Source organism: Staurois parvus, unplaced genomic scaffold, assembly GCF_062004578.1.
Source record: "Staurois parvus isolate SC_StPar_1 unplaced genomic scaffold, SC_StPar_1.0 ptg000662l, whole genome shotgun sequence".
NCBI classification, from domain to species: domain Eukaryota; kingdom Metazoa; phylum Chordata; class Amphibia; order Anura; family Ranidae; genus Staurois; species Staurois parvus.
In genome coordinates, this window is record NW_028318458.1 from 2,217,389 (window position 1) to 2,442,013 (window position 224,625).

The 224,625-nt window shown below is 44.7% G+C and overlaps 3 protein-coding genes and 2 non-coding genes across 7 annotated transcripts; 4 read left to right on the forward strand and 1 right to left on the reverse strand.

Moving 5' to 3' along the window:
- Positions 1-26,467: 26,467 nt before the first annotated feature.
- NXNL1 (nucleoredoxin like 1) lies at positions 26,468-47,310 on the reverse strand. Its single transcript, XM_089651745.1, has 2 exons — positions 46,683-47,310; positions 26,468-27,921 (listed from the first exon to the last, which is right to left on the reverse strand). The coding sequence occupies exons 1-2, from the start codon at positions 47,009-47,011 to the stop codon at positions 27,606-27,608; spliced, it is 645 nt and encodes a 214-aa protein (XP_089507871.1). The 5' UTR covers positions 47,012-47,310; the 3' UTR covers positions 26,468-27,605.
- Positions 47,311-93,166: 45,856 nt separating this feature from the next.
- PGLS (6-phosphogluconolactonase) lies at positions 93,167-129,663 on the forward strand. Of its 3 annotated transcripts, none has more exons than XM_089651761.1 (6): positions 93,167-93,250; positions 105,450-105,711; positions 118,297-118,404; positions 119,057-119,158; positions 119,925-120,065; positions 128,909-129,663. In XM_089651761.1, exons 2-6 carry the CDS (start codon positions 105,457-105,459, stop codon positions 129,044-129,046), a joined length of 744 nt encoding a protein of 247 aa, XP_089507887.1. In that variant the 5' UTR covers positions 93,167-93,250; positions 105,450-105,456; the 3' UTR covers positions 129,047-129,663. The 3 variants fall into 3 exon arrangements, with proteins under 3 accessions (XP_089507887.1, XP_089507886.1, XP_089507888.1); XM_089651760.1 differs by having other exon boundaries at positions 93,198-93,329; XM_089651762.1 differs by lacking the exon at positions 93,167-93,250 and adding an exon at positions 93,501-93,633.
- Positions 129,664-140,200: 10,537 nt separating this feature from the next.
- COLGALT1 (collagen beta(1-O)galactosyltransferase 1) lies at positions 140,201-222,517 on the forward strand. Its single transcript, XM_089651763.1, has 12 exons — positions 140,201-140,506; positions 150,006-150,116; positions 154,842-154,959; positions 174,089-174,223; positions 175,198-175,402; positions 178,296-178,415; positions 185,951-186,027; positions 187,206-187,312; positions 203,804-203,936; positions 212,357-212,484; positions 213,584-213,790; positions 216,188-222,517. Exons 1-12 carry the CDS (start codon positions 140,280-140,282, stop codon positions 216,453-216,455), a joined length of 1,836 nt encoding a protein of 611 aa, XP_089507889.1. The 5' UTR covers positions 140,201-140,279; the 3' UTR covers positions 216,456-222,517.
- Positions 150,191-150,263, forward strand: TRNAK-CUU (transfer RNA lysine (anticodon CUU)). Its single transcript has one exon. It is a non-coding gene; the product is annotated as a tRNA-Lys (tRNA).
- Positions 150,787-150,859, forward strand: TRNAK-CUU (transfer RNA lysine (anticodon CUU)). Its single transcript has one exon. It is a non-coding gene; the product is annotated as a tRNA-Lys (tRNA).
- Positions 222,518-224,625: the final 2,108 nt, after the last annotated feature.

Sequence of the window (224,625 nt, forward strand, 5' to 3'; positions counted from 1 at the left end):
CATCAAATAAGCATGTTATCTAAAGGATTTTTGTATTTTCAGTGTTTCCCTTGAAGCCGCACGAAAATGCCTCCCTGCTATACAGCTGTAATCCCATTTAAAGCCCCCTATAGGCTTTAATAGGAATCAACTCTAAATTCAGGTTCACCAAATTTTAAACAAGATCCGCCAAACACTTGGCGAATCCAACCCAAGAAAATTCACCCATCACTATTTTATGAGCCCTACAGCACATCTGTGCACTAGTGGGTTTTCCTCACCATCTGCGCATGCATTGTGTGCATGTGCAAAGATGCCTATTAGAAGAGCAAGGTGACTTTGCCATCTTTGCTCATGTATGGGAAACCACCCTTGTGTGTGCAGATGTGCCTAAATAATTGTACAGTCCAAATGCACACGTTCCTGTGTTAAAAAATGGCGGCATGTATAAGTGGGTGCTGCAGCGACCGTTGGCTGGAACCTAACAGAATCAGCAAGAGAGAATGTCACCAGCACACCGAGGATCACCAATGTGGGTCCAAAAGTTTTAATGAACAATCACATCGTTACAGCAAGGCAACGTTTCAGAGTCTCGCAGGACCCTTTCATCAGGCATGTGACCATGACCTCATTCAACAGCAAGGAAGAATGTCACCAGCACACCGAGGATCACCAATGTGGGTCCAAAGGTTTTAATGAAAGATCACATAGTTACAGCAAGGCAACGTTTCGGAGTCACGCAGGACCTTCATCAGGCATGTGACGAAGCCTGAGCAGAGTCCTTTGGCACATCTGTGCACATGCTGTATTGGTGGAGTCGGCACAGAGTAGGACTGAAGACAGAGGGGAGGGGCTCTGACATCACCACGCTTAAAGCAACATACAGCAAGTATTTAACAAGATTGGAAAACTTTACTGTGGATTCAAATTTTAACATTTCAATGCGGCTTTAACTTGTAATACATGTGAGTGCACTACTATATTTAATAAATTATGTTTTAAAGAGGATAAGGCACTACATTTTTTATTACATTCCATGGCCATTATACCTATGGAGAAAAATTCCTAAGGAAGCAAGGAGACCCCCTAGTGGGAAGAGGGATACTCCCGTCCATCGATCCGGCTCCAGGAAAATCCATAAGGAAGCAAGGAGACCCCCTAGTGCAGTGTTTTTCAACCTTTTTTGTGCAAAGGCACACTTTTTTCATGAAAAAAATCACGAGGCACACCACCATTAGAAAATGTTAAAAAAATTTACCTCTGTGCCTATATTGACTATATATAAAGTAATTCTCTTGAATAGGAATCAAACACAAAGAAATTATTTTATAATTACTTTATTATGAAATAATAAAGTATTTTATAATTGGACCCGGGGGCCGGACCAAGAGTAGATGAATGATGTGTATGTGTCATCCATAGTAAGTATAGTAATATTCCCCCATAGTAAGCATAGTAATTAATCCCCCATATAGTAATTCATCCTCCATATAGTAATTCATCCCCCATAGTAATTCATCCCTCATATAGTATTTCATCCCCCCATATAGTATTTCATCCCCCCATATAGTATTTCATCCCCCCATATAGTATTTCATCCCTCATATAGTAATTCATCCCTCATATAGTATTTCATCCCTCATATAGTATTTCATCCCTCATATAGTATTTCATCCCCCATATAGTATTTCATCCCCCCATATAGTATTTCATCCCCTCATATAGTATTTCATCCCTCATATAGTATTTCATCCCCCCATATAGTATTTCATCCCTCATACAGTAATTCATCCCTCATATAGTAATTCATCCCCCATATAGTATTTCATCCCTCATATAGTATTTCATCCCCCCATATAGTATTTCATCCCTCATATAGTAATTCATCCCCCCATATAGTATTTCATCCCCCCATATAGTATTTCATCCCCCCATATAGTATTTCATCCCTCATATAGTAATTCATCCCTGATATAGTAATTCATCCCCCATATAGTATTTCATCCCCCCATATAGTATTTCATCCCTCATAAAGTAATTCATCCCTCATATAGTATTTCATCCCCCACAGTACTATTCCCCCCCCCCCCTTCTAGTAAGCCAAGTCCCCCGTGTCAATTCACTTACCTTTTGCGTTCCTCTCGCTGTCTTCCCGCGCCGTTCGGGTCTTCAGGGCGGACTGTGAGAGGAGCCTAGCTCCCCTCCCCTCACGTTCGGCACGCTGCCCCGCCTACACACATCCTGACAGCCACATCCGCAAGCCGGATTAAAAGGTCCGCGCGGACTTTTGGGGCTGCCAACCGAGAGGAGGCAGGGGAGCGGCCGACCGAGAGGAGGGAGGGGAGCAGGCGCCCGGCACACAGAAGAGCCGCATTAGACTGGGTAAAGAGCCGCATGTGGCTCGCGAGCCGCGGCTTGCCGACCACTGAATCATTAGATTCTAATGATTGGTCTATTTGTGAGCCGAAGCCACATGTTACAGATGAAATTGGAATTTTTCCCACGGCACACCAGACAATATCTCACGGCACACTAGTGTGCCGCGGCACAGTGGTTGAAAAACGCTGCCCTAGTGGGAAGAGGGATACTCCCGTGCATCTATCCGGCTCCAGGAAAATCTATAAGGAAGCAAGGAGACCCCCTAGCGGGAAGAGGGATACTCCCGTCCATCTATCCGGCTCCTGGAAAATCCATAAGGAAGCAAGGAGACCCCTAGTGGGAAGAGGGATACTCCCGTCCATCTATCCGGCTCCAGGAAAATCCATAAGGAAGCAAGGAGACCCCCTAGTGGGAAGAGGGATACTCCTGTCCATCGATCCGGCTCCAAGAAAATCCATAAGGAAGCAAGGAGACCCTAGTGGGAAGAGGGATACTCCCGTCCATCGATCCTGCTCCAGGAAAATCCATAAGGAAGCAAGGAGACCCCCTAGTGGGAAGAGGGATAGTCCCGTCCATCTATCCGGCTCCAGGAAAATCCATAAGGAAGCAAGGAGACCCCCTAGTGGGAAGAGGGATACTCCCGTCCATATATCCGGCTCCAGGAAAATCCATAAGGAAGCAAGGAGACCCCCTAGTGGGAAGAGGGATACTCCCGTCCATCTATCCGGCTCCAGGAAAATCCATAAGGAAGCAAGGAGACCCCCTAGCGGGAAGAGGGATACTCCCGTCCATCTATCCGGCTCCAGGAAACTCCTTAAGGAAGCAAGGAGACCCCCTAGCGGGAAGAGGGATACTCCCGTCCATCTATCCAGCTCCAGGAAAATCCATAAGGAAGCAAGGAGACCCCCTAGCGGGAAGAGGGATACTCCCGTCCATCTATCCGGCTCCAGGAAAATCCATAAGGAAGCAAGGAGACCCCCTAGCGGGAAGAATGATACTCCCGTCCATCTATCCGGCTCCAGAAAAATCCATAAGGAAGCAAGAAGACCCCCTAGTGGGAAGAGGGATACTCCAGTCCATCAATCCTGCTCCAGGAAAATCCATAAGGAAGCAAGGAGACCCCCTAGTGGGAAGAGGGATACTCCCGTCCATCTATCCGGCTCCAGGAAAATCCAAAAGGAAGCAAGGAGACCCCCTGCTGGAAAGAGGGAACACTCCGTTCATCCATCCATCCATCCCAGGGAAAGAGGGATCATCCTATCCATTTACCACTTAGCCCCATTAAAGGGACACAAGTCTTTTATGACCTCACTTAACGGTCTGGTCATATACACCAGGTGAGAGCACAACCGTTCAAGGTGTACAATATGTTTTATGATTGGTGAACTGCACAGTTAATCATTTTGTATCGCAGCACTGGAAGAAATGTCAAGGTCAAGGATTTAATAAGGACATGTTTGTAGCAATAATATAATTGCAGAGATATCGTTATGCGCACTTTCGAAGCTGGACTGTTATTTATTTATTTACACTTTTTTGCAATTGGTAGTGGAGCGCGACACCATTTCTGATTTCATTTTTTATGACACAATGGTATGAGTATGTGTAGAGTGTAAGCGAGCCACTAATGTTCACGTATTTATTTACACTATTTATGATCATTTCATTTTAATATTGTATTTATTTTACCACACAGCATTGGTAATATTTTAATAGTGTAGCATACACCATAGTAGCTCACAAGACCCCACCAGGGGCGGACTGACAACTCATGGGGCCCCTGGGCAAAAGGGGATCATGGGGCCCCTGTGTCCTTGCCTAAACTCAAAAAAGCCTATGAAAAAGGTACCAGGGGCATCTCATGGGTCCCCCTACTGACCCCGGGCGCTCGGGCAGTGCCCGAGTTTCCAAATGGTCAGTCCGCCCCTGGACCCCACACTTTAGGACTGAAGTTTCACTTTAAGTCCCCCGTCACACTGGATGCGAAGTGGAATGCGATTTGCATGCCATGCGACTTGCAAATCGCATGCCAAGTCACACCCTATTGTCTGCAATTACAGCGATCATATTCGTGACCGACTTGGTCAGAGCCGCATTGATTTCTAAAGTAGTACATGCACTACTTTTGGTGCGATTTTCATAGACATCTATGTCAGATGTCTTGCAAATCGCACCCGAAATCGACGTGTCATCCGACTTTGAATTCATGCAACTTCACTGTAAGTCGCACAAGTCGGATTTGGTGTGACCAGGGTGTACGTGTACACCAGAGCATTGTAGTAATTTTTATTTGTCCAATAAGTTCATGAATTCTGAGTCTAGATGGCACCCAGGGCAGCTATTTCGGCTACTCTTCTCTAGAATGACATCTAGTGGGCAAATATCATAGAACACAACTCTTGTTGGGCTGTGACCAAACTCGTAGCCAAACAGTGAAGAGAAACATGGAATGCAATACACATGACAATCAATATGTTAGAATAATTATCTTATTTATTTCAGAATTCATAACTCACTTATTTGACTTAATTAAACTGAAATATAATGTAATTAGTAAATGTCTGCTATTTTCAAGGAAACTAGTACTGATGGGATATATTTACATGGGCTTTAGCTGTGCACAACGCTGAAGTTTAGCCTTAATACCCTCAGAAAATAATGAAACTGACGGTGATGCAACAACTGCTAATTAGAAAACAATAATAATAATATAAAGTAAAATAACAGTATAAGAATAAAGGTAAATAAGGAGTTTTCCACGCAGAGTCGGTGTTCTCTAGAATGATCTACAGCAAGTCCTGATTGGATTACATTTAGTTTGCTAAAGTGCTACATATCATATATAATTGTCTAATTTTTAATAAAATACTGCTTTCACTTTTTTTTTTTTAATCCCTTTTGCATTTCAGTACTGCCGATCTCCCCCAGCCTTATTCACCCACTTCCTGTCTACATGCACTTGCCCCAGAGTCAGCTGCACTAGTTGCTCTTGCACCAGCTTCTCAATGGTGATAACAATGGGCCATGCTTGCGAAATGAAACCACTTGTAGTCTCCACCAGGGACACATTTGACAGGGTGACAACACAGTATAACAACTGGAAGGCAATTGTCACCCTAGAACAGGAAGTGTTTGAACAATCATGGTCAGATCACTAAGTTTTATTTTATTGAAAACTGCAGATTTTAAAAGATTAAAGATTTTTGAGTTACATTTATTTATTTTCTTACTGATATTTTTATAGAACCACCAACTGACGCAGCACTTTAAAATACACTATATTGCCAAAAGTATTGGGCCACCTGCCTTTACACACACATGAACTTTAATGGCATCCCAGTCCGTAGGGTTCAATATTGAGTTGGCCCACCCTTTGCAGATATAACAGCTTCAACTCTTCTGGGAAGGCCATCCACAAGGTTTAGGAGTGTATCTATGGGAAGGTTTGACCATTCTTCCAGAAGCACATTTGTCAGGTCAGGCACTGATGTCGGAGAAGAAGGCCTGGCTCGCAGTCTCCTCTCTAATTCATCCCAAAGGTGTTCTATCGGGTTGAGGTCAGGGCTCTGTGCAGGCCAGTCAGGTTCTTCCACCAAAAACTCGCTCCTCCATGTCTTTTTCTTTTTTTACACATTCTTTCACAAAATGTTTGTATAAGCAGTCTGCATGCCTAGGTGCTTGATGTTATACACCTGTGGCCATGGAGGTGATTGGAACACCTGAATCCAATGATTAGGAGGGGTGTCCCAATACTTTTGGCAATATAGTGTATATGTTGTACATTCACATCAGCCCCTGCCCTAAGGCTAGGTTCACACCTATGCAGTTTGCATTTGACCCATTTCTCCATTGCGTTTTGCAACTGCATTTTTTTTTATGCGCTTTTGAGGCATTTTGCGTTTTTTTCTTGCTGCTAGGCAGATTTAAAATGCAAAATGCAGCAAAGACGTACTACATGCTTTTCTGCAGCATTTCCATTGATGTCTATAGAACCAAAGACGCAACTTTTTGCATTCATAAACGTCCCTGACCCGTTCCAAAAACCGCACCGGGTGAAACTGTCCCATAGGAAATCATGTTAAATATATTGTAGTGCGTTTCTGCAAAACACTACAGAAAAAACTTAGGTGTGAACCTAGGGTTAAGGAGTTCAAGTGCTCTCACATGCATACATACACATACTAGAGCCAATTAGGCTGGCCATACATTATACAATTATCTTCCAATTTTCTGCCCAATTTCCTTTAGATTTACCTTCAACTGTGTAGTGCAAGGGCCTGCCTAATTGGATACAACTGAAAGTGTTGTTTAGGTTTGTCCTCCTATTACAGCAATGGGCAAACTACGGCCCGGCGGACCTTTTAATCCGGCCCACGGAGAACGTGAGGGGAGCTAGGCTCCTCTCACAGTCCGCCCTGAAGACCGGTATAGCATGAAAATCTGTCTGAGGATCTGTCCCCCTCGACGTATCTGCGCATGTGCCGGAGATCGCCGATCGGCTGCTAATGCCTGAAACTGGCACATGCGCAGATACGTCGAGGGGGACAGATCCTCATAGGAGACAGATTTTCATGCTACACCGGAACGCGAGAGGAACGCACGGAGCAAAGGTAAGTGAATTGACACAGGGGGGACTTGGGGACTTAATATGGGGGATGAATTAATAGGAGGGATGAATTACTATATGGGGGATGAATTACTATGCTTACTATGGGGGAATATTACTATACTTACTTGGATGACACATACACATCATTCATCTACTCTTGGTCCGGCCCCCGGGTCCAATATATGAACCCATTGCGGCCCTCAAGTCAAAAAGTTTGCCCACCCCTGTCCTATTATATGGTTTTTGGTCAATCTAAACCAAAAATCTCCAGATAATTGTATAATGTATGGCCAGCCTTAGTCTACCAGCATGTATTTGGAATGTGGGAGGAAACTCATACAAGCACAGGGAGAAGAACATACAAATTCCATGCAAATTCAAACCCAGGATCTGATTGCTGCAAGGCAGAAGTACTGCCCATTAAGATATTGGGCTCCATTCAATAAAGCAGATCATATGTGTTATTTAGCTGATCTGACACATTTTTCCCAAATATCGCATACAATGCTAAAAAAGTCAGTTCACTATCCCTTTATGCGGTATTTACCTCAAAATTCAAAAACACTTGGTAAATACTGCAAAAAACGGCATTAAAACCAATTCACTAAAGGAAATAAATAAATGTATTCAGTAAATAAGTAGTTGCCCAGGCATGCAATAGTTAATGAATGTGTTTGATTTTAGCTCTTTGTTAAGGCATCCTTAACTACCAGTAAGTAGCATGGGTGTTCAGGTATGGGTGGCCACCACGTCCTTAACGACCATGACCATGACCTGCTGTCAGCGGGGAAACAAAATAATTGCTGGCATTAAAGAAAATGTTAAACAGTTTGGGAGTCCCCTTCCCAAACCATACCAGGCCCCTCAGGTCTGGAATGGATTTTGAGGGGAACCCCAAGCCAAAGTTTTTAAAAAATGGCTTGGGGGTCCCCCCAAATATAATACCAGACCCTTAACCCAACATGGGGACTCCCCTTAACAAAGGGGGATGCTTTAGAGGAGAGGGGCTCCTCTCTAAGCACCTTGTCCCCATGTTGTACCCCACAACCCTGGTCCCCCTCCCCTAAATAACCCCCATATGTTGAGGGCATGTGGCCTGGTATGGTTCAGGAGGGGAGGATCGCTCCCCTTACCTCTTTTCTGGCCTGCCGAGCTGCATGCTTGGATAAGGGTCTGGTACGGATTTCGGGGGGCCATGTGGTGTGCGATGCAGTGCACCACCCAGCTCCCTTTTTTCGGATGAACTTTATTTGAACTGTACAAAGTGAATAGATGTTGAGGGAAACCCACACCAAAATTGAAAAAAAATGGCATGGGGTCCCCCGAAATCCGTACCAGACCCTTATCCAAGCATGCAGCTCGGCAGGCCAGAAAAGAGGTAAGGGGAGCTTCCCTGAAGAGATAGGTTTTCAGAGATCGCCTAAAAGTGAGCAGAGTAGGCGATAGTCTGATAAATTGGGGTAGAGAGCTCCAGAGGATGGGGAAGCTCTGGAGAAGTCCTGGAGATGAGCATGGAAGGAGGAGACAAGGGAGCTAGAGAGCAGAAGGTCATGCTAGGAGCAGAGAGGATGGTTTGGGTGATATTTGGAGAGAAGATTGGTGATTTAATTTGGGGCAGAGTTAAATGGCTTTATACGTTATTGTTAATGTTTTGAATTTTATCCGTTGGGCAATGGGAAGCCAGTGGAGGGATTGGCAGAGAGGGGTGGCAGATACAGAACGGTTAGTAAGGTGGATGAGTCTGGCAGCAGCATTCATTATAGACTGAAGAGGGGATAGCTTGCGATTCGGTAGGCCAATGAGGAGGGACTTACAATAGTCAAGGCAAGATATAACAAGGGAGTAGATAAGTTGCTTAGTGGTTTCCGAGGTTAGGAACGGGCGTATCTTGGAGATGTTGCGGAGGTGAAGTCTACACGATTTGGATAGCGATTGGATTTGGGGCTGAAAGAACAGATTGGAGTCTAGGATTACACCTAGTACCCTGGCATGAGGGTAGGGAGGGGGCATGGGCTGGAGGAAATACTAAGAGCTCAGTTTTCGAAAGATTGAGTTTGAGGAAGTGGAGTGACATCCATGCTGATATATCACTTAGTAGGTTAGTGATGCGAGAGGAGACTGAAGGGGTGAGGTGAGGAGTAGAAAGATAGATTTGTGTGTCATCAGCATAGAGATGGTACTTAAAGCCATGGGAGTTTATCAAGTGACCAAGGGAGGAGGTGTAGATGGAGAAGAGTAGGGGTCCAAGGACAGAACCTTGAGGGACCCCTACAGAAAGAGAGAGCGAAGAGGAGGAGCCAGAGTTACAGGAAATGCTGAAAGAGCGCTGCGATAGGTAGGAGGAGAACCAGGAGAGAGCAGAGTCTGAGGCCAAGAGAGTGGAGTTTTTTTGAGGAGGAGGGGATGGTCAACCATATCAAAAGCCGCAGAGAGGTAAAGTAGTAAGAGTACGGAGTAGTGGCCATTGGTTTTAGCAGTTAGTAGATAATTAGTGAGTTTTAGTAGGGCAGTTTCAGTGGAGTGTAGTGAGTAAAGGGTCAAGAAGGTTGTTGTCAGTGAGGTGGGAGCTCAGGCGATTGTAGACTAAGCGTTCTAGGAGTTTCATGGTAAATGGCAGCAGGGAGATGGGTCTTAAGTTGTTCAGGTTGGTGGGGTCCAGGGAGGGCTTTTTAAGTATGGGAGTGATGTGTGCATGCTTTAGAGGGGTGTGGAAGGCACCGTTAGAGAGGGAGAGATTGAAGATGTGAGTGAGGGAGCATAGGATGGAAGAAGAGAGGACAGGATCCAGGGGGCAGGTAGTGAGACGGGCTTCTGAGAAAACCTTAATGACTTCTTTGGTAGTAGCGAGGTCAAAAGAGGAAAGTGTTGAGGGAGGTTTAGTATAAGGTATGCTAAGTGGGATGAATGTCTGTGCAGTAGAGAGATTGCATCAATCTTGTTTTTGAAATGATTTGCAATCTTGTAAGCAGTGAGTGAGGTGCTAGGTGGAGGTGGAGAAAGTAGAGCGTTAAAAGTGGAGAAGAGACAAGGAGTGGATGACAAGCTATTGATGAGAGTGACAAAGTAAGCTTTTTTGGCAGCATGGAGGGAGGAATTGTATGTTAAGAGAGCAGATTTATATAGGGTGAATGCTTGGTGAGATTTGGTTTTACGCCACAATTGCTCCAGCGCACGACTATGTCGTTTAAGATTTCTGGTGTGGTCAGTCTGCCAAGGTTGTAACGGTCGGGGCCCGATACTTCGTGTTGTTAGAGGAGCAAGTGAGTCTAGTGTGGATGAAAGCAAACTGTTGGAGACAGTAGTGGCCAGGTCAGGGCAGGGGAGAGATTCTGTCATAGAGGCGGTCAGTTGCTGAATGGAAAGGAGCAGGGTTCAAGTTGTGAAGGTTTCTGCGAGTAATTGCTGCTTGGAGGGATAGGGGTTTGAAGACGAGGACACTGTGAAGGTGATGAGATTATGCTCAGAGAGAGGATAGGCGGTGTGTGTGAGGTTATAGGGAGCACAAAGATGGGAGAAAACAAGGTCTAATGTATTCCCATCAGAGTAAATGGAGGACTGTGTCCATTGCGCTAAGGCAGGGGCAGACTGACAACTCATGGGGCCCCCAGGCAATAGGGGATCATGGGGCCCCTTTGTCCTTGCCCAAACTCAAAAAAGCCTATGAAAAAGGTACCAGGGGCATCTCATGGGGCCCCCTACTGACCCCCGGCCCTCGGGCAGTGCCCAAGTTTCCAAATGGTCAGTCCACCCCTGCGCTAAGGCAAAAGATGGTTATGGTGAAGAATTGGGATGTAGCCGTGTTGTTCACATTAATGGAGATGGTAAAATCTCCAAAAATTATAGTGGGTAGTTAAGAGGAGAGAAAGTACGGTAACCAGGCGGAGAAATCATCAAGAAAGCGTGACACCGGTCCAGGAGGCCGATAGATCACTGCATTCCTAGATTGTAAGCTCGAAAGAGCAGGGCCCTCGATCCCCTCATGTTTTGCATTGTATTGGTATTGTTCTGTCACATGTTCTGTCCCCCTTTGTAATGTACAGCGCTGAGCGAACTATTGGAGCTTTATAAATACTGTATAATAATAATAATCCTCAGAGAAATGGGAGAAAACAGCCAAATGCAGGGAGTCTTGAAAGAACAGAAGGATAGAGAGAGAGAGGGTTATGGAGGACATTAAAGGTGCTCAGTGGGGATAGAAGCAAACCAACTCCACCACCTTTCCTACCACTGGGTCTGGGTGAGTAGGTCCAGAGACGGCCTCCATAGGAAAGTGCTGCGGGGGAAGCAGAATCTGCTGCTTGAAGCCAGGTTTCTGTAAATTGCTAGTAGGTTAAGGGAGCGGGAGACAGAGGTGAGCTTATTACAGACAGAGCGGGCATTCCAGAGTGGACATGAAAAAGGGAGTGTGGTTTTTGGGAGCACGGGGACTGATATTAAAGTGAGGAGATTGCGGCTATTCCTGGAGGAAGGAGGGTGCCTGGTGTGAGGGTGAAATAGTGGAGGACCAGGGTTTGGGGAGATATCCCCAGAGATTAGGAGAAGAAGGGTGAGGAAAGTAAGGTGGGAGCGGGATGAGTACACATGCCTTCCAGTCCTGGTGTTTGGGTCAGGAGAGTAAAATATCAGCAGGTGATGAGAGCAGTAGTAGGGAGATGGTAGCAGTGAGGGGGAGATGTACAAGTTTTGGGGTGGAGCAGAGGGGTAAAGAGATGAGATTTTGGGAACACAGGATAGTAATATGAAAAGGAGGAGTAGAGGGGACATACTAAAAGGTACATGGAGTGGGACTCAGACTTGTAGATGTTTCCCAGGGTGTTTGCTTGCAGTCTGTCCAGCGTGCAGTAGAGTTCATTGTTGTATCTTCCTGCTGCTTGGTTTATCCTGCTTTCTTTAAACTGCTGTGTTCAACTGCATCTTCACACTCCAGCATAACCCACACTCATGCAGAGAACTACACCCCATCTGCGGGGCCTCCCCATGAGCTGATCTAGATTTATAGGGAGATGGTCAAATGAGCAACTCTTCTCCACCCCAATTAGGAACTAATAAGGATCACATGAATGGGGGGGGGATGTTTCTCAAAGACAGACCACACACAGACACAGGCCAGAGTCATAAAGAAGTGCAAGAGGAGGTGTGAATCAATCACCACAAACAGACCAAAATACATACACTAATTATGCTCCCCACTCTGCAGATCCAATCCATCCTGCGGGGATCGTCGGCATGCAACCTATACGGGGTGACACCGGACCCGCTCCACGAAAAGGTAAGCTGTAAAGCAAGCCGACGATCCCCGCAGGATGGATTGGATCTGCTGATTTTCTCTCTTTTTTTTTTTTTTGTTTTTTTTTGTATGGTTTGTTTAAATTAGATCGATTGTCTGTCACTTATTTTTGTTGTCTTCCAAGTCAATCAGGGACAACATTGCCTTAAGAGAGCATAGCTCTCTATATGTTTTCTTTATATTGCTCCTTTTTTTATATGCAACTTTTACATTTTTGAAAGTGGTTGCAGGCTTCGGGGCCCTTTACCTTCCATAGTGTTATCTGGACCCCCGCATGGATCTTGTTTGTATATCTCTGTTTGTTTCCCTATGTTTTGTTTGTTATCGCTCTGTATCATATGATTTGTTATGGTTTGCTTGTTTCTTTTAACATGGCTAATAAAATATTTGGTAAGAGAAAACAGGAAATTGAAGTCAGATTGGTTGCTATGGATTTCCACATTTCAGTCCTTCCTTAATAGATATAACTGCAATTATAGGCCACAGGTCAGTGTCCTGTACAACATGTTTAAATGTGTGAGCTACAAAACTGCAGAAATGGCAAAAAATAAAATAAAAATGTAAATAAATAAATATGGTACATTTTATGTCTCTCTCTCTCTCTCTCTCTCTCTCTCTCTCTCTCTCTCTCTCTCTCTCTCTCTCTCTCTATCTATATATATATATATATATATATATATATATATATATATATTTTTTTTTTTATTTTTTTTTGCAAAGCAGAACATCATTTATTTTTTATTTTTCACCCCGACCCTTTGCCCTGTATTAAAAAAGATACATCATATGTTTCTGCCACAGCCTTCTAGGGTTCCTCCAGCTACCTACAGCTGAGTGTCGTTAGGAGGAAGTGGGCGTGGTGCTGCACAGACAGTGTGTGGTGTATGCTGTGTGAGGTCCTGCTAGGCCTCAGTCTGAGCCAGGGACTACATTTCTGGCACTACCCAGGAGAGGATGGCCGAGCCTGGCCATGATCCAGGAGGAGGAACCCCTGGGGCTCCTAGTACCGGTCCTGACATGCCAGCTATTGAGGACCTGGGAAAAGGCCCTAGAGGAGGGGAATCGTATGCGGATTATCGGGGCCGTGTGGCCGCCCATGTGGCAAGGATCGGCAAGGAGGAAGACAAGCTGCTCAGAATGAAAAATGACCTCAGGAAGTTCAAGTCATCTTATGATCGTGTGTGGAGCACGAAGCGGCAAGCTATGAAGCCTGAGCTGGAGCGTATGGAGCAGGCAGTGCGCCGGCAATGTGATCTAATGGAGACCCTGAAAGCATCCAGCGGTTTCATGCGGGAGAAATACATGAATGAGGAGCGTTTCAGGCAGGCCCGTGACAGATCCCTAGCGGTCGCGAGGGGCCAGATCGGAGAGGCGGTGTCATCCGGGGACCTGTCAGACCCCCAGGTGAGGTTGGAGAAAGCAGCAAAGTTACTTCTCAGCGTGCTGGAGAATGTTTGAAAGTGGAGGGTGAGTCGGAACCCATCCCCCCTCAGCAACAGCGGCTAGATTGGGGATCCCAGGTGGAGCAGGAGGAGGAGGTTGGTGCCATGGAATTTGTGACTGCATTAGAGTCCCCCCTGCACGGACGGCAGTTCGCATTTTCAACTGATGACACTGGTGATGAGGCAGACAAGTGCCCTAGGCCACTGAAGCCAAAAAAGACTGAGAAATCGGTTTTTGTAAAGCGGGAAAAACTTCCCAGCAAGCTGGAAAACAGTTGCAAATCGCAGGAGGGGAAGGTGGTGAAGCCGCAGTTGAAAGCCTCTCCGGCTGCGGGGACTGTAAGTGATGTGTCAGACACTTGTGTGGTTGTGTGTGACAAATCTGCAGCAAATGCAAATATTGATATTATGGGTGCTTCATGTGAGGCCAATTTGGTTGGTGCAGTGTCTGCTGCGGCCAGTATAGCCCCATCCCCAGCTGCAGGCCCAGTCTCCGCCCCAGCTCCAGGCCCAGTCTCAGTCCCAGTCTCAGCCCCAGCTGCAGGCCCCGTCTCAGCCCCAGCTGCAGGCCCCGTCTCAGCCCCGGTTGCCAAGGGAGCCCTGAGCTATTCAGCGGCTTTAAAAAATAGACAGGGGGTAGCAAGACCACCGGAGGGTCAGGCAGGGGTATCACCACCAACTATAAAAAGAAGGAACGTTGTCCAACTAAAATGGGACGGAGGAAGCACCACCCCAAATAGAAGAGATGTTGTTGACAGAATTCTGGATATGGGCTTCAAAGCAGTAGACATATTTGCTTTTATAGCCCCGGTGGGGACCGGCGAGTATGACGTGTCATTTGTGAAGCCGGAGTGCCTAGACTTGTTCTGGCAAAAATATGAAAATGAGTGGAAGGGGACCCCCAGGTGGGAGGGCCTGGCACCAAAAGTTATTTCTAGGCAGCCCCTTGTCAAAAACGTTACAATCCTGGTCAGGAATGAGTCGATCCCCTCGGCGGATATTATTGTATGGCTAAATCGGTTTGGGGAAGTGTTAGCACCCCTTAGGAAAATCTTGGACGATCGTGGGATCTGGACTGGGGGATGGTCGGCGACCGTAAGGCTGCAGGTGGAGAATAACATGGTGAAGCATCTCCCATCTTCGACCTTCCTTGGGAAGGACAGACTAATAGTCTTTTATGCCGGGCAGCCAAAAGTCTGCCACCGGTGTGGCAACAAGGGGCACTTCGCCTCAAGTTGTGAGGTCCTGAAGTGCTCATTATGCCAGGGTATTGGTCACGTAGCCCGTGACTGTAATCAAATTCGGTGTAACCTCTGTCAGGTATTGGGGCATTCCTACAACCAATGCCCTGAAGCATTACATAATTTATCTGATATTGCTGAGGAGTTGGCCAGGATGGATGCAGAGGAGGCGGGTGCAGGCCCAGCTCCTGATGGGGCAACTGCTCTGGATGCCCTGGTGCCAGGTGCACCGTGTGTAACCCCTAGTGTGCCTGTAACCCCCCCTGTTGTGGTGTCTTCCCCTGTCTCTGTATCCTCCCAGGTGTTGTCTGCCCCTCCTCGTATGCCCCCCCCCTGTTAGTTCTAAGTTGGGTGAGGCGGCTAAGGGGGCATGGGTGTGTAAGCTATTTGTGGTCCCCCCGCCAGTTTTGCTCCCGCAGCGTCGCAGAGGTCGGACAGGGGGCTCGGCGGCATCTAAGGGTCAGGTGAAGGCTGGGCAGGAGAGCTTAGTCCCTGGGAAGGATGGAACATCTAAGGAGAATAAGGAGGGTGTGTGGTCTTTGGTGGGGAAGGGAGGTAGAAATAGGGCAGTGCTGTCCCCTTCTTCTTCAGTTTCCTCACTGGAGGTTGAGGTTATAGCTCTTGAGAATAAGTTTGGGGTTCTTTCAGGGGAAGAGGGAGACACTGGAGAGTCTCTTTCCCCCATGGAGGAGGAAGAGGCTGGAGGGTCCCTTAAAAGGACTAGACCCCCAGCTAAAGCTGAGAAAACCAAAGTTAAGAAACGCTCATCTCAACTACCTTAATGGCAGTTCCCGCTCCGATAAAGGTGGCAACCATTAATGTTGCCAGCATAAAGTCTGTAAGTGCAAGAAGTACAGCCTTATTTTTGCTCAGCAGTATTGGAGCTGACATTTTATTTTTGCAAGAGACCAGGCTTACCAGCCTAGCTGACGTCCATCTAGCAAAAAGGGAGTGGAGGTGTGGTCCTTCCTTTTGGTCTCTTGCGGCTGAGCCTTACAGCGGAGTTGCGGTACTTTTTTCCGGCATGGTAACGTGTCGGCGGGTCATTGAGGTAGAGATTGGAAGGTGTATGGTCTTGGACGTCCTTGTGAAGGGGCAGGAGCTAAGGCTCATTAACATCTACGGTCCCCAATCTACGTGGGCTAGGAAATGCCTCTTTACAAGGATTAAGCCTTTCCTTTTTACATCCCGGCAAGTTGTCTTTGGAGGAGACTTTAATACTGTCACTAGGCTTAAGGACAGGAAGGGCTCCATTGACAGGCTGGAGTATGACAGCGTTTTTTTAAATGCGATAGTTAGGGAAGCAGGTCTGGAGGACGCCTTAATTAAGCGCAGCCCAGACAGCACGGGATTCACGTTTAGGCGAGGTAGAAGTGAGAGTAGAATAGATAGGTTTTTTTTAAAGGGGGACTCCGCTTTCTCGGCACCTGAGTGTCAGGCGGTGGAGTTTTCCGACCACCTTTTGTTAACTGTGATTTTGAATGCCTCAGATACACCGCTGAAGGGAAGGGGTGTCTGGAGGATGAATTCGGCTCTGCTGGAGGACGAAGAGGTGAGACGATCCTTTGAGGAGTTTCTTCGGGCTCAGGAGACCATCCTGGATTTCTGCGGCAGTAAGTCGGAATGGTGGGAGCTTACCAAAGTGCGGATTGGCAGGTTTTTCAAGGCCCTAGGTAAGAGGAAACAACTTGAGAAATACATTGCCTATCAGCAGTTACGGAGAAAGCTTGACCGCCTTGTCTCAGAGGGTGGAGATTCTGGGGCAATCTCAGAGGTTAAGCTTCTCTTGAAGAAGTATCAGTATGATCGGCATGCCTCTTTGGTTCTGGAGAGGGACTACGGGAAGTACCATTCACCCGACCCTTACCAAAATTGTAAACGGAGCATAGCAATTAAGACGATCAGCGGCCTGAGGGATAGTACAGGATCCCTGACGAAATCCAGGTCAGGGATCTTGGAGGTTTCAAGGGCTTTTTTTGAGGATCTTTTGAAAGAGAAGCACCTTGACCGGGCAGGGATGTCAAGCTTCCTGGACTCTACACCAGGTTTGGAGAATAACACCCCGCCCACAAGTTTGACAAGTGAGATCACAGCTGAAGAGGTTGCCAAAGCGATAGACAGTCTGGCCATTAAAAAGACACCGGGGCCAGATGGGTTGACAGCGGAGTTTTTTAAGACTTTTAAATCTAGCTTGGCACCTCACCTAGCGGAGGTGTTTAACTGCTGTCTGGATGAAGGTTCGCTCCCTCCCTCCATGAGGAAGTCAGCTGTGATCTTGCTGTCAAAAGGTAAGGACCCTACGATGATTGAGAATTGGCGCCCCATTAGCCTGCTCAATGTCGATAGAAAGATCCTGGCCAAGATCCTTTTCTGGCGCTTGTCGTCAGTGGCAGACGGTCTACTTTCACAGCAGCAGCACTGCTCGGTCCAGGGCAGGAGTACTTTTTCAGCGGTGTTAGCTGTCCGGGAGGCTCTGGAGCGGTGCAGGGCTGATGGCTGTGGGAAGTACTTGCTGGTGTTGGATCAAGCTAAGGCTTTTGATCGGGTCGACCACAAGTACCTCTGGCATCTCCTTGACAGGTATGGCCTGGAGGGGAGGTTCATTGGATGGCTTCAGGCTTTGTACAGAGAGGCTGAGAGCTTCATGTTGATCAATGGTTGGATTGGGAGGCCCTTTGGGGTCGGCTCGGGGGTGCGCCAGGGGTGTCCGCTGAGCCCTCTGCTCTATGCCTTTGCCATCGACCCCTTCATTAGAAGGCTAGATGGCGGGGTGTTGGGCGGGGTGCCGGTGGGCACTACTGGTGAGCCACCTTTGAGGGTCGTGGCTTATGCCGATGATGTATCTGTATTCATCTCTGGGACCGGTGAGGCGCAGGAGGTGGTCTCGGTGATGGAGCAGTATGCAGAGGCATCAGGCTCCAAGATTAATCATGACAAGTGTGAAGTTTTCTGGATGGGCAGGGAAGGTGAAGGCTTCGAGCTTCCGGATGCCTTCCCTGAGCCCCGACGGAAGGTAAAAGTGCTAGGCATCGAATTTGGCCCTGACGACTACAGCAAAACAAATTGGGAGTCCAGGTTGGCAGATGCTGATGTTAAAGTGAGATGCTGGAAGGGGTGGCGGCTGTCCCTAAGGGAAAGGGTTGACCTAATCAAGACTTACTTGGTCCCTGTTTTCTTATATGTCAGTTTCGTTTGTCTCTTGCCAGAGTCTCTCTACACGAGGGTTTACAGCTGCTTCTTCCAGCTATTATGGGGGAACATACTGAACCTTGTGAGGCGGGATGTGACTTATCGATCCAGACGGGAGGGTGGCCTAGGTATGGTCAACCCAGTTTTCTTCTCTCTGATGTTTATTAAACATAATCTTGGTAGCATGTTAAAAGAGAGACCGCCTGCATGGGTAGGCCTTTTCCAAGTCTGGTTTAAGCCTTTTCTGAACTGTTGGGAGAGAGGCAGGCCAGTGAGAAGCTTGAGAGTCAGGCATGGTAAGCTCCCAGCTTATGTCGCTCCGTGCTTGAAGATACTGAGGCGGTGGTGTGTGACTGCGGAAGAGGTCAGATCACTCCCTGGGAGACTCCTGAGGGAGAGGGTCGTGGCCTCTGCGTTTCATGCACCATTGGCCTTGAAGGATTGCCCAGGCCATATTTTGCGGGAGGGGCTACGTTTGATAAATATGGAAAGGATTCCCTTGAAGTTTAGGGACCAGGCCTGGCTTGCGTTCCACGGCAGGCTCTATGTGAGGGGAAACTTGAAGTACCGTTCTCTGGATAACCGTGGTTGTCCGGGGACGGAGTGCGGGGGCGAGGTGGAATCTATGGACCACTTCTTGCTTCAGTGTCCCTTCAACATAGAGGTGTATAAAGAGGTGGGGAGGGCTCTAGACATCCCCTTCCTACACTGCATGTCTTATGCAGAGTGGGTATATGGGGCATTGGAAAGTCATACTGGTTTGGATTTTAACACTCTTTTTCTAGTTTGTCTAGTGACCCGTTACTACACATGGAATGCACGGTGTCAGGTTTCCATTCGGCAGAAGGTCCTTCCTGTTCAGGTGGTGGTGTGTGATATCCTTGGTGAGGTTGGGAAAATTCGGGGTCTAGAGAAAGACAGGTTGCGGCGAAAGGCCTGGATAGAGGCGTGGAGGAACATCAGGCCTGTAGCTGCAATCTGTTGATCTCTTGGTGAGGTTACTTTCCTGTTTTTCCTCTTCATTCACTCCCCTAGATTTTGGTAAGAAGTCTTTTTGAAGAAAGGCTATGTGCACCTGAAGGTCTAGGTTTCTTAGCTTTGGTTGAGTAGACAAGTAGTGTTTTTTAAAGCCATAAAGGCTTTTGTTGTTTAGTGGAAGTTGCTTCCCCTACAAGGGGAGGATACATTTTATACTTGATAAGTGGGCCATAAGGGTCTTGGTGATGTTTTTTTACTTTTTTTCTGCTTCTTACCTGCCCAGTTAGTAAAGCCATAAAGGCTGTTATTATTCAGTGGAAAGTATATATCTGATTTAGGGAGATGTATCCTGTTCTTGTTTTTGTTTATGTTTCCAGTTTATTGAATACTGTATGTATTTATTTATTTATTGTTTGTATTTTTGTATAAAATGAAAGCTGGTTGCAAGATTTTATTTCAATAAAATATTTCCAGCTATCCTACAACTAGAACCCTGGTGTTAATCACTCTTCCACTGTCCACACACCCCCACACCAGACACACCACAAACAGTAGCTTGCCACCACCCAACAGTTTATTCGCAGAACGGTCTGTTGGGACACCACACACACACAGATCTCCGTCTGGCAGATCTGTTACCTTTACATTTCAACATTCAGTCTATATATGTATATATTGAAATAAATTTTTAAATATATTGAATATGGCCAAAATTGTAGCACTTCAAATATATGCCAATATATTTGGCTCAGCCCAGGAGGAATGCCCACTCTCCACCACTACTTTGGTGAAAGTTTTGTCAGAAGAACAGGAAGTGGGGGGAAATCTCTCTAATGGAGTCCTAGATAGCGGTAAAACCTGACAGGGGTTCTATGCTTTCCCCACTCTATCCAACACTATATTATTTTTATTGCTTTTAAAAGCCAGCATTTGGAGCAGGCTTGTTTTTTTTTTAATGGAATACATTAGAACATATTCCTCAAGGAGCATTCTGTCTCTTTTCTCTAGAACAATGGTTCCTAACCACTGGACCGTGGCCCACTGCCTGGCCACAGCCTTCCTCCTCCTAGATCTCCAGATCCCCTAGCCTTGCAGCTCCCATAGTTCCACCCAACCTCCTATAGTGACCTGCAGTGTTCCTCAGGCTCTCATAGTATCCCAAGGCCTCCTACAAGCACTCAGTCCCCACAGTGCCTGTCAATCTCTAACAGTACCCCCCCCCTCCCCAGCCCCCTGCAGGGTCCTCTAGCTTACTGCAAAGCCTCCAGCCCCCCCTCCCCCCATAGTGCCCCCAACTGCATCTCACAGTGCCCCCTAGCCCTATAGTCTCTGTCAGGGCTCCCAGGTATGACCAGAGGTGTGTGACTGAAGCAGGGAAACGCAGACTTCAGATATGTGATTAACAATGTAATTTATTAACACTAACAATACAAACATAAACGCAGTGCAATACTAAACATAATACAGTGCAAACAAACCCAACCAACCACCCACAGATAACAGTACATACAAGCAAGCGTCGTCAGGCAGGCCGAGTCAATATCAATTGGGCAGGTAGGTACAGGGGGAGCAAGCGGAGAATGGTCGGGGTCACAGGCCAGGTTCAGCAGGTAGCAAGCAGCGTAGTACAGAGGGTCAGGCAGAGGGATGGTCAGGGTCACAAGCCAGGGATCAGAACAGGTAGCAAGCAGCGTAGTACAGAGGGTCAGGCAGAAGGATGGTCAGGGTCACAAGCCAGGGATCAGAACAGGTAGCAAAGGAACAGAAACAGGATGCAGGACAGATACAGGGCCCAGGACAAACACAACACCAAGGCAGAGTCTGCAAGTCTGGCCATCCCTTAAATACACCAGTATCATCAGTTCCAGGTGTTAGCTGGCTGAAAGGTTGAGTCTCTGATTGCTGGGAGCACCCGCTGGCCAGCCCTGGTACTGCAGATCAAAAGGCAGGTGAGTCCCACCATTGCTGGCCAGTCCATTCCTGACAGTACCCCCCCCTCAAGGAGCGGCCTCAGGACGCTCCAAACAGTCCTAGCTGGGAAAAATGTTCCACCGCCCGGGTCTGGTAACTGGCGGGATATCAAAGACTGGCACACCGGGCAGGACTCCGGGCAGCGGTACACCGGGCAGAGGCACATCGGGCTGGACTCCGGGCAGAGGCACACCGGGCAGAGCCACACCGGGCAGAGGCACATCGGGCTGGACTCCGGGCAGAGGCACATCGGGCTGGACTCCGGGCAGAGGCACATCGGGCTGGACTCCGGGCAGAGGCACATCGGGCTGGACTCCGGGCAGAGGCACATCGGGCTGGACTCCGGGCAGAGGCACATCGGGCTGGACTCCGGGCAGAGGCACATCGGGCTGGACTCCGGGCAGAGGCACATCGGGCAGGACTCCGGGCAGAGGCACATCGGGCAGGACTCCGGGCAGAGGCACATCGGGCAGGACCCCGGGCAGAGGCACATCGGGCTACCAGGCGAAGCGGCAGGCAGCGGGCCACCGGGCGGAGCGGCAGGCACCGGGCCCCCGGGCGCAGCGGCAGGCCCCGGGCCCCCGGGCGGGGCGTCAGGCCTCGGGCCCCCGGGCGGGGCGTCAGGCCTCGGGCCCCCGGGCGGGGCGACAGGCCTCGGGCCCCCGGGCGGGGCGACAGGCCTCGGGCCCCCGGGCGGGGCGACAGGCCTCGGGCCCCCGGGCGGGGCGACAGGCATCGGGTCCCCAGGCGGAACTACAGGTCTCGGGCCCTCAGGCGGAGCGGCGGGTGCCGGACCCCCAGATGGAGCGACAGGCCTCGGGCCCCCAGGCGGGGCGACGGGCATCGGACCCCCAGGCGGGGCGACGGGCATCGGGCCCCCAGGCGGGGCGACGGGCATCGGGCCCCCAGGCGGGGCGACAAGCATCGGGCCCCCAGGCGGGGCGGCGGGCGCCAGACCCCCAGGCGGAACTACAGGCCTCGGGCCCTCAGGCGGAGCGGCGGGCGCCGGACCCCCGGGTGGAGCGACAGGTCTCGTGCCCTCAGGCGGAGCGGCGGGCGCCGGACCCCCAGGTGGAGCGACAGGCATCGGGCCCCCAGGCGGGGCGACAGGCATCGGGCCCCCAGGCGGGGCGACAGGCATCGGGCCCCCAGGCGGAGCGGCGGGCGCCGGACCCCCAGGCGGAGCGGCGGGCGCCGGACCCCCAGGCGGAGCGGCGGGCGCCGGACCCCCAGGCGGAACTACAGGTCTCGGGCCCTCAGGCGGAGCGGCGGGCGCCGGACCCCCGGGTGGAGCGACAGGTCTCGGGCCCTCAGGCGGAGCGGCGGGCGCCGGACCCCCGGGTGGAGCGACAGGTCTCGGGCCCTCAGGCGGAGCGGCGGGCGCCGGACCCCCAGGTGGAGCGACAGGTCTCGGGCCCTCAGGCGGAGCGGCGGGCGCCGGACCCCCAGGTGGAGCGACAGGTCTCGGGCCCTCAGGCGGAGCGGCGGGCGCCGGACCCCCAGGTGGAGCGATAGGTCTCGGGCCCTCAGGCGGAGCGGCGGGCGCCGGACCCCCAGGCGGTGCGACAGGTCTCGGGCCCTCAGGCGGAGCGACAGGTCTCAGGCCCCCAGGCGGGGCGGCGGGCGCCGGACCCCCAGGTGGAGCGGCGGGCGCTGGACCCCCAGGCGGAGCGACAGGTCTCGGGCCCCCAGGCGGAGCAGCAGGCACCGAGTCACCAGGCACGACAGTGGGCTCCGAGTCAACTGGCATGACCGCTGGCACTAGGTCAGACATTGGATCGTCTGGCTGGACAGCGGGCATCGGGTCACCAGGCATCAGGTCATTTGGCTCGACAGCGGGCACCGTGTCATCTGGCAAGGCAGTGGGCTCCGAGTCAACTGGTATGACCGCGGGCACTGGGTCAGACATTGGATCGTCTGACCGGACAGCGGGCATCGGGTCACCAGGCATCAGGTCATTTGGCTCGACCGCGGGCACCGCGTCATCTGGCAAGGCAGTGGGCTCCGAGTCAACTGGTATAACCGTGGGCACTGGGTCAGACATTGGATCGTCTGACTGGACAGCGGGCATCGGGTCACCAGGCATCAAGTCATTTGGCTTGACAGCGAGCACCGCGTCATCTGGCAAGGCAGTGGGTTCCGAGTCAACTGGCATGACCGCGGGCACTGGGGCAGACATTGAATCGTCTGGCTGGACAGCGGGCATCGGGTCACCAGGCATCAGGTCATTTGGCTCGACAGCGGGCACCGCGTCATCTGGCAAGGCAGTGGGCTCCGAGTCAACAGGCATGACAGTGGGCACCGGGTCATCAGGTACCGGATTGTCTGGCTCGACAGCAGGCATCGGGTCACCAGGTATGACAGCGGGCACTGGGTCACCAGGCATCAGGTCATTTGGCTTGCCAGCGGGCACCGCGTCATCTGGCAAGGCAGTGGGCACCGGGTCACCAGGCATTGGATCGTCTGGCTCGACAGCGGGCATCGGGTCACCAGGTATGACAGCGGGCACTGGGTCACCAGGCATCAGGTCATTTGGCTCGCCAGAGGGCACCGCGTCATCTGGCAAGGCAGTGGGCACCGAGTCACCAGGTACGACAGCGGGCTCTGAGTCAATTGGCACGACAGCGGGCACCGGATCAGGTACCGGATCATCTGGATCAACAGCGGGCATCGAGTCAACTGGCCTAATAGGATCGTCAGGCTGGATCAGTTCATCATGCTGGGTAGAGGCATCAGGCCGAGTAGAGGCTTCAGGCCGCGTAGAGGCTTCAGGCCGAGTAGAGGCATCAGGCCGAGTAGAGGCTTCAGGCCGAGTAGAGGCTTCAGGCCGAGTAGAGGCTTCAGGCCGAGTAGAGGCATCAGGCCGAGTAGAGGCATCAGGCCGAGTAGAGGCATCAGGCCGAGTAGAGGCATCAGGCCGAAGAGAGGCATCAGGCTGCGTACCGGCATCAGGCTGAAGAGAGGCATCAGGCTGCGTACAGGCATCAGGCTGCGTACAGGCATCAGGCCGAGTACAGGCATCAGGCCGAGTACAGGCATCAGGCCGAGTACAGGCATCAGGCCGAGTAGAGGCTTCAGGCCGAGTAGAGGCTTCAGGCTGAACCATGGAAGGCAGGCTCACCGGTTTGGATACTGGCAGGATGGTATTGGTTGGAAAGAATTTTCGCTTTTTTCTGGTTTTAACTACTGGAGCACTGCAAGTAAATGCAGGTCTGCAAACGAATGGAGCAGCTGGAGACAGAGAAGAACTGGAGGATGGAACAGGAGAGGGAGCAGTTGCTACAGAGGGCTTTTTTACAGGGTTAAAGGCAGGATAGGTGCAGCGAGTGGGAACAGGGTACTGACATGCGGTAGATAGCCAAGTATACTGGGCTGTAACTGGAGGAGCTGTTGGGAATACAGGAGTAGAGTTAGAAGCAGGACTGGGTTTTTGTAAGCTGACTGAGGCTGGGTGCAACAAGTCTGTCCATGTCTGCAGTATGGGTTGAACAAAGCTGAGCTTACACAAAGCCTGTCTGGTCAATGACTGCACTGCGTTTATACAATCTCTTAGTGTCTGTGGTGAACATGTGGAATAACGCTCCAGAAAGTAACCCACATCATCCTCTAATAACCACACCAGGGACTCTACCTGGTCTGCACTAAATGGTGGCAAAAATTCATCCCTGCATTCGGGGGTACCAGATGAAACCAACTCTGCACAAACCTCAATCAAAGGCTGCACCTCAGAGAACTCTGTGCCCTGATCTACTAGAACATGAGCGAGCCGTATACATTCTAGCAGTTCATCCCGGGTATACTCCTTCAGAGTTTGATAAGCATACTCCCTGTCATCAAACACTAGCAGATATAAATACGCAACCTCATCAAGATCCATCCTTCCCATCAACAAGCCAAGATGGCTTCCCTGTGCAGCCACTTCTGGTCAGGATTGGCCTTGGTGTAATGTCAGGGCTCCCAGGTATGACCAGAGGTGTGTGACTGAAGCAGGGAAACGCAGACTTCAGATATGTGATTAACAATGTAATTTATTAACACTAACAATACAAACATAAACGCAGTGCAATACTAAACATAATACAGTGCAAACAAACCCAACCAACCACCCACAGATAACAGTACATACAAGCAAGCGTCGTCAGGCAGGCCGAGTCAATATCAATTGGGCAGGTAGGTACAGGGGGAGCAAGCGGAGAATGGTCGGGGTCACAGGCCAGGTTCAGCAGGTAGCAAGCAGCGTAGTACAGAGGGTCAGGCAGAGGGATGGTCAGGGTCACAAGCCAGGGATCAGAACAGGTAGCAAGCAGCGTAGTACAGAGGGTCAGGCAGAGGGATGGTCAGGGTCACAAGCCAGGGATCAGAACAGGTAGCAAAGGAACAGAAACAGGATGCAGGACAGATACAGGGCCCAGGACAAACACAACACCAAGGCAGAGTCTGCAAGTCTGGCCATCCCTTAAATACACCAGTATCATCAGTTCCAGGTGTTAGCTGGCTGAAAGGTTGAGTCTCTGATTGCTGGGAGCACCCGCTGGCCAGCCCTGGTACTGCAGATCAAAAGGCAGGTGAGTCCCACCATTGCTGGCCAGTCCATTCCTGACAGTCTCCCACACGCCCAAGAAAATCCACCATTCTCCTTGAGAGGCCACAAAATCCCCTCTAGAGACCCGATTCCTGAAAGTTACCTCTAGTTCCCTCCAAAAACTTTACCCCCAACAAGGCCACCTAGTCTTCTGTAGTGTTATCCAACCCCCTTTAAAACCCTAAACGCCACAGTGATACCCAGTCTAATTCAGAGCCTTTCAGAATTTCAGTCCATATTTTGTATTCCCATACTTTTCTTGTGTGAGTATATATTTTTTTTACTGTTGGAAAATTATAATTTTTATTATTATTATTAGTAACAGTGTGTATATATATATATATATATCTATGAGTATAGTTGACCCTCCTTATAAATAGCACTCAATTGCATAAACCAAAATGTGAATCAAACATAATAATAAATGGAAAATAGAGAGGAGACAGTGCTTCCACCACGGTGTATCAGAGTGAAAAATGCACACAATCCAGTCCACCTTATCAGTCTTAAATAATTTCTGTATTCTAACAAATCCACTCCAACATCTTTGTGATCTTGCAGTGATTAGCACCCCATCAAAATGGACACTCACCAGATACTGGTGAATAACCAGCGGTGGAAAATCTCTTCCTTAACAGCAAGTATTGGGGAATAACCAGCAGTGGAAAAACTCCTCCTTAAGAGATAGACAGTGATACCCCATCCAGTTAAATGAATGATCAATAAAACATTCTCCTTGCAGGCTCCACAGCACCGTCACCATCCAATCCAATACATGGGTGAAAAAGTGGAAAAAACCACATAGTGTAATTCCATTTTTAGAGCCTTTATTGCCTCAATCTCCCCTTAAAATACACTCACATTTTAATAAATTAATAAAGCACAAAAGCACAAGTAAAACGTTGGTAAATGTTACTACTGCTTCAACGGTGTAATAGCATCTTACCGCACACAGCATCGCTACTAATTTCCGCATAGGGAGATCATGTGGTGTTGGTGAGCGTGCTGACATCACGGATGGTCACGCCCTGACCATCTGACCCCCTGCTCCCCAAAGTTGCCAATCCTTAACAGGGAGCGGGGGACGAAGCATTAAAGCGGATCTTCCCCTTTTGGATGGAGCTCCACTTTAAGCGGTGTATTGCATGACGTATCTAAAGAACAGGACTTGTAACAAGTTGACTGTAGGTTAGAGCAGATACAGTACATTTTAGACCAGCATGTAGTTTGCTGTCTAGTGTAGGCTATATTGCCATTGCTAAGCAGACAACCAGCCAGGGATTGGGTGACTTGGTGTACGGTGATGTTCACTATGGTAGTGAAGGGTTTTCTGCTTGTCCCCTTTACTAGCAGTCAGTTCACCACCTTTTGGAATCGTACCTGGGGCACAGAGTATCTAGGGACCTAGTCTGGGAATTCATGGATGAGAGGTGTAGAGGAGCCCTTGAGACAGAGAAAGCAAGCACGTAGTTACTGAGTGAAGTTCATTTTTTGTATCCAGTAGTAACTGTGGAAATGTCACTGGGAGTCAGGTAACAGGTATTGCTGTGTTGATGGATGCTGGTGCAGGCTCTGAGGAAATGGTTCCTAAATGCTGTGCACCTGGCAGTTGGTGTTCTAACTGTAGTAGCGTCGGTAGTGCTCAGTGTTAACAGTACAGTCAGCCATGTGTTGATAAAGGGTTAACTGTGCCCATTGCAGCTTGCTTCTAAGTCTGGAGTTGTGCCCTAATGCTGATTTTCACATGACTGCAAACTCCTACCTAGAACCTAGGCAATTAGTGAGTGTAGTTCTAGTGTCCCCCACTAGGGTGCCTAAGCCCTGCCCACATCCTCAATGGGGTCACAGCAAAAAAAAACTTGCCAGTGGTATTTGATTTTCCAAAGTCTATCCAAACTTCAAAAACAGGGTTGCAGCTACAAAATTATCTGGAAAAAAAAAATCTGAATCAGAAGAAGTCTCCTCCACCACCACCATCATCATCATCATCGTCCCCTCCAGCCCTCTCCTTCTTCTCTGGACTCTCCAGTTTGTATTTTATCCTGCGGATCGGGTCGCTGATACTCTTGGAGGCGGTTGAATCAGAGAATTCTGCTGGTAAGAAGTCCCTGTTGACGATCTCAGACACTTCCTGCCAGTTCTGGAAGCAGGGAGGACCCAGGCGTTCAACTTCATCCACTGCGTTAGGGGAGATCACCTGTCCAGAGGGTTTGAGGACCACAAGGACCGGTACTTCGGAGACTGAGAACTGGACTTCAAGGTCCCTAAAAAATAATACAAGTAGGTTATGGTTTAATATTTCTTACACTATGTTAGAGCCTCAAAGTGGACCTGACATCTGATATATTTGGACACAAATCAGCCCCTGCTGCAGCCTCCCACTTTGTGACTTGCTACAAAGTTGCAATGGTACAGTTTTTTTCCCTGGGAGGAGCAGTGATTGAAGAAATGTTTCCTCCTGCCTGCAGCAAACTGATGATATCTTTTCAGCCTAGGAAGTGACTTTACAGGAGCTCAATATTTGCTTTTAAAAGGTACTGACTGAAAAATCTCTCTCTCTCTCTCTCTCTCTCTCTCTCTCTCTCTCTCTCTCTCGATTGAACACCCTAAGAGAGAAAGGCTGTGGTGTGTAGAAAACAGCATATGTGGCTTAAAGTGTACATACACTTACCGTCCACTTTATTTTTTTATTTTTTTTTTTAATTTAAATATTTATTAAATTTTTCATGTTAATACAAAAACCCAAAAAGGGAAGTAATTCTCATACAAATAGACATTTATAACATTTCTGCCTTTCCCTTACTAAAAACTCTTTTCTTTCCCATCCCACTACCCCTCCTTCCCACCCCTCTTCCCCCCTCCTCCCCCCTCCTCCCCCTCTGCAGACTCTAACCCATTCTATTCTCTTGAGGCTTTTTAATTTTTTGTTAACATCCTAGTTCATGTTTTCCTATATTTCTCTTTCAATCCTGCTCTTTCCCACTTTTCCCATCTCCTGAGATAAACTCTCATTCTATCTTCCTGCATATGATATGATCTTTCCATTCTACCTATCTGGTTTACTCTGTTAATCCAGTCCACCTCCTTCGGTACCTCGACTTTCCGCCAAAACTTGGGTATCAACCCTTTCGCCGCATTCAAGAAGTACCAAATACCTGAATCTTTATATTTATTTACAGATGTCTCCACATTGTGTAGGAGACACGTCGTTGGGTCTAATCCTATGTCAATTTCCGTTATTTCTTCAATCAACTTGACTATTGTCTTCCAAAAAGCCTGGATTTTCGGACATTCCCACCATATGTGAAACACCGTGCCTATATCTCCACATCCTCTCCAACACATATTTGAACTTTCCCCATTCATCTTGTGTTCTACACTCGGTGTAATGTGCCATCGTGTCACACACTTATAATTAACCTCAACCTCTCTCATACTAACATTATCGTGTATCAATCTAAACATCTTTCTCTGTCTATCTTCATCAAACCCAACTCCCATATCTCTTTCCCATTTTGTCATAAAGATTAACTTTGTGTTTGTGTCTAATTCTGTGAGTATTCTATACACTTTTGAAATACCGTGCTTCCCATCCCTTCGTGTCTCTAACAACCTTTCAAACATATTCCACTCCTGTTTTATTCTCAAAGGTTTCGGTAGTTTTCCAATAAAACTTTTCAATTGATGGTATTTCCACTCATCCATTCTAATAAAAATGTCTCCCTTCTTCTCTATTAACTCTTTAAGTGATCTCAATTCCCCCTCCACCAATACATTTCTCAGTTGGGTGTCCTCCTTTCTAAACCATCTCCCCGATATCTTGTTCTTTCCCGGAGGAAAGTACTCAGTATTTGTGAGAGGCATTAATATTGAATTAAATTCCCATTTCATATTTTTATGTAAATTGTCCCATACCCTAAAAACATTTAAAGTGTAAATACTTGTGCTTTCTTTAGTTCCCCTGAACTGTGGTGGGACCCATATCATCTGACTCAATCTAATGCCACTAAGATCATTTTCAATTGTTACCCAACTTTTCCCCTTATGGTTAAATGTTCAGTCATATATTCTTGCCAAAACCACTGCTTTATAGTATCTCTTGACATCTGGTAAACCCAATCCCCCTTTCTCTTTAGTCCTACTCAATATTTCATATGCTATTCTAGGTTTTTTATTCTTCCATATGTATCTTGTTAACATTTTTTTCATTATCTTAAAGAAGGCTTCTGGAATTTTAATTGGTACCATTTGAAATCTATACAGTATTTTAGGCATAATTACCATTTTGACTAAGTTTATACGTCCTATCCAGGATGTATTTCCTCCTTCTAGTCTTTTTAAATCTTCCCTGATCTCATTTATCAAAGAGATATAGTTTAATCTATACAAATGCTTAGATGAGGCAGTGAGTTTTATTCCTAGGTATTTTATCTCTTTTTCTCTCCATATAAAGGGGAATTCTTTTTGTAATTTTTCTTTTTCATTCTTTGATATATTAATATTCAGGATCTCTGTTTTCGTTGGATTAATTTTTAAATTTGATAGTTCACCGTACTCCTTCAGAATCTTCATTATATTTGGGAGAGTTATTCGGGGATTCCCCACGTAGAACAATAAGTGGTCCGCAAAGGCCGCTACTCTATGTTCTATGGATTCTATCTGAATTCCCTTTACCGATCCACTATTTCTTATTATTGACAACAGAGGTTCGAGTGACAATACATATAGCAGAGGGGACAGAGGACAGCCCTGTCTTGTACCATTTGACATTCCAATGGGTTCTGATCTCTCCCCATTTACCGTGATGATTGCAGTAGGCTCCCTATATAGTTTACTTATCCACTCTCGCATTCTTTCTCCTATCCCCAACACTTTTAAGTTGTCCATCATAAAGCCCCATTCCACTCTATCAAATGCCTTCTCCGCATCAATTGACAAGAGCACCACCGGGGCTTTCCCTCTTCTACTCTTCTGAATAAGCATCAGGGTTCTCAAGCCGTTATCTCTACCTTCTCTCCCCGGTACAAAGCCCACCTGATCTCCATAGATCCATTCAGGCATCAGATCTCTCAACCTGTTTGCTAACACCTTTGCATACAGTTTAGTGTCTGTGTTCAATAGTGAGATAGGTCTATAGCTGGACCACTGAGATGGGTCCTTTCCCTCCTTGTGAATAAGTACTACATGTGCCTGTAGGGATTCTCTCCTCACTTCCATCCCACCTCCCAGAGCATTCATATATTTCTCCAGCTTGGGTAACAATACTTCACTAAATTTCTTATAGTACTTAACTGTATAGCCATCCGGACCTGGACTTTTTCCCCCTCCTGTACTTCTTAATGCTATTTTAATTTCTTCCTGGGAGATTTCTATGTCTAGGGAGTTCAACTGTGCTTCACTTAGTTTTGGTAATCCCGCATTTTTTAAGTATGTCCTCTTTTTTTCCTTAATTCCCTCTTGGGCTTCTTTTAGAGGGCCTTGGGGGCTAATATTATATAACTTTTTGTAATACTCCGTAAACACTTTAATAATCTCTTTATTTGAGTGGACCAACTCCCCCTTTGAGCTTTTTATCTTTTCTATATAATTCCTATTTTTCTTTTTATTCAAAGCTCTCATTAGATATCTTCCTGGTCTGTCTCCCCATCTATACCTCTCGTTCAAAACCCTGTTGTATACTCTTCTCTTCTCCTCATCCATCAACCTCTCTAGCTCCTCTTTTTTATCCAGTAACTTCTGTCTTGTATCTTTTGTTATTTTCTTCTTATGGATCTGCTCCAAGTCCAATATTTCTTTTAAGAGCCCACTGACCCTCTCTCTTCTTTCCTTTTTCTTCCTTGCTCCAGCCGCAATCAAGATTCCTCTTATGAATACCTTATGACTTTCCCAGACTGTAGCTATCGATACTTCCTCTGTTTCGTTCTCCTTAAAGTATACCTTAATCTCTTTCTCAATTTTCTGAACTACATCCTCATCCAGAAGTAGAACCTCATTTAACCTCCACCCTAATCCTCCCGTCCACCTTCTTCCCCATCCCAACTTCATCACGACCGGAGCATGATCCGAGAACGTCCTTGTCTCTATATCAATTTTTACCAGATGATCTATTAGTTGATGGTCTATTAAGATGTAATCTAATCTCGAGTATATCTCATGTGCATTAGAGAAGAAGGTATAGTCTCTGTCTTTCATATGCATTATTCTCCAGGTATCCACTAGTTGATATTCATGCATCACTTTTTTCAAAGCTCTCAGAGACCTACTCCCCTCTCTTTGCACAGAAGAGGTATTATCCTTTTGTGGGTCCATACAAAAGTTTAGGTCTCCAGCTACTATCAAGCGCCCTTTTTTAAAGTCCATTAATTTTTTCAACAAGCCCTTCATATACTTCTCCGAGTTTTTATTGGGGCAGTATATATTGGCTAAAGTACACTCAATCCCCTGAAGTCTACCTTTTAAAAATAAGAACCTCCCCTCCGGGTCGGTTCTTCTATCCTCCAACTCAAATCTCATGTTCTTTGCCAAACCTATTGCAACCCCTTTTGCTCTTTTAATTGGAGAATCTGCATAGTACCATGTTGGATAGTATTTGGATTTCAATTTCACGTTTGCCTCTATCTCAAAATGCGTCTCCTGTAAAAATACCACTGACGTAGCCCTGTGATGTAACTCATTAAACAACCTAAATCTCTTCCCTGGACAGCTCAGCCCGTTCACATTATAGGTTATAAACTGTAAATCTTCCATCTTTCCCAATTAAGTCCATCTCTCTTCCAGATTGCCTCTTCCTCTTTATCCCTTCTGTCCTGCAGAGTATTGACCCAATACCTCCTCCCCTCCCTTCCTCCCACCCAACTCTCGTCCCCTCCCCCCTCCCTCCCCCCCCCCCCCCCCACCACCCCTCTCATCCTCCCTTCTTTTTCCCCTACCCATTTTTAGGCCTATAAACTGCCTACAAATCATTTGTGGATCTATTTCCACCATTGATTTAAAATTTGGGGCGTCAGCTCCTCCTATGTACGGTTCACCTCTCCTCCAACCGCCCCGATTCCCTCTCTCTGTCATCTAGATTCAACAAGAGTCTTTACTCTTTACCTCCCTGCCTTAATCGGAGCCTCCAAGCAGGTCTCAGCATCCGGAGGGGGAAGGCTAGGGGCGAGAGGGAGAAGTAAGAGAAAAAAAAAAAAAATTTCATTTTCTACTTAATTCTCCCTCTCCTCCCCCCCACCCCCGAGGCCTCCCTCAGCCCGACCTGTTGCCAGTCCTCTTTTCTTATAACATTTATGTTTCCTTTATCTTCTTTTTCTTCTTCCCACCCAGCTATCTCCATTCTTTGCAAGTCCAGTCTATCACAGAAATCTCTTAATTCATCCGGAAATCTCAGATACGCTGTGACCCCATTTTTCCAGCCAATCAGAAATGCTGAGGTACCCCATCTATACTGCACATTCTGTTTTCTCATTTGCTCCAACAGGGGTTTCAGGGATCTCCTTCTCCTTAGGGTCTCTACTGTTAAGTCCGCATAGATTTGGATAGTCAAGTCTCCACACTTAATTAATGATCTTCCCTTGGTCTTCTTCCAGATCTCGTCTTTGGCCCCAAAATTTTGGAACTGGACAATTATGTCCCTCGGTCTTTCCTTCTCAGTAGCCCGTTTGAACTTTCCTACCCTAAACACTCCGTCCAAATCGATCCCATCAGATTCCGGTTTATCTCTTATGGAGTTTAGGATTTTTTTAACTAGTTCATATAGTATTTCCCCTTTAGCAGTCTCTGGGATTCCTCGTATTCTAAGATTACTCCTTCTTTCTTTATTTTCTTGAACTTCCATCCTAAAGATCATTTTTTTCTGGTTATTTTCTAATTGGCTTATTCTTTCCCTTAAATTATCTATTTTCTGGGCCTGGATTGTAACTTTCTCCTCCGTTTCTTCCATTCTTAATAGAAGGTGACCTAAATAATTTCGAATAGCTGTCATTTCATGTTTTAGCGTTTTTTCCAGATTTTGAAACATTTCTGCCATCTCCTTCTTATTTGGTAATTGTAGTTCACCTTCTGATTCTTTTTTTCCCAAGCCCTCCACTATTTGTTGGCTACCGCTGCTGTTCATGCTCCATGATAATCTAGGGCTATTTCCTGAACTAGTGTCCATTTCCCCCTTTGCAACTTGGGCCCTTTCTGGCGTAGTATTTCCATATGATGTAAATTTCTTTATTGTTCCTGTTTGGGCCCCTTTGGGCCCTGCTCCCTTGGACCTTTGTTCTTCATATCCTCTATATATCTTGATAGCCTTGCAATTTTTCCTATATCCTTTACTCTCCTGGGACACCTGGGCCTCCTTTCTTCTTCTCTTCTAACCCCTGGGAATCCTCCCCTCTTTGACCCCTTGGATGCCTGTATCACTCAGGGGTTCACCATGCAATAAGCCCCCAACAGTTTTCACTCACCCTTCCCTTCTCAGGACGGTGGTTCCAGGCTTATGTGGAGGGCCTTCACTGCTGCTCAGTCCTGGGGGGGATTCCTCGGGGTATCTGATACTTTATTTCTTTCTTTCCACCTCCTTTCTCTCTCCTTGGGGATGGTCTTGGGGAAGAAGAGTAGATGTCCTGATATTTATGGGTCTCCCTGACCCAGGATCAAACAGCCGGCCAGGGGGATACAGGCAACTATAAGCCGGCAGCACTTTATTTAATTAGAGCACCAACCAGCCTCCTCTTTCCCACCGAGGTCCTCCTCAGCTGGTCCCTTTCTCCTGCTTCACTCCTCCACTGGCCGCACGGCTTTCCAGTCCTGTAGCACAGGGGGAGCCGACATGTCACTGCCGCTCTGACAGGGAGCCGGCCGGCGTCTCTGCCTCCCAGTGATGCCTTGCGGCGAGCAGCGTGCTCATACTGCCCTGCTTCGTCTCCCCGGCAACCCGACAGCTGCACTGGAGTCTCCGCAGCGAGATCACCTTCCGGAGGTCTGTGCCCGCTCTCCTCTCCCCTCCACGCGCCAGTCTCTCCCCGCTTGGAGCCCTCCTCAAGCAGGTAGGGCTTCACTCCATGAGGGTCTCGGAAGGTTAGTTTTAGAGGTTATCGGAGAGCACTCACATCGTGCTCTCCGACGCCGCCATGTTTAGGCTCCGCCCTGACCGTCCACTTTATTAGGTACACCTGTTCAATTGCTTGGTAACACAATTTGCTAATCAGCCAATCAAATGGCAGCGACTCAATGCAAGACATGGTGAAGACGACTTGCTGAAGTTAAAACTGAGCATGAGAATGAGGAAGAAAGGGGATTTAAGTGACTTTGAACGTGGCATGGTTGTTGGTGCCAGATGAGCTGGTTTGAGTATTTCAAAAACTGTTAATCTACTGGAATTTTCACGCACAACCATCTCTAGGGAAATCAAGACTCATCAGACCAGGCAACGTTTTTCCAATCTTCTATTGTCCAATTTTGGTGAGCCTGTGCAAATTGTAGCCTCCATTTTCTGTTCTTAGCAGGGCGGACTGACCATTTGGAAACTCGGGCACTGCCTGGGGTAAGTAGGGGGCCCCTGGTACCTATTTCATAAGCTTTTTTGAGTTTGGGCAAGGACACAGGGGCTCCATGATCCCCTATTGCCCGAGGGCCCCATGAGTTGTCAGTCCACCCCTGGTTCTTAGCTGACAGGAGTGGCACCCTGTGGGGTCTTCTGCTGCTGTAGCCCTTCTGCTTTAAAGTTCGACATGTTGTGCATTCAGAGATGGCATTCTGCATACATTGGTTGTGACGAGTGATTATTTGAGTTGCTGTTGCCTTTCTATCATCTCAAACCAGACTGCCCATTTTCCTCTGACCTCTGACATGAACAAGGCATTTCCGTCCACACAACTGCCACTCACTGGATATTGTCTTTTTTTCAGACCGTTCTCTGTAAACCCTAGAGATGGTTGTGTGTGAAAGTCCAAGTAGATCAGCAGTTCTTGAAACCAGCCCGTCTGCCACCAACAACCATGCCACGTTCAAACTCACTTAAATCTCCTTTCTTCCCCATTCTAATGCTTGGTTTGAACTTCATCAAGTCATCTTCACCATGTCTAGATGTCTAAATGCATTGAGCTGCTGCCATGTGATTGGCTGATTAGCAATTTGTGTTTCCAAGCAATTGAACAGGTGTACCTAATAAAGTGGCCAGTGAGTATAAAAACCCTAAAAATTAACTTTTTATCATTTGCTCTCTTTGACCTACAATTGAATTAGCTTTGTTATATCTATAAGTGCAAAAAATCCCTCTTGATCCTGCCAGAAATTGTATGAGTTGATAAGGTACCATCCACTCTTCCCCTGCTGAACTCATATCAGTTACACTGTTACCAGCTGTCTATGTGGTCTACAGAACACCTCCAGCTATGTAATGGAGAAGAGGGGGGATGCTCTATAGTCCTCTCCTAGGGTTGGAACTCAGTAGTGAGCATCGTCACATTAGGACAGCAAGTGTGATCTTGGGATCAGATAGGCTAAATACAGCCTGAATTTACTTGAAGTGTAACATGTACATGCAGCAAAGTCCTCCTACCCACAAAATATGCCCTAATTGTTCTTCCTACAGTGAAATTCCTCCAGTACATACTTATGAATGTCTTTACTTCTCCAGGTCATGCTAGTAGTAAGTCACTTTAAACAGGACTTGTTTTGCAGTCTTGAAAACATTTCCCACTTATCTAAGTGGAACATTGATTGTCAGGAACATTCCGCAGAATTTATGGATGTAGCACCCTCATCTGGAACATGTAGTTCAGTTTTGGGCACCAATTCACAAAAAAAACATTGGGGAACTGGAGAAAGTACAGAGAAGGGCAACCAAACTGATAAGAAGCATGGAGGAGATCAGCTATGAGGAACGGACAGAGGAACTGAATTTATTCTCTCTTGAGAAGAGGAGATTAAGGGGGGATATGATCAACATGTATAATACATAATGGGGATATGATCTCCATGTATAATACATAAGGGGGGATATGATCACCATGTATAATACATAAGGGGGATATGATCACCATGTATAATACATAAGGGGGGATATGATCTCCATGTATAATACATAAGGGGGGATATGATCTCCATGTGTAATACATAAGGGGGGATATGATCTCCATGTATAATACATAAGGGGGGATATGATCACCATGTATAATACATAAGGGGGGATATGATCTCCATGTATAATACATAGGGGGGATATGATCAACATGTATAATACATAAGGGGGGATATGATCTCCATGTATAATACATAAGGGGGATATGATCTCCATGTATAATACATAAGGGGGGACATGATCTCCATGTACAATACATAAGGGGGGATATGATCTCCATGTATAATACATAAGGGGGGGGGGGGTATGATCTCCATGTATAATACATAAGGGGGGATAGGGGGGGTATGATCTCCATGTATAATACATAAGGGGGGATATGATCTCCATGTATAATACATAAGGGGGGATATGATCTCCATGTATAATACATAAGGGGGGATATGATCTCCATGTATAATACATAAGGGGGGATATGATCAACATGTATAATACATAAGGGGGGATATGATCTCCATGTATAATACATAAGGGGGATATGATCTCCGTGTATAATACATAAGGGGGGATATGATCTCCGTGTATAATACATAAGGGGGGATATGATCACCATGTATAATACATAGGGAGGGATATGATCTCCATGTATAATACATAAGGGGGATATGATCAACATGTATAATACATAAGGGGGGATATGGTCACCATGTATAATACATAAGGGGGGATATGATCTCCATGTATAATACATAAGGGGGATATGATCAGCATGTATAATACATAAGGGGGGATATGATCACCATGTATAATACATAAGGGGGGATATGATCTCCATGTATAATACATAAGGGGGGATATGATCAACATGTATAATACATAAGGGGGGATATGATCTCCATGTATAATACATAAGGGGGGGGGGGTATGATCTCCATGTATAATACATAAGGGGGGGGGGGTATGATCTCCATGTATAATACATAAGGAGGGATATGATCAACATGTATAATACATAAGGAGGGATATGATCTCCATGTATAATACATGAGGGGGGATATGATCTCCATGTATAATACATAAGGGGGGATATGATCTCCATGTATAATACATAAGGGGGGATATGATCTCCATGTATAATACATAAGGGGGGATATGATCTCCATGTATAATACATAAGGGGGGATATGATCTCCATGTATAATACATAAGGGGGGATATGATCTCCATGTATAATACATGAGGGGGGATATGATCTCCATGTATAATACATGAGGGGGGATATGATCTCCATGTATAATACATGAGGGGGGATATGATCTCCATGTATAATACATGAGGGGGGATATGATCTCCATGTATAATACATGAGGGGGGATATGATCACCATGTATAATACATAAGGGGGGATATGATCTCCATGTATAAATACATCCCCCCCCATCCTTTCCATCACTACCAACAACACCACCATCAATCCCGCCCAGCAAGCCAAGGTCCTTGGCGTCATTCTGGACTCAAACCTTTCCTTCCAACCTCATGTCAAATCACTCACAAATACATGCAGGCTCCACCTTCGCAACATCGCCAAAATACGCTCCTTCCTTACCCCAGACACCACTAAACTACTCGTTCACTCCCTGATTATCTCACGCCTTGACTACTGCAACTCCCTCCTCATCGGCCTACCCCAGTGCAAACTCTCCCCGCTTCAGACCATCCTGAACTCAGCTGCCAGACTCATCCACCTCACCAGCCGCTCCACCTCTGCCACCCCCCTCTGCCTCTCCCTCCACTGGCTCCCCATTGCCCAACGCATTAAATTCAAACTGCTCACTCTGACCTATAAAGCCATTCACAACACTGCCCCTAACTACCTCACCGACCTGATTCCCAAGTACCACCCTACCCGTACCCTTCGCTCTTCACAGGACCTCCTTCTATCTTGCTCCCTGGTCTCCTCCTCCCACGCACGACTGCAAGACTTCTCCAGGTCCTCCCCCATCCTCTGGAACTCACTACCCCAATCCATCAGACTGTCACCTTCCCTCCTCACCTTCAGGCGCTCCCTGAAAACCCACCTCTTCAGGGAAGCCTACCCCACCCTCACCTAACAGCCGCTGCCCTTCCCTCCTCCTACCACTCCATCCCCCACAGCCGTTTCCTCCTGTACCTCTACCCCCTCCCTCCTAGATTGTAAGCTCGAAAGAGTAGGGCCCTCTTACCCCTTGTGTGCTGTTTGATGTTACTGTACTGTTTCATGTATTGTCCCCCCTCTATTGTACAGCGCTGAGCAAACCCTTTGGCGCTATATAAACTCGATAAATAAATAAATAAAATAAATAAAATCAGTGGTTCATATAGTGAACTCGGTGTAGAGTTATTCACCCTGAGGTCATCAGAGGACAAGGGGGCACTCTTTACGTCTGGAGGAAAAGAAATGTAATCTCTAAACACGGAAAGGTTTCTTCACAGTGAGAGCTGTGAAAATCTGGGATAGACTCCCTCAAGAGTTGGTTCTGGCCAGCTCAGTGGATTGCTTTAAAAAAGTCCTGGATTGTTTCTTAGATACACAGAATATAACTGGATACTAACATTTATAGGTAAAGATGATCCAGGGAATATCCGATTGCCTCCCAGGGGATTAGGAAGGAATTTGTTTCCCAGCAGGAGCAAATTGGATCATGCTTTGCTGAATTTTTTTGCCTTCCTCTGGATCAACTGTGGGTGTAGGATTATAACTTTTTTTTTATGGTTGAACTGGATGGACTTTTGTCTTTTTTCAGCCAGACTAACTATGTAACTAGGTGCTAGGCTAGGTAAATTTAGTTCTTATCTCTCCTGTAATCAGTGGAACTGCCTGTAATTACTCTGGTCTGCTTTCCCCTGCCTTTTGGATAGTTCCAGAAAATATTGTGCTGGGTGAGTCAAATTTCAAGTGAGAATATTTATGTGGTCCCAGCCAATTTCTTGGGTAGGGTGCCCAGAAGGTGGCTTGGAGGGAGCATAAATAGTTTGAGGCCTAGAGCAGAGGGGTTTTTGTCCAGGAGGAGGAGATCCCAGCCTAAAGGGGCCTACTTTAATAAACTCTGCTGGAGCTGACTGAGGGACTTCTTTTTGGGGATCTGGTCTGAAGAATTTACAACAGATATGTATGAAAGATAGTGGAAGGAGGCATCCAACTATCCAAGGATATTAGTGAGCACAAACCAGTGTGTGAGATCCCAATGACTGTGCGGTGCTTTCCTTCTTGCATCAGTCAGCTTGTGCCTAAAAGTGGAGATTTCATATGGAGTCCCTGTGTAGTTCAGTCCATTTGCTGCTGCAAGGATTTTCCTAGGAAACTTTAAAAAAGGAGACAGGTGTCCTCAAGTTCAGGGGCGGACTGACCATTTGGAAACTCGGGCACTGCCCGAGGGCCCGGGGTCAGTAGGGGGCCCCATGAGATGCCTCTGGTACCTTTTTCATAGACTTTTTGGAGTTTGGGCAAGGACACAGGGGCCCCATGATCCCCTATCGCCCGGGGGCCCCATGAGTTGTCAGTCTGCCCCTGCTCAAGTTACTACTTAAGGGCGCCTTAGGGGTAAGGGCTACACGTAAATATCCACAATTTAGTCACCTCAATCCACTAACTATGGTGTCATGACATGTGTCAAGGCAGATGTTAACTGCCCAAGAATATGATGGGAAGGGGAAATGTTTGTGAACCACCATGTTCCATTTTTATAATCCAGTAACCATGGCACTATGAAGTCTTAGGGGTTAAAGGATATACAAACCTCAAACCAAAAATGTTTTATTGCAGCTTGCTATTACTTAGATGTGCTTGCTTCATTGGTTTTCAGGATATTTTCTGCAAAAAAAAAAAAAAGTATCTTCCCAGAATTGCAGTGTCCTTGTAAGTTCCTGAACACTGAACTGATATACCATATCATTCTCCTGAGCTACCTTCTGTGAACTACAAAAGAATGCCTCCCTATGTAATCAAGGTGAGAAGTGGGGGAGGGGTTAGCAGTATAAGGCTGGCCATACATTATACAATTTTCCTTAGAAAATTGCTTTAGATGTACCAAAACCATATAATATGAGGTCGAACCTAAACAACACTTTCAGTTGTATCCAATTAGGCCGGCCCTTGCACTACATAGTTGAAGTTAAATCTAAAGGAAATTGGACAGAAAATTGTATAGTGTATGGCCAGCCTAAGGCTCCATGCACACTGGCTTAAAAAAATGCTGCCCCTAGACAAGTTTAGTGTTTTGCCTGAAGAAACAACTAATGTTATCCTATATGTCCATGCACATTGGGTAGTCTAGAGGCATTTTTTTTTTAAGTTCAGCGTTTAGAGGGAGAAAAAAACCTTGTTTTGCATTTTTTAAAGTGTTTTTCTGACAGGCTGTACCAACACAAGGGGGTGCTGCGCGCCTGATCGAGCATGCAGCGCTCCCCAACCACAGCGGAATGAAAATCCCGGTGATCATGTGATCGCTATATCACATGATCACGAAGTAAGCAGAGCTGTTATGAATCAATCTCATTCATAACAGCTCTGCTTGTCTTCCTAGTGAGCTGTGATTGGCCTACAGCTGTCACATGATACATGGGGTCAATCACAGCACCCTGTACCATTTGACCAGCTCCAGCCAATCACAGATCACTATAGAGCTGTCAAAAACTTAACTCATTGATTACAGTTCACGAATGAGTTAGATTCATGACAGCAAGCTTTGCATTGCAGGAAAATTATCTTTATTTCTCCTGCAAAGCAAAGTGTAAAAAAAAAAAAAAATCCCTTGTCACCCCCCCCCACTCACACATGGTAGTACAATGTTATTATGGTAACATTGCACTATTCTGATAAAAGTATTAATAAAAAAATGTTAAATGTTAAAAAATAAAAATCCCATATTGAGAATTTTTGTTTTCATTTTTTAAGGGGTTTTTTTAACTACTTGCCAACCACTTACCCACATTTTCCAGGCGAGCAGCAGCTCTTGGGAACATGACGTAATCTTGCGTCGCTTTCTATTTTGGGGTGTGAACGCGTCTGAGCCCCCAGCTGCCACCAACACCCTCTCCCCTTTCGGGCAGTCCAGGGAGTACAAAAATGCTCAAATTAGCATTTTTTTTTCTGCCAAGCATACTGCCATTTTTTTTTTACCAGTGTGCATGGAGCCTACATCAGGACAGCAGCCTAGAGACTACAATGGTTTCATACAGTAGATACTTCCATAGATACCATTGGCTGAGTAAACATAGCCCCTCTGGTACAGAAGGTATGATATTTGCAGGATCATCTGGTGAAAATAAAGAGAAAAAAAGCCTGAAAATGTAGCGTATAAGATGTGGAGTTTGGATACACCTTTGGTACACTTTAAAGTGTATCTAAACCCAAGAACAACAATGTAGTATGTTGCAGGATACCAGTCCTTAGATGTGGTCAATACCAGGGGTGGACTGACAACTCATGGGGCCCCCTGGCAATAGCGGACCATGGGGCCCCTGTGTCCTTGCCCAAACTCAAAAAAGCCTATGAAAAAGGTACCAGGGGCATCTCATGGGGCCCCCTACTGACCCCGGGCCCTCGGGCAGTGCCCGAGTTTCCAAATGCTCAGTCCACCCCTGGTCAATACATAATTTTTTTTAAATACTTTATATTTTCACCCGGTGATCCTCCCAGTAACACACTTTTTGTCCTAGGATGACAAGGCTCCCTCACTGTACTGGATCTTCAGAGGATCAGCCTTGTCACACTAAGCTTTGGATCACACCGCTGTAACCCCAATTATCGGGTGGTTTCCAGTGCGACTATGCAGTGTGACTTTAATGCGACTTGATGATTTAGAGTCAATGGGACTCATATCACATTAAAGTTGCAAGAAAATAGGGCAGGAAACCTTTTAAAAGTCGCTTCAAGTCACATTGATGAGAATTTTTCATATGACTGTGTCCCAAGTCGGATGCCAGGTCGCACCAGTGTAAAATGGGGCTAAGACAGGAAGAATCTTAGGACTACAAAACACCTCCCCTCTCCATAACATGAGGGGGAGGGGTTTTTTTGTACTTACAGAGAACTGGGAAGGGCTGAGAATACTGCTTGAGATTTCAATAAAACACAGGCAGACAGCACAGGAACAAAATGCTTTCAATGTTATATTTAAAGCTGAACTTCAGGCAGATAATAGAGACACACATTGTTGCAGCTTTGTTTTTAATACTGCATCATAAAATGTATTTTTGTCAATATTAGCTGTGTAAGTACCTGCATGTGACCTTTTGCAGTCATTGCACAGCAGAGCTCAAACTGATAAAGATAGAAGCAACAAAAGGAACCAATCAATTGTGCTGCAGTGCAAGATACATGCTGATAGGAGGAGAGAGCAGAGTGACAGGGAAATGACCTTATCTGTGTGCTGCTTCTTTTTCACTGTTCATTCACAGGATGGGGGAGGGACAAGACCTGTAAGTGTTACTTACCTGCAGCAGATAAAACATCAGGTCACCTGTCTTGTTAGACAGGGCTATGCTGTATGGCAAAGCTGTGTACATTTCAGGATTGAAAAGACAGAAATACACATCACTTGGCAGGTAACAAAGCTGTCATGTATGTATTTTATCTGTGTTTTTAGCTGTTTGCCTGGAGCTCAGCTTTAAAAAAGACCAAATGAGCAAATGAGAGAAGTTAATTAGGGTTCACATTAAGTTAAAGTGCTTCATTTTCCACCATTGTTTGAAGGTCTTTGTTGGTCGAGATATTCTGTGATACTCTGGGAAGAAGCAGCGGCTGAAGGGCAGTCCTCCCCATTCATGTAAAATACCGTCTGGTTAAACACGCAATAAAATAAAAGATAATGACTCCGTGACACTAAGCAGTCCATATCACATAAAGCTCCAGTAATAATCACATCCTAAGAGCTCTAATCCATAACTAAACCTAGATTACTCAGAAATGGAACAGCAATGATATACAGTAAGAGCATAATTACCAGGATTGTGAACAATCTGTCTAATATTATATCTCACGGTTGCTATTAAAGAAGTAAAGCCATTTATCATGACAAGGGGAAATTTTTAGTACCTATAATTAACTATTTCAGCTCTGCTGCCTGATCACCCCCTATGACCCCCAACAATTTTAACATTGGACTGTTACTCTACTACAACTGGACTCAATAAATGGACCCAAACTTTCCCCCAACTATAGGCCTATGACCTATTAAACTCTCTATCACCATCCTAGGGAACAATTAAAGTCATAATGTATCGTAAAATGACACTCCGATCCTTCCAACACCTCTGCATATCCCCACATCACTTTGGCACCCTGCCTTTCCTGCACATTTGGACATGTGAACTGGACAATAAACAGAAATATTTTGTCTATTCCTGGACCTGTATGGATTGGGTTCTTTTGATAATAACACCTTATGTTGACCAAAAATCTCCTACCTTGACAAGCCCTTACTCTCACCCCCAAGTGGAAGTCCAAAGCCGTTGACTTTACTAGCCTAGGGGATTTTAGTTATGTCCCCAATTATCATTCTCCGATCCTCCTGAAGAAGCAGGTTACCCGAAAAACAGGTAGAGGAACTTTGTGAATCCCCATAACGGTTTCAAAACGAGCTTAAGGGTGTCACCAATTGCGGTAGTTTGATCTCAAGTTTAAGTAGGTTAATGCCAAATATTGAATATGGGTGTCTATTATTAGGGAGGTTGATGCATACCTATACTATTTGGAATATGTTAATAAAAGGAAATTTTGTTTTAAAATTGTTTTAGTTGTAATCCTTGGGCACCTAAAGTTTATTAACTATCAATGTTAGCGTTCTATATCTCCATATTGATCATGTCCTATGGGCCTAAGCCCTCCCTCCTGTTGTCTTAAGTGTGAATATCTAGATTTGGATCTATCTATAATAATGCGTTCTGGACATGCCCAAAGATCAAACATTTCCGGATTAAAGTAAAGCGTTACACAACTTCACTAGTTAGATCTAGTTAGATGCCTTTATCCCCAAAATGGGCTCTTTTTGGTCTGATAGACATTCAGAGAGTTAGAGATTCCAAGGGCTGTAAATGATTACTTACCATCATCTAGTTGTAAAGAAAAAAAATTTGCATAAAATGAAGTTAGGAAAGAGGTCCTATGGGGCTCCAAAAGTTCAGTTTCTTGGCTCCATGTTTTACTCTAGGTAAAAAAGCATTATCCTTACCGGGGCTTTTTTCTTAGAGAATAGGTACAGGAACTCAACCATGCCCCTCGTCCCCCAGCCCTCTACCCCAGGGGTTGATAATGCTGCAGCATCTGGGTGTGGGAAAGTCCTAAAGGGACATTAAATACAAGCAGGGTGCTACATACAGGGTGCATGGTTCTGGAGGGTGCTGGGTACAGGGTGCAGAGTTCAGGAGGGTGCTAGGTACAGGGTGCAGAGTTCAGGAGGGTGCTAGGTACATGGTGCAGAGTTCAGGAGGGTGCTAGGTACAGGGTGCAAAGTTCAGGTGGGTGCAGGGTTCAGGAGGATGCAGGGTTCATGATGGTGCTAGGTACAGGGTGAAGGGTTCTGGAGGGTACAATGTACAGGGTGCATAGTTCTGGAGGGTGCTATGTACAGGGTGCAGAGTTTTGGAGGGTGCTAGGTACAGGGCGTAGAGTTCTGGGGGGTGCAGGGTTCTGAAGGGTCCAGGTTCTGGAGGGTGCTAGATACAGGGTGCAGAGTTCTGGAGGGTGCTAGGTATAGGGTGCAGAGTTCTGAAGGGTGCTCAGTTCAGGAATATGCTACGTACAGGGTGGAGAGTTCTGGAGGGTGCAGAGTTCAGGAGGGTGCTAGGTACAGGGTGATATTATTGCCTAATCCTCTGATCCTCCCTGCACAAAACTGATCCCTGCAGTTCCTGCACTCTAATGGTTTTAAGCAGTGGACTGATTCTGAGGTCATCAAGCCAAGAGCAGGCCTTCTCTGGATGTGAGGACACCAGGAGCAAGTCCACTGCTGGATTGTGGGGGAGAGAAAATTGCTGGTAGAGGGGGGATCAGGTGAGTATAAGGCTTTCTTCTCCTTCCTGGACAAACATTTTTGGTTTTCAATAGAAAATCCTTTCCAAAGAGAGTAACTACAAACAGGCCATTGTAAGAGTGCTATACAGCAAAACTGTTTCCATCCATCTTTCTTTAGTTTGCCCTGAATCACTCACATTGGGAGGTTGACTGGATGATGTGGAAACTATTACTTTCCTTTAGAAACCATTCCATATCTGAGACCAGCAAGCTTGCCTTGTAAGAAAGTTCAACGGGGTGAAAAATGTAGTAACCTACAGCGACCTATTTGATTTCAGGTTATGGCAACCATATTAATGAAAAGCTAGAAGTAGTTGGTCACATTCATCTGGACTATAATGTTGAAGAGGTTTTGCTGTTTATCCAAGCATTATTCCAAGGAACATACCATAGTGTTTATAGCCACACAGGTAACTTAGTCACTGTGGACTGTGTTAATCAAGATGTTGATTATCCAAGAACATAATGGAAAATGTCGATGTTTGGGAAGCCACCATGCTCTGACTCCATAACCCAATCCCATGGTGTCATTAAGTATGAGATACATTTCAATCATTGGAATAGCATGGCTAAAAGTGTTGTTGCTGGGGTAGACATAATTAAAAAGCATTATATATGGGTGAATGATGGGTCATCCCTGTATAGAGATGGCCAAAAATGGTAGGATGTGCTCTTGGCACTTACTAGAAGCAAAGAAGATGATTAAACAGCATAATATATTCAACATTTCAGAACAAGCTGAGCTGAATATGATTAACTATTTCTAGCTATACTGCGACCTCAGTAAATGAGAACCTTCACATAAATTAGTGGAAGGACGATATTTGACTGGATGCTATTCATTACTAAATTTTGCAGTTTATTCTTATTCTTAGTAAGAGTGTAAATCCTGGTGGGTATCCTATTACCTCCTGAACTCTTCATTCTCAAAGGGAACCAGTAGCCAACGTTTTGGCATGTTTTTTATGAAGCTGTCGTGGTCTTCCTCATTGCGGTCCCGGGTTATGTAGATTAGGGCTAACTGCGAGGATCGGTTCACATAGAACTCATCAGTCAGTTTGGTGAAAAAGTCCTTCAAGAGTGGAGCAAACTCCTGACAACGGGAAGAACCTGACTCCGCAAAGTACAAGAGAAGAACCCGGTTCTCCAGCCTCTCACACAACTCCTTGTCCGTATCCAGCTCATCCTGATCACGGTTGTTTTTAAGCAAGACTTTGCCAAGAAACAGCTCTGCCATCTTATCTGGAGAAAACTTTACAGTAGTACTTATTTTTTAAAAAAAAGGCTTTATAGTTGATTTAAGCCTGGAAAAAGATGACCTTTATAAAAAATGTGACAACATATGTTCCTATAGGATCCGCCATAACTGATTTGACATGGAAACTCAACTGTTGCCAGTCCTAAAACATCTCTGTTGAAGTTATTTGGGTTTTGCAATTATCTGATGTCACTTCCAAGTAGTTTGAGCACAATGTTATATTTGGATGATGCAGGCAAAATTTGCATTTGAATCCCCTAGTGCTGAGGGTATAGACTCCTTTTTTTGATCCTAAAAAAAAAAAAATACAATTAATCAACTGCTTGTTTATAAATCGAGGTGTTCAGCTTCAACTAAAGATGTTGATCATTTAAATCCTTAAGTCTGAACTCCAAAAAAGCAGTTAAATACATAGCTGAAGTACATAAATTTATAAATACGGACAGTTTTCACAAAGGATTTGTAATTCTGTTCTGTCAGTTTTGAGGTCTCGGGGCTTTTCCAGACAGCACAGGTTCTGGATCTTTATGTAGACTGCACATCAGTAAAGTAATATTATCCAATCCTCTCCAACCTGTGATTGGATAATAAAGAAGCAGATCAACTATATTGATGTGATCATCACTGACAGCACAGAGCCCTGACTGGCTCAGAGTATTGATAGCTGCTATGCATGCAATCATGGCACATATTCAAGCAAATATGTTCAATTTGAGTAAAATATATTTAGTTACTAAATTAAATTGCATTTTTATATATGGCTGCCATTAACAGTTTCCTTAACAGATACTATTGTGAAATACGTTTACATGAAGTTTTAATGATTAGGTATGGATCTACGTCAACAACTGTATTAAAGAGGATCTTCACCCTTCCTCCCGCATATGCCAGGAAGCATTACTTTTCTCCATTCATAGAAGAACATGTAGACCGTTAACACACCAAAGCTCTGTCTGCACATATGCGAGATTTGGCACTCTGTTAGCATATTATCCCACGACTGGGGGAAGTAATGCCTCCTGAGATATGTGACATCAGTATCTCAGCAGGCAGTAGAAGGAAACAGAAACATCATTTTCAAAGGAGAGAATGCAGGCATGTATGCAGGTGCTTACAAAGAGTTTAAAGTTTTTCTTTTGCTGGCTGCATGCTTTGGTGTTATTCAGGACAACTGTGTCTGTGTACAAACTAAATGTTACAATGTATCTTGTTGTGACCTGTGTCCCTTTTTGACTTGCTGAGCTGGTGGATGTTAGACGGAAAGGTTAACGCTGCTGGTTAGGTTTTCCCACTCTCTCAGAAAGTTACCACCCCATACAGGTCACACCATATAAATAGGGGCTCATTAGCCCCAAGAGTGGCTGGTTAGTGAAAAACTGCCAAAATGTAACCATTATACTGCTGGTCTGAACACCCCTGCGGGGAGCCCAGACAGGGTTCCTGGTGGGATCTGGAGCCTTTGGACTTAGAGGACTTATGCTTCCTCATGCTGTACCCCTCTTATGGATTATTGCTACCTCTCGTGGATTTACTGCTTAAATATGGACTCTTGCCTTGAAAGGATTGCCTTTATGGACTTTACTATCTGTCTAAGGCAGTCTACCACATGGGGCACTAGAGAACTTTGTACAGGAAAGTGTGTGGAAGATGTCTTTCAGAACTGTTTGTTACCTGCAATTACCTCAGAAAAATATGTTTGTTCTTCTAAATTGCCTGGCTTGAAGTCCCTAAAGGGGTGCATGGGGGTAAGGGGTAAGTCATATCAAAGAACGGGGGTTACATCAGGGGACTGTAAGGGTTAGAGAAATAGAGCACAAAGTCTAACAATGCTGTCCAGAGGAGGCTATATTGCCATTGCTAAGGACTACCATATTTGTGTCACTTTCTAAAGCAGCCAACCAGCCAGGAGACGGGTGCCATGAACCGCTCCCCACATACTGGGACTGACTTCGTAGCACACAGTACCTAGGGACCTAGCCTGGACGGGAAAGAGAAAAATGTAGAGTGACCCCAAGAAAGAGAACAAGCATGGAGTCATGGAGTAAAATTTGTTTCCTGTATCCAGTAGCAACATACATATTAGTCACAAGGAGAGAGGTGATGGGATTACTGAGTTGGTGAAGACCAGTACATGCTCCATGCTACCAGCTCTGGGAAAGTGGTGTTCTCTAACAGAATATGTGTCCAAAGTGCATAGTGTTAACAGTGTGAAAAGCTTGGCCACAGATTACAAAAGAGTTAAATTTGCAAGTCGATACTTGCTTCTGAGTCTGGGGTCCTGCCTTTATGTTGATTCCACTTGACCACAGCTCCTGCCTAAGGTTTAGGTATTAGCGTGGGCAGTTCCATAGTGTCCCCACTATGGTGCCTTAAGTCCCGCCCACAGTCAGAATCAGGGGCAAACAGACAGCAGGCAATGTAAGTGAGGTGAGCTTTCCCTAAGGACAGTAGGGATCTCATTAATTTATTAAAAGTCATCAACATAACAGAACATATGCTGTTAGTAATGGTCGATGTAGAATCTCTCCACCAATATCGAACCAATATCGAACAAAAAGATGCCTTAGAGGTGACCAGGTGGGCATTCCATAAGTACTCCAACCTAGAAACTGCTCAAAAGGAATTTATATTAGAGGGGTTGGAAATGGCCATGGCCAACAACTACTTCTGGTATAATGGCATGTACTATAACCAGATTAAGGGAGTTGCCATGGGGAATAGGTATGCCCCAAGTGTTGCCACCATTTTCCTCAACAAATTGGAAGAGGAGTAAATATTCCAGGAAAATCTACCACAACTCAAAATGTGTAAGAGATTTATTAATGACATTTTCATGGTATGGAAGGGGGCTCTATGTGGTCTGGAGCTATTTCTTAAACCTATGAATGTTTATGCTTATAGCATTAAATTCACTAGTAACATCCAATAAGAGGTCATACAATTCCTGAATCTGGAGATCTTTCAGAATGGAGAGAAATTAGACACAAGATCTCACTTCAAAGAAATGAACATGAATGGTTACATCTCCAAAAGGAGCTGTCACCATCCAAAATGGATGAAGCAATACCTAAGGGCCAGTTCATGAGGATAAGGAGGAACTGTAACAAAACAGAGGATTACAATGAACAGTCACAAAAATTGCTAAATAGGTTTCTAGAGAAGGGGTACAAGAAAGTGGAATTAGACAAAATCAAAGATCAGGTCGGCAATATGGACCGGGATGAATTACTATGTCCTGGATCCAATAGGGATCCAAGAATGGAATTGGAATTCATCACGGGGTATAACTTTCAGTACAATGAAACAGAAAAGATCTTTAGGAAAAATTGGCCTATCCTATTAAGAGACCAATCCCTTAAACAAATACTACCAAGGTTCATCTACAAAAAGGCAATGGGACTTAGATATATTTCCAAAAATGTGGTGGAACCCCCCAAACGGCCCTCCACCTTCTTGGATGTTAAAGATTCCTTCAAGTGCGGCAGATGAAAGGCTTGTAGAACAGTAAGGGATAGGACCAAAAGATCTGATAGGTTTACATCTCAGGTAACAGGAATAATCTATCCCATGAAGAAGTTTATCATGTGTGACTCTAGATATGTCACTTATCTGTTAACCTGTCCATGTACACTGCAGTATATAGGTAGAACAACCAGGAAGCTATCCACACGTATAAGTGTATAGGTGAACACTAGAGATGAGCGAATCGAACTTGGCGAAGTGGAATTCGTTTCGAATATTAGGAAAATTTAGATTCGCGACGAATCCGAAAATTAGCAGACTTCGGATGCGCGAATCTAAATTTTTCCTACAATGGCGGCGACATGTGCGGCGACGGAGCGGGGATCTCTGGGAAGGCGCGCAGACAAGGCGCGCTGACCCATAATGCATTCATTCATGACATGTGATCGCATTAGCCAATCAGCAGCCAGCCAGCCAGCACTGTGTAATGGTCGAGCTATAAATTGCGGCCATTTTAGAATTCTCCATTTGCCTCCAGTCATTCAAGAGAGGCAGACCTGTCTGTATTGAGGGAGAGAGTTAGGGCCACAGAATCGTTACTTAGGGACACAGAACCGTTACTTAGGGACACAGAATCGTTACTTAGGGCCACAGAACCGTTACTTAGGGCCACAGAACCGTTACTTAGGGCCACAGAATTGTTACTCAGGGACAGACACAGAATTGTTACTGAGGGACACAGAATTGTTACTGAGGGACACAGAATTGTTACTGAGGGACACAGAATTGTTACTCAGGGACAGACACAGAATTGTTACTCAGGGACAGACACAGAATTGTTACTCAGGGACAGACACAGAATTGTTACTGAGGGACACAGAATTGTTACTGAGGGACACAGAATTGTTACTGAGGGACACAGAATTGTTACTCAGGGACAGACACAGAATTGTTACTCAGGGACAGACACAGAATTGTTACTCAGGGACAGACACAGAATTGTTACTGAGGGACACAGAATTGTTACTGAGGGACAGACACAGAATTGTTACTCAGGGACAGACACAGAATTGTTGCTCAGGGACAGACACAGAATTGTTACTGAGGGACACAGAATTGTTACTGAGGGACACAGAATTGTTACTGAGGGACACAGAATTGTTACTCAGGGACAGACACAGAATTGTTACTCAGGGACAGACACAGAATTGTTACTCAGGGACAGACACAGAATTGTTACTCAGGGACAGACACAGAATTGTTACTGAGGGACACAGAATTGTTACTGAGGGACACAGAATTGTTACTCAGGGACACAGAATTGTTACTGAGGGACACAGAATTGTTACTCAGGGACACAGAATTGTTACTCAGGGACAGACACAGAATTGTTACTGAGGGACACAGAATTGTTACTGAGGGACACAGAATTGTTACTGAGGGACACAGAATTGTTACTGAGGGACAGACACAGAATTGTTACTGAGGGACACAGAATTGTTACTGAGGGACACAGAATTGTTACTGAGGGACACAGAATTGTTACTCAGGGACAGACACAGAATTGTTACTCAGGGACAGACACAGAATTGTTACTCAGGGACAGACACAGAATTGTTACTGAGGGACACAGAATTGTTACTCAGGGTCACAGAATTGTTACTCAGGGACAGACACAGAATTGTTACTGAGGGACACAGAATTGTTACTCAGGGACACAGAATTGTTACTCAGGGACAGACACAGAATTGTTACTCAGGGACAGACACAGAATTGTTACTGAGGGACACAGAATTGTTACTGAGGGACACAGAATTGTTACTCAGGGACACAAAATTGTTACTCAGGGACAGACACAGAATTGTTACTGAGGGACACAGAATTGTTACTGAGGGGCACAGAATTGTTACTCAGGGACACAGAATTGTTACTCAGGGACAGACACAGAATTGTTACTGAGGGACACAGAATTGTTACTGAGGGACACAGAATTGTTACTCAGGGACACAGAATTGTTACTCAGGGACAGACACAGATTGTTACTGAGGGACACAGAATTGTTACTGAGGGACACAGAATTGTTACTCAGGGACAGACACAGAATTGTTACTGAGGGACAGACACAGAATTGTTACTGAGGGACACAGAATTGTTACTGGGGGACACAGAATTGTTACTCAGGGACACAGAATTGTTACTCAGGGACAGACACAGAATTGTTACTGAGGGACACAGAATTGTTACTCAGGGACACAGAATTGTTACTCAGGGACAGACACAGAATTGTTACTGAGGGACACAGAATTGTTACTGAGGGACACAGAATTGTTACTCAGGGACAGACACAGAATTGTTACTCAGGGACAGACACAGAATTGTTACTGAGGGACACAGAATTGTTACTGAGGGACACAGAATTGTTACTCAGGGACACAGAATTGTTACTCAGGGACAGAGACAGAATTGTTACTGAGGGACACAGAATTGTTACTCAGGGACACAGAATTGTTACTCAGGGACACAGAATTGTTACTCAGGGACAGACACAGAATTGTTACTGAGGGACACAGAATTGTTACTGAGGGACACAGAATTGTTACTGAGGGACAGACACAGAATTGTTACTGAGGGACACAGAATTGTTACTGAGGGACACAGAATTGTTACTGAGGGACACAGAATTGTTACTCAGGGACAGACACAGAATTGTTACTGAGGGACACAGAATTGTTACTGAGGGACACAGAATTGTTACTGAGGGACACAGAATTGTTACTCAGGGACACAGAATTGTTACTCAGGGACAGACACAGAATTGTTACTGAGGGACACAGAATTGTTACTCAGGGACACAGAATTGTTACTCAGGGACAGACACAGAATTGTTACTCAGGGACACAGAATTGTTACTGAGGGACACAGAATTGTTACTCAGGGACAGACACAGAATTGTTACTGAGGGACACAGAATTGTTACTGAGGGACACAGAATTGTTACTCAGGGACACAGAATTGTTACTCAGGGACAGACACAGAATTGTTACTGAGGGACACAGAATTGTTACTGAGGGACACAGATTTGTTACTGAGGGACACAGAATTGTTACTCAGGGACACAGAATTGTTACTCAGGGACACAGAATTGTTACTCAGGGACAGACACAGAATTGTTACTCAGGGACAGACACAGAATTGTTACTCAGGGACACAGAATCGTTGAATTAAAGAGTATGTCAGACAACATGCAGAGGAGTGGCAGAGGAGGCAATGTTTTAGGAGCGAGCAAACGTGGCAGCAGAGGAAGGGGTCGAGGCAGCACTAGTCGCAGCCAGAGGCCAGTGCTCCCGGTGTCATCCAGCGGTCGTGTCTCCACCGACAACCCTGCCGTCATCGATTGGTTGGCTCGGTCGTCTTCCTCTTCCCAGGTCACCTCTGACACCTACAGCCAACGGTCGGTGGGTACGTCAGACACAACCGTTAGTTGGCATGGCCCGGGAGCAAGCCCACTGAAATCACGTGTCCTCTACCTGCCCCTGTCTTTTGGTGTTCCCTCACCAAGCGAAGTATCGCATGCTGTGGGCTCAGCCCCACTGTACAGTGAGGAAGAGCTAACAGAGGGCGGTCAGGAACGGGGGGAGACATCTGCCTCTTCAGCAGCCAGGCGAAGAAGTACTGGCGAGGAGACTGGCTCGGTAGCCGGTCTAGAGACAGGTCTGTCTCCTGACCCACACGCAGCCGAGGGGGCTAGTAGTGAGGCGGAGACCCTAATTGATGATGATGAGGCTGATCGCACTTGGCAGCCTCGTCATCATCAGGCTATTGCTTCCGCATCATCAGGAGAAGAGGGTGCCAGCTTGGCAGCGAGCAAAACAGTCGGTGGGTTCCCCAGGAGGCAGCAGGGTCGCAGCAGTGTCAGTGGAGGCAAACGGCCACGGAGTAGAGCACCAGCTCCACTGCAGCCTACCACCACGGCCAGTAGTGGTGCCGGTGTGCACGGAGGAAGTAGCAGTCAGCCAGTGAGGAGTAGCGGGGGCAAAGTTTCCTACTCGGCGGTGTGGCAATTTTTTGTCAAGCCGCCCGAGGAAGTAAACGTAGCCGTATGTCGACTATGTGGCCAGAAAGTCAAGCGTGGCCAGGGGGCCCATGTTGGGACTACAGCGTTGCGTCAGCATATGCAGCGTCGCCATTTGGTGGCCTGGGAAAACCGTGATAAAAATACGGCGGTTCTGCCTGCCCCAGCCCCCGCTCCATCACCCGCTCCGTTACTTGCTCCGTCACCCGACGTCAATCGCCCTCTATCAGCCAGTCAAGGCTCCAACACCTCTGCTGAGGGGAGTTGTCGCTCGTTGGCATCTTCCGCTCGTTCAGATGCTCCTTCTCCTGCTACTCCTCTTCACGGATTCCGTCAGCAGTCTTTCTTGGAATCCGTTTCCAAGAGACAACAGTTTGCGAGCACGCACCCGACGGTGCAAAAGCTGAACGTCCTCCTGTCCAAGTTGCTGGTGCTGCAGTCCCTCCCTTTCCAAGTGGTGGACTCAGCACCTTTCCGAGAAATGATGGCTTGTGCCGCGCCGCGGTGGAGAGTGCCAAGCCGTCATTTCTTCGCCAAAAAGGCAGTGCCAGCCCTGCATTCACATGTAGAAGAGATGGTGGGCCAGTCTTTGAGCATGTCGGTCTCTGCCAAAGTGCACGGCAGCGCCGACGTGTGGAGCTGTAACTACGGTCAGGGACAGTACATGTCATTTACGGCCCACTGGGTGAACGTGGTGCCGGCACAGCCGCACCAGCAACTTGGACAGGTCACGCCGCTTTTGCCTCCACGTTTGCACGTCCTTGGTCCAGCAAAGATGTCCGCCTCTACCACCTCTTCTTCCGCCGTGTCCTCAGCCGCCACCCCCGTGCCAAGTCCCATTACCCGACCGGCATATCACATGTGCAGGGCGCAACGGTGTCACGCTGTGCTGCACCTGGTATGCCTTGGCGAACGTAGTCACACAGGGGAGGAACTTCTGAGTGTAATGAACAGAGAAATCGACAGATGGCTGTCTCCGCGCAAACTGAAAATCGGAACCATGTTGACCGACAACGGAAAGAACATGGTGTCTGCTCTGCGTCAAGGAAGGTTGTGCCATGCGCCATGCATGGCTCACGTGTTCAATCTGGTTGTCAAGCAGTTCCTAAAATCCCCCATCCCACTGCAAGACATCCTTAAAATGTCACGTAAACTTTGCATGCATTTCAGCCATTCCTACACCGCAAAGCACACCCTCCTTGAGCTGCAGCGACAGAACGGAATTCCACAGCATCGCCTGATCTGCGACGTTGCAAAAAGGTGGAATTCAACCCTACACATGTTAGACCGCCTTTACGAACAGCGAAAGGCCATCACCGATTTCCTGATGTTACAAGCGGATAAAGGTACTCCCCTGTGTAACTTCGATGTCAGCCATTGGCAGCTCATGCGTGACACCTGCCGCTTGCTGACGCCCTTTGAGGAGGCCACGCTATTCGTGAGTCGGCAGGACTATGGGATGAACGACGGCATTCCTCTGTTGCACGTCCTGGAACAAATGCTGTTAACAATGGCTGGTCAGGGTGCGGTAGACGTGGCGCACAGATCTCAACGCCACATGACCCCTGTGGGGGCAGGACAGGAAGAAGAGGAGGAGGTAGAGGAGGACATTTGTGCTCAGGAATTATTGAGTGAAATGGGTGGTTTTTCCACTCAGCGGACAGGAGTGGAGGAGCAGGAGCATCTGGTAGAGGAGGAGGAGGAGGAGACAGAGGACCCAGACGCACCGTGGCAGTATGCTGTGGAGATGGAGGCAGGGAGTCCCTCGCATTCCTTGGCACAAATGGCCCATAGCATGCTCGGTTGCTTGCGTAGCGACAGCCGAATAATAACCATCAGACAGAGGGATGACTTTTGGCTGTCCACCTTGTTGGACCCTCGCTACCGTTCAAAAATGGTGGCCTTTTTCACACCTGCTGAGAGGGAGGCCAAAATAACGTACTATAAAAACCACCTATGTAGTCAGTTGGTCTCTGCCTTTGTGCGCCAACGTCCATCCTCAGACACTGTGGGCCCTGTGCGCTCGCGTTCCGCTGCCATGGCAGCAGGGGAGGGGTGGGGTGGTAGGAGCAGTGGCAGCTCCACCAGCAGCGGCTGCCTCAGTCTGCAGTCGATGATGAGTAGCTTTCTTCACCAGCGCAGTGAGGAAACTACTAACCAGCCGCAGCAGCAGCAGCATCAGGTGGACCTGGAGCAGGACCTCAAACAACAGGCTTGGGCCTACTTGGACAGCACCCTGCCAACCGAGGTAGACAATCCCCTTGACTACTGGGCAACGAAACTTGACCTTTGGCCCCAACTAGCTGAATTTGCCCTTGAAAGGCTGTCATGCCCGGCCAGTAGCGTGGCATCGGAGCGCGTGTTTAGTGCGGCAGGAGGTATTGTAACTCCGCGGAGGACACGACTGTCCACCCAAAGTGTGGAGAGACTCACGTTTGTGAAAATGAATCAGGCGTGGATTAGTCTGGATTTCAAACCACCAGTTCCTGACACAACTGACTAAATCCGCCATGAATCATGCCCCTGCCATGTGCCACTTTCAGGTCTACTCACACTGCTGGTGTGTTACATTTTGTCATAGGGTGCTGGCAGATTACGGGCCTCCCATTGCTGCTGCCAGGCCTGTAATCTGCCATGGGCCCCTGTACCGCCTCCTCATGCTGCTGCCAGGTCCAGAGTCTCTCATGGGTCCCTGTACGGCCTCCCATTGCTGCTGTTTCCATCGCCACACTCTGCCATGTGCCACTTTCAGGTCTCCTCACACTGCTGGTGCTGTCCATTTTGTCATAGGGTGCTGGCAGATTACGGGCCTCCCATTGCTGCTGCCAGGCCTGTAATCTGCCATGGGCCCCTGTACCGCCTCCTCATGCTGCTGCCAGGTCCAGAGTCTCTCATGGGTCCCTGTACGGCCTCCCATTGCTGCTGTCTCCATCGCCACACTCTGCCATGTGCCACTTTCAGGTCTCCTCACACTGCTGGTGTGTTCCATTTTGTCATAGGGAGCTGGCAGATTACGGGCCTCCCATTGCTGCTGCCAGGCCCGTAATCTGCCATGGGCCCCTGTACCGCCTCCTCATGCTGCTGCCAGGTCCAGAGTCTCTCATGGGTCCCTGTACGGCCTCCCATTGCTGCTGTCTCCATCGCCACACTCTGCCATGTGCCACTTTCAGGTCTCCTCACACTGCTGGTGTGTTCCATTTTGTCATAGGGTGCTGGCAGATTACGGGCCTCCCATTGCTGCTGCCAGGCCTGTAATCTGCCATGGGCCCCTGTACCGCCTCCTCATGCTGCTGCCAGGTCCAGAGTCTCTCATGGGTCCCTGTACGGCCTCCCATTGCTGCTGTATCCATCGCCACACTCTGCCATGTGCCACTTTCAGGTCTCCTCACACTGCTGGTGTGTTCCATTTTGTCATAGGGTGCTGGCAGATTACGGGCCTCCCATTGCTGCTGCCAGGCCCGTAATCTGCCATGGGCCCCTGTACCGCCTCCTCATGCTGCTGCCAGGTCCAGAGTCTCTCATGGGTCCCTGTACGGCCTCCCATTGCTGCTGTCTCCATCGCCACACTCTGCCATGTGCCACTTTCAGGTCTCCTCACACTGCTGGTGTGTTCCATTTTGTCATAGGGTGCTGGCAGATTACGGGCCTCCCATTGCTGCTGCCAGGCCTGTAATCTGCCATGGGCCCCTGTACCGCCTCCTCATGCTGCTGCCAGGTCCAGAGTCTCTCATGGGTCCCTGTACGGCCTCCCATTGCTGCTGTCTCCATCGCCACACTCTGCCATGTGCCACTTTCAGGTCTCCTCACACTGCTGGTGTGTTCCATTTTGTCATAGGGTGCTGGCAGATTACGGGCCTCCCATTGCTGCTGCCAGGCCCGTAATCTGCCATGGGCCCCTGTACCGCCTCCTCATGCTGCTGCCAGGTCCAGAGTCTCTCATGGGTCCCTGTACGGCCTCCCATTGCTGCTGTCTCCATCGCCACACTCTGCCATGTGCCACTTTCAGGTCTCCTCACACTGCTGGTGCTGTCTATTTTGTCATAGGGTGCTGGCAGATTACGGGCCTCCCATTGCTGCTGCCAGGCCCGTAATCTGCCATGGGCCCCTCTACCGCCTCCTCATGCTGCTGCCAGGTCCAGAGTCTCTCATGGGTCCCTGTACGGCCTCCCATTGCTGCTGTCTCCATCGCCACACTCTGCCATGTGCCACTTTCAGGTCTCCTCACACTGCTGGTGTGTTCCATTTTGTCATAGGGTGCTGGCAGATTACGGGCCTCCCATTGCTGCTGCCAGGCCTGTAATCTGCCATGGACCCCTGTACCGCCTCCTCATGCTGCTGCCAGATCCAGAGTCTCTCATGGGTCCCTGTACGGCCTCCCATTGCTGCTGTCTCCATCGCCACACTCTGCCATGTGCCACTTTCAGGTCTCCTCACACTGCTGGTGCTGTCCATTTTGTCATAGGGTGCTGGCAGATTACGGGCCTCCCATTGCTGCTGCCAGGCCTGTAATCTGCCATGGGCCCCTGTACCGCCTCCTCATGCTGCTGCCAGGTCCAGAGTCTCTCATGGGTCCCTGTACGGCCTCCCATTGCTGCTGTCTCCATCGCCACACTCTGCCATGTGCCACTTTCAGGTCTCCTCACACTGCTGGTGGGTTCCATTTTGTCATAGGGTGCTGGCAGATTACGGGCCTCCCATTGCTGCTGCCAGGCCCGTAATCTGCCATGGGCCCCTGTACCGCCTCCTCATGCTGCTGCCAGGTCCAGAGTCTCTCATGGGTCCCTGTACGGCCTCCCATTGCTGCTGTCTCCATCGCCACACTCTGCCATGTGCCACTTTCAGGTCTCCTCACACTGCTGGTGCTGTCCATTTTGTCATAGGGTGCTGGCAGATTACGGGCCTCCCATTGCTGCTGCCAGGCCTGTAATCTGCCATGGGCCCCTGTACCGCCTCCTCATGCTGCTGCCAGGTCCAGAGTCTCTCATGGGTCCCTGTACGGCCTCCCATTGCTGCTGTCTCCATCGCCACACTCTGCCATGTGCCACTTTCAGGTCTCCTCACACTGCTGGTGTGTTCCATTTTGTCATAGGGTGCTGGCAGATTACGGGCCTCCCATTGCTGCTGCCAGGCCCGTAATCTGCCATGGGCCCCTGTACCGCCTCCTCATGCTGCTGCCAGGTCCAGAGTCTCTCATGGGTCCCTGTACGGCCTCCCATTGCTGCTGTCTCCATCGCCACACTCTGCCATGTGCCACTTTCAGGTCTCCTCACACTGCTGGTGTGTTCCATTTTGTCATAGGGTGCTGGCAGATTACGGGCCTCCCATTGCTGCTGCCAGGCCTGTAATCTGCCATGGGCCCCTGTACCGCCTCCTCATGCTGCTGCCAGGTCCAGAGTCTCTCATGGGTCCCTGTACGGCCTCCCATTGCTGCTGTCTCCATCGCCACACTCTGCCATGTGCCACTTTCAGGTCTCCTCACACTGCTGGTGTGTTCCATTTTGTCATAGGGTGCTGGCAGATTACGGGCCTCCCATTGCTGCTGCCAGGCCCGTAATCTGCCATGGGCCCCTGTACCGCCTCCTCATGCTGCTGCCAGGTCCAGAGTCTCTCATGGGTCCCTGTACGGCCTCCCATTGCTGCTGTCTCCATCGCCACACTCTGCCATGTGCCACTTTCAGGTCTCCTCACACTGCTGGTGCTGTCTATTTTGTCATAGGGTGCTGGCAGATTACGGGCCTCCCATTGCTGCTGCCAGGCCCGTAATCTGCCATGGGCCCCTCTACCGCCTCCTCATGCTGCTGCCAGGTCCAGAGTCTCTCATGGGTCCCTGTACGGCCTCCCATTGCTGCTGTCTCCATCGCCACACTCTGCCATGTGCCACTTTCAGGTCTCCTCACACTGCTGGTGCTGTCCATTTTGTCATAGGGTGCTGGCAGATTACGGGCCTCCCATTGCTGCTGCCAGGCCTGTAATCTGCCATGGGCCCCTGTACCGCCTCCTCATGCTGCTGCCAGGTCCAGAGTCTCTCATGGGTCCCTGTACGGCCTCCCATTGCTGCTGTCTCCATCGCCACACTCTGCCATGTGCCACTTTCAGGTCTCCTCACACTGCTGGTGGGTTCCATTTTGTCATAGGGTGCTGGCAGATTACGGGCCTCCCATTGCTGCTGCCAGGCCCGTAATCTGCCATGGGCCCCTGTACCGCCTCCTCATGCTGCTGCCAGGTCCAGAGTCTCTCATGGGTCCCTGTACGGCCTCCCATTGCTGCTGTCTCCATCGCCACACTCTGCCATGTGCCACTTTCAGGTCTCCTCACACTGCTGGTGCTGTCTATTTTGTCATAGGGTGCTGGCAGATTACGGGCCTCCCATTGCTGCTGCCAGGCCCGTAATCTGCCATGGGCCCCTGTACCGCCTCCTCATGCTGCTGCCAGGTCCAGAGTCTCTCATTGGTCCCTGTACGGCCTCCCATTGCTGCTGTCTCCATCGCCACACTCTGCCATGTGCCACTTTCAGGTCTCCTCACACTGCTGGTGTGTTCCATTTTGTCATAGGGTGCTGGCAGATTACGGGCCTCCCATTGCTGCTGCCAGGCCTGTAATCTGCCATGGGCCCCTGTACCGCCTCCTCATGCTGCTGCCAGGTCCAGAGTCTCTCATGGGTCCCTGTACGGCCTCCCATTGCTGCTGTCTCCATCGCCACACTCTGCCATGTGCCACTTTCAGGTCTCCTCACACTGCTGGTGCTGTCCATTTTGTCATAGGGTGCTGGCAGATTACGGGCCTCCCATTGCTGCTGCCAGGCCTGTAATCTGCCATGGGCCCCTGTACCGCCTCCTCATGCTGCTGCCAGGTCCAGAGTCTCTCATGGGTCCCTGTACGGCCTCCCATTGCTGCTGTCTCCATCGCCACACTCTGCCATGTGCCACTTTCAGGTCTCCTCACACTGCTGGTGGGTTCCATTTTGTCATAGGGTGCTGGCAGATTACGGGCCTCCCATTGCTGCTGCCAGGCCCGTAATCTGCCATGGGCCCCTCTACCGCCTCCTCATGCTGCTGCCAGGTCCAGAGTCTCTCATGGGTCCCTGTACGGCCTCCCATTGCTGCTGTCTCCATCGCCACACTCTGCCATGTGCCACTTTCAGGTCTCCTCACACTGCTGGTGCTGTCCATTTTGTCATAGGGTGCTGGCAGATTACGGGCCTCCCATTGCTGCTGCCAGGCCTGTAATCTGCCATGGGCCCCTGTACCGCCTCCTCATGCTGCTGCCAGGTCCAGAGTCTCTCATGGGTCCCTGTACGGCCTCCCATTGCTGCTGTCTCCATCGCCACACTCTGCCATGTGCCACTTTCAGGTCTCCTCACACTGCTGGTGGGTTCCATTTTGTCATAGGGTGCTGGCAGATTACGGGCCTCCCATTGCTGCTGCCAGGCCCGTAATCTGCCATGGGCCCCTGTACCGCCTCCTCATGCTGCTGCCAGGTCCAGAGTCTCTCATGGGTCCCTGTACGGCCTCCCATTGCTGCTGTCTCCATCGCCACACTCTGCCATGTGCCACTTTCAGGTCTCCTCACACTGCTGGTGCTGTCTATTTTGTCATAGGGTGCTGGCAGATTACGGGCCTCCCATTGCTGCTGCCAGGCCCGTAATCTGCCATGGGCCCCTGTACCGCCTCCTCATGCTGCTGCCAGGTCCAGAGTCTCTCATTGGTCCCTGTACGGCCTCCCATTGCTGCTGTCTCCATCGCCACACTCTGCCATGTGCCACTTTCAGGTCTCCTCACACTGCTGGTGTGTTCCATTTTGTCATAGGGTGCTGGCAGATTACGGGCCTCCCATTGCTGCTGCCAGGCCTGTAATCTGCCATGGGCCCCTGTACCGCCTCCTCATGCTGCTGCCAGGTCCAGAGTCTCTCATGGGTCCCTGTACGGCCTCCCATTGCTGCTGTCTCCATCGCCACACTCTGCCATGTGCCACTTTCAGGTCTCCTCACACTGCTGGTGCTGTCCATTTTGTCATAGGGTGCTGGCAGATTACGGGCCTCCCATTGCTGCTGCCAGGCCTGTAATCTGCCATGGGCCCCTGTACCGCCTCCTCATGCTGCTGCCAGGTCCAGAGTATCTCATGGGTCCCTGTACGGCCTCCCATTGCTGCTGTCTCCATCGCCACACTCTGCCATGTGCCACTTTCAGGTCTCCTCACACTGCTGGTGGGTTCCATTTTGTCATAGGGTGCTGGCAGATTACGGGCCTCCCATTGCTGCTGCCAGGCCCGTAATCTGCCATGGGCCCCTCTACCGCCTCCTCATGCTGCTGCCAGGTCCAGAGTCTCTCATGGGTCCCTGTACGGCCTCCCATTGCTGCTGTCTCCATCGCCACACTCTGCCATGTGCCACTTTCAGGTCTCCTCACACTGCTGGTGTGTTCCATTTTGTCATAGGGTGCTGGCAGATTACGGGCCTCCCATTGCTGCTGCCAGGCCTGTAATCTGCCATGGGCCCCTGTACCGCCTCCTCATGCTGCTGCCAGGTCCAGAGTGTCTCATGGGTCCCTGTACGGCCTCCCATTGCTGCTGTCTCCATCGCCACACTCTGCCATGTGCCACTTTCAGGTCTCCTCACACTGCTGGTGTGTTCCATTTTGTCATAGGGTGCTGGCAGATTACGGGCCTCCCATTGCTGCTGCCAGGCCCGTAATCTGCCATGGGCCCCAGTACCGCCTCCTCATGCTGCTGCCAGGTCCAGAGTCTCTCATGGGTCCCTGTACAGCCTCCCATTGCTGCTGTCTCCATCGCCACACTCTGCCATGTGCCACTTTCAGGTCTCCTCACACTGCTGGTGTGTTCCATTTTTTCATAGGGTGCTGGCAGATTACGGGCCTCCCATTGCTGCTGCCAGGCCCGTAATCTGCCATGGGCCCCCGTACCGACTCCTCATGCTGTGACGTTGCAACTTGCAACAAGGTGGAATTCAACCCTACATATGTTAGACCGCCTTTACGAACAGCGAAAGGCCATCACAGATTTCCTGATGTTACAAGCGGATAAAGGTACTCCCCTGTGTAACTTCGATGTCAGCCATTGGCAGCTCATGCGTGACACCTGCCGCTTGCTGACGCCCTTTGAGGAGGCCACGCTATTCGTGAGTCGGCAGGACTATGGGATGAACGACGGCATTCCTCTGTTGCACGTCCTGGAACAAATGCTGTTAACAATGGCTGGTCAGGGTGCGGTAGACGTGGCGCACAGATCTCAACGCCACATGACCCCTGTGGGGGCAGGACAGGAAGAAGAGGAGGAGGTAGAGGAGGACATTGGTGCTCAGGAAATATTGAGTGAAATGGGTGGTTTTTCCACTCAGCGGACAGGAGTGGAGGAGCAGGAGCATCTGGTAGAGGAGGAAGAGGAGGAGACAGAGGACCCAGACGCACCGTGGCAGTATGCTGTGGAGATGGAGGCAGGGAGTCCCTCGCATTCCTTGGCACAAATGGCCCATAGCATGCTCGGTTGCTTGCGTAGCGACAGCCGAATAATAACCATCAGACAGAGGGATGACTTTTGGCTGTCCACCTTGTTGGACCCTCGCTACAGTTCAAAAATGGTGGCCTTTTTCACACCTGCTGAGAGGGAGGCCAAAATAACGTACTATAAAAACCACCTATGTAGTCAGTTGGTCTCTGCCTTTGTGCGCCAACGTCCATCCTCAGACACTGTGGGCCCTGTGCGCTCGCGTTCCGCTGCCATGGCAGCAGGGGAGGGGTGGGGTGGTAGGAGCAGTGGCAGCTCCACCAGCAGCGGCTGCCTCAGTCTGCAGTCGATGATGAGTAGCTTTCTTCACCAGCGCAGTGAGGAAACTACTAACCAGCCGCAGCAGCAGCAGCATCAGGTGGACCTGGAGCAGGACCTCAAACAACAGGCTTGGGCCTACTTGGACAGCACCCTGCCAACCGAGGTAGACAATCCCCTTGACTACTGGGCAACGAAACTTGACCTTTGGCCCCAACTAGCTGAATTTGCCCTTGAAAGGCTGTCATGCCCGGCCAGTAGCGTGGCATCGGAGCGCGTGTTTAGTGCGGCAGGAGGTATTGTAACTCCGCGGAGGACACGACTGTCCACCCAAAGTGTGGAGAGACTCACGTTTGTGAAAATGAATCAGGCGTGGATTAGTCTGGATTTCAAACCACCAGTTCCTGACACAACTGACTAAATCCGCCATGAATCATGCCCCAAACATGTGCCACTTTCAGGTCTCCTCACACTGCTGGTGGGTTCCATTTTGTCATAGGGTGCTGGCAGATTACGGGCCTCCCATTGCTGCTGCCAGGCCCGTAATCTGCCATGGGCCCCTGTACCGCCTCCTCATGCTGCTGCCAGGTCCAGAGTCTCTCATGGGTCCCTGTACGGCCTCCCATTGCTGCTGTCTCCATCGCCACACTCTGCCATGTGCCACTTTCAGGTCTCCTCACACTGCTGGTGCTGTCCATTTTGTCATAGGGTGCTGGCAGATTACGGGCCTCCCATTGCTGCTGCCAGGCCCGTAATCTGCCATGGGCCCCTGTACCGCCTCCTAATGCTGCTTCCAGGTCCAGAGTGTGTCATGGGTCCCTGTACGGCCTCCCATTGCTGCTGTCTCCATCGCCACACTCTGCCATGTGCCACTTTCAGGTCTCCTCACACTGCTGGTGGGTTCCATTTTTGTCATAGGGTGCTGTATGGCCTCCCATTGCTGCTGCCTCCACCGCCACACTGTGGCTCCACACTCTGGTTTTGGCCCCGTGACTGCCCAAATGAGTGAAGTGTGCGGTGATTCTAAGATCGACGGCACTCATCTGCATGTCATACTGACTGACAGTATTATTTCTCTTCCCCAGCAGACTTCAAGGGCATTTAAATTAAAGGTACAGTGTTCTGCACTAATATAAAGGCTCTCTGAAGCCTAGAAACACCCTTTTATAAGTTAAATTCGCAGCGAATATATTCGCATCGAATCGAATTTATTCCTCGAATTCGCCGAATCGAATTTTTGAATACTTCGCTCATCTCTAGATATAATATCTAAAAACAGCCTAATAAGGGGATGTTCACAGACCCTAAGGAGAAAATTAGTTCTTGGAATAAATTTTATAAACTTTTTAAATTTTAGTTGTGTATTTTAACATTCCCATTTTGTACCTACATTATTTTCTATTTTTATGTTAATTGTAATAATAATTTTCATTTGTATCTTAATTTGGCATTTGTTAAGGATTTAACTCTTCAATCCATGTATTAATATGTTTGTTTATATAATAAAAAAAAAAAGATTTCTTATTTTTGTTTGCACCGCATGTCATTCTGTGATGGGGTAATTTATATTGCCTATCAGGTGGGGTTGGGCAACTTGTTACCATGCCAGTATATACATCCTTATTTTCAATCAGGGTGGATAAAAATCAATGATTTTTTTTAAAAAATAAAAAAAAATGGATTTTTTTTATTTAAATCGGTTTTTTTTTTATTTATATCGAATTTTTTAAAATAAAATGCTTTTTGAGGAAAATATATTACCATCCAAAGGTTATTCCATCATGAAATAAAGATTAGTTTTTTATTTATGTAGAATAAGGCTGTATATGTTTAATTTTTTTGGTAAATAAATCCCATTAATCCATTCACAATGTCATGCTCTTCCAGAGGTTTTTGTAGGATTATTGGGCAGTTTCTCTGCCTACAAGATATTATCACAGATGTTTGGTTTACTTTTGCAGTTCTCAAAACTGAATTTGACTCAGCGGAGATCACATGCCTCTTCTTCACAGCAAAAATGTTATAACATGAACAGAGTTAAGAAAAAGACCTTAATCCTAACTTCTACAAACCTATGAATACAGAATCAACCCTTTCAGTGCTAAGTTTCAAGAAGTTCAGTGAATAGAATAGAAACAATATTTTTCTGATTGTTTGGAGTGGAATAGATCTGCACAAGAAGAAAGTGAAATTAGTGTGAGGAGGAAGGGGCTGACAGTCTAAGTTTCTTAAAATATATATATTTTGTTTAGCCAAATTAGTTACCAAACATGGATGTTTGTTTAAGCAAATCACATATGCTGGAATGTTATTGTTTCAGTTGAATAAATCTATTTAAATTGTTATTATTAAGGTAATGATTATTTTTCTCCTTCCTAAGTACAACAGAAAAGTTGTCCAAATATGAATGATTATTCTATTAAACTGGGGATAAAAAAACTAATATGAAAAGTTGTTATTCTAAAAATCTTCATCTACTTGCATATTAAAGTTATACCAGCAAGAATTAGTCTTTATGTAGAAAACTAGGATTTAAATCAAGCCTTACTGACTAGTGATTTAAATCGTGATTTAAATCAGTTTGATTTAAATCAAATCCACCCTGTTTTCAATAATATATATCATCGCTTTTTCTATAATTTTTCCACCATCCCAACATGGCAGGTCATGTTTCTGGAGCTGTCCAATTAGAATCAGAGATAAAATTAGTTCTTATCTAATCATGAGCCAGTTATTCCTATATAGTGAACCCAGATATGGCGGTCGTCACTTTCTGAAGACGCCGTTGGGTGAAACGTACGTCGAAGCGTCACTACATCACTTCTTGGTCTGGGGACGAGGCATTCAGCCATAGCGAAAGCGAGGCTTGGAGCGCACGTCGGCCATCTTTGACATTCACAAGCTGCAGATACTGCTGCAGGTATTATAAGCGCCACTCCACATGAGTGCAAAATCATTAGTTTTTTACTCAAAATGTGTATTTAATAAATGCTACACTTAGAAAGATTTTATATCTGTCTGGTTTATCTGAGCGGCCTGGCACCACATCTCCTTAAGGATTAGCCCGCATTGAATACTTAGATGAATCGGAGAGTTTGCTGAAAATCCCATTGCCTTAGCTTTTGGCCTTATCAATGGAGAGCTGCTGGAGGGGAGTAACATTCTAGGAAAGCCTGAGAGGATGGCTCCCTATAAGACCAACAAGCGCATCTGACCACCTTAATTGGGGTTAAAAGGTCTGGGGAGCAATTTATATATACCTTGCCCGGCACATGGTGGAGATACAAAATCACTCACTTATTTGGATCACAGTATAGAGGAACAGAAAGGACTGTCACTTCTTTCAAAACCTAAACCCACTTTTGGACTTGTATTGTTTTTTGTGCTTTTTTGTGTTCTTTGTAAAGTTAATGGAAAATATAGCACCCACTATAGGTGTAATATATAAAATATAACGGTTTAGATTAGGGACATGTTGTGAAACAAGCCTCCTGTATGTTTATGCACATTAATTATGTAGCGCCTGTCTATTTATAAATATTGGTTAGCAGGCAATGTAAAGCTGGCCATACATGGATCAAAATTCAGCCAATTCAGCAGGGGATTCAAGAGGAGTTGGTCTAGTAACCTCCCAGATGGTACTGTCCGTATATTTTTGCTCTATCAGCGCTTAGAGCCAATTGACTGCAGCGCTGATTAGTGTATTCTGGCAGTGGAGGAGTTCCACTGTAAGAATACAATAGCGCAATGGGGGGATTCACCCCCCATCTTGAATGTGTGGATTGGGAATCGGCTTGTTTTTTTTTGTTTTTTGTTTTTTTTAGATCAGTTGGTTGGTGCCGGCATCTACTCCTGTCTGCTGGTTCTCAGCCATCTTCATTGGCCAGAGTGGGCTGATGTGGGCAGCACAGTGGCTAAATGGTTAGCACTTCTGCCTGGCAGCACTACGGTTGTTGGTTTGAATCCCAACCACACAGCACCACCTGCCTGGAGTCTGCCTGTTCTCCCTGTGCCTGTGTGGGTTTCCTTCCAGTTTCCTCTCATACTCCAAAGACATGCTGGTAGGTTAATTGAATCCTGTCTAAATTGGCCCTAATATGTGTATGTATGAATGTAAGTTGGGGACCTTAGATTTTACACCCCTTGAGGGTTAGGGACTGATGTAAATGTACAATATATATGTAAAGCACTGCATACATTGATGGCACTATATACAGTAAGTACCATAAATAAATAAATACAAATTGACTTCATTCCACTCCAAACTGACATTCCAAAACACTGGGGATTGGGCTGGCTGCTTTAAGCTGAGATGCGCATTTGCAGCTCAGTTTACATGCCAGGGATGCTGCAAACAGGCAGGTAAGTGTATTTCATTGCAGAAGAGACATTACATGTCTCTTCTACAAAAAAAATCCTGCCTGCTCACAGTAAGAATGGCTATACATTATACAATTTCCCTTTAGATTTACCAAAACCATATCATATGAGGTCAAACCTACACTGTATACAATCAGGCAGGCCCTTGCACTATATAACTGAAAGTAAATCAAAAAGGAATTGAATAAGAAAATTGTATAATATTTTACCAGCCTAAGAAACAACTTCTGCTTCACAGCTTGGTCAGGTAAAGGAAACTGAAAAATAAATGCCAGGATCAACAGGTAAAAAAAACTAAAATGAGGGGGGCTGAGAAGAACAAAGACGTTTTTACAGCGGCTGTTTTTGGCTTTTGACTTTTTTTTTCTACTGCTAGTAAACCCCCCAGCATGTTATCCTATGTGTCCAAGTACACATAGACTGGAATCAGCGTTTTTTTGGCTGGGACGTTTTTTGGCTGGAAAAAAACCGCAAGACTAGTGGGTTTCTAGAGGAGTTTTTTAGCTGTAAAAACACTCTAACACTGAAAAACACGATAAACTGCTGCAAACCTGCATTTTTGGACTTTTTTGACCAAAAAAAAAAATTTTTTTGGTAAAAAACCTAAACGCAGGAAAACGCTGCTAAATGCTAATACAAAAACGCTAAAAAACTCACATTTTTAACATGACTTTACACAGCTAAAGTTACCAGCGTGTAAAATGTCCAGTGTGCATGAGGGCTAATAGACAGACAGTGGGGGTCGGCAACCTGTCGATTGCAATCTATCAATCAATCGTGGTCAGGTGACCATAGATCATACTCTTGGTTTGCCGACCCACCGTCCATACAGTGTCAAGTGCAGTGCAGTCCTATTAGAGTGTGGGACTTCCTGTCAGTAGCAGCTGAGCCGGCCGCAGCGGGAGTAGGTGGCCACGGAAGGAGCAAGTGACTGCATCTGCCTATACCTTCTGTATAGTTCCAGCTGTGGTATAAGGGGCTAATACCCCATAGTTGAGCCATATTTTTACCAACCCCTTCCCCAACTGCACCCCCTTTAGCTGCAGTAGCCAAGAGTGTGCACATGTCATGGCGGCCACAGGAATTATACACCTTGGCAAGTGTAGTGCCCACCAAACGTGACCTATTCATAGCTCTGTAAACGCCCTGCAATCATGTGCAGTATAGCAACCAAAGGGTTAAAACAGACGGTAAATAGTCATTGTATTGCTTTCTCACCACCTGCTTTAACCCCTTGGACCCCGCAAAAGCACGCAGTTGCAGGGCGCTTGCAGAGTGGCTCCATTTACCTGAATGGAACATGATTGGTGGGTAGCGTCCACTGAAAGCGTCAGAAGGTATTATTCCTGCTGCGGCATGTGCTCACCTGCACCCTTGGCTGTTGCCTCTGCACCTAAAGGGGGTAGGGCATGGGTCAGCAACCCCTTGATCTCGATCTACCTGTAGATTGTGCGCAGGTGATGGGTAGATGGCATCCTTTCCTTTCTGACCCCGGAACCTGGACAGCAATAGTACGGCTAATAGTACGGCTTTTACTGGAGATGATGCCCTGTATTTTCCTCCTGCAGCAGCTAAAAGCTTCTCATCCTCTCCCTCCCATTGGCATTCAGCTGCAGCAGAAGGAAAATACAGGGGATCAGTTCCTGTAAATGCCACCCCGACAGCCCCTCCTGTCTAGGTTACCCTCCCTCCTGCTGCCCGGGCCCCCCCCCCCATGTGCTCCCCTGGTCCGCCCCCCCACCTTGCAGTGCTGCCAGCTTCCCCTCCTCCTCTCCCTCTGGCTGCTCTCCCACACTGCTTTACTGACTGACACCATCTGCTGCCCTACCGACACCATGCACTGCTCTACTGACACTATCTACACACTCTCCGCTGCCCTACCGACACCGTCCACTGCCCTACCGACACCATGCACTGCTCTACTGACACTGTCTACACACCCTCCGCTGCCCTACCGACACCATGCACTGCTCTACTGACACTGTCTACACACCCTCCGCTGCCCTACCGACACCATTCCTTGTCCTACTGACTCTGGCTGCTGCCCTACTGACACCATGCACTGCTTTGCTGACACTGTCTACACACCCTCCGCTGCGCTACCGACACCCTCCGCTGCCCTACCTGTCGTGAACGTGCGCACCAGAGGCAGGACGCAGCCTCCATTTTGTTAAGAATCTCCATTTTCTCCCCTCATACTTTCCCCCTCCCTCTCTGAGAGGCACAGTGACATATGGCAGTGTGTGTTAGGAGTGCCACAGGAGGCCAGAGCCCAGCAGGGGGCTAGGAGCTATAAATTCCCCAAGGGAGCTGGGGCCTTGCTGTCCAAAGAACCTGTGCCATTTAACACCTCGTAAAAAGATAACGCAGCCTTCCCAGGAGTTCAAAGACATCCCAAGGAAGACAGGAACAGGTAACATTTTTAAAACTCCATTTTTCCCCTATGTCTCATTTCTTGGAATAGGAAAGACTTACATAAAAACCAGACAGAGATTGGCTAAGAGGAGACGAACAATTTGATGGGTCACTCTCCTTGTCTCGAATACATAGGAAAGCAGAAAAGTAGATCTCGGGAACCATTCAGTGTAGAATTTCATAGTTCATATCTAATCAATCTGCATAATAATCTACCCGCAGGTGTAATGTCACTTGTGCATAGGAAAAGTTATGAGCAAAATATGAGTTACAAGAGATTCTGGCTCTAGTTGAGATATCCGCCCGACGACCCCTCCCTAAACGGGGCATTGGTCCTTGACTTCAGAGACACCCCCTGCTAGGGAACTACAAAATGGGCTGTCAGGCCTAAGAGAGCAAAGTTGAAGAATTCTCCCATTTAACATCAATACCACCTGGGGAGACCCGTGCCCTTTTTTGCTCTGAAACTTATTCTGCTAACCCAGGACTTTGGCAAGTACTTTAACCTTTAACCTCTCCCTGTTATCTCTTTGCTGTGCTGTTGTTCTCTGTATATTTATATATATATATATATTGGTTACATCTTTGTTCTGTAAATATTTTATTGCACCCCCTTTTGACTTTTCAGTAATAAATCTTTCCTTATAAAAGTGTTGAACTGTTTCTATAGCTCTTTACAGAGACAAGGAAGGGTAGGCAGAATGCAGAGGGAGGGAAACATGTCAGCCTCTGCATTGCTCTTGCTGTTGATTGTCTGCAGAAAGTGCTCACAGCCAGGACAAGTTGCAGCTATGAATCAACTGTCTCCTTTTCGGTTGTTGTCAGATCAATGGAGGGGAGGGGGCAGTGTCGTCCTGAGGCAGGTGCGGGGGGTGCGGCCCGCACTGGGTGACACCGACTGCACGGGGTGACACGGGACCCACTCCACGAAAAGGTAAGTTGTAAAGCAAGCCAACAATTTCCGCAGGATGGATCCTATCCATCCTGTGGGGATCATCGGCTTGCTTTACAACTTACCTTTTCGTGGAGCGGGTCCGGTGACACCCCGTATAGGTTGCATGCCGACGATCCCCGCAGGATGGATGGGATCTGCGGATTGGGGAGCATAATGGACCGGACTCCAATCCATTATGCTCTATCCGCAGATCCATTCTGGATCGTCAGAGGAGGTGTCACCAAGTGTTACCGCACCAGGTGACACCAACCCTAGGGACGCCTCTGGGAGGGGGGGCAGGTTGACCCCCATAACTAAGGTTAGAAAGCACTTTTAATGATCGTTTTTTTTTTAAAGCTAGATTTCAGGTAAGCAGCTAATTACACAGATGAAATTTATACATATGGGGGAGCTATATTACCTACCAAACCATATGGTCAGGATCAGGGGCGGACTGACAACTCATGGGGCCCCTGGGCAATAGGAAATCATGGGGTCCCTGTGTCCTCACCCACACTCAAACCACACCCAAAAAAGCCTATGAAAGGTACCAGGGGCATCTCATGGGGCCCCCTTGCTAACCCCAGGCCCTCAGGCAGTGCCCAAGTTTCCAAATGGTCAGTCCGCCCCCGCACTAAGGCAAAAGATGGTTATGTTGAAGAGTTGGGATGTATCCGGGTTGTTCACATTAATGGGTGTTAGGGATCCGGGCATGACCAGAAATGTGTGGACTGACACAGGGAAGTAGCAGGCTTCAGGAACACAGGCGTAGTCAGGGCTGGAGAGGTGGAATGGTCAGGCGGGCCGTAAGGTACCGTCAGGCACCGCCCGGCGGGATCTCTAGTGACCCACAGAACAGGATTCCCCAAAATCCCTGGAGGCGGACTGACCACTCATGGGGCCCCGGGCAATAGGGGATCAAGGGGCCCCTGTGTCTTCACCCACACGCGAACCACACCCAAAAAAATCCTATGAAAGGTACCAGGGGCATCTCATGGGCCCCCGGTCAGTTCCCAAGTGCCTGAATGGTCAGGATCCACCCAGAAGCATGGACCAGCAGTCTGACTCTCAGCCATCCACAGAGAGCATGAGCCAACCACTCGCGCCCCCTCCACAGAATCATGGGACAAAGACCATAAAAGACAGAACTGTAAACGTTTCAATTATAGATCATCTGTAATAGATATTTAGGCAAAAAGAATACTCCATGGTGTTGTTTCATCAGTGGCATGGTGGTAACTGCTCATTAACCATTGCAAATTATATTCCACTCAGCAAACTGTTAAAATTCATCTAGTAACACATACAGTGCAGCAAAAGTTTAGAGCGCCTAGCACACATCTGCATGCAGTACATCAGCCTATGCAGGGTAATTAAATAGGCAAGCCTGTCAATTCTTCATTATTCCACTAAACTGCACATGTGCGTGGGTTACCACTGCAAAGCTGCTCAGGTCTAATTCCTGTAATGACTTCATTAGTTTGTTTTTAATCTTAGCCAACCTTCAATCTACTTTCAGCGTTGTTAATTATTTCAATTCTTTTTTAATCGCCCTAAAAATATTCATTATATCCTAATTGTCTGTGCTTCTGCGTTTTATTGTTAAACTGAGGCACTGAAGTTCCGGTAAATGGTACAAGGCAAAACTTTGTTCATTACCTAAAATAAATTAATGAAACTCTACTTGCGCAGTTGAACCAAAAGTTAATTAGAAAAGACGGAATGTGTTACCACTTAGTGTTCTTCAAGAAGTAAAACTGAACTGTATTAAAACTTGACCGTGATATTTAACCATTTGCCAACCGGGCACTTTTACCCCTGACTGCCCTGACCAATTTTCAGCTGCACAATTGTGCAGTCATGCAACACTGTACCCTTATGAAATTTGTATAATTTTTTCACACAAATAGAGTTTTTTTTGGTCATATTAATCGCCGCTGGGTGTTTTATTTTTTGCACTATAAACAAAAATAGAGCAAAAAATAAAAAAAAATGTTTTCATTGTTTCTATTATAAAATTTTGCAAACAGGTAATTTTTCTCTTTCATTGATGTGTGTTGATGAGGCTGTGCTGATAGGCAGCATTAATGGACACTGATAGGCAGCACTGATGGGCACTGATGAGGTGGTACGGATAGGCAGCACTGATTGGCTGCACTGATGAGGTGGCACTAGTGGGCATTGATGAGGAGGCACTGATGATGCTGCACTGATATGCAGCAATGATGGGCACTGATAGGTGGCACTGATGGACACTGATAGGCTGCACTGATGGGCGACACTGACAGGGGCGCTGACTGACAGCACTGACTGGCGGCACTGATGGACACTGCTGAGCGCAACCGTTGGGCAGCACTGATGGGGGGGGTACTGATGGGTGGCACTGCTGGACACTGGTGGGTAGCACTGATAGGTGGTACTGCTGGGCGGCACTGATCATTAGTGCCGATCTACTCCGTGACATTTCCCGGCAGTACTGCCAATAACCAGCAAGTGTATTTACCCGGTGATCTGTTGTGTCATTGGACACCGTTGACCTCATGGTAAAAGGCCGCTATAATTGGCTTTTTACATCATGTGATCAGCTGTGTCTGTAGGACACGGCGTTCACGGAGATTGCCGGGTGCGCGCCACTGGGGGCACACGGGAGGATGCGTTCTGGGAGGATGTCATGTGACTCCCTCCCAGAAATGGACAACCGCAATGTAGCAGTCATTCAGCTATAGCGCAGTTGTGAAGTGGTTAAAGTGACCCTAAACAATATAATTATTCTCCAAAAATAAATGAAAGGGCTACGTGGTCCACAGATCGAGCACTCCTGTATTTTAATGCACAAAAACACAATATAATACCCAGTTGTTTGGTTAATTATAAAAGATGATGTTACATGAGCAAACATGTCAAACTTTAAAATTGGAGTTGAAATGACACCAAACTATGGTACCCAAAAATCTCCATAGGGGTTGCTTTATAAAAGCCGTTACAGGTTATCAGTTTAGAGTTACAGAGGAGGTTTGGAGGTACAATTATTATTCTTGCTTTGCCATTCGCGACAGTGCCTCATATGTTTGGTGCGATCACCATTTACACATGCGTGTGGGACCGCCGCATGTGTTCGACTTTGCACATGGGCATAGGGGTGCTTTTATTTTAACACTGTACCTTTTTTATTTATTTTTTTTTAGCAACTTTATTGCTATGAACAACATCCCTTGAGATAGCATGGGCTGTGATGGGTCCTCTTTATGGAGAGATCTGGGGTCTATGAGACCTCCGATGTCTCCTCTGGCATCCAAAGCATCTGATCAAACCGAGTTCGGTTGATCTGATACTTTCACAAGCCGGTCATGGCTTGTTTATATGAGACCAAAACCGTAAGTGACAAAATCCTCTTTGCTTCTGATTTCTGACATCACACAATGGGAGGAACAAGATCAGTTCCTCTAACCTTGTTCCAGGAACCAGATGCCAATGATCATATCCTTACCAGGGCTCCCTGATCGGACTGAAGAGCCTGGTAAAGGCGATGACTGTGGTGGGAGGGCAGGAACCCTTTTCACTGCCTGTAAAAGTAATCCAGCAGCTATATAGGTGCTAGGATTACTTTTACCTTGCAGAGAATCACTGACTGAAAAAAAACAATACGGAATCAAGACTGTAGCTGCAGTCATGATTCTAGTATAACCACTTCAACCATTTATAAACGGTCTAACCACTTATGGTGACATCGAGGCACCAAAGTGGTTAGACTCTCTGCAGCGTTTTGAAAAGAGTGAGGAACAGCTTGATCCTCTTTTGTTGTGTCCTTGTGGTGATTTGCCCTCACTTCATGTCCTGGTGACACCGAGGCACCAAATGTCCTATTTCCTCACTCTGGAGTTCATAGCTAATACATTGCTTCATAGAGAACCTATAAGGGGCTAATAAAAATATTACTGACTAGTGCATTCTCCTTGGGAATACTCTGCACAGAGAGGAAATAAGAAAGTTTATATTCTGGGTGTTGCCAGGACAGGAAGTGAGGAGAAATTTCCCCAGTGAGAACACAGACAGCAGTAAAAAAAATGGACACAGAACACAAATCTCACCCGTTCTATTCAAATTTAAAAAATGTGTTGGATGGGGATGGGGCATCACAGTGGTTTAATGGTTCACACTTATGCCTTGCAGCACTGGTGTCCTTGGTTTGACTCTATTTGTATTGAGTTTGCAACTTCTTCCTGAGCTTGGGTAGGTTTCCTCCCACATTCCAAATACTTGTTATTGGGTTAATTAACTACTGTCTAAACTGGCCATAAAATGTGTGTGCAGGTCTAAAAAAAAAATCACAATTGGAGCCACCAGTAGCAGACCCTGATACTCCATTGGGTGGCTAATGCAGCTCTGGTACACCTTCCAGGCATGGAGCCACAGAAAAATTAAGTTAGAAGTGCACCAAAGATTCCAACATGGTCATGGTCATTAGTGTTGAGTAGTAGTCACTTTGGGTGGGGGGCCCATGGAACCCAGCTCACTTTGGAGAGGTGGGGAGACCCCTGTCTCGGCTCCCAATATCCCTATTATGTGTAAGCCACCCTGTGCCTGTTAGGGATACAGGGTGATCTGTCCTAATATTGTGTAGACATGTCTAGGAGATAGGTGGCATGGGGGTTTTGGATTGTTTGTTGCTGTGTGGCTGCATCCCATTGTTCTATTGTTTGTCTTGCTTGGGAGCAAACTATGATGGGATGTATGTGTTTATGTGTATTCGCTTAGTGGGGAGAGGGGGGGGGGTCTCCAGCAGCCCTCCCTCCTGATGGGACAGTCTGCTGGTGTGAAGTTTGAATACCTGTGTGTCTATTGTTACTAAATGTAGATTGCCCCACCCTGTGCCATTATGCAGGGAGGAGGGAATGCCCCCTGAACGTATATATCTTGTATTTGTGTTCAAATAAACTAGTCTACCACCTGGTTTACTTCAAGACTGGTGTCATCTAGTCTTGTATGGTTGGCTGTGGTGTTGTCGATGTTCGGACAGGGAAGAGGTATTCTAACAGAAGTACTCAAGCGCAGTCTGGGTCGGTTCCGTTACAATTAGCATTAGAGTATTAAAAGTTCCTATCTATGTTTAAACGGTTAGAGAAGAAATCTACCATCTGGTGGCCACATGCCATTCTTCCTAGAAAAGAAACCATATAGTGAAGACCACATTGGCAGCTCCAGAGGCATCTCATTACTGAAGTCTTGGAGGAAAGTAAGACTCTGGTTCATTATTAACACAATAGGACACGGCTGTTCCTTGGCTTACCCCATGTATATGTCATGGCGGTGTAGTGTACTGTACTCACCACAACACTGTGTTAAAAGGAAGGGAGAGAGGCTCTAATGGCCACAAGGTCAACAGCTGTATGAAATGTTGCCTAAAGCCACGTACACACGATGAGAATATCTGACAAAAAATACCGCTCCCAAACCGATCGTCCGATAACCTGATCCTTAGTGCACAGCTTTCGAGAGCTGATTATGACAGTTCATGCAAAATTATCTGACGGGACAAGCGCAAAAAATGTACTTGTACGATAACAGTATAAGTCTGTAAATAAATCGAGTGACCAAGACCGCTAGACACGTGCGGTTTGTTTGGTTCCGAATTGAAAATTGTATGAATTTTTTGTTATTTGGATATATAGTATTAATAGTAGCGAATTTAAACAATTCGGAAATAACAAAACAAAATTACGTCTACAATTCTAATCTGATTCAAATCGAATTAGAAAATTATATCATTCGAAAATGTAATTGAATTAGAAAACAAGAATAGAAATAAACAGAATACAAAATAAAGGAATAGGATAGAATAGAAAAGAATAGAATAGTGTAAAAGAGAACAGAACAGAAAAAAGAATAAAATGGAACAGAAAATAAAAGGGTATAATATAAAATAATAAAATAGATTAGAATAGAATAAACAAGAATAGAATACAAATGAACACTAGAATGTAATATGAAAGAATATATTAGAATATAAAAAAAATAGAATAGAAAATAGAATAAAATAGAACAGAAAATAAAATAGAATAGAAAAGAATGGAATACAATAGAAAGAATATAACAGTCTTCCGAAATTCAATTAGAATAAATTTGAATTCGAATGCCGATTCTATACTTTTTGATCGGGTCAAACTGAATTCAGTTTGTCTGAACTCGGAAAATTTAAATCAAATTTGAATAAATGAAACAAATTCCAAAAAAGAATTAAATAAATTTAACTAAACAAAATTATTTAAATAACAAAACAAAATAAATGTTTTTGTTCTGCACATGTCTAAAGATCATGCGTGCTTGGAAACAAAAGAATACATGACAATAAAATACATTACATCACTTCTGAAGTTGTAATCTGTCTAACAAGAACTTTTATAACTTTAGCAACCGCTTAATTTTCGATATTAGATTGGCACACATTAATTAAACGGATGATCATTTGTCCGATATTTTCATTGTGTGTACGAGGCTTAACCACGGGTGTTTTCAGAATGCAGTGGGCCTGTGTGAAAGATCATGAGTTGGGCTCCCTTTCACAAGATTTTACGCTACGCACTCTATGCTCTGGGTGCATACACTCGGGACACTTAGGTTCCGTTCACACCTGAGCGTTTTGTAGCGCAAAGCTCGAAGCTCCAAAATGCTCAGGTAGAAAAAAAAATCAATATTACTCTAAGGAGATGGTTACAACTCCACTCCAAGTCACCTGAAGCAGAACGCCTGAAGCTCAAAAAAGTTTTGAAGCTACTTTTGTAACTTCATTCAGGCAGATTGATGTGTTTTTGGCGCATTTTCATTCCCATAGAAATAAATGGAAACGAGCTTATCATGAGTTTTCATGCGCTTTTGCACATTTTATTGCGTGACCAAGAGTGTTTTTCTGGCATGGCTAAACATGGCAACAGTTGATGTCACAGATGAAATTTTTCTCTATTGGCAAATACAAAAATGGCAGAACTCAAATCACGCACAAACATCTTCAAATGCGCGAAAAAAGGCACAAAAACACTACTCTTAGATGTGAATGGTGCCTTAGAAGTGTCCAACGTGTCTATGTCCAGAGCCAGTGACCCTGGGTGAAAGCATCTGTGGCCAGGCTCAGTGAGAGGCGCTGATTGCATGTAACCACTGAAACAAATGTGAGCATTTATTCATTTATTTATTTCAGGTACTTATATAGCGCCATCAATTTGCGCAGCGCCTTACATATATATATTCATCAACATCAGTCCTTAACCTTAAGGAGCTTACAATCTAAGGTCCCTAACCAGGGGCGGACTGACAACTCATGGGGTCCCCGAGCAATAGGGGATCATGGGGCCCCTGTGTCCTTGCCCAAACTCAAAAAAGCCTATGGAAAAGGTACCACTGGGGCATCTCATGGGGCCCCCTACTGACCCCGGGCCCTCGGGCAGTGCCCGAGTTTCCAAATGGTCAGTCCGCCCCTGTCCCTAACTCACATTCATACATACACATACTAGGGACAATTTAGCCCCGGTTCACATATCCACATTCCTGCAGTTCACATTTTGCGCCGGCATGAGAGCCCATTCATTTGAATGGACTCCTGTGCCCTGGGACATGCAGGGAAGAACTCCCTGCACGTCTTCTGAAAACGCAGCCCGCACAGGAACCTCGGTTCACAGTACGGTTGCGATTTCCAGTGCAGGCAGCGTGCTATTAGAACTAATGGCATCCACCCGCTGGTCCACATTTCTCTGTGCAAGTGGTGTGGACTGACAACTCATGGGGCCCCCGGGCAATAGGGGATCATGGGGCCCCTGTGTCCTTGCCCAAACTCAAAAAAGCCTATGAAAAAGGTACCAGGAGCATTTCATGGGGCCCCCTACTGACCCTGGGCCCTCGGGCAGTGCCCGAGTTTCCAAATGGTCAGTCCGCCCCTGGGCTGCATGGATTTTTGTGCGGATCCACAGTGGCACCACCTGCACATATGTGAACCTAGCCTTAGATAGGAGCCAATTAACCTACCAGCATGTCTTTGGAGTGTAGGAGGAAACCGGAGGACCTGGAGGAACCCCACACAGGCACAGAAAGAACATGCAAACTGGTGGTGCCATTGTTGGGATTCGAACTGACAACCCTAGTACTGCTCGGTGGCATTACATGCAGTATCAGCGCCATTAATGGCAGCAATTAATTTACCTCCAATAAACACGTGACCCTCATCCTCCAGATCTGTAGACTGCACACTATTAGTTGTGTTTACTGGACTCTATAAATACTTTCAATTATTTAGAATAGTCTGTGGTTTCTGGTGAGGAAAAGCCTGTCCTGTGCACCCACAGGAACTAGTCAGGATGTGAGGGCATACATATATATGATGTACATATATGATCATCATACTGTCAGTGTGAGTATGGTGCCAGCATATTGATCTCCTCTGGGCTGCTGCCATACGTGACAAGAGCAGCTGCAGTTCATCGGGCAGCGGTGCAGGGACAAGGGCTTCCGGAATCAAATCCCCAATGTGTGCAGTGATTGCATGGTGGATCCCCTCCACCTTGGGGCCCATGTGAACATACACTGCACACATTGAGAACATCTTAGAGACACAATGGTAAGAGAGGACATCTGTAGAGAGTGACGGGGAAATCACTTTCTCAGACAGGACTCACCATGACATGTCCCTAATAGAAGAAGCCTGTTCTGATGACAACTGATGAGGTCATCTCTCTATTCCTGTCGGCATGTTCCTTGTCCACAAATGTACATACAGGACACTCGATTGTTTTCTAACCCCTTCCCCCACTTCCACCAACTACTGTACAGCACAAACCTTTTCTCAAAATACCAACTAAATCGTTTTCTTCATTCCTCCCAACACCTCTTGCTCTGTAGCTCCCTTGCCACCTCCACCCATTCTCGCCTTCAGGACTTTTCCCAAGCCTCTCCCATCTTCTGGAACCCCTTGCCCCAATTTGTCCAACCATCTTCTATTCTGTTCACTTTGCAATAATCCCTGAAAACCCTTCTCTTTAAAACAGTGGTCACCAAACTGTGGCCCATGGCCCAGAAGTGGCCCTTTGCTTGCCTTTATCCGGCCCTTAATGTACCATTGCATCCACTGACATCACTGATTGGGCATCAGTCCATATACCAACACCAATGATGGGGCACTATTAATCTCACTGACACCTATGGTGGGGCAGTATTCCTCCCACTGGCACAAATGAGTGGGCACCATTCCTCTAACTTACAGCAATAATAGGGCACAATTCCTCCCACTGACACCAACAATGGGGCACCATTCCTCCCACTGACACCAATGATATGGGGCACTATTACCTCCACTGATACCAACAATGGGGCACTATTCCTTCCACTGACACCAATGATGGGGCAGTATTTCTCCCATTGGCACAAATGATTGGGCACTATTCTTCCAACTGACACCAATGATGGGGCACCATTCCTCCTACAGACACCAATATTGGGGCACTATTCACTCCACTGACACCAATGATGGGGTACCATTCCTCCTACAGACACCAATATTGGGGCACTATTCACTCCACTGACACCAATGATGGGGTACTATTCCTCCTACAGACACCAATATTGGGGCACTATTCACTCCACTGATACCAATGATGGGGCACTATTCCTTCCACTGACACCAATGATGGGGCACTATTCCTTCAACTGATACCAATGATGGGGCACTATTGCTCCTATTGGCACAAATTATTGGGCACTATTCCTCCCACTGATATCAATGACAGAGCACTATTCCTCCCACTGATACCAATGATGGGACACTATTCCTCCCACTGACACCAATGATGGGGCACCATTCCTCCTACAGACACCAATATTGGGGCACCATTCCTCCCACTGACATCAATGATGGGGCACCATTCCTCCCACTGACACCAATGATATGTGCACTATTCACTCCACTGACACTAACAATGGGGCACTATTCCTTCCAATATCACCAATGATGGGGCATTGTTTACTTATACTGATGCTGGGGCATCTTCTACTCCCACTGGCCATAGTCTGGCCCCTGTAAAGCCTGAAGGACAGTAAACTGGCCCTTTGTTCACAAAGCTTGGAGACCCCTGATTTGGAGAAGCTCATCCTGCTTCCACCTAACAACTAAACTTTTTTTCTCCATCAGCTCATCCCCCACAGTTATTACCTTTTGTATCTCTTGACCCTCCCTCTTAGATTGTAAGCTCTAACAAGGTCCTCTGATTCCTCCTGTTTTTGATGCGTTTTGCGCTTATTTATTTCTTGGCCAATAGGAAAGTATTGAGTGCAATTTTGATGTGACTTTAAGTTCTCTGGTTTTCAAAGTTGCATCTAAGTCACATCAAAGTTGCAGCGCATTGATGGACCCCTTTCATATCTATGTGACTTAAAGTTGTAGCGACTTTGAGGAAGTTTCTGCACTACTTTGATGTGACTTTGAGTGCCAGAGAGTATAAAGTTGCATCAAAGTCGCATTCAATACTTTCCTATTGGCCAAAAATAGCCAGAAAAACGCATATAAAACGCATCAGAAACTCAACACTTGTGTTTTTGGTGAGGTTCTGTTGAAGTCTATTGCAACAATAACACAATCTGCTGTGGGAAAAAAAGTCCCTATCTCTTTCCAAAAAAAAGCAGCGGCTGAAATCGCATACATGTGAACATGTCCCATAGGAAATCATGTTACATGGACTGTAGGGCATTTCTGCAAAATGGACTAAAAAACACACAGGTGTGAACCAAGGCTAAGCTCTGGTTCACATATGTGCAGGTGGTACCGCTGCGAATCCGCATGAAAATCTGTTCAGCCGCACCACCTGCACAGAGGAATGTGGACCCACGGGCGGGTGCCATTAACTTACAGCAATAATAGGGCACTATTCCACCGGTACCTTCCCCTCCCCTCTAAAGCACGCACACATCACCCCCATACTCAAAAAACCCTCCCTTGACCCCAGTAACCTTAACAACCTTAGACCCATCTCCCTGCTGCCTTTCACTTCCAAGCTCCTTGAGCGCCTGGCCTACAATCGCCTAAGTGCCCACCTCACTGATAACAACCTCCTTGATCCTCTACAGTCTGGCTTCCGCCCCCTGCACTCCACCGAAACCGCCCTACTTAAAATCACCAACGACCTGCTAACCGCCAAAGCCAATGGCCACTATTCTGTCCTTCTGCTCCTTGACCTCTCCGCGGCCTTTGACACTGTTGACCACCCTCTCCTCCTTGCCAAACTGCACTCCCTTGGCATCAGGGATGCTGCTCTCTCCTGGTTCTCCTCCTACCTTTCCCAACGCTCCTTCAGCGTCACCTACAACACTGCCACCTCCCCCTCCCTCCCCCTCTCTGTCGGGGTCCCCCAAGGCTCTGTCCTCGGACCCCTCCTCTTCTCCATCTACACCTCCTCCCTTGGCAAACTTATTCACTCCCACGGCTTCAATTACCACCTCTATGCCGACGACACCCAAATTTACCTCTCCACCCCCCACCTCACCCCCTCACTCTCTGCCCACATCGCCCACCTCCTAAACGACATATCAGACTGGATGTCGCTCCATTTCCTCAAACTTAACCTATCCAAAACCGAGCTCCTGGTCTTCCCCCCTGCCCGTGCCCCCCCCCATCCTCTCCATCACTAATAACAACGCCACCATCTCTCCCACCCCACATGCCAAAGTCCTGGATGTCACCCTGGACTCCCACCTCTCCTTCCTAACCCACATCCAACTGCTATCTAGATCTTGCAGGCTCCACCTCCGCAACATCTCCAAGATACGCACATTCCTCACCCCAGACACCATCAAACAACTCGTACACTCCCTCATTATCTCAAGCCTGGACTATTGCAACTCCCTTCTCACTGGCCTACCCAAACAAACGCTATCCCCACTCCAGTCGATCCTAAACTCAGCGGCTAGACTCATCCACCTCACCAACTGCTCCACATCTGCCTCCCCCCTCTGCCAATCCCTTCATTGGCTCCCGATTGCCCAACACATCAAATTCAAACTGCTAACTCTGACCTACAAAGCCATTCACAATGCTGCCCCAAACTACATAACTGACCTGATACTCAGATACTACCCTACCCGTGCCCTCCGCTCCTCACAGGACCTCCTACTCCCTAGCTCCCTGGTCTCCTCCTCCCACGCCCGATTGCAGGACTTCTCTAGGACTTCCCCCATCCTCTGGAACTCCCTACCCCAATCCATCAGGCTGTCACCTACCCTCCTCACCTTCAGGCGCACCCTGAAAACCCTCCTCTTCAGGGAAGCCTACCCCAACCTCACCTAACACCTGACCTCACCCAACAACTAACCTCCTCCACTCCTCCCACCACTCCATACCCCACAGCCATTTCCTCCTGTACCACCTTCCCCTCCCTCCTAGATTGTAAGCTCGAAAGAGCAGGGCCCTCGAACCCCTTGTGTATTGTACTGTTACTGTCTTGTCTCATGTTCTGTCCCCCTTACTACTGTACAGTGCTGAGCATACCCTTTGGCGCTATATAAATACTGTATAATAATAATAATAATTCCTCCCACTGACACCAACAATGGGGCACCATTCCTTCCACTGACACCAGTGATATGGGGCACTATTACATCCACTGATACCAACAACGGGGCACTATTCCTTCCACTGACAGCAATGATGGGGCACCATTCCTCCCACTGGCACCAATGATATGGGGCACTATTCCTTCCACTGACACCAATGATGGGGCACTATTCACTCCACTGACACCAATATTGGGGCACTATTCCTCCCACTGACACCAACAATGGGGCACCATTCCTCCCACTGACACCAATGATATGAGGCACTATTACATCCACTGACACCAATGATGGGGCACCATTCCTCCTACAGACACCAATGATATGGTGCACAGAGGAATGTTCTAATGGCACGCCGCCCACACTGGAAACCGCAACTGTACTGGGAACTGAGGTTCCTGTGTGGGCTGCGTTTTCCAAAGAAGTGCAGGGACTTCCTCCCTGTGTGTCATGGGCACAGGAGTCCATTCAAATGAATGAGCTCTCGTGCCTGTGCAAAACGCGGCCCTCGCGGCCACATATATGTGAACCAGGGGTACATCCTCTATATTAATTAAGTGCTCATGCAGACACCTGGGTTGTGCTCAGTATTCTTGCGCTGAGTTCAGCTGCATAAAATCAAAGTAGAAAATTCTGTATCAGCGGTCAGTTGTTTCATGCAATTTATACACGCACGCACGCACGCACGCACGCAAACAGGCTGGGATTGAAAACTTAGCTACAGGAATGGGGGGACATTTTTGGGGTTTTGAATTCGTTGTGATCATTTACGTGTCTAAATGCATGCAACCTGAATTATCGTATGAACAATTACATACTTTATTATGTTGTGTTCATGAGCCCCTATACTGTATTTTCATAAAGGGTCTAGCAAAAAATAAAAATAAAAAGTCTAGCAGACAGTAAAGTTTCTTTACATTAATATGATCATGTGATAAAATACTTCTTCAATATATATATTTCTGCATATGAATCTATATTAAAAACTAAGCCCGATTTCTTTATTAAAAAAAAGACCATTGTAAAGTATAAGGCCTCCTAGTTAGTTTCGTTTCCTTTTCCCCAAGTCCAAATAAATTCACTTATAATAGTGTCCTCCCTTGTTTGTGTGGATGTAACTGCATGGTATAGGCCAGCGCACGCACCTACAGTGATGAGGTGCAGCAGCCAATGTAACGATATGGCAAGGCAGATGAATTGTTAAGAAATCATTACCTGTCAATACTGCTGCCCTTTACACATTGCTGAGACATGTACTTGCCTTTTCAATATGTGAGGGTTTTCTACAGAATCACCTACCTGCTAAGGAGTTCCAGCGAGACTTTATATTTAAAAAAAAAATGCCTCCTATTATATTCCTATTAGAAAGATCGGAGCGTGCTGTAGAGGATTTAGGATGTGGCCCCTATAAATAGAGCAGATCTGGTGCAAAGGATTCTGGGAGTGTAAGCAGCTTATGTCGGTATCTGCAGACCTCATATGTTACCTTGATCTCATAGCTAACTTTTCCTGGTTACACCAAATAGTGAATGAGCACAAGGACTGGATTTGTATATGTAGAGGACAGTGGAGTCTCCTCTTGGAGTTTATTTTTAGTGTCCCACATACACTATATTGCCAAAAGTATTGGTCGGCCTGTCTTTACACGCACAGGAACTTTAATGGCATCCCAGTCTTAGTACGTAGGGTTCAATATTGAGTTGGCCCACCCTTTGTAGCTATAACAGCTTCAACTCTTCTGGGAAGGCCGTCCACAAGGTTTAGGAGTGTGTCTATGGGAAGGTTTGACCATTTTTGTTCTATCGGGTTGAGGTCAGGACTCTGTGCAGGCCAGTCAAGTTCCTCCACCCCAAACTCCATGTCTTTATGGACCTTGCTTTATGAACTGGTGCGCAGTCATGTTGGAACAGGAAGGGGCCATCCCCAAACTGTTCCCACAAAGTTGGGAGCATGAAATTGCCCAAAATGTCTTGGTATGCTTACGCCTTAAGAATTCCCTTCACTGGAACTAGGGGGCCAAGCCCCACCCCTGAAAAACAACCCCACACCATAATCCCCCCTCCACCAAACTTTACACTTGGAACAATAAAATTAGGCAAGTACTGTTCTCCTGGCAACTGCCAAACCCAGACAAGTCCGTCGGATTGCCAGAGAAGAGTGATAGGTCACTACAGATAACACGTCTCCACTGCTCTAGAGTCCAGTGACGGCGTGCTTTACACCACTGCATACGACGCTCTGCAATGCACTTGGCGATGTAAAGCTTGGATGCAGCTGCTATCCCATGAAACCCCATTCCATGAAGCTCTCTATGCACTGTTGTGCTAATCTGAAGGACACATGAAGTTTGGAGGTCTTTAGTGATTGACTCTGCAGACAGTTGGATACTTCTGTGCACTGTACACTTCAGCATGCGCTGACCCCGCTCTGTCATTTTATGTAGCCTACCACTTGGTGGCTGAGTTGCTGTTGTTCCCAGTTGCTTCCACTTTGTTATAATCCCACTAACAGTTGGCTGTGGAATATTTAGTAGCAAATATATTTCACTGACGGACTTATTACACAGGTGGCAACCTATCACGGGACCACGCTTGAAGTCACTGAGCTCCTGAGAGCGACCCATTCTTTCACAAATGTTTGTAGAAGCAGTCTGCATGCCTGGGTGCTTGATTGTATACTCCTGTGGCCATGGAGGTGATTGGAACACCTGAATCACATGATTTGGAGGGCTGGCTCAATACTTTTTGCAATATAGTGTATATAGAACATCTAACACAGCACTTTACAGAGCACACAGATTCATTTACATGTTTGACTCTAACCCCCCGCCCGATCACATCGGGTGTGACTTTGACATGCAGTTTGCATGCCATGCGACTTGCAAATCATATGCACCCTATTGTCCTATTGTCCACTAATAGAGTGGTCATATCGGTGCGGTTCCGTGTATGCACTACTTTTGGTGTGATTAGTATAGACATCTGTGTCAGATATCTTGCACATTGCACCTCAGATCAGCAAATCACCAGATTTTGAAATTGTACCACTTCAATGTAAGTCGCACGATTTCAAAAACTGGCTTTGATGTAACCGGGGTGTTAACATCTAGAAAATGTAACATTCATTCTGTACTTAGGAACAATTTGGGTCAGTTAAAGCTAAAAGCCAACCAAAAATAACAAGGTAAAATGAATAGCCCTCTAAAGGATAAAATAAAACAAACTAGCTTTTGTGGCAATATTCACCTAAATTCCAGAGATTTCACCTGCAGTAGTTTTTTCTGCCACTAGATGTCCTCAGCCTGATGGAGCTCAGCCTGTCCTGGGCCTGCCCCCAGGCTGTGATAGGACAGTGAAAAAAGAAGCAGCACAGTGTAGATCTATTTGTCACTCTTCTCTCTCCTCCTTTCAGCATGCTTCTTGTCAGCAGATGAAGTGATTGGATCCTTGTTCTGCTTCTTTTTCTCCAGCCCTGCTTTATAGTGACTGTAAGATGCTGTTACCAGGTCACATGCATACAGAGCACTTTTTTATGCTGGATCTTTCTTGTAGAAACTGTGTACTATTTGCTGTATTTTCATACAGTCATGTGCATTTACCCCTAGTGTTACTAAACCCCCAACAGTAAAATCAGTCTGTATATGCAGTAAAGCATGCTTGTTATACTCACTGTGAAACCTAAGGGGTTAATCCTCTGCATTGTGTAAAAAGAATGTTTGATCCTGTCTTCTCTGATCCTCCCCTTCTTCTACTGTCCCCACCCTTCTGCTGATAGAACAGAGCCTTGGGAGCAAGCTGTACATGTTCAGTTTGGTGTGTATTGCTAGAGTTTTTATTTTCTTTGAGAGGGTGCATGTGATCAGCGCAGGGCCAATCAGCACTGTCCACACAGAGGGTCAGGGGTCCTGCAGCCTCATAGGACAGTCAGAAGAAAATGAAAACTCCACCTACAAGATTAGTCGGTGCTTAGCTGGACACTGATAGAAGTCACAAGACTGCTCTAACTGCTGATGAGAAAAGGTATTTAGCAGTTTATATTTACTAAAATAATTGCATTTCCATGTTGTGTGTACTGTGGGACACCGGATATAGTGAACGCAGGGTTATGGGTTTAGTAATGCTTTAAAGTATATCTAAAGCCATTTTTGGTAATGTTTTGGATAGAGTGGGGGACAGCTGAACCTCTGCCAGGATTTTACTGCTGTCTGTGTCTGGGAAAATCCACTCTCTGTTTTTGTTCTGGTGACGACTCTCACTGGGACTAAAAAGTAAAGGAAATGGCATAATTTTCAGTTGGCACTGGCAGTGCCGGTACAAGGTCATCCAGCGCAAAGATACCAAACTGCACCCCTCCCAGTTTGTGATGTGCAAGCTTAGGGGATCCTACACCCAGCAGTCACTCGCTTGTCAAAATCACTGCCGCTGTCACTACTCCAGTCAGCCTTGCAGCGGCGTCCCTAGGGTAGGTATCACCTGGTACGGTAACACTTGGTGACACCCCCTCCGACAATCCCCACAGAATGGATTGGATCTGCAGATTGAGCATTATGCTCAACCCGCAGATCCGATGCATCCTGCAGGGATCGTTGGCTTTATTTACAACTTACCTTTTCAGGGAGCGGGTCCGGTGTCACCGCATATAGGTTGCATGCCGATAAGGATCGTCAGCATGCTTTACAACTTGGCTTTTTGTGGAGCAGGTCCGGTGTCACCCTGTGTGGTCGGTGTCACTCGGTGCGGATCGCCCCCCCCCCCCCCGCACCTGACTCGGGATGCCACTGCAGCCTTGCAACAGAAGGAAGGCGCCCCCATCCCTACAGCAAACCATTGTGCCCAGGTCAGCTGTCCCTTCGGCCCACCCCTTGTTCTGGTCCTGGTCACTGGTCACTGGTTCCAAAATAGAAGGGAATTCTTCCAATGGAGGAACTTGTTTCAGTGATGGCTGTCTAAAGGAAGCTCTCCTGACTTTGAGAGATAGTCTTTTACTTCCCTATTCCTTAGGGTGGGAAGTGAAGGGACATCTCCTATATAGCACACGGACAGCAGAAATGTAGAGAGCACACAAACTCCATGCAGACAAATGTAGACAGGGGTTAGGTCCCCTTTATCCCTGGTTCACACTTGTGTGTGTTGTGTGGCTCATGTCTGCGTGGGTGCAGAAGACCATTCATTTGAGGCTGCTGTGCCTTCGTTTTCCATAAGAAAAAGGCGCATGCACCTTTTTAAAAATGTGGCTGCATGGAAATTGCATGGTTTTTTTGACCATGTGATTTCCCTGTGGTTCCTGCACCCACAAACACTCTGCAAGCTGAGATGCGCGGGGGTGCCATTCAGAATAAATGGAAGCCCCGTGTGTCTCGTAAGAGCAGTGCGATTTGGGTGCGGGAACAAATGCGATTGCTGCAACCAACCCACACAGTGTGAACCAGGGATTCATTTTAGCTCCTCCATAGAGGTGGAGTGTAACGTGGTGGTGAAGAGTCGGGGTGCGCTCTCACTTGGGGGGAGGGATTTTGGTGTGCTCTCACTTGGGGGGAGGGGCAGAAGGACACTAGCATTAGGCCTTAGGCCAACCATACATGGGTCGATTTCCAAATGATTATTTGTTCGAAAATCGGACTTAAGAATAATCTACCGATTTTCGCTCTGTTAGTGGGGCAATGGCACCAACCGATTTTTCATGGTTCCTCCTCATTTCGTTTAAAGGACTTGTTGGAAAATTAGTAAAAAATGACTGATTTTTTAAATCATTGGTGGCACCATCAGATTACAGAACGAATGACATTTTCAATTTTCGATCGAAAAATTGTTCGGAATTCGACCCATGTATGGCCTGCTTTAGGTTGGAATATGATTTCAGATTTCAACTGGAACAGCAGCACAAAGGATCATTTTGACTGTAAGGCTGGCCATATATTATACAATTTTCTGTCCAATTTCCTTTAGATTTACCTTCATGTAGTTCAAGGACCTGCCTAATTGGATACAATTGAAAGTGTTGTTTAGGTTTGAGCTCCTATTATTATATGGTTTTTGGTAAATCTAAAGTAAAATTCTCAAGAAATTTGTATAATGTATGGCCAGCGTAAGTACTGTCCCTTGTGCTGATAAAAAAAAAAAATGACTAAACTCCCTTCCTGTCCTAGGCTGACAACCAAACTGAGCAATGTGTTCACCCTAGGACAGGACTATAGAGCACCTCCCCCTCTTCTCCATAACAATGGGATGTGTTTTGTAGTCTACAGAGATAGCAGGAAACAATGCAAACTGATAGTTTTGTGTGCTCTCTGGACTGCTATCAGCTATCAGATCACAAGATTTCTGGCTGGGTGGACAAGTCTTTTGTTTTTGACTTGCTGATCAGAAATAGGAGAAATGTATGTTTGAGTTTACATATACTTTAACTACTTGCCACCCAGGCCAATTCTGACACTTCTCTCCTACATGTAAAAATCATAATTTTCTGCTAGAAAATTCCTTAGAACCTCCAAACATTCTAAATATTTTTTTTGCAGAGGCCCTAGAGAATAAAATGGTGTGTGTTGCAATTTTTTATGTCACACGATATTTGAGCAGCAGTTTTTGAAACGCAATTAGAAAAAAAAAATGAATGAATGTTATTGTACACACACTATATAAAACCTAATTGTTTGGTAAAATATAAAATGATGATACGTCAAGTAAATAGATAGCAAACATGTCACCAAATAACAAGTCACGCCTTACAACTGTGTACGCCCGTGGAGCAGCACCAAATTACAGTACCTATAAATTTCTATTGGTGACGCTTTAAAATCTTTTAAAGGTTACTAGATTAGAGTTATTCAGGAGGTCTGGAGCTAAAATGATTGCTCTCCCTCTGACGTTCTGGACAATCCCTCACAAGTGTGGTGTGAACACCATTGACATGTGCGTGCTGGACCTACTCTTGCGAGGGGGTGTTTTAAATTAATTTTTTATTTATTTTATTTAAAACTTAATTTTTACACTGTTTAATTTTTTTAAAATCAACTTTATTGCATTCACAAGGGATGAACAACATCCCTTGTTAAAACATGGGCTTTGACAGGTCCTCCTTCAGGAGAGATCTGGGGTCTATTAAGATCGATCTGATCGGCTGCTTTCCTGGCCACTAAACCAGGTAAACAAAGAGTCAAAACCAAAAGTGACAAAGTCTTCATCACTTCCGATTTCTGGGGTCAGAGAACAACAGAACAGCAGTTCCTCTTTCTCTGTGTAGTGGAGCCATTGCTGGCGCTGGTGGTGGGGAGTGACCCCCTTCCGCTGCCCGCAGAAGCGATCCAGTGGCTTTTCAGCCACTTGGATCACTCCTGCCTTACAGGGAATCGCCGGTTGAAAATTTTGATACCTGTATCATCCTGGTATAACCACTTCCCTCCAAGGACATCACATGACGTCCACCAAGCAAGGAAGTGGTTAAAGTATAAGTGTAACGGAACCGACCCAGACTGCGCTTGAGTACTTCCGTTAGAATACCACTTCCCCGTCCAAACACCGACAACAGACACCACAGCTGACCATACAAGACTAGACGATACCAGTCCTTAAGTAAACCAAGAGGTAGACTAGTTTATTTGAACACAGATACAAGATATCTACACTCAGGGGACAATCCCCCCTCCCTGCATAATGACACAGGGCGTGGCAATCTACATTTAGTAACAAGAGACACAAAGGTATTCAAACTTCACACCAGCAGACAGTCCCATCAGGAGGGAGGGCTGCTGGAGACCCCCCCCCCCCACTAAGCTAATACACATAAACACATATATACTATAATAGTTTGCTCCCAAGCCAGACAAACAATAGAACAATGGGATGCAACCACATAACAATCAACAACCCCCCACCTATCTCCTAGACATGTCTACACAGTCTGAGACAAAGCCCACACAATAATACGACAGATCACCTCGTACCCCTAACAGGCACAGGGGGAGCTGAGACAGGTCTCCCCACCTCTCCAAAGTGAGCTGGGTTCCATGGGCCCCCCACCCATCACAATAAGTAAAGCAAAACTATTCTTATTGGATAGAGTGGAGGGGAATTAGAACCCTAGTCAGGTTTTATCACTGTTTGTGTCCCCGTTAGGGAGATTCAACCTGTTTACCGTTATCACTGAAAGTTAAAGGAAATCCCAAATGTTGGGTTGTCACCAGAACTGGCATAAAACAGAAATATTCAAATGGGGACACTAGCCAGCGATTGCCTCATTTTGGAGGGATTTCCTCACTTCCTTTTGTGGCTATGACACAGGAAGTGAAGAAAAGTCTCCCCAAAAGGACACAAACAGAATAAAACAAAACCTGCAGGGGCTATAAACCTCTCTCTCTCTATTAAAACTGAAAAATAACACGTTTCACTTTTTTAGTTCTACTGTAACATATTCTGTTTGTCTGCACAAGAATCTTCAGAGTTCTAGCGTCTAGCAACTCTCCCTTGCCAGTTCTGGCTCACAGCATAAAAGAACTTCCGCCCGCAGTTGTCGTCACTTCCTCCTCCCTGCAAAAACCAGCAGCAAAGCAGCATTCAGCGTGATTCTCTTCCTCGCTTCCGCCCTTACTGAAGCCGTACAGGTAGGGGCCCGTGACCTCACTTCCGCCCACTCACCTGGCAGTTCCCTCTCTGTCTTTATTCATCTCATTCGGCAGCAGAGTGAGTGCTCGGTACAGTATGACCGTGTGTTGTGCGTGCACATAGGAGAGCCATGTGTTTCCCTGTGCAGGATGGTGGGTGGGGGAGGGGTGGCTGATGCATCATGCTGTGTGCAGGTTGCAGTGTGTGGGCGTGGGTGGGATCTGTCATTGTATTCTGCATTGTCCTGATGTGCTGGGCTCTGTGCATGTAACAGGTGAACGGATCCTATGTACTCACCTGTTCCTGCCAGAGGGGGAGGACATTGGATGGATGATGACTCTGTATTGGTGCTCCTAGTCCTCATGTATTGATCATTGATCAGGTATCAATCATTCCTGGATCTATATTGTATGCTGGTGACCATCATATCCCTGAACGATGCCGCATTGGGATACTCTGTGCGATGGCCAGACTACGGGGCTTATTTATAGAGCGGTGAATGTGACTTTCACTAAATATTCACGGGGGTCAGTGATCACTGTCATATGGACCCCAAAGATTCACCCGCAGTGAATGTCCAATCTGCAGCTTTATAACATATACCCCTTGTATTTAAACCCATCTGCGTTGGATGGCTACTGCCGAAAATGACTGGAAAGGCTGTGACCGCTTGAGTCATTCGGGTTATTCAATAGCTTTCATTTTTGTTTTTAGTCCGTCACTTTCCAAAATAATCATCGGAGAGTTTTTAGAAATAGAAATTAGAAGAAGTGATTGACAAGTGACTTTGTTGTGAAGTTGATTGATTTTCAAAACCAGGGGGAAAAAAAATCGCCTTCCCTGCAAAAGTTAGAAACTAGTGCCCCCCCCCCTTTTTTTTTTTTTCTTTCTTTGTTTCTGTTATGACATTAGTAATGATTGTAATGTATTTTAGGATGCTGTCCTGATCATTAGAGTTGCTAATATTTTTTAAAGTGTTTTGCTTTATTGCGGTCTTTTTTACAATTGCTTTAACTGTCTTTATTATATTTGTCTATGGCGTAATATTATATTAAGATTTTGCTTATAATATTCTTAATATTGACCTCTTTTGATGATTGTTAAAATGTGAAATGTATTTTTAATATTTTGTCCTCATAATTAGAACTACTACTAATATTAGTATTATTAACAATTTTTGAAATCTATTATAAGTATGAAAATGTTGCTATTATTATTGTTTACTTTAAAGTATTTTTACTAGTACTTAGTTTACAGTATAACTATTTATTACAGGTACTTGTATAGCACCTTGAATTTAGGCACAGCTTTACATATATATTGTATATTCACGTCAGTCCCTAACCCTCGAGCTCACAATCTAAGGTCCCTAACTCCCATACATACATACGTACATACATACACACATACATACACACATACATACACACATACATACACATACTAGGGCCAAGTTAGACAGGAGCCAAGTAACCTACCAGCATGTCTTTGGAGTATAATTGTATTATTATTATTGATGATCATTGAAATGTACGCTATATTTTTAAAATTATGTCCTCTATAATTGGTAATATTATTAGCAACAATTTTTTTACATCTATTGTATAAAATGTTTGGTGTTAGTATTAATAATAATATTATACTATGGATGATCATCATAATGTATATTATTTTTTTGAATTATGTCCTCAATAATTGGTAATATTATTAGCAACAATATTTTTTAAGTCTGTTATATAAAATATTTTAGGTATGAAAATGTTTGGTGTTAGTAATAATAATACTATGGGTGATCATCATAATGCATAATATATTTTTAAAATTATGTCCTCATAATTTGAATTATTATAATTCTAAATAAATGCACATTCTGGCAATCAGAAATAATAATAGAAAAAACTATCATAGGTATAACATTTTACATAGTTAAACACTCAATAATATTGCTTGTAATAATAAAAAAGATAATGTCATTTAAAAAGTCTTTTAGTGGGTTTGTCTATGTAAAATATTATATATATGAAGATTTTGCTATTATTTGTATGTTGTTAATAATAATAATAATAATAATAATAATAATATTATTATTTGTAAAATAGTAATAGCAAAATCTTCATACATATAATATTTCACATAGACAAACCCATAAAAAGAAACTTTAAAAAAGATTTTTTTAAATGAAAAAAAACTACTATTATGAATAATTTAAAAAAATCTTTTTTAAAGTTTCTTTTTATGGGTTTGTCTATGTGAAATATTATATGTATGAAGATTTTGCTATTACTATTTTACAAATAATAATAATATTATTATTATTATTATTATTATTATTATTATTATTATTATTAACAACATACAAATAATAGCAAAATCTTCATACATATAATATTTCACATAGACAAACCCATAAAAAGAAACTTTAAAAAATATTATTTTAAATTATTATTCATAATAGTAGTTTTTTTTTTTAAGTCTTTTTGTGGGTTTGTCCATGCGAAATGTTATATGTATTTTTCTATTATGATATATTTTTCGAATTCTGTCCTCATCGTTTGAGTGTGTGTATGTATAATATTATTATTTATGATTAATAATAATAATAATAATGTCTCTTTTAGTGAGTTTGTCTATGTAGTATATTTTATCAAAATTTTTATGATTGGTGATTAGCAGAATGTTAGAATCAATGCCTTCCTCCAGCCTTAGAATTGCATAATGATGTCTTTATTTTTTTTTAATGCCGCTGTGATTGGGTTTGTCTATGTAGTATATTATGCAAATGAAGAATTTTGTTTTTAACATTGACTTTTTTTTCAAAAATCTTGCTATTACAAGTACACCTTGTATAGGAGCAGGCTGATAAATTGTTATCATCTTAGCAGCTATTTTCTGGCTTCTTCCGAAGGACAATTAGATAATAAGTGGACCCTTAAAACCAAAGTGAATGACTTGCTTACTGATTTAGCCGTCTTCAAAAAGAATAAAAAAACCAAAAAACCTCAGCTCCTGGAAATGTTTTTCTCAGATATGTCAAGAGGCATCCAGCCGTCATAACAGGTGTAAAGTTAATAGCTGTTTATTCTTTCCCATCCTCGGAGGGAGCCCTGCTGCGTCTAAGGCGCCACAAGGGTTTTCTGGTTACCTAGGAAACTGCATCTCCTCCAGCGTTTCGGCTACCTACAGCTGACACTGGCTGGGAGCGTGTGTGTGCGCAGGGCGCCAGTCTTCATACAGTGCGCCTCTAGAGATTCGGCGAGATGTTTTTATCACATGGAGCTAGAATCCGGTTAACGTTTACAGTTGATGCTTCTACATTGTTAGCGGACATTTCCTAATCCTGTGGGGCAATCCAGATTCTAGGACTCCTGGTTGTATAGGGAATACTATGGTCTTTTATGGCTTCCGAAGACATCAAAGTCGCATGACTTTTAAATGACATCTGTTCAAGTCGGTGTGGCTCAAAGTTGCAGCGATTTTGAAAAGCTGCCTGCGCTACTTTGATGCGACTTTGGGTCCGGAGAATGTAAAGTTGGAACACTCGCACCAAAAGTTGTTGCAAAAACACGCTGCAAAGCCGCAGTGGAAATCATGCGATTTTTGGAGATGCACTAATGTGAATAGAACCTTAATTGAACAAGCTGAAGTTAGAAGCTGATTGACTACCATGCACAGCTGCACCAGATTCTGAGTGCTCCAGTTTTAGTAAATCTCCATTGAATGTCTCTTCTGCAATAAAAACCGGCCAGCTTGCTATTTGTTACAGTGGAACTTCAGTTCTACTTTACAATCTGAAATCCAGGATTTCTGTTTTTTGCATACAGGTATACCTCGGTTTATGAATTTAATTCGTTATGCGGGACTTTTCGTATTGCAAAAAATTCATAAGCTGAAATGCAGTTTCCCATAGGAATGCATTGAAAACCAATTAATCTGTTCTGGAGGTCAGAAAAAAGTAAAAAAAAAAAGTCTTTTAATCTGTTAAACTCTTTATAAAGTGCACTTTAAAGGCATAAATACTGTACAGGGACATGATTAAAAATTTCCAGAATGGCTCCAAAATTTGATGCAAAAACTGCTCCAACACCTCCACACTCGACACCACGTGCTACTCAGACTCCAGCCTGCACGGGACTGGCGCTATAAACCTCCCAGGCGCAATTCATCCTGGGGAAACTTGCTTCGTATTGTGAAAAAACTTCATAAATGCATTGAAAGCCAATTAATCCATTCTGGAGGTCAGAAAAAAGTAAATACGTTTTATCTGTTCAAAACTCTTATAAAGTGCACTTTAAAGGCATAGTACTGTACAGGGACATGATTAAAAAAAAAATGTAAATGCATTGAAAACCAATTAATCCGTTCGTATTGCGAAAAAAATTCATAAACCGAGGCGTTTGTAAACCGAGGTACACCTGTACTTATGTTGGGCCAGCTTGGTTTGATGCATGTGCATATCTAACAATGCTGGGGATGCTGTAAATCACTGTAGTAGTCTGCGCTACATACAGCGAGAACTGTGATCATCCGGATTATGTGCAAACAGATTTCCCTCTGCACACTGACCACAGGGTTGCTTGCTTGGCGCCAATGCTATTCTTAGAACACCTTGTATTTTTTCAGTGAATATAAGCCATTTTTGAATTGGATGAGGTGGAGATCATGATGTCATCGCCACTTCTCTCCACCCCATCCAATCATAGAACGCCTTGTATTCATTGAAAAAAGCACAAGGTGTTCTTGGAATGGCATTGGTGTCAAGCAAGTGGCCCCTTTTTGCAGAAAAGAAGCCACTTGCACAGACCCTGAAAGATCATGTCTCTCACTGTGTGTAGCCCCAACTACTGATTTGCAGTGATCCTTTGGATTTCACATATGTATGCATCCATTGAACCAAGTAAGTAGGCCCAATGTATATATACAAAAAAAAAAAAATCAAATTCCAATAATTTAGCTTTAAGAATTTGCACATGTCACACATATAGCTCTTACAAGAGACAGTAATTTCTGTTTTTTTGAACACCTCATCTGCTTGCACAAGATTGCTATAGAATATTAGGAGACTACTGTGTGATTAGACAGCATAACCTTCCAAGGACATTGTAACAACACATCCCAAGGACTGGAATCATCTTAGAAAGTGAACCTGTTATGCAAAGAACCTAACATTAGCATATAAACACTTAATACTGTATCTTTATCATTAGAAAAGCATAAAACTATTTTTTCTTTATCACTTTTAAGATGCATAAAGAGCTGAGAGAGCTGGGGCGGGAGAAACAGCAATACACTGATCTTCCAGTACATGGTACAGCAAGCACATATCAGGAATATGAAATGTTGGGTTTGCATGTTCTTCAAGAATGGGTAACTAATCATTATGGTGATATACATCAAAAAGCATCACAAATCCCTCCTCCACTAAAATATTGCATGTGTCATAATTGAGCATAGTAATTTATTTTTATGTACTTCAGCAGTCCACCTTCTGCCTTTAATCCATTATCTGGTGGTCCTGGATAACGCCTGGTGGGAACGCTGAAACACCCAGCTTGCAGCCTCTCACAAACAGCATAATTATATTAATAAAACGTTAATAAATATATTAATATATATTTATATTAATATATTAATAAAACATTATTAATAAAACGTTCTACAAAGATTCTTACAGCTATTAATCAAATCCATCTCTTTCTTGGAAGTTTGCATTTGCTTGGTAATGCAGGAAACAGAGGTTACACCGTGCAGATCCTTTGTAGACATGTGAGTGCAGTTTGTTTTCTTCAGAAAGCAGTCACAGCCTTTATAGAAAAGTCTGTCCTCTGCCAGCATGCTGTACAAGGAAACTATTGCATTCTGTGGGGGTGCAGTGGTCTCTCTGCAGAGGTCCAACATGCCCCCTACCGTATGGGACCTTTCAGCTCTGCATTTTACAAAGCTCAAGCTTCTCACTCATTTGAGATCTGTAGCTATGACTCAGCGGGGAGGATTTCGGAGCTATGGAGAGAGACCACTGCTTCCGCACATGGTGAGCAAGGTTGTTGTCTGCAGCATGCTGGCAGGAGACAGGCTTTTCTATGCAGGCTACTTTCTAAAGTGAACAAACAGTAAGATATTGAACACCTTTAGTTGATCTGAATTGAAAGTTCAGTTGGGCTTTAATAATGAGCAGGGCATGACTAATGTGTTGGGATAGAACCAAGGGCGGACTGACCATTTGGAAACTCGGGCACTGCCCGAGGGCCCGGGGTCAGTAGGGGGCCCCATGAGATGCCCCTGGTACCTTTTTCATAGGCTTTTTTGAGGTTGGGCAAGGACACAGGGGCCCCATGATCCCCTATTGCCCGGGGGCCCCATGAGTTGTCAGTCCGCCCCTGGATAGAACTTCATGTCAGGCTAGTGTTCGGATCACATCCGCACCAGTTTCTGCTTTATAGAGAACACCCAGTGTTCACCAACACACATATATCATCTCATAGACAGCTTGAAATTCGCATGTGCATATACTTTATATTTTTGTCCTTTTCTATGTTCCGTGAGGTGTATTGAACCATTCATAGGAGAGTTGTGCCATTTATTTAATGTCAGAGACCACATACTGTATATGCATTTCTGAGTGTTAAAGTTGATTGGACACATTTGTAGTGCATGCATTTTGAACACGATAAACATGAGCCGCGTGTAACCGTTTTCCTTTCATAGTACTTTACTGTGAGGATGCACACATGGATTATAGAAGACTTGTTTTAAACTTTCAGCTTTCTAACCATTCTCATTTAGAAGGGATGACGGATGTGGTTGTTCAGCATCGGTGTGTATATGCAGCACTTAAACAGCCATTTTTGTTGCACCCCATAAAGCATCGGTGGTTGTTACTTGGAAAGATGAATATATTGCAGATCAGAGCGGTATGACATTTACACACCTAACCTCACCCTGTGCAGAGATTTTCCAGCTTGCAGGAAAACAATTTAGGTGCGCGCAGACTGTAACTGATCATCACAGGGGCAGTTTAAAGTGTTACTAAACCCACAACAGTACAATCAGTCTGTATATGCAGTAAAGCATGCTTGTTATACTCACTGTGGAACCTAAGGGGTTAATCCTTTGCATTGTGTAAAAAAGGATGTTTCATCTCATCTTCTCTGATCCTTCCCTGCGTCTACTATCCCCAATCCTTCTGCTGATAGAACACCCTGTGCAGAGATTTTCCAGCTTGCAGGAAAACAATTTAGGTGCGCGCAGACTGTAACTGATCATCATGGGGCAGTTTGAAGTGTCACTAAAACCCACAACAGTAAAATCAGTCTGTATATGCAGTAAAACATACTTGCTATACTCACTGTGGAACTTAAGGGGTTAATCTTCTGCACTGTGTAAAAAGAATGTTTGATCCTCTCTCCTCTGATCTTCCCCTTATTTCATAGTCCCCAACTCATCTCCTGATAGAACAGAGTCTTGGGGGCAAGCTGCACATGCTCAGTTTGGTGTGTATTGCTAGAGTTTTGTTGTTTTTTTTCTTGGGAAAGTGCATGTGATCAGCGCACGGCCAATGTCAGGGGTTAGGACTCCTGCACCTCATAGGACAATCGGGGGAAAGAAAAGTCCTCCTATAAGCTTTAAAGTGTTACTAAACCCACAACAGTAAAATCAGTCTGTATGTGCAGTAAAGCATGCTTGTTATACTCAATGTGAAACCTAAGGGGCTAATCCTCTGCATTGTGTAAAAAGCTGTTTGATCCTGTCTTCTCTGATCCTCCCTTTCGTTTAAGTGTCCCCCTCTTATCTCCTGATAAGACATATCACATGGAGTCACTCTGCACATGCTCAGTTTGGTGTGTATTGATAGAGAAGTGTTTTTTTTTTTTTTTTTGGGAGAGTGTGTGATCAGCACAGGGCCAATCAGCACTGTCCAGACAGAGGTCAGGGGTTCTGCATCCTCCTGGAGCAGAAAGAAAACTCCTTCTACAAACTGTAACATGTGCTCTGCTGGACACTGATAGAAGTCACAAGACTGCTCTAACTGCTGATGCGAAAAGGTATTTAGCAGTTTATATTTACTAAAATAATTGCATTTCCATGTTCTGTGTATTGTTGGAGACCAGATATAGTGAATGCAGAGTCCTGGGTTTAGTAAAACTTTAATATTGCTTTATTGAAAGGAAGATGGTGCCGGATACCTTTACAGAAAAGATGTTACAAAACAGACATACACACCAGTAAAATAAAAGGGTAAAAATGAAGCATAACTTAAGTGGTCTACCTGTTCTTTGGTTTGATGCAGAATTCAGTTTTCAGACCGGTAAGTTCAACTTGATATAGCAGAGTCACTGGCCCTCAGAAACCTGACCTTCCCTGGCCTTTGTACTTTTGATGGTAAACGAGAGCTGTCCTGATTATTCCTTTTCACAATCTGACAACCAGCATATTATTTAGCAGAAAGAAATGATAATTTGTTAGATACTAAATATGATACAAATCTTCTGTATCTTTTTCTTGGAAAGTCTAATGTGTCTCATTACCCTTCTGAATTTTTTAATATAGGCATGTGCAGTGTCCTAACTGATTTGTATCATCTTTTTTTTTCATGTATTCTTTATTTTTGAATGATGACATACTGTGAACATTGAATGATGACATACTGTGGTCTTTTATTGAAGTAGTATACTGCTGCATACGAATACTAGTTGACACTCTGCATATACCAATGTTTATGACGATGAATGTACTAGTTGACACTCTGCATATACCAATGTTTATGACGATGAATGTACTAGTTGACACTCTGCATATACCAATGTTTATGACGATGAATGTACTAGTTGACACTCTGCATATACCAATGTTTATGACGATGAATGTACTAGTTGACACTCTGCATATACCAATGTTTATGACGATGAATGTACTAGTTGACACTCTGCATATACCAATGTTTATGATGATGAATGTACTAGTTGACACTCTGCATATACCAATGTTTATGATGATGAATGTACTAGTTGACACTCTGCATATACCAATGTTTATGACGATGAATGTACTAGTTGACACTCTGCATATACCAATGTTTATGACGATGAATGTACTAGTTGACACTCTGCATATACCAATGTTTAGGACGATGAATGTACTAGTTGACACTCTGCATATACCAATGTTTATGACGATGAATGTACTAGTTGACACTCTGCATATACCAATGTTTATGACGATGAATGTACTAGTTGACACTCTGCATATACCAATGTTTATGACGATGAATGTACTAGTTGACACTCTGCATATACCAATGTTTATGATGATGAATGTACTAGTTGACACTCTGCATATACCAATGTTTATGATGATGAATGTACTAGTTGACACTCTGCATATACCAATGTTTATGACGATGAATGTACTAGTTGACACTCTGCATATACCAATGTTTATGACGATGAATGTACTAGTTGACACTCTGCATATACCAATGTTTAGGACGATGAATGTACTAGTTGACACTCTGCATATACCAATGTTTAGGACCATGAATGTACTAGTTGACACTCTGCATATACCAATGTTTATGACGATGAATGTACTAGTTGACACTCTGCATATACCAATGTTTATGACGATGAATGTACTAGTTGACACTCTGCATATACCAATGTTTATGACGATGAATGTACTAGTTGACACTCTGCATATACCAATGTTTAGGACGATGAATGTTATAATACGGTCAATGAGATTGGTGACCACAGTAACATTCATCGTCATAAATGTTGGTATATGCAGACTGTCAACTAGTACATTCATCGTCATAAACGTTGGTATATGCAGAGTGACAACTAGTATTCGTATGCAGTACTACAGCGCTTCAATAAGACCAAATTAATGCTTATATAAAACTAATCAGCAATATTTAAAGTACAGTTATACTTTTTCCAGTAGAAGGAAGACCACTGTATGAATCAGTTTTTATTCTAAAATAGCCGGGGGGCGTAGGGGGGGGGGCGGGGTTGATTGATACAGCACACCTACGGCAGAGTCATCTTGTAACAATGCTTTGTATTCAGAAGTGAAAATATCATTCCAGCAGAACCAGTTTTTTTTTTTTTTAATTTGCCATGTATACCCCTGTCAGAGGCTATTAGGTCTTCCATTGGTTCAATTTCATTGATTTTTGTCACCCACTTGGCTGTGGAAGGCACCTAGTGATGCAACTTTTGGCCACATTTATCAGATGAGGATAAACTGATCTCTAGTGGGTTCATTTAGGATTATTGTTAGGATGCAATAAGAAAAAGGCTGGGTCACGTGGGAGAAATTGGTAAATCTCTCTGAGATAGATTGGACAAGAGGGGTTGGATGATGGGACAAGTCCAGAAGCTATGTAAGGTGTTACCTGAGTCTATTTTGCACCTCCAGCATGTTTGGGATGGACAGGAACATAGTGTGTAAAGTACAGGGTGTCCTGTACTATTGAGTTAAGATTTTAAAATTCGACTCTTGGTACTTCATGAATATAGATGTTTTGAGAGTATAGTATAGTACCTTGTCCTGCTGTTCAAGGATTAACTGGAGATTAAGATCCGTTTCCCACTATGTTCAGTAGGTGAGGGTAAAATCCTCTGGAGTGCTGAGCGAGTTATTCATGATAGATTGTGTAATCACTTTTTATGAAGGTAACTCTATTATGGTAAACATTTTGGAGATTGTATGAAATTTAACTCTGTACATGTCAGTTTCTCTGAAAAAAGATTCTCATAAACGATGTTCCAAAGCTGTTCTGTGAGCTATTTATAAGGTCATTTTTGACAGGGCCTCCTCAGATATCCTTTGCTGATCCTGCTGGAGGAGTTGTATGATGCCCTGCATGACTTCTATTTGTCAGATGTGTCACCTTCCATAAAAGCTCAACACAGACATGACATTTAAAGCTGACTGTTTTTGTATTGACTTAATTTTGGCAAAAATGAGGGTAGAAAGGTGTTAATTACTACTCCCCCATCCTCTCCACACAGTTTGAGGTTCATCAGACCTCGCTATCTTCATACAGGGCTTCTGGGTACTGGGGAGTATAAAGCATCAGCAACATCTGACACTTGAACCTACCCAGGGTTGACTCTTGCATTGGGGAGGCATGTAGGGGAGCGTGGTTAGATAAATATACCCTTCTGACAAGGGCTGGACAATTGAAAGGTACTGTCACTTTACTGGTTATGGACAGGTGATGGTGTCTTTTTAAGCTGATCAAGCACACCTTGCAATATAATTGTACAAGTTCCTTTAGATCTACCCAAAACTTTGTAGTGTGAGGGCCTTACTGATTTCATTTAATTAGAATAGCTAGACCCTCATATCACGTAGTTTTGATCGGTCTGAAGGAGGTTGTACAAATAGATGGTAATGTACATGGCCAGCTTTAGATTTACCAAAACTATGTATTGTGAACACAGATTTAAACAATCCTTTCACTTTGCATCAAATATTATTATTATTATTATTATTCAGTATTTATAAAGCGCCAATAGTTCACTCAGCGCTGTACATTACAAAGGGGGACAGAACATGCGACAGTACAGTAACAATACAATGCGAAATACGAGGGGTTCGAGGGCCCTGCTCTTTCAAGCTTACAATCTAGGAGGGAGGGGATGGTGGCACAGGAAAGCTGTGGGGGATGGAGTGGTAGGAAGAGTGGAGGCGGTCGGCAGGTTAGCAGGGGGTGGGGTAGGCTTCCCTGCAGAGATGGGTTTTCAGGGTGCGCCTAAAGGAGAGGAGAGTAGGTGATAATCTGATGGGTTGGGGCAGGGAGTTCCAGAGGATGGGTGACACCCTGGAGAAGTCCTGGAGGCGGGCATGGGAGGAGGAGACCAGGGAACTAGAGAGAAGGAGGTCTTGTGAGGAGCGGAGTGTGCTTGTTGGGCGGTACTTGGATATTAGGTCAGTGATGTAGTTCGGGGCAGTGTGGTGGACAGCTTTGTACGTCAGTGTTAGGATTTTGAATTTGATTCGTTGCGCAATCGGAAGCCAGTGGAGGGATTGGCAGAGGGGGGGTGACGGAGATCTGATAAAACAGACCATTCTGAAAATGTCGGCAGGCCTACAGGAGATTTACAATGCGATTAAATAGTGTGTCATCGGATTTAGGCTTTTAAGATTTAAATATCTTTGTATAATGTGTTATTGGTGGTTCCCTTTCTCTAGATTCGTGATGTCTTCCAGTCGTCAGATCCGCGAGTTCCCCTCTCCAGCAGAGCTTGCGCTCTCTCTGTCACAGCTCCTGGTCCATGAATCCCGGGGGAAGAGTAACTTCAGCCTGGGACTGTCTGGAGGGAGTCTGGTACAGCTGCTCAGCCGGGAATTGCCCAGAACAGCCGGACTCAATACAGAGGGCTGGAAGGTGGCCATGTGTGACGAGAGGCTTGTTGCCTTCACGGATTCTGAGAGCACGTATGGAGAGTATCTGGTATGTAGCTAGCTGCGGAGAGACTTCGGTATTGTGTTCACTGTGGCAACTAGTTCAGGTTACAGCTGTCCCATGTCCTTTGCTGAAAACAAAGGCTTAAATTGACTCTGTAAATCATCCACATTAATCATAGGAATGAAATGCACACCATAAGGTCTCTGGTAGTCCTTAAATTCAGGGTGCACTATTATACAAATTTCAACTTCCTTCCTCGAGGCTCATACCTGACCCTGTCCCCTCCTTCTACCCCTCACTGATGGTCACCTATTGTGAAGGCTGACTTTACTGACCAGTAGATTGGGTGGTAGAGGGTAGAGCCAAACCCTAATTGTGGGGCAGGTCAAGTATCGGCATGATGGCCATACAGATAGCATTCATAGAAGGAAGGAATGGCAGTTTCCTGCATATTTTAATTGAATGACACCATTACCTAATGGCTACCATATACAGCTCCATTTTCTCTTGTTCAGCTCGTTGGCTAAACAAAAGGAAATCAGTCGATTACCCCATTCATACTTTTGGTGTGGAAGGAGTACTCTTCACTACTGTCTATTGTATTCAGGAAGTTGTGACACCCATAACTTTCTGAGTACATTGGTGCTGCCGAACAAAATGCAATCAGATCTTATCTTTGATAGGATGCAGTCACTCTTCAGCTGATTAATTTTCCACCGGGCAAAGCTGACCTTTATCTAGCTGGGTGGTGTTTCCAGGGCCACCCATGACTTGAAATTCAGCTGATTCAGCAAGAAGCAGACAAAATTTGAACAGTCTATGGGGGCATTAATTAGTAACTCTTCTTTTATTGAGAAAAAAATGCAATCCTCTCTGGGTGATCTATGTGAATTGCAAAGAGTTTAACAAACTTTTCAGCAAAATCCTGCCTGTATCTGTTCCTTAGAAAAAGCTGTGTGTTCTACTATGTGCTTGAAATACTGAATGGGAGTGTCTGTGTTCATTCTAATCAGCTGATGCTCTTGCAGTGTTTTAATGGGGAAAGTTGCAGTGTCTGCATTGCTTTAGAAATTAACCTTTAGGGATTATCTCACAAAAATCTAGTTCCTATTGCAGAGGATAAGTCATATACAGCAGTGCTGCCACTTCCTCTCTCCAAGCCCACTAAAGAGAATCACTGGTGCTCAGGCTAACAGTTTCTGTAGACCACAATGCAAACACAATCCAAGGACAAAAAGCTAGCACCTCAGTGAAAATTAGCTAAAGGGTGTCAAGGAACAGTGTAAAACGCATAAGGAGCCTATGCGTTTTGGCCATGCAGGCCTTAATCATAGCTATCTTAGAGACTTAACAAACACATTAAATGGTGATTTTTCCCCCCCCCCCCACTTGGAGAAGGGGGCAACAATTAGTTAAAATATATGAATAAAAATCCAAAATAACGTTGCAGAGGATGCCTAAAATCTGACTATAGAAGACCTCAGGATTGCCATTTTACATATTAATATGCAAATATATTACATAGAGGGTGCCAGTATAGTGTCAGAATTTCTTATCTCTAGGTTTACTCGAGGACAGTGAGAAGGCAAAGGATCACCATGACAGTTGGGGAACTAATATTTTCAGAAGACCAGGTCAGCAGTGGAACGTTTCATAATTTTCTGAAGACAGGTGTAATTTTAAGGGGCAGCAAACACAAATGCTCCTGCGCTTGGGGATGGACTCGATGCAGGCTACAACCACATAAGGAATGTCCTGGAACATGCACACCTTGCTGCCCTCAAATGGACCGGGGAAATCCAAATATACTGAATGAGGAAAGACAAAACAGAGGGCGCACAGGCCTAGTGCATTACCATAAAATATGTTTAATAAAAAATAAAGTATGTGTTGTACTCACAAACGACAATATAGTCAAGGCACATCATAAAGAGCCACTGGCTCTGAGGAAGAGGCAAGTCCTCGAAATGCGTCAGCCTTTTGGATGTCTAAACTCCCTATTGCGGACTGTTACTTAGCGTGGTGTTGACCCAGCTGTTCTTTATGATGTGCCTTGACTATATTGTCGTTTGTGAGTACAACACCTACTTTATTTTTTATTAAACATTTTTTATGGTAATGCACTAGGCCTGTGCGCCCTCTGTTTTTTCTTTCCTCATTCAGTACTTTTAAGGGGATCATATGACATCAGCGGGAATAGTTCTGTGTGGTCCCTGTGATTTTCCCAGCCCTGATTTTGTCATTCGTTAGACTCAGGTGTCCTGTTTGCAGTGTGTCGCGGAAATGGCCTTTCTGTGGCTCAGTACAGTCATCTGCATCTTCAATACAGGTCATGATCAGGCCAATGCATGCACGGAATTGCCGATGGTGTAATAATGTTTTGATAGGGAGTGCCCTTCTGTTTGCGTTTAGCTTGTGTGCTAACGTGGGTGTCCACTTTCAGTAAATTCAATGAATTAACATCATTGATTCAATAAGTGTTACCAGAACTTTTTCTTTTTTTTGCTACTCTGCAACAATAAATATATGGTGACTAGTCCGCGCCTATAGGGATTAGGCAGCTAACAAACAGGTTGGTCCACAAACTATAAAAAAACAGAATGTGCAGTGCAAAAACAATTCAAAAGTGCAATAAATGATAAGAAAATGACCTCCTTCACTATAAAGTGCATTCGTTATAAACATGAATTAAATGTCCAGTGTGTCTCAAATAGTATGAATAAAGTTCCTAATTAATCACTTCGTGCCAGCACCTCCCGGCCTTTTAAGAGTTTCAGAAGCCGGAAGGCAGGTAGAGTTTTAGGGTCATGTGACCACCATGATTCGCCGTCATGGCGGTCACATGATCGGAAAAGGTCTCAATCGAAAGGGGAGATCGGGACCTTTCCGTGAGTCACGGACATATGTGCTGGGAGCACGCAGGGCGCTCACTCTCAGCACATATGTATTTTCTAATTGCACGCAAATATGCGGCCGCTCGGCATCAAGCCCCAGACGCCGAGAGGCAGCATATTTGCATGTGCTCAGCGTCAAGGGGTTAAAGAAATTTGTCTCCAATATGCCTTAAATCAGGGCTGCTGTTAGAAACCACAGTCCCCATACAGCAAACCTGACAGGGCCCCCTTCAAAAAAACAAAACACAGTTTACTATGTTTCAGTTATGAATGAACACAGTGAGTGATCAATGCTGATCACTCAATTGCATTCAGTCAGGAAAGGAAGGGGCTGGTTAATGTAATATATTTATCACACCCTTCCCCCACTCTCCATCCTGAAGGATCCTATTGTATGCTTACGGTGGGAAGGAGAGGAGGACAGCCGGCATTGTGGGGTCCCAGGCAGCTGGGTGAATCAGATGTGTACAGGGAGGGTGAGCGGCATGGTGGGTGGGGTGGGGCAATTACTGGGACCGATCCCCTGTATGGCTCTCTGTAGCAGCTGAAAAACAGCAGGAGGGAGAGGAGAAGAATCCAGCTTTCAGATGCTGTAGAAAGCCATACAGGGCATCGGTTCCAGTAATTGCCCCCCCCCCCCCACCATGCCAATCACCCTCTCTGCCCACATCCAATTCACACAGCTGCCTGGGCCCCATAGAGGAGGACTGGTGGTACCCCCTTATCCACAGCTCTGCCTTAAATAATATACTTACGTTTGTAAATAATGAAATAAACATGTCTCCACCACCATGTCCAGTCAATGATCAAATCTCCCAGTGAGTGTCCACACCACACCCTTTAAGTGAATCACTAGCTCTCCAGAACGTTTTGCTGCAAATAGTACAGCACAGCAAGCTCAAAGAATAACTACCAGGTGGTCTTGTTCCTCCACTGTTGTCACTGATTTTAAGCAAGTATATTGCCCCTTTTAAGCCTCCAGACTTCCAGAAAGTATACTGCCCCTTTAAGCCTCCAGACTTCCAGCAAGTATACTGCCCCTTTAAGCCTCCAGATTTCCAGCAAGTATACTGCCCCTTTAAGTCTCCAGACTTCCAGCAAATTTATTGCCTCTTTAAGCCTCCAGATTTCCAGCAAGTATATTGCCTCTTTAAGCCTCCAGATTTCCAGCTAGAACACTGCTCCTTTAAGCCTCCAGATTTCCAGCTAGAACACTGCTCCTTTAATCTTCCAGGTTAAAAGCAGGGAACGCAGTAAGCTTGCACACCACTATGTCAAAAGAGAGCTCATCACGCAAGCAAATAGAATGAAGCCATAGGGGTTGATTTTACTACAGATATACAGAAAGTACTGTGCACTGCATATGCAGTTGCTTTAGATCCGAGGGGAAGCTCTAAAATGAGGTGAAGCTCTGCTGATTTCTTTCTTCCAATCATGTGCAAGGAAAAATTTATTTATTTTTGTTTAAATTTTCCTTGCATGTTCCCCTCAAATCTAGAGCAACTGCACTTTCAGTGAACAGCCCATTTTGCCTTTAGTAAATCAACCCCATAGTGTAGTATTTATTAATAACAGTGCAGGTATGCAGATAAAACATTTGAAAATGTAAAAATTCAAGGAAGGCAAAACAGACTCACAAATCGAGCCTCTGCTCAGTATCCGCTAGCAGCAGCGTGACATCCATGCTAAGACTCCAACCTACGCGTTTCTTCAAATTGGTCTTTAGGGAACCTGTGAGTCTGTTCTTTTCTGCAAGAAGTTTCATATTTAAGTTCAGTTTAAAACATTTTTAACTATTCACTTTATGGATAAAAAAAATGATTGGAATTACCTACAGATTTTATTCTGCAGTTTGTCCCTTTGAAAAAAAAAAAAAAGCACTATAATCCTGTTCTGGTAGAAAGCATTTTTTTTTAAACTTGGTGCTACAAACCGTAACAAACTCAAATTTAAAATGTTTTTACATAAAAAGGATTGAAAAAGTTGTGATTATGAAGGGCCCAGTCATACTAATGCTTTCCATGAACGTGAACAACGCACATTACATGCAGTGGTGTGATGGGGTATCCTTCATACTGAATGGCACCCCAACACACCTCTCTTACGTATTGGTCTGTTAGGTGAGCCATTTAATAGAATGGGCTGCCTTAACCACTTTTTACACAACAATGGTGTGAATGAGCCCTGAAGGAGAATTTTGGCACAAAATGTTTACAATATTTTTTTCCTTTTATAAATAACTAATTAATGGATAGAAACTACTTTTATTCATAAATGAATGCAGAGTAGGACCAGCTATCATGCGGATAACTCAGTCCTGCAGAATTTGCAGGAGGAACACAGCTCTCCCGGAGTAATCATCATAGCTCTCTGACAGCCAGGCACTGTGCTCTGTTTGCTATAAAAACACACAAGAAGTCTCACTCTCCTCGTGCATTACTGCAAATCAACAATTTATTAAGAATAGAAAACAAATGGATCCTCACAAAAGAACCATATAACAGAATGTTTCCGTCTCGAACAATGGGGTCCTGTCCTCGAACATCCCGGTTGTAGTCTCTGACGTGTTCTGAGAGATGCTGCAATTCAGCTCTGAGGAAAGGAAATGCATCTCCCGAAACTCATCCGCTAGTACAACTGGGAGGTTCCAGGACAGGGTACCATTGTTTGAGACAGAAACATTCTGTTATATGCCTGTTTTTTATGGGGTTTTTTTTGTAAATATTCATTTGTTTTATATTTATAATAAATAGTTGATTTATGGTAATGCACGAAGCGAGTGCGCCTTTTTGTGTGTTTTTATGGCAGTTTTAAGATTCCCCGATCTGTGGAGGGCTGTACCTGAACAAGTGGCATATACCGTGGAATTGTGTGGAGTGCCACGATTTGAGCGCTGTGGTGTTTTGCGGCACTTGATTGCCTGTGCACTATTTATTGGGAGCAGATGTAGCTCTTGAAACAGAGTGGGTGACTGTCACTCACCATCAACAAAGCAGATTGGTACTGCCATGCTGACACGGATTGCACGGGCATGGTTCATCAGTAAACCTGCCCTGAGAAATTATTGTGCTACATGCTGGAATGCATGTAGACGGGAAGTAGATGTAAAGAGGCTGCAGGAGATCAGCAGTGCGGATATGCAATAAAAAAGGTCACTTGATTGACTGTGTACTATTTATTAGGAGCAGATGTAGCTCTTGAAACAGAGTGGGTGACTGTCACTCACCAACAGCGAAGCACATTGGTACTGCTTACACGGGGAGCTGTAATCTGTAGGACTGAGCTGTCCTGCACAGTGCAGGACACAGCTGGGCACCGCAGCAGTGCCTTTGGCAGGCCAGTACCCATGGTGGGTGCCTCTTTTGATTTTGATTCAACTTGGTTCTCTTAATATGTAACCCCATTAGCAACACATATAAATGAATGGGAGATTGTGAAGAAACAAGTAGCGCACTGAACTTTAAAGTGGTTCTATGCATTAAGGTAAAAAACCTCCATGCAGCCCCCCCCTCCCAGCACCCCCTTATATTCACTTGAGCCCGATCTTGATCCAATGTTGTGCATGAGAGCAGAGGCTTTCTCTGCTCTCCTGCTTCTTATTGGCTGAGAAGCCGCAGCCAAAGCCTTTGGCTCCCGCTGCTGTTAGGGCTCGTTCACACTTGACTGTTTTACCAACTCTTTCCAAACGCCCCTATAGCATTTGGCAAGCGTTGGTCCGGTGTTTGCGGAGCGGTTTTTAACGCTCCGCAAACGCCGCATGCGCGGTTCAGCGGTGGTTATTAGGCGTTTGCCGAGAGTTAAAAACGCCCCACAAACACCTATAATGAAGTTTGGATGGTGTTACCGCTCCGCAAACGCGTCGCAACCGCACCGCAAACGCCGACCGGGCGCCATAGACTAGAATAGGAGGCTTCAACGCCTCCTGACTCGACCAGAGGCGTCCGTTTTGCCGCGACGCTAACACTCCCGTTAGAACACCACCATGTGCTGCAATGTGCAAAATTGTCTGAGGCGTTTGGGAAGAGGTAAAAACGCTTCCCAAACGCCTTTCTGCCGCCTGCACACAACGCTAGTGTGAACGTAGCCTTAATCAGTCGGTGAAGAGGGAGTGGAGAGCGGGGCCGAGCTGCGCTCTGTGTGTCAGTGGACGCAGCCAGGGGCTATTCTGTATTTCTAAAATCTAATATATATTGTATATTATAATGGAAATGGTATTTCACAAGTTTGTTTTTTAATCCTTTTAAATCTGTAATATTCATTAAAATAATAAATGGTGATCCTGCCATAAAGGCCTTTGTTCAGGCACTTGCTGATCCAGGGTGACTATGCTCTGTCCTAGTCTTCCATTGTACTCCAGTGTTCTTATGTCACACGCTCTCCCAATGCAGCCCACAAACTCCCATGCTGACACGCATTGCACGACATGGTCCATCAATAAACCTGCCCTGAGAAATTACAGTGCTACATGCTGGAATGCATGTAGATGGGAAGTAGATGTAAAGAGGCTGCAGGAGATCAGAAGTGCTGATATGTAATAAAAAAAAGGTAAAATCTGTGTTTTATTAGAAAAGAAAATTTGGTAATTGTTTATAATACATAATTCTTTAAAAATGTCATTTTGTTAAGGTTTACCTCTAGTGCAACATAACATAGCATTCCTGCCAGTATTTAGTCACATGATCTCTGCTGAGCAGGTAAATTATTCAGTCCACTTCGATCTTTCCCTTAAGAGATCGCTCGATCCGTATCTAGGTTTTTTTTTTTACAGATGTGGCTGGCATAAAGGGATTTCAGCCTCTTTTCTCAAGGAATAGGAAGTCATGCAGCCCTTCTCTTGTTTATTATTTATCAATCTCTGCAAAATTGTTTATATGACTTTACATTAAAGTGGTTGTAAACCCGCACATATATTCGGTGAACGTGACTGCGTTCAGGTAATACCCAGAGATGAAACAAATCCTCTTATATAAGTTGTACCTGTTTATCTGTCTTCTCTTCTCTACATCTGTTCAAAGTGCTGAATTTTATAAAGATTGTCTGACAGTTCAGAAAAAAGGGGCGGAGAGCTGACGTTACACTCTGCAGAGCTGAATGAGGAGAGCTCTGACAGCTGATTGGAAGGAAGAGACACACCCCTCTCCATACAGCTCACAGGAACAGAGCTTAGGTTGTCAATCTGCTGGAGCTCCCTCCCCTGTCACCATTTTACTTTTGTCTGAAGTAATCCATGCTGATAACAGAGGAACAAAGCAGCAGCCAGAAATGACACTTAGTGCTCCTAATTGAGTCATGTACCCAGTATAGAGGGATATGCTTTGTTCATATTTCATGTCTGAGGTTTACAACCACTTTAACATTTGATTGGCAGTCCATTTACCATGGCAGTAGGCAAATTGTTGTCCCACTACAGTGACCCAACGTTGTGGCTTTAACAGTTTTCTGCAGAGTTATGACATTTCATAATAAAACCTTACAGAAACCAAACAGGCTTTGCAATACAGGAAGTTACATTAAGACTCCACTTGTACAGAATGTGAACTGTATTCTTCTGTTGGCTCTTAACCCCTTTGTTGCCAGATCCTTTTTTATGTATTTTTGCATTTTAGGCCTGAAGATTACTTAAAACTCCCAAAACCTATTTTCTGAAGACAGGGGCCCTAAAGAATAAAGTAGAGGTAGTTCCAGATTTTTATGTCAGATATTAGCACAACAATTTATGAAAAACAATATTTCAGTAAAAGATACACTAACGTTATTTTAGGGCACACAAACACAATATATTACCCAATTTTTGGTAAAATATAAAAGATGAGGTAGTACTGAGTAAATAGATACCAAATATGTCAAGCTTTAAAATGATGTGTGCGCCTGTGAAAATGCATCAAACTCAGTTACCCTATATTTTCTATAAGCTGTGCTTCAAAAGCTCCCACAGGTCATCCGTTTAGAGTTGACTGTATATAATGGGCCTAGAATTTTTGCACTCACTTTGATGTTCGCTATGATATCTATGTGTAGTGCAATCAATGTTTACGTTTGTATGTTTGGGGGTGGGGGCTCACATTTTTTGGCTGTTAAAACTTTATTTTTATCACATAGGGAACCTTATAAATAGAAATAAGAACTACCTGTGCTCAAATCCAAATAGCATGCATATATATATATATATATATATATATATATATATATATATATATATATATATATATATATGTATATATATATATTACACACACACAGGTGAAACTCAAAAAATATCGTGCAAAAGTTCATTTATTTCAGTAATGCAATTTAAAAGGTGAGACTAATATATGAGATAGACTCATTACATGCAAAGCAAGATAGTTCAAGCTGTGATTTGTCATCATTGTGATGATTATGACTTACAGCTCATGAAAACCCCAAATCCACAATCTCAGAAAATTAGAATATTACATGCAATCAATAAAACAAGGATTGTACATAGAGCAATATCGGACCTCTGAAAAGTATAAGCATGCATATGTACTCAGAACTTGGTATGGGCCCCTTATGTAATTACTGCCTCAATGTGGTGTGGCATGGAAGCTATCAGCCTGTGGCACTGTTGAGGTGTTATGGAAGACCAGGATGCTTCAATAGCGGCCTTCAGCTCTTCTGCGTTGTTTGGTCTCATGTCTCTCATCTTTCTCTTGGCAATGCCCCAAAGGTTCTCTATGGGGTTCAGGTCAGGCGAGTTTGCTGGCCAATCAAGCACAGTAATCCCACGGTCATTGAACCAGGTTTTGGTGCTTTTGGCAGTGTGGGCAGGTGCCAAGTCCTGCTGGAAAATGAAGTCAGCATCCCCATAAAGCTCGTCTGCGGAAGGAAGCATGAAGTGCTCCAAAATCTCCTGGTAGACGGCTGCGTTGACCCTGGACTTAATGAAGCACAGTGGACCAACACCAGCAGATGACATGGCTCCCCAAATCAACACAGACTGTGGAAACTTCACACTGGACTTCAAGCATCTTGCAGTGTGTGTCTCTCCATTCTTCCTCCATACTCTGGGTCCTTGGTTTCCAAATGAGATGCAAAAGTTGCTCTCATCAGAAAAGAGGACTTTGGACCACTAAGCAACAGACCAGGTCTGTTTTTCTTTAGCCCAGGTAGGACGCTTCTGACGTTTGTTGTTCAGGAGTGGCTTGACAAGAGGAATACGACATTTGAAGCCCATGTCCAGGATCCATCTGTGTGTGGTGGCTCTTGATGCACTGACTCCAGCCTCAGTCCACTCCTTGTGAAAATCCCCAACACTTTTGAATGGCCTTTTCCTGACAATCCACTCCAGGCTGTGGTCATCCCTGCTGCTTGTGCACCTTTTTTATTCCACACTTTTCCCTTCCACATAACTTTCTATTAATGTGCTTTGATACAGCACTTTGGGAACATCCAACTTCTTTTGCAATTACCTTTTGAGGCTTTCCCTCCTTATGGAGGGTGTCCATGATGGTTTTCTGCACAACTGTCAGGTCAGCAGTCTTTCCCATGATTGTGATTCCAATGAACCAGACTGAGAGACCATTTTAAAGGCTCAGGAACCCTTTGCAGGTGTTATGGCTTAATTAGCTGATTAGAGTGGGACACTTTGAGCCGAGAGTATTGCACCTTTTCACAATATTCTCATTTTCTGAGATTGTGGATTTGGGGTTTTCATGAGCTGTAAGCCATAATCATCACAATTATGACAAATCACGGCTTGAACTATCTTGCTTTGCATGTAATGAGTCTATCTCATATATTAGTTTCACCTTTTAAGTTGCTGCACTGAAATAAATGAACTTTTGCACGATATTCTAGTTTTTTGAGTTTTCCTCCTGTATATATCCCATCAGGTGCTGGAGGAGTGTGATCACGTTAACACTAAAAATTCTGAATGAACTCGCTACACAACGATGTATACTCTTTTTATAGACAACTTTGCATAAAACAGGGATTTTCTGTTCACATACATTGCAATACATGTTTAAGCTGGCCAACTGCGTCAAAGTAATCCCCCTCTGCCCAGTCCCTCTTCTACCCTTCAAAGTACTTGCTTGTGTCCTACTTCAGTAGGTATAGTGTCACTATGGGGCAGATAGACAGTTGTAGGAGAGCCACAGTTGGCCAAGATGCAGTTGCATAGTCCAGGTCAGAAACCAGACCTGAATCTGTAGCTCTCCTACAAGTGTGTTTATTTGCCCCATATGTATTCATTTATTTCAGGTACTTATATAGCACCATCAATTTACGCAGCGCTTTACATACATATATTGTACATTCACATTAGTCCCTAACCCTCAAGGGGCATACAATATAAGGTCCTTAACTCATTCATTCATACACATACTAGGGCCAATTTAGACAGGATCCAATTAACCTACCAGCATGTCTTTGGAGTGTGGGAGGAAACTGGAGTACCCAGAGGAAACCCACGCAGGGAGAACATGCAAACTCCAGGCAGGTGGCGCCGTGGTTGGTATTTGAACCAATGACACTAGTACTGCCAGGTGGAAGTGCTAACCACTTAGCCACTGTGCTGCCCTAATACCATATAGCCATTATATTCACTGGAGTATACTATAAGCAAGTATTTTGCATTCTGCCGAGTTAGAGTAAGGACTGGTCAGAGAGTGATTACTTGAGAGTTGGTCATCTTAAACTTGTATTGCAGTGAAGTGCAAATTGCACTTCTTCCTTGACCAGTCCAGTCAGGGATTATTGACACCAGAAACAGAGTGTACAAATTTGCTTCTGGGTTCTTAGTAGGTAATGGAGATCAGTGAATGGATGTTCGCTGATCTACCTCTACTCTACCCAGTGGCAGGCACTGTGCCGTTCCCAGGTCCACCAATCGGAGCTCAGAGCCCAGAAAACATGGCAGGGAAGGCTACAGCGTTGCCAGGGTGTGTGGAAGCAAAAGGTTTGAAGTAGAACTGAAGGCAGAACTTTTTTTTTTTTTTTACTTTTAATCTTCACCAACTACTTTTCCCCTCTATTCTTGTTCTGGTGACAACCCAAAATTGTTTCTTGGAATATACCAACCCTAAATGAATAACGCTGTGTGAATCTCAAGGATAACGTTAAGCTAAATCTTTTGTAAAACTGTTTACATATATGTATTTCAGCTGTGTATTACTTGTGTGCCTGGAGTTCCTCTTTAGGTTTTCTTCTTGGGTGACAAAGCATATAGTTCTGTGTGTGTATATGTGTGTGTGTGTGTGTGTGTGTGTGTGTGTGTGTGTGTATATATATATATATATATATGTGTGTGTGTATATATATAATATAAATTTTGGTTTCCTTGGTGTAAGCCGTGTTTATTAAAGGATTGCTATAACAAAGCACAGAGCAAGCCCAGATCCATAAGGAAGAATGCAGGGTAATAGGCAGATTGATGTGTGTATCCTCACATTCCAGGTTTGCAGCCACATGTTTAATTGTCGTCTGTGCCTGGAGCAGATTAAAGGTTGCCAGTGTCAGGCAGGGGATAGAACAAGCCATTTCTTAGAGCACAACCACAGCCAACCACAATCATAGAGGCTCCAGGCTATCATCTTCCTCCTCTCGTGGTTTTAGTTATTGCCAACTCGTGTTATTGGCTTAGACCACAGCAAGGAAGGAAGAACATTGGCCATCAGGTACCAGAATATGGAGGGGTTTGTGGTTCTCTAGCATAATTTCTTTAGAAACAACATAACCATATTCAGTTTCCTTTCTTTTTTTTTCTTTGTCCCAGCGTCAGCTTGTTCCTCATGGAATACTTTCAGAATCTCAGTTCATCACCATTGACCCGTCTCTGTCTGTGGAAGATGCAGCAGCCGACTATACCAAGAAGCTGCGAGAGGTGAGAATCCAGCTGTGCAATATGGGTTTATGTGTCTCTGTACTCCCTATGTAGGGTTTATGTTGCTGACTGTTTGTGAGGGCTCTGTGCATTGACAGTTTACATATTACATGTGAAGATAAAATGCTCTATACTTTATATAGTGTATTGGTTGGTATTATGTGGAGTATTGGGTACTCTGGGGTATAGGTATATTTCTTTCATGTATGTGGCATCCATTGCCTTATATGATATGTGTGCAGACATGTAGTATATGTCTCTGTATTCCAGTCTTCTGTATATGGAGTCTTCTTTGCATCAGGTATAACCTGTAATACAGACACCATAAACTTTACAATATATATTGCCAGAGAGGACCATTAGCATGAACCATTTGGTATATGAGCACCCACTTCTATCTACACTAGCTCTGTTGTACTGTAATGTGTATGTATATATCTATGTGTGTGTATGTATATATCTATATGTGTGTGTATGTATATATCTATGTGTGTGTATGTATATATCTATCACACACACTACAGTAGATCCATCGTAGAAGTGTATGCTCATATCCTGAGTGGTTCAGGCTGATGGTCATCTCTAGCATTGTGAGTTTGGTATTGTCTCTCATATTTGGTGTTTTTTTTTGGATATTATTTGTTTCTTCTAGATCTTCCCAGGCAATGATCTTCCCGCCTTTGACATGCTGATTTTAGGACTGGGCCCAGATGGACACACAGCATCCCTGTTTCCAGGACACCCCTTGTTACAAGTAAGTGTCACCATCATGTTACTATGGCAAGGGCCCCATGGTGGGATCATTGCATAACATCGCTGTCTTGTTATGGTCCTGGCTTTGCATTCCCTCAAACGCTATGGGGTTGATTGACTAAAATTGGAACGTGCACAATTTGGTGCATCTGTGCATGGTAGCCAATCAGCTGCTAACCTCAGCTTGTTCAATTAAGCTTTGACAGTATAACCTGGAAGCTGATTGGTTTCTATGCATAGCTGTTCCATATTTGTGCTCTCTAGTTTTAGTAAGTCAACCCCTTTGTACATCTCTCTATTCTTCTTGTATCTGAGTGAGTTTTTATCTGGGTAGCCAGGCCCAATATGGGGTAGAGGAAAATACCAAGTAGAAATATGAGAATATGCATTTCTGTATATACAAGTGTAAGCTTCAGGTCTGTACTAGGTGAGCCTGCATTACTCCTTTGTACATTAGAGTGTAAGCTCATTTGCTGGCATAGTGAACGAATCACTTTAATTGTCTAATTTAATTGGCTTCAGTACTTTGTATCACTGCCTGCAGCAACCAAAATCATAAGTAAGTCAAAAAGTGTCTTTTTGCGCGTTGTTGCTGAAGAGATTGCTTCAGCCAGACAGCCAGGCACTTAGCAATTGCAGAATATTTGGTAATCATAGTTTTCATATTTCCTCAGTACAGGAACAAGTATTTCAGAAGTTTTTGTCATTTTTCTGACATCACTTTCTGAATGACTGGCGCACTTTTTCATTTTCCACTTTCCTTGCAGGTAACAGATCAGATTGTGGCTCCGATCCACGACTCTCCCAAGCCGCCTCCGCAGAGAATTACTCTCACTCTCCCAGTTATCAATGCAGCTAAGACTGTGGTGTTTGTTGCCACTGGAGAGAGCAAAGCCACTGTCCTGAAAGTAAGTTGTTTGAACTCTTCTACTACTCTTTCCTTCTTAAAGTACTTACCTGGTGCATGGCCTAGATGCAGCTTTATAAGTAGTAGAAAAATAAGCTCTGTTGTTGCATGGTGAGTTACTTTTATCAAAAATTTTCATTAGCTGCCATGTTCTCCACAGCTTTTGCCTCCCCTTTGTAGCATGCTTCATATTCATTTGCTACCTTTTTCCTGGCATATTTCCTATCATGCTGCACACTGATAAGATAATCCATCTGCTCACTCTAATCAATGCTCTTGAGAGTGTGTTTCCTATCCGTAATTGTGCACTGAAGGGAGCCTGCTCACCTTTTTCCCATATTAAAATTTGAGGGCTCTGCTAAAAGTAATGCAAAAGTTGGCATAACTTTTTTTTATTAACTTACATAGGTTGTGCAAATTTCAAATGTTGGTAGACTAACTGTTCCTCTATAGCAGTGGTCTCCAAACTGTAGCCGGCTGCAGCCTTTTGCTTGCCTTTATGGGGCACTTTTCCTCCCAATGATATGAGCCACTGTTCCTCCCACTTGTATCAGTGATGGGACACTATTCCACCCACTGACCTCAACAGTGTGGAATAATTCCAGCCATTGACACTAATGAATGGGACACTATTCCTCCCAGTAGTATCATTGATGGGGCACAATTCCTCCCACTGACAACAACAATGGGGCACTATTCCTCCCACTAACACAAACAACGGGGCACTATTCTTCCACTGATACCAGTGATGGGGCACTATTCCTCACATTGACATCTACAGTGGTTCATAATTCCTGCCACTGACACCAATGATGGGGCACTATTCTTCCACTGATACCAGTGATGGGGCACTATTCCTCACATTGACATCTACAGTGGTTCATAATTCCTGCCACTGACACTAATTATGGGGCACTAATCCTTCCAATAGTCTCATTGATGGAGCGCTATTCCTCCCACTGACATCAACAATGGTGCACTATTTCTCCCACTAGTATCATTGATGGGGCACTATTCCTCCCACTGACATCAACAATGGTGCACTATTCCTCCCACTGACATCAACAATGGGGCATAATTCCTGCCACTGACACTAATTATGGGGCACTATTTCTCCCACTAGTATCAATGATTGGGCACTATTCCTTCTACTGACACTACAATGGGACACCATTCTTTAACTGATGCCAATGGTGGGCACTATTCCTCCCACTAATACCAATGATGGGGCACTCCTACTGAACACCAAGCCTGAGGTCATGTTTATTCTCATGGATGCTAGGCCCGGGACATTTTCTACCCCCACTGGCCACAATCTGGCCCCCGTAACTTCTGAAGGATAGTAACCTGGCCCTTTGTTTGAAAAGTTTGGAGTCCCTGCGCTATAGTAACTACTCTTCTTCCTTTTTTTTTTTTTTTTCATTGCAGATAAATAATGGATTCCAAGCAGAAGCAATGTGTTCTCTTTTGAGTAGGGGTCTCCAAACTTTGTAAACAACTTTATTGTCTTTCAGACTTTAGAGGGGCCAGACTGTAGCCAGCGGCAGTGGACATTTTCCTTGAATCAGTGGTAGTAAACATTGCCACATTTGGTATATGGGACAGGAATTGTGCCCCATAATTGGTATCATTTGCATGAAGAGTGCCCCATCATTGACGTCGGTGGGAGGACTAGTGCCCCATAATTGCTGTCAGTGAGAGGAATACTGTTCCATTGTTGGTATCAGTGGGAGATGTGGTGGTCCATTGATGTCATTTGGCAGAATGGTGTCTTGTGTCAGTGAGAGGAATAGTGTTCCAAGGGCCGGATAAAGGCAAGCAAAGGGCCGCATCTTGCCCTCGGGCTGCAGTTTGGAGACCACTGCTCTTGAGGAAGGAGGGGTGCCATCCACAGAAGGCTACAGAATGTTTATGGAAATGACACCATTGAAGCTTCTTCATCCATCTGTGCACATTGCTTCTGTCAATGGTGTCAACTCCATAAAAATTCTGTAGCCTTCTATGGATGACGGACAATTGTACCCCTCCTTCGTCAAGAACTCAATGACGGCACATTGCTTCTGTTTGGAATGCTTTATTTTCCTGCAATGAAAAAAAGAATTACTATAGAGGAAGTGTTACTCCACCAATATGTGGAGTTTGAATGACCTATGTAAGTTAACCACTTGCCCTCCAGGAGATTTACCCCCCTCTATGACCAGGCAATTTTTTTGCTATACCGCGCGGTGGTACTTCAACGGACAACTGCATGGTCATGCAGCACCGTACACAAATAGAATTTATATCTTTTTTTTTTTTCCACACAAATAGAGCTTTCTTTTGGTGGTATTTGATCACCACCGGGTTTTTTTTTTTTTTTGCGCTATAAATCAAAAAACACTGAAAATGTTTTTAAAATATTTTTTACTTTTTGCTATAAAACACATCCAATAAAAAAATTATTCATAAATTTAGGCCAAAATGTATTCTGTACATGTCTTTGGTAAATAAAAAAATCCCAATAAGTGTATATTAACTGGTTTGCATGATAGTTACAGCGTCTACAAATGGCGGTGTGTATATATACTGAAATTTGTATTTATTTTTTTTTATACTGGTAATGGGGGTGATCAGTGATTTATAGCAGGACTGTGATTGTACGGAGGGAAATATGAGACTCGCTAACACTGGGTGGGCACTAACTAACTGCCACTGACCTCTCCAGTGACATGAATATAGTGATCAGTGCTAATAAAAAGCACTGACACTGTACAAATGACACTGAGGCAATCAAAGGGTTAATTGTGTGTTAGAGGGTTTCATTAGTGTGTACTTTGTTGTGTTTTACTAGTGGATGAGCTGGCTTTTATCTCCCTGCTTTGCAGAGAGCGCAGAGAGATCAAAACCAACACGTCCCGGCTAACAGGAGAGAGATCTGTGATGTTTGCACTCACAGATCCCTCTCCTGTCTGCTGCCTTGCCAATCACCGATCCCCAGCCATGAATCACAGGCCGGGACCCGGTGACTGACACCTACAGGAGCCAATGACAGCGCGGTTCGGACAGCATGCATGCCCGCTATCGGGAAATGTAAAAACACGTGTATATATATATATGTGATTTTGCACAGAGCGGCTGCCCTGTAGCAGTAAAACTGCTACAGGGCAGTTGGCAAGTGGTTAATAAAAATGTTATGTCCTGTTGCTATAAAATTAAAAAAAAAAATTACAATCCTCTTTTACTCCGTAGTATTTGAATGTGGTTCTTTTGGCAGTTCAGAAGTTCCTGTTTGAACCTGTCAGAGATATATCCCTTTGTACTAGCTAGGTGAGTGTCACAGTGGGGGGCGGGGCTTTATCCTGGAAGGAACCCTTTTAGGTATTGCACAATGGCAAGGTGGTATTGCATCCCACAACTTCTTTTCTTCCCAAAGTAGTATGTACCTTCTACCCTAATCTGGAAATGTTTCTCCCATCCCTCTGTATCACTTCATCAAAAGGAAATTTATTTCTATGAATCAGATGTGGAAGGCTGTGCAAGTCTATCCCTTAGCCACTGTTTCTTTCAGGAAGACTGATACCCTTTTTGTTCTCCCAGATGGACCCAGAAAGGGCATATATGTCCTCATCAGGAAATTGTGATACCAGGATTTATGCAGCTGCAGCCACAATCCTAGTATCAAAATTTGCAGCCGGCGATGGGCTTTTCTTTAGAAGTGATCAAAGCGGCACTACAGTTCCCCCCCCCCCCCCAGACAACCCCCCCCCCCCCCCCCCTTCTGCCACCCACCAGTGTTCGGTTTGATCAGATGCTTTTGAGGGCAGAGGAGAGATATGAGGTCTAATAGACCCCAGATCTCTTCGAAAAGAGTACCTGTCACTGCGCATGCTATCACAAGGGGTGTTCTTCTCTTGTGATAGCAATAAAGTTGATTCCAAAAAAATTAGAGGCAATATAAATAAATAAAATTAAAAAATTTGAAGCGCCCCTATTTCCCTGCAACGTAGGTCCCGTAGAAATATGTAAGCTGATCACATCACATGTGAGATATAGTGGTGAATGTCAGAGTGAGAGCAATAATTCTAGCACCTGACCTCCAGTTTAACTCTAAACTGGTAACCTGTAAAGGCTTTTAAAGCATTGCCTATTGATAATTTAATGTATTGTAGTTTACCGCAATTCCACAGGTGTATGCATTTTAAAGCATGACATATTCATTATCTATTTACTTGGTGTAACATCGTCTTTTAATTTGACCAAAAAAATGGGATATTCTATTCGGTTTGTGTGCACTATAGTACATTAACCAATTCAAATCCGGCCACTTTCACCCCCCTTCCTGTCCAGGCCAATTTTCAGCTTTCAGTGCTATCACACTTTGAATGACAATTGTACGGTCATGCAACACTGTACCCATATGTATTTTTTAGCATTTTTTTTGAGACAGATAAAACTTTATTTTGGTGGTATTTATTCACCACTGGGATTTTTATTTTTTGCTATATAAATGAAAAAGTCCAAAAATTTTGAAAAAAAAGTGTTTTTCTTATAAAATTTTGCAAATAATCTTTCTTCATAAATCTTGGCCAAAATGTATTCAGCTATCTTTTTAGTAAAAACAAAAATATACCAAATTCGTTTATAACCAAAAGTATAATTTTTCTAATTTTTTTTAAAAATGTTTATTTTATTTCTTTGTATTATTTATGTTTTTGTTTTTTTTTTAACATACTGTCACCCTAGCAGTACAGTGTCACCATAGTGACACTGTACTACTTGTGGGGGATGAAGATATTTTTTTTTTCTTTTTTTACACTGGATGCTTTTACACCCATAAAGGCTGTAAAAGCAATACTTTCTCCTTCTCTCTGGCTGCATTCTTGATGCCATTGAGAACTACTGTGTGAGCTGTGATTGGTCACAGCTTGTCACATGGTACAAGGCTGTTGTGAATAGCCTTGTACCATGTGACTTCTGTGATCATTCACAGATTTTACACGTAAGCAATGCTGTCAGGAAGTGACATCTTGTTTACTACTATTCATGTGATCACTGATTGGCCAAAAAAAAGCCTCCCCACCCCCACAGTTCTGTTTTCGGCCCCATGCATTCTGAATTTTCGGTTTCGGCACCAGAATGTTCATTTCGGTGCACCACTAGCAGTAATGTGTATATTTACACAATGCACAAGTGTGATTTAACCCTTAGGGGGGGGTAAATAGGATTTGTTGTTTTTTTAGTTAGAGGCTTGTTAGAAGCCTGGGATGAGTCAGCCTGGGAGTGAGGTAGTGAGTTCAGGCTGGGAGGCTCTGTAGATCGGGGGCTTCTGGAGCCCTTCCACCCTTCCACAGGCTTCTGGCGCTTTCTGGAAGAGGGGCAGGGGAGGGGGCCCAGATTTGCACATTTGTTGGAACGTGGCCTATCTCCAGGCAGGTGGTCAGGCATGGTGGCCAAAGGCAACCCTCAAATGTGACAGAGCCTGTGCAGCAAGGGGAGTCGGGTGGATGAAGGACTGAAGAAGGTACTGAAGAGTGGAGCCTGGGAGGGGGAGAGGGCCTACCTACCGGCTGGTGGTTGGAATGAAGGATTTCCACTGTGCTAAGTCTCCTATGGAAAACAATCCTATCAGCAATGAAGGAGCCAGGCTAATATAAGGCCTGAAAGCAGCTACAACCCACCAAGCTAACCAGGCAGGACAGAGTACTTCTACACCTCCTGGGCCAAGATAAAGGGAGAGGGCGGCCAGGTGCAAGACCCAACTAGTTCTAATCCGGGACTACTTAAGTGGCAGATTCTGGAATCCCTTGCCCAGGGATACCGTCAGTGCAGCCGGGTGAAGGGATTTATCTGGGGTCTGAGGAGGTACATCAAGGGGACTTCAGTGCTCCTTAAAGAGACAGTGTTATTTTTTTTGTACAGTATACAGTTTGCTAAGTAGTTTGTCCTCGAGTTTGCAGTTCCTCGGGCATATACGCCTAGACCCCATCCAAGTTGTTAACCCCTCAATAAAAACAACAAAGAAAATCTCAGACTGTTTTACCGACTCTGTGTGTGAAGATGCCGTGCAGAGCTTAGGGGGGACCCTATCAAACTTGGCGGCTCCTGCAGGGGTAGCACTACACAAGAATTCCCAACTCTTCTCAAAGTCTGTCTGTTAGTTTTCCATACTCAGGATTATGCAGAAACAAATCGCTCACGCCCTTATACCCCAGCCACTGTAGTCAGCACTACAGAAGTAGATGAGAGGTTGCAGACTGCAGAGAATGAAGTGCAGTAGTTTCATTCACCTAGAGGCACAGGGAAAGTCCTAATTAATCTGACTAGAAGGGGTCATGAGAACTTTAACTATAATCCAGATTAAGCTGATTTAAGTGGCCTGGAGTGACTTTAGCGCACTCGGTGTTTCCGGGATTATGTTAGTAGATCATTGTTGGCAATTTTCCCTGCTGTCCGAATCGCCAGCTCTGTAATGTGTTGTATCGCACTAAAACAAGTCCTGGATGTGGAATTTTTGGTTCATTGATTTTAAAGTCAAATAGAATCCTTCACTTGCAAGTGTCTCAGAAGCCTGTGTCCCCGGTTGTGCGCTGTGCCCGGCAGTTCCTATGTTACAATGTGTCTTGTAATGACGTAGAACTGGTGAAGGAACCCATAACAGGACATAGACATTGGAAGATCTTTGTGCACGCTGGGGATCTTAGCGTTGTGGGCAGCATGGAAAGGAAGTATTGGTTGCTTTGCAGACCTCCCTCCCTCCCTCCCTCCCTCCTGATGGGACTGTCTGCTGGTGTGAAGTTTGAATACCTGTGTGTCTCTGGTTACTAAATGTAGATTTCCCCACCCTGTGTCATTATGCAGGATGGGGGGATTGTCCCCTGAGTGTATATATCTTGTATCTGTGTTCAAATAAAGTAGCCTACCTCTGGTTTACTTCAAATCTGGTGTTGTCTGGATCTTGGGGCAACAATAGCCAGATTCACTGGTCTCGTGTTCCAGAGCCTGAGAAGCAGCTTCTTGACGGAGATACCCAGTCTTGGGTGTCTGGGGTCTGTTATACTGCACAAGAATTCCCAACTCTTCTCAAAGTCTGTCTGCTGGATAAACTAAAAAATGTTTGAAGATTTTGCTTTCCTTTGAATCACTTAATGAATATTTAGTTATATAAGCACTGTTTCTGAGAACTGCTGTACATCTGTGTTGCATGGAGTCAACCAACTTCTGGCACCTGTGAACAGGTATTCCAGCCCAGGATGATTGGACTACATTCCACAGTTCTTCTCTATTTCTTGGTTTTGCCTCAGAAACTGCATTTTTGATGTCACCCCACAGGTTTTCTATTAAGATCCGGGGATTGGGCTGGCCACTCCATAACGTCAATCTTGTTGGTCTGGAACCAAGATGTTACACGTTTTCTGGTGTGTTTGGGGTCGTTGTCTTGTTGGAACACCCATTTCAAGGGCATTTCCCCTTCAGCATAAGGCAGCATGACCTCTTCAAGTATTCTGATGTATTCAAACTGATCCATGATCCCTGGTATGCAATAAATAGGCCCAACACCGTAGTATGAGAAACATCCCCATATCATGATGCTTGCGCAACCATGCTTCACTGTCTTCACAGTGTACTGTGGCTTGAATTCAGTGTTTAGGGGTCGTCTGACAAACTGTCTCCGGCCACTAGACCCAAAAAGAACAATCTTACTTTCATCAGTCCACAAAATGTTGCGCCATTTCTCTTTAGGCCAGTCAATGTGCTCTTTGGCAAATTGTAACCTTTCAACAGTGGATCTTTGCGGGGGCTTCTTGCAGATATCTTGGCTTCACATAGGCGTCTTCTAATTGTAACAGTACTCACAGGTAACTTTACACCTTCTTTGATCTTCCTGGAGCTGATTGTTGGCTGAGTCCTTGCCATTTTGGCTATTCTTCTATCCGTTTGAATGGTAGTTTTTCGCTTTCTTCCACGTCTTTCAGGTTTTGGTTGCCATTTTAAAGCATTTGCGATCATTTTAGCTGAGCAGCCTATCATTTTCTGCACTTTATATGTTTTCCTCTCTCCAATCAACTTTTTAATCAAAGTACACTGTTCTTATGAACAATGTCTGGAACGACCCATTTTCTTCAGAATTTCAGAGAGAAATGCACTGTAACTAGCATGTACAACATTTGCTGCCTTCCTTCCTTAAATAAGGGCAATAATTGCCACCTGTTTTTCAAAAAATGAATGACCTCACTAATAGAACTCCACACTGCTATTATTTTGAACATGCCCCTTTCAATTAGTGATTCAATTACACAGAATCAGCAGCATGCATGTCATGACTGTTGGGTCTGTTGGATTTCTATTACTCTACTACACCTGCTAGTAAATTATTTGCCATGTAGAAATATCATTTCCACCAAAAACAGTGATTGATTAGGTTAGTGATGTCTGACTGCTTTTATTTTGAACACAACTGTGTGTTTATATGTGTGTGTGTGTGTGTGTATATATATATATATATATATATATATATATATATATATATATATATATATGTTTGTGTTTTGTTTTTTTTTTTTCTTCTTTTAATTAAACATTACCATTTGTACTGATGTAGGCTACTGCAATCTGAGCAATAGGCTAAGAAATAGTTTATAAATTATGGGGCATAAATGGGAGGTTGGGCAGCACATGATAATATGATAGTTCTCAGTCCTGCCCAGATCTGCTGAGATAAGCCTGCTAAATCTAATTGCTTTGGACTTGGGGGGGAAACTCAGGTTGAAAGTAAATGGTCTGCACTTTTTTAGCTTTCGTATTTGCTCAATAGGATTTGTGGTTCACTATTTGACTTCACAGTTGACCTTTGCTTGTGTCTCTTAGCGTATCCTTCAGGAAGAAGAGTCTGATCCATTGCCGGCTGCACGTGTCTCCCCAGTAAATGGCAAGCTCCTTTGGTTTCTTGATGAGCCTGCTGCTCGGGATCTAACTTGCCCGGTGGAGAAACACTCTGTTTTGTAGTACTGCACTTAGAGCTCCATAATCCGGAGCGGGTTTAGAACCAGAGTCCGGATCTCCCCACACTTCATCCCTGGTGCTGCCAGGGCCACAGGCAGAAGCAGAGAGCCGGACAGAGCAGAGCTACAGGTCAAAGTCAAGCCAAGACAAGTAAAGGTCAGCCAGTGTCACACAATACAAAAACTACAAGCAGTGACTGTACTCAGCATATTGATGGACATGGGTGCAGTGACTTCCTGGACCAAAGAGTTAAAGCCACGGATGCATAGACTAAACCACCAAAGCCACAGATAAAAATGGGATGAGCACCAAAAAAGAGGACCACAGAAGTAGTATGTAGCCAGAGATGATGCCACAGGACCATCAACAGAGCCTCAGACTTTTCCTCAACCAGAAGACCACATCATGAGCAGAACATGTAGCTTGAAGATCTGCCCTGCATCCTCACCATCCATATTCTTGACTCTGCCCACTGTACCCTTAACGATCTGTCCCCCTCTCACATCTGCCTCCCGCTAGGATCTGCTCCTTACTGCCCGAGGAGCCACAGCTTCCAAAAGATTTGCACATTCAAAACAAGATCACATGGCTACACAGAAAATAAAATGCCAATTTGTTCACTTTGTGTGTTTTGTTGTTAAATTGCAACTGTATAATATACAGAAAGCTGTCTAAAATGTAGAGAACCCATTGCAGTCGATCAATTTTAATTTTTTGGCCTTGTCCACAAGGGCATCAAATTTTTTATTTTTTTTTTTTAACTTCCTAAATCCTGGCATAGGCCAGGATCACATCACAACAAGCCCCCTGTGCCCTGCATGGGCAGACACCCAGCTGGTCTCTACCCCACCACGTGTGCATGCGCAGCATCTCACAAACTGCCTGCTAGGATGTGTAGCATAGCCATCCCAGGAGCTGTTTAGGAGGTGTGGAACATGTGCACTTGGAGTCTCTAGGAGTCCTCTGACTTGTCTGCGCAAGTGCAGGAGATCTGATTCATGTGCACACATGCCACAGGCTTCTCTGCCAGGTCCCATGTATTTGACAGAGCTTCACGGCATGTCTACGCATTTGCTGGATCTGAATTCTCAATATGAAGTTTGTCAAGCTCATAATAGTACCACCATGTGCTCTGTCTCAAGCTAGCTGAGATGATGTGGCACATCCTAAAGAAAACTAGGACATGCCAGATCACGATTCCTAGAAATGTCAATAAACTGAACCAATTTGGTAAGAAGCATTGCCATAAAATTCCTTCTAAGGCTCCATGCACACGGGACGTTTTAATAATGCTGGTAACGTTAACTGTGTGAAGTCACGTTAAAAACGTGAGTTTTTCAGCGTTTTTGCATTAGCGTTTTGCCGCGTTTTTTCACGTTTGCCTTTTTTTAGTGTTGTGGTTTTTTTTTTTTTTTTTTTTTTTTTACCAGGAAAAAAATTTTTTTGCTCAAAAAAAGTCCAAAAACACCGGTTTGTCGCAATTTATCGCGTTCGGCCACGTTTTTAAGCATTAGAGCGTTTTACAGCTAAAAAAAACTCTAGAAATCCACTAGTCCTGGGTTTTTTTTCCAGCCAAAAAACGTTCCTGCCAAATAAACGTTGATTACAGTGTATGCGTACATGGACACATAGGATAACATTCTGAAGGGTTTACTAGCTGTAGAAAAAAACGCTAAAAGCCAAAAATAGCCACTGTAAAAACGTCCCGTGTGCATGAGGACTCAATGTATCTGTTCCATCAGCAACTGCAAAATCCATTTAGTGGAAGTCACTTCTCCTGACAGAGGACCTGCTGGTTACTACATACAAAGGTTAACATGTCCTCTGTAGTCGGTGTGACTTCATTACTAAAGCTGGCCGTGGATGGATCGAAGTTCAGCAGAGACCGGACAAATTTTGATCCATCTATGGCCCTTCCCATTCATGCTGGGCTTCTCACGAATGGGCTTGTTGGGAAATCTTTGTTCGATCAGTGCTACAGCCAATCAGCATTGTTCTAGGATTAGAAAACTTTGTTTAAATGGGAAATCTTTCACTAGCACCTTTTTATTTTTATGAACAAAGCTGGCCAGACACTGTACAATCAGAATGTACTATTTCCATAAATCATCTTTTAGAATTCCGAAAACAATGTAATATGCAGGCAAAACTAAACAATCCAAAACTTAATAAGTAATTCCATATTTAACCCATTCGTGACTAAGGGTAAAATGAATGTTAACGCCTGAACACGATTTTACAGCTTTGACATGTGTTAGTAAAATTGTACATGTTATCGCAACTACTTTGTGCATCCAGGTGGGGGGTTTTTTATGACAAATTGGGCTGTCTTTTGGTGGTCCGTGGTAGAAGATATCTCTTTTTTTTTTTTATTATTATTAAAGGAAAACTAGCCCAAAGTAGTAAAAAACAAAAAACAATATTTTTTTTTACATTTAGCTGTATATGTCTTGCTACTGCCATAACCTACCACCAAAGAACCATCCAAAATACATTTTCCTGCTCCTGACGATTGCAGCGATGCCACATATAGTGTGCACTTTGCTTTTTTTTATCCTACCTAAAACACTGACACTGATAATTTAAACTTTTTTTTTTTTAATTCTGCCCAAATTTATTGACCCTGACCTTTGACCCTAACACTAACCCTGGCACTGACATTGATCTAGTTTATTTTTTTCTTGCTTTATTTTTTATTAATATTTATTTTACACACACTTTTTTTTATTTTCGCTCTGAATTCCAGAGAGAAAGTAAACAAATGTGTGCATAAAATAAACACACGGGTGGGCTGCACAGTGACTGATCCCTGTGATAACCAATCAGAGTTTATCGCAGTGATCAGGTGACCCAGAACTGGGAGTCCCGGGCCCTGATGGCTACGGGACCAGGGGCTACCAGTGACAGCCCGGTCTTTGTGAGAGATATATGCGGCCCCACAGAAAAAAGCCCAGTTCTGTGAGGCTGCATATATGGTTATGGCCGGCGGGAAGGGGTTAAGTGATGCACTTCAGGCTCTTTATGAAGTGAAAATACACAACAAACTACTTTGAAAAACACCAGACTACAGGTGATCTTGTTTCCCCATTCATCTCCTTGTCCTCTGTGTAACATGCACCCCTGACAGTTGTGTCCTCTTTCCTTAACCACTTCCATCCCGGGCACTTTCACCCCCTTCCCGCCCACTCCAATTTTCAGTGCTGTCACACTTTGAATGAATATTGCTTGGTCATGCAAGAATGTACCCAAATGGCATTTTTATAATATTTTTTTCACACAAATAGAGCTTTCTTGTGGTGGTATTTAATCACCACTGGGCTTTTTTTTTTTTTTTGATAAACAAAAATAAACAAATTTTGAAAAAAATGCATTTTTCTTTCTTTCTTTCTGTTATAAAATTTTGCAAATAAATAATCTTTCTTCATAAATTTAGGTCAAACTGTATATTGCTACATTTCTTTGGTGAAAATAAATCCAAATCTGTGTATATTATTTAGTCTGTAGGGAAGTTACGCAATAGAGTCCACAAACGTGAAAATCGATCAATCCTACTGACTGTCCATCTCATTTGTTGAGGACTGAAAATGTCAGGATAGTACAAATACCCCCAAACAATCCTTTTTTGGAACGTAGACCGTCCAAGGTATTTAGTAAGAGGCATGGCGAGTTTTTAATTTTTTTTTTTTTCAGTGTGTTTTTTTGTTTTGTTTTGTTTTTTTAAACATACTGTCACTATTGAAGTACAGAATCATCATATAACTGGTGCTGTGGTGATCAAGGACACTGACTGGTAACAGTATGTAAAAAAAAAAAAAAAAAAAAAAGTTACAATTTTTCAAATTTTTTCTTATTACATTTTTTACAATTTTTTTTTTTTTTTTTTTAAATACTGATTGTGACCAGAGCAATACAGTGTTACCATAGTAACACTGTACTACTCTGGGGAGGTGATCAGTATTTTGTTTTTAACACACTATGATTGCTTATAACAGTGATAATCCATTCAGTTCATAGTATTGTGTTTAGCTCTCATTGTACAGATGTGATCACAGAGATCAACACAATAATACACAATGAATGCCTGTGAAAGGAAGCCATTCATTGTGTACAATTGCCATGTGATCTGCTGCGATTGGTCACAGCTATCACATGGTACTGGCAGCGGCCCGGTACACTGATCTGTTATCTGCTGTGCCCACAATTATTCTCAGTGACTTCAACATCCCTGTTAACCCTAACACTCCTGCTACTTCTAAACTTCTCAGTCTAACCTGTTTGTTTGACCTGATGCAATGGATACATGCTTCTACTCACTTCTACTGATGGGAACACCCTTGATCTTGTTTTGTCCTATCTATACACTCCGTGCAACCTCTCCAATCATCTTTTTCCTCTCTCCCTGTCTTCCACCTCCTCTCTCTCGAACCGCCTAACAGTTACCTGTAAAAACCTTTGCCACCTTAACCCTTTTCTTCTCTACTCTGCTACTGATCACCTCTCTGACAAAATCTCACCCCTGTCCTGCCCCAACCTAGCCACTTCTGTCTACAACAGTTCAATGTCATCCTCCCTAGACCTACTCGCCCCCATCACTACACATACAATCAGGCCCATCTCCTACAACCCTGGCAAATAAACAACACCAGAAGTTTTAAAAAACCGTAACCGCACTCTGTCGTAAGACTTCAACCAATATAAATCTGCCATCCAAAAATACAATTCCTTCCTCCACACTGCCAAGCAGACCTTTGTTATCACTCTCATTAGCAACTTTTCATCTCATCAACTCTTCTCTACCTTCAACTCTCTACTTCATCCTCCACTCCCACCACCCACTAACTCACTCACTGCCCATCAGATCGCCAATCACTTCAAAAATGCACAGAGATCTCCCCCACTTAGCACTCCATGTCCATATACTGTATGCAATCATTAATTCCCGTATTCAACCCCGCTACTATAGACAAGGTTGCTAAACTTTATTCTAATGCCCTCCTAACCTCCTGTCCTCTGGACTATGTTCCCTTGCAAATACTGCGGTCACCCTCTGGCTCTATCCTACAATCTCTAACTCACATCTTTCTTCTCTCCTTCTCTTCTGGCACCTTCCCTAACTCTCGAAAACAGGGGTCTTCAAACTTTCTAAACCTAGGGACAGTTTATTGTCCTTCAGACTTTCAGGGGGCCAAACGGTGGCCATTGGGAGTAGAAATTGTCCCGGCATCAGTGGGAGTAAACAACTTACCTTTGGTATGAAGGGTTGGAATAGTGCCCCTTCATTGGTGTAAGTGGGAGGAATAGAGCCCGATTGTTGGTGTCAGCGGGAGGAATAGTGCTCCATCATTGGTGGCAGTTTGAGGAATAGTGTCCTATTGTTGGTGTAAGTGGCAGGAATGGTACCCCATCATTGGTGTCAGTGGGAGAATAGTGTCCTATTATTGGTGTCAGTGGAGGGAAATAGTGCCTCATCAACGATGTCAGTGGTAGGAACAGTGCCCCATCATTGGTGTCAGTGGGAGGAAAAGTGCCCCATCCTTGGTGTCAATGGAAGAAATAGTACCTCATTGTTGACGTCAGCAGCAGTAATTATGCCCCATTGTTAGTGAGAAGAAAGGAATAGTGTCTTGTATCAGTGGGAGGAAAAGTGCCCCGAGGGCCGGATAAACGCAACCAAAGGGCCACATCTGGCCCCGGGGCCGCTGTTTGGAGACCACTGCTCTAAAACATGCACTAGTCACCCCCATACTTAAAAATCCCTCAATGGACCACACCAATCTTAACAACCTATACCCCATCTCTTTGCTCCCCTTTTCCTCCAAACTTCTTGAATATCTAGTCTACAACCAACTGAGTGACCATCTCACTGAAAACAATCCTCTTGATCCCCTTTAGCCTCGTCTTCGCCCTCAACACTGCACAGAAACTGCTCTTCTTAAACACACACGATTTACTAACAGCTAAACCCAACAGACACCATTCTATAATCCTACTCCTGGACCTCTTTGCTGCCTTTGACATGGTGGACCACCCCCTCCTCCTCAAAAAACTCCACCCCTATGGTCCCTGTAACTGTACTCTTTGCTGGTTCTCATCCTACTTGTCCAACCGCTCCTTCACTTTCTTTTACAATTTTAATTCCTCCTCTCATCTTCCTTTCTTTGTCAGGATCCCTCAATGTTCTTTTCTTGGACCCCTCCTATTCTCAATCTAAACCTCCTCCCTGGGCCAGCTGATATCTTCCCATGGCTTCCAATATCATTTTTACGCTGATGGCACCCAAATCTATTTCTATACCACTCAGCTCACTCCATCAGTCTCCACACACATCACTAATTTACTAACAGACCTATCAGTCTGGATGTCGCACCACTTCCTCAAACTCAAGCTATCCAAAACTGAGCTCATAACATTTCCTCCCCCATGGGCCCCTTTCCCTTTAAAATTGATGGCACAACGATCAACCCGTCCCCCCATTCCAGGGTGATAACCCTATACTTTAAACTCTTCTATCGGCGCATATCCAATCACTGTCCAAAGCTTGCGGCCTCAACCTATGCAAAATCTCCAAAAATACACCCCTTTCTAACCAATGACACCTCAAAGCTTCCTGGTCATCTCTCACTTTGACAACTTCAACTCCCTCCTCATTGGAATACCTTTACATAGGCTATCCCCCCTCTAGTCCATCATGAATGCTGCTGATAGTGATGGGCCGAACACCCCCCTGTTCGGTTCACGGTCGAATATTCGAACACAATGAAAGTTTGATCGCGAACTTTGAACAGAGGAGACAATTCACTGAGCGGTATCTTACCACATCTGAGTATATGGTAAGATACTGCATAGCTACTAAAAACATTATTGTTTCAGCTGTCAGCAGGATTCCCTGCTGGGTGCTAAGGATTCCCTGCTGACTGCTGAATGTAAAGAGAACTACCAGCATGGCCCGCAATTAAAAAATGTAAAAGAAAAATGTGTGGGGTCCCACCCATTCATATACCAAGCAGATCAGGAAAGGGGGGGGGACGAGCGAGTGCCCCCCTCCCCTGAACTATACCAGGCCACATGCCCTCAACATTGGCGGGATGCTTTGAAGCAGGGGGCCCCCCCCCCAAAGCACCTTGTCTCCATGTTGATGGGGACAAGGGTCTCTTCCCTGCAGCCGTGGTTGTGGGGGTCTGCAGGGGGTGACATCAGAATCTGGAAGCCATCTTTAACAAGGGGGCCCCAAATCCGGGCTCCCCATGTGAATGAGTATGGGGTACATGGTACCGCTACCCATTCACAAAAAAAAACTGCAGTGGAAAAATGACAGGAGACAGTCTTTGACAAGACCTTTATTAAAAACAAAGGTTCCCCCTTATATCAGTAAGCCCCCCCCAATACCTAACTGTATTCACTCTGCAGAAGGTGGTCTGTGGTCCACCAGAGTCCCCCCATCCCGTAGTTCTCCCTTAAATCAGTGACCTCAGAGTTCCCCTTTACATCAGAGTCTGCAGGATTCCCCCTTACAGTGTGGACCATGATGTAAAGGGGAGCTCTGATGTAAAGAGGACACTGCAGACTCTGATTTAAGGGGGGATCTGGTGGCCAGAGACCACCTTACACCAGAGTCTGCAGCATTCTCCCTTACATCATGGTTCGCAGCATGCCCTTTGCATCAGGGTCTGCTGAGTTCCCCCTTGTACTGTAAGGGGGAACTCTGTGGACACTTGTTTATGGAAGAGGACCTTACATCAGAGTTCCCTTTTACGTTACAGACGGTTTGCAGAATTCCCCTTTAAATGAGGGCCCGCAGGGTTCCCCCTTACACTGTTGTAAAGGGGAATTCTGTGGACTCTGATGTAAGGGAGAACTTTGTGGACTGTGATGTAAAGGGAAACTCCTTGGAGTCTGATGTTAAAGTGGTTGTAAAGGCTGAAGGTTTTTTACATTCATGCATTCTGTGCATGAATGTAAAAAACCTTCTGTGTGCAGCAGCTCCCCCAGCCCCAATACTTACCTGAGCCCCATCATCATCCAGTGATGTAAATGACAGCCTCGGCTGTTCCGGGTCTCTGCCTCCTCATTGGCTGAGATAGCAATCAGGAGCTGTTGGCTCCTGCTGCTGTCAATCACAGCCAGTCAGCCAATGAGGAGAGAGAGGGAGCGGAGCCAAGCCTCGGCTCCATGTGTGAATGGACTCATGGAGCAGCGGGTGCCCCCATAGCAAGCTGTTTGCTTTACACCAGAGTCTGCAGCATTCCCCCTTACATCAGAGTTCTCCTTTACATCAGGGTCCACAGAGTTCTTCCTTGCACTGTACAGGGGAACACTGCTGACTCTGATGTAAGGGAGAACTCTGTGCTGCGTTATTTTATCCCAACCTAAATATATTATTTGCCTTTTGGTATACTTTAACCACTTCCTGTCCGGCACACGTATATAAACAGCTGGACAGGAGCAGTGCAGGGACGGGTGGTCGGTTATAAACATCCTCCCGCTTCCCTGCCTGTGCGGGCTCCCGGGGAGTGCGCTGCACCACGATCCGGTGCCTGCTGTGTCCTCCGGACACCGATCATTGTAGGGGAACTCTGTGTGAGGTCCCGATCATGTAATCACTGATTGGCCAATCAGTGATCACATGAATAGCAGTAAACAAGTTGTCACTTGCTGACATCATTGCTTACTACGTGTGAAATCTGTACACAACGGAACACTGATCGCTGTATGGGACCTCTGTGTGAGGTCCCTATCATGTGATCACCAATTGGCCAATCAGTGATAACATGAATAGTAGTAAGCAAGATGTCACTTCCTGACATCATTGCTGCTGCTGCTACTATTAGTGAAATCTGTGAATGATCACAGAGGTCACATGGTACAAGACTATTCACAACAGCCTTGTACCATGTGACAAGCTGTGACCGATCACAGCTCACACAGTATTTCTCAGCGGCTGCAAGAATGCAGCCAGAGAGAAGAAATGATTGCTTTTACAGCCTTTATGGGAGTAAAAGCAATCAGTATAAAAAAAAAAAAATCTTCATCACCCCCCACAAGCAGTACAGTGTCACTATGGTGATACTGTACTGCTAGCAGGGGCGGACTGACAACTCATGGGGCCCCCGGGCAATAGAGGATCATGGGGCCCCTGTGTCCTTGCCCAAACTCAAAAAAGCCTATGAAAAAGGTACCAGGGGCATCTACTGATCCCGGGCCCTCGGGCAGTGCCCGAGTTTCCAAATGGTCAGTCCTCCCCTGACTGCTAGGGTAACAGTATGTAAAAAAAACCCCATAAATAATAATATAAAAATGTAAAAAATTTTTTTGAAAAATTATCATTTTTGGTTATAAATTTGGGTTATTTTTTTTTTTTACTAAAAAGAGAGCTGAATACATTTTGGTCATGATTTATGAAGAAAGATTATTTATTTGCAAAATGTTATAAGAAAAACACTTTTTTTTTTTTAACTGTTTGGACATTTTCATTTATATAGCAAAAAAATAAAAATCCCAGTGGTGAATAAATACCACAAAAATAAAGTTTTATCTGTCTCAAAAAAATACCAAAAAATTCATATGGGTACTGTGTTGCATGATCGCGCAATTGTCATTCAAAGTGTGATAGCGTTGAAAGCTGAAAATTGTCCTGGACAGGAAGGAGGTGAACGTGTCCGGACTGGAAGTGGTTAAACATATTGGTAATAGCACAGGCTACACGTTTGTAGCTTAAATATTGATACTGTTTTCCAGAGAAAACTGACATTTTATGTACTTTTTTGAAGTGCCAGTAAGAAAAATTCTTGTTCCCTTAGTACATTCCAGTTTGTCAGTATAATTTTTTTTTTAATCAGTATAAAAACCAGTTGGTGCTGTCAGTAAATGTTTGGGGTGCTGTCAGGAAATGTTTGGGTTCCTGTCAGGCAATGTTTGGGTTCCTGTTAGTAAATGTTTGGGGTCCTGTCAGTAAATCTTTGGGTTCCTGTCAGGAAATGTTTGGGGTCCTGTCAGTAAATCTTTGGGTTCCTGTCAGGAAATGTTTGGGGTCCTGTCAGTAAATGTTTGGGGTCCTGTCAGTAAACTGGGTTCCTGTCAGTAAATGTTTGGGGTCCTGTCAGTAAATGGGGTCCTGTCAGTAAATGTTTGGGGTCCTGTCAGTAAATCTTTGGGTTCCTGTCAGGAAATGTTTGGGGTCCTGTCAGTAAATGTTTGGGGTGCTGTCAGGAAATGTTTGGGTTCCTGTCAGTAAATGGGGTCCTGTCAGTAAATGGGGTCCTGTCAGTAAATGTTTGGGTTCCTGTCAGTAAATGTTTGGGGTCCTGTCAGTAAATGGGGTCCTGTCAGTAAATGTTTGGGTTCCTGTCAGTATATGTTTGGGGTCCTGTCAGTAAATGTTTGGGGTCCTGTCAGTAAATGGAGTCCTGTCAGGAAATGTTTGGGGTCCTGTCAGGAAATGTTTGGGGTCCTGTCGGTAAAATGTAACTTCAGGAGGCTGGCAGACTGTATTGGATGGATGTGATACTTCGGTCACTACATGGTTCATCTTCTGTTCATTGTATATTGACCCGGAAAGCCTGGACCATTTTTATAGAGTGGTATGCAGATCCAGGGGCGGACTGACCATTTGGAAACTCAGGCACTGCCCGAGGGCCCGGGGTCAGTAGTGGGCCCCATGAGATGCCCCTGGTACCTTTTTCATAGACTTTTTTGAGTTTGGGCAAAGACACAGGGGCCCCATGATCCTCTATTGCCTGGGGGCCCCATGAGTTGTCAGTCCGCCCCTGTGCAGAACTAAACTCCCAAGAGGAGGAGTGGTGGATTCAGATGCATGTCTAGATCTACAAAAGGGAATTGTACAATCAGATTGTATAGTGTATGGCCTGCTTTACCCACGTGTCACATCCTGACCAATGGGAAGCTGTGAGAGGGGATGTAAGCGTGTGATCAGTGAATGGGGCCGTTCATGTCCCCCTCCTCCCCCTCCTCCTCCCACACACTGGATGCTTCGCTGCTACAACGTGTATTACGGCTTTGAGTTGGCAGTGGGCCCATCCCTTTAAGAGTTCTCCCAAATGACAGCACACTTCTCCTTTAAACTTGGAAGTCGGCGGAGAAATATTGGCCGGCTTAAAGGGAGCGCTTCTCTAGCCGCCAATCGCAGTGATCTGGCGCCGCTGGCACCGCCTCTCCTTTAATCCTCCGCTCCGGCCGGGCATTTGTAGTCGGAGGACAGAAAGTGACCGGAGTGGCTGCGATGTTCCGGAGGTGCTGGGAGTGTGTGCGGTGGCTGTGGCTGCTGTCCGCCCTACTGTCCGGGCTCAGTGCCGCCTACTTCCCCGAGGAACGGTACAACCCCGAGTCCCCGCTTCGGCCACCCACCGTCCTCATCTCCCTGCTGGCCAGGAACGCCGAGGGGTCCCTGCCGGAGGTGCTGGGGGCTCTGGACCGGCTCCGATACCCCAAGGACAGGATCGCACTGTGGTGAGGACAGGCTGGGGGTCCTGACAGGAGGATGGGACAGATCTATGGGCCGGGAGGAGAGGGGACACCTGAGAGCAGATATGGGGTGGGGTGTAGGGGACACCTGTGGTCCAGCAGGAGACATAGGGAACAAAGGTGACAGCTGTGGTCCAGCAGGGGATGGGGACATAGGGGACAGCTGTGGTCCAGCAGGGGATGGGGACATAGGGGACCGCTGTGGTCCAGCAGGGAACATAGGGGACAAAGCAGACAGCTGTGATCTAGCAGGGGACATAGGGAGCAGCTGTGGTTCAGCAGGGGACGGGGACAACTGTAGTTAAGCAGGGGACGGGGAAATAGGGGACAGCTGTGGTCCAGCAGAGAATGGGGACATAGGGCACAGCTGTGGTCCAGCAGGGGACGGGGACAGCTGTGGTCCAGCAGGGGACAGGGACATAGGGCACAGCTGTGGTCCAGCAGGGGACAGGGACATAGGGGACAGCTGTGGTCCAGCAGGGGACAGGGACATAGGGCACAGCTGTGGTCCAGCAGGGGACAGGGACATAGGGGACAGCTGTGGTCCAGCAGGGGACATAGGGGACAAAGCGGACAGCTGTGATTGGGGACAGCTGTGGTTCAGCAGAGGACATAGGGGACAGCTGTAGTCCAGCAGGGGACGGGAACATAGGGGACTGCTGTGGTCCAGCAGGGGCTGATCATTGGTGATCTGGTAGGGGGTAGGTGTTCTATATGGTCCAGAAGGGGATAAGGGGCAAAGATGTCTCCTAGCTCCATGTCTATTATCTGCCCATAGAGAACACCTATGCCCCCACCCTCTACCAGGCCAACAATGATCTCTGTGAGACCATACCCTGCCAATTCATAGCTGTCCCCTCTGCCCCCATCCCCTGCTTCACTACAGGTGCCACCTACACCCCCATCCAATATCTAACCCAGATTTCTCCTGTTCTCCCATCCCATATCTGACCACAGAGAACATCTATGATCTCACCCCCTACCAGACCACCAGCGATCCCTGTGGAATTACCCCCTGCCAACTCACAGATGATCCCTAGGCACCTAATGCACATCTGATTCCAAATGCCCCCATCCCATATCTGATCACAGAAGACTTCTATGCCCCCGCCCCATCACCTACTGGACCACAGAGAACATCTATGGCCTTGCCCAATACCAGACCACCAGTGATCCATATGGCCCTATTCCCTACCAAACTACACAGGACCCCTATGCCCCCATCACATATCTGTTCCCAAATGTCCACTATGCCCCCATCTTATGTCTGAGACCGGATGTCCCCTGCCTAACCACAGAGGACATCTATGACTCCATACCGTTCTGCACTACAGAAGACATCTTTGTCCCACATTATGTACTTGACCATGGAGAACACCTATGACCTCTGCCCCATACCAAATCACCTATGACCTATCCCCTGCTATAACACAGATGATCTGTATGTCCCGATCCCATATCTGACATCAACTGTCCCCTATACCCCCATCCCCTATCTGACTACAGATGTCCCCTATGCTCCCATCCCATATCTAATATCAAATGTCCCCTATGCTTCCATCTCTTATCTGACCACAGATGACATTTATGCTTTCTTCCCCTTCCAGACCACAGAAAACATCTTTGCCCCTCATCACCCACTGGACCTCAGGGAACATCTATGACCTCGCCCCATGCCAGACCAACAATGATCCATACATATGGCCCCCATCCCCTGCCAAACCACAGAGGACCCCTATGCCTCCATCATATATCTGACCCCAGATGTCCCCTATGTCCCATCCCCTTCTGGACTACAGAAGACAACTTTGTCCCCCATTACCTACTTGACCACAGAGAACACCAATGACCTCTGTCCTGTACCAGACCACCAATGATTCCTATGGACCATCCCCTTCCAAACCACAGATAATCCCTATGCATTCATTCCGTATTTGACCCAATATGTCCCCTATGTCCACATCCCCTGCCCAACCACAGAGAGCATAGATGGTCAGGGCTTTCCGAGTCAGTCATAATAAACAGAAGATAAAATCATTTAGTAACAAAAGTATCAAATCTATCCAGTACAGTGTTGCCAGACTCCTGCAGGTACATTTTACTGACCGGACTCCAAAAATTCACTGGCAGCACCATTTTTTTTTTATATTGACAAAACTCATGAAATTTACTAACAGAACCAGAATTTTGTTTTACTGGCACTTCAAAAAAGTACATAAAATGATAGTTTTCTCTGCAAAACAGTGAAAATAACAATATTTCAGCTACAAACATGTAGTTGTGCTATTAACAATGTGTTTAGGTATAACAAAAGGCAAAAAACATTTTTCTCCATTCACATGAAGGTCGGGGTAAAATTACCCAACGCAGAGACCCCCCTTACATCAAAGTCTGAAGTACTCCCCTCTACAGTGCAAGGAAGAACACTGCGGACCCTAGTGTAAAGAGGACTCTGAGGACTCTGATGTAAGGGGGAATGCTGCAGACTCTGGTGTACAGAAAAAGTCAATGTAAGGGGGTCTCGGGTCACTAGAGTCCCCCCCCTTATGTCTATGGTGATAGGGAAATGGGTGTCATTTGTGGTCTGACAGGGGACAAGGTCATAGATGTCATTTGTGGTCTTGCATGGAAGGATGGATGGGGGTTCATAAGTATCACATCAGTGGTCAGATAGGGGTGAGAGTCATAAATGTCACATTGGTGATCAGATAAAGGTGAGGTCATAGGTGTCGCATCGGTGGTCAGATAGGTGTGAGAGTCATAAATGTCGCATCAGTGGTCAGATAGGGGTGAGGGTCATAGGTGTTGCATCGGTGGTCAGATAGGGGTTGTTTCAGTAGTCAGATAGGGGTGAGAGTCATAGGTGTCACATCGGTAGTCAGATGGGGGTGTGGGTCATAGGTGTCATATCGCTAGTCAGATAGGGGTGAGAGTCATCGGTGTTGTATCGGTAGTCAGATAGGGGTGAGAGTCATCGGTGTTGTATCGGTAGTCAGATAGGGGTGAGGGTCATAGGTGTCACACCGGTAGTCAGATAGGGGTGAGGGTCATAGGTGTCGTATCAATAGTCAAATAGGGGTGAAGGTCATAGGTGTCACATCGATAGTCAGATAGGGGTGAAGGTCATAGGTGTCACATTGGTGGCCAGATAAGGGTGAGAGTCAGAGGTATCGTATCGGTAGTCAGATAGGGGTGAGAGTCATAGTTGTCCTATCGGTAGTCAAATAGGGGTGAAGGTCATAGATGTCACATGGGTAGTCAGATAGGGGTGAGGATCATAGGTGTATCGGTAGTCACATAGGGGTGAGAATCATAGGTTTCGTATCGGTAGTTAGATAGGGATGAGGGTCTTAGGTGTCACATCATTAGTCAGATAGGGGTGAGGGTCATAGGTGTCGCATCGGTGGTCAGATAGGTGTGAGAGTCATAAATGTCGCATCGGTAGTCAGATAGGGGTGAGGGTCATAGGTGTTGCATTGGTGGTCAGATAGGGGTTGTATCAGTGGTCAGACAGGGGTGAGAGTCATAGGTGTCACATCGATAGTCAGGGGTGAAGGTCATAGGTGTCACATCGGTAGTGAGATAGGGGTGAGAGTCATAGATGTCGTATCGCTAGTCAGATAGGGGTGAGGGTCATAGGTGTCACGTTGGTAGTCAGATAGGGGTGAAGGTCATAGGTGTCACATCGGTAGTGAGATAGGGGTGAGGGTCATAGGTGTCGTATCGGTAGTCAGATAGGAGTGAAGGTCATAGGTGTCACATCGGTAGTCAGATAGGGGTGAGGGTCATAGGTGTCGTATCAATAGTCAAATAGGGGTGAAGGTCATAGGTGTCACATCGATAGTCAGATAGGGGTGAAGGTCATAGGTGTCACATTGGTGGCCAGATAGGGGTGAGAGTCAGAGGTATCGTATCGGTAGTCAGATAGGGGTGAGAGTCATAGGTGTCCTATCGGTAGTCAAATAGGGGTGAAGGTCATAGATGTCACATGGGTAGTCAGATAGGGGTGAGGATCATAGGTGTATCGGTAGTCACATAGGGGTGAGAATCATAGGTTTCGTATCGGTAGTTAGATAGGGATGAGGGTCTTAGGTGTCACATCATTAGTCAGATAGGGGTGAGGGTCATAGGTGTCGCATCGGTGGTCAGATAGGTGTGAGAGTCATAAATGTCGCATCGGTAGTCAGATAGGGGTGAGGGTCATAGGTGTTGCATTGGTGGTCAGATAGGGGTTGTATCAGTGGTCAGACAGGGGTGAGAGTCATAGGTGTCACATCGGTAGTCAGGGGTGAAGGTCATAGGTGTCACATCGGTAGTGAGATAGGGGTGAGAGTCATAGATGTCGTATCGCTAGTCAGATAGGGGTGAGGGTCATAGGTGTCACGTTGGTAGTCAGATAGGGGTGAAGGTCATAGGTGTCACATTGGTAGTGAGATAGGGGTGAGGGTCATAGGTGTCGTATCGGTAGTCAGATAGGAGTGAAGGTCATAGGTGTCACATCGGTAGTCAGATAGGGGTGAGAGTCATAGATGTCGTATCGCTAGCCAGATAGGGGTGAGGGTCATAGGTGTCGTATCGGTAGTCAGATAGGAGTGAAGGTCATAGGTGTCACATCGGTAGTGAGATAGGGGTGAGGGTCATAGGTGTCGTATCGGTAGTCAGATAGGAGTGAAGGTCATAGGTGTCACATCGGTAGTCAGATAGGGGTGAGAGTCATAGATGTCGTATCGCTAGCCAGATAGGGGTGAGGGTCATAGGTGTCACGTTGGTAGTCAGATAGGGGTGAAGGTCATAGGTGTCACATCGGTAGTGAGATAGGGGTGAGGGTCATGGGTGTCATATTGGTAGTCAGGGTGAGGGTCATAGGTGTCGTATCGGTAGTCAGATAGGAGTGAAGGTCATAGGTGTCACATCGGTAGTCAGATAGGGGTGAGAGTCATAGGTGTCACATTGGTAGTCAGATAGGGATGAAGGTCATAGGTGTCACATCGGTAGTCAGTTAGGGGTGAGAGTCATAGGTGTCGTATTAGTAGTCAAGTAGGGGTGGGTATCAACTTCTTTCATGGTTGGTTTTGGACACATCCTTGGTTGCAGTGAGATGAGAGCTTTCACTCTACTGGAGAAAGTTGTGCTGTATCAAGCAGAATGCCAGTCATGGTTGGGTAGGACACATCCTTGGTTAGGGCAAGGTGGAAGCATTACCTCTAGTGGAGAAAGCTGTGCTATGTCACCCAATAGGAAGTTCTCTGACAGGATCACACGAGTTTACAATTCAGGTTTGTTGGGACCCCAGGGAGTCTGCTTAAATATTTACAATAATCAGAGTTTTGCCGTGTTCTATCCTCTGGGTAGTGTGTAGGATGGAGAAGTAACACGTGTCTCTGCAGCTTTATAGAATGAATTGATTATTCCCCTACTCAGGCCCCTTGTCCCACACAGGGGAGTGCTACAGAACACTGTTTTATATATCTGGGTGTGTGTATATAGAATTCATTTTGAAGTTGTCACAAATAAAGTATTTGCAGAACATTGCACAGTGTACACGAGATTTGCATGACCAGTATAGTTGGTGTTCTCTGGTGTCATTTTCCGGTACAGATGTCTACTTGTTCCTTACAGTGAGGCAGTATTGACTGATCTTATGGAAGCCATATCTATATGGTAAGTCCAATAAGTAACGATTCTGTTATACTTGTTGGAGGTCCCTGATGTCATGATCTCCCCACTGTGGTTGCCTGCTTGGTTTCTGGCGGATGTGGATTTCTGGGTGTTCCCAGTCATACGGTTGTATGGTTACACTTGGGGGTTTATGTACTAAAGCTGGAGAGTGCAAAATCTGGCCCACTTCTGCATAGAAACCAATCAGCTTCCAGGTTTTGTTGCCAAAACTTAACTGAACGAGCTGAGGTTAGAAGCAGATTGGTTTCTATGCAGAAGTGAGCCTGATTGTGCACTCTGCAGTTTTAGTAAATAAACCCCACTGTCTTCGTGTGTCCCGATCCCTACTCCATAGAAGCCATGGTTTCCATACACTGCATTTATGATGGATAAAAAGCCCACAACAGCCATATGCAGTTTGGAATAAATGGCCCTATAATCTTAGGCTATATTTGTACTATACATCAGGGGTTGTGGAACTGCATCTGGCCACAGGGGTGAAAAGTGATGATTTGCATAGCCCCTCCCACTTTCTTGCAATAATAAGGGATAATCCCTCTATATTTGGAAAATGTGATGGAATGAGACATGGGAATACTTTCTGCTTTTTAAGAAGGCTCTAAACTGATTTGGTTGGAAGGCTTTTTGTTTGCTTTAGTCCCTTTTTTGCCATAACCTGTATGGTTCTACTGTCTCATAATGTGAAATAAATGAAGATTGGATTAGAGCAGTGGTTTTCAAACTGCCGTCTTGGGGCTGGATGCGGCCCTTTGCTTTCCCTTATCTGGCCCTTAGGACTCTTATTCCTCCCACTGACCCCAACAAAGAGGCATAATTCCTCCCACTGACCCCAACAAAGAGGCATAATTCCTCCCACTGACCCCAACAAAGAAGCATAATTCCTCCCACTGACCCCAACAAAGAAGCATAATTCCTCCCACTGACCCCAACAAAGAAGCATAATTCCTCCCACTGACCCCAACAAAGAGGCATAATTCCTCCCACTGACCCCAACAAAGAAGCATAATTCCTCCCACTGACCCCAACAAAGAAGCATAATTCCTCCCACTGACCCCCAACAAAGAGGCACTCTTCCTCCCACTGACCCCAACAAAGAGGCATAATTCCTCCCACTGACCCCAACAAAGAGGCATAATTCCTCCCACTGACCCCAACAAAGAGGCATAATTCCTCCCACTGACCCCAACAAAGAGGCATAATTCCTCCCACTGACCCCAACGACGGGGCACTCTTCCTCCGACTGATCCCAACGATGGAGTACTCTTCCTCCCACTGACCCCAACAAAGACTAACTCTTCCTCCCACTGACCCCAACGACGGGGCACTCTTCCTCCCACTGACCCCAACGACGGGGCACTCTTCCTCCCACTGACCCCAACGACGGGGCACTCTTCCTCCCACTGACCCCAACGACGGGGCACTCTTCCTCCCACTGACCCCAACGACGGGGCACTCTTCCTCCCACTGACCCCAACGACGGGGCACTCTTCCTTCCAATGACATTAATGATGGGGCACTATTCCTCCCACTGACACCAATGATGGGGCATTGTTTGCTCCCACTTACACAAGGCAATTTTTTGTACTCCCACTGTTCACAGTCCAGCCCCTTCCTTAAGTCCAAAGGACAGTACACTGTCCCTTTTTGTTTAGAACGTTTGGAGACCTCTGGATTAGAGGAAAGGGGCTCTCTCACAATGGTCACAGTAGATTTACACACCTGGAAAGTGAAGCACAGAAATCTATAGTCATCCGTTGTGTATCATATTCCCAGTATTTGTCCTGCAGGACGGGGGAAAGGTTGGTCTACACTTGGCTGATCTCACTGGTTTCTGATTATCTTAACCAAAGGTCGTCTTTCTCATGGTCAGTGAGGGAAAGGTGAGCCTCATCAGACCTTTCTGTTATGGAATAAATCTGTACTGCCATCATGGAATCATTGTCAATACAGGAAGACAGAACTGTCTGTGTTGCTCATCAGGACAAAATAAAATGCATCTTTGGAATACATGAAAGTCTTGTGAAGTGTGTTTTGAAGGTGGACTGATATGAAATCCTCTTCTTCTTTTGCTGACTTCTTCAGATTTTACCAATCCTCTGATGTCCCACGAGTCACTGACCTGTAATAAATATGTAGGCTAGAAATATCAGCTTCTAAAGATGACCTCTATCTCGCCTATTCCTAGAGCTCCTCTTGTAACAAAGGGATGGGGCTTCAAGTGGTTGTAAACCTCAAACATGAAATATGAACAAAGCATATCCCTCTATAGTGTGTAATTGTCTCAATCCAGAGCACTAAGTGTCATTTCTGTCTGCTGCTTCCTTCCTTCCTCTATTATCAGCATGAATCATTTCTGACAAGTTTTCCTGCCACCAAGAGAAAAATGGTGACAGGAGGGACCTCCAGCTGATTGACAGCCTCAGTTCTGTACCTGTGAGCAGTGTGACAGGGGTGTGTCCCTTCCCTCCAATCAGCTGTCTGAACTATCCTCACTGAGCTCTGTGTAATTTCAGCTCCCCACCCTGTTTTGTGAGAAAATTCAGACAAGCTATATAAATTCTGGACTTTGAACAGATGTAGAGAAAAGAAGACCGCAAATAAACGGGTACAACTTATGTTGGAAGATTTAATCAATCTGTGTATCACGTGAGGCCAGTCACTTCACTAGGTGTATATATAAGGATTTACAGCCACTTTAATGGCACTACAGACTTTCATCGTGCTTTACCGTGGTACACCACGTATTTATTGTGTAAACAAATAGATGTATACTCACAAACCAAAGGAAATTAAAAGCAGAATATGTAGTCCGCAATGGTGGTCAATACAATGCTGTGCCCTAATTAGGGATAAGCTGACGCGATTCGGGAGACGAACCCCCTTCCTCAGAGCTGAAGTGTATGCCTGCTGGTCCCATGCTTATATACCAAGGAATGCCAAAGAGGTCAAACCCCCACCCACTCATAGTGGTCCAATCACAGAAAAGGCTGATTGGATCCACCTAAAAAAAAAAAAAAAAGTTTTTGTAAAGAGATAAAAATGCATAGATGGATAAGTGAATAAATGTATAGATGAAGTATATATAATGTATATAGAGACCACATAAATCACTAAACATAATATAAATGTAAGTACAAAATATATATATATAGATAGATAGATAGATAGATACACTGTACTCACTGGTACCCTCGAGATGGGTTTGGAATACTATTCAGTATCCGTGTGCAAAAGTGTATTTGCTTTGGATGAATAAATCCCTTCTAATGTTGGGTGTCCTACATGTGTGGGTGTTGTTGCAGTAGGTAAAACTATTAGAATAGTTTTTTTATATTTTAGAATGGGGTGCCTCAAGATTGTTCATAACTTTAAAGTGTTCCTTGACTGGAAAAAGGTCGAGAAACCGTGACTTAGAGCATTGGTTTTCAAACAGGGTTCTATTAAACCCTAGGGTTCCTCCAGAGGTTACTAGGTGTTCCTTGAGCAATGAGGGTAGAATTCTTCCCAAAGACCACAAGTGTAAGGAGCATTCTTCCCACTGACCATCACACTAATGTATCATGAGTTGTAGATATAGGGGGTTTTAGGAGGGCTTCCCTTAGACCGGAAAGTTATCTCAAGCGTTCCTCTGTGCTACAAAGGTTGACCTAGATGGTTCTTGGTCCTTCCACCCACCTAGATGGTTCTTGGTCCTTCCACCCTATGCATTTTAGGTGGATAGATTTTTCTGAAAGACCATGTTTCAGATGTTATTTCTCTTGTACTTTTACCAGAATATCTAACCAGTCTGTTTGTTCTTCCACAGGGTGGCCACAGATCACAACTTGGACAATACAAGCAGCATTCTACGAGAATGGCTCATCAATGTCCAGAGCCAGTACCATCATGTGGAGTGGAGGCCCCAGGAGCACCCCAGGTACAGGAATAATCTGCTACTGGGAAGACCCAGGCCAGCCACACCAAAAGCATCCATTATATAGATCTTTAACTGCCCGGCTAGCTCAGTCGGTAGAGCATGAGACTCTTAATCTCAGGGTCGTGGGTTCGAGCCCCACGTTGGGCGAGTGATATTTTATTTAAAAACCTTTTTATTAAATGGCAAGTTATTAATTATTAGTTTAGGAAAAAGAACAAGAAAAAAAAATCAAGATCTCCTAACCACTATCTGGGCCTGGAGTTGCAAGTAAAATATGCAACTTTAATTTCAAAGAACCTGTATAAAGGACTTCAACAGACAACTCCTCAAAATTAATTCTAGCCAAAAATAAGATTCACACTGCAAGAAATAATGAAACATTAGTAGAACTGTGTCCCCTAAAAAGATTTTTGTTACAATAACAATTTATTCCGTTGAAAATCCTGTGGGCAAAAAGGACCTCTATTTGTAGCGTGTATATTGGAAGTTATTCATCAGGATTGTATAGCTGTTCAAAGACTCCTATCCGGTCCTGGTGTGAACTCTATCAGTTGAAGCCGGATGTCTCGGTAACACCCCATGCAGCAGCCTAGACTCTTTTCTTGGTGAAGTTAGACTATGCTCAGTAACGGAAACCTTTATTTAGACATGCAGGGAACATCTGGCAACTGCCCGGCTAGCTCAGTCGGTAGAGCATGAGACTCTTAATCTCAGGGTCGTGGGTTCGAGCCCCACGTTGGGCGAATACATTTTATTTTTAAAAACATTTGATAAAGTGATATGTTTTTATTATTATCATACAGGATTTATATAGCACCAACAGTTTAGGCAGCGCTTTACCAATAGAAGGTAGACATTACAGTTACAATACAATTTGGTACAAGAGGAAACAGAGGGCCCGGCTCGTTAGAGCTCACAATCTAGTTTTTATAGGACATTAATAAGAACTAAGAACTGCTAACTTTAGTTATTTCATGTTTTTGCAATAAAAGTACATGGAAGCTTCTCTAGTTATCACCTTATCAGAGTAAATAATTTTGCATCTGTTTTTGAAATGGCTGTTTTCCTGACCAGGGGCGGACTGACAACTCATGGGGCCCCCGGGCAATAGGGGATCATGGGGCCCCTGTGTCCTTGCCCAAACTCAAAAAAGCCTATGAAAAAGGTACCAGGGGCATCTCATGGGGCCCCCTACTGACCTCGGGCCCTCGGGTAGTGCCCGAGTTTCCAAATGGTCAGTCCGCCCTGGTCCTGACATGCTGATCCAAAGCATTCAATATTTTCTCAGTCAGTGACTTCAACTATTGAGGCAAGAGACAGCCAGCTAACTAGCATTTTCAGAAAAACATTAGAAATGGCATTCTCTGCATCAGTTTGTACAGGTTTGCTTTACTTTTTTAATCTCCTGGCATCACCATAGCAGTGAAAATAAAAGAAGGAGCCCTAAAGTTTACAAAATACTGAACCTGTGTGTGTAGACCGCAGCAATAACCTTCTTATTTGCTCCCTTTTTTGATCTTTTAAATGTACCATTGAAAGCAGTTTGTTATGTCTGTTCAAGAAGTGCAAAAATACCTGTTGATCCTGCCAGAAATCCAGTGGGCTTTTAGGTTTTTGTACAGTCTGCATTATTATCTCAGACGGTCAGCCCTGCCCAGTTCAACGTCATGAACTACAGAACACGTTATGGAGAGGGGAAGGGGTTCTGTAGTTCTAATACTCTTCCTGTATTAGGGTGACCACATTGCTCCTCCATAGATACAGTACAGTGAATAAGCGTTGTCACCCTAGGACAGGGAAGTGTTAATCCAACACAACAAACGCTTTTCTCCTGCGCTAGGAAAAGACTCAGTAGACCCAATAGGAGTGTTCTGGTGTGTTCACCCACACTCAAACCACACCCAAAAAAGCCTATGAAAGGTACCAGGGGCATCTCATGGGGCCCCCTACTGACCCCGGGCCCTTGGGCAGTGCCCTAGTTTCCAAATGGTCAATCCGCCCCTGTTCAGGAGCTCTTCTGGGGTTTTGTTTTTTTTTTTTTTTCAGCAGCCCCTGAACTCTCCCTAATGTTTTCCTATGTGTCCATGTACACATCGTCGTTTACAGGCAGTTGAGTTTACAGTTGTTTTTTTTAACGTACCAAACTTGCGTTCAGGAGTAGATTTTATCAGCGGTTCAAACGCTTGTAAACACGGCTAACTGCGTTTATATGCGTTTGCGTTTATAAGCGTTTTTTAACTGTTACCTATCTCCAGATGCTGTCCAGAACCTTTTTTCATCATCAGAAATGCATGCAAAGTGTTTTCCATGTATTCAAATGGACCCGGTACACCAGCGCAGTCAGTTCCAGGTTTCATGTGAAGGAAAAAATGGTGGAATGCGCCACATTCTGCTCATGATGGGATCCATAGTGAATACAACCAGAAAAGACAGGTCATCTCAACACATACTGCTATCTCTGCTTCTGTTCTCGCTATTTCTCTCAAAATGTCTGAAATAGTTAATTTTTTTACTGTTTTCAGTGCATTCTGGGCATTTTGGATGGTCTCCTGAGGTTATCTTCAAAAAACGCTTCTAAAACGCAAACGCTCATAAACGTGGTATGCAAACGCGGCTAAACAGACGTTTTTTAACCTACGTTTTCCAGCAGTCAGTTTCCACCATTCAGAAGTGTTTTCCAAACGTCCCGTGTACATGAGCCCTAAGAGTTATCTAAAACCACAACTTTTCTTTTTCGTTTTGGATGGAGTAGAGAGGGGTTATAACCCCTGTTGGGTTGTCTTGCTTTGGAGAGATTTCCCTTCACTTCTTATCTCCAACACGTATCAGGATTTTCCAAAGTGAGACAAATCTCTTTAACCATTAGCCGCCTGGCCTATAGCCGTTTGGTGGCCGCAAAAATGCATTAGCTTTCAGGGGTGTACGCCATTTGGCGTCCTCCTGCACATGCGCAGTTCACACGGTTGCAGAGCCGCGCAGCCTATCACCGGCCGTGTACCTCGGACACGGCCGATGGCAGATCTGAGTACCGGCCCCTGTTGCCGGTACCATGTGACCTGCTGTGACCAATCACAGCAGGTCACATGACAGTTGTATACAATGGATGGCTTCATTCATGCCATCCATTGTATACTAGTGTCTAGCTGTGAATGGTCACAGCAGGTCACATGCACATGTCATGTGATTAGCTGTGGCCAAATCACAGCTAAGCACAAAAAAAAAAAAAAACCCTGAATGAATCGATGTCATTCAAGTAAATGCTTGCTTATAGCAAAGTAATTCTTTGCTATAAGCAAATTGTGTAAAAAAAAAAAAAAAATACTGATCACTTCCCCAAAGTAGTACAATGTTACTATGGTAACATTGTACTACTTTGGTCATAGTGAAATATGAAAAGAAAATCTTAAAAAAAAAAAAAATTAATAAAAAAAAAAATAAATATATATATTTTTTTCATACTGTCACCAGTCAGTGTCCCTGTTCACCGCCATGCCAGTTATATGATGACGCTGTACTGCACTGGTGACAGTATGTAAAAAAAAATTTATGTAGAACAATTATTTATTTGCAAACTTTTAGAACAGAAACAAAGAAAAACGTGTTTTTTTTTTCAAAATTTTTGGACTTTTTTTGTTAATTTAGCAAAAAATAAAAACCCCGGCGGTGATTAAATACCACCAAAAGAAAGCTCTAGTTGTGTGAAGAAAATGATAATATTTTAGTTTGGGTACAGTGTCGTATGACCGCGCAATTGTCATTCAAAGTGTGAGAGCGCTGAAACCTGAAAAATGGCCTGGGCAGGAAGGTGTAAAATTGCCCGGTATTGAAATGGTTAAGACATTTGTCACCAGAGCATGTGTCCTCCATGGAGGGTTTCTCTTTCTAGTGACCATTTATTTTCAATTTTCCCTCACTTTCAGTCCTGGTGAAAATAGTCAAACAGCAATACAATGCAAAACAACAATAAAAAAATGGGTTCACTGTTGTAATTGAACTCCTTCCTCCTCTGATCTGAAGCCGTAGTTGCCAAAGTTATGAAACTGTTTCCCGGGACTCATTGTTTTCTAGTTTCTAAGCTTGCTAGGCTATGTAAAGGCACAATGACGATGTCACTGCTAATTTTACAAGGTAATATCTGGGTGTGCAAAGGCATTTGGTGCACACAAGGTGGATTTGTATCCTTTCTGGCTCTTGAGGCATACATTTTGTGTCTGGTGTTCAGTTGTATTTCTGACATTACTCTCTCCATCTCTCCATCCTTTTGCTTGGTCAGTTACTCCGAAATTGGCGCTATAGACTTTTTTTTACTTTTTTTTTTTTTGCATGTTGGGTATGTACATGCAATTAGCCAGCCTGTTACAGTAATGCAGTGTCTTTCTTTTTTCTTTCCGTCAAAGCTTTGTAGATAATCCACAAGCAGCTGTCCTGGCCAAACACCCTCCTGAGCAAACACAGGCTTCAGCTGTTCTTGAGAAATCCCCCTCCAAGTATGAACGGCCATCAAGTTCTACATAATCCCTTTTGGGTTTTGTTCCTCATTTGCCATGCACATCCAGCATGTGTTCAGTGTGACACAACACACATCCTCTTGTCCTAGGAAATGGCTTTGTTCAGCAATTTCCTAAATATTAACCCTTGCACTGCTATACTTCTCTTCCATGTAGGTCATTTATGTATCTCCCATGATCGATCTGATGATTCCACCAATCCTTTTGTCTCCTCCAGGTGGTTTCAGGATGAGGAAGGCCCCAAGCACTGGTCTCACGCCCGCTACGAATATGTCATGAAACTTCGCCAGGCGGCTCTAAACTCAGCGCGAGAAATGTGGGTTGACTACATCATGGTATGTGAAAGTCGCTCATACATGCTTCCTGGGCTTTATGTTGGTCTCTGGAGAGGAACTAGGAGCTTGGTCTTTGTAAGGCTGCATTCACACTTGAGTGTTTTGTAACTCGAAGCTCAGAGCTGGAAGATCCAAAAACACTCAAACTTAAAAAAAATCAATTGTTCTCTATGATGCTTGTTCACAGGATCAGGTGTGAACTGGCACCATAGAGAACAATTTTTTCTTTTAAGTTTGAGATTTTTGGGAGCTTCAAGTTACAAACCGCTCGAGTGTGAATGCAGCCTAAGAGGCTTGTGCAGTGGCCTGAATATATTACTGTAACGTTCATGGGGCGATTATTGCAGTTTAAGGCGATTCACTGGGATGAAGTGGGGGTGCGGGGAGCGTTGACAGGGGACTGCTGCTGGTATTAATAAATTTGTGTGTTTTGTTGTGTGTCATATCCTTGGAAGAAGCATTTTTCATGCAGTTACTGGGCGTGCCGTGCCTGGTAGAATAATCCCAATGACGTGACCTTCTCGGTGTAGTCCATGGTCCTTTTTAGGGGCCAGTCACACAGGACATTGGTTTGCAACTCAAGTACAGCTGAAGGGAGCTCTGGGCAGATGTGATGCTCCACATCAGTGGTCTCCAAACTATGGCTCAGGATCCTTCATCTGGCCCTTGGGGCTCTTTTTTTCTTGCCCACTGATGCAGGACACTATTCCTCCTGCTGACACCAACAATGGGGCACTATTCCTCCCACTGACACCAATGATGGGGCACAATTCCTCTCACTGATACCAATGATGGGGCACTATTCCTCCCACTGATACCAATGATGGGGCACTATTCCTTCCACTGATACCAGTGATGGGGCACTATTCCTCCCACTGACAACAACAATGGGGCACTATTCCTCCCACTGACACTAATGATGGGACACTTCCTCCCACTGACATCAACGAGTGGGTACTATTCCTTCCACTGACATCAACAATGGGGTATATCCTCTGTTACTGACTTCAACAATGGGGCACTATTCCTCCCACTGACACCAACAATGGGGCACTATTCCTCCCACTGACATCAACAATGGGGTATATCTCCTGTTACTGACTTCAACAATGGGGGACTATTCCTCCCACTGACAACGATGGGGGACTATTCCTCCCACTGACAACGATGGGGGACTATTCCTCCCACTGACAACGATGGGGGACTATTCCTCCCACTGACAACGATGGGGGACTATTCCTCCCACTGACAACGATGGGGGACTATTCCTCCCACTGACAACGATGGGGGACTATTCCTCCCACTGACAACGATGGGGGACTATTCCTCCCACTGACAACGATGGGGGACTATTCCTCCCACTGACAACGAGTTGATTGGAGAGGGGAAAACATATAAAGAAGTGCAGAAAATGATAGGCTGCTCAGCTAAAATGATCGCAAATGCTTTAAAATGGCAACCAAAACCTGAAAGACGTGGAAGAAAGCGAAAAACTACCATTCGAATGGATAGAAGAATAGCCAAAATGGCAAGGACTCAGCCAACAATCAGCTCCAGGAAGATCAAAGAAGGTGTAAAGTTACCTGTGAGTACTGTTACAATTAGAAGACGCCTATGTGAAGCCAAGCTATCTGCAAGAAGCCCCCGCAAAGTCCCACTGTTGGAAAAAAAGATATGTGCTGAAGAGGTTACAATTTGCCAAAGAGCACATTGACTGGCCTAAAGAGAAATGGCACAACATTTTGTGGACTGATGAAAGTAAGATTGTTCTTTTTGGGTCTAGTGGCCGGAGACAGTTTGTCAGACGACCCCCAAACACTGAATTCAAGCCACAGTACACTGTGAAGACCGTGAAGCATGGTGGCGCAAGCATCATGATATGGGGATGTTTCTCATACTACGGTGTTGGGCCTATTTATCGCATACCAGGGATCATGGATCAGTTTGAATACATCAGAATACTTGAAGAGGTCATGCTGCCTAATGCTGAAGAGGAAATGCCCTTGAAATGGGTGTTCCAACAAGACAACGACCCCAAACACACCAGTAAACGTGCAACATCTTGGTTCCAGACCAACAAGATTGACGTTATGGAGTGGCCAGCCCAATCCCCAGATCTTAATCCAATAGAAAACTTGTGGGGTGACATCAAAAATGCAGTTTCTGAGGCAAAACCAAGAAATAGAGAAGAACTGTGGAATGTAGTCCAATCATCCTGGGCTGGAATACCTGTTCACAGGTGCCAGAAGTTGGTTGACTCCATGCAACACAGATGTACAGCAGTTCTCAGAAACAGTGCGACTACAACCAAATATTCATTAAGTGATTCAAAGGAAAGCAAAATCTTCAAACATTTTTCAGTTTATATAGTGAATGTTTGAGTTTGTAAAGAAGAATACAAACACTGCGATTTTTTTGAACAGTCTAATATTCACTTTTCTACAATTTTTTTTAGAGGAACAACACAAATTTGATCTATTTTTCTTCATGTTTTGATTTGGAATAGAATGTGTAGTGTTCCCAATGCATTTGTGTGTATGGAAATAAAAGCTATTAGAAGGATTTTGAGCTTTATTCACTTTTTTCAACACACTGCTATTATTTTGAACACAACTGTACATGGGGGAGATTTACTAAAACTGGAGCACTCAGAATCTGGTGCAGCTGTGCATGGCAGCCAATCAGCTTCTACCTTCAGCTTGGTCAGTTAAGCTCTGACAATTTGGCTGGCCATACATACCAAAAACCATATAATAGGAGATCAAACCTAACAACACTTTCAGTTGTATCCAATTAGGGAGGACCTTGCACTACATAGTTGAAGGTAAATCTAAAGGAAATTGGGCAGAAATTAAACAGAAAATTGTAAAGTGTATGGCCAGCCTAAAACCTGGAAGCTGATTGGTTATCATGCACAGCTGCATCAAATGTTGCATGCTCCTGTTTTAGTAAATGTCCCCCATGGTCTTCCTGGGAGGGGGGATCCTGAGGTGGTCTCAGACCATTAAGCTACATTTATACGAGTGATTAGCAAACCCTGCGATTTCCAGCGGCATGAATGTGGGGATTCCTGCGAGTGGAATAATAAGTGCGTGTAAATAGCTGCAGTCACTCAGACCATACAAGAAAAAAACAATATGGCGGGCTGATGGCAGCTTCAGCTATTTGTGACTGATCGCACAGCCAGCACTTACCTGCAGTGATCATGGATTGGCGCATTGGGGGAGAGTTACTAAAACTGGTGCATACAGAATCTGGTGCAGCTGTGCATGGTAACCAATCGATTTCTTGGTTTTATTGTCAAAGCTTAGGCTGGCCATACACTATACAATTTTCTTACAATTTTCTGTCCAATTTCTGTGCCACTTCCTTCAGATTTACCTTCAACTATGTAGCACAAGTGCCCGCCTAATTGGATACAATTGAAAGTGTTGTTAACCCTATTATAGGGTTTTTGGTAAATCTAAAGCAAAATTCTCAAGAAAATTGTATAATGTATGACCAGAATTAGATGCTCAAACCTCAACTGGCTTCAGTTAAACAGTCGAATCTTATGAGCAAATCACTTCATGGATCTTTTTGCAGCAACTAAAAATAGCTTGAAAGAGTCTGGAACATTTGGAGACCCCGGGTCTTCATGTTACAAACAAAAGGGCCAGTTTAATGTTCTTCAGACTTTAGGAGGGTCAGACTGTGTCCACTGAGAGTAGAAATTCTTCTGAAATCAGTGGGAATAAACTTTGGCATTAGGAGGAGGAATTATGCACCATCTTTGGTGTCAGTGGCAAAATAGTGCCCCATCGTTGCTGTAAGTGGGAGGAATAGTACCCCATCGTTGGTGTCAGTGGGAGGAATAGTCCCCCATCGTTGGTGTCAGTGGGGAGGAATAGTCCCCCATCGTTGGTGTCAGTGGGAGGAATAGTCCCCCATCGTTGTCAGTGGGAGGAATAGTCCCCCATCGTTGTCAGTGGGAGGAATAGTGCCCCATCGTTGTCAGTGGGAGGAATAGTGCCCCATCGTTGTCAGTGGGAGGAATAGTCCCCCATCGTTGTCAGTGGGAGGAATAGTCCCCCATCGTTGTCAGTGGGAGGAATAGTCCCCCATCGTTGTCAGTGGGAGGAATAGTCCCCCATCGTTGTCAGTGGGAGGAATAGTCCCCCATCGTTGTCAGTGGGAGGAATAGTTCCCCTTTGTTGAAGTCAGTAACAGGAGATATACCCCATTGTTGATGTCAGTGGGAGGAATAGTGCCCCATTGTTGGTGTCAGTGGGAGGAATAGTGCCCCATTGTTGGTGTCAGTGGGAGGAATAGTGCCCCTCACTAACAGAACTCCACACTGCTATTATTTTGAACATGCCCCTTTCAATTAGTGATTCAATTACACAGAATCAGTAGCATGCATGTCATGACTGTTGGGTCTGTTGGATTTCTATTACTCTACTACACCTGCTAGTAAATTATTTGCCATGTAGAAATATCATTTCTACCAAAAACAGTAATTGATCAGGTTAGTGATGTCTGACTGCTATTATTTTGAACACAACTGTATGTATAGACAGTGAGATCCTGGCCAAACTGCCACTTCTGAGATTGTCACATCGGGTTGCGGTAAAGTGTGGGTTACCAACATACACATGAATTCACTCTATGGGAATCTGTCATCGCACTAAATGCCTTTCTGATGGAGTCTGCTATTATCTGACTGACTCAGTCTCCATGCTGTTCAGCGTTGCTATGAGGTTATTACCTGGGAACTAATTATATATATTTTCTGGATTCTTTTCCGAGTCCTTCGTCTACTGTCAGTCAGGTATTCAGTTGTATAATGGTTGTAGGAGTAGGATGACGACTATCTGAAAGTCTGTATGCTAGCTGCTGTATTAGGCATGTGTACAGGCTGTATTCTGTGCCGTTCATTGCTAGGAGGTAGGGCACTGACTCCCAATCCATGTATGTTTGATTGCCATAGTACACGGGTGTCAAACTGGCGGCCCTCCAGCTGTTGCCAAACTACAAGTCCCATGAGGCATTGCAAGATTGACAGTTACAAGCATGACTCCCAAAGGTAGAGGCATGATGGGACTTGTAGTTTCTCAACAGCTGGAGGGCCGCCAATTTGACACCCCTGCCATAGTAACTAATGTAATATACTTTCTTTTGCTGCATATTTGGTAATAAGAATGCAAAAAACACAATCAAAGGGTTTATGTTCAGAGTGGTTTTGTCTGCAAATATTAGCCGTGTATGGCCAGGTGTCCGCAAAGAACCTCTAAACTGACCTGTGTAAAAGTTGTGCTACACAGTGTAGAAAGTACAAAGACCTGTATATCAGCATAGAGCAGTCAAACTAATGAAAGATGGCTGGTTGCTGTACGTTTCTGCACTTGGCATGTTACTGTTATATGAACATGGCTGCCAAAAAAAGGCAGTAAAGAAGTTGGTCGCCTTGGCTACCCAAAACAAGCAAAGCCAGAACAAGAGTGTCTTTTGAAAGTGATTCTAAAGGCTCATAGAATGCATTAAGGTAAAAAACCTTCTGGGTGCAGCTCCCCTGCCCACCTAATACTTACCTGAGCCCCATTTCTATCTAACGATGTGCATGAGAGCAGTGGCTCTCCCAGGTTTCTCTCCCCTCATTGGCCATTGGCTCCTGCTGCTGTCAGTCACAGCCAGTGAAACAATGAGGAGAGTGAGAGGGATGAGGCTGAGTCATGCTCTGTGTGGGAATTGTCACAGAGAGCTGCTTGGGAAGACGTTAAAGAGAAGTATGGCCAAAGCTGGTTTGGATGTATTTCTACTGTGGAACACAGGAATACTTTTAGTTCTGCAGTCCTATGACCCAGATTCAGCAGACAGTGGGATAAAGTCTGCTGTTGGCTGACGTCACAGAGCCAGTTCAGGCTCTGCAGGCATCCCGTACACAATGTCTGGATCTGCCCAGATGCCTGAATGGCAGCTGGCTTAGCCTCTGAGGGCCTAAGCCAGCTGCTCCACCCCCCCCCCCCCTCCACAGCCTGGGCACTGACCGTCATCACTCTGTGCTTAGAGTGGACCCGAGAACTGAGCGATCAGTGGTCTTTGATCATTCAGTTCTCGGTGTAGAGGTGGCAGGGGACAGCTGCAGCATTGATCTGATGCTGCAGTCATTTTAAGTCAGTATGTATGTTTGTTTTTTAGATTCACACAATTATCTTTTAAATGTTTATGAATAGTTCTTCTGTAATCATCTCAAGGACCCAACATCGGAGGTTTACCTCATTTAGCCACTTCAAGTCTGGACACTTTTACCCCCTTCCTGTCCAGGCCAATTTTCAGCTTTCAGTGCTTTCACACTTTGAATGACAATTGCGCGGTCATGCAACACTGTACCCATATGAATATTTTAGTAATTTTTTGAGACAGATAAAACTTTATTTTGGTGGTATTTATTCACCACTGGGATTTTTGTTTTTTTGCTATATAAATGAAAATGTCCAAACATTTTGAAAAAAAAGTGTTTTTTTCTTATAACATTTTGCAAATAAATAATCTTTCTTCATAAATCTTGGCCAAAATGTATTCAGCTATCTTTTTTAGTAAAAAAAAAATAACCCAAATTAGTTTCTAACCAAAAATTATAATTTTTAAAATATTTTCTTTTTTTACATTTTTATTTAATTTTTTTATATTATTTGTGGGGTTTTTTAACATACTGTCACCCTAGTAGTACAGTGTCACCATAGTGGGGGGTGAAGGAATTTTTTTTTTTTTTTATTATTACACTGGTTGCTTTTACACCCATAAAGGCTGTAAAAGCAACAATTTCTCCTCTCTGGCTGCATTCTTGCAGCCATTGAGAAATACTGTGAGAGCTGTGATTGGTCACAGCTTGTCACATGGTACAAGGCTGTTGTGAATAGCCTTGTACCATGTGACCTCTGTGATCATTCACAGATTTCACACCTAGTAAGCAATGATGTCAGAAGTGACATCTTGCTTACCACTCTGCATGTGATCACTGATTGGCCAATCAGTGATCACATGATCGGGACCTCGCAGAGAGGTCCCGTACGATGATCGGTGTTCCACTGTGTCTGGAGGACACAGCAGGCACCGGATCGTGGTGCTGCGTGCTCCCAGGGAGCGCACACAGTCCAAAATGGCGGGCGCGGTTTATGAACGGCAACTTGGCCCTTGGACTGCCACTGTCCGGCCGTTTATATAAGGCACATAGTAGCAGGAATGATGTCAGGAAGTGACATTCTTGCTTACTACTATTCATGTTATCACTGATTGGCCAATTGGTGATCACATGATAGGGACCTCACACAAAGGTCCCATACAGCGATCAGTGTTCCTCCGGACACAGCGGGCACTGGATCGCGGTGCCACGCACTCCCAGTGAGCACGCACAGGCAGGGAATGCGGGAGGACGTTTATAAATGGTCACCCGCTGCTGCTCTGCTCTTGTCCAGCCGTATATGTACATGGGCCGGACCGGAAATGGTTTAAGACACAAAGATCCATATGTACAAATACACTATATGACCAAAAGTATGGAGACACCCCTCCATATGACTCATATCACGTGTTTCCAGTGAAGGGTCCTTTTCAGGGGCGGACTGACCATTTGTAAACTCGGGCACTGCCCGAGGGCCCGGGGTCAGTAGGGGGCCCCATGAGATGCCCCTGGTACCTTTTTCATAGGCTTTTTTAGTTTGGGCAAGGACACGGGCCCCATGATCCCCTATTGCCCGGGGGCCCCATGAGTTGTCAGTCCGCCCCTGGTCCTTTTTAATTCTGCAACATGCAATAACATTCTATACCATTGTGTGCTGCTAGCCTTTTGTTAACAGTTTGGGGAAGGCCCTTTTCGATTTCAGCAGGACTGACCCCTGTGTGTGAAGCCAGCTCTATACCGACATGGTTTGATGAGTTTGGTGTGGAAGAACTTGATTGATCTGCACAGAGCTCTGACCTCAAACCTTTCGATGAATACATCTGGGATGAATTGAAACATAGTTTTCTCAACCAGCATGAGTACATCACAAATGCTGTTTTGGTTGAACAAAGTCCCATTCTTCAATTATCATTTTTCTGGTTTGTTTTTTTTGTTTTTTGTTTTTTTTTATCCGACCAGAATGGAATCTTTATGGAGCAAAGTCACCTCTGCAATAAATACCTACTTGGCAATAAATAAAGCTGACCTCTAAGATTGTGTCTTTATCGAGGAGCTACCTTGCCTTGTTCATAAACGCTATACATTTATTTTTAAGGTTCATTCTTCCCCTCTTGTGTGCCCCAAATGTGGCACCTATGCCTGTTGTCTCACTGCTTTTCCGGTTTGTGGTTTTGGGTGCCGCTGTTTTCTCCCTGGTCGCATATCCTCCTCCAATAATTTACAGAAAAGATGTCGTGTTTTTTACTTTGGGCGAATCCAATCTGTACTGCGCCAGATGCCGGCTTGCCCACAGCTGTTGATTGGCTGGCTATGTGGGCATTTACCTTGTAATCAAGGGACAGCAGAAAGTAATGCCCACATACAGTTGCAAGAAAAAGTATGTGAACCCCTTGGGATTACGTGGAGTTTTGCATGAATTGGGCATAAAATGTGCTCTGAACGTCATCTAAGTCACAACAATAGAAGAACACAGTCTGCTGAACATAATACTACACAAACATTAGATGTTGCCATGGTTTAATTGCACATAACATGTAAACATTCACAGTGCAGGGAGGAAAAAGTATGTGAGGCCCTAGCTTAATGACTTCTCCCAGAGCTAATTGGAGCCAGGAGTGAGCCAACCTTGACTCCAATCAGTGTGATGATATTGGATGTGTTGCTGACAGCTGTCCTGCCCTTACAAAACACACACCTGTTTTGGGTTTAATGGTTTCAAGAAGCACTGTCTGATGTGAACCATGCCTCGCAGAAAAGAGCTCTCAGAAGACCTACGATGAAGAATTGTTGACTTGCATGAAGCTGGAAAGGGTTACAAAAGTATCTCCAAAAGCCTTGATGTTCATGTGTCCACGGTAAGACAGACTGTCTACAAATGGAGAAAGTTTAGCACTGTTGCTACTCTCCCTAGGCATGGTCGTCCTGTAAAAATGACTGCAAGAGCACAGCGCAGAATGCTGCATGAGGTAAAGAAGAATCCCAGAGTGTCAGCTAAAGACCTACAGAAATCTCTGGCACATGCTAACATTTTTGTTGACACATCTACAATAAGGAAAACAAACAAGAATAGAGTACATGGGAGGACACCACAGAGGAAGCCATTGCTGTCCAAAAAGAATATTGCAGCACGTTTGAAGTTTGCAAAAGAGCACCTGGATGTTCCACAGCACTACTGGCAAAATATACTGTGGACAGATGAAACCAAGATTGAGTTGTTTGGGAAGAACACACACTATGTGTGGAGAAAAAAAGGCACAGCACACCAACATCAAAACCTCATCCCCACTGTAAAACATGGCGGAGGGAGCATCATGGTTTGGGGCTGCTTTGCTGCCTCAGGGTCTGGACGGATTGTTGTCATTGATGGGAAAATGAATTCCAGAGTTTATCAAGACATTTTGCAGGAAAACGTATGACCATCTGTCCGCCAACTGAAGCTCCGCAGAGGATAGGTGATGCAACAGGACAATGACCCAAAGCATACAAGTAATTCAACAAAACAATGGCTGCAACAGCACAGAATACGCCTTCTGGAGTGGCCCAGTCAGAGTCCTGACCTCAACCCGATTGAAATGCTGTGGCATGACCTTAAGAGAGCGATTCACACCAGACATCCCAAGAATATTGCTACACTGAAACAGTTTTGTGAAGAGGAGTGGTCCAAAATTACTCCAGATCGTTGTGCAGGTCTGATCTGCAACTACAGGAAACAATTGGTTGAGGTTATTGCTGCCAAAGGAGGGTCAACCAGCTATTAAGTCCAAAGGTTCACATACTTTTTCCTCCCTGCACTGTGAATGTTTACATGTTATGTGCAATTAAACCATGGCAAAATCTGTTTGTGTAGTATTATGTTCAGCAGACTGTTCTTCTATTGTTGTGACTTAGATGACGTTCAGAGCACATTTTATGCCCAATTCATGCAAAACTCCACGTAATCCCAAGGGGTTCACATACTTTTTCTTGTAACTGTACATGCCCACAACAGCAATGAAATCCCATGGAGTCATGGGAACTTGGTGATGATGTCACAAGATGGTAAAGCACTCCTAAAGAAAAAAAAAACACAAAACAATTTGGATAATTTAGGAGCATATATTTTGACCTTGGGGGAAGAAGCAAAGGTTGAAAAGTGGTCAATATCCTGAAGTTCAGCTTTAAAGTGGTTGTAAACTTCAGACATGAAACACAAACAAAGCATATTCCTCTATAGTCTGTATTTGTCTTAATCCAGAGCACTAAGTGTTGTTTCGCTTTGCTGCCTTTTTCTTCCACTATCTGCTATGAGTCACTTCTGACACCAAGAGAAAAAAGGTGACAGGAGAGAGTCCTCCAGTACACAACCTGTGATTGAAAGGCTCAGCTCTGTTCCTGTGAAGAGAGGTGTGTCCCTTCCCTCCAGTAAGCTCTCAGATCTCTCCTCACTGAGCTCTGCAGAGTGTAACTTCAGCTCCCCGCCCCCGGCTTTTCACAGCTAGGAGATCCTTTATAAATTCTGGACTTAGAAGATATGGCTACAGATAAACAGGTACAACTTGCGTAAGAGGATTTGTTTCATCTGTGTATTGCCTGAAACCATTCACTTCACTGGGTATATGTAAGGGTTTACAACCACTTTAAACATTTGAATGAACCTTTAAATACAGCTGAGCGTTCTATTTTCCAAGTTGCTCAGGTTGGCTGTAAACCAGAGGCTGGTAGTACGTGTTTACTGTTAATGGAGGCTTGTGTTAAAATTTCCGTTATGTTTCCAAAAGTGACAGAGATCCCATTTTGGCTTACATTTCATATTCTTCAGCCAAATATTTAGTAGACTGCCTCGCACACTCTATTATATGGTAACAGGATCAGATAATGTTGTGCAGACACCGTGTGTTTGCTTTGTTCACGGATGGTTGCTGCAGATTACGATTCAGCCTCTAGGGGCCTCACAAGTGTTTTCTGAAAGCTGATCCTGTTAATAGAAGTTCTGTTTTCACTGACATTAGAATGACTTCAGGAGGAAAGAAGAAACGGTAATCCGACGGTCTTCATCTAGATTTTCCCTCATCGGTTGCTTGCATTTGTTCCGGTTTGTTTTCATGAGAGAGATCTGGTACCTCGCTTGCTGGAAAAATCTGACTTTGTCAGGCTCTGGCTTGTTACAATGAAGATTAATGTGGTTAACCGCCAACTCTTCCCAAGAAGTCTTGCATGGTTGTTGGCAAGCTGTATCACATGCTGGCTTCCTATAGATTCCTGGACTCCATTGAGGAAATATTCGCATCAGAATACTTGGGTGTACTTGGAGATCCTGTCACCAGGATCCTGTCATCCTGTCTCCCCATAAGGCTCCATGTACTCGGGGCTTTTGGAAAACTCTTCTGAACGATGGAAACTGACTGCTGGAAAACGTAGGTTAAAAAATGTCAGTTTATCCGTGTTTGCATACCGCGTTTATGCGCGTTTGCATTCAGAAGCGTTTTTTAACGATAACATCAGGAGACCTTCCCAAATGCACTTTACATAGTCTTTACATAGCCTAGCAAGCTTAGAAACTAGAAAACAATGAGTCCCGGGAAACTGTTTCATAACTTTGGCAACTATGGCTTCAGATCAGAGGAGGAAGGAGTTCAATTACAACAGTGAACACATTTTTTTTATTGTTGTTTTGCATTGTATTGCTGTTTGACTATTTTCACCAGGACTGAAAGTGAGGGAAAATCTAAAATAAATGGTCACTAGAAAGAGAAAACCTCCATGGAGGATACATGCTCTGGTGACAAATGTCTTAAAGCAGTGGTTCTCAACCTTTCTAACGCCGCGACCCCTTAATACAGTTCCTCATGTTGTGGTGACCCCCAACCATAAAATTATTTTCGTTGCTACTTCATAACTGTAATTTTGCAGTAGGAGGAATAGTGCCACGTCATTGGTGTCAGTGGGAGGAATAGTGCCCCATCATTGGTGTCAGTGGGAGGAATAGTGCCCCGTCATTGGTGTCAGTGGGAGGAATAGTGCCCCGTCATTGGTGTCAGTGGGAGGAATAGCGCCCCGTCATTGGTGTCAGTGGGAGGAATAGCGCCCCGTCATTGGTGTCAGTGGGAGGAATAGTGCCTCGTCATTGGTGTCAGTGGGAGGAATAGTGCCCCATCATTGGTATCAGTGGGAGGAATAGTGCCCCATCATTGGTATCAGTGGGAGGAATAGTGCCCCATCATTGGTGTCAGTGGGAGGAATAGTGCCCCATCATTGGTGTCAGTGGGAGGAATAGTGCCCCATCATTGGTGTCAGTGGGAGGAATAGTGCCCCATCATTTTTATCAGTGGGAGGAATAGTGCCCCATCATTGGTATCAGTGGGGGGGAATAGTGTCCCATCATTGGTATCAGTGGGAGGAATAGTGCCCCATCATTGGTGTCAGTGGGAGGAATAGTGCCCCATCATTGGTATAAGTGGGAGGAGGAATAGTGCCCCATCCTTGGTGTCAGTGGGGGGAGGAATAGTGCCCCATCCTTGGTGTCAGTGGGGGGAGGAATAGTGCCCCATCCTTGGTGTCAGTGGGGGGAGGAATAGTGCCCCATCCTTGGTGTCAGTGGGGGGAGGAATAGTGCCCCATCCTTGGTGTCAGTGGGGGGAGGAATAGTGCCCCATCCTTGGTGTCAGTGGGGGGAGGAATTGTGCCCCATCCTTGGTGTCAGTGGGGGGAGGAATCGTGCCCCATCGTTGGTGTCATTTGGGGGAGGAATCGTGCCTCATCGTTGGTGTCAGTGGGGGGAATAGTGTCCCATCGTTGGTGTCAGTGGGAGGAATAGTGTCCCATCGTTGGTGTCAGTGGGAGGAATAGTGCCCCATCGTTGGTGTCAATGGGAGGAATAGTGTCCCATTGTTGGTGTCAGTGGGAGGAATAGTGTCCCATCGTTGGTGTCAGTGGGAGGAATAGTGTCCCATCGTTGGTGTCAGTGGGAGGAATAGTGCCCCATCATTGGTGTCAGTGGGAGGAATAGTGTCCCATCGTTGGTGTCAGTGGGAGGAATAGTGCCCCATCATTGGTATTAGTGACACCAATGATGGGGCACTATTCCCACTGACACCAATGATACTTACCTTGCAGACCCCTGCTCCAGCCTGGGCTCGCTCGCTCCCTCCCTCTCCCATGGTACCAACACTTACCTGTCAGATGTCTTCCTTCTCCGGCCGCTCTCCTCCTCTTCACTCGCTCGATCTTCGCGGTGCCGCTCGGCTCCTCCTCTCCAAGCTCCACCTCTTTGCCGGTGATTGGCTGCCTGTGTGCCTCTCCTGAGCTACAGTGCTGGCGGCCAATCACAGGCGAGGATTGATCTCGAGGTGTGTCCGGATGACAGGGGCGGCATGTCATCCCGCCCACACCTGGAGACGGCGGTGGCGGCGAGGAGCGGTGTCTCGGTTCCTAAGACCATCGGAAATATGTGTTTTCCGATGGTCTTAGGCGACCCCTGTGGAAGCGTCGTTCGACCCCCAAAGGGGTCGCGACCCCCAGGTTGAGAACCGCTGTCTTAAAGAGATTTGTCTCACTTTGGAAAATCCTGATACGTGTTGGAGATAAGAAGTGAAGGGAAATCTCTCCAAAGCAAGACAACCCAACAGGGGTTATAACCCCTCTCTACTCCATCCAAAACGAAAAAGAAAAGTTGTGGTTTTAGATAACTCTTAGGGCTCATGTACACGGGACGTTTGGAAAACACTTCTGAACGATGGAAACTGACTGCTGGAAAATGTAGGTTAAAAAACGTCTGTTTAGCCCCGTTTGCATACCACGTTTATGAGCGTTTGCGTTTTAGAAGCGTTTTTTGAAGATAACCTCAGGAGACCTTCCAAAATGCCCAGAATGCACTAAAAAACAGTATAAAATGAACTATTTCAGACATTTTGAGAGGAATAGAGAGAGCAGAAGCAGAGAGAGCAGTATGTGTTGAGATGGCCTGTCTTTTCTGGTTGTATTCACTATGGATCCCATCATGAGCATAATGCGGCACGTTCTACCATTTTTTCCTTCACATGAAACCTGGAACTGACTGCGCTGGTGTACCGGGTCCATTTGAATACATGGAAAACGCTTTGCATGCATTTCTGATAATGAAAAAAGGCTCTGGACAGCATCTGGACATGGAACAGTTAAAAAACGCTTCTAAACGCAAATGCTTATAAATGCAGTTAGCCATGTTTACACGCGTTTGGTGTTTGAAACACTGATAAAATCTACTCCTGAACCCAAGTTTGGTGCGTTAAAAAACACAACTGTAAACTCAACTGCCTGTAAACGACGATGTGTACATGGACACATAGGAAAACATTTGGGAGAGTTCATGGGCTGCTGAAAAAACGCAGAACAGCTCCTGAACGTCAGTTTATCAGCTGCAGTGTACATGAACCCTAAGAGTACTTCTGCATTTCACTGTATTTTATGCATGTTATTTAGCTGTAAAAGTCCCCCTGTGTAAGCATCCAAAAACCCTGAGACTGCTGCTGGACATCTCCATCTTGGATGAGACGTCAGCAACCAGACTCGGAGTTGTCACTCAAGAGACACTCCATAGCAGCCTTTCCCAACCTGGGTTCCATGGAATCCTGAGGTTCCATTTGAGGTTGCTAGGGGTTCCCTGAGAAATGAACAGTAGAAAATGGATTTCTACACTACTCTGACCACCAATGCTAGGGGGATTTTACCACCAAAGTGAGGGGTCAGTTCTACACTGACCATTACTGTCGGGGTTTACCATGGTTTTTACGGTTTCCTTTCTGTAACTTACAGGATGAGTTCACCTTTTTAGTAAAAAATAATAAATGCACATTTTTTTTTTGCAGGTAAAAAAATGTGCATTTATTATTTTTTATCTGCAGGTGCCTGTAAAGCATTGCATCAGCGATCAGCAGATCGCTGGTGCCGTGCCATGCAGGTCTCCTGCAGATCTGTCAGTATATCTGCTTGCCCGTATGGGATGTACAGGCAAGCAGATATTCTGACAGGAAGAATGAATGAACTACCACAGCGCCAAAGTAGTTAATTGAGAACTACAAGCTGCTATGGCTGTCCGGATTTGTAGGCTCTCATTCACAAATGATGACATACCCTACGTTCTCATCACAGAAGGATCTTAGAGATTTACGGGAAGAGAAGCATAAGCACTGATCTTCCCAGTGAATGACTATGGGGGCGGGTCAGCACAAATCTGACCGCTAGATGAGAGCAGACTGAGTTCTCTGCACAGCCAGAAGACTGACCACGCTGTGCTGTCCTGCCTAGTAGCACATCAGAGGGACTGGCAGGAACACCAGGGATTTCACACAAAGGAAGCAATGCAAAGAGAACTGGATACTCTCTTTCATACAAGTACACGGTACAGCTGGCATATATCAGGAATATGAAATGTTGGGTTGACATATTCATTAAGTTCATTTCAAAAATAGTTCTAATATTTTGTACAGAGCAGGGAGCAATGTTCAAAAAAAAAACATGAGTTGTATGTGTCATCCTCTCTGCTCCTCCCAAGATCTCCTGCGCTCTAGCTCCCTTGTTACCTCCTCCCACATTTGCATCCAAGACTTCTCAAGAGCCTCTCCCATCCTCTGGAACTCCCTACCCCAATAAGTCCAGTCAGCCCCCTACCTTGTCCACCGTTAGACGATCATTAAAAACTCAATTATTCAGGGAAGCTTACCCCACCTCCACCTAAGAACTGTACTTGAGTCACCTCCATCAGATCATCCCCTGCAGCTATTACCTTTTTGTACCACCTCCCCCTCCCTTTTGGATTGTGAGCTCCATGAGTAGGGCCCTCTGATTCCTTCTGTATTGAACTGTAAATGTACAGTCCCCTTTTATATTGTAAACTGTTGGCCATATAGAAATCCTGTGTTATTGTATTCATTTTTAGCAGGGGATTCCCATAACCCAAACTTTAAGGATTCCTCCAGGGTAAAAAGGTTCATAATGACTGCTCTATAGTAACCCCACCCTCCCCATTGCCCTTAACCTGGGATCTAAACAAAAGGTTACTTGGGGGGGGGGGGCAGAGATGCTGGAGCAGCACAGACAGTAGATAGACACTTCTAAAAGAGGATGTGGTAGAAGGAACAGGACTGCTAGGGAATTGACTCTTCATGGAGTAGTCACATTGTGCCAGTGAGGTCAGAGACACATTGCAAGAGAATAAAACATCATTTCTGGAAAGAAACTGCAAGTTCTGCATTTTGCATACTTCTGGTCAAATAAAACTTTAAGGTCTTGTCCACCTTGAGTTTACCATTTCATAAAGTAGCCCCTGACCCATCCAAATACTTAGCTGTGTCCTTAAAACGGATACCGCCCCCCCCGAAATGAACAAAAACAGGTGTCACGGTCCACCTCACACGCACACGCCCACAGCGACTAGCTAACCGAGGTGCGGCCGTGACTTGGGGTAAGAGGGAATAAGGGGGACTTAATCTGAATATATATGTGTAGAAGACCGGCCGTGATATACTTTCACAGCCCGAGCTACCTCTGGCCACCACTAGAGGGAGACTCCAATCCAGCTGGCTGACCACACACACCGGTAGACACAAATCTTACATACAATCTGGTGCACTAATTAGGGTTGAGGAGCAGCCTAGCGATCGACACACCCTTCTAGGATTCCTCCAGCTGTCCTACAAGCAAGAACCCCAGTGTTAATCACTCTTCCGCTGTCCACACACCCCCACACCAGACACACCACAAATGGTAGCTTGCTACCACTCAACAGTTTATCCGCAGAACGGTCTGCTGGGACACCACACACACACAGATCTCCGTCTGGCAGATCTGCTACCTTTACAATCTGCATACAATCTGCCAACACGAAGTGCAATTGCATACAGATTGGAAATGAACTAGACCGAGCGTATAAAGGCCCTAAAATACAATACAATCTAATCTCTCCGGAGATTTGAGTCTGCTTAAGTACCCAGAAGTCACTTATTAATTTTATGATTTAATATCCCGAAAGTGGGCAGAGCATAAAATATGTACAAAGTATAAAAAGTTACAGAAAATACAAAAAATACAAGAAGACACACAATTGACTATTCACTATAAAATAAAAGGGAATAAAAAACAGAAATAAAACTTTTACCAAGATTTATCCTGCGACTGGAACTGGAACAAGTCAGGGAAAGTCCACGATCCGTCAGTCATAAGGACGGGCTCCGTAGGAATCGCCACGTCCATACCTCAAGTCCTCAATTTATGGGAATATGGACGTGGGCTGGACATTAGTCCTTGGCCAATCAAACATGGGGGGTGTTCCTGTACCAGCCCACAGGACGTTCTAGGTGCTGAAATGCCCAAAGTCGATTGGACTAGGAACGGTTTGAATCACCAAGTCAGGGATTGAATTTCCGACACCGGCGCATCATTCCGATTGCGACAGTACCAATCACTGTTCAGCTGTCGCAATCTGGCCCCACATAACCATTTCCTGCATTTTTCTGGCATTCTACATAGGCCACAAATACAGTTTTTACATGCAGATGTAGCCTACAGAGTGTCCAATCAGAAGAAAGGAAGGCTGGTGAACACACTGCAGTTACTGGCTCATCAACATGGAGGCAAGGGTTGACCTCTTACTGGTTTGGGCAGTGAGGGAACAACGCCATAGGAGTATTCTGTGCGCTTTTGTAGTGATCCTGATTGCTAGTGTAATATGGACCGCTTCACTGTGGCTAAGTATCTGAATTGTGTGGGTTAGAGGCTCAAATTTTGTTTTCTTTTTTCTATTTTTTTTTTTGTTCCATTTTATTTTATTTTTGTCTGAACAACCAACCGGAGCCTCTGCTTCATCCAGATGTAGACCTAATAGTAAAGCTGCTGGTATTCTGGGGCACCTGCTGTAGAAGAGAGGGAAGTATTTGGTGTGGGGGACATCTAGGGACCAGTTTTATAGCAGCAGCCTTAAGGTGGACATATGAATTTAGTCTGTGAATGCAAGTTCATTAACATTTCTTTTGTTTCCAAGGGTGGGAAAGCTGTCTGGTGGAGGGAGTCATTAAGGCCGCCGGGCAGGGGGTCTTCATGAGGAGTTTGAGGTGTGAATGGTCATTAACATATCTTTTGTTTCCAAGGGTGGGAGAGGTCTGAGGTGTGAATTGGTCATTACAGTGTGTGACAAGCTTGGTAGGAACATCCTGTGTTCAGTGTTTTGTCCATCTGAGTACCTTGAATACGCTTTGCATGCATTTTTCATGATGAAAATAGGCTCTGGACAGCACTGGGAACTGGAAGAGTTAAAAAAATGTTCAAACGCTTATAAATGCGATTTTTCACATTTAGCCGCGTTTACAAGCGTTTTGCATTTGAAATGCTGATAAAATCTACTCCTGAACGCAAGTTTTCTGTGTTCAAAAAAACGACTGTAAACTCAAATGCCTGTAAATGAAGAGGTGTACATGGACACATAGGAAAACATTAGGGGGAGTTCAGGAGCTGCTGAAAAAAACACTGAACATCTCCTAAACATGAGTTTATCAGCTGCAGTGTACATGAGCTCTAATGGTGCATGAAATTTGCACTGGAAATCACATGACAATGGGGGGGTTGCAGCAGTGTGAACTGAGGCTAAAGGAAACCTGTACTGTAAGAAATATATGTAGGCTGCTTTTGCTGACCTTTTTCAAAAGGCTAGTTTCCCACTTGTCATTCCGATGCTCTGACTTCAGTCATTCCTGAGCCACAGACCTGGAGCAGGATTGTGGATCTGAAATTCTGACTTTACTTGCTGCATGCTTGTTTTGATTCGGTGTTTCAGAAAGTCAGAGCCAACAAGCAGCTCGCCTTTCAGAGGGAGGTCTGCAGTGGCAGCCTGTGTATATTTCCTTACCAAAAACAGGCAAAGAACATCTAGTATTCTGTATGTTATGGTCTATATTGTTTTAGTATATTCTGTCTCTTTTTTTTCAGCTTCTTTATGGATGTATCTTTTCTCTACTCTTTCAGTTTATAGATGCTGACAACTTGTTGATTAATCCCGACACCATTAATCTGCTGATTGCGGAGAACAAGACAGTGGTGGCCCCCATGTTGGAGTCCAGGGCGGCCTACTCCAATTTCTGGTGCGGAATGACCACCCAGGTGAGTAGAATTAATATCGAAATGGATCAAATTTAAAGGAAAACTAAACTTTTATCCACATTTTCTGTAAGCCCCGCTTAGGAGTTCAAAGCTAAGTGTACACTAAAGTGTATGATTCTGTAAGATCTACCTATGTGCATGCTGGGTGATGGATATAGACCAGCAAATGGATCTGCAAAATTCAGGTGCACACCACACACAAGGTACATCCAAGGATGCGCTGTTTATTTGGTGTAAAAGAACCACCAACTTAAGTCCTCATGCACACTGGACATTTTTACAGCGGCTGTTTTTGGCTTTTGATGGTTTTTTTCTACAGCCAGTAAACCCCCCAGCATGTTATCCTATGTGTCCATGCACACATAGACTGGAATCAACGTTTTTTGGCTGGAAAAAAAACCCAGGACTAGTGGATTTCTAGAGGAGTTTTTTTTAGCTGTAAAATACGCTCTAACGCTGAAAAACACGGTAAAACTCCGCAAACTGGCGTTTTTGGATTTTTTTTTACCCCCCCAAAAATTTTTCTTCTTTTTTTTTTGAAGAGTATGCAGCACTTATTTCCGCACTTGTGTGCAAAGGCACATTGTAAATAATGGGCTATATTTTACTTCAGTAAAAGAAACCCGCTGTAATGAGCTTTTTCAAGCTGCGGTGTGCAAGAGGCCATACATATACCCAGTGAAGTGAATGGCTTCCGGTGGTACATGGAGATGAAACCAATCCTCCTTCATTAGTTGTATCTGTCTATCTGCAGTCTTCTCTTCTCTACATCTATCTGAATTTTTGTAAATGATAAAAGGTTGTGGAGCTGTCAAAAAAAAAAAAAAAGAAGCGGAGAGCTGAAGTTACGCTCTGCAGAGCTTAGTGAGGAGAGTTCTGAGAGCTGATTGGAGGGAGAGCTGATTGGCTCTCATATTTTTGCTGCTCCAATGTTAATCATATTTTTTCTAATGCTGCCCTATGTTTACACTTAGGGATATTATAGACGTACCCCAGCCTACATGCCAATCCGACGGAGAGAACGCCGTGGTTGCTTTGGCGTCCCCATGGTTCACTCCACCTTCCTTATTGACCTGCGGAAGGAGGCCAGCCAATACCTGGACTTCTATCCACCACACCCAGACTATACATGGGCATATGATGACATCATAGTGTTTGCCTTCTCCTGTCGGCAAGCTGGTAAGTCAGGTGACACTGGATGTGTAGAGTAGCAGATTGGTGGTTTGAGGGCAACTACCAGAAAAATTGCTATTTTAGTTTTGTATGGCTGTTGGCAAGTCATGCAGCATGCTGGCTTATTTTATCAGAATCTGAGTAGTACAGATGAAATGATTGCTAACCAGTCAGGGCTGGATCTGGCCTGTATGATGTGGGGGTGCAGTAAAAAATGTCAGGGGGCACTGTACAGAGAGTCAGCAGGGCAGAGGATAGGATTGGCAGTGTACAGAAGCTAATAAATAAAGTGCAGCGCTAAAAATAAGCAGAAAATTCGATCTAGAAAATTCTGATCTAGAAAATTCGATCTAAGAGGTTCGTTCTGAAATTGGTTATCAAAAGTTCATTTAATCAACGATATAGTAGATTGGACACAGCTTATGAGAAATCCGGAACAAATGGCAGAAATGCGCACTCACCGACCGCGCATAGGAAATGCGCATGTGTATATTAAATTCCACAGAGTATCGATCTCCCTCAGGAAGGGGTGTTCTCAAGCATTGGTCAGCTGGGCTCACAGAACCTCCTAAGGATCGGAATGGATCGACCGGAAAAAGACTCCAGGTGAAGGCTTCCCTCCTCTGGATGAAGTTGGAAGCGGTGTCTGCTGACCCCTCAATAAGGGGCAAAGAATGGGAGAGTACCCATAGTGTAGTATGTCAAAAAAGAACTTCATTGGTAACAGACAGTGCAGGGTATATCAGTAATAATGCTAGGCAGATGACCAAACATATGGGGTAAGGTGAAATAAAAAGCAAAACCACTGACCCTGAATGAAGTGGCCGCCAGACCTCCTCGTGGTCTGGGCGGCAATAAGGCGTCACAGGCTGTCAGTTCCTCCTGAGGCCTTTCGTGCTAAGGCACATCATCAGAGGGGATACTGACAGCCCCTCTGATGATGTGCCTTAGCATGAAAGGCCTCAGGAGGAACTGACAGCCTGTGACGCCAGTGGTTTTGCTTTTTATTTCACCTTACCCCATATGTTTGGTCATCTGCCTAGCATTATTACTGATATACCCTGCACTGTCTGTTACCAATAAAGTTCTTTTTTGACATACTACACTATGGGTACTCTCCCATTCTTTGCCCCTTATTGAGGGGTCAGCAGACACCGCTTCCAACTTCATCCAGAGGAGGGAAGCCTTCACCTGGAGTCTTTTTCCGGCCGATCCATTCCGATCCTTAGGAGGTTCTGTGAGCCCAGCTGACCAACGCTTGAGAACACCCCTTCCTGAGGGAGATCGATACTCTGTGGAATTTAATATACACATGCGCATTTCCTATGCGCGGTCGGTGAGTGCGCATTTCTGCCATTTGTTCCGGATTTCTCATAAGCTGTGTCCAATCTACTATATCGTTGATTAAATGAACTTTTGATAACCAATTTCAGAACGAACCTCTTAGATCGAATTTTCTAGATCGAATTTTCTGCTTATTTTTAGCGCTGCACTTTATTTATTTACTTTTACTTGAGGCTGTTGTGATCTCCTTTCAGTGCTTGTAGCTGCTTAAGTTTACCGTTACACAAGAAGCGCTCACTATATCTTTTACATTAGTGTACAGAAGCTATTGGTTTTTAGGTTAGTGTACGGGGTCAGCAGGAGAGAGGACAGGGGGAAGCCAGGCAACATATAGGGAGTCAGCAGGTCATAGGATGGAAGGTCAGCAAGGGATGAGCCGAGGACAAGGGTAAGCAAGGTGGGCAACAAGGGGTCAGTGCTGGCAGGGCAGGGGACAGGGGTCACCACTGGAGAGACAGATGACGGGGATCACCACTGGCAGGACAGAGGATGGGGATCACCGCTCTCAGGGAAGAGGACGGGGGTCACCGCCTGCAGGGAAGAGGACGGGGGTCACCGCCTGCAGGGAAGAGGACGGGGGTCACCGCTCTCGGGGAAGAGGACGCGGGGGTCACCGCTCTCGGGGAAGAGGACGCGGGGGTCACCGCTCTCGGGGAAGAGGACGCGGGGGTCACCGCTCTCGGGGAAGAGGACGCGGGGGTCACCGCTCTCGGGGAAGAGGACGCGGGGGTCACCGCCCTCGGGGAAGAGGACGGGGGGGTCACCGCATGCAGGGAAGAGGACGGGGGTCACCGCTCGCAAAGAAGAGGACGGGGATCGCGGCTGGAGAGTCAGAGGACAGGACCGCGGCTGGTCTAGACTCCTGGGATGTATGAGATCATTTGACTAGGCATGGAAACCCGGAAGTGACTGAGGAAATGTAGAAAAAAAAATAAGTTTAAAAAGTAAATATGACATACCTTACTATCTATTTAATAATGCTAGCAGCATAAGGATTCAAAATCGTCAATGTTGATTGAAGTTCCACTTTAAAGATTTTGACCTGCCCCCTTCACCAAGCTAACTGACTGACTGGAATCTGTCCACTGTTAACTTTCCTGTTAAAGCCGGGAGTTCAGATAAGCAGCACTAAGGGAGCAGGAGCCAGCAGCTATGAGACTTGTAAACTGCAAGTGCTGGGGTGAGAGTTTTTAAAAAAAATAGTTTACAGGAGAATGTTTATTTTATTGTGCTCAATGTGTTAAACTAAAAAATGCTGAAGGTTTAATACTACTTTATAGCTTTGTACAAGCTTTTAGCAAGCTGCAATGAATGCTTAATATATATTAATGGAAGTTTTAACTATAGTTTTCTATAATGCATTTACAAGTTCAGAGCTGCATGCCCACCCATGAGGTTTATTTGTATTTGCCTCCTCAACAAAATCAGGCATTACTGATATCTTGGGGTGGATTTATTGTAAATCAGTAGGTCATGTTTATCACCTTTGCGGATCTTCTGTGGACTAGTGTCAGATTGCTTGCTGCATTTAAGATGCTTTCTGTGTCTCTCCCAGATGTTCAGATGTTCATCTGCAATAAAGAGGTTTATGGGAACCTCCCTGTACCTCTGCGATCACACAGCACTCTGATCGATGAAGCAGACAACTTTCTGCACACCAAACTGGAGGTTTCAGGTGAGTTCCCATCCAGGTCCTAAGAAAAGGAACACCTTCGTGTCTACACATTGATCCATTGTGATAAAGCTGATGGCAGTGGTGTGTGAAATATTTCTGTAAATGGAAGTCTTCTAATGAAGGTTATAATGGGTATTGCTGAGCATGGTGACTGTCATTGTCTTTCTGTCAGTGTACTCCAGACTGCAGCCCTTTGCTTGCCTCTGTCTGGCCCTTGGGATACCATTTCTTCAACTGGCACCAATGATGAGGCACCATTTCTCCCACTGACACCATTAAAGTGCACAATTCTTCCTGTTAGGACCAATGATGGGACACTATTGCTCCACTTGACACCAATGATGAGGCACCATTCTTCCCATTGACACAATGGGGCACAATTCTTCCTTTTAGGACCAATGATGGGACACTATTGCTCCAGCTGACACCAAGGATGAGGCACCATTCCTCCCACTGACACCATTAATAGGGCACCATTCTTCCTGCTAGGACCAATGATGGGACACTATTGCTCCAGCTGACACCACTGATGAGGCACCATTCCTCCCACTGACACCATTAATAGGGCACCATTCTTCCTGCTAGGACCAATTATGGGACACTATTGCTCCACCTGACTCCGTCGATGGGGCACAATTCCCCCCATTGGTACCAACCATGGGGCACTATTCCTCCTGTTAAAACCAGTGATAGGGCAGTGTTTACTTTCATTGATTCCAGGACATGTTCTACTTACACAGGCCACAGACCAACCCCCATAAAGCCTGAAGGACAGTAAACTGGCCCTTTGCTGAAACATTTTGGAGACCCCTGGACTATGTAAAGCATCATGAGAATGGAAGTGCAGGTACTGCACACGTGTCCTCAGCTGGCCTCTATGGCCACTAGTAACTAGGTGCTAGGCCAGCAATGGGCAAACTACGGCCCACGGGCCATATACGGCCCGGCGGACCTTTTAATCCGGCCCGCGGAGCGTGATACATTGGCTGTCAGGATGTGTGTAGGCGGGGCAGCGTGACGAACGTGAGGGGAGCTAGGCTCCTCTCACAGTCCGCCCTGAAGACCGGAACGGCGCGGGAACACGGCAAGAGGAACGCGCGGAGCAAAGGTAAGTGAATTGACACAGGGGGGACTTGGCTTACTACTTGGGGGGGAATAGTACTATGGGGGATGAATTACTATATGGGGGATGAAATAATATGGGGAATGAATTACTATAGGGGGGATGAATTACTATATGGGGGATGAATTACTATATGGGGAATGAATTACTATAGGGGGGATGAATTACTATATGGGGGATGAATTACTATATGGGGGATGAATTACTATGGGGGATGAATTACTATATGGGGGATGAATTACTATGGGGGATGAATTACTATATGGGGGATGAATTACTATATGGGGGATGAATTACTATATGGGGGATGAATTACTATATGGGGGATGAATTACTATGGGGGATGAATTACTATATGGGGGATGAATTACTATGGGGGATGAATTACTATGGGGGATGAATTACTATGGGGGATGAATTACTATGGGGGATGAATTACTATATGGGGGATGAATTACTATATGGGGGATGAATTACTGGGGGGGATGAATTACTATATGGGGGATGAATTACTATGGGGGATGAATTACTATATGGAGGATTAATTACTATGCTTACTATGGGGGAATATTACTATACTTACTATGGATGACACATACACATCATTCATCTACTCTTGGTCCGGCCCCCGGGTCCAATATATGAACCCATTGCGGCCCTCAAGTCAAAAAGTTTGCCCACCCCTGTGCTAGGCCCTTCCACCTCCTACACCAAATGGTTCATTAGTGAGCCCTCCTATTGCATTGAAGAGCCACTCATGAGGCATGGAGGGAACAGAGCCAAGATCTAATTTTTTTAGAGTTGTTTATATTTTAACGAGCCTGTGGATTTTGGGTTTCTGGGGTGCTCTGGAAGACAATTGAGGATATACAGGCAGGCCTCAGTGTCTGCATTCACAATCGCATGGCAGTTTACAAGGCTAGGATTTAACATTGGGCACAGGGTCTATAGATGTTTTCTTTGCAGGCTTTTAGGCTGACCATACAGGGCTCAGATTTCAGTAGTCTTCTGCTGACTTGGCTGGAATTTGAACCATGGGTGACCCAGTAAGCAGCACCTGGCTCTGTTTAGAAAATCAACTGAGCTGGATGGAAAATTAGCAGCCAAAAAGAGATGCATCCCCAGTTTGGTCATTTAGGCAGCCATGGGTGCCAGCTGCCTGAATACAGAAGGCAATAGAAGAGATTCCCTTTTATTCACACTCTTTAGCATGGATGAGGGAATCAATTAACCTTTTCCTGTTCAGCTCATAGGCTAAATAATAATCTGCTACCCCTGTTAGTCTAACCTTGCATGTTTTGTTCCCGATGTTGAACTGCAGGACAGCCATTGTTCGGACGATACATTTCCACCTAGGTGAGGTTGATTTATATGTCAACATTTGTTGAGCTTACAGACCACCCATGGCTTGAATTTGGGGCGATATTTGGTAAAATTCAAGTGTATGGTCATATTTAGTGCAAAGCGGGGTGGGGGGGGGTGTTGTGTCTGATATTATCAGTACCCACCTCTGCAAGTTATTTCAGCAAAGGTGATAAGCATACAGCAGAACACACGGCGAATATTGCAGGGGATACATGACATTTTACCTCCAGCCCTGTGCAAACTTCTGAGAAAAGCCTTGGTCTATTACATGAGAGAATTCTGGGAAGACGTGCTTCAAGAAGACTGTTGGAAGATTTGCTAGAAAATCATTTTTTTTTTCCAACCTAAGAAAATCCGTAGATCATCAATTGGCTCTTATAACAGCTAAATGAAAGGAAAGTGGTTTTCCTTTCACAGATCATTGTCAGTACCTGGCATTAGTTCCTGGCAGCTTTGTCACATCTAGTTTCAGAACTACCCAGACAGACCCAGGAGGATCCTGCGCCAACTAGCCGCTCCTATTACGGACATTTGAGGAGTCCAGTTTGATATCTTTGTGAACATCCCACTAAGAGGGGAAGGAAGGTGACGGCTGCTATGAGAAGTACGTCTGTTTTCTTTCCCACAGTGGAGTGTGTTCATAAAGGAGAGATCCAGTTTGAAAAGAGAATAGAAATCAAAAATAAGTGTTGCGCTCCACTAACAATAGTAATACAAAATGTCAAATATGTGATTAGAATAAATATATATATAAATAATAATCCAACATCAAATTAGAAGTGACAATGCAATCATGCTGCTGCTGCATACATGTCCTTAATTATTCTGTGATTCTGACATTTCTTCTAATGATGTAATACGATATCTATATTGTGCAGTCCACCAAAGAATGTGTTCACCTTCACCGGCTGTGCTCTCACCTGGCATGTATGACCAAACCGTTACGTGAGATCATAAAAGGCTTGTGTCCCTTTAATTGGATTTAGAGGTGAGCAGATGGGATTATCCCTATTCCCTGGATGGATGGATGGAGTTCTCCCTTTTCCCAGTAGGGGGTCTCGCCGCTTCCTAGGGACCTTGTCTTGGAGGTGGATGGATGGATGGAGTTATCCCTCTTCCCACTAGGGGGTCTCCTTGCTTGCTTAGATTTTTTTCTCCATGTATATATGTGCCATGTAATGTAAAAAAATGTATATAGTGCCTTATGTTCTTTATAAAAGATTTATTAAACAAAATTACTGCACTCACATAAAACAGGTTAAAATCACTTTAGTGTATAAAATACAGGATCCTCAATGTGTTTTCCAAACTTAAATATACTTACAGGGGGAAATGATTAAAAAGAGACCCATAATCTTAAATGTGTGCAATGATCAGTTTGACCTTTTTTTTTTTTTTTTTTTTTTTGTTAACCTTGTTTCTATGTATGGTGTATACATGTTTAACCACTTCCCGTCCGGCCCATGTATATAAACGTCTGGACGGGAGCAGTGCAGGGGTGGGTGGCCATTTCTAAACATCCTCCCCGCTCCCTGCTTGTGCGTTCTCCCTGGGAGCGTGCAGCACCGCGATCCGGTGCCCGCTGTGACCGGAGGACACAGCGGAACACCGATTATGTGATCGTTGATTGGCCAATCAGTGATCACATGAAGAGTAGTAAGCAAGATGTCACTTCTGACATCCATTACTACTAGTTAAATCTGTGAATGATCACAGAGGTTACACGGTACAAGGCTATTCACAACAGCCTTGTACCATGTGACAAGCTGTGACCAATCACAGCTCACACAGTATTTCTCAATGGCTGCAAGAATGCAGCCAAAGAGAAGGAGAATGTATTGGTTTTACAGCCTTTATGGGTGTAAAAGCAATCAGTGTAAAAAAAAAAAATCTTCATCACCCCCCCCACAAGTAGTATCACTATAGTGGCACTTTACTACTAGGGTGACAGTGTGTAAAAAAACAAAAAAACATAAATAATAATATAAAAAATAAAATAAAAATGTTAAAAGAAATAGAAAAATTATAGCTTTTGGTTATAAACTAGTTTGGGTTTTCTTTTTAACTAAAAAGATAATTGAATACATTTTGGCCAAGATATATGAAGAAAGATTATTTATTTGCAAAATTTTATAAGAAAAAAACTTATTTTCAGAATTTTTGGACTTTTTCATTTATATAGCAAAAAAAAAATTAAAATCCCAGGGGTGAATAAATACCACCAAAATAAAGTTTTATCTGTCTCAAACAAATGCTAAAAAACTCATATGGGTACAGTGTTGCATGACCGCGCAATTGTCATTCAAAGTGTGATAGCACTGAAAGCTGAAAATTGGCCTGGACAGGAAGGGGGGTGAAAGTGTCCGGACTTGAAGTGGTTAAGGGGACAGTCCTATTTGCCCATTACATACAGGGGACAGTCCTATTTGCCCATTACATACAGGGGACAGTCCTATTTGCCCGTTACATACAGGGGACAGTCCTATTTGCCCGTTACATACAGGGGACAGTCCTATTTGCCCGTTACATACAGGGGACAGTCCTATTTGCCCGTTACATACAGGGGACAGTCCTATTTGCCCGTTACATACAGGGGACAGTCCTATTTGCCCGTTACATACAGGGGACAGTCCTATTTGCCCATTATATACAGGGGACAGCCCTATTTGCCCGTTACATACAGGGGACAGTCCTATTTGCCCGTTACATACAGGGGACAGTCCTATTTGCCCATTACACACAGGGGACAGTCCTATTTGCCCATTATATACAGGGGACAGTCCTATTTGCCCGTTACATACAGGGGACAGTCCTATTTGCCCGTTACATACAGTCTCTGCTCCCTGCTTGGCTGTACTACACAATGGTTATCCTTTACAGTTCCTTCTCACAATGTGTGGGTTAGTCTGAGAGTTCACTGAAAAAGCACGTTCTCTGTGTGGCTGATATACAATGTGATATTATTAGTTAAAGTGGAACTACAGGTGAGTATAAAAAACAACAAAAAGAAAAACAGGACTGTTGAGTTGCATTTATCTGCATAGATCAATGAAGACGCCATTCAAGGACACATAGAAAATAATGTTTTTCTGCGTGCTCTGTTTATACGATACATGTGCGCTGTATAAAAATGCACATTGTCTTTTCATACAATGCAGCATGTCTGCGTTTTTAGGCCTTGTTCACATGAGCATACTAGAGCGCACTTACGTGCTAGGACCGTGTTTGCCCGCAAAGGAATGCACAGATATTCCATGGTTCACTGTACAGCTGCAGGTGCCCGGCCTGAATGCACACTATCTGCGATCAGGGCCATGTACCCATGCTGCTTTCAGATTGGGAGCACCGGCTCTATCCATGCAGTGCTGCCTCCTGATTGACATGAATGGGACTGCCTGCACGAAGATGCATGGAACACTTGCGCCTCCTTTTGCAGGTGAACACGGCCCTCTCATGGGTGTACGCCTTAGTATGCCTATGTGGACGAGGCGTAATGCAGTGCAGCACACTGCATGTAAAATACCAATAGGAGCACTCAAACCTGATGTTCTTGGTTGTGTATTTGTTCCCAGCAAGTGACATAACCCCATGAAGTTGGTTTTTGCTTCATTGATATAAAACTAGGAGTAAAGTGTTACTAAACCCACAACAGTACAATCAGTCTGTATATGCAGTAAAGCATGCTCGTTATACTCACTGTGGAACCTAAGGGGTTATTCCTCTGCATTGTGTAAGAAGGATGTTTGATCCTGTCTTCTCTGATCCTCCCCTTATCACTTGATAAGACATATCAGGTGGTGACACTCTGCACATGCTCAGTTTGGTGTGTATTGCAGAGGGTTTTTTTTTTAATCTTGGGAGAGTGCATGTGATCAGCACAGGTCCAATCAGCACTGTCCAGACAGATGTCTGGGGTTCTGCATCCTCCTAGAGCAGAAAGAAAACTCCTACAAGCTTTAACCAGTGCTCTGCTGGTCACTGATAGAAGTCACAAGACTGCTCTAACTGCTGATGAATAAGGTATTTAGCAGTTTATATTTACTAAAATAATTGCATTTCCATGTTTTGTGTACTGTAGGAGACCAGATATAGTGAATGCAGGGTCCTGGGTTTAGTAACGCTATCTTTATTGCTACCAAATAGGGGCTGCAGAGCCCCCCAAGTGACAGTAGTGTTGGCGTGACAGGTACGCCTTATTACACATCAGAGGTGTATTAGACCCCCAATGCCTCCTCTGCACTGAGGCCAAGCATATCGGGGATAGATGAGTATTCCCCAAAGCACTCCTACTCGACCATAGTGGATGGGAACCCAAAAACACTGAAAGCTTCTTTCACAGTCCCCAATCCATCAGCTTTGGGGGCAAGCTGCACATGCTCAGTTTAGTGTGTATTGCTATAGAGGTTTTTTTTTTTCTAGGGAGAGTGCATGTGATCAGCACAGGGCCAGGGGTCCTGCAGCCTCATAGGACAGTCGGGAGAATGAAAACTCCTACAAGCTTTAACCAGTGCTCTGCTGAACACTGATAGATGTCACAAGACTGCTCTAACTGCTGATGAGAAAATGTATTTAGCAGTTTATATTTACTAAAATACTTGCATTTCCATGTTCTGTGTGCTGTGGGAGACCAGATCTAGTGAATGCAGGGTCCTGGGTTTCGTAAGACACAAGTTGGTGTGGTGCATGGTATGTACATTGTTTTTTTTTTTTTTCATTGGAAACTGGCTTGCATCATCTAGAAGTCACATGTATATAGGGGGGGTTTACTGTTGGATGGAATTGCATTATGAGCTATGATATGTAGCTGTCTGGGCAGAGGGCTTTGGATCAGAATTAATATTTTGCTACTTTTCTTCTAAACTGCTACCACATGCACAGGGCAAACATGGGCGATCCAACTTCATGGCCCATTTGTATTGGATTTTGCTGTTTTTAACGTAGTTCATGTGAATCATGTCCAGGTTATTATCAATGCTATGATATCCTAATAGGACAGTTGTATGTAATAGCTGGTCCATCTAGTCACTGTGTTCTCCTCTGTTTGCAGTGAAGGGATCCCCCACTGAGCCATCGGCTTTCCTGTCTCTCCCCCCAAAAGTAGCGGATAAGATGACAATGGACGAGGTAAGCTTTGACTCATTGGCTGCTTCCGGTATCAGGATTGATGCAGGACAAAGCAGGAGAGTGGCTCGGTGCTGCAGCTACTAAACATACATACAAGGTGTCAAGAGCATGATCCATTACTTAAATTTAAAGCCTAACTGAATTAAAATCTACCTCTCTTACCCCCCTATTATTGACTGTAGAAAACAAAAACAACAACTTTCTAAATGCCCCTTTCCCCTACGAAAAGTCGCATTCACATGATCCTCCAGACCTGAGTCCTCCTTGTGTACTTTTGCTGGTTATTGGACCCATAACAAACTACCGTATTTTACGCTCCATAAGACGCACCTAGATTTGTAGAGGAGGAAAACAAGAAAAAAAAAATTCTGAACCAATGGACTGCGGACATAGTACAGGAGATGACCAGAGACTGCGGACATACTACAGGAGATGACCAGAGACTGCAGACACAGTACAGGAGATGACCAGAGACTGCGGACATAGTACAGGAGATGACCAGAGACTGCGGACACAGTACAGGAGATGACCAGAGACTGCGGACACAGTACAGGAGATGACCAGAGACTGCGGACACAGTACAAGAGATGACCAGAGACTGCGGACACAGTACAGGAGATGACCAGAGACTGCGGACACAGTACAGGAGATGACCAGAGACTGCGGACACGGTACAAGAGATGACCAGAGACTGCGGACACGGTACAGGAGATGACCAGAGACTGCGGACACGGTACAGGAGATGACCAGAGACTGCGGACACGGTACAGGAGATGACCAGGAACTGCGGACTGCGGCTCATCAATCTGCTGCTGAGTCAGGCACAATCCAAGCTGTACGGCCTAACTGTTGCAGAGCAAAATCAGTTCATTGACTTGGCTATCTGGCAGAGCTGTGTAAATCTCAGGACTGGATAGATAGTAATATGAATCCTTTGGCATGTAAAATCTCTCCCCTGTATGTATTCTGGGGGAATACATGAGTGCTTTGTTGTTGTTAGAGTTTGGATTTAAAGCAGAGCAAGTACACACAACAAATTATTCTGAGCACCTCAACTAGTTTATTGGCTAATTTGCAGCTTCCGAGCCTTTAATAGAGAGTTGTATATATCTCCAGACTAGGCCTGTTTTTAAGAAGGGAGTTCTCATTTATTTGATCCTTCACTTTTCTCTTCTCAGATTTTTCTCATTAATTTGAAGCGTCGTCCGGATAGGAGAGAGCGTATGAAGAGGGTGCTCTACGAGCTGCAGATTGACTACAAGCTATCAGATGCTGTGGATGGCAAGTGAGTTGTTGGATATGAAATGAATATGAAGTGTTTGGGGGGATTATTGAGCTAAAGTGACTGTACTCGCAGCATCCATCTCTCTCCCTGCTTGGTACAGAAGTCATTTATAGCATCATGTATGTCTGCCTTTGACTCAGTCAGTCTACAGTGTAAATTGCATGAGTACTGACCCCCTGTCTTTTCCAAAAGGATACCTGTGTGTAAAATAGTTCCAGCCCATTTGACTGCCAAAGATATGTCCACCATGGCAGTCAAGGGATTAAACAAACTTTTATTTTAAAATGACTGTGCTGGTTCTGCTGTATAATGAAAATGACTTGGGTGGCTGTAAAGTACAATAGCCCCCAACATCTTCTTTCAGTATTTTTGGGTTCCCATCCACTATGGCCGAGTAGGAGTGTTTTGGGGAATGTTCATCTATCCCGGATATGCTTGGCCTCAGTAAAGAGGAGGCATTGGGGGTCTAATACACCTCTGATGCTTTAATAAGGAGTTCCTGTCATGCCAACACTACTGTCACTTAGGGGGCTCTGCAGCCCCCTTTTGGTAGCAATAAAGTTAAAGTGTTACTAAACCCAGGACCCTGCATTCACTATATCTGGTCTCCCACAGTACACAGAACATGGAAATGCAAATATTTTAGTAAATATAAACGGCTAAATACCTTATCCCATCAGCAGTTAGAGCCGTCTTGTGACTTCTATCAGTGTCCAGCAGAGCACTGGTTAAAGCATGTAGGAGGAGTTTTCTTTCTGCTCTAGGAGGATGCAGAACCCCTGACCTCTGTCTGGACAGTGCTGACTGGCCTCTGCTGATCACATGCACTCTCCCAAGATAAAAAAAAAACAACCTCTCTAGCAATACACACCAAGCTGAGCATGTGCAGAGTGTCTCCACACTCTGATCCTCAACACGAGGATCAGAGAGGCCAGGATCAAACCGCATTTTTACACAATGCAGAGAATTAACCCCTTAGGTTTCACAGTGAATATATCAAGCATGCTTTACTGCATATACAGACTGATTTTACTGTTGTGAGTTTAATAACATTTTAACTGAAATAAATGCAAAGAAAAAGCATTTTAAAAACAAACTTTTTCCGCAGGTGGGGGGTGATGATGATGATGGATGATGATGATTTTATGCAGCATTTACAACATAAGGGCAGACAGTACAACTTAATACAGTAGAAATCAGAGGGCCCTGTTTGTTAGGGGGTGTGAGAATCTGCTGTGAGAGGAGATTTCGGGAGGCTGTTGAAGGTACGTGTACTTCTAAGGACGTGCACTTCATGCTTACAACAGTTTTCCCCCTTCCCTACCAGTGACTGTATTTAGGTGAATCTATCACAGCACAGCGATTTTTTTTTTTTTTTTTTTTTTTCTCCCTTACAAGATGCAAGTTCCCAGACAGTTTTGCTAATCCTGTGACTCAAAGGATTTGGATAACAGCCCAGAAACTTGTGGTTTGCAAACAAAGTCACCAGTGGTAGTGCCTATAAATCTATTGTGACAGGTTCCCTTTATAAAAATAAATAGTGGTGGGATCAGAGCTCCTGTGTTAGTGCTTCGGCCCATCCCAAGGTCTGTGCTGGGTTTGCTGATGTCCCTTTTTCAGTCCTCGTATCACCTATTTTAGCGAGTGAGGAAGAAGTGTCCGAGGATCTGGGAGCTCAGTAGTGTGCGCCATCTTTCATCGCTATCTCAATCCACAGTTGCGTCACGTAACCAGTTGTCAGGACCAGAAGTGACTTTCTCAAGGCTTCTGGAATGTGACAAAGATGGCAGCACAGTAGACTTTTCCCTGGCTCATAGTTCCTTAAACACTACAGGTCAGCCAGGGTGAGTATAATATGTGGCTTTCCAGCTACAATTGGTATTCAGGGTATAGCAGTCCTCAGAAATGGAGGAAATGAATGGCACATTTTATCTATGCGTTATTAATAGTTGTGTAGGATTCTGCATGGTATCTTCAGGACACGGAGATTCTGGTTCACAGATGTAACAATAGGAAATCTGTACAGACCATTGAATTCTGTGTCCTTGCAGCTGGAACTGATCTTCTCTCAGAATTCGGGGAAGGACAGAAAAGCTTAACTGTACCTGCCTATACTTGGAGCTGCTTCTTTCCATTGCCTGAATTTTTCGGAATATTATTTTGAATGTTTCGGGCTGATCCTCTGTTTTGCCTGCTCTGCTTTTGAGCTCAACAAAGAGTTTGGCTTCCTTTGTGCTGCAAATCATGTCTGGAATATTTCATGACCTAACCTGTGTCTGTTATAATGATACTTAGGTCAAAATGTTGTTTTTTTTTTTTCTTGTCCATTGAGGCTGGGTTCACATATATGCGGTGCAGTATATCGCACGTGATTCGCACAGGAACCGCACCGCATTCCTGTGCAAATCACATGCGATTTGTGTGTCGTATGATTGGAGCCATACATTTTGTATGGCTCAAGTCGCACCGCACTCGCACTAAAAAGTTGCAGGACCTTTTTTTTTTTTTTTTACCCCGCACTAGAATCAGATCGCATGGGTATTCACACCTATAGGATCCGATTCTGCACATCGCACCGCATTTTGCGGACCGATTTCGGAGTGTTGTTAACTTAACATACACACCCGCAGTGGTTTGCATGAATGTGGTGCGATTCTGATGCGGTGAAGAACTCGTACAGAAAACACTGCAAATTCCGGACCGCATCAGTGTGAACCCGGGCTGAAGGACACATGAAATCTCACTTTCACGTTATACTTCCGCCTACAGGAGGATTGCACACTGGCAAACATACCTGTAGGCCAGTCCAGGATAATTCCAGCCAGTCTTTTCTACTACCAGTATGTCTGTTTTTTTGCTAGCAAGAAGGTGGCCATCTTTTCTTCAGCTCTGCAGTGCAAAAGACTAACCTATTTTTTGCTAGCTTTTATTAATCGCAACTTTTTTTTTAATGTAGAATATTCTTTACACTGCTGCTAGCGCTTGTCTCTCAATTGCAGCTCTGCAACGCAACTGTCCTCATCCTGGCTTTTGGAGCCCCACATCTGGACCTGCTGGTTTGGTGTTGCAGGTATAGCCTGGGTTCCATGTACAGTGCTTTTCAGATTACATTTTGGTAAACAGTTAGCTGCAGAACAATTTCTGGGTCCAGAGCTGGTGGCATTGCCTCAGTGCTTGCAACGTCTCTGAAGACTCACTGTGCCAAGCACTGAGTGTATTCAATTATATGGGTTGCTGGACACCAAGGGGTACTGGGAGGAACAATACCATTGTACCGGGTGCCCTAAGCTCACACTCTACTAACCGCTTCAGTGTTGCTTGCAGCATGCCTACTGATGTGGGCAACTTCCACAGCCTTAAATCCTGGTCTCCTGTCATAGGGAACTTCCTTAGCTGCTTTTCGGTATGGCTGGTTCTCCTGCCCTCTTGGGTAAGGTTTTTACTACAATCATGCAATCCTTTATCCCAAATGACCTAGTTATTTGCTGACCACAGGCATGCTCCCACGCCTTATCCCATAGATTTTATATCGATTCTACCTACAGCCTCTGAACCATCAGCCGCTGAGACTGTCTGATTCTGAGCTGCACCAATGTTTGCCTGATAAGCTTGCCACTGAGGAGTCAGACTTCTGCCATTGTTTGCAAATTTAGAGACTGTTCTACTTTCACTGAAATTCATCTCTCTGAATTGTGAGGCTCATCCTGTTGCTTCTACCAGGAGTATTTCCAGTCTTGGGTTCTTTAGAGCCATAGGGCTATTTTTTGGGGGGGTTTTGCTATTCTTGCTGGCAAGCCCCGCTCTTCACCCCATTTTGGCTGTGATCTTGACTTGCCAAACCTTGGCTGACTAGTTAAAATCCCTTATTAGAGATCTTGAGACTGTTGTGGTTGGTCCTTTGGTTATAGAACGTTTGGATCAATTGGTTGTGTCTTTACAGTTGTGGACTTAGATTTCCTGTCTGGAGAGGACATTTGTTAAAGGACTGTATTACAGAACCTGCTTCTAAGAAGTGCTTGATCCACACTGCTTTCATGGAACAATGCCTCTTCGGATCTGCTTTGGGCAAGAATACCCATCTTCCTCAGTGGACAAAGCCTAAGGAACAGACGGCAAAGTCTCTCCCTCACAATACATTAAGAAATGCCCCTTTCATTTCTTCACACCTGTGCCATCAGTGTTTAGACCTATTAGGCTTGGCTCCCAGTCCTCCAACATGGTTTGGGGCTCAAAGTCTGCCAAATCTTCAGACAAATCTGTTTGAAGGTACATCCTCACTTTCCAGACTGGGGTTGGGGTGTTTGTGTGGACACTTGAACACCTCCATCCTTCTTTTACACGGGTTAGAAGGTCTTCAAGTAGCTCTCTTGGGTCTTCTGCACCAAGTTCCTGAGGTAGAATGTATGCAAGGGGTTTTACTCCAATTTGTTCATGATTCCCAAACCCCACAGTGAGGTTATACCAGCTTACATTAGGGGCAGTCGTAGGAAGTTTCTTTGTCAGTGTCCAGTCATCTGACGGTAGCCTACATATAACCCATGGTCTATGAATACAAGCTCTGTGTCCTTTATTTTACTCCAATATATGGAATGTACATGCAAGTCAAAATTCCATTGGGGAAAACAGGTTCCACCCATTTGTGTTTTATAATCATGCTCTTGGTACTGCTTTGCTGTAAAACTGAGGCATGCTGGTATTAGGAGGGGTTATCCTGGGCTGGCTTACAGGGTTTTTTTTTTGTCTAATCATCTTGCAGTATAACCTGAAGGTGAAAGATGTCCTGTGGCCCTTAGTGAACTCCAAGAAAACGATTTTACAATGAGTAAAAAAAACATATTTTCCTTGTTTTTGATAGTGGCAGAAGGACTAGTACCTGTCACTGAAATAGAAGTTGAGGGGGAACATCTAATCTCCACCACTGTTCTGGTGACATCTGTCAAAAAGTGAGATTTTGCACTACTGTGGTATCTCCAGAACCAAATCAACCAATGAGGAAATTTTGTACAGATGACAACTGTAAAATAGTAGAACTGTGATGTCTCTAGGACAGAAATATCTTCAACAAGGATACGTGAACTGGTGATAACTGTCTCTCGGGTGGGATTTCCTATCACTGACAGGAAGTTATTATTATTATTATTATTATACAGTATTTATAAAGCGCCGATAGTTTGCTCAGCGCTGTACATTACAAAGGGGGACAGAACATGTGAACAATACCAATACAATGCAAAACATGAGGGGATTGAGGGCCCTGCTCTTTCAAGCTTACAATCCAGGAGGGAGGGAATGGTGGCACAGGAGGAGATAGCTGTGGGGGATGGAGTGGTAGGAAGAGTGGAGGAGGTCGGCAAGTTAGCAGGGGGTGGGGTAGGCTTCCCTGAAGAGATGGGTTTTCAGGGTGCGCCTAAAGGAGAGGAGAGTAGGTGATAATCTGATGGGTTGGGGCAGGGAGTTCCAGAGGATGGGTGACACCCTGGAGAAGTCCTGGAGGCGGGCATGGGAGGAGGAGACCAGGGAACTAGAGAGAAGGAGGTCTTGTGAGGAGTGGAGTGTGCGTGCTGGGTGGTGCTTGGATATTAGGTCAGTGATGTAGTTCGGGGCAGTATGGTGGACGGCTTTGTACGTCAGTGTTAGGATTTTGAATTTGATCCGTTGCGCAATCGGAAGCCAGTGGAGGGATTGGCAGAGGGGGGTGGCGGAGATGGAGCGGTTGGAAAGGTGAATGAGTCTGGCTGCCGTATTCAGGATCGACTGAAGCGGGGATTGCCAGCGGCAAGGCAGGCCAGTGAGGAGGGTGTTGCAGTAATCGAGTCGTGATATGATGAGGGAGTGGATGAGCTGTTTAGTGGTTTCTGGGGTTAGGAACGTGCGGATTTTGGCGATGTTGCGGAGGTGGAGTCTGCACGAGCTTGGACTTGGGGCTGGAAGGATAGGTTGGAGTCCAGAATGACACCAAGTACTCTGGCCTGCGGGGCGGGTTTGCTGGTGGGGTTGTTGGGAAACTTCTTAATGAAGACAACTGTGTCAGTAACAACTGTCTATTTTCCATCACTATTGGAGTCTGTAGGGCAGGAAAGGAACATAAATCCCTTCAATTAAGAAACACCACAATAAAACCCTGGAAGAGGTTATAACTCTTCTCATTCTATCAACATTTTTTTAGTTTTGGTTAGAGTAATGCTTTAAGTTTAAATACTTGAAACCATCGATTTTGTCTTTAGTATAATTATTAACATGTACAGAGAGGAAGCCAAAGCATGTGATAACCTGCCAGAAATAATAGCAGTGTTCTAACTTTATCTCTGTGTTTTCCAGACCTGTAGTTATATCCTTGGTGCATTTGCTGCCACGTAGTCACACGTGTGAGTGGGGTCCATTGACTAAAGAAATATACATTTTTGTTTTGAATTTTTTGCATGCATCAAACCTGTATGAACTGCAGACAAAGAACAGTGCTTTGAATGAGGCCAGGTGCATGCAGTACAGACTGTAGTTCCATTCACCAGTAGGCCTTGGAATGAATGAGAAGTTCATTTGAGGGCCTGCTGACCCTTCCAGGCCTGAAGCCAAGTGGAATGGTAATTGAAGTAGAAGGACGGGGTCCGAGGCTTTTTCCACAGTAAAATCTAAGATAGAAGTAGTGAGGGCGTTCCTTACTTGCTTTGAAATGTTAGCGTTGAATGAGGTAATGCCGTATTTCAGAACAGAAATCTAGATTTCCTTTTTGAGAACACTTTTTTTGGATTATTTTGTTGTGTTTTTGTTCAGCTTTGGCACCACAGCAATTCCTCTAGCGAGTGCTCACACTTAGGAAGTTTGTTTGCAAAGTCCACAGATCTTGATGTGTTTACACTCTTGAGAGGAGATGGGTGATTGTGTAATGATTCTGAAAACCGTTCCCTGAAAGTCCATTAAGGCTTTTTGCTTACTATTGTGAGAATATTTGGCTCTCACAAGAAACTAATTTGGAGTGACCTTTCTGTCCCGGTTTTTTTTTTTTTTGCCTTTATGGCAGCACAGTGGCTAAGTGGTTAGCATTCCCGCCTATAGGTTGTCGGTTTGAATCCCAACCATCACGGTACCTATCAGGAGTTTGCATGTTCTCCTGCCTGTAAGGTGGAAGCAGTCAGGCGGCTGCGCTGCTACCTGATCGCTCGCACAGCCCCGGAACCACCGCAGACATCACCTTCCTGGTCACAGAAAGAAGGGCTCCGGCTAGCAAGCCGAGAAGCAATGTGTTGCAATGTGGTCTGCATTGCAATACATTGAATGGTGGCCAGAGGAGAACCTGTCACTTAAAAAATCATCACATAGGGGACTTGTCCCCTATGTGATGAAAAAGGTTAAGTAAAAAAATTTTTTGTATTGCAAAAAAATACAGTTACACACAAGCACATAACATTCCCCCCCCAAAAAAAATTTTTGAGGCCTCCCCCACACCCTCATATCTACGAACGTAAATGCACACATCGGGGCGCCTACGCATGAAACCGTTGATTGCAATACACGTTTCATATCACCAAGCACCAATTCCAGTACAAGACCTCCTTCGTAACACTAAACTGATGACCTATAGGGGCTTTTGAAGCGTCACCTATAGAAAAAATGGGGTACTGAAGTTTGTCACTATTTCATAGGCACACACAAATTTAAGGTTTGGCATGTTGGGTATCTATTTACTCAGCACAATATTATATGTATATTTTACAAAAAATGTGGGTAATCTATTGCGTTTATTTGCCCTAAAGTTCACTTTAGTGTGTTTTTTTTTTTACTGAAATTTTGCATTTCCTAGGCCTTTGCAGTAATATTGTGGGACCTAAAAAATAACCCAAATTGATTTATAACCAAAAATTTTATAATTTTTCACAACATTTTGCTACATTTTTATTTTTTTTATATTATTTGTTTTTTTTTTTAACATACTGTCACCCTAGCAGTACAGTGTCACCATAGTGACACTGTGCTACTTGTGGGGGGTGATGAAGATTTTATGTTTTTCTTTTTTGACACTGATTGCTTTTACACCTATAAAGGCTGTGAAAGCAATAATTTCTCCTTCTCTCTGGCTGCATTCTTGCAACCATTGAGAAATACTGTGCGAGCAGTGATTGGTCACAGCTTGTCACATGGTACAAGGCTGTTGTGAATAGCCTTGTACCATGTGACCTCTGTGATCATTCACAGATTTCAAAAGTAGTAAGCAATGATGTCAGGAAGTGACATCTTGTTTACTACTGTTCAATTGATCACTGACTGGCCAATCAGCGATCTCAGAGGTCCCGTACAGTGATCTGTGTTCCGCTGTGTCCTCCCAAGGAGCGCGTACAGGCAATGGATGCAGGGGGATGTTTAGAAACGTCTACCCGCATCGGCAGCGCTCCTTTCCGGCTGTTTATCGACATGGGCTGGACGGGAAGAGGTTAAAGTGGCTTGTTCATAAAAAATTCTTGATTACCTTAGTAGTGTTCAAATTCTGCCTTAATAGTGTTTCTTTCATACTAGAGGGTTTTTCTAAAACAAAAAAAAAACTATTCCCACGCTAACCTCCCAGCAATGGTAAATGGGGAGTGTATTCTCTACCATAGGTTACTCCAAAGTCTCTGAGAAGTGTGGGTGGTGGCAGGCTTGCTTTTTTTTTTTTTCTCCTTTTTTTTCCTCCTACTTTTGGCATAGAGTACTATGGCTCTTGGTTCTAAAACAAAAAATAAATTTTTTTATGGTTCTTGGTGGAACACAACCCTAAAAAAGGGCCTGACAAGTTCAGCTCCCAGGATGCACTGATTGGACTTTGAATTCTACTTGACATTGACAATTGCTGCAGCTGATAATGAATTTGGATTTGGGGACCTGGCAGAGCAGAGTTCTGAGTTATTGTCCTAGGAAAGAGAGACCAGCCAGGTTCCTGCTTTCCTTCTTAGTGTTCTTGAAGCTTCTTTGCCGCATTCCCTCAGCACAAGTTGTTCTGGACCTCGGCCAGGAAACTCTGTCCTCACCACAGATTTTATGTAGATGTTCTCATATTTGTTTCCTTATAACTTCCCATGGCAGTGACTGGCTCCAGCTGGGAAGTCTTGCTCTGCTTATGTCCAGCTGTGCTGAGCTCTTCCAAGTGTGCATCTTCCAGATCTCCATCTGTTCAGCTTCTCTGGGGAAGTGGCTTTTTATGGTTCATAGTTCAGCTTTCAGAGTATTTCTGAGGAGCCGGTCCACCACCTTCCCAATATCGTCCATATGTGTCATGGCATGTAATTTGCTGTGACTGCGTACAGTGAGTTTGATTTATCGGAATCCTATACAGCCGTAATGCCCCACTAATATTAGATTCAAGGATGCATCGAAGAATGACCACGCGCTTAAAAAAATCTGCCTGCAGGGAAATATGGAGGCTGCCGGTACTGACCTTGATTCCTTGCTGTCATGCTGATCCTCTTGTTTCAGTAGTTTTTGATTTTGTGATTTTGTCATTATGGGTCCAGTATGAAGATCAACAATTGTCTTTTTTACAGCTGGCATTGTAACTCAAAGTACATAAAGCGGTTTTAAACCCCAAGCCAAAAATGCAATATATGGCAGCTTATCAATCATTAGATTTGGTGACTGCATTCTTTTTTTTTTTTTTCCTCTCTTTTGATCTTGTAATCTGGTCAGTAAAACACCTCCTGTATTAGAGTGCCTCCACTCTGGATGAAGGAGCATGGGGGGGGGGGGGGGTGGCACCTTTGGATGAAATAATAAAATGTAACCTTTCTTTCACCATACCAAGTGACTAATCTAACTATTATCTAATCAAATATTCCCAAAATAAAATACTTATAAAGTAAACAAAACATACTATAAAATATAAAAATATAATATAAAAAAGTCCAATTCAAGTCCAAATCAAAAATCCACCCAAAGCAAATACAAATAAGTCCAGTAGGAAGGATTCCAATCCTATTTCAATCCCGTGATACCTCGAAAAAAAGAACACTCATATAGTGCATTATCTTCCACAATAACAGATAACAGTAAAACGTGCAAAATAAATCCGTGCAACAATCCAAACCACTCAGCTGTCATTACTAGTGATTAGGCAAGAAAAAAAAAATATTTTAGATAAATAAATAACCAAAATTTATATAATTTTTAAAACTTCAACAAAAAAAAGTGAACAAAATTCAATCTTAAAGTAAACACTTCAATACTTATGGTGAACACTCAGTAAACACTTCAATTCATATTGTGAACACTCCGCGAACACTCAAAATAGTGATATTAAATACCATTACCCTCTGGTAGTATTCATAAACTTATCACGATAACTCTGGTAAAGTATTACTTCCAAGTTTTCCTTCACTTCAGGAGCCCATCCTCCATATTCCTCATAAAGCAATGGAGACTCATAAATAGATTTCCAAGTATAGGGATAAATGTATTAAATGACTTACATTGGGGATATTAAATATCAGCTCTGTGGCAAACAAAACCAGCCTTGCAACAATAGGGCATGGAAACCACATTTTCCAGTAGTTAAAATCGCCGCCGCGGCACTTCCGGAAGTGACGAAACGCATTAGGGAACATGACGTCAAGACACGCAAAAACGGAGGTGCCATCGCGGCCATTATAACTGATACTTGTGCTCAAGTACATGCCATTACTGATAACTAGAAAATTAATGGGCTCAAATCGCATTGCAAAGAATCACGTGATTTGAACTGAAATTGCACTACTTTAGCTGAAGTAGCAGTGCGATTCCTGTCTGAATCACATGCCGTTTCCCTGTGGGTGAAGTGCCACTTGTGATACAATTTGAGCCATTCATGTTTTATGGCTCAAATCGCACTGCAAATTGCACTGCACCCACAGGGAAACGGCATGTGATTCAGACAGGAATCGCACTGCTACTTCAGCTAAAGTAGTGCAATTTCAGTTCAAATCACATATGATTCTTTGTGGTGCGATTTTAGCCCATTCCTTTTGTATGGGCTCAAATCGCACCGCAAAGGTATTGGTTTTAGGTATTGGAGCATTTGCATGAGTACTCTTGCATAGGATTAGTATCAGCACTGATACTGGTACCCATATCGGTGTAAACCTACTGTACTCATTCCCTGGGGAGCAGGGGGGGCAGTTTCTTCTCTCTGGTCATGTGATGGCCCGGACTTCCTATTGGTGGAGCACACTCCAATCCTTTGGTGGTACGGTGGTGCTGATACTTGCAAGACTGTTTTATATTAGTGCCGAGTTTAGGAACAAACAGAAACACAAAAAAGTGAGTTCAATATTTTGTATTGTGGCTTCTTTCCATCAGCTTTCAACCGCATCTATCTACCACCCTTGGTTCTAAACCTTTCCGTTTCAAGTGAGAAAACCATAGGTGGGAAATGACACAATTCCCAAAGAAGCTTGAATGCCGCACACTCTCCATGCAAGCATACATTCTGAAAAATTGGCTTCAGCAATGAAATCAGTCCACACACATGAACAGATTGCTATGCTAATCATTTGTGTGCATGAATGAATTTAATCTATGTGCAAATTAGATCTATTTTCAATTCTCATAGGACCTGTATGAAAAGAGGGAGGTCTGACTTTGAGTGCTTTTATGCTGTTAGCAATTCCCATTATCTCTTCTATGAGAGCTGCCAGCTATGTTTTGATGTAAATTGCCCAGCTATGTAAAAGCAGGTGTGTTGTTTTTTTTTTTGGTTTGTTTTTTAATGGGCATCTACTATATAAAAGCCCCTCTCTACCAATCCCTCCACTGGCTTCCACTTGTTCAGCATACAGAATACTAACGACATACACAACCGTCCCAACTCTGTTGTCGGCTATGTCTCCCAGCTATGTCTCCCAGCTATGTCTCCCAGCTATGTCTCCCTGCTATGTCCACTCCTCCCAAGACCTCCTGCTCTCTGGAGTCCTCATCATCTCCTCCCATGCTCCCCTTCAGCACAATTCTAGAGACCCTCCCATCATCTGAACTCCCTATCCCCAATCCATTCATCCCCTACCCCATTCGCATTCAGGCAGTCTTTGGAAATTCTCCTCTTTGGACTCGTTCACACACGTTTTGATTATGAAGAATGAAGCAATGCTCATTAAAGCACCTATAGCGCTTTCAATGTGTTTTTGATACAACTTGTGTTTTTCAAGTGTTGAAATAACATCAAGAAGTGCACAAGAAAGTGTTGTTTTTCTAGTAGGGGGGAAGTGATGGGGGGCAGATATTATCTGCTATGAGGCGTGGTTAGGTTGTGCTGTGATAGCTGGCATTTTTGTGAATTCTAGATGGATTCTCTTTGATCTATTTGACACTTGGCTTTGTCCAACTCAAGATGATCATCGGAAGAATGGCCCAGCAGAAAAATAGGGTGTTATGCTGATATTGGGCGCATCCCATAGTCTCAGAGAATTTTCAAGGTGTATTTCCATACTCTTTACAATGAGTTGCAAGTGTGTTCCCAGAAGTTTTTTCATCATACCTGTATGAAGGTGTCCATGTTTGATGCCCTTCTTGAGATTGTTAGACCCGGACTGATATGAGCCACAACTAATATATAAAGCATCCTTTTGCACCAGAAGAAGGTCTTCTTTTAAAGCCAGACATACATGGATCGAAATGTGCCCAGTTCAACAAGAAACTGGCTGAATTTTGGCCCATGTATGGGCACTGTGGCCGTACAAAGGTCTGTCTACGGGTCCAGTTTTGGTACAACTGCCCTGTCTGGTTTTCCCTGCTCAATCAGTGCTGCAGACTATAGCATGCAACGCTGATCACTTTATTCTGATGGCAGGGAGGTCTCTCCTCTGTCAGAATACAGTATCTCAGCATGGTGGGTTCCCCCATCCACCTTGAATGTGTGGATGGTGAAATCTGTTCATTTTTTATTTTTTTTTAACCAATCTATGGGCTGCCTAACTTTGCGGTAAGTCATGTGTATGTATTCTCTTTATTGCCACTTCTGAAGACAATCACCTTTTCGAGCCCCCCTACCTTGTGATTGGCAGTGAGCAGATTCCAGAGCTGATATTTGTTTTAAATTCAGGTATTAAAACTGCCCACTGCCCACCTCTTCTTTGAGTACTGATACATTAAAGTGGATGTAGAGGCTCAGGCTTTTTATTTACTTTCATGCTTTCTATGCATTAAGGTAAAAAACCTTCTGTGTGCAGCATCCTCCCATCCCCCCCTAATACTTAGCTGAGCCCCATTGCTATCCAGCAATGTACACGAGAGTCTCGGCTCACCAAGGACTCTCTCTCCTCATTGGCTGAGACTGCACCCAGTGAGGAGTGAGGGGGTGCGAGACCAAGCCGAAGCTCTGTGTGTGAATGTATACGCAGAGCAGCGGCTCAGGAGTGAGCTTGCTTAGGTGCCCCCATAGCAAGCTGCTTGTTCAGGGTGCACTCTGGCAGGAGGGAGGGGCCAGGAGCGCCATTGGGGGATCGATGGGATTGGGGCAATGTAAGTAAGAAAATATGGATTTTAGCATATTTACTTACTGCAAATCACAAAAACACAAGCTAGCTACCACTGTTGAGATTTTTTCTTAACCTTTTTTTTTTGTTTGTTTTTTTTCTCTTTGTTCCATCAAAACATGCAATGGAAAAACAATGGTTGGCCGCACAAACAGCAATGTGGTGGATGAAATCCTTTATTGGAATCCTTTACATGCAATATGATAAGAACATGACAGCTCCAAGACAGGACAGAGGAGCAGTAGATGCGTTTCACACCAACACGTGCTTAGTCATTACTCAATGACTAATAACTAAGCACGTGTTCATGTGAAATGCGTCTACTGCTCCTCTGTCCTGTCTTGGAGCTGTCATGTTCTTATCATATTGCATGTAATGGATTCCAATAAAGGATTTCATCCACCACATTGCTGTTTGTGCGGTCAAACATTCTGTTTTTCCATTGCATCTGTGATCACGGATCGGGCCAGCATCTGCGTGTCTGTGGAGGGGTTATGCAGATTCAGCACTCACCTGGAATGGATCTTTTGCTCTTTCATTCTATCAACATGAAATGGAGAACCAGTTACCTACAATGTTATTCCCATGTCATGTTTAATTTCTCCACTTTGATTTCAAGCTCGACGATACAGAAAATCTAGATTCAAAGTGATAAATAGTTGTGAAGGGAACAAAAACATTCATTGCCAACCCGTATTGATCATGGCGATGGTTAATAATCTAATGATTAGAATATTGGTTAGGTTTGAATATAACGGCATTCTCCCTCAGTGGCACAGGTTTGGTTCATAGTTAGTTTGGCTGAAAAAAGACAAAAGTCCATCCAGTTCAACCATTAAAAAAAAAAAAGTTATAATCCTATATCCACAGTTGATCCAGAGGAAGGCAAAAAAACCCAGCAAAGCGGGATCTAATTTGCTCCTGCAGGGAAAAAAATTCCTTCCTGATCCCCCGAGAGGCAATCGGATATTCCCTGGATCAACTTTACCTATAAATGTTATATCCAGTTATATTCTGTGTATCTAAGAAAGAATCCAGGACTTTTTTGAAGCAATCCACTGAGCTGGCCAGAACCAACTCTTGAGGGAGTCTATTCCACATTTTCACAGCTCTCACTGTGAACAAACCTTTCCGTGTTTGGAGATTACATTTCTTTTCCTCCAGATGTAAAGAGTGCCCCCTTGTCCTCTGTGATGACCTCAGGGTGAATAACTCCACACCGAGTTCACTATATGAACTACTGATGTATTTATACATGTTGATCATATCCCCCCTTATGTATTATACATGGAGATCATATCCCCCCTTATGTATTATACATGGTGATCATATCCCCCCTTATGTATTATACATGGAGATCATATCCCCCCTTATGTATTATACATGGAGATCATATCCCCCCTTATGTATTATACATGGAGATCATATCCCCCCTTATGTATTATACATGGAGATCATATCCCCCCTTATGTATTATACATGTTGATCATATCCCCCCTTATGTATTATACATATTGATCATATCCCCCCTTATGTATTATACATGGAGATCATATCCCCCCTTATGTATTATACATGGAGATCATATCCCCCCTTATGTATTATACATGGAGATCATATCCCCCCTTATGTATTATACATGGAGATCATATCCCCCCTTATGTATTATACATGGTGATCATATCCCCCCTTATGTATTATACATGGAGATCATATCCCCCTTATGTATTATACATGGTGATCATATCCCCCCTTATGTATTATACATGGAGATCATATCCCCCCTTATGTATTATACATGGAGATCATATCCCCCCTTATGTATTATACATGGAGATCATATCTCCCCTTATGTATTATACATGGAGATCATATCCCCCCTTATGTATTATACATGGAGATCATATCTCCCCTTATGTATTATACATGGAGATCATATCCCCCCTTATGTATTATACATGGAGATCATATCCCCCCTTATGTATTATACATGGAGATCATATCCCCCCTTATGTATTATACATGGAGATCATATCCCCCCTTATGTATTATACATGGAGATCATATCCCCCCTTATGTATTATACATGGAGATCATATCCCCCCTTATGTATTATACATGGAGATCATATCCCCCCTTATGTATTATACATGATGATCATATCCCCCCTTATGTATTATACATGATGATCATATCCCCCCTTATGTATTATACATGTTGATCATATCCCCCCTTATGTATTATACATGGTGATCATATCCCCCCTTCATCTCCTCTTCTCAAAAGAGAATAAATTCAGTTCCTCTAATCTTTCCTCATAGCTGAGCTCCTCCATGCCTCGTATCAGTTTGGTTTCCCTTCTCTGTATTTTCTCCAGTTCCCCAATGTTCTTTTTGTGAATTGCTGCCCAAAACTGAACTTTATATTCCAGATTTAGGTTCAGGTCAGGATTTTATCCTGTTAAAAAAACATGCGGTTTAGAAACGGTTCCCATGGAAGTCAATAGCCTGTAATCCGCACATGAACTGGAGTGCACTGCTCAGAAATTGGACAGCACTCCTTTTCAATCCGCACTGCCAGTGCACCAAACATATGTGAACAGGCACCATAAGAAGGAATGTTTCACATGTCATGTGGATTGGATGCGGTTCAAACCACATCCAATCTGCATATATGTGAACCGGCACTTAAAGGTTAAGGTCACTTTTTGTTTAAAAAAAATAAATAAATGCACATCTTTTTTGGCAGTAAAAAATTTAAATTTTTTTTTTTCTACACTGGAGCCTATAAAGCATTGCACCCGTGATCAGTAGATCACAGGTGCAATGCCAGGCTCCTGTAGACTCTCAGTACGCTGTCAGCCCCATACCTCCCTAAATACGTGTGGAAGGTGTAACATGTTCCAAGGGTGAACTTACCCTTAAAGTATGAATACTCTTGGTGAACAATTTCTGCTCTATAAAGATTACTAGGAGGACTGTGTTAGAATCTGTTTGATATATCCATATCTCTGTTTATCTAGGTCATTGAATGATTCTCAGGTGACAGCTCTGGGTATAAAGATGCTCCCTGGATATAAGGATCCTTATCATGGCCGTCCCCTGACACGAGGAGAGATGGGCTGTTTCCTCAGTCACTACAACATCTGGAAGGAGGTGAGGTGAATCTTTAAAAAAGGACCCTGGGATAGGCAAAAAAAATCACCCATTAGTACACCCCCTACACTAAATGGTTAGTAACATTTTGAAAATCGTTACCATTTAGGAGAAAAGTCTAACTGAATTTTCATGACCTCACCTCTGTAATTCAAAAGGTAACAGCATCTGCTCTGTCAAGGAGAAAGTATAATGTCAGGGATCGCATCATATCCTCTCCTCTCTCTTTGCAATGAAAGGAAACTACATTTCCCATCAACCACAGGGAATTGTGAATGTGAGCGGGTATACTAGGCCTGTACATGAATTACATTACTGCTTCTTGGAAAAAGAACTACAGAAGGCGTGTACCAAGACCAGTGGTTGGGGGAATAGGAGGCATAGCAGCCACTGGTCTTACAAACAGGAAATCTAAGTGAAATTACAGTTTGATTTGAAAATGAATAGGCTATTTCAGAACAACTACTGAATGAACCAGAAGATATGGATGACATATTCAGTGAAGGTAGGAAATCAGTAACAAGGATATGTAAAGACGTTTTTTACCCAGAGTTCTGCTTTAACTTTGCTATGCACTTTGAGGAGCTGGGAGACAGTATGCTGGATCTAGAGGTTGTAGCTCTGAATGAATTATCACAGGCTTCCTGTCAGTGTGTAACTGCTTGTAGGAGCAACCGGCTTACACACAGAGTCTGCAAGAGGCCTGCATATCACATACGATCTGCTGATCATGGGTGCAATGCTTTACAGGCTCCCAATAAAAAAACTAATAAATGCACTTTTTTTTTTACCTGAAAAAAGGTGCTTTATTTATTTATTTATTTTTTGAAAAGGTGAACTATCCTTTAAACTGCACAATTAAGTAATAATATAGTGAATCAGAATTTTTGTTTAAATTGGTTGTAAAACCTTACATGTATGCAGCAAAGTGACGGTCTCACATGATACACAGAGATTAAATAAATGCTCCCACATAAGTTGTACTTGATTATCTGCAACCATGTCTTCTCTACAGCTATTCAAAGTGCAGAAATGATACAGCTTGTCTGAGCTTTTCAGAAAGCGGTGTGGGGAAATGAAGCTACAGTGCATCCAGAAAGTATTCACAGTACTTAACTTTTACAGCCTTATTCCAAAATTGATTACATTCATTTTTTCCCTCAACATTCTACAACCAATACCCCATATTGACAATGTGAAAGAAGTTAGTTTTGAAATATTTGCAATTTATTAAAAATAGAAAAACGAAGAAAAAAAACCACATGTATATAAGTATTCACAGCCTTTGCCATGACACTCAAAATTGAGCTCTGGTGCATCCTGTTTCCACTGATCATCCTTGAGATGTTTCCACAACTTGATTGGAGTCCACCAGTGGGAAATTCAGTTGATTGGACATGATTAGGAAAGGCATAAACCTGTCTATATAAGGTCCTACAGTTAACAGTGCATGTCAGAGCACAAACCAAGCCATGAAGTCCAAGGAATTGTCCGAAAACCTCCGAGACAGGATTGTGTCAAGGCACAGATCTGGGGAAGGGTACAGAAAAATTTCTGCAGCATTTAAGGTCCCAATGAGCACAGTGGCCTCCATCATCCGTAAATGGAAGAAGTTTGGAACCACTGGGAATCTTCCTAGAGCGGGCTGCCCGGCCAAAATGAGCGATCGAGGGAGAAGGGCCTTAGCCAGGGAGGTAACCAAGCATCCGATGGTCATTCTGAAAGATCTACAGCATTTTTCTTTAGAGAGAGGAGAACCTTCCAGAAGAACAACCATCTCTGCAGCACTCCACCAATCAGGCCTGTATGGTAGAGTGGCCAGACGGAAGCCACTCTTCAGTAAAAAGCAAATGGCAGCCTGCTTGGAGTTTGCCAAAAGGCACCTGTGAGGGGCTTTCAGACCATGAGAAACAAAACTCTCTGGTCTGATGAAACAAAGATTGAACTCTGGCCTGAATGCCAAACGTCATTTCTGGAGGAAACCAGGCAACGCTCCCCACCTGGCCAATGCCATCCCTACAGTGAAGCATGGTGGTGGCAGCATCATGCTGTGGGGATGTTTTTCCAGGAACTGGGAGACTAGTCAGGATCGTAGGAAAAATGAATGCAGCAATGTACAGAGATATCCTTGATGAAAATCTGTTCCAGAGCAATAAAGGACAACAACCCTAAGCACACAGCTCACATAACAAAGGAATGGCTATGAGTCAACTCTGTGAATGTCCTGGAGTGGCCCAGCCAGAGCCTAGACTTGAACCCAAATCAACATCTCTGGAGAGATCTGAAAATGTCTGTGCACTGATGCTCCCCATCAAACCTGATGGAGCTTGAGAGGTACTGCAAAGAAGAATGGGAGAAATTGCCCAAAAATAGGTGTGCCAAGCTTGTAGCATCATACTCCAAACGACTTGAGGCTGTAATTGGTGCTAAAGGGGCTTCAACAAAGTATTGAGCAAAGGCTGGGAATACCTACGTACATGTGGTTTTTTCGTTTTTTATTTTTAATAAATTGCAAAGATTTTAAGACGAACCTCTTTCACGTTGTCATTGTGGGGTATTGTTTGTAGAATGTTGAGGAAAAATATGAATTGAATCCATTTTGGAATAAGGCTGTAGCATAACAAAATGTGACAAAAGTTAAGCGCTGTGAATACTTTCTGGATGCACTGTATGTTCTGGAGACTCTGAGAGCTGATTGTAGGAAAGGGACACCCCCTTCCACGCAGCAAACAGGAACAGAGCTACATAGTTATATAGTTTGGTTGAAAAATGTCTATCTAGTTAAAAAAAATATATACAGTCCTATGTACACAATCCTATACCCACAGTTGATCCAGAGGAAGGCAACCCCCCCCAGAAAACCGTGATGCAATTTGCTCCTGCAGGGAAAACAAATCCTTCTTCATCCCCCAAGAGGCAATCAGATATTTCCTTGATCAACTTTTACCTCTAAATGTTAGTATCCAGTTATATTATGTGCATTTAGGAAACAATCCGGGTCTTTTTTAACCACCTCCCGTCCAGCCGTTGTATATAAACGGCCGTACGGTGGCAGTGCAGGGTTGGGTGGCCGTTTATAAATGGCCTCCCCGCCCCCTGCTTGTGCACGCTCCCTAGGAGTGCGCAGCACCGCGATCCGATGCCCGCTGTGTCCTCCGGACACAGTGGAACACTGATCGTCATACAGGACCTCTCTGCGAGGTCCCGATCATGTGATCACTGATTGGCCAGTTAGTGATCACATGCAGAGTAGTAAGCAAGATGTCACTTCTGACATCATTGCTTACTACGTGTGAAATTTGTGAATGATCACAGAGGTCACATGGTACAAAGCTATTCGCAACAGCCTTGTACCATGTGACAAGCTGTGACCAATCACAGCTCACACAGTAGTTCTCAATGGCTGCAAGAATGCAGCCAGAGAGAAGGAGAAATGATTGCTTTTACAGCCTTTATGGGTGTAAAAGCAATCTGTGTTTAAAAAAATCTTCATCACCCCCCACAAATAGAACAGTGTCACCATGGTGACACTGTACTGCTAGGGTGACAGTATGTTAAAAAAAACCCCATAAATAATAATATAAAAATATAAAAAAATTTGTAAAAATGACAATTTTTGGTTAAAAACTAATTTGCATTATTATTTTTTTTTTTTTTTACTAAAAAGATAACAGAATAAATTTTGGCCAAGATTTATGATGAAATATTATTTATTTGCAAAATTTTATAAGAAAAACACTTTTTTCAAAATGTTTGGACTTTTTCATTTACATAGCAAAAAAAAATAAAAATCCCAGTGGTGAATAAATACCACCAAAATAAATCTTTATCTGTCTCAAAAAAATTCATATGGGTACAGTGTTGCATGACTGCGCAATTGTCATTCAAAGTGTGATAGCGCTGAAAGCTGAAAATTGGCCTGGACAGGAAGGGGGTAAAAGTGTCCGGACTTGAAGTGGTTAAAGCAATCTACTGAGCTGGCCAGAACCAACTCTCCAGAGAGTCTTTTCCACATTTTCACAGCTCTTGAAAAAACCTATCTGTATTTGGAGATTAAAGCTCTTTTCCTCCAGACGTAAAGAGTGCCCCCTTGTCCTGTGTGATGACCTCAGGGAGAATAACTCTACACCGAGTTCACTATATGAACCACTGATGTATTTATACATGTTGATCATATCCCCCCCTTATGTATTATACATGGAGATCATATCCCCCCTCGTGTATTATACATGGTGATCATATCCCCCCTTATGTATTATACATGGAGATCATATCCCCCTTATGTATTATACATGGAGATCATATCCCCCTTATGTATTATACATGGAGATCATATCCCCCCTTATGTATTATACATGGAGATCATATCCCCCCTTATGTATTATACATGGTGATCATATCCCCCCTTATGTATTATACATGGTGATCATATCCCCCCTTATGTATTATACATGTTGATCATATCCCTCTTATGTATTATACATGGAGATCATATCCCCCCTTATGTATTATACATGGAGATCATATCCCCCCTTATGTATTATACATGGAGATCATATCCCCCCTTATGTATTATACATGGTGATCATATCCCCCCTTATGTATTATACATGGAGATCATATCCCCCTTATGTATTATACATGGTGATCATATCCCCCCTTATGTATTATACATGGTGATCATATCCCCCCTTATGTATTATACATGGAGATCATATCCCCCTTATGTATTATACATGGAGATCATATCCCCCTTATGTATTATACATGGTGATCATATCTCCCCTTATGTATTATACATGGTGATCATATCCCCCCTTATGTATTATACATGGTGATCATATCCCCCCCTTAATCTCCTCTTCTCAAGAGAGAATAAATTCAGTTCCTCTAATCTTTCCTCATAGCTGAGGTTGTCAATCACAGACCTTTTTATCTCCTGGTGTCAGGAAAACCTGTCAGAAGTGACTTCTGTCTGCTGGCTCGTTACTCTGTAACAAAAGTCACACTATAGGAGGGATATGCGTTGTTCATATTTCATGTCAGAGGTTTACAACTACCTTTTTAAAGTGTTACTAAAGGGTTTTTTTTCAATTAAAATAACAAACGTGTTATACTCACCTGTTCTGTTAAATGGTATTGCACAGAGCAGCACCGAACCCCCTCTTCTGTGGTCCCCCACCGGCAATCTTGGCTCCTCTTCTTCTCAGTGTGCCCCTATTGCAAGCCACTCGTTCCTGAGTTGTGTGTATCTATGGAGCCACGCTCCATAGACACACACAGCATGGCTTGGCCCTGTCCCCTGTTGCCTGCTGACTGCCTTTGATTGATAGCAGCAGGAGCCAATGGCTTCTGCTGCTGCCTGAGTCCGTGTGTTAAGAAGAAGAGATTGAAGAGAGGAGATGCAGCTGTGCACAGTGCTGGATCCATTGAGGTAAGTATTTAGGGAGGTGAGGGAGGACAGCGAGCTGCAAAATGTTTTTTGCATTAATGCAGAGGATGCATTAAGGTCAGAAAAAGTTTTGGCTTTAGAACCACTTTAACTACCTGCCGACCGCAGATAGCCGAATGACGGCTGCACTGTGGCCGGCCAGTTCTGAGTGGACGTCATATGACGTCCTCCCAGAACGCGCTCTCCTGCACGCCCCAGGGGGCGCGCACCCGGCGATCTCCAAGATCGCTGTGTCCTACGGACACAGCTGATCACGTGATGTGGTAAAAGGCCAATCACAGCGGGCTTTTACCACGTGATCAGCGGTGTCCAATGACACGCTGATCAGAGGGAAATGCAAGTGCCGGTTCTCGGCTGCACTTTCCTCACGCTGTCAGATCGTGAGGAAAGTACTGCCGAGAACCGGCAGTTGTCAGAGCGGGGATCGGCACCGATCATCAGGGCACTGATGATCAGTGCCCTGATGATCGGTGCCCAGCAGTGCCACCCGCAAGTTCCGCCCAGCAGTGCGCCCACTAGCTCCGCCCACCTGTGCCCAGCAGATCACCCACCTGTGCCCAGCAGTGCCCCCACCTGTGCCACTCTGCAGTGTCACCCACCTGTGCCCAGCAGTGCACCCACCTGTGCCACTCTGCAGTGCCACCCACCTGTGCCCAGAAGTGCCACCCACCTGTGCCCACCAGTGCCACCCACCTGTGCCCACCAGTGCCACCCACCAGTGCTACCCACCAGTGCCACCCACCAGTGCAGCCCAGCAGTGCTGCCAATCAGTGCCACCAGTCAGTGCCCAGGGGTTGTGCCAGTCAGTGCCGCCAGTCAGTGCCCAGCAGTGATGCCAGTCAGTGCCGTCTATCAGTACCCATCATCAGTGCCGCCTATCAGTGCCGCCTATCAGTGCCGCATATTAGTGCTGCATATCACTGCCGCCTATCCGTGACACCTCATTAGTGCTGTCTATCACTGCCGCCTATCCGTGCCACCTCATTAGTACTGCCTATCAGTGCCCTTCAGTGCTGCCTATCAGTGCCCATCAGTGCCGCCTATCAGTGCCCATCAGTGCTGCCTCATCAACGCACATCAGTGAAGGAGAAAAAATACCTGTTTGAAAATTTTTATAATAGAAACAAAGAAACTTTTTTTTTTTTTTCAAATTTTTTGCATTTTTTTTTTTATAGCGCAAAAAGTAAAGCGCCCAGTGGCGATTAAATACCACCAAAAGAAAGCTCTATTTGTGAGAAAAAAATGATCAAAATTTCATATGGGTACAATGTTGCATGACCGCGCAATTGTCAATCAAAGTGCGGCAGCGCTGAAAGCTGAAAATTGGCCTGGTAAATAAGGGGGTATAAGTGCCTGGTAGGCAAGTGGTTAAGGGTCCATTCACACCAGCCAGCACTTTATAATGCAGTATCTGGTGTGCAGTTCAGCAGGAATCGCTGCTCTGTACTGCACCGCTCCCTTTTTTTAAAAACAAACTTTATTGAAATGTCACACAGAAGTTCAATTGGCCAGTGTGAGGTGCGAGGCGGTGCGCTGAAAAAAGTAGTGTATGTACTGCTCCTTTTTCAGCTCATAGTGCCTGCAACGCAGTAGTGTGAATAGGGCACATAGGAGACAAGGCATTTTGCCTTGTCATGTGGTGGGACTGCACTGGAATAACCACCCAGCGCAGTCCCACCGCATCTGGTATGAATGGAGCCTTGTGTAGAGATAGCCAAAACCTTTCAGTTTTGAATAGAATAGGTAAGGCTTTGAATCCCTGTTATATTTTTATCAAGATTTTCCAACTTGGTAGATTCACCCATTTTCTTTGTCCTGGTGACCATTGTGACCAAGAGAGAAGATTAAGGGAAATCCAAAATTGTACCAGAGAGGTAAGTGGAAATCCTCCAGTGGGGACACTTGTTCAGGTTACAACTATCTAAAAGGTTTCTCTCACACAGCCCAGAGCCAGCACTGACAGTTCCCCCCTTGCCCCCTGCATGGACAGGGGAGATAGAGAGATGTGATCTGCTCCTCACCCTCCCGCCCACACTCTTCGGCAGTGCTGTGCCTCCAGAGAAGGGAATGTGCAGGCGGGAAGTTTGAAGCCAATGGCAAGTGAGCTCACCATCCATCTACTGAGAGTAAAGTTTCCCCCCTCCCTCCCTTCTCTCTCTTGCTACCCTGTGAATACACTAATGTAGGGGAACTCAGATTTAAGGGGAGCTCTGTGGACTCTGATGTAAGGGGGTCTCTGCTTACCAAGGCCCCTTTTACATCAGAGTTCCCCTTTACACCAGAGTCCACAGCATTTCCCCTTACATCAGGCTTTCCCTTTAGATTCTGGAGTCCACAGAGATTCCCCCCTTACAGTGTAAGTGGAAATTCTGCGGACTCTGATGTAAGGGGGACTCTGCGGACTCTGATGTAAGCGGGGCTCTGCGGACTCTGATGTAAGCGGGGTTCTGCGGACTCTGATGTAAGGGGGGCTCTGTGGACTCTGATGTAAGGGGGGCTCTGTGGACTCTGATGTAAGGAAGGGCTCTTGTGATTAAATCCATATTATTAGAAATGTTATTAAATCACAAAATATATGTATAATGATTACTACACACAAAAATAATTTGCCGTGTGGTGCTAAAGTGTTCGGGTTTGGCTTGAAGAAAAAGTGGAAACCCTATCCAAGATGGCAGGAAGAGGGCCTGCTGCAGAACATGTGAAAGGGTCCTGGTGTTGAACCATAATGGAAGTTCAGAGATATTCCCCAGAAACATTTTAGGTCAGGTTCACTTTAAGGTTTTTGAGTCTTCGTGGAAGTGAGTGGAGTGTTATTGTAGTGTGTTTTGTGTATGGGTTGTTTTTGTTTTGTTTTTTTGGTGTTGTATTTTGTGTTTTAAATTAAAGTATATATATTTTTTGCAAAAATGTCATTCCTTCTGAAAACTTGGCATCCTAATTCTCTCTGTAATGTCGCCCACTCTTCTAGATCTCTGAACGTTCACTCGCCATCTCTGCTGTATTCGAAGACGACCTGAGATTTGAAATCTTCTTTAAGAGGCGGCTGGAGAACCTGCTGCAGGACGTGGAGAAGGCACAGCTGGACTGGGACCTCATGTGAGAGATGTTTTGGGTGAAGAGCGAGGGGAGGGACAGAGAAAGTGATTTATATAATGAAAGCATTCGTTCTACTAGTGGAATTATGTCGCTCATAAAGCGAGAACAGCAGCTTGGTTACTGGGCTGTAAATATTTAGTTGCGTTGCAATATATAGTAAACATGGCCGTCCTGGAATGTGTACAGAAGTGAGAAGTTCTACTATCTTTTCCTTCTAGTAACACATCACAGTTCAATCACTTTAATCTGTATTCCTGATGAAAGGTCTTCCAGCCGTCATGAATTGAGGAATTCCACTTGGAATGCATGTCATTTTCCTACAGCTGCTTTCTGGCTCCCGTACTCTTGATTTATTTAGGCCAAACTCCAGCCAGGAATTCCCCTGCCAGGTTTTTATTATCTTCTGCCCTATTAGGTATGTTTTTCTTAACTTCTTGGTCACTAGGACAGGAAAGAAGGGGTAATATTACCAAATGGAAATGCAGGTATTGCTAAAAACTCAAACACCAATGTAGCCAAGAACTTGCGACGTGGTCCTTTGCAATAGCATTAGTGCCTTTGCAGCTGAAATGAGTACCTGTCATCTTTCTGCCTGCCTTATTCCTTACATTCCTGAAATTTCTCTGATTCAGCAGGGACCAGACAAATTTCGATCCATGTGTGGCCACTACAGTTGAACAGAATTTGAACTGATCAACACATGTTCAACGGAACCTATCGGATAAAAGCGGCTTGATCAGCATCTCCAGCCAACGGCTGCAATGCTAATCTGTGTTATCTGACAGCAGGGGAGTCTCCTCTCTGTCAGGATACAATAGTGCAGCAGGGAGGATTCCCCCTTCTACCTCAAATGTGTGGATTGGGGAACCAGTTCAGTTTTTTTTTTTTCTATTCAGCCCTATGGCTGAATGAAAAAAACCGAACCATGTATGAAAAGCTTTACACCACCTAATGTTTTGCACTGGTTTCATGGATCTGCTGCTGTGACAAAAACTGGCCTACACTAGTAGATATATTGAACGTTCATACAAAAATTCTCAGTATGTTCAATGGCTGTTCATTAGAGTGCACTGATCTAAGCCCCTTGTCTTTCTTGCAGCTATCTGGGAAGAAAACGGATGCAGGTAGAGGAACCTGAAGAGTCTGTTTCAGGGGTCCGCAACTTGGTAGTTGCTGATTACTCATACTGGACACTGGGATACTTGATCTCTCTTAGGGGGGCAAAAAAGCTGCTGAATGCTGAACCTCTGACCAAGATGCTTCCTGTGGATGAATTCTTGCCCATCATGTACGACAAGCATCCAGTGTGAGTGCAACAGTTTCACTTTGCAGTACACTTTTTTTTTGTTTTGCTACACCCTATGTTTAATTGATGGAATGCGTATATATTGCCGCAAAAGTTATTTTGTATTTGAATGTTCTTTAATTCTGGAATCCTTAACTTGGTTGCATACCTGGACCTCGTAGTAGTGGGTGCATGGGTAACTAGATGGATGGAGTCCTCCAACCACATGAAAGCACATACACTATATTACCAAAAGTATTGGGCCAGCCCTCCAAATCATTGGATTCAGGTGTTCCAATCACCTCCATGGCCACAGGTGTATAAAGTCATACACCTAGGCATGTAGACTTCTTCTACAAACATTTGTGAAAGAATGGGTCGCTCCCAGTTGCTCAGTGAATTCAAGCGTGGTAACGTGATAGGTTGCCATCTGTTCAATAAGTCCATCCGTGACATTTCCTTTCTACTAAATATTCCACGGCCAACTGTTAGTGGTGTTATAACAAAGTGGAAGTAACTGGGAACAACAGCAATTCAGCCACCAAGTGGTAGGCCATGTAAAATGACAGAGCGGTGTCAGCGCATGCTGAAGCGCACAGTGTGCAGAAGTCACCAACTGTCTGCAGAGTCAATAGCTAAAGGCCTCCAAACATTGTGTGGCCTTCAGATTAGCACAACAACAGTGCGTAGAGAGCTTCATGGAATGGGTTTCCATGGACGAGCAGCTGCATCCAAGCCTTACATCACAAAGTGCAATGCAAAGCGTTGGATGCAGTGGTGTAAAGCACGCCGCCACTGGACTCTAGAGCAGTGGAGACGTGTTCTCTGGAGTGATGAATCACGCTTCTCTGTCTGGCAATCCAATGGATGTGTCTGGGTTTGGCGGTTGCCAGGAGAACGGTACTTGGCTGACTGCATTGTGCCAAGTGTAAAGTTTGGTGGAAGGGGGATTATGGTGTGGGGTTGTTTTTCAGGGGTTGGGCTTGGCCCCTTAGTTCCAGTGAAGGGAACTCTTAAGGCGTCAGCATACCAAGACATTTTGGACAATTTCATGCTCCCAACTTTGTGGGAAAAGTTTGGGAATGGCCCCTTCCTGTTCCAACATGACTGCACACCAGTGCACAAAGCAAGGTCCATAAAGACATGGATGAGTGAGTTTGGGGTGGAGGAAACTCACTGGCCTGCAGACCTCAACTCAATAGAACACCATTGGGATGTTAGAACGTAGACTACCTGACCTCACAAATGTGCTTCTGGAAGAATGGTCAAACATTCTCATAGACACCCTCCTAAACCTTGTGGGCAGCCTTCCCTGAAGTGTTGAAGCTGTCATAGCTGCAAAGGGTGGGCATTATATTACTCTGGAGAAGGTATCAGTATTTTTTTTTACACATTGTGATTGTTTATAGCAATGACTGTCATTGCTCTACAAGCATTTTACTGAATGAAATCGATTCATTTAGTTTGTTTTATTGTAATTAGCTGTGATTGGACACCAACTATTCACATGACACAGATGAGCTGTGATTGGCCCTGTCTGTACCATGTGATCATAGGGAATACAATGGATGGCATGAAAGGAAGCCATCCATTGCTTACAATGGTCATGTGATCTGCTGTGATTGGTCACAGTGGTCACATGGTACCAGCAACGGGACGGTACACTGATCAGTCATCGGCTGTGTCCGATGGACACAGCTGGTGTCAGATCTCGCCACAGCACGGCACCTGGGGTGATCCTGGAGGATGCCATATGACGTCCACCTGGATCGATGAATGTCCCAGCCGGGTGTCCGATTACTATAGGTCAGGTGGGAAAGGGTTAAAATAAATCCCTGGTCGAGTAGATACCAGAGTTAAGCAGCCCATAGATTTTGCAATTGCTTGATTCCCCTGTCAACACAGTCAGTGTTGATAGGGGAATTCTGTTCCGTCAGCGAGGGCGAGGAGCAACACAATTACTGGTAGCGGCTATAGCGGCCAGTAGTGATGGCATGAAAAAAAATCCAACAGGCTGGTTGTACTGAAGTCATTGATGTATCGAATTCAGTACAACTAGCCTGCCCATACATGAATCAGATCTTGGTTGGTCCCTGCTGAACCAGCCGAGACTCAATCCATCTACGGCCAGTTTTAGACTTGGTACTCTCACTAACAGGCGTGGTCAGACACCCTCTTTCTGTTTCTCTGCATTATACAGTGGGGACACTTTTGCTGGGGGGTGTAGCTGTTACTCAGCTCTGCTAGCACAGAACACTGCAGTGTGAGGGCAGAAAGGAGAGCAAAAATTGGTCAACAAATCTTTTAAGTGGTTGTAAAGGCTATTTCCTTCTCTTCACGTGACTATAAAGAGATCAAACAGAATGAGATTTCAGTAGGGCTTTAATTGGTTTTCTTCATCCATTTCTCTGCATACAGCTCGGATTACTCCTCTCATTTCTCTCCGCGGGACCTGCGTGCCTTCTCTGTGGAGCCTCTGCTGCTATACCCAACCCACTACACCGGAGACGAAGGCTACATCAGTGACACGGAGACTTCTGTGCTGTGGGACAACGTGACTCAGAGCACTGACTGGGACAGAGCCAAGTCCCGCAAGACCCAACAACAGGAGAAGCTGCGCAGTGAAGCCATCAACACCCCATCTCTCCGCTCCCCGTTTGACAGCGCCGCCCGAGACGAGCTATGACCTCAGTGCCACAATCCCATCCAGCGTCTGAGCTTTGTGTGCAGACGATCTGTTGATCTGATTAGGAACGGTGAGGCTGCGGGACCTTTTGTGACAGACCAAAGAACGCGCACCTATGCGCACCTGTATGACCGACTACTCCTCTGCTGATTTCACATGGAACGGCCCAGCTGGGAGCAGAGCTGTCTCTGGGGGGAGACATGGTCTTTTCTTTATGAGGTCGGGGTTAATACTAATTATATTATAATTATTTATGTAATTGCCAGAGCGAACAGTCCCCATTTGCTGCACCTTTTGTGGATGCAGAAAAAAGCAGCTGAGCTGTTTTAGGATTTAAATGGCAATGGCCTTAAAATAAAGCTTCCTGATTAGGGACATGATGGGTGGAGTGAAATCACGGAGGTCAACATAAAAAATAGGTTGGTCTGGGTCAGGTCTGCACAGCCACAGTCCTCAATGGCAGTATTCAATCTCAGATTTAGCAACAGACAACAGAAAACACTAACGTGCCTCATTCATTGTTTCCTGATGAGGACAGCCTGAAAAGTGGTCTCAGCCTTGGAGGACCCTGGTTGTGCTCCCCTGTCTTCTTGCACATTTGGCTGTTTTTTATTTAGCCATCAATTATTGCTGTGAGGAAGCTAATGTACATTTAACAGTGGAGTTCCTAAACCATTACTGACACTACTTGTTAATCAGGTGCAGCCTAACAATGGTTGTTTCTGGGTGCTACATTACTGCTTCCTAACAAACTGACAACATGGCTGTCCTTAATGGTTTATGCACAATGGTGACAGACACATAGTAAAGTGTATCAAAACCCAAGAATAAAAATGTAATGTATTCCAGCTTGCCAGTCTTTCGATGTGGTGGCTGCATTAGTTTTTCTTTTTTAACACTTAATCATTTTCAGCAAGCACAGAACATTATTGTGGATTCTAAAATAATACCAGTAGCATCCTGTGAATTGAATCAAAAAATGTTGTCTCACATTCAAGCTATTTTATGTGAACTACAGATCACCAATCCATGTAATGGAGAGGGGAGTGTTGTGTAGTTCTGCCCAGTGGCGTCCCGAGGCAGGTGCGGGGGGGTGCGGTCCACACCGGGTGACACTGACCGCACAGGGTGACACCGGACCCGCTCCACAAAACGGTAAGTTGTAAAGCAAGCTGACGATCCCTGCAGGATGGATCCGATCCATCCTGCGGGGATCGTCGGCTTTCTTTACAACTTACCTTTTCTTGGAGCGGGTCCCTTGTCACCCCGTATAGGTTGCATGCTGACGATCCTCGTCGGCATGCAACCTATACGGGGTGACACCGGACCCACTCCAAGAAAAGGTAAGTTGTAAAGAAAGTCAATGATCCTCGCAGAATGCATTGGATCTGCGGATTGAGCATAATGGATCGGAGTCCGATCCATTATGCTCAATCTGCAGATCTGATCCATTCTGCGGTGATTGTTGGAGGGGGTGTCACCAAGTGTTACCGCACCGGGTAATACCTACCCTAGGGATGCCTCTGGTTCTGCCCCAGGGTGACACTGCTCCATAGATGCAGTACAGTTAGTGATTGTCCAGTTTTAGTAAATCAGCCCAATGAGGTTTATTTACTAAAGCTGGAGAGTGCAAAATCAGGTGCACGTCTGCTTAGAAACCAATCAGCTTCCAGGTTTTATTGCCAAAGCCTAATTGAACAAGCTGAGGTTATGAGGTTAGAATCTGATTGGCTACCATGCACAGCTGCACCAGATTCTGGTTGAACCAGCTTTAGTAAATCCCCCCACTGTGTTTTAAAAAAAAAAAAAAACAAGAAGATATTTCTCTCAGCTACCAGTAGCATTCAAATCACACATGCGTGAGGAAGTACACTTCGAAATGGACGTACAGGCATGATCTCTAGTTCCAATAAATAACAAATCGGAATTAAGTAACCTGAATGAAATTTCTGGTTTCAGCACAATTGCAGTGCGTTCTGGTTAGCTTTTGTAAAACTGATTGTTTAAGGTTCTCTAAACTCGCAGTTTGTGACAAATTCCTTGTGTTGGGAAATTCACTTATTTATTAGTGATTTGCATGCCTTTCCCCCCAGATACTCCCGAAACGTTTGCCTCCTCATTGGAAACAGGTAAAATGCGCTGCAGAACTGCAGGCAAACGGCTTGTACATAGTTGATCTACATACTGTATATGTTCATTTTTTATGTGGCTAAAGGTTTGAGATTGTGTTCAGCCACTCTATTTTCTAAATTTAATAAATTAAATTTGAATATATTTTCTGATCAGACGTTCAAATCTTTTGAAATAGATGAACAGTTTTTAAGTTACAAAATAAAAGTAAAGATCAGAAAGTAGAGAAAGTGACGTGGACGTGGAGTCCTGACAGTTAATTGTCCCAAAACTTAAGGTGGGAATACACGATTAGAAAATCGACCAATTGGTCATCCGACGTCCGATAGGCGTTCGTTCATTGGTAGAAATCGTGGCTCACATTAATCAATCTAAAAAAATCGTTCGGGCAATACGTATTGTTGATGTGGAAGTGATGCGGTGTGCGTGTGACCTTGTAGCCACGCCCTTCCGGCCAGAATGAGCGATATACACAACAATTACCAGCAATGAGTATAATATCGTTTATTACATGACCTATATACATAAATAGTGATACATAAAATATAATCTGCAGAATTCTGGTGTCATTATCTCATTAGGCCAATCTACTTTTAACATTTGGATTTTTTGTTCGTGTTTACGAAGATTCCTTGGACATAAACATTCGGGTCATCTTCTGTTTCCGCTCATGCGTGATAGCGCTTGATAGATATTTTTCGTATGAGCGTCATACCACCGCATAGAAAATCGGTCGTTCATATGCGAAACGACAACATTTTTCACTGTTGTTCAACCGGATTTTTTTCGTTCACAATATTATCAGTTAAAACATCCTGCTAATCAAAGAAGAGAAAATCGTTTGATCAGTGGTTCTGAATAATTTTTCATACGATTTTCTTATCGTGTGTATGGGGCATTAGTCTCTTCATAGGAATGTGGGATTTTAATACAGTTGCCTTGAAAGACCTCCCTAAAAATATTGTCAACACCCAGAATTCCCGTAAGCTGCACCTCAACAATCACAAGAGTCCTTCATTTCTCTTATTTTGGAACATCTAATCGGGTGGACTGAGAGTGCTGTAGAGTATTAGGAGACTACGGTTTCTCTACAGACTGCATAATTGGTCTTCCAAGGACATTGTTCTAATAACCTCCTTTTGTAAACAAGACATTCTAGCACATTAGCATATAAGCACCTAATATTGTCCTTTACACCCCGGTCATATTAAGGCAACTTTGAAATCGTGGGACTTCCAGTGAAGTTGCATGATTTCAAAGTCGGGAGACATGCCAATTTCAGATGTCTATGCAAAACGCACCAAAAGTAGTGCATGTACTACTTTAGAAATCAGTGCGGCTCTGACCAAGTCAGATGAAAAGTGAAAGCTTGTGAGCTGCTATGCGAGGGATGAATACTACCGAGTGCTAATTGTGAATCGCCTACACCTAACACATACTCATACTAGAGTGCCAAACCAATACTAAATACCAAAACTGTGCTTCACTTAAAATTACTCAAAATAAATCCGAGTTCTACTAGTAATAATTCATATCAAAATAATAAAATAAAATTATAATAAATGAATCAACCAATATGAATTTCCAAATACATGTAAAAAAAAAAAAAGTCCATATATAAACTTCTTCAAACGTGCATAGTTCACTTTAGAATAAAATATCTTGTGCTTCTTAATTGATTTTTTTAATTAATTGAATCATTCTCCCTGATGAAGCCACGTGACTGGTGGCGTAACGTGTAGGGGAGGGGTCTTTGACATCACAACGCTCGGGGGTTCCATACTGACACCAGCTGGCAATTTTAGGATTTTCACCACTGAAAAAAATCTGCAGGACACATTTTGTGCACAAAGCGGTTTATATACAGAGTATATGCGAGTGCATTACTTTTATTAATATAACGGTTTTAAAAGGATAAAACGCTATGATTTGATTATTCCTCTATATTAACCACCGTGGAAGAAGAGTCAATCGAGTAAGTGGAGGAGGACCCCAAACAGCAAGATTCCATCCCATCCATACTTTGGCTCATTTAAAGAGACACAAGCATTATATGACCTTACATAGGTGTCCTTTTATGACACAGAGAATAGCTGCGATTCAACGGATCTCAGCTATTCTCTGGTCATTCACAGTTTATGACACTCAGGAGATCATGTCAGCCCTTCACTGGAGATCTGTGTTCTCCCTCCAGATTCTCCAGCCCAGAGCTGGAGAATCGGAGGGACCGCAAACTAAGCAGAGATAATTTACCTCTGCTTAGTAAACTGATCTTTTACTGTAATCTCGCGAGATTATAGTAAAATCAGCCGTTTTCCAGAGTTTGTAGACCGTTCTCCCTTCGTTCGGAGAACTGCTTCATAAACTGCATTCACGGGAGAACTGTGTTCTCCGAGAATGCCGGAGAATTGACCAGCGATCTATTACCGCTGGCTCATAAATGGACACCTTAATGGTTTGGTCATACACTTGAGGTGAGAGCACAACTGGCGGGGGAGCACACTAATGCAAGTTTTTTCACACAAAAAATCAATTAAGAAGCATGGGATATGTTATTCTAAAGTGAACTTTGCACGTTTGAAGAAGTTTTAATATATGGACTTTTTTTTTACCTTTTTTTTCTGACCAAGTCGGAACCGCACCGATATGACCGCTGTAATTGCAGACAATAGGGTGTGACTTGGCATACAATTTGGAAGTCGCATTGCATGCAAATCGCATGCCAAGTCGCACCCAGTGCCACCGGGGGGTTTTTATCATTAATAAATCATATAATTTTCTCATCAGTCACTTACATGGATTTCAGCTGTGTATTTAGCTCCTTGTCTGAAGTTCTGCAGACCAAACACAAAGTGGATTATTGAGGCACAAGAATTCTGCTTATATGTATTTCTGTATTATGTTTTCGCTTTCGCTGGTATGCAGAAACCTGATGCAGGTGACTACCCTTTTAGCAAAATTTAAGCCCAAAGGTCTGCCTTGGAACAAAGCTTTCTGTGTGCAATGTGGAAATATCTGGCCACTGCATACTATGGGTCTGATATATGAATGAGCAGTATCTTTTCATGCTGCTCATAGCAACTAAGGATGAGCTCAGGTTTTTTAGGATCCTAATCCCAACCCATCTGAGTGACCCACCAGGGAGCTATCACCTGTACTGAGCCAGCCATCTGCGGGGGACATCTATGTGTCTGACTGTGGGACAGAGAATGCTTTGGCTGCTTATGATTGGCCCGGTATAGTGACCGCTTCCTGGCAGTCTCGCTCAGGTGATTTTGGACTAGGATCCGAATATGCCTGACCTCATCCCAGATATCAACCAGTAAGCTTTCCAGGTCTATTTGTAAATCTCAGCCGTAACAGCAGTATGGAGTCAATGGATTGCCAGGGGCAGCAATCAAGGTTAGACTTCAACCGTTGACCAGCCCTGATACAATAATTACAGATCAGCACAGGAATTGAGTATTTAATGATATTGATACTTCTAGAGCTCAAATGTAAAATAACATTTTTAGTTCGCTGATATTAAATAAACTAACCAAGTATCTTTCTCCCGGCTGTTCTAATAGATGAAAGCTCTCATTTAAATGGCAGTGACAACAGTGACTTCTACAGGTCATAATATGGAACTGCACTCCCATCAAAGAGGCAGCCTCACTTTAGTACATTGTCCCGCAATGTATTCTCCAGCAACTCTCTGGCGTATTAGCAGTATTGAAAAACTCTTACAGGATAGAAAATGTTGTTATAAATGAGGGATTAAACATTTCATGACTATATGGGAACTCTTACCGACGCCAAGGTGGTGGAAGGGGGTGCTTTAAATGCAGTTTGGTCCTCTCAAAACCCAGTACTGGTGCCCAGCTTTTGTTTACAGAGTTCTATATATTTTTGTGCTTTTTGTTTTTCAATAAAATAATTTTTACAATAAATTTGTATTATTCCTTCAATGATGACAACTTTTGGATGGCTTTGTGCATGTGACAGCTGAGATGACCCTGTAAGTTGGGTGTCAAACTGGCAGACCTCCAGTTGTTGTGAAACTACAAGTCCCATCATGCTTCTGCCTTTGGGAGTCATGCCTGTAACTGTCAATCTTGCAATGCCTCATGGGATTTGTAGTTTGGCAACAGCCGGAGGGCCGCCAGTTTGACACCCGTGCTGTAAGTGACGAGAAGAATCATTGTACTTTCCAGTCTGCATCCCTGTCTGCAAGTGAACATCAGAGTAAGTGTATCCAGAACTTATAGACTTTGGAGATTCCCCACTCAGGAAAGTTGCAAAGTGGCAGATTTGAGGCAGTGAAGGTCTTCTATACCTGATGGCGAGGTGCAAGGGCTCACTTGCAATTTTGATTTTAGGGCTGAACCTTAAAACTACTGTTGCGGTAAGGCTCACTTGCACTGCAAAGGTTAAATGCCCGTTTTTGTCTAGGGTACCAATATTCGTTTTACGTGCCATATGCCTCGCTCCTGCAGACTTTTCTCTATGAAATCTGTCTCGCAAAACCAATGCTTTGTCTGTTTGGCCGCACTCTGACATCATCTTGTACATTGCAGAACACAGTCCTGCGCTACAAGGACACCAAGGCCCTGATTTACTAAGAATAGTGTCCAACAGCAGACGCTGAACATTAGCCAGACCCAATTAAATCAATTAGGACCTATGTGGTCAACATAAGAGGTAGACTGAATTGTCTTTGATAAATTGCTGATCCGACTAGATTGTAGAAGCAATGTCGGATCTGGTGCCTAAGTGGCGCACAAGCGTGGGCTTTGTCCCTTTCGCATATGCCAGATGAAAAAACTTGCAGGTGTGCGTGTTTTAATGGCTTTTTTTTTGGGGGGGGGGGGTTGCTGCTATTATTGTTGCGTCTATTATATTTCTTGCTTTTTTTTTCCTCCAAAAATGATCGCCCAAATAATGCATTTCCTAATCAATGTTACGTCATACATCCTATTTTTGAATGTCAAACATTTTCAAACTTATATCCAAAATAATTTTAATGTGTAGTTCTAATTTCCCAATCTAATTATATATCTTCATTCTCTTTAATCATGTTACTATTCTACATTCCAGCTTGCAGCACTTGGGTCATGGGTTCTAATCCCAATCTAAGGCCAGAAACTCAGACATATACTAGACCCAATTAACCTAACAGCATGTCTTTGGAGTTTGCATTCTTTCTCTGTACGGGGGTGTTTCTCCCAGCACTCCAAAGACATGCTGTTAGGTTAATTGGGTCTAGTATATGTCTGAGTTTCTGGCCTTAGATTGTAAGCTCCTTGATGTTACAGACTATTGTGAAGGCCCAAAATATGAAGTTCAATTTCTGGAGCTCTGTCAGTGCCAGGAATATTGATCAATCAATTAAGATTTTGGTTACTGGCTAAAAAGTGGAAAGGGAGTAGAAGAGCTGACTGGTGTATGCTTGTGTCTGTGCCACCTGTATAGTTCGGAAGAACAAAAACTTCTATGGAATACATTGAACTTCTGCTATGTACCTGAATGCATCTAGGAATCAGACATGTTTTCTACTGAAAATACAATTCTTAGTAATGTTTCCTCTGAAGCAAGCATGAAATAACCCCTTAGTATTATAAAGCATCCAGAATTCTCATTTGCCAGAATGTACCCAATTATGCATAGGCCAGATCTGTGTGCCCAGATAGGACCTCCCAGTGGCTATTCTACGGACAAGGTGCACTTTTATTTATGCCTGATCTAAGTTGAGCTGTATTAGTCAATACGTTGCAATAGCCAGAAATATTTGGACCCAAACCACATGAGCTCAGGTATCCAAAGGTGAATGTTCCTTCATTGCAAACCTCAGTCTGTACTATATAGGCCTGGCCCATTCTAAATGAATACATTTTTCCGGTAGGTCCTCCTATTACAGACTTTAGCTACATGTGGAGGAAGTTGCACTGACTTTTCATCAATCAGATTGCATATTATCTGGCCATTTTAAGTCTAGGAAATAGAATCAAGAGGATATGACACTTTTTTTTAGGAGCCAAAATAGTCTTTATTCGACACA

What these genes read in the sequence shown, in the direction of transcription:
- NXNL1 (XM_089651745.1), bottom strand. Translation starts at nt 47,011, where the DNA reads ATGGCAGAGCTGTTTCTTGGCAAAGTCTTGCTTAAAAACAACCGTGAT. An exon ending in GAGAATGAAGAGTTCAGGAG is followed by an intron (nt 27,922 to 46,682) that starts GTAATAGGATAC and finishes ATTATTTTTTAG; the next exon opens with GGACCTTGAAGTCCAGTTCT.
- COLGALT1 (XM_089651763.1), top strand. Translation starts at nt 140,280, where the DNA reads ATGTTCCGGAGGTGCTGGGAGTGTGTGCGGTGGCTGTGGCTGCTGTCC. An exon ending in GGTGCGGAATGACCACCCAG is followed by an intron (nt 174,224 to 175,197) that starts GTGAGTAGAATT and finishes GTTTACACTTAG; the next exon opens with GGATATTATAGACGTACCCC. An exon ending in ATGTACGACAAGCATCCAGT is followed by an intron (nt 213,791 to 216,187) that starts GTGAGTGCAACA and finishes CTCTGCATACAG; the next exon opens with CTCGGATTACTCCTCTCATT.
- PGLS (XM_089651761.1), top strand. Translation starts at nt 105,457, where the DNA reads ATGTCTTCCAGTCGTCAGATCCGCGAGTTCCCCTCTCCAGCAGAGCTT. An exon ending in GCACGTATGGAGAGTATCTG is followed by an intron (nt 105,712 to 118,296) that starts GTATGTAGCTAG and finishes TCTTTGTCCCAG; the next exon opens with CGTCAGCTTGTTCCTCATGG. An exon ending in CAGGACACCCCTTGTTACAA is followed by an intron (nt 119,159 to 119,924) that starts GTAAGTGTCACC and finishes CTTTCCTTGCAG; the next exon opens with GTAACAGATCAGATTGTGGC.